The sequence below is a fragment of the Chionomys nivalis genome, chromosome 22 (assembly GCF_950005125.1).
Source record: "Chionomys nivalis chromosome 22, mChiNiv1.1, whole genome shotgun sequence".
NCBI lineage: Eukaryota > Metazoa > Chordata > Mammalia > Rodentia > Cricetidae > Chionomys > Chionomys nivalis.
The window spans coordinates 24,481,705-24,770,062 of NC_080107.1; the positions used below are offsets into that span (position 1 = coordinate 24,481,705).

The 288,358-nt window shown below is 36.2% G+C and overlaps 1 protein-coding gene across 2 annotated transcripts; it reads right to left on the bottom strand.

Moving 5' to 3' along the window:
* Positions 1 to 87,291: 87,291 nt before the first annotated feature.
* Kcnj3 (potassium inwardly rectifying channel subfamily J member 3) lies at positions 87,292 to 209,511 on the bottom strand. 2 transcript variants are annotated; one of them, XM_057755773.1, is made up of 4 exons: positions 209,383 to 209,511; positions 207,869 to 208,625; positions 199,565 to 199,781; positions 87,292 to 90,462 (listed from the first exon to the last, which is right to left on the bottom strand). In XM_057755773.1, exons 2-4 carry the CDS (start codon positions 208,568 to 208,570, stop codon positions 89,876 to 89,878), a joined length of 1,506 nt encoding a protein of 501 aa, XP_057611756.1. In that variant the 5' UTR covers positions 208,571 to 208,625; positions 209,383 to 209,511; the 3' UTR covers positions 87,292 to 89,875. The 2 variants fall into 2 exon arrangements, with proteins under 2 accessions (XP_057611756.1, XP_057611755.1); XM_057755772.1 differs by lacking the exon at positions 209,383 to 209,511 and adding an exon at positions 209,144 to 209,194.
* Positions 209,512 to 288,358: the final 78,847 nt, after the last annotated feature.

Sequence of the window (288,358 nt, forward strand, 5' to 3'; positions counted from 1 at the left end):
GTTATATCATTTAACATATAATAGCAGAGAGTAAACATGGGGCATCAAGAAACAAATTTACAAAAGCAAAACCATAATTTAACAGGATCAACATCAATATTGCTGCTACTTGTCAAGATTTGAGGCTTTAATAATTCAACTGTGCTCCAAAGGCTTAGTCTCTCCAAGTCAGCTGCATACAGCATGCGGAAACTCTCTTGAGCTATCCGCAGTCCCTATTTGCAGCTCTCTATCATGCATAAACTAAGTTCTTGGGATCTTTTAATATCCTGGAGTTTCTACTTACACCTCTAAAATTCCTCATGGCCTCCAAGCTGGGAATCCAGCCTACTACGTGTCCTGAACTGCTCTCTGCAAACTTAACTACTCCACGAATTCCTCGGTCTTCATCTTCCATGCCTGCAAAACTAGAACTGTGGACATAATTTGCCAATTTCCTCTGCCAGCCCCAAATGCCTTCCAGGTCCATTGGACTTCAGGTCTCTTGGCCTTTGTGAATTGACTCTGAGGAGACAAGTGTTTAGGCAGTTGATTTCTGCTAGGAAGGCAAATCAGCATAAGATTTGTTCCTTTATGAATTTGTGAATCTGCAAGATGGAGACTTCAAAGTGCAAGGAGTTTTGTCCTCAGGACCAATTTTCCAGTGTGGGTAGGAATTTTCTCTTCAGTGCACTGATATCTTTAATAATTATATCTGCTTTCTTAGCACCAGATGAAATGTTGTCCTGTGTTGAAATGTGATTTATCAAACAAATCAACATGTCATTGCTATGTTCAACTTTACTCAGATTCTCAAGTTGCAGAGAGAATGACATCAGTTTCTAGGTTAAGTAGGAATGGCCCTTAGCACAGTCAGTGCCTTGTTCTTATCCAAAACTTCCTAAACCAAACTTCCCCTGACAATACCTTTTTTTGACCTTTTCTCTATCTTTCAAGTGCTTGCTAGAGTAGTCCTTAGTCTCTGCTTCCAGTATTATAGGGCTTTTCTATCACAAATTGCCCGATTTTCCTACTTTTCTGCCAAGAAAGTAGTTCAAAAGACCTAAAAGCAATACGGTCAGATTTATTACAATAAGGTCGGGCTTATTACAACATTTCTTCCTCTCAATTTTGGTCTCAATTGCTGTACTTATTGCTATGATAAAATGCCCTAATAAAAGTATTTTATGGTGGTAAAAGGTTATCTCATCTCACTGCTATAGACACCATGTTCCATAAAGGAGAAGTAAAAGCAGCAGGAACGTGACGCCTGTGAGTCACTGCATCCACAGTCAGGAAGTAGAGACACAGGAAGGAATGTATGTCACTGTTCAGTTCTTTTCATCCATTTATACAAGGGAAGATCTCAGATGGGAAATGCTTTCATCCATAGTGGGTGTGTTTCCCCCTTAGGCCAACTTCTCTCTCCCCTCTCCCTGTCCTTCTCTTCTCTTCTCTCTCTCTCTCTCTCTCTCTCTCTCTCTCTCTCTCTCTCTCTCTCTCTCTGTGTGTGTGTGTCAGATGAATTTTATTAACTCAAATTACCTTTTCCCAGATAACCTTCCCTTATGTCCGACTGACAAAATCCAATCAGCACAGATGAACTCCCAAGGATTCAGCCCTGAGCACACATAGCACACATACATAAAGGTAATAATAAGTGAACTAAGTAGATAATATATATATATATATTGCAATAACAAAGAATAATAGGTAATACTTGTGGAATACAGATGAAATTGGAAGGGGAAGGGGCCAATGAGAGTGACGTAGATGAAGTATTTACTTATGAAGTTTTTAAAAAAAATTATGAGTGATTTAAGGCGGAAGATTCAGCTTGGAGTTAAGAACTTGTACTCCTCCTGCAAAAGACCTGTAATTTGATTCACAGGAGTCAAAACAGATTTCTCACAAACACCTGTAACTCCAGTTAAAGGGTATTCCATACCTTCTCCTAGTCTCCTTTGGCTCTGTAATGCATTTTGTTCACATAAACTCATGCGGGCAACACACAAATAATAAACAAAATTTCAAGAGATAGGTGATTTAAAAAAATGTAACATACCACTAGTTCAAACAAAATATTTAATATCTTGACTTGAAGTACCATTTTCATATAAAATTATTACAATAGAAATTATCAATCTTCACCTTCTAGAATAATAAGGAATCCAAATACCAATCAATTCCAAACTATTAACTTGTACAAAAAAAATAATCAATTTGGCTATTTATATGAAGTTTTGCCATTTTTATCATAATATTTTATTGATTATTTGGGAATTTCACATAGTGCACCCCAATCATATTCACTTCCCAGTTCTCCCAGGTATACCGTTTACCCTGGTGATCTCCACTCAGAAAAAAAGAAGAAAGAATAGAAAAAAATTACCTAGTTCATTTTGCATTGTCCACCAACTCACAGGAGCATGGTCAAACTCCCAGTGGCCAGCCCCTTCAAGAAAATTATGTCCTTTCTCAATCCTACTCCTGGCAGAAGTCATCAACTATGGAGGGCTACATTTCAGCATCCCTATTACAACTTTTAAGAATATTCTTCAATGGCTTCCTCTCTAGACTCTTTCATTCTTCGGCAGTTGGGAATGTATTATCACAGAAGCCTTCTATGTCTCTCCTTCTCAACTGTGAGTCTGCAGACATTAATACCACTGCAAAAGAAATTACCTTGCCCTTTACAGTCAGTGGCAACAAGGATCATGACATACACATGACCTCATGTCCGCATGGTCCATGAACCACAATACGGAGTGTGGTGGCAACACAGATCATGGACATCATCACAGCCCTTGTCCTCATAATGGATCACTACACCGTCATGGTCCTTAGCAGCAATAAGGCCCACCGACATCAATGTGGCATTTGGTGATAACATGGTTCATGGACAACAATGTGGCCTTGAAGCTGGAGGTGTTCAGTGGTTGAGAGCACTGACAGCTCTTCAGAAATGTCAATGGTTCAATTCCCTACATCCACCTGGCCTCTAAAAACTATAATTCAAGATCTAGGGTATGTTATACCCCCCTTCTGTGTACCACATAGGAACTCTATGGGCACTGCATGCATGTTGTGTACAGATATACACTCAGGCAAAACACCTTAAATTAATTTCTAATGATCTTATATCCACAGAGTAATACCTCTCTCAACCCTCATCAGCGAAGTTTCTCTTCACAGTAGTTGACAATCAATACAGAGATCCGCAAGTGTCCAAGATGCAGAAAATATGAGAATGTATAATGCACATCTGTATGGAACGATATGCTGTATTTGTAGTCCGGAGTCCTTGGGATCACTGCAGGAAAGGGGGTAAAAGTAATGTAGCCGCCAGAGACGGTGGATGACTACAAGGAAAGAGTGTCTCTGGAGAGAGAGTAGGGCAGCAAATGCATATATGACACCATGCAAAAATCTGTGACATCTGACCAAATTCCACCCCTCTCTAAAGACCCAATGGCAAGCATTATCTGCTTGAGGGAACAGGACAATTTTCTGTAGGAGTGTACTTCTAGATAAGTCAGTCACACTCAAGTGGACTCCACAAATCTAAGATGGCTGTCACAAACTGACCTTCGTTGTGTGTGGGGGAACTAAAGTACACTGATTTGAGTGGGTAGGAAAGGTAAATCTCAGAAAAGTTGGGAGTGGGAGGGTAAATATGATCAAAAGAAGAGGGTAAGGAGGGACATATAACACTAGAGGTGTTTTGTAAAGTTTCAGAAGTTCTCTGAAAGAACAGGAAATGACCTTAATCTGTGACCCTTTTATCCAGCACCAATTCATTGCTCTCTGTTCCTGACTGGCTTCAATGTGATTATCTACCACAATTCCTGCCACCTTGACTTCACCACAGTGATGGATTGCAACAAAACTGAGACAAATGAACCTTCTTTCCCTAAGTTGTTTTTGTCAGGCTGTTTTTGTTCTTCAGAATCTCAAAACGCTTTTATTTTTAAAAGTCTGACCTTTCTTTATGAAGGAGATTTTTTTCTTTTCTTCTTAGTGGTCTAGGAATAAATATTCCTACTTTGTGAATATCAGTTTAATCATTCATTCTGGCAATAATAGGTGACAGAAATTTCATGAAAAGTAAATAAAATAAATGTACAAAGTATGTGGAGGCATTTTGTAAACTGTTAAAATGATAGTATGTTATTTTACCTAAATCTTAAAAACCTTCAATCATAAGAATTTGCAAATTACACCCACCAAGTTTCCTTTCTACATCTAATAGCCTAAATACTGGCAGTTAGTTGATAAATCTGATGTTTTATTATTACACATGAATTCTGTAGCAGATCTTGTAACTTCAAGAAGAAAAAGAACTTAAATAGCAGGAAAGGGAATAACTCATTCAGCAACTTGAATTTCAGAGGACAAATTTTGGGGTTTTTATCAATTTAATTTGGAGATATTGATTCAGATTTCTTCAGTTTTCTCTGCTTAAATCCTTTGGGAAAATAGATGTGCTATGTCTCCTCAGAGAAGCATCTGGCTTTGGCTGGGACTGGGAAATGGTACAGAGAGCCAGGGGGTATTGGGCTGTGGGTAGAACAGGCATCAGGTGTTGTTTACTTTGTTAACAGTTAATAATCACTTTGAGGATTTTTGCTCACACTTCTGTAGTATTCTAATTATTTATAGGTCAGGGACGCAGCTCTGGCATGCCACTTTCTGCACCATGTCTCTGGGGAATGCAGAAAACAGCTGCTAAGGACAATGACTTCAGGTCACTGACTGAATTAAAGTTTGCAAGTTTTAAAATATGTTATGTTGGCTTCTTCCCCTTAAAGTAAACATAAATTTCTCATTGTTACTGACCATTTGCAAACTATTCTTCATAATTATAATTAGTAGTGAAAACACAAAATCTGTAGCAAAGGAATGATTTCTCCCTGTATTGAATGAGTGCAGTTATATTGCTTATGAGAAAATATTGCAGAAAGCTAAGTGATTTTGAAAGACACAAATTTTATTCAAACAGAGAATATGCGACTTGAGATGTGACAGCGAGGTTAGGAGTGCTTGCTGTTCGCTTCTAGAAGACCTGAGTTAGTTCTCAGCACGCACACGAGAGGTGTCACAACCACCTACAGTTATAAACCCAGGCTATATACATTTACTTCTAGACTCTGGTGGTACCAACATGTATGTGATATTAACACATAAGTAAATAATGAAAACAAAATAAATGAAGTATTTAAAACACAGTATAATGCTCAGAATGAATACAAACAACCTACAGAGAAATAGAATGAATGAAGAATGATTCTGTTTATACTGTTTTACTTTTTTTTAAAAAAATTATTTTACATTCCAGTCACAGTTCTTCTTCCCATCCCTCCTCTAGTGCTTCTCAGCTCCCCCCTAGCCTACCACTATCCATCCCTCCCCAAGGGCAAGGCCTCCCATGTAGAGTCAACCAAGCTTGGCACATTAAGTTGAGGCAGCACCAAGCCCCTCCCCCTTGCATCAAGGCTAAGCATAGCTTAGAGATTGGGCTCCAACAAGCTAGCTCATGCACCAAGGATAGATCCTGGTCCCATTGCCAGGGTACCCTCATATAGACCAAGCTACACAACTGTTTCTCACATGTAGAGGTCCTAGTTTGGTCCCATGCAGGCTCCACAGCTGTTGGTCTAGAGTTCATGAGTTCCCACGAATTTGATTTAGTTGTCTTTGTAGATTTCCCCTTCATGATCTTGTTCTCCCTTGCTCATATATTCCCACCTCCCTCTCTTCAACTGGATTCTCTCTCTGCTTGTTGTTTAGTTTGGATAAAAGTTTTTCTACTTTGTTGATTTTCTCGAAGAACCAACTTTTTGTCTCATTGATTTCTTGTATTGTTTTCTTAGCTTTTATTTTGTTGATTTCAATTCTCAATTTGATTATTTCCTGCCATCTAGTCCACCTGGGTGAGTTTGTTTCTTTTTGCTCTACAGTTTTCAAATGTTCTATTAACTCACTAGTGTGGCATTAATGCTATGTGCTTTCCTTTTAACACTGCTTTCATTGTGTCCCATAAATTTGGGTATGTTGTGTGGTCATTTTCATTGAATTTTAGGAAGTCTTTAATTTCTTCCTTTACTTCTTCCTTGATGATTCAGGTGAATATTTTTTAATTTCCACATGTTTGTGGGCTTTCTGCAATTAGTGTTGCTGTTGAATTCTAATTTTAAGCCATGGTGATCCGATAAGATACATGGGGTTATTCCAATTTTTTGCTTCTGTTGAGGTTTGTTTTATTACCTAGTATTTGGTCATTTTTTGAGAAGGTTACATTATGTGCTGAGAAAAATGTATACTCTTTTATGTTTGGATGGAATGTTTTATAAATGTCTGTCAAGTTCATTGGAGTCATAAAATCTGTTATTTCCCTTATTTCTCTGTTAAGTTTCTGTCTGACAGTACCAGCCGGGCGGTGGTGGCGCACGCCTTTAATCCCAGCACTTGGGAGGCAGAGGCAGGCGGATCTCTGTGAGTTCGAGACCAGCCTGGTCTACAAGAGCTAGTTCCAGGACAGGCTCCAAAACCACAGAGAAACCCTGTCTCGAAAAAACAAAAAACAAAAAAAAATTGTCTGTCTGACAGTACCATCCAGTGATTTCAGTAGAGTAATGAAGTCTCCCACTATTAGTGTGTGGGGTTTAATGTGTAATTTAAGATTTAGAAGTATTTCTTTTGCATATGAGGGTGCCCTTGTATTTGGGGAATAGATGGTCAGTATTGAGATTTGCCCTTGATGGATTGTTTTTCTGTGACTAATATTAAATGCCCTTCTTTGTCTTTTTTGATTGATTTTAACTTGAAGTCTATTTTGTTAGATATTAGGATAGCTACACCAGCTTGTTTTTCAGATTCATTTGATTGGAAAAAAATTTTCCCAACCCATTACTCTGAGGCAATGTCTGTCTTTAAGGATGAAGTGTGTTTCTTGTATGCAGCAGAAGTATGGATTCTTTTTTTGCACCCAATCTATTAGCCTGTGTCTTTATATAGGTGAGTTGAGTCCATTTATATTAAGTGATATTAATGATCAGTGACTGCTAGCTCCTGTTTTTTTTTTTTTGTTTGTTTGTTTTCTTTTTTGGTTTTTCGAGACAGGGTTTCTCTGTGGTTTTGGAGCCTGTCCTGGAACTAGCTCTTGTAGACCAGGCTGGTCTCGAACTCACAGAGATCCGCCTGCCTCTGCCTCCCAAGTGCTGGGATTAAAGGCGTGCGCCACCACCGCCCGGCAAATATTTATTTATTTATTATGCATACAATATTCTGTCTGTGTGTATGTCTGCAGGCCAGAAGAGAGCACCAGACCTCACTACAGATAGTTGTGAGCCACTATGTGGTTGCCGGGAATTGAACTCAGGACCTTTGGAAAAGCAGGCAATGCTCTTAACCACTGAGCCATCTCTCCAACCCTAGCTCCTGTTATTCTAGTTTTCATTGTTGGTGATGTATGTGTTTTCCCCTTGTAATTTGCTGCTGTGAAATTATCTATTGTCTGTGTGTTTGTAGATGTAGCCAACATCCTTGGGTTGTTTTCCTTCTAGTACTTTGTGTAGGGCTGGGTTTATGATTAGGTATTGGTTAAATCCGGTTCTGTCATAGAATGTTTTGTTTTGTCTCTCTATGGTGATTGAAAGTTTTGCTTGATATAGTAGTCGGGGCTGATATCTATGGTTTCTTAAGGTCTGCACAATGCTTACCCAGGACCTTCTGGCTTTCATTGTTTGCATTGAGAAGTCAGGCGTAATTCTGAGAGGTCTGCCTTTCTAGGTTACTTGACCATTTTCTTTTGCAGCTCTTAATGTATGTTTAGTGTTTTGAGTATTATGTGATGAGGGGACTTTTGTTTTGTTTTGTTTTGACCTAGTCTATTTGGTGTTCTGTAAGCTTCTCATAGCTTCATAGGCATACCTTTCTTTAGGTTGGGAAAGTTTTCTTCCATGATTTTGTTGAATATATTTCCTGTGCTTTTGAGTTGGACTTCTTTTTCTTCTATAATTATTATCCTTATTAAGCTTTTGTTAGATTTATTGTTTTCTTTGATAGATGAGTCTATATCCTCTATTGTATCTTCAGTGCTTGAGATTCTCTCTTCCACCTCTTGTACTCTGATGTTTATGCTTGCATTTGTGATTACTGATTATTTTCTAATAATTTCTGTTTCTATAATCCCCCAGTATGTGTTTTCTTTATTGTTTCTCTTTTGGTTTTCAAGTCTTGAATCATTTCTTTCAACTGTTTGATTGCTTTGTCTTGGTTTTCTTTAAGGGATTTGTTTATTTCTTCCATTTTTTTGTTTGTTATTTCCTCCATTTCTTTGAGGAAATTTTTCATTTCCTCTTTGAGGGCCTCAAACATTCTCCTAAAGTTATATTTAGGTAATTTTCCTCTGCTTCATCTATGTTTGGTTGTGCAAGTCTTGTTGTTGTAAGAACACTAAGTTTTGTTGATGTTGTGTTGCTGTTTGTGGTGTTGGGTATGTTGTTACCTGGTCTACCCATCTTTTCCTCTGGTTGGTGTAGTTTAACCTGTGTCTCTTGTGATCAGTCTTCCAGGTGCCAGTGGATCCACGCTCCCTCTGGTACAAACAAGGCTACAGTCCAGTCCTCCTTGTGTTTCTAGAGGTTGCTCAGCACCAAGCTGTTTTCAATACTGAGGCTCTGTAATAGAGTTGTGTCATTTGGGCCTGATTCTATGGAGGTTGCTTGCTTGGGGCTGCTTCTACTGAATCACTGCCTTGGACCTGTTCCAGCAAAGGTCACTGGCTCAGGTCTGCTCCAGCAGAGGTCACTGGCTCAGGCCTATTCCCATACATGTCCCTGGTTTGGGCATGCTCCCACAGTGGTTTGGGCCCAGTCCTGGAGAGGTCTCTGGATCGAGCCTGCTCCCTCAGTGGTCACTCCCTTGTACCTGCTCCTGTGGAAGTTGCTGTACCCTGAATTACTAAATTTACACATTACTCGAAATTGCCTCTCATGAAAATGTGGTCTGAACTTAATCAAAGTTGAATGAACTATCAAAATTATGTTGCCGTTTATAAATCTCTTAATCGTGAATACCATGTCACTGCTAATTTAGACTGAAACCTAGACATCTAACTAAATACTTTAATTAAAATATGTAGAGATGGTCAGGTGATGGTGACACATGCCTTTAATTGCAACAGTTGGGAGGCAGATATAGGTAAAAGTTCAAGGCCAGTCTAATGTACATAATGAGTTACAGAACAGTCAAGGCTATACAGAGAAACTCTATCTCAAAAAAACAAAAAGAAAGAAAGAAAGAAAGAAAGAAAAGAAAAAAGTCAAAATAAATAGAGATAAAAACTTCACAAAAATAGTTATTGTTTATTAGATATTAAAGATCCTATTTTTCACCATCGATTCAGTATCAGTTGGTTTTCTAGATTGCATCTCTAAGTTATTGTTGGAAATAATAATCTAAGAAGAATTTTAATATTTAAGAAGGCTCTTTGGAATTTGAGAAATTTTATATTATTATTAGGATCTGTGATTCTTTTAATATCACTTTAGAAGTGTTGCTCTATAAAAATTTTCAATAGGTGTGGCTCCAGTCAGTTTTGTGAATTTATCATTTTATAAGCATATTAAATTCACACATACGTTTTTTAGCTGAAACCATCGCTCAATCATCATTTCTTGTCAAAAGTATTCCAAGGCAATAATGAGGTGCTTAAGGTTATAATTAGGTAGTTTAGGAAAGCCACCTGAAGCCCTAAAGTGTTGGTGATTACACATTACTCCAGATACCTGCTGTGAGGAGCTCATTCTTTCAAGAGGTTCTAATTAAAGTATGGTACCCTAAAAACAAGTGCCATCTAAAGCATTTCTGATTGTACGATTGCTGAATAGAAGTATGTGTTTATTTTTAATAACCTGACAGCTCTATGTATTAATACAAATTTAAAAAAATCCCTATTTGGTAAAGTTTAAAATGAGGAAAGTAAAGCTTAATAGTTACCAATGGCAAATATTCTGTGGGAGGACAATTTTCCTTATTTGCTTTATGAATTCCAAGATGCATTATAGAATAATGTATATATCTATATATTGTCAAGGGAAGCTATTTTCTGTTTTGAAAGTGTTTGGGAACCATATCAAAAGATCATAAATTTTCATATATTTATGATAAAGCACAAAACAAAAAGAAATGAAAATTGTCAAGGCCTCTACTTACATTACTTAAAATTAAAATATTTTGTGTTTATTGTATTCGGTGTATTTTTCAATATTTTAGATTTTAACAAAAATGAAGGCATAAACACGAGTCAAGTATTTGTACCATTATACTCAATAGAAATTATATTATATTCTAAAATCCCCATAAAGTCATTTTGCTATCAAGAATGCCTAGACTGAATCAAGCAAGTCATTGTTTACAATCCTTGCCTTGAGAACATAATGCTTCGTACAATTCCATGCAAATTTTGCTGAGATCATTTATGAGCTGACAGGTTATCTTTGTTGGTGGGATCTCTCCAACATCTTACATTATATATAATCATTAAGGTGATTTTTGCTCTGACTTGGTGATTTATCAGTTTTCACTTCTCCCACCAAAAACCATAACTTTACCCAAATTGTACTAATTTTAAAAACTCATCTATTATCTATCACTGGAGAGAATGTGTTACCATGGTGATATAAACATTTAAAACACCACTTAACTTTAACTACTAAATGACTTTGTGTATAAATGTTCACCTGTGTCCTTTACATTTGATCTAAATTTCATTAATTCCTAAAGAATTAAGACATTTACTTTAGTCTCATAAATTTACTAAATTACATGCAAATTTGTTATAGCATGTACTCCAATATAAAAATCTTTTTGGTTAAAAATTGTTTACTGTCACAAGTTTTATGCTAGTGTCTTTGTGCTGTGAGTCTATAAGTTATATTTGGTTCAAAATCAAAACTTCTTTTATTTTTTTGATTTTTGAGACAGTTTTTCTTTGTAGTTTTTGGTGCCTGTCCTGGAAATAGCTCTTGTAGACCAGGCTAGCCTCGAACTCATGGAGATCCACCTGCCACTACCTCCCGAGTGCTGGGATTAAAAACGTGTGCCACCACTGCCCAGCTAAAATCAAAACTTCTCAATAAAAGCATGGCTTCAAGGCAGAAAGATGAAACGATCTATGTCACTAATGATCATTGTGACAAATAATTATTTTTCACATTTTTTAAACATTAATCTCTTCTGTCTGCATTGTTCATGCTCTGCTTGCTCATAAGCCAACTTACAGTATAAAGAATCTTAGTTGTTTACTTAAGTAATGAAGTACTTACTTAGTGATAATTACCACTAAAATCTCCACTATTTTGGATTATAAAGAAATTACACTTCATTTCAAATACATGAAGTTTATATAAGGGCTGATGTGGAATATTATTTTAAGGTAGGTTACATTTCTTTCTATTGTTTTTATTTACCATGCAAAGACACATTGCATTTGTTTGATTAAATAAAATTAACTTGTAGTCGAGAGGCTGCATTAGCAACTAGCTGACAGGAAGCGGTAGGTAGGAGCCCTGTGTAGCTAATGTTCCTAAGTGGGAACTGCGCAGGATCCCTGGGTTTTCCGGAGACAACAGCAAGGAGAGAAGGTGAGCCATTTGCTATTCACCCTCTCTGAATGAGCAGAGTTTCACCTCAACTTCTGAATCCTGAGTTCTATAAAGTGGTAGAGATCTAGATAAATTTTACTTTAGTGGCTTTGAGAGCCACTAATGAACAGAATTCCTGCCAGGTGCCACCCTTATGGCCCAAATGTTGCTGGTAGCTGTGGCATTGCAATTGTTGATTAGGACAGCAGTTACTTAAAATACAGCCACTCTATTGAATGAAAAATAACAAACAGCTTCATTTTTTTTTATAAAACTTCATATATAATATCTCTCATCTTGTCTTAAACCTACATCCTGTATTTAGCTGTGTAAGAAAGATCAATAATCTATTCTCTTGGAGAGGTGCAGTTCCTTGATTACTAGGCAGTAGATGCAGCTGTGTAGAAACTTCTAATTTTTCTTGACTGCAGTCTAAGAGGGCACTTGGTTTCTTCAGTTGGTGACAATGCCTCCGAAGGCTCCTTTCCACAGAGAGTTAAAAATCCTCGCCACTTGAGTCACTTACTGTGACACCAACACATTTGTGTTGAGTTTTTGTTTAATGCATTAATCAATATAGGTATCTCTCAATATATCTATATAAATACAGAATTTTATTTGAATGAATTATTATACCTTAAATAACTAATAGACCCTAACAGAATAAAATTAATTCCCTTGTGAATTCCTTGTTGCAATAGGCAATTTACACATTTTCATGGCACAATATTTGCAAAACTAGATTTGTTCCTCTAACATATAACATTATCTCAAATTATATTGAAATAAATTCTGTTCATTAAAACTAATAATCAACTGGATGAGACAGAAAGAGAAATTACATCTTGAGCAGTACATGGTATTCCAATACATAAATAAGCTATATAAGAAATCTTCCAGTTAAGATATCTGAATGTGGTTCTGGGAAGATGACTCAGCAGCTCAGTGCACTATGGCTCCTACAGATGAATGGAATTTGGTTCCTAACAGCATCACAACTGCTCACAAGCTTTGGTAAACCCTCCACATATGTTTTTAATATCCCATGCCTTCTTTGAAATCCAAAAGCACTTGCATTTATGTAGTACTCATGAGTTCATTTAGACACACACACATACACATGAATAAATAATATCTGAATAACAATATATCTGAATTAATTGCATTATTAATATTGATGTATATATTTATCTAATATCATTTGTTATTTGTTCAGTGTTACATGATATATATTTAACATATTAAGAGAAAATGAATGGACATAAACAATGAAAATACATAAAATAATAAACCTCCCTTCTAAAATTAAAAACATGATGCAGCTTCAAAACTTATAATTGTATAAATCATGATGATTCTAGAAAAATCATTCAATAGCTACATATTTATTAAATAAATATTTAATATACTTTTCTTTGGGGGAATATTATTATATCTATTTCCTAAGACAAATTCTATATTTCTAGATACTCAAAAGGCTTACTCTCTAAATGGCCCATTAATTTCTATAAATAAAAATTTTATAAGGCTAAGAAACTGTATAAATCACTGTGGTATTGCTGGGAAAAGACTCCATGACCAAGGCAACTATTATAAGATAAAGCATTTAATTAGGGGCTTGCTTACCGTTTTAGAGGCTTAATCCATAATTGTCATGGCAAACAAACATGGATGCATGCAGTCAAGTGCTGGAGCAGTAGCTCTGAACTACATCTTGATCTGTAGGCAGAGAACTTTGGGTTTGACATGGGCTCTTGAAACCTTAAAGCCCACCCTCAGTGCATACTTCCTTCAATAGGCCACAACCATAATCCTTCTAATCCTTTTAATTAGTGTTACTCCCTTGTGACCAAGAATTAAAATATATGAGTCTATAAGGAGCATTCTTGTTCAAGCTACCACAGAATCCTTGCCAATTTGTTTATTTTTAAGCAATGATATAAGTTAAATGCCACACATGTTGCATATTTTAATGTTTTGTTTTATGTGTCTAATTGTCTTCCTTCTATGTATATATGAATACCACAACATGAATGTCTGATCCTATATGAATAATATGAAGTTGCATATGATGAGCTACCATATAGATGCTGAAACTTCACCTAGATCCTCTGCAAGAGCAATAAGTGCTCTTACCTACTAAGCCAAGCATGCAATCCAGGTTTGCATATTTTTTATACCAAAATGTTGACACTTAATAAAATAAGGTATGAAGAGAAATTTGATTTTTATTATTTTTATAATAAATTCCTGAAATTTTTTGACATCAAACAGGACAATCTTATGACCTGTTTAGTCTGAAGATCAGAAGTGTGTTTTCTGTAGGCCAAAACCAGCCTGTGGAAAGGATCTCTGAAATTCTTTCTTTCTTTTATTTTTTTTATGGTTTTTCGAGACAGGGTTTCTCTGTGGTTTTGGAGCCTGTCCTGGAACTAGCTCTTGTAGACCAGGCTGGACTTGAACTCACAGAGATTCGCCTGCCTCCGCCTCCCGAGTGCTGGGATTAAAGGCGTGCGCCACCAACGCCCGGCTGAAATTATTTCTAAGATTCTCAGGGACCCAGAAAATAATCACTTCTGTGCCTTGCACACTGCTTCAGTATCTGGCCCCTACATTCATTCTCAAATCCATGTGAAAAGCATCTTTAAAAATTTTATGACATTTCTGCCACAAAGAGTTATGGTTTGCTAATAATAACAATAGCAGCAGCAGCAACAACAACAATAATAATAATAGTAATATGTGCAATTCAAAACTACTTTGAGATTTCATCTTACGTGATCAGAATGACTAAGATCAATAAAACAAATGACAGCTCATTCTTGTAAGGATGTAGTATAAGAAAAACACTCATTCCTTGCTGGAGGAAACTCATACAGCTACGGTAGAAATCAGGAAATCAGAAAGATGGGAATCAATCTACTTCAAGATCCAGTGTACCATTCATGGACAGTTGCCCAAAGGATGCTCCAATCCTACCACAAGAACACCTGCTCAGTCATGTCCACTACAGCTTTATTCAAAATACCCAGAACCTAGAAACCATGTAGATGTTCCTCAACAGATTAATGGATAGAGAAAATGTGGTAGTATTATTTAGCTAATAAAATTTAAAATGCCATGCAATTTGCAGGCAAATGGATGGAACTGGAAAACAAAATCATCCTGAGTGAATTAAATCAGCCCCAGAAATACAATTACGTATGTACTAACTTGTAAGTGGACATTAGCCATTAAGTAAATAATAGCCAAGCTACACCCATAGACCCAGAGAGGTTATGTAAAGAGGAGGGGCCTGAGGGGAAGCATGGAACTCCTTGGGAGTAGAAAATTAAAAAGACTTTTGTGTACAGACTAGGACTAATGGAGCCAGAAATATGGATATCAGGTGGGAGAGGAGATATGGTGGAAGGAGTGAGTGATGGGATAAACAGATGGAACTGGGCATTTGGGGGATGGTGTTGAAACCTAATGTAGTGGAAACATCTATGGCAGTGATTCTAATTAGGACTTGTAGTAATAGGAGACATGTAGTTTCACCTAAACATCTTTTTTCAAGGTGCAGAATCCAATGACAGGACTGGGTTACATTCATTGAATTGTCAGCCATGGGTTTCCATAGAAATTCCCAAATAAACAGGTTGTAGCTAAGACAAAGGGTTACTTTCTGCAAACTGACAGTGGATCCCATTACTAAGGACAATACACACAGAAATCATTGAATATGGAGAAGTCAAACTAGTGCCTATTTAGAGCCTTCACTCCTACATTCTAGTCTCTTTGATGTGGGAAGGTATTCTGCAGGCTACTACAAGAGAACTGTAAGCACAAAATTATGATGATATTTCAGTGTAGAAAGTACAGAATAATTTCAACAAATTTCTAAGAGTAATTCTTTTCTATTATGGCAGTAAGGCAATTTTTAATAATTTATTTCTGAGAATTGAACCAGATTCACATCTACTCAATAAATGTTCTAATTACTTCAACTAGTACTCTCAAAACCAAAAAAAAAAAAAAAAAAAGAAAAAGAAAAAGAAAAAAAAGAAACGGAAATAGTCAATCAGCTTTTAAAGTATTTGAAAACTACTTTGAAATTCTAACCCCTGTCATAATGGCCTATGTCAAGAAAACAAATAATAGAAAATTATAATAAGCCGTCTTGGTGGTGTGAAAGCATAGTGCAATAAAATTTCCTGGAATCTATGAGGGTGAGACTACTAAGGATGCTCAGTAGTAGAGGACATGGAGGCTAAACTGACCATCATTTATAGCCAGGCAAGGTTTCCAGTGATGAGACAAGGTTGTATTTGGTTGAGCAGTTCATAGAGTGGGTCCCATGAAGATCCCTGAATGTTGGCTTGAAAAGAGTTCCGCAATTGCCCAGAATGGAATAGAACAAAGAATTTTTGTCTGAGAATAACTCACAGAAAAAGTAGCAATCTACAGTCCTCTGCAAAGGGGAAACTAAAATTGAATCCAACAGCCATAGAAACCCATGTGTGTGTTTCATCTGCATTTATACTACATAAAACCACATCCAAAGTGGGCTTATATCTTAAAGGCTATTGACTTAAGGAGTTCCCACAGCACCTTCCCCTTTTGCCTAAATAAGGGAATTCTAAGCCTAAAGCAAAATTATATATAATAAGAAAAAAAATCAAGTATTGTCCAGGGAAAAGAAGAGGCAAAAACATACATAAAAATTAGAAATACCACCAGTGTGAGCAACATCAAACAAGAAATATATGCTAAATGTTTCAATAGTTATTCTAGCCTAAGGAGACTAAGTCTTATACTAAAAAAATGGCTTGGTTAAGTCATGAGAGGAAAGTAACTATGACCATCTAGACCTGAGAAGGAAAATAATACTACTTAAGAAAACAGAAGTGGCCGGGCAGTGGTGGCGCACGCCTTTAATCCCAGCACTCGGGAGGCAGAGGCAGGCGGATCTCTGTGAGTTCGAGACCAGCCTGGTCTACAAGAGCTAGTTCCAGGATAGGCTCCAAAACCACAGAGAAACCCTGTCTCGAAACGCCCCCCCCCAAAAAAAGAAAAGAAAACAGAAGTGCAATCAAGCAACTACCAAAAGGTACAGGAAATGACAGAGACAACTGGGTATCAGCCAAAGTCTCATTTGCAACACTGTCCAATAATCTTTGGCTAAGGTGTAAAGTAACTGACAGATCATTTTCAGAGGCAGAAAAATTTGTAAAACTGTCTTACCCTGTTTTGGCAAGGCTTGGCAGTCTTTTTGCTTATATCCTACTAGTCAATACATTTAGGCAGTAGTCAAGGCAGGGGCAGTTCTTTACCCAAAGACCAGTCTTGTTAAGAGGAATACAAGCTCCAAATGGAGTGTTTTCAGTGCCCAACAATCTGTCAGGAATAGGTTGGTGCCTCTAAGACAAATAGTGTCTTATGTCAACAGAATCCTAAGTTATTTAAATGCTATATTCTACAGTTCTTTGAAGTGTTTGAAGATCACCTATTCATGCAGAATACATTCTCCATGCATCTAAAGAACTTAATTAATCTAACTATAAGTATTGACAAACATGGATGACTTGGGACTGGAGAGGGAAGGGGAGAGGAGTGGGGGGAGGGGGAGAGGAATGGAGGGAGGGGGAGGGAAATGGGAGGCAGGGAGGAGGTGGAAATTTTTTCAATTAAAAAAATATATATATCATAAAAGACCCATGGATGACTATTGACCTGTAATTCTTGATGTCTATATAGCTTAAAGACTAAGGCTTTATATTAAAAAATTAAGCAATCTTTAAACAAATGTGAGGTAATTGAAAACAAGGACCTCAAAATTTGAGCAACAAATAAGTATCTTGATAAAAGGTAGAAATGTATAGTGCAATATGATAAATAACAGGATAAGTAGCTAAAACTCTTGTAATGTCATCTCTGACTCTGAAAGGTACTAGCAATGCTAAATCCTTTGCCTGTACCTCCTTTCTTTGCTTATCAGTTCTGACAAGTTCCTCAATAATCTTTTTATTACTATATTTTGTAAATTCTGAATCTCTTGAACTATGGATATTTCTAATAATTTCATCAAATCACTCAATTTCTGGTTCTCATTCTGTACATGTGATTCTAAGTTATGAGATTTTTCTTTAACTATATCTTCTCATGCTCAGATATTATTTGGATGGCATGTAGATTGCCTCTTTGGAGAGATGCTATATCTGCTAGCTTATCATATCCCTTTTAACTGATTTTGATCGTCAATTCCAACAATATGAATCCTTTCAGATAATGTCTCAGTATCCTTTTGTAAGGTTTCATTACCCATTCACATGGATTGAATTTTGCCTTTTAAATTGAGTTTATTGTTTTCAATGGTATGAATTCTTTCAGATAAAGACTGTATCATTCCTGAAAGTTTCTCATTCTTGACTCTGTTTTCAAACCATTTCTTTCAGGATATAATATGAAGAACAAAGCTAATAGCTGCTATGACCACAAAAAAAAAAATGTATGTACCAAGAAGCTCATATAGCTCTTGTGGAAATCCATTCCTAGTAGAAACAAAAAGGTTGTTAAATTCCCAGATAGTGATATTGTCTGCAATTATCTTTGGCTTACAATTTTCAAATTTATTTATTTATTAATCAAATTAACTTACCTCCATTATAATTTTCAGAAAATTGTTGTAACTGTAATAATCTTGATTGGCCAGCAGGTGTTGCACTTGTGGCAGAAAGGCAGGTCCTAGATCAGTACCTGAATTACCTGAGACTTAGAAATACTAACAAAGTTAGTTAATTACTTAAGAGTATCACATCCGCATTCAGAGGTTTGAATTGCGCAGAATATCAAGGAACATAGAGACTGAAGGCAGTCACAAGCAACAAGGTTGCTGTCCGAATCTCAGGTCAGGCATTGCAGGGTCTGAACTGGAAACCTAAGCTTGTGTTAGAGCAGACCTGGCAGAAGCTAGAGAAACCATGGAGGAGTTGTAGCAGAAAACAGCAATTGTCAGTAGGAGGCCGAACTCAGCTCCACAGGTGTGGCTTGTGGGCAGCAGTAGGTGGGACTAAACCACGTGGGTAGAGGCTGGTGGGAAAATGCCAACTTACAGTAACAGGCCCATCAAACCTAACCTTGTGCACTCTGCAGTGCGGACGGGTAGTTCAGCTGAGTGGAGTGAGAGAAGGCCTTGGGGGACCGAGCAGAGCCCAGCAGTGGTGTCGGTTCAGACCATCTCGTTGGCGCCAATTTGTTGGCGTAGAAAACAGTTCCACAATCACCCAGAATGGAATATAACAAAGGTTTATTTATCGGGGATAAACTCACAGAAAGAGTAGTGATCTGCAGTTCTCTGCAAGCACTGGGAACTGGAACTGAATATCCAGGAACCACGAGAACCACACAGTCTTTGTGGCTGCATTTACACTACATAAGGCCATGTTTAAAGCGGCCGGTACCATAAAGGTTACTGGCTTGAAGGAGTTCCCAAAGCACCTTAATAAACCAGGGTGATGCTAGGACATATTTTTGCTCTCTAAAAACTAATAGCAAGAGCCCATTGCTGAGGGCAACATCCACAAATCTCAGTGAATGTAGAAAGGTCGCGCTGATGCAGGGACGGAGCCTTCACCCCTAAGTTCTAGTTACTTTGAAGCGAGAAAGCCCTCTGCAGCCTGTGGAAAGAGAAACCTGGACACTAAATCACTCACAGAACCTTCAACTGACAATCTGTCTTGTCTGCAAAGTGTCCTGGAGCAATGGTGACACAGAACATTCAGGATGAGCCAACCAATGTCTGGTTTAATTTTAGGCCCAAACCATAAGAGGGAAACCATGACCAGTACAGCCTGTATGGGCAGAAACCCAAGGCTGGACAGCCCAGAAACCTAGAATAGAACAAAACCCGACAAAAACAATGAAACGCTTCCTAATGATATTCTACTGTACTCACAGACTGATGTCTTGTCCAGGTGTCATCGAAAGTCTTCCTCTGGCAGCAGATGGGAGCAGGTGCAGAGACCCACAGCCAGACATTATGGGGAAAGAGAGAGAGAGAGAGAGAGAGAGAGAGAGAGAGAGAGAGAGAGAGAGAGAGAGAGAGAGAGACTAAATTGAAGGTTTCCATTGAGTCCCTCACTTCAGAGATTGGGGAACTCCAAAGAGGGGCAAAAAAAAATGTGGGAGTCAGAGGGGATGGAGTTCACCAAGAGACTATGGGCCACTAAATCAACTAAACAGAGTTCACATGTAATGTGGGATTCCCGTCTGTATGATATGAATATGCTTTATTACCATTGGTTAAGGAAAAAGCTGGTTTAACTTATGGCAGGGAGGAGTATAGGTAAGCAGGAAAAGTAAACTGAATTCAGGGAGAAAGAGAGCAGAGTAGGAGACACGCCATGTAACTGTTGAAGGAGAAAGATGCTAGAACCTTACTGGCAAGCCACAACCTTGTGGTGACACACAAATTAATAGAAATGTGTTAATTTATGATGTGAGAGCTAGCTAGCAATATGCCTGAGCCATTAGTCAAACAATTTATAATTAAATAAGCCTCTTTGTGTTTCTTTGGAACTGAACAGCTGGAGGATCAGGTGGTGGTACAGAAACTCTGTTTACACACATGCGCTCACAGAGATTAAAGTGGCTAGGACAGTATATGAGTCTGCACCAGGTCCCCTGCATATGCTATGTTTGTTAGCTTGGTGTTTTTGTGGGAGTTCTAACAGTGGGAGCAGGTGTATCTCTGCCTCCTTAGCCTGTTCCTGGCTAACTTTTCCTCCTGTGGAGTTGCCTTGTCCAGCCTCAATATAAGTGCTTTTATTGTGTCCTTTTTGGTCATGTTTGATTCTTGCCTCTTGGAGACCTGCTCTTTGCTGATGAGGACTTGGAAGGGGAATTGATTTGAGGAAGAGGGTAGGTATGGGGTAGCTGGGAGTAGTGTAGGGAGGGGAAACTTTGTCAGAATGTATTGTATGAGAGAAAAATCTATTTGCAATAAAATAATAAAATAGAGCACATGATTATACTACAATGTTTAGCAAAACAATTAATGAATGAAAATAAATAGTTACAGGAACATGCCACTACCAAAGACAAAAATACATAAAAATCTAGGGATATTTCCATGGCAACAAACAAAAAAGTGTGGGTCTCACTTGTTATACTGTTAATAAAAAGTCATTATAAAGGTTTTATGTTATTATCAAAGTTAATTAAAACATACTACACAATAAAAACTAGTGATGAAGGTACAAAAAAAAATAGTAACCCTTAATAATTTCTGGTTAAAGGGCAAACTTTTTTAACTACTGCTGAAATACTTATGGGGTGTTTCTTAAGAAAGCTACCATAGAACCCAGTTATATCTTTCCTGGCCAAGTACTAAAGGGACTTCATGTGCCACCACAGAAACGCTTTACATCCATGTCCATTGTTGCATTCATGATAATATAGAAGATACTAAATTTGCCAGATGTTCATCAATGAGTGAAGGAATAAAACAAATTATATATGTGTATGTGATATGTATACTTATGTACATGTCAGTGGACTTTAATTTGCCCATGAAAAAAGAATTCATGGCTATTCCAGGAAAATGAATGGAACCAGAAACTATTGTATTAAGCCAAGTAACCCAGAATCAGAGAGATAAATATCAACTTTTCTTTCTTATATGCATCTTAAATTTTATAATTTCTGAATTTATATGCACATAAATCTATGGTTATATACACAAACCTGGAGAAAGTTCACGAGCTGGGAAAAAGTTCTTAAGGGAGAAGTAAACGGAAAAAGAACGCAATAAATTCTATATGGCATGAAAGCTGAGACAAGACTACTGGGATAAAGAAGAAACCAACATGGAAGGAATGATCTGTTGGAGAGGATAGTTGGGGGGGGGGGGGACAGAGATCAACAGGAACAATGCATCAGTATATCATGGTGAAGCCACTGATTTCCATGCTCATTAAAACAAGGAAAATACTTTATGTTTAAGGAAAATATTTTCAAAAAGATTTCAAATATATTCACAAATAATGGATTTCAGTCTTTTATTCTATTTCTTCTTTTAAAAAATATGAATAAAGATGACCTTGGCTTTATAGAGAAATGGGAAGTGTGAAAACATTGTCTTTCAATAATACCTATTTAAACATTCAGCATGTAGAAATTAAGAGCAGGTTTTCAATCTGCATATGTGACTGCCATGCACATTTGCAGATCCTGCCCTCTGCCACTGTGTGAGGATACCCTTGGATTCACATGAAAACCAAGGCCGGTAGAAGTTTCTCAGTACTTTTCTACAGTCTATGTGCAGACTCCTAACTTGGTTCAAGAGGGACCCAGCCTATTACATGGAGCCCATATTGAAGTACTCTGAAAACAACACATACTTCTGAATTGCTATCTTGCCTAACAAAAAAGAGTAGCTCATTGCAGGGATTTCTCGCTCACAGGTAAGACAACAGGTGACTCCGGCTCTTCTGGACAGAGCAGTCTGTTTTCTCTGAATGTCATTGTCACAAGACATAGAGTTGCTTCTCATACTGTTACATCCGTAGCAGTAAGGATACAGCATTTCAGTATCCTTCCTCTAAGATAAGGAAAACATTAGAACCTGAAAACCAGGGATGTTCTGAATCTTCTTCCCCTTGGGCTTGCATTCTTGATTTTCTGGACATAAGGGTGTTATTAAAAGTTTGATGTATCACTAAGTTCTAGAATTTAGTCTTCTGGTATGAGTGCCATGGTATGAACTAGAATAGATTCAGCAAAACGTGTTTGTCTACCTTAGCCAGATCTACAAATTCAAATACTGTTAATTATAAGACAGTTTGCAAAAGTACATCTCAAAGATGGGAGTTTCATTTCCTACCACAAAGATCATTCATGACAATATTAGAATATTAAACTGTAAATGAGTTATTTACCAAGTTCATTATGTAAATAACTTGTTCTAATGTACTTACATATCTTAATATTTTGAGTATTTCTACTTAGAAATGCAGTATATTTGAGAACAAAAAATACAAATATAAAAAAATTCAGAAAAAGAATGCCTAGAGTTTTTAAAAATGTAAATGTTTTACATATTGAAATATTATCAAATTCAGTTATTATGCCTATAAATCAAATTTGTTTATTTTAAAATTTTCCTTGAAAATATGACAGAAAAATCAAATTTGGGTTTGATTAAACTCCTGTGGTTTAGGATGTAACAATGATGATATATATTGTTACATGCTTTTTATTGAAAATATATTGAAAGTAAAATATGATTGTTTACAATGTATTTACAAAGCAATTTCTTGTTTGTTGTTGTTTGTATTTCAATTTTGGTATAAAACAGAGAAGAGCAGCAAATGTGAATGACTTTCAGTAACATGAACCTAGTTTACGATAAATGATGAATGGCATTTGCGATAAGTTAGCAGGTGTTCTAGGTTCATAGACTCTGGAAGCTGCATTGCAGGATGTCTCTACACAGCACAAAACTCTTGAACAATGGACCTATATACTGTCAATGAATACTATCTCCTAGACCAAAATTAATTCTCTTTCTGTTAGTAATCCAAATTCCCTCAGGAAATACTCTTTTTTTCCTCTCCCCAGAAGTGTTGGATCATGTACAAGGCTGTGAGAAACCCAGACAGAACAGATCTAGCTATTTTGCGGAGCAGTGAGCTTATTCCAATTCACCTTTAGCAGTAGAGATGAACATGCCTAGAGCTCTCAGGGATTGCAGTGAATGAGTGTCTAGAATGAACAAATCAGTGGACAGAAAAATTACAATAAACCAATACACACACCTCAAATGACAAGAAATCACTTCTTGGCAATAGTGTTTAAGAGGAAGGGACTAAAGAGGCTGAAAAAGATTATACTTTCAGATTTGTTAGTTAGATGAAATGAATAGCCATAACACATGATAAAATAGAGTCTCTTCTGGGTGCTTAAAACCAATTTAGTTGGAGTTTTTCCTGGCAATTGGAGGACCATGTTTCCTAATATATCACGTGATTCATTTTCATGTCCAATATTATAATTTAATGTTTTTCTAACTCACATTATCATAAAAACCAGCTAGTACTTATTAAAAATGCAGATCCCAAATTACTCACTGGGCAATCTGTTTTACTAAGGGTGCCATTTAAAAACAATCTTGACTTAAAATTTACAATCAAGACTATGAAAATCACAAGCAAAATACAATACTTGACATATGAGGAATCTATTGATATGCTGTTCTATACTACTTGGTAAATAGTTTACTGTTTGTATAAGTGCTGGCAAACATGCAAATAGCAATGGGAAGATAAAACATTAGAGAAAGAGCAAGATGGTCATAGTCAAGCCACAAAGAGGGAAAGTCACTCAGAGATCCTGAGAAAGTACATAGCAGAACAAACTAACACTATGTAATACTCTTTTTTTACTTTAATTTGTTTCATTGCCAAGGATGCATGTTTTAATTACAAAATTTAATTAGCAAGGAAAATGAGGAGCAAAAAATTATTGTTAAAATACTACCACCTGAAAATTAGGGTACAATGTTTATTTTTTTTTCAGTTAAAATACATCTCAAGTATTGTGGTACTGTTGGAATTGCAAACTGGTGCATCCCCTCTTGAAATCACTGTGCAGAATGCTTGAAAAGCTAAAAGTTTATCTACTGTATGACCCAGATGTTCATGTTGGCATATGCTGGAACAGCTGGACATCCTACTCCAAGACGACTCAGCCCCGTTCACGGTCACTCTATTCACAACGGCTAGAAAGCAGAAAGAATACAAATTTACTTCAGCTGATGGATGGAAAATAAAATTATCGTTTAAGAATACAAGAATACAATGGAAATCTATTCAGCTACAAAGAAAAATGTAACCTGTAGCAAATGTAGAAGACAGGAGAGTGAGAAGCAGCCATGTGGGAGGAGGGTCTGTAGAGAGGAGGATAGTGGTCATGGATGCTATAAAGTGGGAAATAGGACAATAGGAGGAGAAAATATTGAGGAAGGTCGCGACAAATAAGAAGAGAGGGAGGGGGAAGTCACAAGGAACCATTCATTTAATGTTTACTTAAAGCACATAAGCAATTTTCTACATATACATATATGCAGTAAATGTATTAAATGAAGTTATGTCTCTTGGGGTTATAAGTTTTCCTGAAGATCCATACAGTAACAAAAACTCAAGTGCAAAACAAGGGAAATTTCCATTCCCGTTGTTAGTCCAGTGGATCCATAATACTGCAAAAATAATATAGACTTCTGTTTTATCCTTGATTTGTTCCTAAAACCTAACAGAATGATCCAACTGCTGGACATCCTACACTTGGAACACAGAATTTGGAGTAATAGTGGTGGAACTTACCTGGAAATCTCCGCTCTGAGAATTAGTCATAGCGTCTGTGGATTCTATGCAAGCTGTTAAGGGAGAAAAAGCAATCAATAGTCCACTACAGAGTATAATGTATGAGCCAGAACAATGAATAGCTCCACAAAATATATGGGCAATAGTGGCGTTTGTGTGTTGGATACAGAGATGTCTATTTGGACTTAAGGTCCACTCAGTAAGAAGAATTCAAGCCTGGACTTTAAACCTAGCCACTACCCTTGACTGGAGAAGTCAGGGACCCCCAAGGAATAACCTATTTTTTGAAAGTTTTCATATGCCAATATAAATTTTAACTACATTTTTGAATATTAAGAGAAACTTAGAATTTCAGAGAAAATAACCAAAAGCATTAATTACACAAATCTATTATAACCACAAAATCCTTAATATAGAGCTAGCTACTAAAAGGAGGGATTATTCTATTCATAGCTGTAGAAAATGGAAAATTGACTTCTGGCTCATCAATATGTAAATGACATGGCAAGAAATGTTAGCATTTTCATAGTAAAGAATTTCTATTACTACAAGTAACTAATTAGTAATGTAATTAATTTGAGAAAAATGGCATTGGCAGATCTGGGGATAGTAAATTTCAATTAAACTGAAATAAGAACAGAATAGATTTCTAACAATGAATAAAAGACACTATAGTCTTTAAACTGGAACTTACCCTACTTTCAGGCAGAGGAGATTATTCCACTGCTAAGGCAATTGAAACAAATGTCAAGGCCATAGTTTGAATTTTGTCTGGAGCTAGACATTGTCATAGCTTTGTGGGGAGAGCCAAAAGTATGTCTGGAGGATAGAAAACCTGGACTACACAGCACAAACAAGGTAGAAAAAAAGATCTAACAGCCACATTTCACATTTGATCTCTATAAACACACTGCAACATATTTGTAAACATAGTTATAAACAAATGTGAAAATACAGACAAGCACACATCAAAACATAAAAGTAAATATAAAAACTAAGAAGCTCATTATTTGTATGACTAATAGCAGGAACTACACCGGAGTTACATGAACTCAAGATAGACATTGAACAAAGTAGCCATTGAATCAAATCTGGTCTAACTGGTGTTTCAAGTCTATACGGTTCAATATTTTTTAAAATATGCTTTTAAATGCTGACTTCATTTCTGATTGCATATGAGAACAACTAAAATTGGAGAAAATGTCACTACCATTACAGCAATTCTTTCCTTCATTTTTACTCTTCCAGATTTCTTCCTACTAGCTGCGTTTTCAATAAGAAATTCAGGAAACATAATTTCATATAATAGAATTAAAGTTAATAAAATCAGGATGACCCAACCACAGAATTTAATTTTACTCTCCAAATGCTGTCTATGTTCTTGTTCCTCAGGTTTTACTGTGTCAGTGTTATAAAAGATTATGAAAATGATTATCGTCACAGTAAAAATAATACTAGTGAACTTAAAAATACCTAAACCTTTTCAGGGAATTTCTTGTTAATATTTAGCAATTTCCCAAAGTGCTTGGATCCAAATACAGTGATACTTTAATAATCTGTTTAGTATCTTACAGTTGTTGTGCCCATTAGTAAAATGCACTGTGGCCTTATACAGAATCTTTAATGACTTCAACATCCTTAGGGATGTTTTGTTTTTCAGGACAGGGTTTCTCGTGTAACAGCCCTAGCTGTCCTGGAACTTGCTCTATAGACTGACTGGCCTCGAACTCACAGAGATCTTCCTGCCTCTGCCTCCCTAGTGCTGGGACGAAAGGCCTATGCTACCACCACCCAGCACCTGAGGGCTTTTAACATGACATTACTATAGCAAATCTTTTCTGAGTTTTCACAAAAATGAATAAACACTTATGTAATGAAAGAATAGATCAGTTGATAATTTAAAATTATTTAATATTAATTATTTGTAAATGGGTACTTTTCAAGCGATATAAAACTTCGGGTAAGAACTTTGACTCTAGTGTTCATTTAGTCAATGTATATTGACTATATCTCCCCAAAATTGAGTGTAAATTTCTACACAGAAAATAAAATGCAAATCTATTAGACACAAAAGCCTAGATATTTAAAATGGCTTCCACATGTTCAAATGATGACAATTAGCGGTTGTCATATTTGAAGTGTTATAGAAATATGAAGTTACTGTATTCCTTTGGAGTTGTGTGTTAACTCAAATTAAATACTATCAAAAGGACTTTTCACTCCTTCAAACTACAAAGAGAATTTGTTGCCAGACAATTTTTGCAGCTCTAATTACAGGGCTGCTCTTGCAACTCTATAATTAAGAGTGAAGTACAATTTTCTTTGCTACTCTCAGCTGTAAAAATTAAACATGAAAAAAAATCACTCTGAATTTCACATGGTATTTATTCCTTAAATTGTTAGCATATTAAATCTCCAAACAATGTTGAAATAAATAAACTCCATTGTAACTATGACTTGTAGCATGTGAAGTCTTAATAAAAGGGTATCGATTAAAATATCACCTTCTGACAGTGTCCATACTTTTTCTCTATTTCTATCTAATAAAGATTTCCATATTGAATCAATGTGGAACTATGTGGCTAAAAGTATATTCTTAAATTTTCTAGTTTCTTCCATCCAAAGATGTATGGACATTACTTTGTTTTTACAAAATGATATGTTTATATCTCAGGTAGAATATAATTATTCTGAAATTACATGTGGTTTCAAATAAAATTCTTCAACTAAGACCTTGATTTATTTTGCCAGCGGTTCCCACTGACTGAATGATTTAGCAAATTTCTGTAACTTCATTTGAGCAGCATTCATTTAGCAGAGTAAATTGGAATATAATTAGTAATGCAGTTAGTTTCATTGCAATTAGAACTCAGAAGCACATAGGTAGTATTAGTCGGTCCTATTTATACAAACCTCAGGGTTCAGACAACCACCCATGGTAGCAAAAGAAAAGTGTTTGTAGCCTCCGCTACAATTCTGATGATATTTTAGTGTCCCAACCTCCAATAACTCAGTTTAAACAGTTAATAGCCCATTATTTAGTGATAGCAAAATGAGCCATATACATGCTTCTTTTGGCAAAGAGCATCCGTCAAGAGAGATAGATAACTGCTTAAAATGCTGAGAATAAGAAACCGAGTTTTCAGCCCGAGAGTAAACATTTGTACTAAGGCACCCACCACAAAAATTTAGAGAACATTGTGCAAGAGGAGGCAGAAATAATCTCAGAACCTGTCTTAATTATTGTTCTAGTGCTATGAAGAACTATCATCACCAGGATAATCATCATGATGGGAAGCATAATGACAAATGGGCAGACTTGTGGAGCAGAAGCTAAGAACTTATCTCTGGATCACCTGACAATAATTAGAAACAGAGTGAGCCTGGGTGTGACATGGGTGTGAGCATTTGGAAACCTGAATGCCCACCCACCAGTGACACACCTCCTTATACAAGTCCACACCTAATCCAATAAGCAACACCTTCTATTCCTCCCAAGTAGTTACACCGAATGAGGACCCAGACTCCAAACAGGAGCCTCTGCGAGCCATTCTGTGTCAAAACCACCGCAAAGTGATCAGATGGCGAAGAAAGGTGGGAAATGCTGTCATTTTAACATGAAGTGGCTATTGTGGTTGTGAGATCACAGGTACATTAGTAGTTATTAGATGATCCCTTGGTTCCACATCTCCACGAGTAGCTTTCGGTGTTTAATAAGTAATGTAGGAAGGAGAATTATACTTTTCTGACAGTATAACCGCAAGTAGGTTTCCCATGCCTCCAGTGGGTGCCCCAAACCCATGACATATAGGCAACATTAACTGTTCTTAATAGGTTATGAAAATAAATAAAATAATAAAACATGATGAGATAAGTGAGTTGAGGGGGAAACGGTGGAAGAGATAAAATCTTGCAAAACTGAAAAAAAAAAAAACTTAAAAGTTAGGAGTTTGCTCTCCTGTGTACCCAAGAACAGGTTGCCAGTTAAAGCACAAGGCGTTCACAGCTATACTGAAAGAATCAGCTTTTTACTGTGTGTACCCTGTGCCAGAAATTTTTCTAAATATTATGTATGCAATAATTCTCACAGCAAATCCATGGGAGGAAGCTGTTACCAATATCTCCTTTTTACAGATGAGGAGACATACAGAGAGAATAACTAGATGGTGGGAGGTCAATCAGCTGTTACATAGAAAGGGACAAAGATAGAAAAACAAATAGCAGTAATTAGCCCTAATTGGCAATCTAGGTTAAATCTTCCTATTAGAATCCACTGTGAACTATGTGTATGTACAAGAGGATAATTATTTGCCCCAGTTGTTCTGCAAGGGGAAATAGGATAAATGGGAGTGGGGAAATTCACTAGTATGGGAGAGAGAGAGCAGATGAAAGGGAGGAAAGGGGAACTAGATTGATAACACTAAAGATGCTTGAAAAAGATACGTTGAGAAGCTTCTCGTGTTTTCTTAAACATTTATATATATGCATTTACACATGCACTTAAACGTATATATGCACTTACACATATATGTATATATACAGCTGCTTATATATGTATATTTATGTGTGCATTTAGACATGCATTTACACATATATGTATAAGTGCATATATATGTAAGTTAATGTGCAAATGCATACACACATACATATACATACACATATATATAGATATAGGTATAGATATGAAGCTGTGACATTTGCATGCTTCTTTCATGAGCCATGTATCTTAGTGAGTGAAAACTCCAATACCAACCATTGAATCCTCCTTTTGAGATGCTGGTTAGGGAGTACAAGAGACTTCCCAAACAATATGTTATGGTATTTGCCTTTTGTTTCTTCCAGAAATGGCTAATTGCTGAAGACATCACACATTTCAAATACAGGACTTTAAGAACAACAAGAAAAAAAAAAAAACAGGAACAAACCTGGAATTCTCTCTTCTGAGAACTATGTTCATAGTGTCTGGAGGGGCTATGAGCTGCCAAAGCATAAAAGTAAACCATAGTTCTACCCAAATATAAAGTAATTGAATCACATCTGCAAGCATAGCAAAGTATCGTTAAGAGTTCAACAGTGGTACATATCTTGGGGGTTTTGCAAAATATTTGTTTAACTATGAAATGATGTGTTGAGGGCTGGAGAGATGGCTCAGAGGTTGGGAGCACTGACTGTTCTTCCAAAGGTCCTGAGTTCAATTCCCAGCAACCACATGGGGACTCCCAACCATTTGTAGTGAGATTTGGGGCCCTCTTCTGGTGCTTCAAAGAGAATACTGTACACATAATAAAAATAAATAAATATTTTTATTAAAAAATGATGTATTGAATTTGATTAATAATGTAAAGATGTGTTGCTATTTTACCTTGCCTCTCTAAGGTACTTGTCTGGTCTAATAGAAAGCTGAATGGCTAATAGCAAGAGAGGAGGTATAGGGGGACTTTGCTGCAGAGAGAGTCAGTAGGAGGAGGGATTTAGCATCAGGGAAGAAATAAAAAGAGAGATACAGCAGGGGCCAATCAGCAAGACACAGAGGAAGCAGGAAAGTAAGACAAACAGAATGAAAGAAGGTAAAAGCCCTGAGGCGAAATGAAGATGAATAGAAACAGGTAAAATTAAGTTAAAAGAGCTAAGGGGGAAAGCCTAAATTAAGGTCAAGCATTCATAATTAATAATAACACCCCATGTCTTTATTTTGGAGCTGGTTGGTGATCCAAAGAAAATTCCAATTACAGAGAGGTAATCAACAATTAAATAAATGAAGTTAAAGCCTACCCAATTAGAAGGAATCATGCTTTGTCTATAAACCTACTCAACTGCCGAAGCCAGATGAAGCCATGGATACTAGAGAACTTACTGGTGCCCCATATTAAAGCACACTAAACCTTAACTGCATTCTAAATTCTTCCTTTTCGTGTTTTCTTATGAATTTTAAGATTGCTCTTTTTGGGAACTTCTGTCAGGAATGCCATTTGTCTTTGGTCATATTACTTTTACTCTGCAGGCTTTGATATATAGATTCTTTAAATATATAAACAAAATGTCTTCCCCATCACATATTCTGAATTAGATTGTTAAGTTTTATAAATTATACAAATAAAAAATTATTTCAGTGTATTTTATTTTCACTTTAGTACCTATTACAAATCTATTTTTTAGGTTTCTGTTTCAGATAATTTTGATATATATATATATATGTGTGTGTGTGTGTGATTCATTTTATATGCTGATTTTATTTATGTTCTGCAATATTACTGAACTTAGTAATTCTATTGTATTAATCATTTTGGTGGAACTTTGGAACTTTATTTACATAAGCTCATGTGATGTAAAACATAGTGACATTTGCTTTTTCTTTTCCAACTCGATGCCCTTATTTGATTCTTTTTCCTTGTTGTCATGGAGAGGACTTTTAGTAATGCACGGAATAAAAGCTGTAGATGTAGGGATCCCTTTTTGATTCTAAATATTATAAAATCTTCATCTTCCCCTTTTAGTTTGATCCTACTTACTGCTTTATTATGGTAAGGTAATTATCCTACCTAATTATTTAGATACTTTTTAAGATAGTCTCTTATTTTTGGTTTGAAGGATTTACTATAGAGTTCAATGGCTTAATTTTGTATTTGAATTAATTCTGATTAATTTTTTGGAATTACTTCTTTGTTTGCTTATTTATGTTTTTTAGCTTTCTTTTTTATTGAATATATATTCTTCTCTCATATAATAATACCAATCACAGTTCCCCCTCCCTCCATTTGTGCTAATTCACCACTCAACCCTCCCTCTCCCATTATTCACTCCCCCCTCATTTTGGCTTCAGAAAAGGCCAGGTCTCTAATAGGCAGACAGAACAAAACAAGGTACTCTTGTTTGAAAGCCCCCATATGGAGGATGGACAAGGCAACCCATTAGGAGGAAAAAAAATCTAAAGAACATGCATAACTGTCAGAGGGACACCTGCTCCCACTCTTAGGAGTTTTATAAGAACCCCAAGCTAACAACTGTAACATATATTTAGAGGATCCGGTGCAGACCCCTGGACACCCTATACTTGCCGTTTCTGTCTCTGAGCCTGTGTGTGCCCTGTTTAGTAGATTCAGTGGGCTGTGTTTTCCTGGTATCCTTCATCATAAAAAGAAGCTGATTTTTTCAAATGTCTCTTAAATCAGTTGTTCTGCTCTATCATAATTGTCAGTATCATGTTGTGAACTCTCTTAGCATACATGGTATGATTTGAACTTGATCTTGATCAATTATCTTTTTATTGTATTATTGGGCTCTGTATTTCTTGTTTTTAACTTTAGAAATTAATTTTTCCATTTAAATAAGCAATATCTCTTTTGATTAACAAAGCAGAACTTAAATCCTGAAGTGTTACCCTGTAATAACCAAGTAATTAATCACAGCTATGTATGTACATTTGTAAGTATTAATTGATTAATCTGTGATCATTTCAGAATTATCAAGGTAATTCTTTACCTATATATTACTCTTTCATTAAATCTATTTTTTCTTTATTTTACATTTCAACCAAAGTTGTGCCTCTTACCTCTCCTCCAATCCCTCTTCCTCCCCAAACCTAACCCCAATCCCCTCCTCCCAACATGTAAGGGCTTTCATGGGGCGTGAACAAAATTTGGCATATTAAACTAGGGTAGGACTAAGAACCCCTCCCCTGCATTAAGGCTGAGCATGGCATCACACCATAGGGAATGGGCTCCAACAAGCTAGCTCATGCACCAGGGATAGATCCTGCTCCTACTGCCAGCGTCCCCTTAGATAGTCCAAGCTTCACCACAGTTTTCCACATATGGAGGGCATATTTCAGTCCTGTGGAGGCTCTAAAGCTGTCAGTCTGGAGTTCATGAGTTTCCGTGAGCTTAATTCAGCTGTTTCTATAGATTTCTCCATCATAATCTTCACCTCCCTTGCGCAATTATTCTCTCCTCCCTTTCTTTGGTTGGATTTCCTGAGGTTGGCCTGGTGCTTAGCTGTGGATGTCTACATCTGGTTCCATCAGTTACTGGATAAAGGCTCTATCGTCTCTGAAGCTGCGGATTGCAGTCTGTTTATCCTTTGCTTTACATCTAATATCCACTTATGAGTGAATACATAAAGTGTCTTTCTGAGTCTGGGTTGCCTCATTCGTGATGGTTATTCTAGCTCTATCCATTTGCCGGCAAATTTTATAATGTCATTGCATTTTTACAGCTGGGTAATAATCCATTGTGTAGACATATGACATCTCTTTATTCTTTAGTTGAGGGGCAATATGGGTTGTTTTTAGATTCTGGCTATTAGAGTAATACTGCTATGAACATTGTTTAGCAAGTGTCAGTGCAGTATAGTTGATGATCTTTTGGGTGTATGCCTAAGAGTGATATCACTGGGTTTTGAGGTAGATTGACTCCCAATTTTCTGAAAAACTGCCATACTGATTTCGAAAGTGGCTATACAAGTTTACAATCCCACCAGCAGTAGAGGAGTGTTCCCCTGACTCCACATCCTCTCCAACTCTCCTCTCCAATATATCCTCAGTATTTTTTGATAGTAGCCATTCTCACAGGTATAAGAGGGTATCTCAGAGTTGTTTTTATTTTCATTTACCTTTGGTTAATGATATTGAGTAACCCTTTAAATATATTTCAGCCAGTTGAGATTCTGCTGCTGAGAATTCTCTGTTTGGCTCTGTACCCTGTATTAGTTGAATTATTTTCTATTTTGATGTCTAGTTTTTTTGATTTTATTATATATTTTCGAGATTAGCCCTCTGTCAGATATAGGGTTGATAAAAAATCTATTCCCATTCTGTAGGATGCCGTTCTGTCTTATTTGCCATGTCCTTTGCCTTACAGAAGATTTTCAGTTTCAGGAAGTCCCACATATTGATTGTTGCTCTCAGTGTCTGTGCTACTTATGTTATATTTAGGAAGTGGTTTCTTGTGTCAATTTGTTTAAGGCTACTTCCAACTTTCTCTTCTATCTGGTTCAATGTAAATAGATTTATGCCAAGGTCCTTGATCTGCTTGGACTTGACTTTTCTGCATGACAATCAATATGGATCCATTTGCAATCTTCTACCTGTTGACATTCAGTTAAATCAGCACCATTTGCTAAAGGTGTTTTCCTTTTGTTGTTATATCATTTTAGCTTCTTCATCAAAAATCAGGTGTTCATAGGTGTGTGGATTCATGTTAGGGTTTTCAATTCAGTTTCATTGATCCATATGTCTATTTTAATGCCAATACAAATCTGTTTTTATAACTATAACTCTATAGCAGAGTTTGAAGTCAGGGATGGTGTTGTCTCTGGAAGTTCCTTTATAGTACAGGATTGTTTTATTTATTCTGAGTTTTTGATTTTTCTCATAAAGTTGAGTACCATTTTCTCAAGGTCTGTGAAGAATTGTGTTGGAATTTTGATGGAAATTGCATTGAATTTGTAGATTGCTTTTGGTAAGTATTGGGGTCCAGACATGACAGTTTAATATGTTCCAGTGTAGGGACATGTGGATTAGAAAAAAAAAATGGTAGGAGGAAGAGAGAAACAAAAGAAGCACAGAAACATACGATAGGATTGGGAGGGCTTTTGAGTGTATACTGAATACTAAATACACCCACGTTTATTTTCCTATGCTTATATACACTAAAGCAAAGTGGGGAGAGAAGGCAGACTTCTTTACCATGACACAAAAGACAACCAGAACAATTGCTTGCTTCAATTGTTGAGACATATGCCACTATTTTTTGAGCTAAGCTTTCTGATGTTTTCAGCAGGCTATGCAGTGAATATGTCTGACCAAGTATTCTGTAGTCTAGTGTAGTGTAGGCAGACACTCCCTGGATCAAACCTCCTGATTTTAAATGAAAGAGTAGGAACAGCTTGAATTTTTTGACATTTGGACAAGGTAAAACGGACCCACCTCTACAGGCCATATTAATACTCAAAACACCAAGTAACCACACACAAGGTCTTGTTTGTGGCCACACCTTAAGTCAGATCTGTTGGTAGTTAACTTAGAAAGAGCAAGAATAAGCTAGAACTCTCTGACCTTTGGTCAATAAGGAACAGGACTCACATCTGTGGGCACTGGCAATTCCTCCCTTTTTATTTATTTCACAAAGTCAGTGCTTCTGCTACAGGACAGAAGACTGTGCCTGACATGGGTGTCCTCTTCTAGTTTCCAGACCTACCTGTCATTGATACATACTTTCTGTCATGTGCATCCTGTCCTAAATTGCCTGGGGGTTGCTATAGGCTGCAACACCACACAGTAATTGCTCAGCCCTCTTTTCATGAGTGACTCATCAAAGCCAAAGTTTTTGATAAAGGATTTTAAGCTAAAAGGCAATGCTTTTTTGACATTATAGCTTTGTGAATGAGCGGCTGCCCTCTGCTATAGATTTTTCACTTTTGCTGACTTTCTTTCTGTTACATATTTGAAAATTAATTCCCAAAGTTCTGTACTATTTCCCCCAGCCACATGTGAAAACAGTTTCTCACTGCCAGGCTTCCATTTATCTCCTTTCCTTTTTCTCTATTCTGCCTGGCTAATAAAACAAGTAATTTCTCCTTACCACATGTTCCCACCATAGTAAACTGCCTCACTATAATATTTGTGTAATGTATAATATCTGTGTAATCAGCTCACACTGTCTCGTCATAAGTCCAGTACTATGTGGGTCACCAACTATAGACTACAAGCTACAAATCTATAAAGAAATAAACCATATTTGTTGATACTTTGTGATTTAATAACCATATCTGATAATTGTGAAATTCTTATTTATGTCGATATTTCACACTATTGTAAATTGTATCTTGTCTGATTCTTTTCTTGTTTTTATTTTCTGAGATACAGACTTTCTATTCAGATCCTGTAGTCCTGAAACTTTCTAGGTAGATCAAACTGACCTTGAGCTCATAGAGATCTGCCTGCCTCTGTCTCCTGAGTTCTGGGATTGAAGGTGTTCAACATATCCCTATATAATTTTACTGGATTCCAGAAATTGCTAATTCTACTTTTATTTTACTTTTGAATGAGATTATATTTCTATAAAGTTTTGAAATTTTTATTTGACAAAATTAGGTTTGTTGGAATGAGCTTAAGTCTTTTAAGATTCAATAATAATTCAGCATAAACAGATTAGTGTCCAATATAGAAATAATCAACAACTGAGACCAGCTCTCTGTGAAAGCTCTGCTTTCTGTTCTTGGAAGTCTGGGTTTTCCATTATGCCAGGTGTACCCAGGCTCAGCTCCATGCCAGAACAAGGTTCTGTTGTTGTTCCTTTAACATATTTCGGCACATTTACTCTGGAGCCTTGTGTACTTTCCTCACATGCATTTAGTCATCAGTATTCAGGTGCAGACCAGCATGATCTTCAGTTCTCTGAAATTCTTTCTCAGGCAAGATCTGCAATGCACTGTTGCCTGTGAATGATCTTCCTATTCTGTGATCCTTCAGAGCTTCATCTGAGTACTCCTTCCCTATGCCCTTCTTTGGTAACTCAAGGGAGTCATGAGTTTCACATTGTATGTTCCTAGTCACGTACAGATTACCGCTCTTGAGAGTCTGATGACTATTTTCTGAGCAACACATAGCTTGGAGTTTTTATCATTTCAGTATGAAAGTATGTTTTGTAGGAGTGTAAACTATATATACATTTTATCTATGTGGGCCATAATATGAAATATTCTGTAAATGTCTCTAGAGTTCAAGTTTTAAAGGAGCTATGAACCTATATAGTTAAAGGGAACCAGATAATTATATGAAGTTCTATTTAATAAATGGTATATAATTGTTCAGGCAGAATGTCCCTGTATAAGATATCAAGCATGTCCTGTCAACTTACCTTATTTGGGCATACTTGTTATTGAGCAAAATGGGTAGCACCATCTAATAAAAGATCACTGAAAACAAAGGAGACATCTTAGCAAGTTACAGTGTCACTTGAGCTCCATACTGAGTAAATACAGTCCCTTTGTTTAGTTAACGTAGATCATTTGATTGTGTGCCTTGACTTGTAGTGAGTGAGAAGACATATTGAATATTGTCTAGTATAATACACAAAATGCTTAAGTAATAAAAAGTGAATTAAATATGTGCATAGAACATCTATTCATTAGTAGTCCCTGCTTTGTATACTGGCAGTGACAGGATTTATTAAGTACACATTTATTACTTATTACTTATAAAGAAGAAATTTTCTCTGTAATTTTTGTTTTCTTTATATTCTGAAACTTATAAAATTATTTTGTCTATTGACAAAACAGTTCTCCACAAATATATTTACTATTGCAGTGTCCAGTATGAAATGTATTTCTAAAGACAATTTTGAAAGAAATTTGAGTGGATAATGTTAGAGTATGATTTTGAGTTGACATTTCACATCATCTTAAGACTTGATTTGATTTGAAAACCACTTTTGACTGTATTACATTCAGAGTGAAGTTTGCTTTTGTAAGATAAAGATCATTGTATCTTCTGTGGGCTTTGAAATGTTGTTACATCCTAGCTAATGAACTGAGTTCTTGAGAACACTTATAAATGTTTCATAAGCTACTTTAAAGAATTGCAAATACTCTTCTTTGGTTGAGTCCTTACTCTTACACATAGATTTGCTGACATAAAAAGAAATGGTGGGTTTAGAAGAGAGATGCAATAATCAAATTTTACTTCATGGTTATGATTTATGAAGGTTATCCAAGCTTTTCTGTATTCGATTTTAAGAATGAAGAAAATCTATAATTTTCTTAGAGTCTGTATATATCTGCTTTGTACATTTCCTTCAAGAAATTAGATTGACTTTCTTAAGGTAATATTAACAGATACTGAAGATACCTTATAATTTTTAAAATCATTTGTAACTGCATAGATGCCTGCTGATTTTGTTCCAAGTAATTGCATAGGTTTGGTTTAATTTGAATTCACTTTTTGATTTTAATACAATTAACAAATATATCTCCTTTTCTTTTCTTTTCTATCCATTTTATTTTCTTTTCCATACAAGCCATCCAATTTCCCCATTCTTATCTCCCTAAATGGAGAGAAACTCAAAGCTATTCCACTAAAATCAGGAACACGACAAGGTTGTCCACTCTCTCCATACCTCTTTAATATAGTGCTTGAAATTCTAGCAATAGCAATAAGACAACATAAGGGGATCAAAGGGATTCAAATCGGAAAGGAAGAAGTTAAACTTTCATTATTTGCAGACGATATGATAGTGTACATAAGCGACCCCAAAAACTCCAGCAAAGAACTCCTTCAGCTGATAAACACCTTTAGTAGCGTTGCAGGATACAAGATCAATTCCAAAAAATCAGTTGCCCTCCTATACACAAAGGATAAGGAAGCAGAGATGGAAATCAGAGAAGCATCACCCTTCACGATAGCCACAAATAGCATAAAATATCTTGGGGTAACCCTAACCAAGGAAGTAAAGGATCTATTTGACAAGAACTTTAAGTCAATGAAGAAAGAAATTGAGGAGGATACCAGAAATTGGAAGGATCTCCCTTGCTCTTGGATAGGGAGGATCAACATAGTAAAAATGGCAATTCTACCAAGGGCAATTTATAGATTCAATGCAATCCCCATTAAAATCCCATCAAAATTCTTCACAGATCTTGAGAGGACAATAATCAACTTTATATGGAGAAACAAAAAACCCAGGATAGCCAAAACAATCTTATATAATAAAGGATCATCTGGAGGCATTACCATCCCTGACCTCAAACTCTATTACAGAGCCTCAGTATTGAAAAAATCTTTAAGAACTAAAATCTGAATAAAGATTGCCCTGTTTAATGCAATTTATATTATTTTTGTCAAATGATACTTTTCTATCCTTTTTGGTTTTCTTCCAAATATATATCAGTTTACAATCAAGAACTGAAATCTGTGAAAGTAGATTGACATGTTTCTTACATGGAGACATATATACATATTATTAAACTAATATGTATTTTAATTACTTCCTCTATTAAAGTTGCAATTGAATATTTCTTTTTAATATTTTCATATTTCTAACTCTTAGTTATAAAAATATAGCCATAGTTTTGTTTTTACATCATATAACTTTGGAATCTTTTCTCTGAAGTCCATAACTAATTAATTTGTAATTTTACTTTTAAATAATTTTAATTATTACATTTATTTATTTTGTGTATTGGGGTAGGTGAGAGACACATGTATGTCCTAGAAGTCATGTTTAGTTGAGGACAGAGGATGATTTTTGGAAGTTTGTTCTCTCTTTATGCCATGTGAGTACCAGAGAAGAGTACTTGGGTCTTCAGGATTGATAGCAAACCCTTTTAACCAGTGAATCACTTCACTGCTTCAGGTTTTGATTTTATAAATAGGTGCACAGGTCTCTTAGGAAGGTACTTCTTGGGTCTCAAAGAAGATATTCTTGAATTTATACTTGTTCATTCCTCAGATTCGTTAAATGCTACTTTGCAGAAATGAACATTAAAGCATATTGCAGTTTTGTGTTATTTGATTATTAAAGCAATATATCTGTGCTATATATAAGAAGATTGAAACAGATTTGGACAGTGAAAGAATTCCAAGGAATATAATAGGAAAGAATATTAAGGATAAAGGAAAACATTTCATTGCCTTCATTACATGAGAGAATTTAGAAACAACTAAAGAGAATGCAGATGAGAGAGTTTACTAGGAACTCTGCCTGTGCTCGTCTGGATCTGCGAGGGAACTAGAGCAAAGCATCCAGTCAGGATCTGAAGCACTGTGGCATGCTTTACTTTGTTCTAGATACCAACACTGAAAAAAAGGAGCGATTGCTTTTTAATGCTGCTGGTTAATAGGAACATGGAGATGATAGTTTCGAGAAAGATAGGAAGAGCTGTCTCTACATACTCAGCCTTGTTTTCTGGCACCTTCAAATTCCACTCCTGTGAACATTTAGTTCCTCTGTTTGAAGAAAAAGCTGCTTAGCAAAAAGGATTAACACCTTAAACCTTAACAGAAATGTAAGCCATAGTGTGAAGGAGATAATCCGGTGTCTTCTGAAGAGAAGGCTGTGGTAGACAAGATGGCAAGACTTACTGTCTGGAGATGTAGGACAGGGGGTATGGCAGGGGCTCAAGACAAACTGTGGGGAAAGTTCAAGGTAAATGTCAAATCTATACCTGGCTTATTTCTAACTTTCCCTAGAGTGTCATAGGAGATTCATGTCTTTGTTATAATCACCTTGAGATGAGAAATCTCTGAAATACAGATGGAGTCACATGTTAAGCAGAGATGTTTTATCTCTTTATAGTCACTTGGTCTCACTATCCTAACAAACATCACAGGTGCAATGTGTCCTTCTCTTTCAGGGTCACAAGTGTATCACATAATTCTCTGAGCTCAGAGGATACAGGCTCGACAATTATGACATTATAATAGCTAAGGAAAAAATGTGCGCGTTGGTAATGCAAGCACGTTAATTCCTTTCCAGAAAGAAGGAAATACCAGGCAAAACACTGTTCAAATCTACTGGGCTCAGTGACAGGTTGTCTGCTGGTTTCAGGGTTTGATCAATTCCAAGCTAGACTCTGCAGTAGAACCCAGTTAGCACTTTGACCTGAATGCTGTAATGGCTTATCACCGTTCATAGTTGATCACTAAATTGATTAAAATTTCATTTATTATCCCACTAAGCTCTCAATAGTGTTGTAAAACTACCTTTTCACTTCCAATGTTCTAATGTTTTCATGAAAATATCTCATTATAGCAAATTCTTTTTTTAGGTATCACTAAGACAATACTTATAAAACAAATTGTTAGAAATTAGTAAGTGATGAAAAGAGCTATAAACCTTAGCATAAACTGATTTAGATATGTGCTGAGAAAGAGCAAAAAATAATAAGGAATATAATATAAAGTCAACAGCCTTTAGCATAACTATATTTCTAACATCCTTTATATTCCACAGCATGAAACTCAGTTACCTACTCTCTTAGGATTTGCACACAAAGTAGATTGTAAACGCTAATAATGGCTCTTCATCTTTTCCTACTTTTTTTTGTTTGTCTGGAGAATCAACATTCATTCAGTTTCCCAAACTTTAAATGAAGGAATAATCTTAATTCCTGGTTATCTCTAAACTCTCTTGTCTATTCTAGTATTCTTCATTCTGATTTTTAAGTGTTTTATTGGTCTCTACAATAAATTCCCCTTTACTTAAGGTGTAATTCTTCAGTTTACTCCCATCTCATCTCTTGCCTAGAGCACTATCATTGTAATTGCATTCTCTTCAAAGTCACACTCAGTCACTAATCTTCACACTATTTAGCAAAGTTTTCATTCTAAGAGGGAAGGAATCCTGAGTCTTTCAGTTTGGCATGACATAGTGCCATAATTCATTTGCCTGGAGAACAGGAGTTTTTTTGTTAACAGTTCTGGATCCTTTAAAATTAAAGACCAGTTTGTTATAGATTTGGAAACTGGTAAGCACTGGCTTCTTGAGGACAGTTTATCTTGGAACAGCTACAATGAATTGGGGTAAGAGATCTTTTAGAAGCCTGTTTCTATGTATACTAAAAAGCATGTAAGAGACTGCTCCCAATAAACAATGTTCAAGGACCCCAGATTCCAGCACCATCTTATTCAGGGTGATGATTTGGGTGATGAGACTTGACATATGCATTAATTAAATGCAGAACAAACGTTTATTGCATTATTCCACAAATGGACATGAGCAACAAATATTTTAAAATCTAATCTTGTCCTTTCATGTGATGTCCCTTATCAATTGCATATAATTATTCTTAGATAATCCCAGTACCTCTTAAAATCCTGAAGCCCATTGAATGAGCTATTACCTCTAGATGGCCCTTCTGTTTGATATCTTCTGTCATTCTGTTCACTCATCAAACAAAGATGTATTCTGCATGACTGATCTCAAGTATAATGATTTACACTTAGCCTTTTCCCAGTCAGGCAAAAGATATCCAACTATTTCCAAGTGCAATGAACACAATTCTGCTGCACAGTTCTTTAAAAATTATTCAAATTATCCACATATAAATATCTCTCCATAAGAATCAGCCTATGTGAACATAAGGACTGTGCCTTATTGTTTTTGACATCTTTCATTTTAATGTAGTGTTCTATGAACAGCGAGGATTCTAGAACTGTTTGCTAAAAGTAATAATTGAGCTCCACATAAGCTTAAGGTATGTCTTCACTCTAGGTTCTATTGAATATACATGTTGATTTAATCACTTTTAGATATTGCCTAGGGATTATTCGCTCCTAGAGACCAGAATATGTTGTATTCCCTGACACTGGAGCTATAGATGATTGTGAGCCTTCAAATGAGTGCTAAGAATCAAACCTGAATCCTATAGAGGAGCAACCAAATGCTCTTAACTGCTGAGACATCTCTTGAGGCACATTACCTGATGTTTTATAAAGAATTATCTAGTAAAGAGTCATTTCTGAAAATTATCTGTGCTGATGAAAAAAATGAACTGAAGAAGGAGAGGATGTGGGCTTAGTTATTTTAACCTGTGTTTTGCTTTTAGCAAGATATCTTTAATTTTCTCTGTGAATAGTACATGCTGATAATCTTATACACTGAAAAGTGTATGTGATTCATGAAATGTCGTGGTGCATTGTATTAGTGGAATCAATAACCTAAATCATTGCTTTAATGGCAGTCACACTTTGAATGGTTCTTCTGAAAACAGGACATTTTCACTAGTTTGTACATTTGTTATATACTGAGTAAGCAAAACTGAAACAATGCATGAATGTAATGAATGTAGCATTTCAATTATTAGCAGCCCTCAGAAAGAAAAGTCAAAGAATTAAACTCTCAAGAAGACTTTACTATACAATAAAATTATATCTTGAATCAGCTAATAAAATACTAGAGATAAAGAATATAAAAACAGAGGAATGGGGACTCTTGTGAGATTATATCTCCTGGAAATATACATACGCAAGCGTGCACACACACACACACACATACACGCACACAAACCTTCAGGCAACTGAGGAATTCTGAGAGAGGGAAAAATAGTCTCCCCTGGTGAGAGCTACCGGTTAATTAATGCTAAATAGTCAGCTTTAAAGCATACATAGAAGTGACACTGTATATAGACTGATCAGGTTGTATTTACTCAGGAATGCATATAGGTAAGTATGCAATAACAATTAAAGGAAAAAGGGGTCATAAATCCAAAAGCCAGCAAGAGGGTATTGTTGGAAGGTTCGGAGGGAGGAAATGGAACAGGGAAATGGTGCAATGACACTAGAGTCTCAAGATACAGAAACAAAAGATGCTATTTTTCTTTTTGTTCTCAATTAAGGGGCCATGGTGGGGATATAACCAGGAAGGCAGCAAAACCTGTTTCCCTTATGTACACCCGACGCTACATGAGAAGGAAGGCATACCAAGCTACAAGACTAATGTGTAATTCTGTTTACTAGGCTTATGAACATTATCTCTGTGTGAAGCAAAGAACATTTCAATATAATTTTCCATTGAAATTGAATATGACAGATTTCTTTTCAACATTCTAGCATGTATGTGTACATGTAACTGATATTATAAAGGTTACCGACACAGAAACTGCATACTAAAGTCTGTAATGTACATTATTTCAGATTTACATTTTTAACTGAGAAATGTATTCCTCAAAAGCGTATTCTTTAAAATGTATTTCTCATGTAAGTTGCTAGATATTACCATACATTTAACACAAAGTTTCTCTTCTTTTACAATCATTATACCTGCCTAGCACAATATAATAATTACTAGACAATCAGTGTTATATATAACTTTTGATGTAACTCCTTCAAGTGGAGATGTGCTTAGCATCATTAAATGTGTAGTTGGTTTTAAAAATGTGAAATGAAATAAAATATATGAATTTTCGTAGTAATGATTAGTATATTGTTTGCATGCTGAATTGATAATTACTTGGATATAAAATTTAAAATTCATTATTTATGCTTATAGCCACTTCTTTTCTCATTTTTATAGTGTTAGTGATAAAAAATTTAAATGCTTTGTGTGGCTTTTATGACTTACATCTGGGTATAACAGCACAGCACTATACTATACTGAATGCATATATTCAGAAAAATACATCGTTGTAGCAGGCATAAGTTGTGTATGATTCTTTGTCTAGGGGTGGAATCCCCTGCAATCTTTCTCCTTCCAGTTAGCATGTTCTTCACAGCAGAATTCCTGGTACTTAACTCTTTTTGTTGTTGTTGTTCATCCATTTATTTCTGCATTTGTTTTAGGTTGCAGCTACTGTGCCTGTTTGAAAATTTGAGTCTGTTTCAAAAAAAGACTCTCCGACAGCTTCGATAGCTTGTCCAATGACTTAATTGTTCTCTGGCTTTAAAAACCTTTCCATTGCCTCTTCTGCAATCTTCCCTGAGCTATAGATGCAGGAGCTGTGATGCAGATGTATCCTTTGAGGTTAAGCTTTACACAAACCATTAATCTTTGTGTTATGTCCACATTTGTTTTTCTGTGAGTCTGTACATCTGCTGTAGAGAGAAGCTTATTTGATGAAGGGTGGTACCTACACTTATCTGGAAATATAAGGATAAGATTTAGAGTGTGGTAAGGATATATGTTGGTCAAAAAGTAGTTGCAGTAGACTTTATCATAAGGTCTAATATCTAACTAGACTTGATCAGTTTTTTTTAAGAATAGGCATCGTTTCCTTCTGGATAAGAGTCTTAAGTCCAATTAGAGTGGGTTACCAATAATATGTGAATTCCCCTTAACACATTTATATGGATATCTTGTTGTGGTTCATAGGTGTTGCAACTGAAAGGGAATAATCCCACAAATATTTGCTAAAACCTCAAGGAACTATATTCTGTATTTACCCAAATAATACACAACACAAACACACACATACATACATACATATACACATACACATGCATGTATATGTGTATATATATATATAATGTATATGTGTATATTTTAAAGGAAATTAAGTAGTTTAGGCTACCTATTCTCCCTACAAGAATCAAAGACTAATAAAAACCTCAGTTACAAGAATGAAAAACCTTCTTTCAAGCAATTAATCAGTGTAGCCCAAGTGTCTCCCAAAACAATGAAGACTATTGACATAGCTCTTGGTTGCTTTTCAGAGGTCAATGCTAAGACACTATTTGTTGGTACCAATTAAATCCTGGCCTTCAGCTGTTCTTCCCTGTCTAGAGCCTTCTAATTGAAGTTACTAGAAGCTGTGCCTAGCTTAGAGGATCAGAGGATGGGATTTTCACCTGTTGGCCATTGACTGCAGTGTATTTAAGCCTCCATGGTGCTATTAAAGGGGGGATTTTGGTACAAGTGTAAGAAGATCTGTGTGTCCGTCTGTCTCTACATGTGTTTCTTCAACATCCAGCCCCTTGCCCGAAGCTCGCGAACTGGGTTTTAGCGCTTAGAACGCAGATGGGGGCCGCGGTGCACAGCACTATTGCTAAAGACACTGCACACTTAGGGCATAGGACTTGCAAAACTAGAGGTAGATGTAACATAAAAGCCTCCTTTCTGATGTTTAGTTTCCATGGCACCAGAAAATACTGATCAAGAAACCCAGGGAGAAAAGCAATTAACACACAAACACTTAGTTCTTAACCTTTGGCAACAATGTTGACCATACTTGTAGCCAAATTACTTTTAACATGTCTGGGAATCCAGATATCATTCTGGGAAGACTGTGTCTGAACTTCTGGCTACCATTTCTTTCACGAAATGACTCTATCGTACTATATTATCTGGCACCCTTTGTTCATGAAAAGATTATTTATGCTTCAATTATTTTATACTTGGAATGCTATGAAAATTGGCCGCCACCTTAAGGATTCAAGTGCTATGAACCCACTGCCACAATCTTTGTGAAGGTTTAGGCTACGGGGGGAGGCTATGGGAGAAAGCAGAGGGAAGACTGGGGACCAATATGTTCAAAATACATTGGATGCAATTTTCAAAGAAATAATCAAAGTACTTCTAAGAAAGAAACAGAAACTCATCAGAGATCAAGTGTTTAATTTGTTCATCTTTATTACTTACACAGTACATCAACTTAAACAGAGAAAAACAGGCTTCTAACTCTCAATGAGTTAAAAAAAGTTTTATGGCAAGTGTTGAAGTAAAGATGTCATTTCTAAGACTTCAATATTCTGTGCTCATTCTTCCCATCAATTTTGCTACAGAAAAGAATATGTTTAACTACAATCTGAAAAGTTTGCAGAAATAAGTTATCTTAGTTTGAACTTCCAACCTAACCAAAGAAAGCCCAGGTTCTCCTTATTCTATATTTCACACAAAAAGAATAGACTGTTATGAATAGAGAAACACCATTATGTTCCATCCAAACGAACTGTACATTCCTAACCAACATAGGAGATTGAAGTGCCATTGGATATGCCTAGGAAATCTGTAAAGATTTTGACTTCTGCAAACACAGTCTGCACCAATTTGTGTGCAGAGCCACCTACCTGCTGTGAATCCCTATGCCGACCATATTGAATTTCACCACAACACATTAGAGAGGTGAGACTCAAACAATCAATTAGCACTTTGGCCAGTTCCAGGAATATGTATGCTTGTTTTTTACTGCACAGTAAGTTTGAAACTGAAAATAATCACAGAACTAAACGAATACTTAATTGAGTATCTCTGTGCGCAGACTGTGTTACTTTTGTGTGGCTTTTTAAGGACCTCATTTGCTTAAATAATGAGAACATTGGGGAGAAGATGCATTTATATGAGGGAGGATGAGAGTCAATAGCCCTAAACTCAATTGGATTTGGACAGGTGAGACCCAATACTGATAGAACACTAACGAAGTGTTGAAAGGCACTTGCTATGCAATGGATATTGAATCTCTGGGGAAGTGTCTGAAAGTTTAGCATCGTCATGATGATTCTTAAAGAGTACTGTAACGGGGATCACTCAACTCTGGGGAGAGTCTCCATGTAAAAATTCAATAACCACAAAGAAACCAGACGGTGAGCGATAAAAAAGTGAGGAAATGATTTTTATTAATTAAAATGGATCCTGTAGGAAAATAAATTCAACAATTCTACCACATTGCTGTGGTTCCAACATGAGCTTCAGGTCAAATAGAGGAGGAACTGAAGTATGAGAAACATTAGTCAGCACTCAGAGAAGTCTGCAAAAGAAGGGGTTCGAGGACACCAGAAGAACGTGGCCCACAGAATCAACTAAGCAGGGCTCATAAGGGCTTTCAGAGACTGATATGGTAACTATGGAGCCTGCATGAGTCTGTACAAGGCACATGGAACACAAGTTGTGGTTCTTTATCTTGGGCATTTTGTTGGACTCCTAACAAAGGGAGTGAGAGTGTCTATGACTCTTTTCGCCTGTTCTTAGGACCATTTTTATCCTACTGAGTTGCCTCATCCAGTCTTTATATAAGGTTATGTGCCTTGTCTTATTACATCTTACTGTGTCACATCTGGGTGATATCACTATAGGCCTGCTCTTTTCTGAAAGGAAACAGGGGAGTAGTACATTTAGGGAAAGAAGAGGCAGGAAGGGATTGTGAGAAGGGAGGCTGGTGTTGGGATGTATTGAATGAGAGAAGAATAATAAGTACACCATTAAACTCTGCGAAAAGACATACATATACAGTAAAAAAGAAACCAACTGATCAAACAAACAAACAAACAAACAAACAAAAAGGATATCTCATGCAGTGTTGGTCAAATTGCCTTGATAGAAAATAAGATTAGTTAGGCAGACACTGCTGAATAATTCACATCTCTATATGCAGTATAGAACTCTGAATTCAAAGGATACAGATTTTAAATGGAAGCAGAGAGGTCAGACTTCAATTCTGGGTCTGGTTACTTAGCAGGTCCCAATGAGGAGTGAGTATTTTTTAGTGAAATCAGCTTCTAAATCCTTGCAACACAAATAACGTCACATTATAAACAAGTGTACTCTAACCAAGTCTCACTTCTGAATTCTGAATTATCGGTTCTCATTTACTTTTTCTGGGTATTGTAACTTGTGGGCATTTCTGTTCTTTTTTTTTTTCATGCATTATGTGCTCATCTCCATTAAAATGATTGCCCTCCAGAATGACTGAGATTCGTAGGTTAATTGGTTAATTGATTGATCCCAGTTCTTAGAAAACAATGCCTGGAGACATAGAACGTATTTTTGGTGGTAAATTCATTTACTATTCTGTAGATCTGTATAGACAATACCCACTGGGCATTATGGTGAAGCTTCCTACATTGGTCAATGGTGTTTGTTTGAAACATGTATCCGCATCACCTCTAACCCTTTTTTTCTCTCCATGAACATAACGGCACACTTTTACTCATTTTGTGTTTCATTGTGGTATTTCATACTCTCCACTTACAGTGATTTATGCCGCTCTGTGATGATAGATTTCTATGCAGTTCCTCTCATGACGGTACTTGGCTTCAGTTAGATTTAATGTCCTCTTTCAGAATGGTGTTGCACCTGATCTCTTCTGTCTTTTCAGAACATATACATGAGCTATCCCATTGATTTGCAACAATGGTAAGACTTGACTTGTCAATAAAAAATAACTGGCTACTCAAGCTCCGAAAAGTACTACTAAGTAAAAATTTGAAATGCAGGAACTATTGCAAAGATGAATGAAACTATCATATGAGAATAAGAGAGTATTATTGAATTGATTGTATGTATACACACCATGCATAAAAGTTTCAAAATAATTTAATATATATTGGTGATTTTATGCTACGCTTTGAAAAAATTAAGATCATACCCAGAAGACACAAGAAAAGAAGTCTATTTGACATTACTTATAAATATTCCTATGCTCTCACACAGGAATTATGATATGAGTTAAAAATCTAAATTAGTTTTGATTTGCATTGGTTCACAAACCTTACAAAGTCCCCAGCGCTATAGCAACAGCATCCCCGGTATGGAAAATCAGGCTGCCGTGGTCTCTAGGATGTCCCAGTGCTTGCTTTGGATTTGTTCACAGATTCAGATGCATTTTAATCGGTAGCTCAACCCATATGGCTACCCTGAGTGCACTCAGAATAGGTCTCAGGTACATAGTCACTCAGCTCTAAAACAAAAGCATAATATGTTAGATATTGAACTTATTTTTGTCAATACAGGAATTCATGAGTCTCAAAGAGGTGATGCAAATTCTAGTGCAGCCCATTAATCTCCAATTCCATTTAATATTAGGATCTAATGCTGACTTTGCTCCCAATGTGAGGGGCATGCACAGAGAGGATGGATACTCAAAATGCGTTCACCGCTGAGCGGGGGTATGAAGCTTCTATCTGAGTAGGAGTTCAGGATCTGTTCTGTGATTTCTGTTGCTAGGCAACTGCTTCCTTTGTCTGCTCTGTTCAGAACAGTTGCTTTATTTATGCTCAGTTTAAATGATGCAGATCATAATGTGAAACCATAAAAGAAAATAGGAAAAATTATGTGAAAAATTGTTTCAGGAATTTGCAATATGGTGCAGAAACTAATGAGCATGAATGCAAATGATGCTTCATTGGAGAAAAGAAAAGATTCCCAACCCGTCAGTTCCACCACCTGAGAGGTTTTGAACGGGTTACAGAATGACTAAGTCTTAACTTTTGACATTATCTAACAATGACAGAAACATAACCAAGCACATAACTAGCAGTTACCTAGACTAAATTAGTACCAACAAATAACTGGAACTAAACAATCTTTGGAGTGATTTAAAAAAAAAATGAAACAAAACAAAACCAGAAACCCTTTTTAGTACCAGATGTGGAGATAAATCTGTTAAAGTTGAAAAATAAATTTTAAATTAAATATCAAATGAGGAGAGGCTAAAGGATAAAAGAGGAAGGGGATATTTGTCAGTTCTTCACCTTTCCAAAGTCTAAGAAATCATGATACATATAGATTTTGATTTCTGTTTGCCCACCAGCTTAAGGTGCTTCCTGCCAAGCATGATGACCCCAGTGAATTCTAAAACCCACATGATGGAGGGAGAAAACTGACTCTGAAAAGCTTTACCTGATAACGCATATACATATACACATTGCACACACACACACACACAAGGAAAATAAAGACTATTTTTAAAGATCTACTTTAATTTTGACTTGCACACACTATAGAATTTGTGTTGGTTGACAAAAGAATTATCCTTGTATACCACATGTGAAATTGTTTAGTGGTTCTAAATTTTTTAAAAGACAGTTACTATACAAAAACTAAGTCTCTACTTTGATCACAGTGATTCACAGATGTTTGACCTGTGTCCTCTATGTTGATTCAGTTTCTACTTTAATAAAGTATTAATGTTTTACTCATCCCTTATGACATATGAATCAATCTGTGCCAATAGTCCAATATATATTAGCACTTTGCATATATTAGTTGAAATACCCAGTGCTCTTTGCAGGTAATGCCAATATAACCATCATATCCATCGTATAATGAGAAAATGGTAGCCCCCAAAGCCAAGATTCAAACTCACATTCTCTGGTGTGGCTCTACCTGTTGAACATTCATTAATCTAAGAATTGTTTTTATTGTGTTTCTTTCCTATGGTACAATTCTGTAAATAACCACCATTTTTTGATACCCCCCTCAATTTGAATTCTCATAAAAATAGAAGATAATCAGCATCCCTATTTTTATTATTAAAATTGCATACTATGATTATAAAGCCCTTATCCTGATGCAATATATAACGAGTATAATTATTTATATATTTATATAAATGCTATCTGAACTTATCCCATTTCTACCATTCATTTTCATGGTTTTTACTGTTCCCAGAATAACTGAGGTCAGTAATGAGTTGAAGTCTCATACTCCTGCTACTGTTTAAATCGGTAAAATACATTTGGATGTCTTCAGGACTTCAGCTTTCACTATTATGCAGAAAAGTGTAAATAATATGAAGGATTCAGGACTGACTGTTTTGTAGTAGAATCAATAAAACCTGACTGTCTTTATTGTGGCTTTTGAAATCCAGGATTTAAGAAATTATTTTTTGTTTATTTCTTGATAATTTTATACAATGTATTTTGATTATATATTATTTCTCTTTCTCCAACTACTCTTAGATTCCCCTAATATTACCTATTACACTTCACATTCATTTTCCTTTTAAAAGAGAAAGAAAACAAAATAAACACAAATACAAATAAAACAGCAACAAATACGGAGTGCAATTTATTTCGGCCAATTACCTCTGAGCTTGGGGCCTGCCCTGCACTATGGTTTATATACCCAGTGCCACTTAGTGGGAGAAAACTAATTTTCCTCTCCCAGCCACTATCAATTCTCTATTACTTTCTGAATTCAAAAAGACTAAGACTTCCCACACAAGACCTACACAAGTTTAAACCAGAGAAATTTCCAGCATGAAAAAGGGTAGTGGGCACAGAAATCCAACCCTATCTGAGAAGATGTTTAAAATTAGGGATTTTGTTTAAAAATTATTATACATTTGCAGGAAATGGTTGCAACTGGGGATCATTATGGTAAACTAAGTTAAACATGAAAAAAACTGTGGAATGGTTCTGTCCTATACAGACTCTAGATTCTCTAGATTTAAATGTGTGTGTGCATGGGCCTGTGTGCATGCATCATTTGTGAGAAGGAGGAAAAAAAGTTAAGGGAATGGGAATGGAAGGCAAGGGGGAAATAATGGAATACATATGACGTATAAACAGACAGCAGAGCTATTCATGAGGAGGTAAAGAGCCAGCAAAAGCTTACCATAGTAAATAAGAATGTAAAATCTCTCTCTCTCTCTCTCTCTCTCTCTCTCTCTCTCTCTCTCACACACACACACACACACACACACATGCATTCCTTCACATACACACGCATGTGAACACACATGCACACACACATACTCAACTAGAATTTGCTGCTCCTAGAACAATAGGAAGTTTCAATTTAATAGATGTCCAGGTTGTGCATTCCATATGCAACTAACTTCTGATGAGATTCTCATCTGGAAGTCAACAGTTCCCAAACTGACCTGCGCCAAACAGAAAACAGAGTGTTGAGAGCACATTGTTTCACCCTTTGCTTCATTAAAAGGAAGTAAAACCAAGCAAGTAATATTGCTCATAGTGATCCAGGGTTACAGTTCCTTTAGGTGTGCAGTTTCCTTGTGATTCTATCTGTTTTATTCAACCAAACAAAAGTCTATATTGTTATGTATAAATTTGTAAGCTTTATAAATTTTATAATTTATAAATAATTATAAAATTATTTATCATATCAACAATACCTGTAATAAAAATAGTTATTACTCAAATTACTAAAATTATCACCTGGTAATTTGCCAATTTTTTTCTAAAAATTGCTCTTAGGAGTAATGTGCTTAATATACTATATTTCATATAAGGTAAGAATTAAATAGTGTCAATATTTTTTAAAAACAATTTTTTTAAATATTAACTTCTCCAGTTCTAGTAAAAGATCCTGAGATAAATTGGCTTGTTTACAATGAAAGGACATGCAGAAATCATAAAATAATTAAATGTTATGTGTAGTCTACACTAAGAAACAGTTATGCCAACTGACTACAATACATGAAAAAGGCTATGGTACCGAACAATCATGCTACTAAAAAGATTAGTGCTGAACTTACTATCAAATGTAATGAGGTCTTAATGTGTACAGATAAGGAATGAAACAAACAAATGGGAGAAAGGAGAAATAATCTGTGAAAAGTTTATTTCTTAAAAGATGTTTCATTTTTTTTGGGGGGGGGGTGAATGAAGACCAAAAACAAGGAATTGAAATCAACAAGGTTATTTTTAAAGAAATTATACTTTGGGTGACATGTGGTCCACTAGAGGCTCTCCATTACTCAAAACACAATATATCCTGAAAGACAATTCAGAGTGGCTAATGTTAAATTCGTGTTTTAATTAATTGGTTGATTCATTTTAGAATATATTTATTTCTTTTTGTTGCCTTTTCTAAATTTATTTTTTCAAAATAAAACATATTTTCTCACTTTACATACAAATCACAGTTCTCACTCTCTCCCTTCCTCCAGTTTCCTCCACCTTCCCCAGCATCCCACCCCTATCTACTCCTCAGAGGAAAGACTTCCCATGAGGAGTCACCAAAGTCTAGCACACTGCTTTGAGGCAGGACCAAGCCTCTTCCCACTATGTCTAGGCTGAGCAAGGTATCCCTCCAAACAGAATGGGTTCCAAAATGCCAGTACAATCAGGAGGCATAAATCCTGGTCTCACTGCCAGTGGCCCCTAAGTCATACAACTGTTACCCACATTCAGAGGGCCTAGTTTGGTCCTGTGCTGCTTCCTTCACTGTTTGGCCAGAGTTGGTGAACTCTCAGTAGCTCAGGTAACTGTTTAAGTGGGTATCCCCATCATGGTCTTGACATCTTTGCTTGTATTCTCACTCCTCCCACTCTTCAACTGAACTTTGGATGCTCAGCTTGTGCTCCATTGTAGATCTCTGCCTCGGCTTCCATCAGTTTCTGGATGAAGGTTCTATAATGACATTTAAGATAGCCATCAATCTGACTACAGGGCATGTCCAGTTAGGGTACCCTCTAGACTATTGCTTTGGGTTTTAGTTGAAGTCGTCCTGTGGAATCCTGGGAACTTCTCTAGTGCCAGGTTTCTTGCTAGCCCTACAATGGCTCCCTCAATCAAGATATCTCTTTCCTTGCTCTTTGTCTCTGTCCTTCCCCCATCTCAAAAATCCCATTCCCTCAAGTCCTCCTCCCCTTTTCTATTTTATGTGTACGGGGATTTGCCTACATGTCTGTCTGTGTATTATGTGCATGCAGTTCTGCAAAGGCCAGAAGAGGGCATTTGGTGACTTTGTTGTTGTTGTTGTTGTTTTTTCCCTGGAAGTGAAGTAACAGGTGGCTGTTAGCTGCCATCTGAGTTAAACTTGGGCTCTCGGCAAGAACAGCAAATGTTCTCTTAGCCACTGAGCCATGTCTCAAGCTCTGATAATTTTCAGAAATAATGTATTATGTATAAATGGATTTTTGTGACATGGACATTCATTCATTCAGTATAAACATCAAATTTTCTAGTGATCACAGTGTTGTCCACTGGAGTCAAATATTTCCTTTTCAGGTTCCAGAGATGATAAGGAATAGGCAGTATTTGTTTTCTAATGTTGATTTATTTCACGAAGTGTAATGACTTTACACTTAATTTGGGGAGGAGCTTCCATGCTGTTATCTATTTGTAGTTGTAAAAATTTACATTCTTTCAAACTGTACATAAGAGTTTGCTTTTCTTTACATTTTGCCAGCATTTGCTTTTAAAAAATAAATAATGACTTTTGATTTGCAAGACTATATCTCATTGTCTCAGGAGCTGCTGTTTTTGAGATGTGCTATTTAGGTAACCCAAGCAACCTTGACCTCACTATGCAGCTGAACCTGGGCTCAAATTCCTGATCCTCCCACTTCCTCTTGAAAAGTGCTTCAATTAAAGTCATAAACCACCTGGAATGCACAGCTTAAATCAGATTCAATTTGTATTTCTCTGACTGCTTAGAGAAATCGGTCATTATTTTTCACATGTTTACATGAACAAAAAAACGGTGACTCTATCATTGTTACAATATGGATCAAGCAAATACATTTATTTTTTACTCCTTAAAACTGCATAAACACTGAAACTATTGAATTAACATTGTGTATGTGGAGATATTAAAGAGTACACACTTTCTTATTCATTATTTAAATGTTTTAAATGTCATAAAAAATTATTTTTCTTATATTAAAATGGAGAGTACAATTCTAGCCAGAACATAAAAGTATATGGCATATGTTGAAACTTGACAAATTAGTTAGTCCGTAGTTGGATTGTACAAATAGGAGCTATGTCATCTATAATGAAATACAAAAACATACTAGAGATAGCATATAAATAGTTGAGATATAAATAAAAATGTTGCATGATTAATTGGCTTAAATTACCAAGGCCCGATCAATTGCTCTCTTTCTTGGTGAACTACATCATCTCCTTCCTTTAATTTTCCTTCCTGATGAAAAAATTTAGTTTCTACTTGTTTGATTCAAAATTCCATACAGTTTTCTAACAGGCCAAATCAGAGAGGTCCACGCTTTTGTAAACACACACCCTTGGTGTTGGTAAAGCAAAACATAAAATGCAATCTAGAAATACAGGCTTTAAAAGAAAAAGACTCTTTGATAGAAGCAATGGTTTTGTACACATACTGACCAATTAGACATAATTACCCAGAGAACATAGACATAACAGAATTCAACTTAAAACACTAATATTTACTTCTGTTCTATTTTCCAGTAAGAAGCTCTGTGTTTCCTGCACTTTAAAAGCTCAGAGCTATAATGGCTGGATTAAAAGCACAGCCATGTGGTGCCGAGAAGTTGTAAAGCATCACAGGAGGCCCCATCAGTGGGAACAGCAAGATGAGCCTTATTAAAGGAACTCTGCCACCCCTTGCCTATAAAATTCAAGCTGTTCTTAAACATCAGTCCTAATGCAGGTTGCCTTCCAGAACTGGGATTCTTTGCAAAATTGCACCATGGAAGTTCTTCCCCGGGGTTGTCAATTAGTATTGAAGAAATCTTACTGGCTTTAAGCACACCGATACTCCTTCCATTTTTTTCCAATAAGAGCATGTCACTCCATTAAAGGGAAATAATCAACTTATGTGCTTTAAAAATCAATTATTACACAAGTGTTTTGTCCTGCAGCTTGTTTTCTTCACAATAAATTTCAATTTTACATTACTGACACATTTAATAACCCAGCCTTGTTATGATTCTTTTCTTAATAGCTGCTATAAGAATTGAACGATTGAGCCTCCAATATTTAGAGTAAAGTCTTGATGTGTGCTGAGTTGACTCTCAGTTAAACCTTGGTAGCCTTCTGACTTCTGGGGGCCACATGATGAGTTTGGTGTGTTACCAAAATGAAGCAATCGTAGCTGTCTGGCTTTACCTTGCAGATTTTGTTGACTTTTTCAAATGAAACAAGCAAATATGTCCATAATTTTTAGAATGATACTTCTTGCTCTTGTTTAACTCGGTAAGCAGGGAATGACTCAAGATAAAAGATGATGATGGCAGAAAAGGAATTATTTTTGGCAATACACCTTGTTGTTTTCTTTTAAATAGCATCCATGGTGCAAAATGGGAGGAGGCTTATAATTTTGTCTTCCTAATCCTGAATGATTATTGATTAGTCTTTGAATTTATAATAAAATATTAAAAGGAAAATTAAAATACAATCATAACCCAACACAAATAAACAATGTTCAAAGAATTTAACTGTCATGTTTAAGAAACTTTTAAACTTTGCAATAACATCTAGGAAGATGTCACATCTATATCTCTCACATTATTTAATGAACATAAAGAAAATGGCTCTACATAGCATTTGAAAATCTCGCCACGTGCAATTCGGATTCAGAAACAGTCTGCTGCCTTGTGTAGTCATCTGCAGCTCCAAAGAGTCTATGTGCTGTGGCAAATACTCCGCTCAGATTTCTATATTATTTCCAGCATTTTCCAGAGCATTTAAAGAAGAAATGAAGTAAGACTATAGCTATTATGTATCAAGAAGTTGAGAGGACAAGAACAGAAGGCCCTCAAAAGTTAAAAGATACATTTTGTAAGCATTTGGTAGAGAGGATGAATTACAAAGTTGATGTACCCTATTGTAAAAAACAAAATACACTTTGGATACAGGATACACAGAAATCAAAATGGAACTAAGCTGTGAGTTTCCTTCATGCTGATGAACATCCATAATGCTAGAAGACACTTGCCAAGTTTTTGTGTTAAAAGAAAGTCACCAAAGATCATGCCTAGTTGTAAATGCTGTGGGACGCAATAATAAAGGCCAACCAAGATATGCACACATATCTGGGGACAGTCAACTCTTTCCTGACTGGATCAGAGGCCCACCCCGTGTGAGAGAATGCATTCCTGATATAGTAAATCTGGTCAAAACATTGTAGCTAGAGTTCTTATGTGTGTTTGGGTGGAGGGGGTTCTATCTTGATGCTTGTTAAATATGTGTGTGGTTAAAATGCTTCTTAAGTTCTTTTATACCCATAGACTGATGCTGGTCATAGTCAAAGAAGTGTCCTTTGGCACTGGATGGGGATCAAGGTAGAAATTCAAAACTTATTAAAGTGTGGAGAACATAAATGCTGACTTTCCAGTCCCACAATGGGACTATATTACCCCCTATAATATCCAGAAAATATCATAGAAATTAGAGTGCAAGATTATAATAATATTTCATTGGTTTTCAATTTTTATGACAAGTTAAAAAGGCCAGGTATTTTAATATCGGCAGGTTGTGATTGTAGCATTTTTATTTTTAAAGCAAAGTTTTCTTTACTTACAAAGATCCAAGCTGCATCTTTGTGAGGGCTCAGAGAAAGATGTGCTATTAATACTATTGTTTCAACAAGATTTTCATTTTCTTATACAATTGATCATTTGACAAAAAAAACATTCATTAATGAACCATGTTTTCTATGTCCATATTTTATAGAACAATAGCTAGTTTTCATTACTAAAAAGTAAATTCTAGAAATGAGAAGCCAAGAAATAAGACCACATTCCCATTTTCACATAAAGTTTAAAAGAGAGATTCTAAGCTGCCTTGTGTGTTGTGTGTATGTAAGGTGTTTGTGTGGTATGTGTATGTAGTATGTATATGTGGTGGGTGATGTGTGTAGTGCATGAGTGTCTTTTGTATGGGTGTGTGTGGGAGGGTGTGTGTGCATGCATGTATGGGAGTATGTGTGTGTATGATGTGTGTAAGAGTGTGTATGTGTTTGTGTGTGTCTGGTGTATGTGTGGGATATGTGTGTGTATGTGATGTGCATGTCTCTGATATATGTGTGGGGTATGGAGTGTGGTATGTATGTGGTAAGTGTGTGCATGTATGTGTGGTCTGTGGCGTGTGTCTAGGTGTGTATGTGATATGTGTGGTGTATTGTGTGTTTGCGTATGGTATATGTGTGGAGTGTTGTTTGTGGTATATATGTGGTGTGTGCATGGTATGTAAAATGTGTGGTGTGTTTCTCGTGTGCTTCTGTGTGTGTGTAATATGTGTGGTATGTGGTGTGTTTGTGTGTGTGTGGTGTGCTGTGTATGTGTGGTATATGTGGTGTGCTGTGTATGTGTGGTATATGTGGAGTGCTGTGTATGTGTGGTATATGTGGAGTGCTGTGTATGTGTGGTATATGTGGAGTGCTGTGTATGTGTGGTATATGTGGTGTGCTGTGTATGTGTGTGTACGTGGTATATATGTAGAATGTGTAATTATTTTATCCTTACTTTTACATCACAGCAAAGGCTTGCTTTGCTTCAGCACAGAGATGAGTGGGAAGTTAGTTCTGACACAGTGATTGTGGTGTTATAGCACCTCAATTAGTACCCAACCTGCTTGGCCTGTGAAGACTCAAGTCATTCTCAGTCATTTCAGGACATTTTCATAGAACCCATGAAAAGGGAATGGTGTTCTAACATCCCCTCATATTATAATTTGAAATATTTTCCATTTATTAAAAAAGAATTTGTGATTTTATATGTTATTCTGTTGAACTGTAGGCGGTTTTCATTGGAGATGACATCAATTATAAGCAAAACGAATTCAACAGATGGATGGAAATGAGAGAAGCTGAATCATCAACTAGGAGAAAAACACGGAGGAGGAAGATGGTGCTATTCAACAGACACTTGCAGGTTTTCATGCGCTATTTCATTTTACTAAGGCAGTTAAAACTACGGTATATTAACTGATACATAAAACATTAAATTTACATACATTATCAGGGTATCGAGAGGATTTGGGCTTACAATATTCAAACTAGATTAAACTCGTTATTCTCCCCAAACATTAATCATTTCCTTGATGAAAACATTCAAAATACCTTCATGTAGCTTCTAAAAGTATACAATGTCTCATCACTGTTGATAGGCCCGTTACTATATAATAGAGTGTCGTCACTTTCTGCTCTCGTCAACCACAGCATAGTGCCCATAGATCAGCCTCTCCCTGTCGCTTGTTCCTTCTTTACAGACACTGGGGACCACCATTCCAGTCCGCCATTGTAAGAAAACTAGCTGTTAGATTCCACATATCATGTGTTGTCATTTGGTGCCTCATTGCTTTTTCTTAACTGAATGATATCCATTCTGTGCATGAAGTGACACACGGCCATGTTTCAGCTGTATTCAGCTTTTCATATGTGAGGTTTTCAGATTGTTTCCATTCCTGAGTTATTGTGACTAAATTTCGTACTTCAGGTGTTTCTGCAGCATATTGACTATTTTTGAAATAAGCAAATAAAATCACAATGAAGAATCATGAATTGTTTGTTTTTTTATACGTAAGCAACCTCCGCAATTTTCTATAATGGTTATACTAATTTATATTCCCACCAATAGTGTGTAAAACTTACTTTACTCCATATTCTTGGCAGCATCTGTTACTGGTTTTGTTTTGTTTTATTAAAATATAATTACATAATTCTCTCCTACAACTCCTTCTTTGTGCACTCAACTCCCTTTTAAATTCCTGAGCTGCTCTTCCGTAACTATTATCATGTAAATACAAATACAAGCTGGTGAGGCCCTTTAGTTGTGTGTGCATATACCTGATATCAAGGTTGATTACTTGGTGTTAAGTAACCAATTAGAGGGCTCCTCATAGGGAAGACTGTCTCTCCGGTTCCCAGTATGCCTTAGCTGCCTGTAGCTCTTCGTCTAAGACTGAAACCTTGTGAGAATTCCTTCTTCTACAGCAGCATGGATGTCTATTGGCATTTTCCTTGTTCATGTCTTTTTTTTTTTTTTTTTTTTTTTGGCAGTCATATTTGTTGTGATATCATAGGTGAAGCTTCCATGTTATTTCTCTGAGATGTGATCTCACAGAAGAGTTGTGTGGTCTTCTGATTCTTGTAGTCTTCTATTCCATCTTTGACAATGTTCCTTGAATCTTCTCAGTACGCAACGTGCACTAACTCATGGTAGCTTGGATTTGGATTTGTATGTCTCCCTTCTTTGGTTTATGCTGGTGGGGGTTATCTAAAACTTGTGTTTTTGTGGGTGCAGTTAGCTTCCTTAAGTTGGGGTTTTCCTTCTAGTACCTTCTGTAAGGCTGGGTTTGTGGATACGTATTGTTTAAATCTGTTTTTGTCATGGAATATCTTGTTTTCTCCATCGATGGTAAATGAAAGCTTTGCTGGGTATAGTAGTCTGGGCTTGCATCCATGGTCTCTTAGTGTCTGCAGCACATCTATCCAGGATCTTCTGGCTTTCATGGTTTCCATTGAGAATTTGGGGTAATTCTGATAAGTTTACTTTTATATGTTACTTGCCCTTTTTCCTTTGTAGCTCTTAATATTCTTTCTTTATTCTGTATGTTTTGTGTTTTGATTATTATATGGCAAAGGGATTTTTTTTTGTTCCAATCTATTTGGTGTTCTGTAAGCTTCTCGTACCTCCATAGGGACATCCTTTTTTAGGTTAGGAAAGTTTTCTTCTATGGTTTTGTTGAATATATTTTCTGTGCCTTTGAGCCTCTTCTACCCTATTATTGTTAGGATTGATCTTTTCATGGTGTCCCAGATTTTCTGGATGTTTTGCGTTAAGAATTTGTTGAATTTAATGTTTTCTTTGACCAGTAAATCTCTTTCCTCTATAGTATCTTCAGCACCTGAGATTCTTTCTTCTATCTCTTGTATTTTGTTGGTTATAACTGTCTCTATAGTTCCTGTTCATTTACCCAGATTTTCCATATCCAGAATTCCTTCTGTTTGTTTTTTTTTTTAATTACCTCTATTTCATTCTTCAAGTCTTGAACTGTTTCCTTTACCTGTTTGATTGTTTTTTCTTGGTTTTCTTGTGTTTCTTTGGGGGGGTTTATTAATTTCTTCCAATTTTTTGTTTATTTTCTCTTCCATTTATTTAAGTGAGTTTTTCATTTCCTCTTTAAAGGTTTCCATCATTTTCATAAAGTTATGTTTAAAGTAATTTTCTTCTGCTTCTTCTGGCTTAGAATGATCAAGTCTTTCTGTTGTGTGACCCCCTGGATTTTGGTGTTACTATGCTGCTTTTTAGGTTGTTGAAAGAATTCTTGCATTGGTGCCTACCCATGTCTTCCTTTAAGTGAGGCCTGCAGTGTCATTTTATTTTGGTCCAATCCTTGCTGTGACTGTCTGAGTGTTTGGGAGCTTTTTTGGTCTGCTCAGTACTGTCAATGTCTGTCCCAGAAAGCCTCTGAGGTCTCTATCAGCCTGCTCTGTTGGTCTTCTCTCGTGGTTTGCTCTCTTGGTGCTCTCTCTCTTAAACCCCTCAGTGTTGTAGCAAGCTCTTGGTCCCTCTTAAGTCCCCTCAGTATTGGAGGAAGCTGTATTTCAGAGTTCCACTGAGGTTGCAGGAGGATAGGTGTGTTTGAGTGTATGGTGTGACTAGTAGTTTGCATGGTGGCAGGAAACTTCCTGCTGACTGACTAGAAAAGCCTAGGGAGTTGGGGTGTGGCCCAAGGTTTTGTCCCACTGGGGAGTTCCTAGAGAGTGGGTCATCTATCTCACTGTGTGGCTGTTCACTCAACTCTTTATTTTTTATTTTTTTTGTTGAAACAATTTCTGCCTCCTCCCCGCCTCCCATTTCCCTCCTCCTCCTCCCACTCCTCTCCCCCTCCCACCACTCCCCACTCCTCTCCCCCTCCCCCCCACTCCATTCCCCCTCTCCAGTCTGAAGAGCAGCCCGGATTCCCTGCCCTGTGGGAAGTCCAAGGCCCTCCCCCCTCCATCCAGGTCTAGGAAGGTGAGCATCCAAACAGGCAAGGCTCCCCCACCCACTGTGACAGTGGGGCTGATCTATTGGGAGCTCACCAAGGCCAGCTGGACTGGAACTGAATAAGCATGGGATAAAACTGGACTCTCTGAACATGGCGGACAATGAAGGCTGATGAGAAGCTAAGGACAATGGCACTAGGTTTCGATCCTACTTCAGGAACTGGCTTCTTGGGAGCCTAGCCTGTTCACTCAACTCTTAAGCCCTCTCAGTACTAGAGGATGCTGTGCTTCTGAGTTCCACAAAGGTTGTAGGAAGATCACTAGATTTTTGTGTAGGGTTGAGGCCTCATGGGCTTTCCTTTGTTGACATTGGTATGCCTATTGTTGTTGTTATTGTTAGCCTCATGTTTAATTAGATAAGTTGTTGATAATTCATGGATATAGCTTCTGACATTACAAAAAGCATTGCTTCCTAGAAACATGTTTTCAAAACTGAGTAAGGGAGATATTTTTTTTGTCAATATGATTCACTATTTAAAAGATATTTAAATATTGAGAAGAGAAAACAAAATTATGATTATTTATAGATGGCATATTTTATAAGCAAAAAAATCCTGAAAATCTCAACAAGAAAATCATGAAAATTCATGAAAAGTTTCAGTAACGTTGTCAGCCATAACTTGAAAATATATATTCAAAAAAATGGTACAGTTTCATACTTCAGGAACAATCTCTAAGCTGACACAATTAGAAAATCTGTTATAAACATTGATAAACATTGAAGCTCTCTACAGAATGGCTGTGTCTATGAAGGTAAATGTTGTCTGATGTCCTAATAAATATATTCCTAAGGCATTACATATCATGATAAAGGATAAAATCCCACTTTGAATGAGAAAAATACATTTGTGAGTATTGACATCCATCAAAGAATAGAAGAATCAGAAATCCTGTGAATAAATAGTATAGCGGAATTCCTCTGAAACAAATCCAGCTATCTGAAAGACATATGGAGGACTGCAGAAGTAACCCAGTCAGATCCAAAAAGCAACAAACAACAGAAATCTGATGATCCTATTAAGAAACTGATAAATTTTAAGACCATTGTTTAAGAGTAATGTTAGTCAGGTGATGGAGTATGACTCAATGACTACCCCATATATGACCTGCTGGAGTCAGGGAAGGGACTGGTTCTAGGGAACCATAGGTGCAGGATCTTCACGACTCAGAACAACAGTAGGTTATACAAGCAGAACTTCGGTGAGAATCCAGCAGTATTGATGATGTATTAGAAGCCAAAAGCCTTGAACCTGACCGATATCACATTGCACAATGAACATTTGCAAATAAAGCTATTTGAACAAAAGGTTATACAGCAGCTCCCAATGTGCCTAAGAAGGGGAAGAGGCATTGGAGAGGTGAGAAAGATGGAGGAGTGAAGGAGAGTTTTTTGTTTGCTTTCTTTGTGTTTTTTTCTGTTAGTTTTTTGCTTGCTTTTAAATTATTATTTTTATTTTACTTTTATTATTTCTTTTAAAGTTTTCTCTTGGGGGCACACTGCAATGGTAAAGTGTGGATAGGGAAGGACTGGGAAATGAATGGAATTGGGGTGCGTGATGTAAATTTTTCTTAATTTCCAAAGAATTAAGAAAAAATTACATTAAAAAATAAAATAAAAGTATGACATGAATCTGGGAGTAAAATATGATGAAGGAATAGAAAACACAGAAGAAAAATGTGTGTAGGGGTGAATATATATGAGATAAGTTCAAAGAATGCTCTAATTAATGAAGCATAATGAAAAATAAATCAAGATGTGCTCAGACAATTGATAACTAGGACTTTATCATGAGTTCTTGCCCGAAGAATAATGGCTATGGGAAATTCTTTATATTGAAAGAAAATAATAGGAAAGAGGATATTGAAATATTTAGGGGCACAGTGAATAAGCTAAAGAATACAAAAACAAATAAAAGAACTCATTTTTTCTTTCTGCTTGAATATTCCAAATTATATCTGTTTGTGGAATGGAAAATTATAACATTCCTTAGTAAGATTGTTAGGTAAATATCTGAAAAAATGAAAATAAGTGGGGTAAAATGACATGAAGTTAGAATAGCAGTGAGGAGAGATGGGGGATAAGACAGAGGGAGAAGAGGGATTGGTATGCAAAAATGAAAAAGAAAAATTCTTAAGTTCATATAAATAACTATGACAAATTCTACATGCAATAACTATAGTAACTGTCTGTGTAGTAACTAAACACTTATTATAAGGCTGTATTTGTGGTGAATTCTATTATTTCAGCCACAGTGACTACTGTTTCAAACCCTTAATTTACCCTGGCCCTCTTTACTCCTCTTATGGATGTTCACAAGTAGCTGTAGTGTATATCTTTTATTTTGTTGCATATTTACAAAGTGATATTCACCAAAAGCCATGAAGTCATGAGAAGAAACTGGCTTCGAAGCACAAGATTAATACAGTTCATCAAATCCCAGCGAAGGTTTAAAGAAACTAAAAAAACTAAAAGGGAGTTCTCCTTTCAAAACACGTACAGACAAAGGCTTTCATCAAAGTGTGATGGGTTTTATTTGAATATAATATAGTATTTGTGTATTTTTATTTTGTATTATATTTGTAAATAAATTTAAGTATGAAAATTACCTTTATTTACTATGATTCAAAAAAATGTTGTTTCATGTTATAGGCTGTAACCTACAACTCACAAATATTTGTAACTTATGTTATCTTATCCAAGAATGTTCTCCTGAAGTCACCACTCTTTCTCAAATGAACACCTTTATAAATTGCTCCCTTAGTAATCATTCTCCCTTATCTAGAATAGGCAAAAGTAAACCTGTCTTTTGTTATACCAACAATGTCGTATGTAGTGACTTAATGTATCTACTTAATAATTACTTTTGTCATGGTGACAGTTTGCAACCTGTCACTTTACAGATGGCTTCAAACAACACAACTGATGAATTGTAATGATATCATTCACAGCTATGACCACCTATTGGTCTCTGAGTTTTTAAAGCCAGAGATCATGTCTTGCTTATATCTGTGCCCTTATTAGCTTGCACATTATTGTCCCTAGTGGTATTCTTTGAAACCAATGGGAAATAATCTTAAAGTTCTTCTGTCTCAAATAAACTTTGGGACTTGCAATAAACAATTTTAAGAAAAATGAATAAATTTATCTGTGATTAACAGAAGTGTCCCACGGGAGTTTTGTGTACAAATCACCAGTAATTTGAAAACCTAACAAATGCAAACAAAACAATCTTTGACCATTGTTCATCTATCAATTTTATTTGGTAGCTAAATGAAAACCTCACAAAACAGTTTGAAAAAAAAATATTTTTAAATTTAATTTTATATCTAGCTATAGCCTGATTTTCTCATTTTTTCAATAAAAACAAATGTCCCATTATTTCCTTGTATCCAGAAGCTAAAATATGTTTATAAAATTATAAAGAGGATTTATAAACATTCTGTTACCGGAAAGAATTCAATCTTAACTTGCTTGAATTCTTTGGAAATCCGGTGGAAGAGGCAAATGCCACTAGCAAAAGCCGAAAGTATCATATGAACATACTTGTTTTCTGTGAGATTTCCACTATTATTCATTATGTATTATATGTAGTGCATACAAAACAATGTATACATGATTATAATTGTATATAGTATAAAATATTTTTGGTATGTCATCTACTAAAATTTTATTGTCTACTATTTGCTTTCCTTTATAGTTATTATCACTATATATTAAATATACAAAAACTGTGAGACCTTTTAAATCCACATTTGCCTTCTTAACAGTTTCAATTTACCCTTCCTTCTGCTCTCATTGTCTTCCTACCCACAGGTGGTAGGTAGGTATCTATAGCCCCTTTCTTTCATTCCCCTCCTCCGCTCTCATCTACAGCCAACTGTTTTAAGTTTCTTCACATTTTTTCATTTATATCTATATTTTATGTCCCTTACTAAGGCATTATTTCATTTTACTTTTTTGAGATTTTAAAATTCAAACATTTCTTCCCACCCTTTCCTCTTCCCGAGCTCTCCTATTTATCTCCTTTTGCTTCTTTCTGTCAAATTCATGTCCTGTTTTCTTTCAATAATTGTTATTCCAAGCATATATGCATATACATGTGGTGTGTGTGTGTGTGTGTGTGTGTGTGTGTGTGTGTGTGTGACTAAATATAGCCCTGTCAGTCTGTATAATTTTACTTGTTTTGTTGTTGTTGTTGCTGTTTTCTGTTTTCAGGACTGATCATTTGATGTTAGATTGCCAATCGTTCTGCTCTTCCATGAGAAAGGCTTTCTCCTGATCCTAATATTCATCAGTTGTGTTGCCTGTAGTTCCCTATGTAAGGTTGAGGCATCATGGGCTTTTCTCCCCCATCCACTTTGGCATGTCCAAAGTAACACTGGTGTCATTATTGTTCAACTCCCATTTGGGCAATTATATTCTTCAGAGACTTCATGGGTGTTCTTTCTGAAATTACTAGGAAACCCAATCTTGCAGCAAACTTCCTGACCCTTTGGCTCTTACTTTGATCTTACTGATACAGACATGTTCCAAAAGTTCATACTATTAACATTTTGCTACAGAATTATCTTGTGTGATTATTAATGTGATAAATGGTCTTAACAGGTTCTTACAGCAATGTTAATAGCAATTCTCCCTATAGTGACCTTTTCGTGTGCATCTTGGAAGTGACTTTTTAACGAAAAGATACTCTTTCACACTGAATGTTTCAGTCCAGCATAGCAATATGTAATATGGCTAAGCTTAAACCCTCATATGAAGGCTGGACAAGGTAATTAAGTATGAGGAAAAGCACCCCAAAAGCAGGCAGAAGAGTCTGCCACACTCCACTCCCACCATTAGGAGTCCCATAGAAACCCCAAGCTAAACAACCACGGCATGTATTCAGAATGTCTAGCACAGCCCCGTGCAGTCTCAGATTAGTGTATCAGTCCCCGTGAACCCCTGAGTTCTTGTGTGTAGTCTATACTGCTGACACTTGATTCTTTTTTTCCTAATGTCGAGGTTTGTTACTCTGTATGGTGGTAGTGTGTAGATACTTCCCACTGGTTTGAAACGATTCCTCTGGGAGAGAGTAGGGAGACTCATAAGAGTAAGGAACTTCACAAAATTTATTTTGCGAAGACTCAGAAAGCTTCCAGAACTTGTGAGCCTCATGAGACCATCATCACAGCAGTATAAGCATAAGCAATAAAATGTTGCTGGGAGATACGAGAATCTTACAGAGTTGCGTGCAATTTATATAACTATTTAGTGGCATTACATGCATGTTATAAAAAACATTTCAATGATTCATCTCCTGTGACTTGTCCAAGCAGGAGTAAGTATTTGGGTGACTCAACTGTCCTCAGTTAATGCTCACTGATATGACTATATATCCTCAAAACACATTGTTTTACAAAACAATTCTAGTTTGAATTGTTTCAACCTGAAGTGAATATACATTAGTCTGTATCTGTACAAAACAAAATAAAACAAACAAAACCCACAGCAACCAAACTACAACAACAAAACATCAGAATTGACATCCAAACAGATGAGTCAAACCAGGATGAATTAGGAAGGAGTGATCGTATAGCCCATGAAAGGGAAAATGAAATATGTGTATGTGTATGAGGTGGATCTTTCTGAAGAATCTAAACCACAACTAGTAACTTAGCCAATTTCAAAGAAATAAAACTAGACAAATTTTCAAACACAAGTGTAATTTAGCTATTTTAACATGCTACATCTACATTAAACCCTTATCATTGATTCACAAGAAAATAAGTAAAATGTACCAATGACTATTTTTTCAATTTTACTTATATGACTGAACAAACTAAATCTGCATTCCCCTTCTGACAGAAAATGTACTCCTGCCATTTTATTGATATTATGTCATGTTTCTTCTTTTGGTTATATGCTCAGAAGAGGGCCATTTTCAATGTCATGCACTATACCAAACTGTACTTCCTGCTAAAGGTTTTTCATCTTATCTTCAGGGATGAACATAAAATGGTAAATTTATATTTATATTTCTAATTTCTCTTTACTTAATGTTGTAATTTAAGAGCAATGCATTTAAATATCAGCACTGCTCCTTCCACTGCCAGTATGCTTTTGTATGTCCGTGTTATGGAACTGTCTCTATGCTTTGTGTGAAATTATTTGCTCACTTTGGTCACTTGCTAAATTAAAAGCTACAGTAATCTGAGCAATCGTGTCATGGCCTAGATACATAAGTTAGTAAAACAGACTTGAAAACCTAAAAGTAAATTCTTGTGGTTTTGATACTTTAATTGTTCACAGAGCAGGTAAGACAATTCAGTGTTACTGTTTTCAATAAGTTTCAATAAGATCCATTAAAGAACAAAACAGAGATATTCCCTGTTATTTTAAACCAACCCCAAGGCTAATATCAATGTATAATAAACCTCAATGTAAAAGCAAACAATGAATGTTTTCTAAGAAAATAGTAGTAGTTATGGCTTTGAATTTAAAACTCCCAAGATATATTGCTAATATTACTGTATTAGGGTTCTCTAGAGTCACAGATCTTACTAAATGAATCTGTCTTTTGCACTCTCTCGGTATATGTATATACATAAATATGTATATATACACATGTATATATAATACAAATATATGCACATATCTATATATAAGCTTCAGTTCATCAATGGCTAGTTATGAATGGAAAGTTCAGGAATCTACTAGTGCTCAGTTACACAAGGCTGGTGTCTCAGCTGGTCTGCTGGAATCTCTAAGAAAGAAATAAACATGCTGACAGAGGTGAGGGCAAGCAGGTTAAGAACAACCCCTTCCTTCTTCTATTGTCCTTATTTAGGCTTCCAACAGAAAGTGTGGTTCAGATTAAAGGTGTGCTTTCCAGCCTTAATGTCTGGATTAAAGGCGTGTGCCATTCAGTTCAAGATCTGAATCAAAAGCATCTTGCCTTCCTGACTCAAGAAATGGATTACAAGGGTACCCTCCATTTCTGGATTATAGTTCATTCCAGATATAGTCACATTGGTAACCAAGAAGAGCCATCACAGTCATGACTATCTGAAAAAATAACTGAAAGTTTTGATTTCATAGAAATTAAAACTTCTCTCTTTAAAATAAGCATTGGGGCCTTGTCTCGAAAAAAAAAAAACAAAAAAAAAATAAGCATTGGGGAAAATCTTCGTCAGAATGAGAGAAAATATTTGTAACTCAGATACAAAAATTACGCAAAGTAACTTAGCCTAAGAAAAACAATAAGGGGATGTTTAAATATTAATTCATCAGAAAAGTATAATTGATTGCTAAAGTAGCCTTGTCAGATTATGTCAATATGAAAAGATTCCAAAAAAGAAAGAGAGCAGCAAAAAGCAGATTAGTGATTAACTACAGATGTGTTCACGTGGAGAGAGTATCACCTACAAATGGACAGAAACGTTCTCCTAGGAAAAAAACATAGATGGTCAAAATTAAATATAGCAATTACTCTACAGCTTGGTATGTTTACTAAACATCACTGAACTAACATTAGAAATTATCTAATTTTATTTGGTTAAATTGCATCACAACAAAATTATCAGAGAAGAAATTCCATATATAACACAGATGATCTTCCACTAAAGTGTAGGAATAGTGATTTGTTATAAAATGACTTGGTAATGATTTTCTGATCATAGATCATAGCTGTATGTGATTCAAATGAAGCAGACATGTCCATGTACATGTCATGATTAGTGTTGATTGTCATGGGGACTGGACTGAAGCACACCCAGAAGACTTGTAAAGCACAGTTCTTGGTTACCTGGGAGGGAATTTCCAAAGGGAACAACTAAGCTGATGGTTTCCTTTGACTGTGTTGGTGCCATCCCATGGCCAGGAGCCAATAGAGCAGAATGATTAAAGACCCAAATTAAGAACATTTTTTTTTCCTGCTTCCTCAATGACATGATGTGTCTTCTCTTTTCCCTTCTTTTATGAAGGATTAACATCTTATAAGGCATCAGAAAAATCAGTAGTTCCTCCTCTACATTTTTATCTGATATTTTATCATAGGAATGAGAATAGTGGTTAAAACAGTACTTTTGGGATACAAACCTGAAAATACTGTTCTTCACAAATTGGCACTCAAAAGGAGAGTTTCTCTATATATTTTGCTTGAGTTTTCCAATTAGATTAATTTTTGTGGTTTGAAGAAAAAACATGACTGTAGAAGAAATTTAAGTTTTAAAATTAGTCCTTGATAGCACCACAGAATGAAGGCAAAGAAAAATTGAATGACCAGCATTATCCTTCAACTGGACATTAGATATATGTATCATTGATCAATGTCAAAAAAGTAATTTAAAAGGTTACTTAAATGTAAATCATATTTCCTGGAGGCTGTAAAAACTGCTTACATAACTGGGAAATAGCACACTGAAAATATTTTTATTACTTTAAAACATTTGATCATTCTTATCACAGTACATCAAAGTACATAAAGAAATGTTTCATTTTAGTTAATTAATTCCTGAATACTTGGTAATATATATGTTGATGTAGGAACACCAGACAATATTCTGACGAATGATATTAGGAAAATTAGATGATATACTAAGCAAGATAAAATATGTTGACAATTTTGCATTAAGATAAAAATCAGCTCTAGCCATTTATTTAACAAAATATTTATTTCTAGACATGGAGTACATTTATGAGCAAGGATTTGTTTCCTTACTCTCTGTGTATTAAAATATAAAAAATAGTTATCTCTAAGCCTATTTTGAAATAGAAAACATGTTTCATTCATTTGCAAATATCAGAGTCTTCAAGCTTCGGAGTGCTGGTGGAGTTAGTTCTCACAAGAGAAGTTTCAACCATGAATAAGTACGTCAGTTTTGAACATGCTCCACAATTCATTCAGCCATGGGAACTTTGCATAATTTGAAAATTTGCACATAAATGCACGAGAATGCACGTGCACACGCACGCACGCGCGCACACACACACACTTGTTCTTTAAAGAAACAATAAATAGCCGGGCGGTGGTGGCGCACGCCTTTAATCCCAGCACTCGGGAGGCAGAGGCAGGCGGATCTCTGTGAGTTCGAGACCAGCCTGGTCTACAGAGCTAGTTCCAGGACAGGCTCCAAAGCCACAGAGAAACCCTGTCTTGAAAAAACCAAAAAAAAAAAAAAAAAAAAAGAAACAATAAATAGCTGTATTTTCTTTACTATTAATTCATTATGGCAAAATCTTGTCCAAAGTCTAGTAGGCAGGGAAGCATTTCGTCTTTGACAAGTAGTCTCTCTCCCTCTTCACCAGACAGCATGTCCATTTAACAAAGGTCATCAAGTTATACAGAAACACGAACTAACAGAGCAGCAAGACCTCAAAGTGACCACAGATCTGCCTGGTCCTCACCTTCTTTTATTCTATTTCCACTGAAATGGACTTTGAAATATAATTTTTATCTAACTTGTGCTGAAGGTTCTGATGGATGACATTTGTAGCTTGTGACAATGTAGAGAACCACTGAAAACTAAACACAAAAATTTTGCTGGTCTTTGTCCCAATTTTCATCATCAACTTCTGAGAAAAATCTGGACAGTTTCTTTTACAAAGTTGGAAAATGCTGTTACTATCTTGGTAATAGAATGGAAATATATGCTACAAGCAGATAAATTTAGAATATTATAAAAACTTAATGTCCTTGTTTCTAATATTGTTTTAACTTTGAATTGCTTCAAAACATGGTGTATTTCTGAAATATGTATCATTATTTACTAATGTTTGATATTTCTCTACTAACTTCATTATTGGATGATAAAAACACTGAAATGAAAATTCAAATAAATTAAAATATATCTAGTTTATTTTAAAGCATCATTGCTTTATTCTGTCTGTTCCTATTCTTTCCAGTGTTTGAACACTTATAATTATACCTACATATGACAACTAAGAATTCATTCTATTTGTTTTTTTAATTGGTATTCCTTTGTCATGTCATCTAAAATTTATGACACTATTTATTACTGTTTGTTATTGTAATTCTCTTCTATTCAGTGAATCAGAACATTACATATTTGATATCTTAATTATGTTCAATGTTTTTCTTGCAAGTATTGTCATTTACTATACACACACACATAAATATATATATAATTAAATAAAGAGAAATTTTATCTCTCTATACCAAAGTGAAAGGCTTACTCATTACATTGATTAATTATTCCTCTGTCAACATTGAGTTACTTATAGTTGAAAAAGTTGGTTTTGTGGTATTACTGATTTCATCAAGATTCAATGAAGCTTATGGGAATGGTGTTTTCACTCCTAATAGACTTTCAAAATGATTAATCCCATGATTTAGCTTTGAATAAGGTATTGTTAAGGACAGTTTAAGGAACTATGATTTCCAATTGTTGTACTCACATTTATTTTTTTATTAGCATAGTTGTCAAGTTTGGAGAACGTCTGTTTATGGCACATCATGATATAAGATACTTTTCACCTGCTTTGTTCAGAGAATGTTTTCAAAATTGCATTACTCATAAATGATGTAAGTATGTGTGCATATTCATGTCTCTCCTTTTTGATTCTGTTAGCTATGTTCATTTATCATTAGTGAGCATGTATTTTGCCTATGTATGTCTAATTACTCATATAATTAACAGATCTATTTATGAGACTAATAATAATTATAGTAATTAAAGTTTTGAAATAATGTTTAATAAATCCAAACTTGATTGTTTAATGAAAATCAATTTGGGGAAAATTTATTTTCACTTTCATAGTCTTTTGACATTATTCAGAAATAATTTGTTTGGATTTATTATATCTAGTATAGCAAGTATTATTAAAATTTTGTTTCAACCAATATTTGTATAAAATTTGTATAATATTAGTCTAAACAATAATAATACTAGATATAGTAAGTCTTACACCATATTATTGTACATCATATCCTGACTGTACTAGTTACTTTTCTATTGTTGTGATCGAATACTATTTCCAAAAGCAATTTATAGAAAAAAAATTATTTTTGCTTATAGCTCCATTATGGCATTGAATTTAGGAAAAGGAAGCTGGCTAATAACACCCTCAATCACAAACAGGAAGTAGGAATCAGTGAGCTTACTGTAGGTGGAGTTGAAGCTATAAACTCAGCAAGCCTAGCCACAGCGATGTACTTCTTCCTGAAAGGTTCTACCATCCAAACCTCTACCAACTGGGCACCCAGTTTACAAATACCCAAGCCACTGGTAGACATTCACAGTTAGACTGCCACACTGCTGCTATTACAAACTTTCATAATAGCCAGAAGCTTAAAACAACTTAGATGCTCCTCAAGCAAAGAATTGGTAAAGAAAATGTGGTACATTTACACGATATTCTTTCTCTGCCTTTTAGTTAGTTTGGATAATGGTTTACATACTTTGTTGATTTTCTCAAAGAACCAATTCTTTATGTCATTGATTCTTTGCAATGGTATCTTTGTTTTTATTTTATTGATTTCAGCCCCAGTTTGATTATTTCTTACAATTTACTTCTCTTAGGTGTGTCTGACTCTTTTTGTTCTGTAGCTTTGGTTTGTGCTGTTAAGTTTATGGTATGAGATCTCTCCAAACGCTTCATGAAGACACTTAGTGCTATGAATTTTCCTCTTAGCATCAGTTTAATTGCGTCCTATAAGTTTGAATATATTGTGCATCCATTTTCATTGAATTCTGGGAGGTCTTTAACTTCCTTCTTTATTTCTCCCTTGACCCAGTGTAACTCAGTAGAGAGCTGTTAAGTTTCCATGAGTTCATAGGCTTTCTGTTGTTTCTCTTGTTGTTGCAGTCCAGCTTTAATGCATAGTGATCCGACAAGATACAAAGGACTTATTTTGCATAAGTTGAGACTTGCTTTGTGACTGAGTATATAGTGAGTTTGGGAGACAGTTTCATTCAGTGCTGAGAAGGTATATTTGTGTGTGTGTGTTTGTGTGTATTTGTATGTGTATGTTTGCTTGAAATGTTCTGTACATATTCATTCAGTCCATTTGAGTAAAAATGTCTGTTAGTTCTATTATTTCTCTGTTTATTTCTGTCTTGATGACTTGTTCATTGGTAAGAGTGTGGTATTGAAGTCTCCCTCTATTATTGTATGGGTTCTATGTGTATTAGGTTTTAGAAATGTTTCTTTTATAAATGTGTGTGCTCTTACATTTTGGGCATAGATGTCTGAAATTTAGATGTCTTGGTAGATTTTTCCTTTGAAGAATATGAAATGACTTTTTCCATCTCTTCTAATTTTGGTTGAGAGTCTATTTTGTTAGATAGTAGGATAGATTGCTTCTTAGGTCGATTTGATTGGAAAGTCTTTTTTCAAATCTTTATTTTGAGGTAATGTCTATCTTTGATGTTGAGGTATGTTTCTTGTAGAGTTCTAGATCCTGTATCTTGTATCCAGTTCTTTAGCCTGTGTCATTTAATTGTCTAATTGTTCCCACTGATATTGAGGGATATTAATGACAGAAAAATGTTATTACTGTTCCTTTGTTGGTGGTGGTAGTGTGTGCATGTGTGTGTGTTTGTGTGTTTTCCTTCTTTGAGTTTTGTCAGTGTGAGATTATTTATTGCCTGTGTTTTGTGGTTATAGTTAACTTTCTGAAGTTAGAGTTCTCCTTTTAGATTCTTTTGCAGGGCTGGGTATGTGGATAGATATTGTTTAAATCTGACTTTGTCGTGAAATATTTTGTTCTGTTTATGATGATTGACAGTTTTTCTGGCTATAATAGTCTGAACTGACATCTGTTGACTCAGAATTTACATCACATTGGTCCAGGATCTTCTGGGATTTTTGGGTCTCCATTGAAAAGTCGGGTGTGATTTTAGTAAGTCTGTTTTTATATGTTACTTGGTCGTTTTCCCTTGCTGCTTTCATATTTCTTTCTTTCTTTCTTTCTTTCTTTCTTTCTTTCTTTCTTTCTTTCTTTCTTTCTTTCTCTCTCTCTCTCTCTCTCTCTCTCTCTCTCTCTCTCTCTCTCTCTCTTTCTTTCTTTCTTTCTATCTATCTACTTGGTGTTCTGTAAGATTCGTGTACATTTATAGGCATATCCTTATTTAGAATGGAAAAATTTTCTTCTTTTAATTTGGTAAATATATCTTCTGTGTTTTTGAGCTGTTCTTTTTTTTTTCTTCTATTCCTATTATTATGTTTGGTCTTTTCATAGTGTACAAGATTTTCTGGATGTTTTATGCTCTGAATTTTTTAGATTTAAAATTTTTTGACTGAAAAATCTCTTTATTGTGTCTTCAACACCTGAAAGTATCTTCTACACCTCTTGTATTTTGTTGGTGATTTGTGCCCTACTTCCTATTCGCTTACCCAGATTTTACCCTTCCAGGATTTCATCTGCTTGTGTTTTCCTTATTGCTTCTACTTCCATTTTCAGGTCTTGGGCAATTTACTTCTCATGATTGTTTATTTTTCTTTTATTCAATCAGATTTTCATTGATATTTTACAATTATTTGTTTGACTTTTCCTTAATTTCTTTCAATGTTTATTTTATATCCTCTTTAAGGACCTCTATCATCTTCAAAAAGCAATTTTAAAGTTATTTTCTCGTACTTAAGTAGTATTGTATTGTTCAGGTCTTCCTTTTGTAATAAAGCTACAACAACATGGGCTGTAGTGATGCTGTATTGCTTTCTCTGTTACTGATTGTGTTCTTACACTGGCATTTAGGCATCTGGATTTGGGATGATTTTAGGTCTAGGTGTTAATTCCTGCATTTATCTTTGTTAGATGGGATTTTAACCTTGGTTTCTCTTTTCTCTCTGGTCTTTTTGCCTAATGCTCAAGGGTTCTGATGCCTTCAGATTCAGCAGGACATCTCCTCTGTGTGTGTGTGTGTGTGTGTGTGTGTGTACCCGCGTGCATTTTTTTTTCTATGAGTTTCTAGATATTCCCTGGCCTCATGATAGACTGCAGACTTGGGTCTCTAGATCTGTTCTGACCTGTGGTGTTTCTAAGGACCATCCTGGCCTCCAGTATAGCTGTCAGCAGTGGTGTCTGCAGATCTGATCTGTGCTCCAAAAAATCTGAATTCTTCTGAAGTTGTAGGCTTGGATTAGGAGCCAGGAGTTGATGGTTGGGGGTACCCAGGATGGGTTGTACATTCTGGGGTTGTTGGTCTAACTTTGATGGGGCTTTATGGTTGGTGGGAAGTCTTACCTAGGGTTCTTAGTACCAGCTTGACTTCCTATAAGGTTGTCAGGGTTGTGGGCCCTAGAATGGAGCCCAGGGAAGGGGTCTGATCTGGGTTATTGGACTGATTTTAAGGAGTGTTAACTGCCAGTACACAGTGTCTTAACTAGGGTTCCTTGATCCTGCCTAGCCTCTGCTAAAGCCAAAGACTTCTTCCAAAATAGTAGGCCAAGATATGGAGCCCATGGGTCAGGGTGTAGACTGGGGTTGTTGGACAGGCTTAAAAGGCTTTAGTAGGTGGTAGACTGTGTCTTACCTGGAGTTCCTAGGATTGCTCTGGGTTCTTGATACACCTGCCAGTGGCTGTGGGCCCTAGTAGAGATACCTTTTATCGAGACACATCCTACCAATTATATAGAATCTATCTCAGCGCCTAAGTATTCTTAGGACCTCTCAGAAGTTCAGTATTTTAAAAACTGAACTTTCAGTACACTGACCTTTGGGTAATATTTAATATTAAAACCAATGAATCCTACCTATGAAACCCAAAAATGCATACTCAGTTCTCACTAAAAAATTGCTTTCAACTTTTTCCCATTAGTTCTTGATATCTGAGTGATTCAATCATAGCTAGAACCTCAAAGTCCAAATTATTTTGAGATTCACCCACTCCTAGCTGTGAACCATTTAAAATTGAAAAGGACATTTCATGTTTCCAGCTAATGAAAGTACAATGTACATACTATCATTATTCCAGAACAAACGCATAGGGATATGGAAATAAAAAAATAGAGCCAAAATGATAAATTGTCATCATGAAATAGCAATATTGTTTTAAGAATATAAAAAAAAAGTGTTTGTTTGAGCCTATAAAGGACATAGCCTGGGATTATTGAATCTGTTCCTGAATGCCACATCACCATGAAAAACTTGTATACCCTAGATGTTATTTGAGCTATTATAACTAAAACATAAAGGAAAGTAGATGGATTTCAGAAGTATGTAGATTATAAGGAATTATGGAAGTATATTACAGAAAGATTAAATGTTTTCTTTTGTACTTGTTACCTTTAGAGTTGCTGAAGTCTAGAATCCTTTGAAGCTTGGTGTATATTTGAGGAGCATTGTCTAGTGCTGACAAGAGTGGATGGTAATTGAATATTGACAAGGTCTGAGATAAACCCAAGACATCAGTGACTACCAAATTACATGCATGTGCCTCTAAGAAGGAGAAAAACAGTGGCTTAAGAGAAAAAAATAGAAATGTACACACTATATAAAGTATAAATATGTATAGTTTCATATTATTAAAAATTTATATATATTTGTTATATATGTATAAAGTATTTATACACATGAAGAATGCCATTAACAGCTAAATAGATTGAGATAATTTCCAATGTTATATTTGTTGTACTGTGAGGCTAAACAAATGGTGTATTTAAAATTTCAATATGAGTTTTTACTCTACTCAGATTTTCCTTATCAATTTGCTAAGAATTCCAAAAATAAGTATAACAAAAATTATGGTCTCTGCTAACATACTAATAAATTTATTATCTTCTGATTGATCAATTGATCACCATACTCTCAACAATTCACAAATCAAAATAAAAATTATTTTGATGAATAATTACATTTTGTATCTATCTTAGAAGAGAACATTTGTCTTTGTTTTCCAACTTCTTTCTTCTAACAATTGCAATGATATATTATTGTAATCCAATAATTAAATGTGATTTATTTAATTAAATGTGATTAATTAAAATTTCTTTTCAGAGAGGATATAGGTAAAATAAACAAATTGAAATGGATTTCTCTCTGAGTCACATCATCTCCATCTAACACCTATCCATGTAAATAAATGAGACTTTCAGCCTTTTTTAATTCTTCGGAAGGATAAAGAGAATATCTATTTGATAGTATAATTTCTGAATATCTCTGAGCACCATGAAAAATATGAAAATTGTCTGAATTGTGGGTGGGGTCATGGGATCCTGGCTTGTCTCTGTAAGGAGTCTCAAAAGATGAACAGTCTCAAACTCTAAACATCAGGAGGAAGTAGTCATAGTTGCTAGTCTTTGTGCAGATCAAAAATTACCTGTAAACACTTATATTGAGTCTCACTCATTAGGAAAGTTTGCCATCCCTCTTGAATCTGTCCCATATTGGTGATGGTGAATGTACTGTGGTCAATTGTAACAGAATCTACAAAAGGCTACACCTATATCAAAATGCACAGTCACTCAGGACTTCTTCCATTCCCTTTAGAAAACCAACAATTGAGTCCATTGAGACTCAGACTATCCTTTTTTTCCTTAATTTTATTTTAATTTTTAATTTAATTTTGCATTCTATCCACAGTTCTCTCCCACCCACTCCCATCTCTCTGCCCCCAGACCAAACACTATTCACTCTTTCCAAAGGGTTAGGGTTTCCAAGGGAAGTCAACAAAGTCTGGCATATTAAGTTGGGACAAGGCCAATCCCCTTCCCCCGGCATTAAGATTGAACATGACATGCCACCATTGGGAATGGGTTCCAATAAGCTAACTCATGCACCAAGGATATGTCCAGGTGTGTCACAGAAAGGCCAGGCTTCACCACTGTCTCCCGCACATGGAGGGCTTAGTTCGGGCTCATGGAGGCTCCATAGCTGTTGGTCTAGAGTCCAGGTGTTTCCAGGAGCTTATTTCAACTGGCTTTGCAGACTTCTCAGTCATGGTCTTTATCACCCTTACTCATAAATTTCCTCTTCTCTCCTTTCAATTGAATCCTTAAGAATTCTTGGGAATTTCCTTAGCGCCCTCTTGACCATTGCATTCCAAGTTATCATCTTCCATTCCCTTCCCTTTACATTCCCCTTTGCTCCAGTTTACCCAGGAAATCTTATCTAATTCCCCTTCAATTGGAGAACCCTGTGCCACTCTCACGGTTTTCCTTGATACTCAGCTCTCTGGAGCTGTGGGCTGTGGTCTAGTTACCCTTTACTGCAGTCACAAATAGAAGATATCTTGGGGTAATTCTAATCAAACAAGACTCAGATTATTCTTACAGATGTTTTCTTATTTGAGTTTTATTTGATGAGTTAATATAACTGATTTCTCTTGATAAACATCCTTAAAACTTTTTCTACCTTTTCTAACGGTTTTTATGGACTTTTTAATGTGGCAGTTACCACTTAGCTTTTTCCAAGGAGATGTATGGAAAGTTTGAATTTTCAGTCGCCTTTTTTTTAGACCGTTCCAGTCTATCATACCTAGCCAAATATTCTTTTTTACTTTACTTTTTATGTTTATTTTAATGATGTTTTGTGTGTTTATCATATGTTAACCTGCAAATATATGTGAGCATTATATGTATGTCTGTAGCCTGTAAAGGGCAGAAAAGAACATAAAACACCCTAGGACTGGAGGTAGAGAACATTGTGAGGAAAACAATGTATGAATTATTTTTCTTGGTAATCATATTGTAAAATTTTAACAGCAATTGTATTTTATTTGGGCAGAAGTATCTGTCAACCAGGTACATTCAGATCTCCAAAATCAAGCTACTACTTGTTAAGACCACAAGTAACTCCCTGATGTTCTAACATCTTTTTTGTGTTTTTTATAAACTTTCTCACTGACTCTCTTTGCATATTTTTATTCACAAAACTCCTGTATCTTTTTGACCAAATAGAACCATTCCATACACATATGTCCTTTATATTTCTGTTTTTTAAATTTTTTAGGTTTATGCTATTATGTGTATGAATTCTTTGCCTGTACACACACGCACGCGCACACACACACAAACACACACACATGCATGTATATATGTATCATGTCTATTGCTCACAAAGGTCAGAAAAGAACATTGGATATATTGAGATATTAGCTATAGATGGTTGTGAATCATGAAACAGTAATTATATAATTCTTTTCATGTTTATTTTTTCATTCTTTAAAAAATTTTTAATTTATTTTACATACCAACCACAGCTCCCCCTCCCTTCCTCCCTCCCTCCCTCCCTCCCTCCCTCCCTCCCTCCCTCCTTCCTTCCTACTCCCCATTTCTTCCCAATTCCTTCTACTCCTTCTGAAAGGGTAAGTTCTCCCATGGGAAGTCAACAGAGCCTGGCACATTAAGTTGAGGCAGGACCAATCTCCTAGCCCTAGCATCAAGGCTGAACAAGGCATCCTACCACAGGGAATGGGCTCCAAAACGTCAACTCATGCACCAGGGATAGATTCTGCCACCATAGCAATGGGCACTTCAAGCAGACTATGCTACACAACTGACTGTCGCTCATGCAGAGGGACTAGTTCGGTACCACACAGGCTCCTCAGTTGCCAGTCTGTGAATTCCAGGTAACCTAAACCCCAAAAGACAAACTCGGCATGTATTCTCTCATAAGTAGATGCTTGTTGTAAAGAAAACGGTAACCAGAGTACAATCCACAGCTCCAGAGGAGCTAGGCAACAAGAAGTAAACTAAGAGGAACACATAGATAGCCCTGGGAAGGGAAAATGAATGAGATCTCCTGGGAAAACCTGAGGCAATGGGAGGGTTGGTAGAAGGGAGGGAATGGGGGTAAGAACTTGAGAGAATGGGATGGTCGAGTTGGGGGAAAGAGAGTGGGAGAGTAATGAATGAGATATTTTGATAAAAGAACTCATTATGGGGTTAGAAAGAAACCTGATGCTAGGGAAATTCCTAGGAATTCACATGGATAACTCCAGCTAAGATTCCTAGCAATAGTAGAGAGGGTACCTGAACAACCTTCCACTGAAATCAGATTGGTGAATACCCTGTCACCATAGAATCTTCATCCAGTAACTGATGAAAGTATCTACAGAGATCCAAAGCCAAGTGCCAGGCCAAGAAGAGAGGGAGAAAGGATTATATGAGCAAGGGGGTATCAAGATCATGACTAGGAAATCCACGGAGACAGCTGACGTGAATTATGTTATTCTTAATTGTTCCTGTGGGTGCTAGAAATAGAACTCTGGCCATTTACAATAACAACATTTGTTTTTTCCCACTAAACTAACTCTTACCCCTTTTATTTATTGACATCAAAACTTTAAGTATGTATGTAATTTGATACTATCACAGCTTGTTGGAATTTTCTTTGCCCAGAGAACTTCTGTGCCTTGTTTCCCATAATTATTTCAACCTCACTATCTCAACAAAGATTTCCTGCCCATACTTAAAATATTTTGTCTCTTTTTGTTCAATTTCCACACATTTGTTACTGTTCATATATTATATATTGTATACATATACTTTGTTGTTCATACCTGCAAATTTACATTATAATTTTCAATAGAAAATATGTGTTTTCTTTTGTTATTTTTCTTATCTTACAGAATATATTTGTTATTATTCTGATTATGAGTTTCCCTGCATGACTTGACTGGCTGACAGGAGTGTGTGCCACATACTTTTGTCATGTAAGAGTTATGTTTATTCGATTGTATGTCCTTCGATACAAAAAAAGAAAAAAAAATGTATTCATTGAAGACTTGGCTCTGTACTGTGCTTGTAGGAACAATATAAAGTTAATTTGACAATGATAAATGATAACGACCTCTTACATTTTTCAAGAAAAATATGATAGGATTTGATTTCATAATAATATAGAATATAGGGGTAAAAGAAGTAAACTAAATATAGAAACAAACAAAAACCCTTCTGCTGACTCCTTAATGAGGTTGGAAAGCAAAGTTTTATGGCAGATTTGTGCTCTTTGTGTGTTAAAATGATTTCAGGGCATCTCAGCTCACCTGGGCAGAGACTGGCAATTTTACTGTTTTGTTTTTTCTTTATGTGAGTGTTTAATTCATCACTATCTTCTTTTTTATATTTACTATCAAAATTATCACAGCGTCTAACGTAGATTTAAAAAAAAAATACCCTCACTCTTGCTTTTTGGGTTAATGACTTAATATCCTTAAGATTCTCATCCCACTGAGACTGTGGGTAAACAATCTTGTTTAAAAAATTGATCTGACATTTTCAACAGCAGTGAGCTTCAGATGAGTGTATCTACATTGAACATAAAAGTGCAACACCAATAATGCTATGTTTTCTTCTTGTTGACATTGATGTTTTATATGTTATGACCATATGAAGAGGCATTTTTCTTACTTATTGTGATTATATTGACTTCTGAATGGTAGGAATATTAGGGGACATCAATTAATAACACTAAAAGGTAATTGGCTATAACCCAATTTGGAAAACCTCAAATCCTTTAAATAAGACTTTATCTGGACAATGATACTTAGGAAGAATATTGTATATATTTTATGCTCAAGCTATCTTTGCATCGTGTATTAAATAATTGAAGATTATGTAAGTGTTCAACAGAAACTTACTAGATGATGGCTGTATGATAATTTTATATGAAATGGGTAAGGAAAATGTTTCCTAATATAATGGTTATGCAATACTGTCATGTCCTGCATAACTTGGTCTAGAAATCTGTGTTGATGAGGCAATGAAGAAATGACAGACACACATACAGAAAAACTGTGATCATGTGGGCTGTGTTTACTCTAATGGAATGACACCTACTATTAAGCCTAAAGACAGACTGCAATTTGTATATGTAGCTTGAGGTAGGCAGATATCCAGTCTTGATGGGAGCGCTCTATAGGGGAAAAACCTAGGTAACCTTCATCCAGGATGGGGAAGATGTGGTTTCTAGTGTGTGCGCACACTTCTTGATCATTCATAAAAATTCCCTTTTAAAATAATGGAAAGTTTTGCCAATTCCTTAAGCCTGATCGAAGGAAAGATTTACCAAGTCTATGAGTTTTTGGCACTGAAGTCTTCGACATAGCTGTGCTTGGATCAATAATACAGATCATTCTTGATCTCATTTGATCTTCACAGAAGAAAATTTGATACAGTTTAGTGCAAAGTATAGTAACATCTAATTTGATGATGATTGTGGAAAACCAGAAGGACTAAGTTGTCATATGTTTACTCAAAATTGTTGATGCCAACATGAAGCAACTTTTGAACCATAAAATTCCTTGAGTTGCAGCCCAGTCCTACCTAGAAGCACAGCATCTGGTTCATGCTAAAACTTTTATGGTCCAAGAAATTAATTTCACAAACATACAAAAATATTCATTTGAATGTATACTTCAGTTATATTCTAGTTTCTCATACTACTTATTCGTTTATTTTCAATACACATCATAATAGGTATCTAAAATAACAAATAAAGTCTCTTTCCTAACAAAAGTAATACTCTTTTAAAGTTCCTGAGAATACTTAAAAAATATGTCTACACAAAAATACAGCATTATTATAAAACAATTATCTAGTTACTTTATGTGTTGAGTATTCATGAATTATATCAGTATATAAAGTAAGTTTTTGTTAACTTGACAATATTTTTTCAAAAATAATTTAAGATTATTTCTCTGTAAATCACAGTGTTGCTTTGCTTTTGAGTGTTGCCAATTCAGCTAAAATTGATCATTCTGTAGACTTAGGTGTGTCCAGAAAGACATTTCTTTGAAGGCAGAATCTTTGAGGAGTTCTGAGAAATTATTTAAATAAGCCTATGATATTTAGCACACAGAATCTACAAATATTGTCTAAATATATTTTCTGTTTATTATGATAAGATAACTTGACGAAATTAGTTCAAGTATCAAAGCCTTCAATCAGCTCACCTTCCCTGGTTCTAGTCCATCATATCAAGGAAGTCATAGGGGCAGGATATGGAGAAGTGGTACTCCGCATCCATAGAAAAGAAGCAGATAGCATCCTATGAATTCATGCTACCTAGTACTCAATTCCAAATTCATACCTCAGGTCTTGTCCACAAGTAAGATGAGCCTTCCCAAACCAATTAATATAGTCAAGGAATGGGGTTCATTCCTCCTACTGGCTTGCCTCATCCAACCTTAATAAAAGAGGAACCTAGTCTCACTGCTAATTGACATACCTTGCCTGGCTAATATCCATAGGAGACCTATCTGTTTCTAAAGAGAAGCGGTATAGGAAGAATTGATGGGGGAGGGTATAGAGGTGGTGGGAAATATGATTTATGAAGTGGGGAGGGGAAATGTTGGTTGGGATATAAAAACAAAAGAAACTACAAAATAAATGAAAAAAATGTAAATGAAATTATTTCAGCCAAAATGTCTACAGTCCACATTCATGAATGCTAACACTTTGAAACCATAAACCCAACTCAAACAAGTCCATTTATGAATTGTCTTGGTCATAGTTTCTTATAACAACAGTGGCAAAGCAACTAAGACGGAAGTTGGTACTGGCAAGCTCTGTATTACTGTGATGGGTCTGACTCTGACCATACATTCTGATGGAAGAGAATGGAGGATTTTAGAACGTTGTAGTGGGAAAGCAATTGAGCACTGTAAACAGGGTTTAATGGATCATTCTTGTAGTAGTTTGGAAGATAATAAGGCTGAGAGCAGTGTAGACTGTGGAGGCCCCACTCAAAGAGTTTCAGAAGGAAGCAATATTAGCAACAGAATATGGCAACAGAATATGGCTATTTTTGGTAGTGTCCTAAGAATCTTCCTGAAGCTAAATTGAAAAGTGTGGAACTCATTAATATGGTGAAGGAGATTAAAATACAGTCTAATATTGATTCTTCAATATGGCCATTAGTAATTATTTTTGACATGTCTACAATGAAAAAGTAACTTGTGGGACAAAAAAATTACACAAAATGTACATTTTGAAGAGAAAATCAGTACCAGAAAATTTAATGTTAGGGCCAAGGCTGTGATAAGATGGAGAGATCAAAGTAAATCCTGGTCTTCAATGGAATAAAGGGAGGACTGCTCTCAGGGAAACACTGAGCAAGCTAGACTTCTAATCCATAAAAAGGAAAGGCCTGAGGAATTACCTCCTCCTGAAAAGTAGCAACAAATCAAAGTGGATATGAACATGCTTCAAGGTTGCCAAGGTTCACCTGAAGTTGGAATTCACCAATGTTGTTATGGCTTTAGAGTCATAAATGATACATGAATGAAGGACTTCTGAAATCTCCCATGTAGATGTCAGGCGAGTCCCTAAAAAAGAGAGCCTGAAAAGTCTTTACATAAAGCTATGAAAGGTACTAGAGATGCTAAAGCCATGAACATCTCCAAAGATAGCTGTGTACAGGAAATAGAACCATCCTTGGAGAGAAAAGAATGTTGCAGGTAGAAAACTAAGAAAGGCAGACCATCAAAGCCCTTTCATATCAGATATGGAACTAGGGGATTTGGAGTTTGCTCTGCTGCTTGCTTAGATCCAGTGTTTTCTTATTATGTCCCATGCCTTCTTTTTGGAATGCTGTGTTGTGTGTCATTTTATATTGAGATCTAGCAATTTGGGTTTTTTTGTTGTTGTTGTTGTTGTTTTGTTTTGTTTTTACAAGGGGTTAAAATGAGAGATTGTCTTGAGTCTCAGAAGAGAGCTTATACTTTAAACTTTAGACTTTGAAATCTTGTTGAGGTTATAAAGGACTATGTTGATCTTTGAAGCTGGATAAAATACATTTTAAATTATGATATTCCCACCAACTTGTAGGAACCAGGGAGTGGAAGGTGGTGGTTTGAATGAGAATTGGCCCCATAAGAAAATTTGTTTGAATATTTGGTCTCCAGATGGTGGAACTGTCATAACACTAAATCAAATACTTCATTTTATACTTTAGTTTCCAAGGTCTTGGTGTCATATAACAGCATCAGCAAAAAAAATTTCCTAAAGATTTGGTATTTGTGTTATAGGTAGTCATAAGACCCAGATAGAGGTTTTGAAAACCAATAGTAGGTCTTCTGCATGGTCATTAGTCTCTCCTAACTACTGAGAAATCTCTCTTGTCCTGTAACTTAGCTAATTTTTAATTTTTATAAAAATCAATTCTGTAATGATGCTAGGAGCTGTGTTTGGAATGCTTTGGTGTACACACCAAAGGCCACATATGGCCCTTGGTGACAAATTTATATCTATGAAACATTTTATGAGCCAAGTGAAACTGTTTTAAAATATTTTTTATTTAAACAAAGGTGTAATTTTCTGCTTTACCTACCACCATTTTCAAAACACTGAGCATGGGACAAAGTGTTCTCCAAGGCGTCAGGTCTTAAGAAATCAGCATTGTGAAGTAGAGGCTTCATGTTGCTGAAACAGCTCATCAATAAAGAGGCCAATAAAAGTCAGTTTTAAGCAAGTTCATGTAGTGGATCAAATCACTGTCTTTAGGAAATAAGAGGCAAAAGCTATGTGAATGGGTGTGGTTCAGAGACTGTAGGAAAGTGAAGAAATGATGCTGAACCTTGGAAAATGACGTTCAAGGGTGCTTCAATTTTTTTTTGTTTTTTTTATGGTTTTGTTTTAATGTATTATTAATTAGACTCTCTGAACTGAATACATGAGTTTATATGTTTATAAAACAGATAGTCTTGTACACTGAAATATTTATGGATTGGATGTTAGAAAATATAATAAGCTGCTTACTAATTTAATATGAAAAATGTTATTCAGGCATAAATTGTAAAATAGAAAGCACAGATGTACTACTGTTCAGTCTACCTGAACTTTCTTCATAATAAAAATAACAACAATACTTCTGATACAAATAATATAAGAAAACTGTGACATAATTAAACCTCAAGAAAAAATTATGCATTAGATAAATCCATCCCTTCCAGACAAAAGAGGTTTTCAGTACTGGGGTAACAGAACTCTTCTGGATAAAATGTAAAATCATATATGTATGGTTGTTTACATATATGTATATTTTAATACCATAATATTTAAACATAATTGATGATGAAATGCCTCCAGATCATTTTACATATATTACAAAGTATATTTATATATTGCTGCAATGAATAAATACTTAAACTGAAGATAAAAATTTTCAAAATACTTGCTTTGTTAACATTCTGATAAGTAAAATGATATCTTTTACTACCACCAGTGCTATGCTGTAAAATACTAGGAACTCCTTGGTGCCGAATTGTTTGATAAGATGTTTCTTTCCCAGCAACCAGTAAGTTGGTGACATAAGTTAACTTCTAGCTCCTTCAACTTTAGCTCTTAGAACTTCTTTATATGGAAATAGTTACGTTTACTTTGTGTGTTATGCTCTCAATAAAATGCTTACGTTTTGAGCCTAAGAGACATATCATGTGCAGACCTGACTTCTTTTCTAAGAATTCCTTGAGGCTAAAAGAGGTGATACTGGAAAGGCGTTTTCAAATAGTCTGTGAAAGTAAAGAAAATCAAGAAAAAGAGAAGTAAAGCAATTCTTTATTTTTTCCAAATATATTAGACTCGATAATTTTGTTAGCATCAACAAAACTTTACCATATATCATCCAAACCAGGACATAATAGGAATCAAAGAGAGGAATACTAATAATTACACAAGTACAACAAGTATAAACTGCAATTTTCCTGGGCAGACTGGATCCTGTAATCAACCTAGAAATTGGGATTAAACTGCAAGTACATGCAGAAATCATACTGTTCCCACACATATGCGGAAAAGGTAAAAGTGTACTATTCTCTTCAATTGATTTATTATGGCCACACTGGCTCTTTCTTGTCATGAAGTACCAATGCTAATGTTACCTCCCTCTGTGTCACCTTCTGAGCTCTCATCAACCCACAGCCGTTTCTGTTTCTGCCCTATTTTCGTTTTCATAATTGAAATGTTGACTATTGGATACTGTCTCTCTCTTTCTTCTCCACACTTTCCTCCTAATACAGTGTACATATCTAAATCCCCAGGAACTAAACTATAAAAAAGAAAAAAAATACAATGCCTAGGACAAAGAAGGCATGCAACAATTTTTGTTAAATGAATAAATCCAGAGAGTTTGTTTTTGGTTCTTCTTTACAATACCAAAAACAAATTAAAATGACTCTCCAAAGAATATTATGGCTCTGTATAGTTTTAAGGTGTTGGACTAAATGATCTATGCAGCTTCCTCCACTGCTAAATATTCCATACCCACTGGTCCCCCCTTTTTGTTCCTGCTAATATTTTATCATCTTCATCTGTCAAATAAGAACATTTAGTGATCAAGGGGTAAGGCAACTGCCTATTCACAGTGGATGGATGCTATAGTTGATCATTTTTCCAGTAATCATTCCCTGGTATGTGTTTGCACCTACAGAATTTGGTTGATACAGAGGTAGCCAGAAGATATCGTGGATGATATACTGTTGATGTAATAATTTGCCTCTAATAAAATGATCACAAGATCACTAAACCATAAATACTGTGTGCTCAAACCATCCATCTGCGATTTACATATCAATGAGAAGTGAGTTAATTCTGAGCCAATTTCACTTGCAAATTCCAAAGAAATTATATAGGAAAACCTATGCGAATATACCAAGAAGTCATTCAGCATTTTTTTTAAAAACTCCTCACCCTAAAACCTGTGTTGAAAGTGTACTACTGATCAAGTTTGATTCTAGCCAGATGTTGGGGGTTGAAATAGAGTACTGCTAAACTTATTTTGGAGGCCAGGGATCCAAGGCATCAAAAAAAATTGTTCAACACCAAAACAAAACCAGAAAATCCTGAGTATACTAACATTTTTAATTCTTGTGATTTTAATCTCTCTCAGGTCTGTGCTAAATTATGACTGAGGTCTGGGATATATTCCCCCAGATAAGGAACAAACCCATCCTTTCATGACAGATGGCATAAAAAAGAGAAGAGCATAAAAGTCTCTATTACACATAGACCTTTTAGCATGAGTGCTTCGTCAGCTTCATTGTACTGTCATGTCTACTGAAAGATCAAGGCTTTTTTTTTTTTTTATGGATGACAAAAGTTCCAGAAAAAGAAGAAAACATTTGCAATCAGATCATTTTGGAAGAGGAATCATTACCCTGTAAATATCACACAAATTCTAACACATTCAAATATAACCTGGCTAATGATTATTTCAATGATTCAGCATTTGTTCAGAGCTCATATTTTTATTAGATTGCGTACAAATCAAACTTAGAGATATTAGTCTAGGAAAAGACTAATTGATGAATTGATAAACTTATTCACCTGACCCCAGTTCTAGTGACTTCTAAAAATCATAAGAAAAGTTCAATGGTATGTACCAGGTACCGGCACACTCTAAAATTTACAAATTAAATACATAATCATGATGTCTCTGTCTGTGGTGCCATGATCACCACAAGATTGATAAAGTACAATTGAAAGATTCCATGACCTTAACAGCAGAAAACATTAAATCAGATTTTAAAGAACAAATAATTTAAGGCTAAAATATTTGGTATTCATAATCAATGCCAGCAGCCTTCCTATTCTAATAAAGTAAACATGCACAAGAAATACAAATTTGAACAAAACATCACAATTTTTATTAGATATATATGTTTGTATGGGTATGTTATCTGTTTGTGTGTGTGTGTGTGTTCATATGTGTGTATGTATACATGTATATAATTTTAGTGCCCTGAAAGCTAACCACTCATGTTTGGCTTAATACATATATTAGAAATTATGGGGAGAATATCTCCACTTCAAATATATATTTATATATATATATTTTCAGAATATTCAATATAAATATGCCATATATAAATCATGCCATAAAACTAAATGCAAAATTTGCACATTATTGCATGCTTGATGTGATAATACATGCCCACTAATAACTTCCTTATGATGACCTCCCTTCGTAATTCATGTTCTGCAAAGTAACAACACTGGAATGAACAGTTCTCAAATATACTTGCTAGACGCGCATAGACCTCTCAGATTTCCTAAGGAGGATTATTTTGTAAGCCAAATATTGGACTAATACTAAATCAAAACATTAAATAATTCCTAAAGAGGTGTTTGCTATGTGAAACGGTCAGAGTTCATTTTTCTTAGCTTGGCTGGAAGATTCCCTTCCATTCTGGCAGGTCCTCCAGCCATCTTTTGAAGCTTTGGTGGCAAATCTGCCACAGACTGACTCATGGGATCAGATAACATCTTGGTGGTTTTAGATACCAGTTTTTCTTCAGAGTTGCCAGGAACTGAACTTATTCGTTGGAGTTTCATGGGCAAATCACCCAAACTATAGGCTTTTTCTGAAGTTGTAGAACTCATCCTCAGGAGTTTTTTGGGTAAGTCTTCTCTCCCAGTAATTTTCTGCAGCTTTGATGGAAGTTTTGTGCTAATGTCATCTAGTCCGTCTAAGCACTCCACAGAATTATGTCTTTCTTTGCTATTGGTTATAGCTGGTGCTATTAAAGGGGAGGACATGAGAAGCATTTCCTCCTGTTCTTTCACACTGTACGGAGGGGTGGGGACTTCAAATGTTGCATGAAACTGGGAGTAATCAACTTTAAAGAACCCTTCTTCTAAAGAAATTACAGGAAAAAAACGATGACCCCAAAGAACTTCATCCTCAGTGTATGATGTCCGAGCTTGACAAGTCATTCCTGCAAGCAGAAAGAAATCTTTTAATGAATTATGCAAAGTAGAGGTAGAAGAAAAAGCAAGCATCCAGTCTGTTCAGAGATTCATATAAGTAGACCACACAGTATAAGACTTTAGAAATTTTACTCTGGCCGGGCGGTGGTGGCGCACGCCTTTAATCCCAGCACTCGGGAGGCAGAGGCAGGCGGATCTCTGTGAGTTCGAGCCCAGCCTGGTCTACAAGAGCTAGTTCCAGAACAGGCTCCAAAGCTACAGAGAAACCATGTCTCGAAAAACCAAAAAAAAAAAAAAAAGAAAGAAAGAAATTTTACTCTGTGCTAAAGCTGTAGAAATGTTGATGGTAAAATAACTTCTTTGGACCTCATAATATATCTCTTTCCATTTCTATTCTAAAAAAATTCTGGAAGTCATTCTGGATATAAGATTCAAAATCATGCCACATATATTAGGTTGCTTGAATATAATGTTATGTAATGACATAACCAATTTTGTTTTCTTCAATATAATTTATTTACATTAAGTTATTATCTAATCAATCAACCTCTGAATATTTATTTGCCTTTGGAAAAATGAAGTCAAAAGTTAAAATCACACATCAGATCTCAGCTTTATACAAATCACAGTATGATTTTCTGTGAAAAGTAAAATGATTGCTTCCTTGCACTTTCATTATCAAACTTCTCCAATTGGCTATCACAATATAAAAGAATAGAACTAGTAATTCTTCGGGATTAAGCGGTATCTAATGAACGATGCCTATCTTCCTTCTTTCAATTATTCACACCACACAGGTGATTTCTGTTGTTTTAAAACACAGCAGAGAATGAATAAAGGAATTCTGTGATCTTCTGCTGCCTGAAAAGCAATCACGCACAGTACTTACAGAGAATTAGGATTAAAGTCTGTCATTTCAAATGTCACACTGAAGAAAAGTTAAACCCTTCACTGTATCCCTCTGTACTCTCGCCAAATGAACATTATCAGTCATATATCACAAGGTGCTTGTATTCATCATTACTTCATCACAAGCCATCTTTCACAAGGGATTGAAACCTTCTAATGCAGAAAATAAATGTCAATGTCATGATAGGCACTGTGCTAGGTGCCCTGGTTCTGCTTTCTTATCCTCTGTACAGTCCTGTTAAGCAGATGTGCTCTGTCAAATAGAAAGATAAGTAACCCCGGGCTCAGAGGCATTTTGAGCTACAGGGAACCTGATTTAATAAGCTGTGGAGAAAAAAAAATGTCAGCATAGTTTTACTCTCTCTCCTCATCCGTTCATCCTCTCATCCATTCATCCTCTCTCTCTCCTCTTTCTCTCTCTCCTCTCTCTCTCTCTTCTCTCTTTCTTCTTCTTCTCTACTTTTAATGATTCAATTAAGTGTCTATACCCAGCCATCACACTAACACTGAAATGATACATGCATGCCTATAGTGACAAACCTTATATATTCATATAAGAAAGCATTCCAATCAGTTCAAAAAGTTACTTCTGGATTTTACACACACTAGCACATCATTTTGTAATCTAAACATATTTATGATCCACTACTCAATACTTTTTATGAAAATGCTGGATTGCTCTTTCATCATAAAAGATAAAAAGGATTCTCCTGATTTATTTGAGAAATTTGAAGATAAACTACCTAGAAAAAATATTCTAATTACTAATAATACAGCTAATGATATTAGCTTGCCCTTTAATTCTCTTCTGAAAGGAAACCACTTTGTATGAAGTTACAAAATCTCTCTTTATGGTTTCAATGGAGCTTTCTCACTCAATTTTTGCCACATTCAGGGTTTAGTACAACTGTATGTCAAGGCACATTCTCAGCTTGCCAGTGTTCTGAACCTGTGACATCTTTGTTGGTTTGTAAACACTATTGTCCATTAAGTCTCAAAGTAATTACAGCCACGAGCTTATTGCAATTATTTCCAACAGTGAGAGTAAATACTGAAACAACATCTGATGACCACCCTTACTGTAGAATATCTTTTTTGTTTGGTTGCTTATTTGTCTTTGTTGAGGGCATGCTGATAAAATAGTCACCACTGTGGTGGAGTACTCTTGCTAACCCCTTACTCTCACTCCCTACTCCACCTCCCAAGCAACTCTTATGCTAGGTCATGTGCTTATGTCATTTTTGAACATATCCTGCTCACTGCTTGTGACTTATGCAGGCCTTCTCTCTACCAGTAGAAACAGTAGACAACTACTGAATTAGTGGTAGTCTGACAGTTTAAATGAGGACTTGAAATACCAAAGCCTTGCCATTTTCACCTCAAAAGTTCCCAGACCTGTTATTATACTGATCCCTGAATTAGGTTGAATACATGACCTTAGTCTAGGGTAAATAAAAGATTGTCTATAGGAAACTTCAACAAGGTCATCTGCATTTTGCCATTCTAAATTTATAGTTCTGCAAGAATAAAACACATGCAACAATAACATATACCCTTTTTATTCTGTGAGCCGGTGCATGAAATAAATCTTTTTTTTTTTTTTCACAAAATGTTTTTCAGCCAAAGATGCAGAAGTCCCAGCTATTTCCAGCAGCAGCATCTGCTGCTTCGCCAGTTTCCACAGGGATGAGTGCGTGTTGATTTTCACCACATTTGTTCCAGTCTGGAATATGGTTAAAACATGCAAACAGTCATCTCGCCAGCTGAGAAGTGCAATCAAATAGTGCCCTTTGAATGATGGTGTTCACCTGAAAACACTTTAATTCAGCTGATATCTTCACTCATGAATGTAAACATGGTTTATTTTTAAATAGTTTTAACTGGAAAAAATAGTGAAAAGATTGGGCATTCTAGAAGAAAGGATGCTATCATGCATACATATTCTTAGAAAACATAATTATATCAAATTTAAAGCTTCTCAATTAGAGTTTGCATTTTTACGGACATCAGTTTAGGATAGATTTTTAAAAGCAATAGTTTGTATTTTTTTAAAAATTACTTTATAAATAATACTAATCTAAATTTCCACTTCCTCCTCTACTCCCACTTCCCCTCTCCCCCCAACATCTTCCCCCCACCCCCCTACAGTTTTAAGAGAAAGCAAGATACCTTGTCCTGTGGGAAGTCCCAGTCCTAGTGGAAGGGAGAGTGCCTGAACTGACCTTGTCCCACAGTCACACTGATGAATTTCTTGAATATCACCATAGAACCTTCATCTGGCAACGGATGGAGACAGAGACAGAGACCCATATTGGAGCACTGGACTGAGCTCCCAAGGTCCAGTTGAAGAGCAGAAATAGGGAGAATAAGACTAAGGAAGTTAGGATCATGAGGGGTTAGTTCACCCACTGAGACAATATGCCTGAGCTAATGGGAGCTCACCAACTCCAGCTGGACCGTGAATGAACAAGTATGGGATCAAACTGGACCCTCTGGATGTGGTTGACAGTTGGGGCAGACTGAGGGGCCAATGAAGAGCAGTAGTTTCTTAATTAGATCCTGGCTCATTATCTAAGGCAAGAAATAGGAATCATAGCTATTTTTCTGTTATCCAATATATAAAACTTCTTCATCCTTGTGCATATTTCAATTTCAAATTAGTAAGATTCTAAGGTGAGACTACATTTTAAAACAGTGATGTGTGTGGATTTGGATGTTCGATATGTGTTCTTTTTTTTTTTTTTTTTTTTTGGTCCCGGCTTCGATATGTGTTCTTATAGCCAATGAAAGAATGGAAAAACAGAAAAAGAAAAACTAATGTCGATTTTCTTTGTGTCATTAATATGAAGTTATGATAGATATATTTATTCACTTACTGAAAGCCTTTTTAATGAAAATCTAGTTTTCACACTGTTCAAGTGTGTATGTCGGGGGTAGCAGATAGTAGTTTATTGACTAGATAAGTCATTTCACTGTTCATCCTTCTGTGTCAAAATACAAAAACAAACAAAAAAACGCTCTTAGCTACAGCCACAATGCTATACACATAGATTTTGTAGGATAAATGCAGCTGATACTCCAGTATCCAAGAAGCAGGTCATATCAGCCCTAAAGGCCAATTGATGAATAATGGATTTTCAGGCCAGACCCATGTAAAATCAAACAGTGTAACTTAGTTGAATCATTAATTAATGAATAATTTGGGTGAAGATAAAGTTAATAAGCCTTTGGAATCTTCATTTTTATTATTTGTTAAATTGAAGCTTTCCTCAAAAGGTTGCTGTGATAGATTAAGCAAATTAAGAAATATATGTAAAGTGCTTAGATTAATATCCAGTGATCATTTTATTCAAGAAGTGTCTTCAAATGAAGGCCAGATAAATGCAAGTTAATTTTCACAATCATAAAGATATACAAAGCTTGAAATTTTAACCAAAAACATTATTTTTCTTTCTCAAGTTCTTGTTTATTTTTTCTTTAAATTGTATTATTATTATAACAGTATAAGCTAGAAGCTGATACAGCGCATGTTTTACATCTCGAATAACTTCTCTGGCTACCCTGCATATTTCTTTTAAGGTTATTTGTTGGCAGAAGCTGCTTGTTCATTTCCTGACTGCCCAGACTTGTGAAATAATTACACAGAAATCTCTATTAATTGCAGTACTGTTTCACCAATAGCTCTAGGGTATTTCTAGCTAGCTCTTACATCTTAAATCAAGCAATATCCACTAATCTGTGCATCACCATGAGGTCATGGCCTACTGGCAAAGTTCCAACGTCTGTCTCCTCCAGTGGCAGCTACATGGCATCTCTGACTCTACCTATTTTCTCCCAATATTCAGTTTAGTTTTCCCCCACCTAGCTCTATTCTGCCCTGTTGAAGACCAAAACAGCTTCTTTATTAACCAATGAAAATAAAGCATATTCACAGCACACAATATCAGTTATTAAATAAAATCTATTGCTAGTTCTTCCAAAAATACTTATAGAATTTCCCCATCCCCACTAGACAATAACTGTTGGGATCACTCAGCACTCTTTTCATGTTCTCTATCCCACTGCTCTGAGCTGAACCCAAATTTAAGCTCTAAACTTTCCAAAAAACGCTCATAATACTTTAACTCTTATATAAAACAAAAAGACACTGTGTTCTTCAGTGCTCAATAATACCAAGGTTATTGGCATCAGGTTCCACCTAGGATACATGCTGCCAAGTCATCAAGTATATGTAAATTGTTTCCGGAAAGCTCGGTGTTCAAATAGATGGAATTCTGTTAAAGCCCAACATAGTTTGTCAACTGTTAGAGAGGGATGACGGAATGCATTCAACTCTATACTGTGCTCTATTATGTACAAGCAAATGGTTTCCTAATGCGTTTTCAGATGTCAGTTTGCTACTTGTGCACAAGTGAGGTTAGCGATTTTTGTTTTTAATTAAAGCAGAAAAACCTAATTATTTTATAAGGGAATAAAGCTTCATAAATGATTTAGCAACAGATTTGTAAGGTACACTTCAGATTTCTAAGATCTTAAGAAAAAGAAAAACAGATTTTTAATAATAACCAACAGGATAAGTGTTGAAGTTCCAGAAGAGAATTTAAGTGTGGATGTGATGCTCAGGTTTGTTGAAAAGTATGAGGTGTACAGGTAATCTATGCTGAACACTCTGGAGGAGAGGGTTATGCTAAAATCAAAGAACAGAAGTGTAGATTATAAATCAGAGACAGTGTAAGATCAATAACATGTTATTTAAAAAACATTAACCTTGGCTGCTATAAAATGTGGGTAGTAGTCAGGCTAATAGCATCTAATCCTCAAACTGTTTTCAATAAATATGTATGCATGATGAACTTAAGGTTCTACCATTATAGGCACTAAATAATAAAGGATGGGTAATTGGAGGCAATTATTCATTGCTCTGTTATTGTGGTTACCTCTAAATTAAAGGTCAATTTCAACATAATTAATATATTTTCTAATAATCACCTAATTTTTCAGAATCAACTCAAAGCAGTTGAAATCACTTGTATTCTTGTTATTCATTGGCAATCTGAGTTAAACTATGGTGCCTACATTGCTGTGGGGTCTGACAAGCACACACATCACACTTATTAACAACCAATTAACACACTTATTAACAGCCCCACTATGCACCTGCCTCTCCTCGAAGAAGTGTGGCTTAACTATAGCAGAACTACTCTTGCTACAGTTAATTTCCAGGAGACACTGACAAGACACCACCTCCAGCCTGCTAGTCTTACTTCCCAGGGAAGTGTTGGAAAATGACAAATTTACTTTCATCTGATTATCATTCCCTAAATCCCACAGTAGAAATGCTCTCTTCTCAGCCTACCTATTTTGGATTTTCTCCTTGTACTACTTAATAAAACATGCTTGCTTGCATGGTCAATTATAGAATCAAAACAAATCAAGGGTTGCCACTGTTCTTTCCCTAACAAAACAAGATTGAGTTTCCAAAATATTTCCATTGTGTAGCAACAGCATAATCAAGTTACTGAAGGAGAATGCCCTAGAAGACTGATAGAAGAAAAGATAATCTTAAAATGAAAAAAAATAAAAACAATATATAGCTAAAAAACAAAGAAAGGTTGTTTTTTAGTTGATATTAGCAAAAAATTATTTGGTAAAATATGTTTCTAGTCAAAAATTAGGTGAAGGACTTTTAAAATATCTCCTGAAGCAAAAATACTGATCACATTTTCCTAAATATTTCATATAAATTAATACAATTAAATGTTGAATTAATCTTTGTCACCAAACCTATCCCCAAAGCGGTATCATGCCTAACAATATCATACAGACTAAGAAACAAAATGTTTCTAGCATATCTTTCAGATTCTCTGAAATATTGTTATAAGATAAAGACCTTAACAAAAATTTTCACTTAGTAAAAAACTATGGGAGATATATCAGAAGCAGTTATATGTATAGGATTATGCAATTCCTCAGTGCTTATAAAACTTATTTATTTCTTCATATGAATTATGATAATAGAACACATACACCGAGTAACCAATTCTAACTGGACAGAAATTATTGTTTTCTATTCAAACATGCTACTTCAAAATGTTTGTCAAAATCCCTTTGTCAACATTTCCTCATATCCAAAACATCAATCAAATGCATTTAACATTACCACATCATTGCTAGTTTTGATATTCTAGCTTTGTAGCCTTTATAGATGTTAAATTGTGTCTCTTGCACATACCTGTGTATGTACCAGCATTCTCCCTCATAGGGAACCATAAACGGCTTGAAAGCATAAATAATAATCTTCCTCCATTTACTGAGCATCTACTCTCTACTAAGTATTTCTTCTGGTTCTCGGTCACACGTGCTGCAAAAGTGTGATATAAACTCAACTCTGTCCACGTTCATTTGTCCACTTTACACTTACTTATAGATAGCAGTGTTAGAAATAGTACTTATTTGCAAGGTGAACAAGTGATATACCAGCGTGGAGAAATAACGTATGTAAAAGCATAATAGTTGCATTTAAATGTAAGGGACAGCTTGAATTTGGTAACTTCCTGTAGCAACAGACTTACATTTCAGATGTCACAAGGATTCCTAGGACTACTTTCTTGACTCAACAAACAAAGGCACCTGCAACCAAGCTTGATGACCTGAGTTCCAGCCCTGAGACACACATAGTGAAAGGAAAGAACTGACTCCTGCAAGCTTCCATAGCTATGCTAGGTCATGTGTATACTCATATGCGCTATCTCTCTCTCTCTCTCTCTCTCTCTCTCTCATACACACACACACACACACACACACACACACACACACACACATGCACACAAATAAACATACAATCAAATTGTAAGGAAAGAAGGAAGGAAGGAAGGAAGGAAGGAAGGAAGGAAGGAAGGAAGGAAGGAAGGAAGCAAGAAACCTTTCTAAAGGTGACCTTAGCTATGTTATAGTTTTCAGGGTTGTACAGGGATTCAGATCCTCATTCCTAAGAAGGAAGGGAGGAAAGGAAAAGGGAAAGTATAGGAAGGAGGAAGAAATGAAAGTAAAAGTGTTATGGTGAGGTTAACTCTTTCAGTGATTTCTAGCTACTTATCAATAGTCTATTTTAATACTACTAAATGTCACTAACAAAACTACAGGGGACAATTATTGATGGATCAACCATTGTGATATTTCAATCTATATTAATTTCTACACATTAAAATAAAATAATATGTTATTCATGTGAACTCAAAACTTGACCCATAATCATCTATGTAAAAACTTTATATATTGGTTAGTGAAGCAATCAAACAAAATATAATAATAGGTTGTATGTTATCATTATAAACATGATAAGTGCCGGGTGGTGGTAGCACTCACCTTTAATCCCAGCACTCAGGAGGCAGAGGCAGGTAGATCTCTTTGACTTTAAGGACAGCCTGGTCTACAAGAGCTAGTTTCAGGACAGCTAGGACTGTAGGACTGTTACACAGAGAAGCTCCGTTTCAAAAAAACAATAATATTGATAATAATAAACAAATTGATAATTAATATGCTACATTAGATGGCAACATATATTCCTTATATAAATATGAAATAATATGCAAGTATATAGAGATATAAAGATGATTATTAGATGGAGTTAATTTTCATGGAATTAGCTAGTAAGACATATTCTAATTAAACCAATATGACATTTTGTATACTCTTCAACATTTGTTGTATACAGAATCTATCTTTCTGGTAAAATTCCTTTCCCTCATATCATTAAATTGGTCACCTCATACAGTACAGCACACAACTATTTCTACCTGACAATTTAAAACTTGTTTTCTCCTAGCTTGTGACACTTCTTTTTATAGACACTGCCACATCTTTTACAGTCAGCGGCTGTAGTTACTTTTTAACATCTCCTTTGGCAGAAATTCAACTACACTTTGTTTGCTTGAAGGCTCAGAACAGAGCTGAATAAACATTTGCAATTCAGCAGTTGTTCTGGTTCTACGCTTTGCAGGAAAAGGTCAGGGGATTTTTATTCTAATTTTGCTGTTATACTATTTATAGAGACCAAGTGAAAAATAAATTCTCTATAATTTTAAGAGAACAGTTTCTTGGGGAATTTTTTTTCTCTAAGAGTGAAAATGGCACATCACAGTAACAATCACAAATACATGTTCTTATAACATGTATTTTAAGGTAAACTGAATGATAAATTGTAGCATGTATGTACACGTCTTATAAATGATTTACTATTTGGCAATACAGAGTTTAGAAACTAAATATTATTTTTATAAAGCAAAAAATACAGGAATACTAAGAAAAATAGTATATGAATATTGAGACACAACAATTAAAGATGGCATTATCAGAAAGAAAATGATAGCAAAACTCTATAAGTTTGTACTAAAATGTAGCAAACTTCAAAAGTAACTTAGATTTTTCTCCCAAGAGCTAAAGTGAAAAATGGTCTGTCATAAGCTTTCCAGTCACATAAAGATTCTTTCTAGAGGCAAAAATATTCCAATGGCCTCCTAACATTTGGAGAAACTTTAGCATATGCACCTTTTTTTGTTTGTTTGTTTGTTTTTTGTTTTGTTTTGTTTTGTTTTTCGAGACAGGGTTTCTCTGTGGCTTTGGAGCCTGTCCTGGAACTAGCTCTTGTAGACCAGGCTGGTCTCGAACTCACAGAGATCCGCCTGCCTCTGCCTCCCGAGTGCTGGGATTAAAGGCGTGCGCCACCACCGCCCGGCCTAGCATATGCATCTTTGAGAAAGGTTTTGTCAGTATCATTTACCTCACAAAATGAGATTAAGATATTTAATACATTAAAATCCTTAATAGTCATGTCTAGTTAATATTTCAAAACAAATAATAATTATATTACTGTTAGAGATCTGGATGGTTGATGAATTGATCAATCCGGAGTGTTTCACAAGTGCTTTGGCCTGATACCAGCTTAGGACTCATTAAATAGAAACAATAATTTCTACGAAAAGAAGGCCTTTGTCGCACTTATGAACACAGTGCTTTTTTTCTAATTTTTTTTAATGATTCAGACTTGGAAACTACATTTTCATAAAGTCTGTATATTTGAAGATCATTTTTTCCTAATTTAGTATCTTAATTATTGTTTAATTGACATTATTGTTACCTTTTGAAATTCCTGAGTTCCTTGAAAGAGTGGAAAAATTAAATCAAACATCCAAAACTTCATTTAAACATCATTACCTTTGCACAGAGTGTTGAAATGATGTTTTGTATAATTCTAACAACAATACAACAAAAAGGTTGGAAGGATGTGACTAATTGGTTTATGTTGGCATCTAATGACATGTTCATGTATTTCACAACTTATATTTTCTAAATAATTGACAATAATATTTTAATAGTATGTTAAATAAATAAATCAGGTAATAATAAAATATATGACCATACTAAATTCTATTATCTATTAATCCTACATTTTCAGAGAAAAATGTGATAACATACAAATAAGAGCAGCATTGTTTTCCGTGAAGCAAAATAATAAATGAAACTAAAAGAAGTTTTCAAATTCCAGTAAAATTTATGCACATTAGAGGCTGGTGTGCATTAGAACTGATAATCCCAGTAATGAAAGCGCAGATACATCTCTTAGTAGAAGTTATTTGGAAAAAACAAAGTCCCAATAAAGGCAGCATGCTAAACGTGAAGAAAATCTCACAACGAGAATAGTTCAATGCAAAAATATCACTGATATGAAGGCTAATTATATAAATAAAAATGTTCCATGCCACCTTACACTTTATTTTTAAAAATAAAACATAAATACAACACTTCATCTGTTCCTGTTCCTGCCCTCTACCTAGCAGTTCTCAACCTGTGAGTCAAGGATGATATTTGCTGCATTATTACAAGTAAATTAAATTCTTCATAATCAATTTTGGAGACAATAAGAAGCTAAATTATTTACAGAGGTTAAGGTGAGGAAGAGAAGGATAGGCAGATTGTGGCTTATTTCAGCAGGGTGAAACATGTCTGGATGGTATTATAACAATACACACATGATATTATGCACTCGTCAAAATTCAGAATAGTAAATGCTAAATGTGAACTCTGATTACAAACCATGTTAGTTGGCGCCAGGACTGTGATAGAGGAACTATTATGGGGTTAAGTGTTGCTGGAAAAGAAGGCTAATCTACTATAAGGAGGTATATGAAACTCTGCAGGTCCGGAGCTTTAAAACATAAAAAGGCAAGTCACAAACCCAATAGCTAAGAAAAATTGAATGACTTTCTCTAGACCTCAGAGTTTCAAAAGTAAGGCAGGTCACCTCGACTGTTAAACTAGTGTGCAGATCTGTGATCCAAGTTACACACCACATTTCAGTCATCTCATTACCTGTAAATGTGATCTAGGCACAATGATTCAAGGAGTAAAGCCACAGTAAAATAACTATTGGCCAACAAATGTGCCTTCTAGAAATTTAAGTTTATAACATTTTAATTCATTAATGGATTCCTTTGACCACTTTTAATGACTGAAACTATAACTCAAGAGATTTTACTGCAATGATACAGCACCGAAGATGTGGGAATAACCTATATTTTCAACCAGTGTTAAAAGGTAAAGAGTATGTAGTTTGTATATTCAATAAAATACTATGCAATCATTAAAATGGTAAAAATACTGTCATTTGTGACAACATGATGACACTGGGATTCTTTCACTAAATATAATACTCAGGGAACAAAATAACTTGTAAAATATGTTCATATTCCACTTGTAATTAAATACTCTCAGCAGATGAGAATAGAGATTGCTATCAGAGTGTGAGGAACATAGGAGTGAGTGTGATAGGGAATAGATTTACCAATAGGTATGAAGTATTATGGTTTCCAGTGTGACTACAAATAACTGACAAATTATGTAAAATTTAATAAAATTAGAAGAAAATATTTTGAGTCGTTTTACCTGAGGAAATGATAAATATCCAAAGAAAGAATAAGATCGACTCACGTGTGTGTACATTATCAGGTATATCACAGCACCACATGACTGTACTTGGTTTATAAAAGTTTTAGAATCAATTCACAAGTTAAAGAACTCCCACAGTAAAGCCCGATGTTACTTTCTGACATTTTGCTGTTCCAATCACCATGCTTACTACATGCGGCAGTCTATCTAGTTACATAAGTGAATTCCCTTCATGGATCCTCTAAGAATCGTCAGTTACCCGTATATAGTCATAACTTCACTTTCAATCAGCTTTACTTTGACACTGTTTAGTAGATATTTTGTAAAGTGTACTATAAAATATTATTATGTGAGATTTAAGGAGATTCATGTATGTCTGGTACTCATAATACTATGCTAGACTGTCAGTTTTTGTTTCTCCCCCTTCTGCTCCCGCTCCTGAGGCACAGTGTTTCACGAAGCAACCCTAGATTGAGTGGAACTTACTGTAGTGTAGATCAAGCTGTCTTAGGCCTTGGAGATGTCTCCCCATCTCTGCCTATGTAGTGTTGGGATTAAAGGCGTGAGCTAATATATCAGCCAATGCTAGATCTTAATAGAGAAATATTCCATGGCAATCAAGTAAAGATAATGTACAAGAACTATTTTTTGAAACAGGCATCTACCAAAAGTGGAAAAAGGCATTTACTTAAACTGTATCAAGTTCAACTTTGTGCTCTACCTAGCATGGGTTCTCTTCATTTCATATTTCTATTTCATAATTTTTAATTCTCCTTTGCATAAGGAGACCCAACAGTTGATGTTGTCTCCATTCTCACCTTTTTCTCCTGCAAAGTATTATAATATAATCACAGTGTCCTTGAGGCAGACCAGGTGTGCTATGAATTCCTTACCAATATTGAGGCATTGTGTAATAACTTCTGGTTGTGGTATTTTAAAGTATTGAAATTGATGTTATGGATGCCATCATGGGCCTTTCTTATGTCACCCAATTGTACTGCTCATACACATTAATGCCCCACTGCATATTGTTCTTTACCTGGTCTCACAGTCTTCTATCACAACCAAGCCTTCAGAATAACTTTGGACAGTAGGAGGCAATAATTTATTTTGTCCTAAAAAGTTGTCAAGATTTTCAGTCTTCTCTTTGAAGATGTAGGCAATGAATACTGGCTATTACTGAAATTATCAAAATGTTAATATCTATATTCAGGAACTAAAGTTGACATACACAAAGCTATACCTGTTATAAAAGTTTCGATTATTCCATTTCCTTTGAATATCACAAAACTTCCATCAGGGAAATATTTGCTGTTTGCATATAGAAGAGAAAGTGCACTTCTCGCCTGGGAATATGTCTTACTTCACACAGTAGGAATAATGAGTAGTTTTGTCAAAGGTCTCAACACAGTATGAGAGTGTCTTAAGGAAATCACTTAGACTGCTGTGCAGAAGAAAATATTTGATAAAAACAGGTGAAAAAGTGGACTAAAAGACAATGGCCAAACACATGGCTGTCAGAAGAGAGGAAAATGGTATTGAGGGGAAGAGCTTCATAGTAACTGAGAGATGTTTAGATTTGGTGAAAAAGGCTTGCTATCAAAGTATGTTGTTAAAATGATGAAGACAGATGTGTTCTCAAATGTCACTGGAGAAATTCCTAAGAGCACAAAGAAAAAATAATAGCTGAAGTCATGGCTATATATTTCCTAAACTTTATTCTCAAAAGCTCATTGACCACTTTGTAACAAGCCTGACAAAAACCATAGTCATCCTTAGCATGAAGAAAATAATCATGCCTGATCTAAATCCATGCTGTGAAACTAAGAACAATTACTGTCTGTGTATTCTGCCTAGATCAGGGAAAATGTTATGATCAAAGTGTCACCTCATGCCTCCAGTTTCTATATCTGGAATCAATTTTATTAATTATAGCCTCCTTGTTTTACTCTGGATCTGCTGACAGACACTGAATGAGTCTCAGCTAATCAGCTCAGATACATTAAGTTTGAAATACATGATGTGCATCTTAATGTCACTGTTTTCCACTGCTCTCTTCGAAGTACCAACAATCTTAGGATGATTTGGTAATGTAAAAGTACAGTGTTAACGAAAGCCGTAATAACATTTCTATAATTTATAGGGACTGGTGAGATATCGTTGTCTTCACTGCTGCTTTTCTATGATTATGAGAATAAAACTGAAAAGAAATCACTTTTATAAGAGCAGAGATGAAAGAAAAGGTATGTTCGTTGATAAAGAACAAACTTTAATCCCTGAATATGGCAATTACAAAATTTAGACAGAATTCAGTTGAAGGAGTCTCAGGGAACACCTGAAAAAAATTTAACTTGTTATAGAAAAGGAAAACAAGCTCAAGAAATGACCACCCCCTAAGAGATGCTAGCCACATTTATTTCCCCCCTTTTTGACACAATTTGGTAATAGGCGATACCAACATAGTGAGGTGAAGTGGGAAGATGGGCTCCATAAGACTAAAGAAACATTGTCTGATCTTTGTTTTAAAATGAGAAAAACTGTATGTCAAAAATTATCTAGATTAATTTAATTCTCTGTACAGGTTGAGAACATTCTGAGTTACTTCTTATTTTAATTAACAGTCTGATTGCTGTTAGAATATTCAAAGGAAACAGCCATCTGCCTCATTCTTTGCTGTCATTTAAAAAGAATATTTGTGTTTTATTGGTACCTTGTCATACCTCCTTTAAGGTCCCATCACCTTTTTCTATAGACAAAATAGACATAGTACAATATATAAAATACAATAATCACTATAGATTTAGAGATTTTGTTTTGACTTCAAAAACTAAATATTACATAAACTATGTATAATTTTAATACATAGCATATTGTTAAATGATATAGTAACATAGGTGTTTTCTATTTGTTTGAAAAATTCAACCTAAAGTTTTTCCTCAATGTGTTTGCCAATGGAGATAAAACTTATTGATTTGAGTGATTATTTGGTAAGAGGCATGATGCAAGGGAGAATAAAGTGGCACAAGAATAGCCAGCTTGGCCTGAGCGAAGAGTTTAGTGCTGTTCTCATTGCCATACATACACTACAGCTCTCATCCTTGTTTGTGCAGAGTCCAGGGATTACATCAATTACTCTGATCACTCTGAAAAAGTTATTAGCAAAGATGCCGTTCTTCACCCATAGCAAGCAAACTGATAATCCTAACATATTACAAATTTCTAGTTCAACCTTCCCATTCCTACAACTAAAAAATCCCAGTCCTTGCTGTGGGAGCGCCTTCAGCCAATAGCCTTTAAGATACTAGCCCACTTGGGTGTGGTCTCTTTTGCAGCGGTAGCTATGCAATAACTCTCTTGCCTCCTGCTTTGCTTCCAGGCACTCGCTCTCTTGCTTCCTGGCTCCCGCTTCTGGCTACTAGACTCCTTTCCTGTTCACGCAGAGGATTATTGTCTAGGACAGTGATTAGTAAGTTTTTTCCCTTTAAATGAACAACCCCTTTATTAATCTTAATTCCAAACTGGTGTGGGATTGCTTTGTGACTTATGCCTTTAAGCCCTGCCCTGCCCTAGCTTCTCCTGTGTGTGGGAGGCAGATAGAACTCAGGTCACTGGGAGTTGCTATAGAAAACAAAGGTACAAATGAAGGGGGTTTTCGCATGAAGACTTTCTCTGTGAAAACTGTATCAGTAGTGACTGTGTTGAAATCCTGTCTCAAAATTATTAAGTATAAACAATAACAAGAGAGTTTCAAGCATTTTCTTTTTGAGTTAAGCCATTGTGATCAGGTTGCTTACCTACTTCTGACTTTGGCATAATTATAATATAAATGTTAAATGCATCCCCCCTCCCTTTTTTTGTGGTTTTTTTCGAGACAGGGTTTCTCTGTAGCTTTGGTGCCCGGCCCGGAACTAGCTCTTGTAGACCAGGCTGGCCTCGAACTCCCAGAGATCCGCCTGCCTCTGCCTCCCGAGTGCTGGGATTAAAGGCGTGCGCCACCACCGCCCGACTGCATCCCCCTTTTAAAATGAAGGTATATAATATTAATCAGTACAGAGCATAGAAAAACATGTATTTTTTGAGTATAAAACAAAAATACATCGACACACTCTAGTTACGTTTCATAAAACCTGAAGCAGCTACAGAAAATATATTACTATTCCCACATTTGAGTACTAGACTCACTGAAAGACACTGGAGAGTAAAATTGATTGCTGTTAAGGACTGCCTACTGAGACCAAGAGATTAAGATAAGTTAGTCAATGTCTTCCTAAAAATGAAAATTTTCAGTTCATAGGTCTGAACAATATGGATAGATTTCTGAACTACTTAAATAAGCCTATAGGTCCTATAGAACCGAAATTATTCTATCCCCCATGTTGTGTTTTTTGAGAATGAGATAGTCCATTCGCTGACAAAGCCTAGATGTTGTGAGGATTCTGTGAATTGTGATTGAAGCAGAAGTCTTCTCTGCAAAGGGCAACTGGCTTCTCCACACTTGCTAAGTGGAAATAGTCTCCTAAATATGAGACAGCCTTTTTAAAAGCATCTGAGATACTGATTCAGGAAAAACAGCACTCTGTAGAGGTCTGGGAAGAAGTTTCTGAGTTGAATCTTTAGCAAAGAAGAATGATAGAGTTTTTAACATCAACAGCCAAAAGAATGAGGGGCCCCTTCAATACTGAAGCTGAAAATAAAAACAAACCAATAAACAAAACTATTGCAAAGTTCAATTTTTGCAACTATGATGAAGCCTCTGGATTCTAATAATTTTCTCGGCCTGTAAAAGGGAATATATATTAGTTTAAAGATATGCTTACTTTAAAATATTAGTATGCAAAAGTGAAAGAAAAAAAATAGGTAGACATGGAAAGATATGTGTTAAACCTAGAGATATAGGTCCTGAGTGTGAAGAAACCTCATCTTGGAGAATAGAATGTACCAATAAGAAGAAAAGGAGGGGACTTAGACTGATCAGCTGAAACAGCACATAAAGGAAATGGAGAGGAACCTGGAAAGTTCTCCTTGCAACACATGGGGATCATTACAGAAAACCACAGCTGAGATCTGGAGTCCCTTTGCAACTTGACACATTTACAATACAATTTCAGCACTTTTGTCGAGGGATCATTTTGTGAGAGGGAGCAGGAATATTATAAGAACGCATAGAACAGGGGCTGGAGATATGGCTCAGAGGTTAAGAGCACTAACTGTTCTTCCAGAGGTCCTGAGTTCAATTCCCAGAAACCACATGGCGGCTTACAGCCATCAATAGTGAGGCCCAATTCTGGAATGTAGACAGACAGGGAAACGAAAATAAAATATGTATTAATTAATTAATTAATAATTTAAAATAGGACACATAGAATATAGACCTTATTGTGAGATTATGTCCCTTAAAAATGTCAGAAGCTACACCCTGCAAGTCTTACTAACATGCTATGCAAACCGTCAGTAACAAGGATGACACAATAGAGATGCTAACATGGACAGGGAAAAGCTCATGTGACCCTAACTCTGCACAAAGAACTATAGGCAACTAATGAATGCTGAGTGTGGGAAAAATAATCACCCAAAGAAAAAGAAGGAAAAATATAGTCATAATCACTTATGTGTAACTACATAATTATATATAGGGACACAGATATGAATTTTAAAAAGTAGGAAACTGTCAAGGTACCTGGGGCATTGCATTATTTGTATGTTGATTTGACCAATAAATAGAAATAATTGAATATTATTAAATTAAAAATTTTAAATGACATATACCTGATTTAAAATACATCTTCAGAAATTATCCTGCACATATACACTCATATAAATCATTTAATACATGGACTATATTGTCTTACTATTCATAATGCAATTGGCCTTACAGTAATCATAGTAGGATTTATGTGAGAATTATAGTCCAAACTTGCAATATTGATTCTTAGAACCCTGGTTTTAGTAAGTTCTTATTGTAACAAAATGTTAAATCAAGATTACTCATATTCACTTATTTTAGTTAAATATAAAATTGAATTTCATGTTGCTACTGCAAGTAAATTTTAACACATCTTAATAAATTAACCATGATGAGTTAATAAAGCTTTTTCCACATTAAATAAGATTAGTGTCCTATGCATTGAATTTTAAATTATCTTCTTCAGATATCATTTCTTACACTTAAGAAAATATAATAAAGATTTTATAATTCATCGAATATTTCACAGGCATCTGCAAATTTTCAGATTCCTAGGCTTACAAAGTGTAACTGTTGTTTATACATACATTAAGTCCTTCTGTTTTTTTTGTAACTATTTTACATATTCTCTTGGAAAAATTTGCACACATGTGCCTTTCCTGGTGATGAGTTGAGTGTAGTCATATCTTGCTTTTAATAAATAACTCATGACTATTGATTAGGAGCCAAGTGACTAAGGATGAGAGGAGAAAGAGTTCTCTGTCTTTCCTTCTTTATCCAGTCTTGTAAGTTAAAGCAGGATGTGACACGGCTTTTCTATAAGGTCATTAATCTTAAAATAAGTGTTAATACTGAGAATTTATTTTTTTAAATTATGTTCCATCCGTGACCTTTTGACTATTAATATTTTTACACTCTGTGTTCTTGATGATATGTGCATTCATAATTGAGTTTATTTTTAATAGGCAATCGCTAATGGCATGAGGCTTAAGGTCTCTGAGTCTCATTCTAATTATCATTTCTCCAGGTATTTTTAGTGAAGTCACTAATGCATTCATCCACATATTAGGCACTGTCGAGGTCATAAACAGGAATGAATAAGCCAAATACACTTGGTCCTCACTTTTACACAAGAGATTTTTTAAATGCTAGTTCAGGGAGCAAGAGAGATGTCACAGAGTTCAGAGCACTCTTTGTTTTTCCAGATGGCCCAGGCACAACTCACAGAGCCAACACAGCGGCTCACAATCATCTGTAAGTCCAGTTCCAGAATATCAGATACCTTTTCTGACCTCTAAGGCACCAGGCAGCAAGAGTAATGCAGAGGCATACATGCAAGCACAACACCCATATACAATAAATTTAAAGCTACTTAAATAACATTATTTCAGCAATGGTATTGAATTAACCACATTCCAGGAATTTTTGTAACATAAGACACAGGAAATTTCCCTGCTCATTAAATATCAAGAAATGTGAACAGAGGATGACAAATAATGATTCTGATGGAGCCTAATAACCCAGGCTTGAAATCAAATATTCAAGGATTACAGAATAAATCATGACCAACCTAGGTAACTTAGAAAGTCTGGTAGTATAGCTCAATAGTGCTGTACTTGTGTGACATGTATATATCCATAGATTTAATCCCTAGTGTTGATAAAAAAATAAAGCAGAAAAAACATAGAGTGTAGTGTCTTACAGGGGTGGAGTTATTCCAAGCTATGAGTTCTGCTTAACAGAATAGAGCTGTAACAATAACAGGAAAGAATTGATGAAAAGTAACAGAGAAGGCATAGGGTATTAAAAGACAGGGAAATCAATAGTAAACAAATTAAATAACTTGGTAGTGTCCAAGTCATAGAAAATCTCAGAGACAAGTTCAGTCAATGGACTTCAAAAAAAAAGTGTGTAAGGGAAGATTTCAACCACCTGTCCAGCCAAGAATGACTGCATTGCTTTCATAATGATTTCTCTGGTAAAGACCCCTCACAGATGGCTCTTCACTATTTTTCGGCCAAGGCCTGCACAGCTTCTTTCTGTGTATATCATGCAGACTTGAGGTCACGGTGGTTGCTTAAACCTAGAAGATTCTCTATTCTAATAGTCACTGCTAGGAAAAGCTCAGTAGAAGCTATATTTTGCTATGCAACTGTTCATCTGGTATCTACAGCATACTTTATTATAGATGGACTCTCCTTCTGCTTTTTATATGTAAAAATATGTGTGATTATGGTTTTATCTCATGGTTTTTAAAGAGAAATTTCCCTCTCATGGTTTGTGAATGCACTTGTACTGTGCTCAATTCAGAAAATGCTATCACAAACAAGAGGTACACTTGGAGATTGATCTCTCACAGATTTTACTTCAAAAATGCATCTTCTAGGTACACACACTTTTAATATTGCTATCAAAATCAAGTTTTCAAAAATGTGACTTTTATGTGCGATATAATTTAAATTCAAATCATTATAAAATCAAAATCAGATATTTAATGTTTTAGGGTGTTTATCAAAGGAAACATCAGTATATTCTTTTAAAGATATGCCCTCAAGCACAGGAACATATAATGACAAGTAAATTATGTTCTCAATTTCATCCTCTTATGACTAAATAAAATATCTCAGTATATTTTACTCCAAGGAGGCAACATGTCTTTTTTCACTTACCCACAGCGCTTTCATGAGAACTTCCCTCTATATATACATAAAACATTACAAGAATGGATTTGAATGAATAAAGCTTAAAAATATCTTTTCTCACAGAATTACTGACATTAATACAAGACAATATATGGACAGGAATCTCACCAAAAACCAGTATCAATCATGTGAGTAATATATTTGTAAGATTGAAATGATAGAAAAGTTAGCTCCTTACTGTTAGGTAGCTTGTATAAAATCTGAAAGCCTAGTAAATAAGGAAGCAATATATGAACTTGGATTGTAATATAGAAATAAATTATAAAATTGAGAAAAGTACTGAAAGATAAAGAAGAAGCAATATGTTTAAGGATCAGAAAAGGCAGTGAAATCACAGGCAGGAAATTACACATGAGATATGTAGACATTAGAATCCATGTGCCTGACAGATGGTGGGTGCTTGGAAAATGTGAGTTGGCTGGTGAGATAAATGATTGAATAAATAAAGCCATCGGTTATTGCTGGACTTTGGTTATTGGCTGAATGTTAAAGAGGAGGTGGCAAATTACTTTGGTATATGAGTCATCTTTACCTTTTTCCTGCATCTATTTTTTAAACTCGTCCATGATCTAATTCTTTATCAATATTACTGTTGATTGGTTTTTCATTTTCATTTTACTTAAATTCTTATTCAGAAATGACTATTTATTAATAGCAATAAGAGGTTAAAACTCAATTCAATACTTCATGTGTGTAATCTTTTATCCTTTTTGTGATTGTAAGATAGTAAAATTATTTAGTAATGTAAATTATTAGAAATATCAGTAAAGGTTCTCTGTAAGTAAAATTAAATATCATGCTATAAACTTTATAAAAATTATATTTTTATTTTTTATTTTTTTATTAAAAATTTTTTTATTAAAAATTTCTGCCTCCTCCCCGCTTCCTTTTTCCCTCCCCTTCCCCCTCCCCCATGCCCCACACCCGTCCCCCTCCCTCTCCAGTCCAAAGAGCAGTCAGGGTTCCCTGCCCTGTGGGTAGTCCAAGGTCCTTCCCCCCTCCATCCAGGTCTAGGAAGGTGATCATCCAAACCGGCTAGGCTCCCACAAAGCCAGTACATGCAGTAAGGTCAAAACTCAGTGCCATTGTCCTTGGCTTCTCAACAGCCCTCCTTGTCCACCATATTGGGCAGCTGAGGAGAGAGAGCCTGAAATGGCCCAATTCTATAGCCATACTAATGAATATCTTGCATATCACCATAGAACCTTCATCTGGCGATCGATGGGGATAGAGACAGACACCCACATTGGAGCAATAGACTGAGCTCCCAAGGTCCAAATGAGGAACAGAAGGAGAGAGAACATGAGCAAGGAAGTCAAGACCGCGAGGGGGGCACCTACCCACTGAGATGGTGGGGCTGATCTATTGAGAGATCACCAAGGCCAGCTGAACTGGGACTGAAAATGCATGGGATAAAGAAAATTATTTTTAAGAGTTAGTGATCAATAATATACCCAGGAAAATAATGCATTTCAAAGACATGGTGTCCATGTGTATTGCTCTTTGGGTCTAAGCTAAAATCTTTCAATGTTATTTTTACAAAAAAAGGAAATAAAGGAAACAGTTGAACTTTTCAGAAAGTCATCTCATTAAAAATCTTCAAAAGGAAACACACAAGATGAGGTTAGTAGTTTACCATGGAAATCAAGGCAGCCGTCAGGAACCTAACAGGATACTATTCAAAGGACAACGGTGTCATCTAGGTTTATTTAGTTCTGATGAGAAATTTGAGGGCGAGAATGAATAATGAGTATGATTACCAGCTACCTTGACTGCACCAAATACAGAAAGTGATAAAGATGCTTTAGCAAATATGTATTGAAGAAGAAATGAGCTCTCCAGTGAACAGCAAGAGTGTGTGTAGAGAGAGTCATGTATCTCGTTTGTAATGGGGGATATATAATATGCCAATGTTTTACCATAGAAGTTGGTGATTTAAAAACAAAGTTAAATTCATAACAGCTATGTATGGCTTTGAAGCAGTGTTTCCCTTAAAGGTAATTTCTTATACATTAAATTATTTTTGAGATTATAATATAATTACATCATTTCTCTCCCCATTTTCTTCTCTCCAAAACTTCCCATATACCCATTCCTACTCTCCTAAAATTAGAAAATAAGTTACATTTTTCTCAGGTGTGAGCTAATGAATCAGGCAATGATTAGCTATGTATATACTAAGGAGGAAATTTTATATGGAAATTCAGAACTCATGTCCTCCAACCTTTACCTACCACTGAAATGAAACAAGCAAATATAATTTTTCTGATATGGTACAACATTATGTACACAGCATAATCTTAAAAATGGTTTTTGAACTTTTTATGACTATGAGGAACTAAGCTCAGTAAACCCACCTGGTCTCTCTTCTAATTATCAGAGCTCATCTGCATGTTAGATGTAATCAGTAGGAAAAGGTACGTATGTTCAGACTGATGAATATCTTTACACTGACCACATGGGGAAGAGTTTACTGAGTATATTACAAGAAATTTTAGATTGGTTCCTTGAAGGGAGAAACAAACCTCAGTTTAAAAAGAAAAAGAACAGAGGAACTCTGTCTCGAAAAACCAAAAAAAAAAAAAAAAAAAAAAAAAAAGAAAGAAAGAAAGAAAGAAAAAAAGAAAAAGAAAAACCACGGTAACATCAATGAATTACTGGTCAGTTATTAGTACTTAGACTGATGTTAAATCCTTTTGTTAGAATAAAAATCATTTATTTTTGATGATATTGTTCTCCCTAAAATTTAGATCTGCAAGGAAAAGATTATGTCAGTCTTGTTCATACCATTGTATTTAAATATTGAAGTCAGTATCTAACCCATAAAAAGTATTTCATATATTTTTTTCAAAATGATTTGATAAGTGAATGAATTTCAAATAGAAATCCAATGACTTACATCTCACAAGCACTTCTCTCTGCTTCTGTCCAGCCTTCTGCTTCTCTTTATGTTTTCCTTTCATCAATCTTTATTTAATGTTCTCTAGTGACCTTTCTGTCCCAGATGTAAGTTCTTTTTTAATGAAAATTTCAGTCATTATTCAATATCTTTTACCCTTATTATTGAAAATAGATATTTTACTCATATGAAATATCCTGGTTACATTTTCCCCTCCATCTACTCCATTCAGTTAATCATCATCTCTCCTCCCGTCTAGATCCACCCACTTCTATTTCTCATTAGAAAACAAACAAACAAGTTTCTAAGGAACATAATACAATATAACATTATGCAATATTATTAAATATTATCAAATAAAAGGAACAAAACAAACATGTAAAAGAGTCCAAAAAAAATCACAAGAAGCAGATATAGAAGCAGAGATTCACTTATTCATGCATTCAGGCATTCCATAAAAGCACAAACTTGAAGTTTTGTGTGTGTGTGTGTGTGGGGGTGTCTATATCTCTGTGTCTATATCTGTGTATCTCTGTGTGTCTGTTTCTGTATGTCTTTGGGTTTGTGTGTATACATATGTGAATGAGAAAAATAAAGTAAAATTACAATTGAGAGCAATATAAAAGTTAAAAAGAAACCTGATGTGACATTGTAAGACAAGGAACCTCAAAGATGTCAATCTGTTCATTTCCGTTTGGCCATCTACTGCTGGGCATGCAGTCAACAATTAACAGTAGTTTGTTTCCCCAGTTAGACTTTCTTGGAGAAAACTAAATTTTCATTTGCAAGTGGTTATCAGTTATGATAATTTCTAAATCAGGAAAGAGACCATATATCTACTTCTCCTTTCACATCTTTTTTTTTTTGCATTGCATTTAATTCTTTAATAGACAGAGAAAAAGGAACACCTACTATCCAATATCACAAAGGCACACAAAGCCAATCAAGGCAGGCTGAGCACCTAACATGGAAGAGTTTTTCCAGCCTACTTTGAGAAGAAGGGGAGGTCAGCCCCAGATTTCAGGGAAAAACAGATGTCAAAGTCAGTCTTACTGTTGGAGAAGGAGGACAGCTCCTGCCTTGGAGAACCTCCAGGGACAGACTCTTCTGAGACCTGCCACTTTGGCAGCCTGCTATCCACACACTTCTTCAGAGGACTACTCTCAGTTGGCTCCCACAGGCCAGCTGAGAGCCCACAGCTGTGATTTGCCAGCAGCTTGTGGGTTGTTACCCCACTACTGAGAAGTTTGGATCTTCCGGTTTCCTGTTTGGGTTCCTATTCAAGTTTCCGCTGTTTAAGTTGTCAATACTACATTGCAAATACAGGTCCTCCTCAGCCGTGCTTTAGCTGTCTGCCTGCTCCGTTCTTGGAATGATGGAGTCAACTGCCTCAGTGGCATGCTGAACAAACACTAGGAGCAAAGCATGGTGTAATTCACACACAGCCTACAAACCACAATCCCAGAGAATTTAGACAACAATGCGGACTCTAAGAGACATACATGGATGTAATCTTCTTGGGAAGTAGAAAAAGACAAGATCTCCTGAGTAAATTAGGAGCATGGAGACCTTTGGGAAGGGCTGAAGGTTGAAGGGGGAAGGGAGAGGCAGGGAGGGGAGCAGAGAAAAATGTAGAGCTCAATAAAAATCAAAAAAAAAAAAAGAAGAAGTGACTGTATGATCAGGTTTGGGCAAATCTAGGAAGATCTGGGGAAAACATACTGAACTCAGAAGCCAGAGAGGGTGTCAAATCTAGAGTCTTCTTGGGTCGTATATAGGAAATGACAGGCCAAACAGCCCTTTTTGCAGTTAACAATTCCTCAGATGATTTTGACTTGAAGCAACTGATACACTATTAGGGGATCATATTCCTATGATCTAGGACCACACCTTGTGCTTATCTATATAGGCAGGCTCTGTACAGGCTGCGACAGAATCTGTAAATTCATGAGTGCATTGATCCTGTTGTTTAAGTAGGTTGGTCTTGTTTCCATGGTTTCTTCCATCTTCTCTGAATTTATACTTTTGCCATTTTCTCTTCCCCAACATCTCCTGAGTCTGAGCAGAGGGACTTTATGGAGGTATCCCATTTAGGGCTGAGTATTCCAAGGTCTCTCTCTCTCTCTCTCTCTCTCTCTCTCTCTCTCTCTCTCTCTCTCTCTCCATACTTTCTGGCTGTATCTGTAGTTGTTTACATCTGCTGGAGAAGGAAGCTTCTCTTATGAGGACTGAGCAAGGCACTGATCTATGATTATAGCAGAACGCTATCAGGAGTTACCGTATTGCTATTTTCTTTAACTAGAACAGTAGTATTTTGTTTTACACTAGATCCTTGGGATATCTAGATTCTGGTTGTTGCTTGAACAAGCTATCTTAAGTACAGGTTTCAAGTCATGGTGTGTACTTTAAGCCAAGTCAGATATTGTTTGGTTACTGCCACAGCTTTGTGCCACCATCATTCCACCAGCAAATCTTTGAGGAAGGAGACCACTGTAGAACAAAAGTTTAGTCATTGGGCTGGTATTTACATTTCTCCACTGGTAGACTTTAGAGTATCTTCCTATATGAAAAAACATCTAGCATGTAGTGGTGAAAGCTCTAGGTAGCACCAGCTCAACTTCTGTATGTTCAATGAGTGTAGGTATTGTCTTCATCAGTGGGACCTTTCCATCAATTTTCAGAGAGAAAACTATAGCCTAGGCAACAGTCTGGGTTGTGTTATTAATTTCTTGATTTTAAGCATTGTATTGTGCCTAAGATGTTAGCAGAAGGGGTTGCTGATGGAAAATATTCTGAAACTCATTGCTATTTTGTCAATGTTTAAATAATTCTAGAATTATTTATAATTGAACATTTAAAAATAATAAGGGGCAAAGAAAAGTGCAGCTCACACCACTTCTGTTTCAGATTTAAGTAATCATCTCTAAAGGCAAAGTTCTTTATAAAAGCTAGAAAATTAATATGCAAATTCAGCATTAGAGTTTTTAATTTTCCTGGGTTATAAGTGGTATTGTGATCAGAAAAGGAAAATTGTATTATTGGGAAAATGAAAGAATTAAGTGGTTTGATGATAGCAATCAAAGGTTTAATATAAATCTATAGAAAAGAATATGCTTTGCTTATGCCTGATTAATATTAGCTGAATCAGAGGATGAATATACAAGCTCCCCACACTTGTGTTTGTTTGCAAGCTATAGTAATCAGAAGTTTCTAAAAAGTGTAGAATTCAAAATGTTTGCTTGGTGACATTCTGTGGTTGAAAATTCTAGAAAGTTGAAAAGGCTGGTCCTACCCGGCCTTTATTCAGAGTAGTCCTCGCTGTATGCTCTTTGGTACCATTCGGAGCATCTCTTGATGCTGGTGTTGCAAATGCTAGGATATTCTCCATGCTCATCTTGAGATTCAAAGGAAAAATATGTGAGATGCTTAAAAATATCTGTTTACAACTAAATCTTTGGAATGGTGATAGTTCTATTATATTCAGTAGGTCACTTAATTCTAATAAAGCTAACAAAATGACAAACACATCAGTTGCATTTTATCCACAATTTAGACTTTTAGAGGCCTTGAAACTTTCCTAGTCACACTATGTGAGATGTAAAAGAGATAGGTTCTACAGCATTAGATTGCCTAGTGTTTCTGCGTTGTGGTAGCATTATTTATTTAGAAGATGAATATAAAGTTATTTTATGGTCCATATAAGAACAGTTATTATTTTCTCAAAAATCCCTCAAAAATGAGCACACACAGTAAGTTATTAATTAAAAGTAAAATCCTTCTTTGTTTTTGTTTTAGAAACCACATTTTTTTTTTTTTTAGGTGTCCAGAATTACTACACTGTTCTCTCAGATTCAACTTACTTTGTATGTTGGATAAAGGACGACAGTGGTACTGGGAATTCAAAACATTGGGAATAGTTCAGTTAAACACTTAGGAAAATGTCTATTGCAAAATGACTACTGAATCGGACTAAGAGACAGTGGTGCGTTCTTCAGCTTTTGGTCCCCGTAGAGCAGTAAATGTCAATAATGGTTATATGAGTGTTGTGTTCAACATAGTTTTTCAAGATCTAGCTTTATCCATATGCAAGAAATTATTAAATAACTTTAATCAATTGCTGATCCTCAGGAGAATTCTACAGAATCAGGAAAGATGTCATCCATTACAAACCTCGAAGTCTGAGGTAAGTCATGACATAGTGATTAATGCATAATGCTTTTCCTAAAATTCATCAGTAGACTATTTATTATAACTTTTTTTTTTTATTTTTCGAGACAGGGTTTTTCTGTGGCTTTTGGTTTTATTATAACTTTTGTCCCATGAAAAGTATGATACAAATATTTCATTTGTATGATAAAGTATGATTCATGATTTTAGCAAGCAGGGGAGAAGAGACTAATAATATAAAAATGATTATGGTGAGTTTGAAAGTCACAGTACTTAAGAGATTTTCATGGTTGATCAATAAACATGACATCAATAATTCAGATTTTTTAATCTTCAGAGGTTTCCACGTTTGGAATTGTCATCTCAGAGGACTAAATGCAATATTTATGTTTTATTTATTTATTTGTTTGTTTGAGACTTGGGTTGTGTACAAGGTATAGAAACAAACGAACACCAAACAAAGGCTGAAAAAGGAGAACTATGTGAAATAAAGGGGTAAAAAGATTTTGCCCTTAGGACTGTCTTCCCTACAATGAAATCTATTGGAGCAGGGCAAGTTCTCCTGAGGGAAGTGTAGAAGTGTTCTGGACCAAGTCATTTCAATAGCTAGACAAAATAATCAAACGTGGCATTAAGAGAATAGTCCCTGTAGAGAGAGGGGTTGGGAAGTGATTAGGTAATCTAATTGAGCTCTCTCATCTTCACATTTCCTTGACTTTGAAATTCCATGAGATTTTAGACAGTTTGATCACTCACAAGAGAGACTTTAATTTCGTTTTTATGACATATCTAATAGGTGAACAGCAGTGATCATGCAAGTTTGGCTTGGCCTTCTCTTTGGGGTTTGCATTTCTGGCACATATCTAACTGCAGTGCTACATAAACCTCAGTGAAAGCAATAATTGCTAAGTAATCCCTGTTCAGATTCTCCATCAGGCATCTAAGTCTCACACCAGCTCTGCTAATGTTGAATTATTGAAATTTAAATCAGAAGTGTTTATCCAACACCGTGATGAGATAAAGTGATTTGAGACTGCTTATCATGATTAAGGCTGCATATTGCAGGTTCTTATTAGAATGGAAATGGAATATAAATTAACTGAAAGAAAACCAAACATACATTCCTATTATCGGGGGTGGGGGGGATTGTTTCTCAAATGCAATTAGTTCATTTAACTGACTGGAGTATTCTTCTGTTTCAACACATAAATCATTTTTATCACAGAGGATTGCCACAACTAGGCTATAATGCACAGGGACTGAATCACTTGCCAAAGAACAAAACAAAGTCTTGATCTTTTTAATATCACTTGTGGGCTTTATCTGTGGAATGTAGAACTATTATTAGAGACTTTGTAAAGGTCAACAAGCAATTGCAATAAGGATAGAAATGCTGATGCTGAGCTGCTTTAAATCCAAATTTCAGAACAGTTCTACAGAGTAATTAACGCTTGCTTGGTAATTTCATCCCATAGAAATTTGTTTCTCCTAAGATACTATAATTTTATGGAATTATTAAAGTTTATTTTCATTTCTAATTACATCTACTTATGTATTCATTTTTGTGTATATACATGATTTTATACAAAAAGCCATATAGAATAGGAGCATACCACATTATTCACATTATTAAGAATTCTGTAACATCAGAGTCAAATTTTAAGGCCTTACATTTTCAAGAGTTCACGTTTCACGTTTTTTTGTTTTTTTTTAAATAGCATTTGTGACAGTATTTTGATTATAGGGACAAAATGCCTTCTTTTACCTTTGCGATCTCATTGATATATAGATTATATTACGTGTTTGATTATATTAGTTAATTTATTTATTTACTTTTAAAATATTGCAAATTTCAAATAAAGGTTTCTCTGTATTTCATTTAAAGTTTTGTGTACCTATCCTGTGCCATGCAAAATAAAACCCCATGAAATAGGAATTCTGATAGGAAGCGATAAAAAGTCACAAACACTAAGCAAGGAAATAATCTAGCAAATTGGGTCTCTCGATGATCTGCTCCTGAAGAAAATATTGCACACAGTATGAGAGAATCTGTATTTATACCTTGTATTGCAAGAAACCCTTCCCTGCTAGCGATGTTTTTACATGAAAAAAAAGGAACTATAGAAATATCTGTTAGACAAAATTTTGGGTGTTGGCAAGGGGTCTCCATGGATAAAGGCACTTAATGTCAAAGCTGATAACTCTGTACTTACAAGTTGGAAGAAAGAACCACCTCCCTCCTCTTGAATATCATGCAAATGCATGCACACGAGAACACACCCATTAAATTCTTTCCTTCAAGAAAAAGATTTCTGGACAAAGTAAATAATAAATACAAAGGTCTTGAAGTGGGCACATCTCCACAACTTTGAGCAGCAACAGAATCCAGTTTTGCAGACAATGGGATATGTATGGAATCAAAGCCCTTACACAGCACTTATATTGAAAACAAAAGAAAAAACCAGACAGTTCCATTTCCATACCTATTGGTTTCTGATGACCATAGCAGATATTCATGTGTGATCCACCTTACATATGTGCACACCCTTCCCTTTGTACAGGCCATGGTGCTTGGGTGAGTTGCCTTACTGATTCATGGCTGCAATTTGGGAATTGCTTTCATGCTAAAAAGAATTATTTGGTTAATATTCTATCTTATAATAAAGATCTATAGATACCACTTTCTTCTTAGAATTTGGTAATTCCAAAAGTGTTTCTGAGAATTAGCAGTAATTTGTGCTACAAACTTTCAACTGGAAGTCTTTGAAAGCATTCTAATCTTATAAAAGTAAAAATTAACAAATAATAAAATACATTTTTACTAAGTTCATGTATTGAGAGTTCATTCTGTAATCTACTTTTATGTCTCATTCCCAAACTCTTTGAGAAATTTTTTTATTGTTATCATATATCCAAGTAGACATATTTTTAAATTTTATAGCATAACAGCTGCCCCTGAACATGGAACTCTCAAAAGTCCTTTCGTAGCTTCAAATTAAAAATTTATAAAACTAAGTAAGAATTCAGTAAGTTTAGTTTTATTTAAAAGAAAATAAATCTTTTAAAATGAGCTGAGTAATAATCTTGATAATATTTCTGAGGATATAATGACAAGAATGGAGGAAATGGAAAGAGACTAATTCCTAAAAGATGGGAGTAGTTTGAAGGAAATATATAAACATCACACCAAAAAATTGCTATACACATTTGGAAATGCCACAGTAATAACTCTTTTCTGAAGCATGTGAATTCATTAGGGACATGATATAGGTAAAATGTACTTATCTCTGATTCCATAGGGGAGTAATAAACTTTTTTTGTAAATGATGAAGATGGAAGTTGATGTCACCCAAGTCTGAAGCACAAGTTCTCACTTGCTCTGAATATTTTGCTTTTAGACACAGAATTTCTAACATTAATATCAATGCATATTCCAGATTCAAGGTTTGAAATTTGACTCAACTCAAAAAATACTTACTAGCATAATCAAATAACTTGATTTCATATTTTGTTGCACATTTTTTAAAGACTAAAATCCATATTGTTACAAACTGGGAAATTAACATTTGTATTTAAATCTATTTTCTGCCAGAATTCACTGAACCAGATAAAAAGAACAGGAAAAAGATCTAAACTTCCAGTCCTCAAGTGAAGTAATTTCTGTAACTCTGAGAAAGTTTTGACACCACACAGAGGAATTAGACAGAGACAGAGACAGGTAGAGAGACGAAGAAATACAAAGAGGCAGAGAGACAGAGAGAAAGAGAACTTGAGTGAAGTGGGGCAACACCAAGGACATCAAAACTCACCTCTAGTGATGCTCTTCCTTCAGCTAATTTTGAAAAGCTAAATCAATAACAGACATTATCATCCTCTATCAAATACTATTTGATTTTCAATAAATCCTTGTCTTTTAATTTTTTATTGATATCTTAAAATAAGCAACAATGCCCTTTGAAGCAGCATTTAAGATCCCACATCCACAATTGCTGCTTTTACCTTATAATTAAAATGTAATTAAAGTTAAAATGGGTATGTATGATTGCATGTATGCCCAATAGCTCTAAAAGTATTCATAAGCATATATACAAACACGGTTTTATATATACATATATATATATATATATATGATGTAGAATTTAACATGTAAGATATGAAATATATAATGCTATTTATAAATAAACCTAATCCAGGGGTGAAATACAGTGGTGACTCTTTGCATATAAGTGCTCCCAAAGCTACTGTGGAGAAACACTATTGGAGTCCTATTCATCCCTAGTTTCTCTTGATGTATCTGAGTTAATTATTTTGGGCAAGAAGTCAAAGAGAAACAACAAAAGAGATAGACATATGTCTTTCCAATAATACTCTGATGTCCATAGAATTTATTTAGAGAGCTTAATTTTGGACCCTTTGAGGCAGAACTGGGGTCACTAGTTTAGATTGTCTCTATAAAGTTGTGTAGAATCACAGTGATAGTCTCAAGCAAATGTTGTTTGTACTTGACCCTTGCATATACAGAATTTGTTGATGAGATTTATGTTATGACTCATGGAGTAACAGACTCACAAGGAAATCTGAATTCATCTAAGAACACATGAGGCCAATAAAACTTTGTGATTTTCCATAGGTAGCTTCCCAGGGGTCTGAGTGTCCTGTATATTCTTTATGGGAATGACAAACAGAAAGGATAATCTCTTCTCCAATACAGAGCAGATTTTCTAGCTGGAAAGACAAGTGATAGAAGCAAACACATCTACAAAGTAAGTGAATTTTAGCAAAGTATGAGAACTTCATCACTTGTTTCCAATAGGAAAATAATTCATTTCTTTGATGATTGTGACTGCTTGATGATTGGGGGAAAGTATATAGCTGGACCATCAGTTTTATATCAAACAATTATTAAAAATTAAAGGATTGCTTTGTACTATCTAAGTTCCATCAAGTGGTGCTTAGGATGCAAGAAAGACATACATCAGTATACACACATGCTTGCTTCCAATTATGCTGTGATTCATCCCTTAATCCCTAATCCAGGAGTCCCACGTTTCTGCCACATTCCATTTAAGAGACTAACTTGATAGTTTTAAAGTAGGATGAAATAAAATCTTGGAATCTTTTAAGCTCCTGAAGGAAACAATATATACTTCAAATGGGATATACCCATATCCATTTAAGCATCTCTTCATTAATTTGCATAAACGTGTAAATGATTCCTTATAATATGATTATAATCACGGAGAAGGGAGACTAATATTTCAGTTGAATGTTGTGGATGAGGAACACATTTTAACCATTAGTCAATACTTCTCTATATGTTGACACAGTTTCAGAATGGTAGAACTTTCTATTTTGCTTACTACATTTCCCATATGATTCCCACATAATTATGCTTATTACTTAATTAAGAAAATTTATCAAAGCCTTTTATTAAATCTTGATAATTAATTTGCATAAATATGACATGGTTGACCACTATAATCTTTAGCACATTAATGATATGTAACAAATAAGCAAGCTAACTATACCATACCCATGTTACACACTATAGTATATCGTTTAAGTAATAAAGTTAAAAGATATCAATTTCATATTAAATTATTTAAGAAAAAATATATCTTAATCCTTTCATTGAAAAGTTGCAGAAAAATCTTCATGTCAAAATTTGCAAAGTAAAAATATATTCTTTCAGTTCCTTAGCTTCAAATTATAATTCATATGTTGTGCCAACTTTGCAATTACCCCTGCAGTACAATTCAATAATTAATCAGGAAGAAAAAAAGGGCCAATTTTAAATAATTTCAGAGTGTTACTGAAATATTTTCTGAAACAGAAAGAAAAAAGACTTAACACTATTCTATTTATAACTACAAAGTAATTCAACTTCACAAGACTTCATCTTAGCCTGAGGTTGATATTTCCTCACTGAAGTTTCTGCTCTAAGCCACACACTTAGGTCATTTCTAGAACCCAGCCTACCCAGGCTAAAGGCAGTCTCTCATCAACACCAAGGAACATAATCTACCCTTAATTCTACCAATTTCATATATATATAATTTATATATTATCATATATATTTAACATATATATATAATTTATCGTATATATTAATTTATCAGGCACGGTTTGCATAATTTCCATCTACATGTGCAAGTGACCTCACTCTTTTCTGTTGTTTTAATCTCACACATGTTATTAAATACAAATCTTATACACACATCTGTATATTGTGATTTATCTCTTCTACCATATATCTAGTTTATGTTAGGTTGTATTCGGGAATGTGCTCACTTCTTCGGGATTCCTTTTTTTTTTTTCTTCCAAAGCACTGATGGCCCTCCCTCTTTATTTTGAAAATATAGTGCTTTATGTCCTTGCTCATTTTTGATAATACTTACTGTTTCTCAGCATAAATTTTATTTTTATATTATAACATCTGATTTTTAAATGAGCTTTCAGAACATAATCTATTTGTAACTTGGAAACCCTGAAGATTATAGAACCCCATATTGACACTTAAATGTTAATAATTTAAATTTATCACAAATAAACTCTACCACTTATTATGTTGAATGCTTAAAAGGTTTATGAAATATGCCAGATATGAGCAAATCTATCCTTCAGTTGGAAACATGACTTTAGGTAAGACGGAATTAGATTTTTAACACTTTTGTATTTTGTGGAAGAATATTGGCTATCTCATTAAATGCCTTCCATTTTGCATCATTTTTGCATTATTCGGTGTGTCTACATGACCTGCTTTACATAGGATGCTATGAAAACACCTACACTTGTCCACTTTCTGAACCCAGGACCTCTTGAAGAGCAGCCAGCAGTTTTAGCAGCTGATACGTATTTCTCGTCCCTCTAAATGCATCTTGACAATAAGATATCCTACTTAGGTACTTTCTTTCTCATTTCAAATCCATGAGAATAAATGGCATAGTATGCCAATGTAAAAGTATGTTAGGAACAGAAATATCAAAATATTAAGATATTTATTGTATTAATCATGGCTAAAATTGTTTAATACAGATTCAGTCTCTAAAGCTGTCTACTTTAAAATGTATTGAGGTTACACAAATGTAAACAAAAAAGAGAAAAATCAAAAGAAAAAAACTAACAAATACTGACTAAAGCTGTGTGCAAGATAACATGACATGGCAGGGAGAAGAATGAAATGCAATCTCAATTCCTCTTATCATCCTTAGTCAAGATCATGCTAACCTGTGTTTTTCCAAAAAAAAAACAGTCCTTTGTTTTACCATCAGCACTTAACAAGTTCACTAAAGGCAAGTGGAAAGGAAGAAAACTAAACGTTCACAACACGAGAAAATTTGTATGTGTATTTTTGTTTATAAGCATATATAGTATATGTTCATATAATTAAATTAAATCAATCCATATAAACTGTATCTTATATATACATCTTTCTCACTCACTCTCTCTCTCTCTCACATACACAGTAGCATTAAAACTGAAAATGACACACAATGACTACCAGTTTTTTGTTTTTTTTAATCCCTGAAGAGTATCTCTATATTACTCCTGGCTTGTAAATGTCTTAGGACAAAATAGTCAGGCCAGGAGAAAAATCTCACAGCAGCAACTGTGTATATAAAATCTACATAAGAAAAGCCAGACAGTGGTGATGCAGGACTGTAATCCCTGCACTCAGGAGGCAGAAGAGGGTGGATCTCTGTGAGATTGAGATCAGTCTGTTCTATAAAGCAAGTTCCAGGACAGCTAGAACTGTTACATAGGGAAAGCTTGTCTCCAAAAACCTGATAGACAGATAGATAGATAGATAGATAGATAGATAGATAGATAGATAGATAGATAGATAGATAGATGAGTAAATAAAATCTATTAGTATGTATTAAGGACCTAATGATAAGACAAATTTCAATATTTTATTTGTTAGGTTTCAAGATGCACTATGAACAGTGTAATAAGGACTGTCCTTGGAAAATTAAGTTAAACTGACACAAATCTCACCTGATATCTAAAGTTAACAGACAATGTATGTGTTCTCCTTTAAGAAGAAAAGCAAAACAATAAAAAATACTATTGAGTTTGCCTATAATAGTAACCAAATCAAACAATAAATGTCCTGGCTTGTCCATAATTCCTGCTAATTAGCAATCATTCTCTTAAACTTTAAATATTGGTTGGTGCCAGTGAGAGGGCAAAGCAGGTGAAGATGCTTGTCGCCTTAGTTGAGATCCTGAGTTTAATTTTGGATTTCTGATGGTGGAATCAGAGAACATACTCCTCAGATAATCACATTCATTCTATGACACTCAGAATATCTCCTTCTACCTCTCTCTTTCTCCTAAGTAAACAAATAAAAATATGCAAAATTTAAACACACATTTATGAATTTAATTCTAAGAATAAGCCTCTAAAGTCAGTGGAATTTTTATTTCCACCTTATACGTCAGAGTAATGAAGAGCAGAACAATTGAAGTTAGCAACGTCCTCTGGATCCCAGCGCTGACTAGATAGCAGAAGTGGAGTTTCACTCAGGCAAACTCCCTGAATTTTGCCCTCTGTACTCACATCTTTACATTAATGAGAATGACTAAGGCAGTGACTCCTCTTGAAATCACCAGGAACCAGACAGGCAGTTTTCTGGTGAGGTCATGCAAACCAAGGGAGCCTGCTTCTTTGATGGCCAGGAGACTTTGTGAGTCCTACCTTAATGGCAGGTTATGGTTTTATGTATTTTACTAGAAATATGATATAGGTGATATACAGAGTCTTTATCTTAACAGCTGTGGGAGGGGATATCAGTAAAAAGAAAACATTATTTGAAATAGAACCCAAAATAGAACTATTACAAAGAATTATGCTCTATGAAGCAAAAAATATTCCATAAAGAGAGTACAAGCCAAATGTGAAAATTCACAGAAACCAAGAGAATTTGAAAAGGTGCAGAAAATGCCGGGCGGTGGTGGTGCACGCCTTTAATCCCAGAACTTGGGAGGCAGAGGCAGGCGGATCTCTGGGAGTTCGAGACCAGCCTGGTCTACAAGAGCTAGTTCCAGGACAGGCTCCAAAACCACAAAGAAACCCTGTCTCGAAAAACAAAAACAAACAAACAAAAAAAGTGCAGAAAAAAAAAAAATCCTGACAGGTGATGTTCAATTAAAATTAATATTGGAGATAATATATATAGAAAATAGTTAAACAGTGAAACACAATTGCACTGGGAAAACACAAAATGTGCTCTGAAAATAGAGGGGAAAACCAGTGAAAGCAAGAGATGCAAAATATTACTCCCATAAATAAGAATGAAGTGAAATTCATCTCTTTGTTTCACCATTCAGGAATCACACACGGAGCACATGTCTAGGACTGGCCAACAATGCTCTTGCTTATAAAATTTATTCACTTATTCTAGTAGGGATTCATAATTTTAAAGAAGCAGAATTTATCTTTGTTTCGCTCAACTTTACTATACAGGCAAAATCTATTGTAGAAGAATCTAAATATGTTAAAAATGTGCTTGTAAGGTGTGTTTGTGTGTGTACATGCATAAGCATGTGAATGTTCATCCATCTGTGAGAGGGAGAACATGAGCAGTGTGATGTCTGCATGTGTTTGATGCTGGGAATTAAACCATGAGTTCACTCAGGCGAGTCAAGTAATATGTTTCTACGTTATACCCAAGTTCTTCAGAAGTTTTGAGCTAGGGCTGAGAAGAACCTAACCAATAGATCAAAGTAAACAATAATGACTTGACAAACATAATGCAAATGAGCAGGCATGAGCATATATTCATATTAACATCCATATTCATCTCAAGGTGATGAATGAGATGATGAGAACAAACTTTTTAATGCAGAGTAAGACAATGATGACCTGACAAACATAATGCAAATGAACAAGCATACACACCCACCCACACACACACAGGCATCTCAAGGATGAAGAGAAGAAACTTTTTAGTGCAGAGTTTCAACATTTGCAAGTCTAATGCCCTCAACCTCTTTCAGGACAACACAGATGTCACATTCCCCTTGACAGTGCCCTGACTTTTCTACTGGAAATTACAACCATCTGTAAAGGTTACTGTTCATGTCTTCATTTTATTTACATAAGCCAGTGCTAGATGGTACAACATCCATAAATGTTTAGAATATAAACAAAAAATTACAACCCTCTTCCCACCTCTGTGGCATTCCATCATATTTTCATTTATTTTTAGTACTTACTATCTCTTAATTTATTAACAATAGGATTTACTCCACATTATGATAGTGGAAGCTCCATGTAGATGGGATTTTTTATTAATGTTTATTCAGAAATGGAATAATTAGACAGAGAGTAATGTACATATGAGTCTAGTAAGGATACTTGTTTTTGCTAATTTAATGACTGAAGGCCACTAGAAGAGAGAGAAGGAACAGGGAAGTCCCATAAAACTGATTTAGATTAAAAAACTGGAATGAAAAGGGAGTGAGACTTAAACTCTAAGTCTAGAAATGGTCATAGTGACAATTGGTCCAGATTTGATCTCTCCACAGTAAGCGATACCAATGTGTAGAGACTAAAATATCTGGGTCATCAGCAAACCATTGGCTTCTCCACAGTCAGACTCAGAATCTGTTAGGCCTTCCCCTCTCAACATTTTTCAGTGGATAATTTTGAAATCTAAAGGATCTCCCCTTCTTGTGAATGGAGTCTGTCAGGTTCATGAGACAATATTCATTTTTAGTATCTTAGTATATATTCAGTCTTTCCCATCATAGATACACATATGTATGCATACACATGCAAATATAGTAAGATATACTTTTCTGGGCACAACACTCCTTGGTAACAATGTGTGATAGTTTGAATAGGAATGGCCCATATAGACTCGTGTGCGTGAATGCTTGGCACATAGGGAGCTCCACTATTAGGAGATGTAGCCTTATTGGAGTAAGTATGTCTTTGTTGGATGATGTGTGTCACTGTGGAGGAGGGGTTTGAGTTCTCATCTGTAGTATGGCAGACTCCTTCTGCTGCTTGCAAAGCAAAATGTAGAACTCTCATCTCCTTCTCTAGCACCATGTCTTCTGGCACACTACCATGGTTCTCTCCGTGAAAATAATGGACTAAATCTCTAAAACTGTGAGTTAGCCACAATTACTTAGTTAATTAATTAATTAATTTCTTGATGAGAATTGCCATGGTTATGGTGTCTCTTCACAGCAAGAAAAACCCTAAGACACAATGCAAAATTTAATACATACAGTCAACCTAAAAGATTCCTATAGAAAGGGTCCAATATTTTTAAAAAGTCAGTCTTTTCAAAATGATTCAAGTCTGTACATTTTCTAACTAAGTCTCAAAACTTTTACCATTAAAGAAATAGTCAAGTTCATTATAACTTCCAATGGAAAAAAAGGCTGTAGAAGAACAGACAACAAGAAAAGTAAAGTATTAGTGCAAGACCTGTCTTTTTCATGGGTAAAACATACAAAAAGTTAATATAGCATAATCGTAGTATATGAATACATTGATGAAAAAGAATAGAATCTGTGATGGATGCGTGACCCAGGTGGTTTGTCTTACTATTGTTGGGTGGTTGAATTTAGCATAATATCCGTACAGCTATCCCATCTAGTTACAGATAGCACAATTTTCATCTGTTTAAGGGTGAGTCATACTCCAACCTAACTATATGGCCTACATCTCATCATCAATCTATCTAAGAAAAATTTTCCATTGTTTTTTTTTTTTTTAAATATTTATTTATTTATTATGTATACGATATTCTTTCTACTTGTATGCCTGCAGGCCAGAAGAGGGCACCAGACCTCATTACAGATGGTTGTGAGCCACCATGTGGTTGCCGGGAATTGAACTCAGGACCTTTGGAAGAGCAGGCAATGCTCTTAACCGCTGAGCCATTTCTCCAGCCCCTCCATTGTTTTTAATAATGCTAAATGTGGTTACCAGAGACTTTAAACAGGAAGAAAATAACTGCTCAAATGTACACCATCACAAGTGTGCTAAATGACATGAGAAGATGGATGTTTCCAGATTCCAAGGGTCTTAACCTGCACTTTGAGGCTCACTCTTCTTGCCTACACAGAACATGTTAGCCTTGAACACTTCGTAGCAGAAGTTTTTCAGCCTATTGGTTAGCCATGCAACAACTGAGTCGGGGGGAAACAAGTGTAAAATTCAATGGCTGATCTTGCAAGCTATGGCCATAGATTGCACATCAAGTATCTTTTAAAAGATGTTCCTATCTAGATTATTTTAGCTGTTCTTCTTTCTAATCAGTGTATCCTGTGACCCAAACTATTTTGTAAACTGAAAACTTAAGAAGTGGTGATAAACTAACAAGCTGACACTCTGCAACTCAGTTGATGCAGTTTAAAATGTCTCCGTGCTCCCCACTGTCAACTCTGCTAGGTAGTGTCATTTCTTCAAAGCTGCCATTTCAAAGGACAATTTAAACTACGATTTAAGTTTAGGGATGCAAAAACTAATGAGCAACACAGAGTCCTCTGCTATCTTTTAAAACAGTGAATTGAATTTTTTGCCTGAATTGGAGGCAAATACACAACTCAGAACCCTCAACTAAGCCATTATCAAAAGACATCTCATTTAACAAAATGGTAACTTTCTGAAACACTAACACATTATTGTCAGTATATCAATCAAATTACCAAGAGAAAATATGAAACACTGTCTAGAAAATATAAGTGGAGAAACTGTAATTTTCAAAACTTTTGTACAAAGAAACATTTTTTTGTTTGTTTGGTTTTTTTTTATTATTATTTTTATTCTTTTTTAATTAAAATTTCCACCTGTCCCCGTTTCCCATTTCCCTCCCCCTCCTCCCAAATATTGCCCCTCCCCCCACTCCCCTTTCCCTATCCCCACTTCTCTTCTCCTCCCCCGACTCCATTCCCCCTCCCTCTAGATACTGAAGAGCAGTACAAATTCCCTGCCCTGCAGGAAGACCAAGGTCCTCCCACTTCTATCTAGGTCGAGGAAGGTGATCGTCCAAACAGCCTAAGCTCCCACATAGCCAGTTCATGTATTAGGATCGAAATCTAGTGTCATGTGCCTTGAACACACAGAGATCCACCTGCCTCTGCCTCCCAGGTGCTGAGATTAAAGGCCTGCACCACCACCACCAGGTCAGAATTTCTGAATTAGTCATTTTCTTTTCAGAAAACATTTTCTCACCACCTCACAGCCAGCCTTCAATTCTCTCAATCACTCACATAAGCTTACCTAGCCTGCAATTTACCACAGCATCACAATCTCATTCAGGATACTCAACAGAGTTTGCTGTTCAATCCATTATTTGAAACACATGTGTACTAGTTAGAGAAAAGTCAATGAAAGAAAAATCTTAAACCAGGTAAAAATCACCATGTCTGTGCTCCTTTGAATCTGCCTGTGGACATTCCAAAGGCATGCTTCTTTGAGAGTTAGAATCACTGTCACTCACGGTCTACTGGGGAAATCCAATTCCTCAGAATCCAATTTCCCGTGGAGAAACGTAATTATCTAGGTTTTGCCTTACTCTGCAATGATGCATTGGGTTCCACACTGATTTAACATGGCGACAAAACAGAAAGCACCACACAAGACACGAGAGAGAAAGCTCATGGGAATATTTTTAAGAACCAAGAGTCCTGCGTTCAAAGCACATATTTAAAAAATCACTTACAATTAATCTCGTCCATACAATTACTTACAAAATCATCCCAGGCCAGTAATAAGAGATTTCCAGTTCAACTCAAGAAAATAAAGGATACAGTAGTGGTTACCAGAGCCTGGAAACAGTACCAGGAAAGGTGGGACAGAGACAAGATGCAGAGAGAGTATAAGCAGGCACTGTTATGTTAAATGAAACAGTAGGGGAATTTGTATCAAACAATAAAAGAATAGAATAACCGAGATAGGATTTTAAAGACTTCTAAGGTGATATGCAAGATATTCATCAGTATAGGATAGGGTCATTTCAGGTTCCCTCTCCTTAGTTGCCCAAGGTACCAGCTGGGGACATATTCCTGGACACCTGCGAACCCCTCAAGAGTCAAGTCTCTTGCCAACCCTAAGATGGCTCCCTTAGATAGGATATATACTTCGCTGCTCCCGTATCCTCCCTTCCTATATCCCAACCATCCCAATCCCCCGAGCTCCTCCCATCCTCCCCTTCTCATGTTTCTCATCCCATTTCCCCTTTGCCCCATGCCACCTCACCCGCAAGTTCCCAGTTTTTGCCCTGCATATCACCTTAGAACCTTCATCTGGCGATGGATCGAGGTAGAGACAGAGTCTCAATTTGGAGCAACGGTCTGAGCTCTTAAGGTCCAAATGAGGAGCAGAAGGAGGGAGAACATGAGCAAGGAAATCAGGACCACGAGGGATGCACCCACCCACTGTGACAGTGGAACTGATTTATTGGGAGCCCACCAAGGCCAGCTGGTCTGGGACTGAATAAGCATGGGTTGATTCTGGATTCTCTGAGCATGGCGGACAATGAAGGCAGATGAGAAGCCAAGGACAATGACACTAGGTTTCGATCCTAATACATGAACTGGCTTTGTGGGAGCTTAGCCTGTTTAGACGCTCACCTTCCTGGACCTAGATAGAAGACCTTGGTCTTCCCGCAGGGCAGGGAATTTGGACTGCTCTTCAGTATCGAGAGGGAGGGGGAATGGTGTGGGGGGAGGAGAAGAGGAGTGGGGATAGGGGGAGGGGAGTGGGGGGAGGGGGCAATATTTGGGAGGAGGGGAGGGAAATGGGAAACGGGGAGCAGGTGGAAATTTTAATTAAAAAAGAATAAAAAAAAATTAAAAAAAAGGATTTTAAAGACTTCAGATATAATGAGTAAATGTTTGTGTGGCAATATGACAATTACCCTTATACAATAATAACTTCGTATGCTTTTATTGAAATGCCACTTTATAACCCTCAAATTTCCACAATTCCTGTCACATTTCAAAGAAGAAATATAGCCTGAAAGGTGGTGGTGCAAGACTTTAATTCCAGCACTTAAGAGGCAGAGGAAGGCGGATCTCTGTGTGTTCAAAGCCAGCCTGGTCTACAAAGAGAATTTTAGGACAGACTCCAAAGTTACACAGAAAAAAAAAAAAAAAAAAAAAAAAAAAACTATCTTGAAAAAAAATTAAACAAAAAAAAAACTAATGTCTGCTAACAAAGAAAGGTTTTACTCATAGATTGCTGTGTCATCAAAATGTAATAGTTGAAAATTGAAATTAAAAAAGTTCTACGTGAGCAATTTTTAAAGGGTAAACATGTTTTAGAAGGTAAACCTTTATAAAAAATCATAATAAGTGATGTTATATTAGAATAGTTAATGTCCACTAAATAAAAAAAATCTAATCCACCTATAATAAATATAATATTAACAGAATACATGCCTACTAAATATAATGAAATATAATTTCAGCTGAAGAGATCATTTTGTTTATTTTTTATCTTTTTGGTGAGAGTTATCGATTTAGATTGATAAGCACCAACCATATAGAATACAAACTTTCCTTTGAAACTACGCACCAATTTTTAACAGTAACGTAAGTCTGCACATGCTTCCTTAAATGTAAAACTGTAATGACACAGAAATTGAAACAGATTCAACAAAAATAAAAATCCATACTTATTTATATCATAAATCTGAATCTAATCTAGTAAAGTTAGCTCTGTTGAAAAAAACAGAGTGGTACCAACCAACACATTTGTTGCTATTCAGGAAGGAGTATTTGCTAACTTTAAAGGATTGACTAAAAAAGATAAAAGGAATCTACAGCTAATTAAGTACTTGAATATCCAATATGACAGAATTTATTTCAGACTCTTTTCAGAAACTTGGTTTTGTTATTACAAAGATGATCTTCCTTCATGAGGCTTTGTCAATTTCTTGTGCAGCACACCCCACTCCCTTGACTATTACACTGTACCTCCCCCACATCATTGACACCCTGGTTGTGACTGTCTTATACTCTTTCAGTATCTAACTGTACAGTGCCAGCCATATACTTCTGTGTTTTATGAAGGAAACACCCTAGGACAGGAACAGAGTAGGCCACACTGTGCGGAATTTCTGGGCTTCACTCTTCTATTGAGTACCTACCATGTGATAAACTTTACAGATACTTCAGCATAACTAAGCACTAAATTGCCTTTTGTTGATAATAACAAGGCAGATGATCATTCTCTTATCCAACCATATTTGGTATACCATGTAAATGAAAATATTATGTAAAGCAATACGGTCATTTACTGATAAGTGGGACTCTTTATGACCTTGAGAACACAATGCCAGTTGGCAGGTTAATCATCTTTGATAAAGAAATGCAATGAGAGATTTTTCCTGTGAGCCCTCCTCTGAATGCATTTGTTCCTGGGTTCTTTCCCTCCCAACTCAGTCATTCTGCAACATATTGCACACTGATCCAACTTGGAACAAGAACCAACCTTAAAATTCAAATTGGGAAAAACCTTAAAAATAGACTGAGCATAGCATGACGAATCAAACGTCTGAAATAACACTGTTGGCAAGGTGGTTTTTCCTTAAATTCGAAAATGTTAACATTTTGCGAGAAGGTGAATTATGTTTCCTTGGCACAAGTAATGCAGAGAACATTGGAAGGAAATACGGAATAAGAACAAAAGTTTTTAAAGTCAGTCAGTCCTCCTTAAGGACATGAAAGAGAAATGGCACAACTTTCTATTACTTTTACTTGCAAAAAAATATGAAAACATTTATATATATATATATATAGATAGATAGATGATAGATAGATAGATAGATAGATAGATAGATAGATAGATAGATAGATAGATAGATAGATAGAGATTCTTAGCAACAAAGGAATAGAGATTTAAACTCAATGGGCCAGGATATTGATTAATTAATTTAAAATGACATATTTTTTTGGGGCTTCAATTAGAATTGAAGTGTCAGCTCGAAATTCAGCAAAACCAAACTTTCTTCTGCGATTGGCTTCAAGGAGTTTCGAAGCACCTCCACTTCACAGTGCTGAAAGTGAACACTCAGCAGCCCTGAAAATAGCAAGATATTTGCTTCAGGGGAAGAAATTACCATAATGTTTGGGCTCAAAATCTGCAAGCCAAGTGCCTCTAGGCATTAAATCCAATTATGTGCATTCAACCCACCTTTACTTCGTTGGATAGTATTCATTCATTTATTCATTCAGCTTGCCAGTGTCTATTAAGTGCCAGGATTCCAGCAATGCTTGCAGAGTTGACAGAGAGACACATGTAAAATGTTAGAGGTAGGTCCATGGTTTTTTGAGACTTAACTCAACACAGCTTCAATGTTCTGAATGTGTGTGTGCTTGTGTTGTGTGTGTGTGTGTGTGTTTGAGAGAGAGAGAGAGAGAGAGAGAGAGAGAGAGAGAGAGAGAGAGAGAGAGAGAGAGAACAAAACCTTTCTATCACATATGTGTTACACTGGTACACTGGTGAATCTAACATATTCATTTTGCAATGTTATATGCTTATGAATGTTTCTGGAGTATTTTTTTTAATATCAAGCATACTAGCATTATTTTTTAGAGGATTGTGGAACAGTTTAAGAAGCTCAAGCAATCACACTTTATGAACTAGTGTAACCCTGGACTCATACATTTTAAAAGATGTAAAATATGCATGATGGTGGCTTTTGTCTTGCTCTGTTTGGAAAAGGGCTGCAGCACCTCCCTCTTCATACACTGATGAGTGCTGCCCAGACAGCACAAATCAGAGAGGCAGTGCAATGCCTTTGAATATTCAAAACAATTGGACGTCATCGGTGAATGTTTTCCAAAGGCAAAGAGGAGAGAAGAAAGAGCCGCATACACTGCACTGCCTCCAGGAAAGGAAGATGTGTCAAATGTAGTGCTCACAACCTAGGTTTGTGCGTTTTTCACAGATGACTTCTTTCTTCCAATCTTGAAGCTTTGCTCCATGTCTATTAGACAATGTCCTCCTACCATATTCTGATGGAAGCAGCCTGGGAACAGTTTGTCATCTCCACAAAAGTGGACCCTTTAAGAAGTATTTCTAACATGTCATTTAGTATAACTCAACTTTCATTTTTAAGTAAAATGCTTTAGAAAAGACGTTTTCTATTCACTCCCGAAGATTTATGTTAGTGATCCATGATAAAATTTCTGCTATCATTGTCCAACATCTGCGATGCTTCTTTATAATCATGACATGTCAGTTTGCTCAGAAAATACTTCCCGATAGTGCTTGAAGTATGGTTATAGCAGAGAAAACTAAGTTAATATTTTTAGATTATTTTATTTATTATTTCCAAACACAAATAACTAAAAAAGAGAAAAATGAACCAACACAGTCTTTTCCTGATGCCTTATTTCCTTTCTTATTTAATCTTGAGTTTTTTAATTGTGTTTTTGCTAATCAAGTGTGATAGGCAGCAAGGAAGAGGAGAGAGGACATCAGGAAAATGGAAGAGGACAGTGATTGGTAGGATATTTAACACAGTTCACAGATTCTGAAAGAAAACCCATAACTTCAGGGTAAAAAGGGAAAAGCATAAAAACATCTCTGCTCATTCTCCCAGGAGCAAATCAATTATGGGAAGCCCCAAGGGCTAAGTCTGATGCACTAGAACATGCATAACATGAATGTGGCAGCAAAAGAGAATGTCAAGAAGCAGCAGCCTTTCTTTGCTGTTGGTCTGTGAGGAGAAGCAGACCCCATGACAGGGATGTTCTGCCTGTTCAGAATGTGTGCTGCATAGTTGCTTGATAAGAAGCAGATAAATGAAACAGCAAGGCCTTTCTATCTCAGCCCACTGGAGGAAAGAAATGGGACCAGAAACAGACTGGGTAACTGCTTCTTAGCACATTTGAAAATTGCTTTGTACATATCCAAGATTAGGAAGCCATGCGCTCAGGACTAGAAATATGACAGCAGTTAAAAGACCAACCACCCACTCCTGCTTGTACTTCGTCTCCCAAAAGGCCACATGAGGACAGGAGCTCTTATTTGCTTGCTGACTAATGCAATGTCAGACCTGATCTAAAACTCAACCCATCATAAGACTTCTATTGTGCTGGCTTGGATGAATACAGGAATACTATTTTATTTATTTATTTAGTGCACTGTCATGTTCTCTTGAACAATTTGCTGACTGAATACTTGGATATAGGATACGTTCAGCTTGAATTAAGACTTTTGGCTATGTATGAAGTTTGATTGTGCCTCTAGATTAGTAGTTCAAGATTTCCGGCTTCTGCTTTGTTGTTTTGCCTGTCACATGATTACTCTAAGCCTTCTTCCTTTAATTCAGACAAGATCAGGTATGATCAGAGGGCATGTGCCCATAGACATGTCAGAACTTTTCCCCAGCATTGGCTCTCCATACCTATGTAAAATACTCACGATGTGTCCCTCTGCCACCATTCTACATGAACTAACATCCTGAATTTGTGGCCATTAGGGCATCAAGTTTCAGAATCGGCCTCAGCCATCCTAGCTATCATATGCTCAGTGAGTTCACATAGCTCACACAAATTTAGTATGCTTCCTTGGATCCACATTCTTCAGTGGCAGTGCTTGAATCAGTCCCATAGAGATTTAATGGAATAATGCACAGGCACTGTGCAGAATAAGTTACACAGTAACCTGCAATAGTGAATACAAAAATCATCCCTTGGCCAAGAATCAGAGACTGGAAAACAGAGATACCTAGGCTAAAACCAAACATGACTGGCCAAGATACTCACAGAAATGATGTGTAATGACATTCCACTAGCCTCATAGATCCGTGCATTGTTCAAACATCACTGGAGAGGTTCCCTCCAGTAGTAGAAAAGAGTCGGTACAGTGACCCAAAGGTCAATATTATATAGAAAGTCTAAATTGGAAGTCTCCAAAATGTCCCTCTTCTTAGAGCTCAGGGAACGCCATGAAGATAGGAGGGAGAAAGATTGAAGGAATGAAAGGGGATGGAGGACATCAGTAGAATATGACCCATTGAATAAAACAACAGTGCTCATATGGGCTTAGAGAGACTGAACCAATAAGCAGAGTCCATCAAAGGTCTGCACCAAATCATCTACATATTGGTTATGGCTGTTAGATTGGTGTTTTGATCAGACTTCTAATAGTGGAAGCTGCTGAGTCTTTGTTATTGTACATTGTATATTGTTGTGTCATGTTTGGTTATTGTCTCTTAAGACTTGTGACGAAAAACAGAGAGGAAGTGAATTTGATGGAACAGGGAGGTAAGAAGAATATGAGAGGAGTGGACAGAAGGAAAATTGTGCTTGGGAGGAACTGCATGAGAAAAGAATCTATTTCAATTAAAAATAGAAAATAAAAGAGGATCATAGCAACAGACACCAAGGAAATCCAGAGAAGCTTAAGAATGTACTTTAAAACCTGTACTCCAAAAATTTTGAAAAATAAAAGCAATGGTTTATTTTTGATAGATACCACTTACCAACGTTAAATTAAGATCAGAGAAACAATTTAAATAGACCTTAAAACCTTAGTGAAATAGAACCAGTCAGTAAAAATGTCTCAACAGAAAAAAACAACAACAACAACAACAAAAACAAAACCTAAGGGCCAGATGATTTTGGGGTAGAATTCTAGAAAAATTATTCTACAATATAGAAACAGTAGGAACTTTGCCAAAATCATTTTATGAGGTCAAAATCACCCTGATACCTAACCCATAGATAGATTTAACAAAGAAAGAGAATTACAGACCAATTTCCTTTATGAAGATAGACGCAAAATCTCTCAATAAAATACTCACAAACTGAGTCTAAAGAACATCAAAAAGACCATGATTAAGGATGGTTCATCCCTGAGATGCATGGATGATTCAACACACTAGAATCTGTCAATATACCCCACCTTATATACAAACTGGAAAAAAAAAAAAAGGTCATCTTATTTCATAGATGCAAACAATATTTGACAAAATTCAATTTCCTTCATGATCAAAGTCTTGGAAGATTATAGTTAAAGGAGACACACACAAACATGAAGCTAATTTACATCAAACTTACAGACACCATCAAATTAAATGGAGAGAAACTCAAAGCAATCCCACTAAACCCAGGAAGGCTTCCTGGTTGACCCAGCGCTCTCTCTCTCTCTCTCTCTCTCTCTCTCTCTCTCTCTCTCTCTCTCTCTCTCTCTCTCTTTCTCTCTCCTCTCCTTCTCTAGCCTAGATTTATTCTCATACTTAGTCTCTCTTCTCACCAGCCCTGCCTGCGCCTCTTATGCCTTGCTGTTGGCCATTAAGCTTTTTATTAGACCAATGAGGTAACGCAGGCAAAGCAACCCATCTTTACACCATTGAACAAATTAAGCATAAACAAATGTATCACACCTTTGTATAGTTAAAGTGATATTCCAGAAATAAAATACTTGCAAAATGAATTCAGGAACACATCAAAATGACCATTCACCATCAGCAAGTAGGCTTCCTTGCAGAGATGCGGCATGGTTCAGTATACAAAAACCAACTAAACAAATAAAATATCATTAAATGGATAAAAGGACTTTGACAAATTCAATACCCGTTTGTGACAAAAGTCTTAGAGATATTAGGGATACAAAGGACATTCCTCAATAAAATAAAGGTAGTTTACATTAAGCACATAGCCAATATCAACTTAAATGGAGAGAAATTTCACTAAAATTAGGAAGAAGACTTTCTTCAGGCTCATTCAATATAGTACCTGAAGTATTAGCTAGGGCAATCAGAAAATGAGAGAATTTTCAAAGGCGAAAGAAAAGAAAGAAAGGAAGGAAAGAAAGAAGGGAAGAAAGAAGGAAAAGAAGGAAAGAAAAAGAAAGAAGAATGGAAGAAATAGAAAAAAGATATATATTTAACTCTAAACCATTGGAAAAGCAGCTCTGTGGCTTCCCACTTTCTTTTCCAAGGGCTGAATTTTGAACCTATATGTTCATTTCTTTAATGAATTTCAGAAATTAATTAATAAATAGCTCTCATATGTTTTAAGTTAGTAAGACTTTAATCTAAACCAGTTAAACTTTCAAAACTACTGAAACTCAGGCATGAGTAAGTGTTTTCCTTGGCCAACAGTGAGGTGGGCTTTTCTAGCTACACTTTGTTCATCTTTTCCTCTTCCAAGTGCTGTCCTCTACTCACGAAGCAGCTTTCAGTTCCAGAACTTGTAGGAGGGTCTAAGGATTGTGAGGATGGAATCAAAATCTTATGAAATATTGGTGATCTTCTGAATTTTCTGATTTATTCACAGATAATATCATTCCTTGGTTGATGTATTCTCATCAACCTTCTTGTCAAAGAGATAAAGCCATGTGGGCATATCTTTCATAGCTCTTTTTTGATAGGATTATTATTGAAGGTGCATGGAATTGAAAATATGGAGTTTTGTAATTGGAAGCTAATGATAATAATAAAATAATGTTATCCATTTGAGAGCATTGACTTGCTTTAATATTGAACACTTCTTATCCCAGCACTCATGAGATTGAGGCAGGCAGATGTCAACTTCTAGATCACCCGTAAATTACATAGCAAAATTCTTTTTCAACAAATAAAAACAAACAAGGAACATTGTCGCATCTTATGGCAACCTGCATTTTTTTAAAAACCTGGTCTCCGCCTCTCTCCCTCTAAACATAACAAGTATCTTTAAATCTTCAAAGCCATAAAAAAACTATAATGATAAGTGTGAGACAAACAATGTGATTGAACAACAAGGTACCATCCCATCTTCTTGTGCCTTGATTATGGATTTGAGAAGCCTCTAAGTAAGTAAGCCAGACATACAGATAGAAAGTAAAGGGGATCACAGCTCATACAAGACGGTAATTAAGAAATCATAGCAGTACTCAGAGTCTTCTAGTGCTAATAACGATGCTAGCTCTCTTCTACTCTACATGACAATTTCATTTTTAGAGGATAATTTGCTGACGTTAAAGACTTTTCTGTACATCACTGTTTTATCTATGACGAAGAATGCAGATTCGAGGATGATGTTTTAGTAATCTGTGTCAATTTAAAGACTTACTGAAAGTGATGTTAAAACTTTATCTGATGCCTTTCTGTTTATCCATTTTGAAGAAGAGCCAAGATGATGAACCACGACAAGAGCGGTACTTAGGAAGCATCGGATCAGATGCACTCCCTTTCCACTATTGATAACAAAGCAACTGCTTATTATCAGGAGGGCTTGATGGTTTTTAATTTATCATTGTTGTATCATTGATAACAATCCTATAAGAGTACTTTATAACATTAATACATTCTGCATTACTTTAATTGTTCTAAAAGATCCAGGCTGAATATCCACATATAACGCCTTCAAATTGTCTTCCTTTATCAACCTCTCTAGATTTAATTATCTAAAGACTTTTATAAATGAGCATCTTAATAAATATAAATAAACATTTCTGTACATAATGTTAATAAGTATTTTAGACAGTATAGAACAATTTGGATTTCATGGGTAGAATGAAGGAATGCATATGTCCATTGTGTGTGTATGTGTGTCTGTGTTTTCGCAAAGTTTTGTGTATTTTATATGTGTATTTGTGTGTTTATTTGCATGTTTTATGTGTGTATATGTGAGTGATATGGGCAGAAAGGATAATGAAAATTAACCTAGACACTCAGTATATTACTTTGTTCTGTTTTAATCATCTAATAATGTCTAATATGAAGAATGTTTTGTATCTCTAGAGGTAGTTTACTTTACATTAACTCAGTGATAAGAGTTATTTCCTAACCTCTATGCTGTTAAGTATTTTAAAGGTACCAAATGCAGTCTTCCCAAGGAAAGAACTCTAGTTCTAAAGATTGGTTTGCTTCCCTAGTTTCTAATAAAGCCCTTTATCAAGCAAACTTATGAAATTCAGATGGGTAGATAAAATAAATATCCCCAGTGTTTTCCTCATATATAAGTCCCACAGTGTTCCAAGAAACAAAGTAAATTCAAAGAGATTTTTGTTTTAATTTCCCCTGTGGCCACCATCTTCTTTGCTTTAAGTTTAGCTTGATTGCGATTAGACCCTAGGCGCATGGTAACTTCTGGGCTTGTTGGTTAGAAAGAAATCCAATAGTCAAACACCCTTGTGTTTTTCTTCTTGCAATAGGATTCAGCTAAGAAAAATATCTGCCACCAAATCTTTTTATTTTGAACAAATTGAGAGCTATGGAATCTTTCTAACCCAGGAATTTATATAAGAGAAGTTGGCAAGCATGCATGTAAATTCTCAACCACTGATAAAGTCACTCAAACCCTAAAATTATTCCCAAACACTATAGAGTCGTAAGCTACTCAGAATTCCAAGCAGGAAACCTTGTTATTTTCTAGAGCGCTCATAGCTGTGTCTACCTATCTTCACCATCCTGTTCACAGTAACTCTCCTAACTATCTCCACCTCTCTCTCTTCCATAGCTTTTACCACCTGTCTGCTCCATCCAAGTTCACACTAAGTCTCGTAGCTGTCTTCACCTATATGCCACACACCATTCACATTTACTCTCACATTATCTCCCGTTGGCCCCACCCAGTTCACACTAACTCTCGTAGCTGCCTCCACCTGTACACCCCACCCAGTTCACACTGGCTCTCATTGCTGTCTCCCACTGTCTGCCCCATATTTCACACTAACTCTCATTGCTGCATCCTCCTCCCTGCCCCATCCAGTTCACACTAACTCTCATAGCTGACACCACCGGTATTCTCCATGTTGATCACACCATAATAAATTTTGAGAAACAGTTTTCTTCTAGAAAGTTCATTTCACTGTAGCTCAGTATTCTATTTCTTGTAAAGAAACATAATTATTTGCAATTTTAACACCTGAGAATCAACCAAATCCTCAATAACATCTACTGAATTTTTCTATTAACTATAGCAATTTATAGCAGGAAACATAATATAATTGAAACTAATATTTTATAAATAGGGGAAAAATCAGAATAATTAACCACCAAAGCATTCTTTAACAATGTTTCTTTAAAATGTGGTTTTACTAGCAGATAAACATTAGACAGTCTAAAATAATATAAAAAACAACAAGAGAACACTCTCTTAGGCTTGAACAGGCATCTATATTTAACACTTGTGCCATCTGCAAAATGAGAAGTGGTTTTCATCAAGATGTCAGGACTGCACCTTGGTCCAGCTTCGAAACCGGTAACAGCCTAGTGCCTTGGAACCATTTTTTTTTTTCAGCTCAAGACCTCCCATGAGGCAAAACACCATTACCACGCATTAAGCATACATGCTCATTTTTCATATTTGCTGGTTACTCTAGTATAACTTCCCAGGCTTTCATTGGAGCAGCTGCATAACTCAGGTGATTTGTACTCTTCAATAAAGACTTTAGTGGATGAAGTTTGTATTTCCTGTGCTCTCTGTGGTATCCTTCTTTGTATATTAAACCTCCGATTCTGAATCCAAGTTTCCAGTTTCAGTTGCCTTATATTTTGTGGTGATATTAACTACTCCAATTCTTAATTTTTCCAACAAATACATGGGTGAAAATATGTATTTTTTTACAGAACACAAGAGATTAATTAACAGGAGTTTATGTTGGCTTTTCTTATACAGAAGGGAAAACTCATTGCTATAAAATCATACCGAATCACATTTTCTTGGACGGTACCAGGGAATATCACTTGGGGTATTTGCAATGACTACAAGAATTCAAAAGTCAAAGGTGGATGCTGTTTCATTTAATATAGTGTAAAAATTATGGGAAGAACCTTTAAGTATAAAAGGGCATGGGAAAGTTATACAAAAATGAAGAACTTTGGCTGGTCCTTGGTCTGAGAATATCTTTGTCTAATACACTATCCAAATACATAACTCCATGTCTTAACTTAGACATTTCCGAAGGGGACTTTAGAAAATTTGAGAAAAGAGAATAAAAGAGAGAGAGGGGTAAAGAAAGAAAGAAAAGAAGGAAGAAATAAGCGCCACACTTGGTGTCTGGAAGAGATTCGTGCTTTGTACTCAGACGTTTCACAGTGTTGCCTAAGGCGCTGTGCCAGGAGTGGCAGTTGAGGAAGAAAATAGATGAAGGGCACATCTTCAATTGATCATCAGTGTACACTAGACCCATAAAGAAACTTTGACAATCTACCAAAGGTTTTACTTAAAAGTTACAATGAAAAAATGCAATCAAGTAGTAAAAAAGAGGACCATTAAGTGAATGATGGACCTGAAAGAAAAACGAATCATAGCGCAATGTCAGTTATACTAAATGTTTGCAAAATGCAAGGAAGAAGAAACAGTACCACAAAAAGCATTGAGGTGCTTTACTCCATCTCAAAATTACATTTTCCCTTATAGAATATACATAGAACTATAATTAAATTGACACATGTTTCTAATAGGTGAGAAAAATTATGCATTGGAAGAGTCTAGAAAATAGGAGAAAGGAGGCCAATATAATAATTGTTGTCATCTCAAAATTCCTCTAACACATACTCAAAGCAAAATTTTGGAACATCAAATCAGTATCCTCTGATTTACATTACATATAAATCTATATATTTTTCTCTTTGTCCTTTGCAAGGATACCTGTAGACAATAATCCATAATCATTATATACTTAAGTTACTCTTCAATGACAAGTGATACCTTCATCAATTCTCTCTCTCTTTCTCTCTCTCTCTTTGTGTGTGTGTGTATGTGTGTGTGTGATTGTGTGTGTGTTTGTAAACTGTTCTTCCACAGTGCAGAATTCAAGAACTTGATGTACCAAGGAGAAATTTGAGTGAAAATAGCATAGGAATGACCCTCCATTGTTTACATGAGTGGTATCTAATATTCAACTGTCAATCACGTAGCTTTGTTAGAGAATGATCATTGACCCTAAAACATGCCTCTCTTGTCTGATAGCTGATGACTCCGAAATAAATAAAATATTTGTGAATTTTTGTTCTTGTTGATGTGGAAGTGACAAGCCTTTAGCGACGCCTTTAGTGACCTCTTGCTTCCCAGGAGAATACAAAGGGAGTATTTATAATTTCCTACCCCCTACCAGCAAATCTAAAATTAACATGAAGAACATTTCAACAGAGTAAATAAAAGTGGAAATAGAATACCTCCCTTTTCTAAGTAGTAGATACTTCTTTTCTATATGAATGAAGTCCCAGCCCACTTCCAAGTGTCTCCTTCTTATTTACAGCATTATACAATAGCCTCAGTCTGTTAGAGATATAGACACTTAGGAGAAGACAGTCATTTTAAAACAGGAACCTTAAAAGTGGACATTCTTCAACTTCAATGTTGAAACTTTCAAAAGAGCCAGGCTTTTCATGACAGCACATGACTTTAATCCCAGTGTTCAAGAGGCAGAAGCAGGGAGATCCCTCTGAGTTTGAGGCCAGCCTAGTTCACAGAGCGAGTTCCAGGACAGGTTCTAAAGCTACACACAGAAGTCCTGTCTCAAAAATGCAAACAAACAAGCAAAAAAACCCTATAACAAGAGATGATAACATTGTTAGGATAATGTTTGATAGAACCATTGATAGCAAGCCATCTTAGGAAAAAAAAGTCACTTACATAAGGTTACCCTGTATCTGCTGTTAAGCACAGTTAGACCAGATAAGGCCTCCATTCTCCTCTTCCTTCTCTCTTGCTCTTTTCCTTTTACTATAACCACTATTATAACAATTTATGGATCATTTATGAATCACACAGCATGCTGCAGGCACTGTTCACCATTTTCTATATTAAATCAATAAGTCTCATAGTAATTTGCAGAAAACTACTAGATATAATAGGGACTGCTAGTGTAATATGATATTAACTAGGAAACAAAGAGAAGTTGTATAGCTTGCCTAATAACACAGATACTAATGGGCATATAGTGACCAAACACATTGTAGACAGTTCCTTGCTGGTTGCATTCTTTATCCATTATGTCACAGGGCCTTCAAAACATAACTCTGACTTCTAGAAAGTGAAACTGCCTTTTCTTAACTGAGCTACGTTCCTTGAACAAACTGAGACTTTAGAACAAAAGTACATCCACATTTTCTTCAGAGATATGTTTCTCTTTCTAATGAATTCAATACCTTTTTGACTGAGATATATAACTCAAAATTATACCCTATTCTTCCATGATCATAAATAATGTTTTTATGATAGATAAGAATTTTAATTATTAAATTTTATTTGAAAATTCTGTGTAGCACTATGACTTGTCACACCAAATTGAATCTTGTCACAGTGATTGACATATCCATATAAAATCTACCATCAAAGTGAAATGTGGCCTATAATAGAGCTCAAATTTTGAGTTACATAAAAAAATATTTTAAATTGGGTTTTCATTGAAAGTTTATGAAGCACAGAGTACCCTGTTCTAGTATGCTTTCATGAATAAATATTGCTAGGACATGTTCAAGCCATTATTACCATGCATGAGGCAATGAATGATATGAGAGATAGGGGTTCACTGGAAGAACGCAGCACATACTGAACTTAAACTGGGCAGTTCAAAATCGTACACAGTGAACAGTACCACAGAGTTCCTTGCACAGAGCAGAAATTATTAGAAGCACTAGGACACAGATGGCAGAGAACTACACTGAAGTACAAATTTTACTCTAATGCTACATTTAGCAAAATATTAAATATCTGTCTGCCTCAATTCCTCCCCTATGAAGTGAGGATAGTTATAACACCTAACCGAAGGATTAATAATTTCAAAAGGCACAATTTATTAATCAATTAAAATATGTTTTTAACACATTATCACCTATACATTGCCTAAAGACAAGGGAGTATTAAAACTTTATGGTAAATCTAAGATCTTAGAAATGACAGAAGAACATGTTCCAGTCAATCATTTTCCTATCATGATACTATGTGATTGTACATCCTATGTTCCCTTATCTAGTAGCCAAAAAAAATGAAGGATCTAGCAAAGAAGAGACCTATGGAGATATTAAAAACCTAGGAGAGTCAAAACTGAAACATTAATATAGCATCTTTAAATATAACTAACCATCAAAATATAAGCCACATTTGGTTGTCTCAGTAATTACTCTGGAGTATTTTCATGGAAATAGAATAAAAGTATGGTTTAAAAAGTTGAAAATAGAACTCTATTCCAAAATATATATGAAATTTTTCTGAAGTTACTTAATTTCAGCCTCTATTCTTCTTTTCCATTCATGGACTACTAAAAAGATTTTTTAAAAATGCAGGGCTGTGCTTCTGTGTATTTTGATTTGACTACAGCAGTGTGACATTATCCTATCAGTCATCCAGATCTTTTATCCCAGTCAGATTTTAAGACATTTCTTATTTTTTTTTTCATGAAACAAGACCAAGTTGAGTACATTCTTCTATTAGTATACATTTTATCAGGTCAATTGATCTTGATTTTCTGGTTAAAATTTATGTTACATGAACAGAACATTTATGTCTATCTTTTAGTAACATGAAAAAATACATGCTTATATGGTATTATATTTCATTGAAGATTAAACTGTATGTCTGTCCATTTTTTAATAAAAGGACTCAATTAAAAAGTTATAGCCAAGAGTCTGATTCAAGATGTAGGGGTACTATTTATCATAGCAGCAATAGCCTACCATAATAGCTCAAAACAAATATTTTATATGTTTTCCCTGTAAACATGAAATAGGCTGTAAACCTCTTGAACTAAAGTAGGGTGAACTGGAGGGCATCGCTTGTGGGCATTGAGAAAGGGATTATTTCTTGATCTCTCCACTTTCTCATGACTACCTTCATTCCTCTTCCGATGACCTTTTCCACCTCAAAGCCAGCAATGACCAGGTGTTCTCATTCTTAATTCTCGTTACTCTATTAACATCCAACTTTAACCCAGCTTTTCTACATTTAGGGATCTCCACCCACTGGATATTTCTCTGGATAGTCTTCCTATTTGGGGGTCAGCTGATAGATTGGCTGCCTCAGTTCCAAATACTGTATAATTTCCCATTTCTATGAAACACAGCATGTCTGGAGATTGAGGGAGAAGAATGTGAGTATCTTGGGGTGAGAATTTTTCCCACCACAAAAGGCAATGTTTTTATTACTATTGAGAAATAAATCATGATGCTCCTTTAGGTTAAAACACAGGTAAACTTGAGACAGTCTCTAATGTGTAGCTAATTACATGCATAAAATATATGTAAACATACATAAAAGAAGCCACTGTAGATTGTGCAACTGGATGCTCTATAACTGTTAAAGAGCACAGCCCAGAGAACTTGTATTTACAAGCCTCTCTTTCCTCTCCTCTCTCATGTATGCATAAATGTTTCTATTTCTCTCTCCACTTTCCATTCTGTCCTTTCTCTTTCTCTCTGCTTGCAATTTTAGTGCTTCAAAGACAAATTCTAAATAACCATCTTTGAATAAATATAATACATAGCTATAGTTCACTGAGAAATGTGATGAATATCTTGCATATCACCATAGAACCTTCATCTGGCGATGGATGGAGATAGATGCAGAGACCCACATTGGAGCACCGGAATGAGCTCCCAAGGTCCCAATGAGGAACAGAAGGAGGGAGAACATGAGCAAGGAAGTCAGGACCGCGAGGGGTGCACCCACCCACTGAGACAGAGGGACTGATCTATTGGGAGCTCACCAAGGCCAGCTGGACTGGAACTGAAAAAGCATGGGATAAAACCAGACTCTCTGAACACGGCGGACAATGAGGGCTGATGAGAAACCAAGGACAATGGCACTGGGTTTTGATCCTACATCAGGTTCTGGCTTTGTCGGAGCCTAGCCAGTTTGGATGCTCACCTTCCTAGACCTAGATGGAGGGGGGAGGACCTTGGACTTTCCACAGTGCAGGGAACCCTGACTGCTCTTCGGACTGGAGAGGGAGGAGGAAAGGAATGGGGGGAGGGGGAGGGAAATGGGAGGCTGGGAGGAGGCGGAAATTTTTTTTTCAATAAAAAAAATATATAAAAAAAAGAAAAAAAATATTTCTATCCTCTCTACAATAGTAAAGAAAGGTGTATTTTGAAGGTATCAAAGTAAAATTCCAATGTATCATACTCCTAAGTTAGAGGAGCAAGGGAACTTTGACTTTGGGAAAGGTTCTAACCAACGTATTATTCATATGCAATAGCAAGACTACAAAATTATCTGATGTGTCACCAAGCATTTTAATTCATTGGGTAGCCAGAGGCAGCTCTCATCTTAGAGAAGCAGGTACCCTGAACAGTGTCAGGTGCCTATGGATCATCTCATATAGTATCATAAAAAACAAAAGACAAAATATAGCACAAAAATATATTCTAGATTGAAGATAAGTAACTCCAAACCAATAGTACTATTAAACTTCTCAAATAATTTTATATTCAAACAGCTTTCAAAACAAAAATAGAATGCTATTAACAGTCTACATGTTACAATTTCTCTTTCCCACATGAGAGTGGGGAAAAGTATTAATAAGCTAGCTATGTTTTTAAATTTTGGGATAAAAAGCTTTGTTAAATATCAGTAATCATCAACATCTGTCAAGCACACCCTGTGGAATTTACATGTTTAATCCCATGACACCTCACATAAAGGCACAATGTATGCTCCCTTTTAAATATAGAAAGAAACAGAAAATTGGGGGCATTGTATGAGCCCTCTGGTGCTAAGAGCACAAAACTTTAATCCCCATTTGCAACGAAGACCAAACCTTAAACTTTATATTTTCCTGTTTTGACTCTGAGCATATGAGCAAAATACATGTGAAAGGTTACCATCTCTGACACAAGTCAAAAAAGAGAAGATATTTTCTAGCTTCAACTGGAATTTCACAGGAAGACATGTTCTTCCCAAGAGGCACATGTGTGCACATTACAACTCTTAAGTAAATAATGAATATTCTATAAAATGATCTCATCTCTTGAAGCTGAAAACTGTCCATGTGTACCTCTAGGACAGAGTACATTCTAACATAATAATTTGGAAAGAAGTACAATATTGTCAACCCTAAAAAATGCTGCATTCTCTGGGACATACTCCATGTTTATCAAACAACTAAATGAAAAGTATCAAAATGAAATATGTCATATAATCTGAATTTTCTTGTTCTTCAGTGTTAGTTTTTCATTAATAACTTAAATTCTTAATTTCATACTCTTACATAATATATATAGAACGTAGCTATCCATACATCCACCACCACCTCCGTAAAACATCCTCTAATACCCCCAATCATCATCTCTCTCTCAGCTTGGTGCCCACTTTTTATTTACTTTCCTATTATTAATGGCCCTTGAATTAAAATTAGCATTATTCATATGCTCATGCATGTGTGGCCAGACACCAAGTGACGAACTGTAAAGGGAGACTGTTCGTTTGTTCCCAGCTGCCCATCCAAATAATCATACAGAAACAATATTAATTGTAACACTCTTTGGCTTTTTAGCTCAGGTTCCTTATTAAGTAACTCTTACATCTTAAATTAACCCATTTCTATTAATTTATGAATCATCACAAGGCTGTGGCCTACCGGTAATTTCCAGCAACAGTGTTTTATGTAACCATTGTACAAATGCTTTAAAGATAAGTTCTGTAAATAATCAAGAGGACATGCACAAAATTCACCTCTCTCTAAAATGAATACTGCATATAAAATGGAATTCCTAAGAATTGAAATGTTTTGAAATTCATTTTGTGTGCCTGGTGAAATGCATAATTTATTTTTGCTTGACTGTTTTTTTAACTTTTATTTCTTGAATTTTTTGTTTGTTTGTTTGGGGTGGCATTTTGTTTGTTTTATTTTCTTGGTTGGGTTTGATGGTGCTATTTGTTTAGGGCTGCTTGTGAGAGGGCTTCACTGTGTATAGCAGATTGGGCTAGAAAGGCAAATCTTGCTTCAGCTTGCTGAGTGCTGGGATTGCAGAATACAGGCACAAGAGTTGCTGTTTGGTTCTAGTTTGATATCAACTTACTTCTAAAAGTGCACTGCAAATTCAGTCTTTGAATTTCCAGCAAATGCATTGAAATGCAATCTTTTTTGGTTTTGGCAGAATGTAATGTTTAGGAAAGTGGGGAAAAGAGCATATATAGAAAGGAACATCCAAACATCCAATAGAAAAACACAGCAGCAAACAACACTATAATGAAAGAAAATGGCATGAGTCACATTGATGAGTCATCAATCAAAATGCTTCGGAAAAATACTGGCTCTTACACATAAACATACAATAGCCAAGATTCTTTGAAAGGTTATTTATTTCTTTATTTCTAGGACTGAAAATTTATCTCTGTCTTTAAGTCTGTTACCAACATCACACAGAAAAAATGAATATTTATTATGTTGAAAAAATATACAATTCAAACTCTTTGGTGTTAGCCAAGTGTTTAAGAAAAAAGTTTATAAAATGGAATTCAAGATACATTACTTAAGAAATGGTAAGGAGCTACCAACATGTTCTCACTTATTTGAAGTTTAGACATAAAAGTGCGTGTTTCATGATACAGCATTGTAAAAAGTAAATGGCATCCCAGAGGGTAATCAAAATATCTTAATAAATAACTTTTTGTTTGTCTATTAGGTTTTTCTGATACACTCAGAAGACTAAATTCTTTCACTTTCCATGCTTGTCTGAGACACTCACATTGAGCTATGGCAGAAATTTGAAATTGTACAGAGCATCCTGTACTTCATAGCCACTCAGCATGGGACCTTAGGAATTCCTTGCCCTCTTATTATGAAATTAAGGATAAATTAGAGTACAGGAAGGTATTTCAGGGTAGAAGGGATATGCTGACCTAAAAAAATACAAAAAAGACTTTTCCAAAAAGTCACATGGATATCTACTACTGTAGAAATGACCTAAAATAGATATATACATATACACAAAAAGAGTTAAAATAATTCATCAAAGGAAACATTCACCAAGAAGACATTATACTTCTTAATATCTACTTGCCAAACACAAGGGCCCATAAGTTCATAAATCAAATATTGACCACCAAACCTTGATAGTGGGGAACTTCAATATCTCACACTTGCCAATAGAAAGGCTGTTCAGAGAAAAACTAAAAAGAGAAATGCTGGAATTAATTGATACCATAAAACTAAAGGACCTAATGTTTACAGAACATTTCATCTTAACACAAAAGAATATTCCTTCTTCTCAAAACCTCATATAATTTCCTCAAAAATTGACAACATACTAAGACACAAAACAAGTTTTAAGATATGCAAGAAAGTTAAATAAAATCATGCATCCTACCGGACTGCAACAAATTAAAACTGGATATCAACAACAACAGAAACAGCAAAAAGCTGGCAAACTCACGGAAAATAAGCAACACATTACTGAAAAAAAAAATGGTCAATGCATAAATTAAGAAAGAAATTTAAAAGATTCTATAATTTGAAGGAATAGATGTAAACATAAAAATGTATGAAAACAATGAAAGCATTTCTAAGAGGCAAGTTCATAGTACTAAATGCCAATGTTTTAAAAATATGGAGACATCTCAAAATATTAACTTAACATCACACCTAAAAGTTTTAGCGAGAAACAACCACATTCAAAGGAAGTAGATGGTAAGGAATAGTCAAACTCGGGTTGAAATCAATAAAATGGGAGCAAACAAACAAAAACAATAATACAAAGATAAATTATCTACTTATTTATTATGTATATTTATTTATTATTTAAATATACATGAGTACCAAAGCAATTATTTGAGGTCACAAATACTTGTTAGAGTTTGTTATTGTCTTCCACCATGACAGGGGTCATGGGGACCCAGACTCAGGTTGGACAGGTGGGTGACAGACTATCTCTATGCCCCAGTATTTAATTTCTTACATCACTTATTTTATTTCATCTTCAGCTCTACATCTCTTTCCAGCAAGAGTGAGGTTCAAAGTCCATAACCCTGTGAGGGTCTCTATTTAACTTAAAAAAATTGAACTAGTGATATCTTGTGATATTTCATTGCAAATCCCTCTTCTAAGAAGTCATCCATACGCCTATCTTTCAGAGAGCATATGTTAGTATCTAATAAAGTAATGTTGTCTCCTATCAGTACCCACTAGTAGACCAGAGCGGTCCAGCCTGTGTCTCCTGTGTAAGTTATACTACTGACCAACAATAATATTATTTAGAGGCTTCTTGATTTTGAAGAGTGTTAAGTATTTTTTTCCCTAAAATAGTCCTCTCAGCATATTAACCATGATGTGTATGTTTGATATCAACCATAATTAATATCTGCTTGATTCATAGTTTTAGATACATGACTGTTGGAATATATTACCTCTGAACTTGGTGGTTCAGTCTGCACTATTCTGCCCACTCACCATTTCCTCTGTTGCAACAGCTCCACAAACTGCAATCAATTTGACTTCCCACATTATTCTTAAAATCCAATCATCCAATATTTCATCCAGCAAACCCAGTGCTTATTTTTATATTGAAATATTTTGTATATTTGAAATATGTTCTAGACATGTGGAATGTGCTCTGTTTATTTCATTTCTAGAAATGTTTTACATGTTTTAAAATTATTTAGTTAAATGTACAGCTGCTTTTTTTCCTTGGAGGACAAAAGTGTCAATATTTCTGTTTTTTCAAAACAAATCACATTGAACAAGTTTTGTTCTTGAGAGATTTCTTAATTATGAATAAACTTTTTTTATATCATGATTCCTAACCCTCTGTGATGCACCACCTTGCCTAAAAGCACAAATAAAAACAAAATGAATACTTTTTCCTAAACCCTGCAGTGTAATGAATAAAACAGACTAAAGAAAACTTGTTTAAATCAAAAAAACCTTAAATAATCAGAATTTCACAGGATAATCATTGTACAATACAATTGAGATATTTTTCAATGATATGCCAAAAAAGAAAGAAAAAGAAGGGAAGGAAGGGAGGAAGGAAGGGAGGGAGGGAGGGAGGAAGGAAAGAAGGAAGGAAGGAAGGAAGGAAGGAAGGAAGGAAGGAAGGAAGGAAGGAAGGAAGGAAGGAAGGAAGGAAAGAGGTGTGGGGAGAGAGGAAGAGAGGAAGGAAAAAAACAAAAGCACTGAAATTCTTGTTTCTACATTATTTCAATATCCCAAATATTCTTCTCTCTTCAAGGTATTTATTGAATTTAGGAGTCAAGATTATGCTGTCATTAATTCTACTCTAATTTTATAGTAGTCTCTGTGATATCCTGACCAATTAGTTTAGTATATAGTATCAAAATTTTCAGAAGATTATTCAGTACAAAGATGCCAACTAAGTAGTGAGGTATAATAATATCAAAGAAAGAGGATACCAAATATTTAGCCTCTGTGAATTTTACATTTTTTAATTGCCTCTGGACAATGTCCTCATTTTCTCCAGAAAACAGTAAAACTCATTGTGAAATGCACTGTTATACTTTTTCAGTTAGTGGGAACTTAAGTCATTTAAAAATGCCAGAATTTAAGATTTCATTAGAACTATCAATATAGTAATAACAATAACAAATGAAGATTATTAGTACTTTAAATATACTCATCACACCTTTTGGTAGTTTCTTTTTTAATTGATTTTTATTGAGCTCTACATTTTTCTGTGCTCCCCTCCCTGCCTCTGCCTTCCCCTTCAACCCTCCACCCATGCTTCCAATTTACTCACAAGATCTTGTCTTTTTCTACTTCCCATGCAGGAAAATAGAAAACAACATTTTGAGTGAGGTAACCCAGACAAAGGAGAACAAGTATCACATGAACTCACTCATAAGTTGTTTTTAAACATAAAGCAAAGAAAACCATCCCACAAGTCATAATCCCAGAGAATTTAGACAACAATGAGGACACTAAGCGAGACATACATAGATCTAATCTGCATGGGTAGTAATTCCTACAGCTATATAATGTTAGAATTATATAATGTGTTGAGAAAATTAATTAAAAGTAAAGAATTTAAAGGGCATTAAATGAGATCTGCATTTTCTGCTGAGATAAATTTGACATGTCTATAATTTTATTTCTAAACAATTTTACTTATAATTATAATTTTCTATAATTTCATTTATGAGGTTGTGACACAGTTGCATGGCCATAATTACAAAAGTAAAAATGGTCATAATTTGCAATAAGATAGACTGACAGTGTAAATGTTCCCAATATTATTTTCCTCATAAGTTCACATAATATATCACTATAAATTACTGTGCTTCATACTGCCTTGTCTGTGTATTTAGAAATGAAATAACTCAAATACAGAAATGTAAACAGAAATGGTATCAAAAGTTTTGTGTGATAAATACTGGTTGGATTTGGCATTGTGTTATGTTAGCTTTCTGATATTAGCTAATTATTTCTTAAGTTTCTTCATCTAGAAGACTGTTACACATAATTAATTACACATAATTAATATAAAGCTACTAAGTAAGTGATATTATAATTCTGATTGATCTTGCAATATTTTTTCTGTTATCACCTTAGATGACATTATAGGATGTTCTTTTTTTTTGGTTTCCATTTGGGCTGTCTTCAAAACATCTTTATGTTATGGTTTCTGGATATCCATCCAGATGTGTGCCTTTATGTAATAGCATGTCTGTTGCTCCTTTATTGCTATTGATAATAGGTGAATCTTACTTATGTTCTTACATCTTCATACATCTCTGTGTTTATGTAAAAACAACAGGACTTTAACAGTGTCAAAGGAAGTGAGTAATTAACTGTCAGTGGAAATAATGAAGGTGATAGAAGTAACTCCCATGTGATTTAATTGATTCTCATATATGCAAGTTTCTAGCTAAAGCAAACATAGTACCAAACATTTTATATTTTGGACCATTGTTATACAGTTATGCTCTGATATATTCTTATGTAATTATAACTCATATTTGACAATTTACTGAACAAATAATTATTTTGAGCCTTTGAAATCAACATTCTACAGTCCTCTAAAACTGGTGCTACGAACAGTTAAATGTTTATAAAGTCGTTGGTATGCTCAGGACTATGTGGTATAAGAAAACAAAGTATTTGGTTCTTTGTCTATTTTACAATTCAAGATAAATGTACTTTCATAAATGTAACTTTCAATAAATATATAATAGGAAGAACAATTTTTTTGGAGGAGGTTTGACTGAAATCCACTCCAGGGAACTAAATTCTCTACAAAACTATAGAATCTATCAAAATCTGTATATCATTTTATAGAAATTGAACAAAACAGGGTGACAATATAAAGCTTTAGAAATACACATAATAAATTTGATGGACATATTTTATTGTCAAAGCATTTTCATAGCAATTATGATTTCTTTTCATATTGGAGTAAGACACTGGGAAATAAAATATTATAACTACAGAATATGAATCGACACATTTGAGCATAACAGAATGTCCCTTCCACTCTTTTTTTAGCATTTTTCAAGATGAACAACTTGGGAACGCTGCTGATTCTGTATTTGTGAGCAGTATGGCAGTATAAGTGAAGGGGATATTTTTAGGAAGGAAGATTTAGTATTGCAACAGCTGCTTCAGGCTGTTCCCTTATCAGAAATAGTACTTCTAGACTATCAAAAGTAGAAATAGGAGCTTAAAATACAATTTTCGCTCAAGCGAGAAAGCTCTTCACCCGTTTTCCCTTCTTGAACTCCTTGCTATATTCCCCTGTATTATATATGTGCACATCTTGTCTGCTCCCCACACAGTCTTGTTAGCTAATACAACTGCAAATAGCATTGAGATTACTCACTCAATTTTTGCAAATTTACTTTTTAATCCACAATTTTGAAAGGCTCTTGGTGTATTCCACCTGAACAACTAAATACTACAGTGGGTGATGGCAGATAATGTAGCTTTATTTCTCCCAGTTCTGGAGTTGAAGGGTTTCAAGATGGAAGAACTGGTAGACTTGGTGTCTGATGAGGGATCTTCTCTGTATCTGAGATGGAAGGTTGTTGCTTTGTCCCATGTGGACTAAGGCAAGGGAAGTCTCTGAGGAGGCTCATTGTTAAAGCACAAATCTATTTATGGGAAGGGACTTTGTAAGTCAGTCACTCCCTAAAGTCACACCTCTTAACACTATGACTCTGTTTGGTAGGTTCCACACAGGAATTTTTGGGAAACATTATTCACAGAACATATTTAAACATTCTACACATAAGGTTAGAGGAATGGTCAGCACTTGAGATCTATTGATCATAATATCTGAATTGAGACCTCTATTCCAAGAATTTTAAAATGTGTTTTATACTTATTTCAAGTTATTGTTTCTGTATGTTTATGTGTGAGTGTGTATTTGGGGGGCAGTGTATGAAATATATATAGAAAAGTCAGAAAAGATTAGTTTCTGTTGCATATGTGGTATTTGGTCAGCAACACTATTCATAATTTATACTTGGTGTTGTCTTGTAGAAAGTGTGTATTAATTTAATTTAATACCAGTTTAAGACATAAAGCAGGTGAGCCTACATAGGAATACTTACATATTAATTCAATATTTTTAAATATGAATGTTGTTTGTCCCTGGAAGAACTTCATTCAGGTGAGAAGTTAAAGGAGAATGTTGCTTTTATTGATTTGAAATAAATATAGATCCCTTTATTGGATTAATTAATTAAGCTAAGTTTAGAAGAGGGTAGTCAGGGACCCAATTTTAAATAAAAGTGTGCTTCTTAAGTATTTCTCATGACACTTCTAGTTTAGATTTTTTCTTCCAGGATTTTGAGTTTGCAGCTTATATGGCTGATTGGACTCTTTCTTATGTTTGCCTTGCAGGTCTCTGATAATGTCAAAACAAATTCCATAAACAAGGAAATAACATGATTGGTTTTGTTTTGGCTGACGCAGGGACAGATGGTCCTTCTCATCCTTCCATTAAACATCCATGTACAGTCTCCCAGAGCAAGTCTCAGCAACAAAGTGCAGACTGCAGAACTGAACTGCACACTGCAGCAAAGTGTTAGTCTAGTTCTTTGACTGGGACTGGGAGAGAATTTCATGTGTACCAGAGGGTTTCAGCTTTTTGAACTGATGTCTTAGCTGTCTGCTCTTTGGCATCCATGATTATTGCTGCACTCTTTACTATGACAAAAATATGACCCAACTTAGATAGCCATCAAGGGTCAACTGGTAAGAAACTGGTGATATATATCATATATATATATATATGAATATATAAGAAATTACTCAGCTGCAGGTAAGAATTAATGTAAACCAGACCCAGAAAGGCAAATACAGCATATGTATTATCATATGAAGAACCTATATTTAAATTTAAACACAAACACAAACTAAATGGGTCTTCTAGAGCTGTGTATATATGTGTATGTGTGTGTATGTTTAATATATATGTGTATGAACATATGTGTATATTTGCATGTGGTGAGTGTATTGCCGTGTGCTTCTTTATATTTGTGCCTATGTCTGAAAATGTCATAAATAAATCTATAATTTTCTTAATTAAATTAATTAAAATTAATAAAAAGAAAAAGAACAAACTCAACTTTCTTCCCTCAACGGGTGTGCTGGGTGTGCAAGGACGTTTCTATTCTAGTAAGAACGAGCTGCTCATTCTCCATCTTAAATCCTCATTTTCTTAATCTGTCACTCACAGATAATTTCAAGACAGAATAGTTGTAATGAACTGAAATAAGGAAAATCCCCAGCCCTTTATGTTCATATCTATAATTTTATAGATGCATATAATTTGGTACAATGCAAAGAAAGAAAACTGAACTTTGGTGTTTTTAACCCTAGAGAGGGCCTGACTTGCTCAGAAGAGATCTGATGTCTCCTCCTCTGAGTTCTCGAACCAAAGCCTCCTCTCGACTCATTGAAAATCATAGCAAGTATGACAGGGAAAAGGAATGAGTAGACTTTGTCTCAATCTTTTATAGGAGTCTTTCCAGGGAGGGCATTTGTTTTGGGACCTATTGATTAAGAACAACCACAAAGCCACAATCAGATATTTCAAATCTATTACCGCATGATGCTTTCATCATTTTTCTTGGGGATAGAGCATTGTTTTCAGTACCTCACTGTTTTCATCAAATGATTATCAGTCTAGTTAATATATTTCCCACACACATATGTTATTTTAAGTCAGGTGCATGAATGGGTCACAAAGGAAGAACAGGGAATGTGGTACATCTGGGAACCAAAATGTAGAATGACAAATTACAATGTTTTTCTTAAAGACCAGCTAGTTATGAACAGGTTGAGAAGACAACATGAAAACTTGATCATTATATAGTTATTAATGATGTCAAGATGTTAAAACTTTGTTATATACAAGGATGATGAAAGTTTGATTTATAAAGGTAAGCCTCAAATGACATTTCTCAAAAAAAAAAAAATAATTCCCATTGGTATTTATACTTCTATTGGTCCACTCTGTAAGAAAATCATATAATTGATAAAAATGTTAATATGCAAAGGCAAACCATTTAGGTTTGTTTGAGCTTATATCATCATAAAGAACTTGGCCCTTTGTCTGGGAATACCTGGTATAACTCATAGATATAACTTGGATCAAGCTATGAATGAAATCAATGACTTTTTTCATTGTGTCCTTTTGTGCTCTCCAGGTGTGTCCTATACTAGTGGTTATATAACGTATACTCCTACTAGTACTAACAATTCTGTCTGATGTTAATGCCTGTTCCTTTCAATATCTTCTTACTGGATGCATTACTATTTGTGCTTTCGAGAGGTGCAACACTCTGAACTTATACAGCCATTGGTCACATGCTTTGAGGACACAGAGTGGCACAGACTTTCATATGTGAGCCGCAGGGTGTTGGATAAGGTGAACAAGTTCGGGTTCTTCCAGCAGCATCTAGAGAGTTAAATGTGGCTGAAATGCAGAGTTCATTGAACAACAGAGGGTATTCTGAAAGGAAGTATGGTGTAATAGCAGTGTGGACATATGGGATAATGACATCAAATATGAGCTCAAGTTTCTACCCGCCAAATCTGGGCAGGCAGAGCCTTGTCGGGCCTGCTTTCTCTCACTTAAAATGAAGCTGTTTGGCAGATTGAATAGAATCAAATGAAAATACCTCACTCTGAATTTGCCATGTACAAAATAGACGCGTAATAAACATAGAAGCCTTGCTCATTTTTTCCTTTGCTGTATAATGGCTAAAAGATTTTTTTAAAAAAAACAAAAAAGGCAGCTCATAGGGAAAATTGTACAGACTGTGTGGCATTTATCATAGCAAGTATGAGGATACAGATAAAATACAGTTGTCGTCTGTGTCCCCTGTGAACAATCCAAAGTTACCACTCAGAGCACACAATACTCTTCTTTCCGTCGTAATGTCAGTATTTGTTGTCAGATACTGCCATACCTAGCTGCCTGTAAACATAAAAATTCCGTGCCAGTCTCGGTCACATTCTGGGCAGAAAGAAATGCTCCTATTAGCAGGAATGGACGTAATGAAAACTAAAGGACAAAGACCTCTCTGATCATAAAAAGCTCTCCTGCCTTCTACCTTTGGATTTTCAGCTTGACCAAGGCTGTTTGATCGACCTCTGAATTGTGCAGCTACCGAGTGGCCAGCGCCACATGGTCACTTGATGACAGCATAGGTCTTTCAGTAGGTCACTTGCTTTTCCAGATCTGTCACATTCCACAGCGGAAGGTCAAGTTTGATGTTATATATAGCCTAGCCTAGCGTTCACTTGAGTAATCAAAATAATATTTGATTTTCTTCCTTGTATTTTTGTCCTTGTAGCTGAAGAATGATTTAGCAAGAACCCCTTTTTTATTTTGCTTTTTATCGTCTTTTAAGTGGTGAGAATTTTTGTAGGTGTCTACAAAAGCCTCTATCTTCGCAAGCCTTCTATTGATTCTTGGCTGTATTGTGGTCCAAGTATTTTGAAATGTTTTTGAATCCTCTTCACTTGACCACATGGAAGCTATAAGTATTGAAATACATTCTCATACATTCTTTAGCCGTTATAAATTTCTGCATTAGAAAAGTTTTCTTGAGGTTGGTAGTATAGATTTTTTAAGACAGATACTGTGTTGAGGGATGCAGTCTGAAGACTTTTACCATCTCTATTCTCTGCATTATCGTCTTCCACAGATAGGAAAACAAAATAAACCCCAGGTATCCCATGGAGGATAAACTGACTTTTTCTGAGAACCACTGCTTTTCTTATTGAAAATTTAACTAAGAAAACCTTTTATATCACCTAAGTATTTCAACTTCCTTTATTTTATTGATCCTTGGGGATTCCATTCACTTCGTCCATGGAGCTCCTTTGCTCCCTTACTACCACAAAAATTATGGAAGGAAAATAATTATAAGGAGAGAGTCTCTAACTTACAGTGGCTTGACTTAATGTGATTGAAGAGATTATTTATGAAAACAAAACACACAGCTGACAATATTTTAGTAAGAGCTTTTCTGCAGCTTGCAGTATGCCATCACCTCTCTCTTTGGCTGCTTTGCAACTGCAGCATGAGGCCGATCCCTGGGAACCACATATTGTGGGTTAGAAAACAGATAGGAGCTTGGAGGACTATGAGACTCACGGAAGCTATATGTACTAAATGCATCTTTCACTTAAGTACAGTCAACACACAATAGATTTTCAGATAGAACCTTTTTTTAGATTGAAGAGTGTCTGTCTGCTTTATATTAATTTTTCCTTCTTAAAAATAAAGTTCAGAAATAAAACAATGTTCCCCTGCCTTGTGCCCTGATGTTATGCCGAGGAACAATCGTGGCCTCACATGCAAGGGACACTTAATATACACATGTGTAAGACTCCCTGTCTTTGAATTTGTCTCTGCTGATTTGCAAGTACAAAATTATTCCTGATATAAACCTATGGATCTTTATAACCATCAGTCATAATTTTGAATTCTGTGTGATTATGTTAATCTTTAGAGTGTATGCAGCTGTCCACTAATGTCTGGGGGAAAGGAGATATAGCAACATTTGCCATATAGCCTACTAGCTTTTCATTCTTGTTAGTTCAGTGCCAACACTGGGCCACATAATGTTTTATGCTGCCACATTTTACCAAAACTAATTGTTGACACTTGATCTTGTTAATGAGAAATATCAAGTTAGGACAATGGACTTGCTGATGCTCTAATTTTAAAACCTGAGATATGGTTCAGACAAGTACATATTTGCTATTAGGAAGTAACTGGATATTTAAGAGTAAAATAAAAATGGCAACCTCTTTATAAATATATAAATGTCAAGAGAAACAGTAAAGTTAGAAATTTATTGGCAGTTTGTTTTCTAAATCTAAAATTATTTCAAAATAACAAATTTACAGTTTTTAAATAATAATTCATCTTACTGTTTGATACTTCCAATTTTGTCTGTTTTAAAGAAAGGGTTAAGCTGAGTTTGGTGGTTCACGCCATACTCCCAGCACTTAAGAATCTGATTAACAACAACTGCTTGTAATTTGAGGTTAGCCTGGGCTACATAGTGAGTCTGGGACAGCCTGAGCTACAGTGTGCAACTCTATCTCAACAACAAAAATGTAAATAAATGTAACAATAGTGAAGGAGTAAATCAAGGTCATAAAAATAAAATAAATACAAAGTGTGAGCAGGGGAATATCATCTGAATATTTAAAAAATGTTGATTAAGTCATAAACATGGCTAAAATAAACAATCACAAGAAGCAGAGGCTGGAATGCAAATTGCATGACATAATGTATCTAAAACTATACTAATAAAATTTACACTTACAAAATAACATGCATGCAGGACAAGTTGTATGATTAAGATGAATTTCCAATGTCAAACCTGGGTATGCAAGAATAATAAATAAAATAACAGTCAGAAGAAATGAAAAGGATGTTTTCCTAATGCTGGTATCAACATAATTTTAGCAGGCCACCTGTTGTCTCTGACTGGATCTAGTCAATAAGAGGCCCTATTTATCAGCATTTCTACATTGTTCCTGGCAGAGGGGAACTGGATAAACTGTCCTGAAAGTACTGTGGATCTGCCTCATGACCAGACTTTGCCCTCCTGATTGTAACATTAGTATTCATTACTACAACATCATTACATAAGACCCAAAACAAAATTAGGATCTATTCTGAGAAAATCAAGATATTCACCTGAAGTTAACACTGCCCTGGCAAGATTGCTGTCTCAAAGCAGTAACTAGCACACAAAGTGAGCCAATGTCATTTCCATTAAACTGCTTTATGTTTTGCCATTGAACACATCACGCCTTTTCATTTTTTCTCACATGTCCTTTCTGTTACCCATCCTTTAATTCTGTCTATGTTTTAGTAATTCAGATTTGATCTATGGCTAGTCTCATTACCAATAGCTTTTTAAATTTCAGCCTTCAGATCTCTGGTTCAAGGCCAGCCTGGTTCATGAAGCAAGTTCTAGGACAGCCAGGGCTACTACACAAAGACATTCTGAATCTTACAAATAAATAAATAGCAAAACCAAACCAAAGAAACTTTAAGTATTGTTTCCTCAATTTCTTCACCTGCCATTCCTTTTTGTGGCTTTTATAATCTTTCTAAGATGTATTCACATTTACATTGCCTTACATCTGAATTGCATATGCATTTATAAAAATGAATTATTTTGAAATAATAAAGGAAAGTAATTTGCCTTAACTTGGTAAAAAATTTGTTCTCTATTTTACATTTTAAAAGTGTCTTTGTAAAATATTAATATCAGAAATAGCAAACACTTAGAATGTGACTCAATGGGTGGGGGAGAGTCTTTAAAAGGACAGTTAAGTTGAAATGAACTAATGGGGAAGGGAGCAGAGTCAGCAGCACTAATGTCTTTCTGAGAAGAGATTAGGCAGAGGTAGACCGAGAAATAACACTATGCGAAGACAGAGAGAAGCCTAACATCTCCAACCCCAAAAGGAAGGCCTCAGAAGAAATCCACATCTTTCTAAAGCTAGAATTTGAATTTCTAACTTAAGACTGAGAGATAATAGCTTCCTTCTGTCTAAACTGCTTTGTCTATGTACTTTAAATAAGGATCTCCTATAAACTAATGGAAAAATAGAGCACATTTTTATGACTTAATTGTATAATTTTATGACATACATTATAAAACCAGTTTAATCTTTTAGTAATTTTTTAATAATATGAAGAAAAGCATACCAGATAACAATTTACAGTTTAGTGGGGTAAATCACATATAAGATATATCATTTTGTAAACAGCAGCTACATAAGGTATTGAATAAAAAGATTAACTTTGGAATTTAGTATAGTAGGTTGACTAAAAAATTGATGCAGAAGCATGATAACTTGAGCTGGATTCCAATAACACACAGTGAAAGATGAGAACTGATTCTGAAAACTTGTCTTCTTGCCTACACACACACTCACACATACTCACAGAAACACACACACATTTATACTCACAGAAACACACACATATACTCACAGAAACATACACACCACGCGCACACACACACATGCACACTGTGGCTGACATACATTCACCCAGCATTACACAAATAGATAATAGTGATGATGATGATGATGATGATAATGATTATAATAATATAATAAACAAAGTTTCTAACTTTCTAAATATATTAAATGTCATTTTGGGTTGGGGGGTTGAGACAAGGTTTCTCCATAGCTTTGGTGCCTGTCCTGGAACTAGCTCTGTAGGCTAGGCTGGCCTCGAACTCACAGAGATTTGCCTGCCTCTGCCTCCCAACTACTAGGATTAAAGGTATGCGCCACCACCACCTAGCGAAATATCATTTATTTAGCAGCTAAAATGAAATTCAAAGTAGCTTTATCAATAACGAGGCAATAAGAAAAGATAGGAAACCTGAGTCAGTGAGGACGGGACCCTCTGATATTTTAATCTTAAATGTACATCTTTTCTGAAGAAAATTCATAACGTATTTTAAAATGTGACTTTTCTAAGTTAAATATCAATTTGAAAAATTTAGAAAAATTCACAGAACATTATTTTCCACTTGTCTTAAAACTTTGTTGATATTGTAATGGTCATATTTGGAATTAATTTTTCTATCCCAAATGTAAGTTTTCAAAGGTTGTGTCAAAGAGAAATCTATATTGTTGACATAAAAAATGTTGAAAAGTACTGTTTTTACTGGAACACATAAGCACTTGTGAAGATTTCTGTTGTTACTCTATGCAGACAATTTATGCCTTTTCTATTCAATTCATGATTTATTAAATATAAATTGTCAATATGGATAAAACAAGCAAAAATCATTGATTGATACCAATGCTACAAAGACATACCAAAACTCTGTATTGAATTAGCTCTACAGATTGAAATGCTTGAAATAAGAGACAAGCAGTTATGGGACTGTGTGGGCATCAGAACTGCCTGATGATTACTGAAGCCTACGTAGTTTTGTATTTGTATTGGACTGACAGAGCCAAGCTTCAGTGTCACAGTTCAGAAGCTGTCCTTGCAAAAGTCTACGGTCCCCGGAAGAACCATGTTAAGTTATAGAACAGGAATGCTGTACAGTTTAGGAAATAAGTTAGCGTTTTATTAAGTGTAATTAGTTCTTTATTTTTGAAGTTTCATCTATTTACATATAATAGTATTATCTGAAATCTGGTTTAGTATAGATATGCTAGTCACATGAACAATAATCATAGTATATAGCTATTACAAATCATCAAAATTTATAACCAAATCTTATATGTTTAGATTCCTTTTAAAGTCATGTGAATAACAACCTAAATACCCTTCGACTGAAGAATGGATAAGGAAAATGTGGGACATTTACACAATTGAGTACTACACAGCAGAAAAAAAAAATAATGACATCTTGAAATTTTCAGGCAAATGGATGGAACTAGAAAACATAATTTTGAGTGAGGTAGCCCAGATACATAAAGACAATTATCACATACACTCACTCATAAGTTGTTTTCAAACATAAAGCAAAGAAAACCAGCCACAAATCACAATGCCAAAGAACTTAGACAACAATGAGGACCCTAAGAGAGACATACATAGATGTAATCTACATGGGAAGTAGAAAAAGACAATATCTCCTGAGTAAATTGGGAATATGGGGACCTTGGGAGAGGGGAGAAGGGGAGGGGAGAGATACGGAGGGGAGCAAAGAAAAATATAGAGCTCAGTTAAAAAAAAAATCATGTGATTAATTACAACAGCGTATTGGAGAAGTGCTCTAATTAAACATAATATTGCTTTTTATGAGGACCAGTACCACCAATATGCTGCACATCATGCTTACAAATATCTCATTAATACTGTTCAATGGGAGGATCATGATAAAGAGAAAAGAATAGCCAACATATTAAAATTTTTCTTCTTTCTTTTATAACTAGGTTTTAAACCATATGACATTTATGGAAGATACATTATTCTAAGCATAATTTTCAATATTGAATTCATACAAAAGAAAAGTGGTTAAATGTTGGCTTTCTGGTTTATATGCCACCTGTCCCTCTGATATATAGGTTTCCTTCCAACAGAAAAGAGAAATGAGGCCGGGCGATGGTGGCGCACGCCTTTAATCCCAGCACTCGGGAGGCAGAGGCAGGTGGATCTCTGTGAGTTCGAGACCAGCCTGGTCTACAGAGCTAGTTCCAGGACAGGCTCCAAAGCCATAGAGAAACCCTGTCTCGAAAAACCAAAAAAAAAAAAAAAAAAAAAAAAAAGAAAAGAGAAATGAGTATAAAGGAATTTATCTTACATTGGGAAATTCATAGAGCAAAAAGATAAATCCAGCATGAAAGTGTGTTTTAAATAGAAAAAAAGCAAACTATAAACCGCCTTGAGTTGTTACTTCCCAGAATGAAATAAACGCTCAGGGAAACAAATGGTTGAGGGGCCTATGTATCCATCACAGATAGCTTAAATTTGTTCTTGGCAGCATACCTGTGAAAATGTCAGGTTAGCAGTTTAGGATCCATCCTACTGGTTGGCTATCTAACTACTGCCCTCATTCCTCATAGAACAGGGCTTATAAAACTTTTGAACAAATGTAGTTTGTTTCATGACCTGCACATGAGACTTTGTATAACTTTCTTAGATACAAGTAGTATCTAAGAAAGATTTAATTAGTTATAGTATCAACTATATTTATTTCAAAGATCTCCTGGCTGCCATTAAACTCATTATTTAATGGTTGGTGACTACATTCCTAGATGATAGTTTATTCAAAATCAGTAGTGTCTATAAGAGTAGCAGCTTGACTGTTTTGTTGATGGACAATGCCCAGTCATTGTCCTTATCAACCCAAGGTGAAAGTGAGATTTTAATTGTACAGTGCAACAGGTAACCTAACAATTAGAAAGGAATGATGCCTACTGACACTGGAGAAGGAAAATATTAATAGTTCTCTTTTACAGAATCTGGTCACATGAAATACACAAAGAACTTTGCAAATCATTTTGTTTTCCATTTTCAAGTGAGGAAAAAAAACCTACAGGTAGTGTTTAATTTTCCTATATCTGTGATACAATTACCAAATATTCAGTGTCCAAGTTCATTCAAAAATAAAAACATCTGTCTTATTATGTCTTTCAATCTTCTCATTGACAATTTTAGCTCAAAATATTTGGGTTCTAATCAACAGTTCCTTGAGAATGTCACCTATTACCTATTTACCGTTCTAATGTCAGTGGATGGAGAAAAGTATAGGTTTCTAGGTAATTTTTCAAGTCTTGTATAATTGATAGTTGATCCACTATGATTTCTTAATTAATACATTACAGTTGGATGATTTGAGTCTATGGCACAGTAGAAAGAGCACTAGAGACATACAAGAAATCCTATGCAGACTCAACAATCAGCTGCTCTCACTAGAGGACGTCACACTTGAAAACAGCTGGACAACTTCTCTAAAATGTCCAGTCAGTATAAACTACTATAAAATAAAATGTCAACTTCATTTTACTACATTTATGCTTTATTTGAAATTCTTCCATATTTCAAGCAAATAAAAATAAATTAGAAGATAACTCAATCAAATGACTTAAACTTGATTCAAAATTGGAAATTGCATTGCTTTCCAATAACAAAACAGGCATTCATAAAACAGATATAAATTCTGTCCAAACACTGAGTTTTAATGGACTAAATCTCCTTGGCACACAGGTTGGAAGAACATTTTAGTTTGGTTATGTGTTATATTTTGGGGCAGAAGGTGAAGACAAGGAGCTCCAACAATCTCTAAGGGGCATGCTTTAACCAAGGAGAGGTGGAGGGACTTTGGGGTTGGCGAAAGTTGCACTCTAATGATAAATATACTACTTACCTAAAGTTCATTCAAAGGCAGGTTATTTTCATGCCTCAGACACTATTATTTCTGAATGTTCTGGTTTTCATATCCTAGTAGATACCTATCTCGCAATAAATTTCTCAGTATTTTTAGGGTAGTGGGAGGGGGGAGTTCTACTAGTTCAGGGCCCAAGAATATTTCACTTATAAGACCTATGAGTCAATGCACATATCTTTTGAGAAATTACTTCTGTGTTCAGTCATTTGTCAATTTTCTTATTGAAAATAGAGCTCTATTTTATCTGATGTGGAGATGAGATATATTACATTGTTTAATTCCAGTAGAGAATAAATGAAAAGCATATGGAAGACTCAGATGTTAGACACATTAATCAGGCACACTGCTATTCCTGCTTTCTTGGAATGGGGATAGAAACCAGAAGAATACTCTGACTAATATGTCCTCAGCGATGACAAATCCCAGTCAAAGTTATATGCTCTTATCTATTATAAATCCTTTTAAATTACAAATAGTAACCTAAGAACATATCTTTCCCACTCCCACTGATAGGGGAGTAGTAGGGGGCCATTAACAGCTCAAAAGGCATACTTCTATGTCAATACTCACTTCCTTCATTTCCTAGTAAATTAGACACTGAAGGAGTCTTCATGGAGAAAAAGTACTACCGGTTGGCATGCACTACAGATACGTCAGTACTGTGTAGCTCCCCGATTTTCAATAGCAACAGCAGGGTGCAGATCTCATATAGAAGCGTAGACTGTGGTTTCATAAGAAGTCTAAGAAACAAGTATGCTATTACTGCTCATGTAGACAAAAATGTCATCTATTTTTATGATGTAATAATGTTGGGAATATACTTTTCAGTTGATTTTCCACACTGTTGGGTAAGAAGCATAGAAGCAAAAAGAGTAGAATGACTCTTAATTTCTCATGTAGCTGAAAAGCTTTAATGACTTTTCTGGTGTTCAGTGATTTTTTTTATAAATAGAACTCAACATTCATGATAAAAATACGTGCTAACAAAATATGGAAGATTACTGCATCACAAGCACAGAACCCTGAAACATGAAGCACTGTCCCTCAAAGAAACCCAATAGCTAAGGGCAAAGTCCTTATACAGCAGCTCTCGGTTCCTGAGTTCCTAGGATCAGTACCAAGATAGACAAGGAAAGGAATGAGTTATAGACTCAGAAGTAGAGACAAACATGGAAGTGATAAATGATTGATGGATAGATAGATAGATAGATAGATAGATAGATAGATAGATAGATGATAGACAGATAGATAGATGATAGATAGATAGATAGATAGATAGATAGACGATAGATAGATAGATAGATAGATAGATAGATAGATAGATAGATAGATAGACAGACAGACAGATAGATAGATGATAGACAGATAGATGGTGATAGATTGAGAAAGATACAAATAGGCAGTTAAATACTAGCAGTATGAAGTTAGTGTTTCTTAAAATCATTTTTGTAAAAACTGTGTTTTACAAAATGAATTGATGCATACAGACTAAATATGATCTCACAAATTGACTGAAGTTATAAGACTTTCTGGAAATTTGTGTTATTGGGAGTAAAATATTCAGTTTTCTGGTACGTTGAACCAAACACCAAGGCAAGCTCTTGGAGTGCTTCATCCTTATGTTTTTTGCAATGAGCCTTACTTTCAGTCAGGTAAGTCGAATATGGGATCCACAGCAGCAGATTCTGCAAATCTGAAAATCTGTAGTTTTTATTCCATATATCATGAGCAACATTTAAGTGATTTTACACTTATTTTGCATGTGTGGCATAATTTTGATTACATAAAACGTTCAACAAAATATGTATACATACACACACACACATATAAGATTAAAAATGGAGTTAGTGCTAAAACAAAGTCTTTAAAAGCGAATGCCTGCCATCTGTAGCAGGAGCACTTCACAAAACCCAGGGGTGTCTTCTTGCCCAACTGTCAACACCAGGAAAAGAGCCAAGGGGACAGATGCTAAAACTGGAAAGTCTCACTGAGGGCGTGACATCACAATCCTATAATTTCTCTCCGAAGAAGCATCAGCCTCCACAACAGCAACAGAGAACTCATGAAAAAACAAAAGCGCCCTCCTAATGAAAAATGGCCTCCATTACACAGTTATACTATAAAATTCTATTAACAAAAATGAGCATACCGCTTTGTGGGATGTGATGTAAAATCTGTATTGAACTAGTTTCCAAGAAACTGGCAGGCAGTTTTTTTTTTCTTTCTTTCTTTTTTTTAATCACTGGCAACAACAAGGAACATATGATCAAGCAGGGAAATAATAACAGAAGTCACTACTAAAAATAGTGCCCAATCACAGGGTAGAGTTGAAACAAAACAATAAGAAAATGTTTCTCTGTTTAACAATACCCTGACAAGCATGTGGAGGAAAAAACTGGTGCCTCCCATGTAGGATGCAGCATTAAAAATGAAAAGCAATCTATAATAAATACCAAACCCCAAAACAGGTTTCCCTTGCTATAACCTAGTTTGTGCTTACACAAGAACTGTTACATTTTGATTTCCACTCTCATTCAATTTTCACCTATATCAGAAAATAGTTTTAGTTTTTAAACTTTAAGCATGTGAAGCTGCAACATGTCTTTGAGAGCACGTTGAATCAGATAGGGGACCTGCTGACAATGGCTTCAGCTCCCGAGAAAAAGGCTGCAAACCAAGAGAATAGTAGAATGAGAGAGACAGGCAGTGTAGGGAGACCTGTAGGGTGAGGGAACGGTGTAGGGGATGGACACTCTTCAACTTAAAGCTGGAAAGACACGTTGGTGCTACCAAATCTCATTTTTTCAATATAAAGACATGAGCTGTTATTTCAGCTGGAAAGCCCCATGTAATGTTAGTGCTCATAAATGTATGTATCAAATTTGTTTAAAAACATGCAGAAAAAAACCAGCATAGACACTAATGCCTACAGTGTTCATGAGGCACTTATTTCAGAAGGGTTTCTGTCTCAAAACAGAAATGAATTAAGCTCATAACTGTAAGAATGGCTATCTTGTTTGGTTTTGCTTTCTTTCAGTACTGTGGTAAATCAGCTATGCTGATTGGGTTCAGCTTTGTGCACAGGTGAAACTAAGATACTAAAGAATAAGAAAATCATTAAGCTCTACCCAGCTTCCTCAATAAGAGAAGATAACGCTACATTTCATGAGCAATGACAGAAAATCCTGGAGTTATTTGCTTTCTACAAAATGGATGGAAACAGTATGAGCTTCCATGTGTGTTTTGGATGAGAATTCCCTATGTTATGGAGTCTGGTTTCTAATCTGTTCAAACTTTCTCAGAGAAAAAAAAATATTATTTTTTCATGGCACTGGGTATGATCCACTAGAGAACATCTTCCTGAAGGGGCTTGAATTTTTTCCTTTTCTCCCTGTTTAATATAGGAGTTAAAGCAAACTGTATTCAATGAAGATTCAAGAACTAGAAATCTAGGAAAGCAGTGACATCGGTGGGCATTTTACCCATTTCATTTTCTAATTCACCTTATAGAGACTTTATCATCCACTTTTACTTCTTTCACTCAGAGGGAAATTGATCAGGAGGCTTTATCATTAGCTAGACCTTTCCATTTCCATCTCACCTGATGATCATGTCTTTGGTAGGGGAGAAAACCCATAAATATGCCCAGGTGACACATTGCTATATTAAAAGCATAAGAACATGTTGACTTATTTCCCAAATAGCAAAATAAAAACTGAAAAAACAAAAACATTTATTAAGTAGTATTTTTGGCATGTACTAACTGAAACGATATCCTGAGAACTCTCCAATATATTTTTAAGCACTTTTCCAAATCAGTATTTAAGATAATTCTCCATTGGGTTTTTTAATTTTCTGCTAAATAAGATTTTAAAAGTTAAGAAAGAGATGTCTCCTTCGTGAGAGATGGGAACTCCATGTATCTGTGGGACTGAGGACAAATTCTTAAATATAGTTCAGAATTATGTAAAGTGGAAATTGTAGGTCCTCCTTCAAGATCAAAAACTTAATAGCCCTGGGTGACTGGCTAGGTTGCCAATACCAGGCTGTGACAGAGGAAGAATGACACGATTCACTCAATGTCAAGGAAAAAAGTGATTGGCAAGAGATGGTAGAGAGTGGATAACAACTAGTCAGTTATTAAATGAGAAATTTACTCATTTAAATTTAAATGGGAAAAATACAAAATCACTCTTCAAAAACTAAATTCAGTCAGAATTACACCTGTGTTCTCAGTGGAAACAAAGAGAGACAGAAGGTCCTGGTCAGGTGCTGTAGGAGGTCTTACAACTAGTGGTTACCCGCCCACTGGGACATGGCCTTTTATACTGATGTAGAGCCTGTGTCCGGCCTCTTTTCCAGCCTCTCTGTTCCAGTTGTGGATTTCGGTTTCTGATCTCTGTTCAAGCATAGGATTCTGATTTGTGAGTTTACCCCTAAATAAACAACCATCTATTTCTCAATTCTGAGCTAGTGTGGGATTTCTTTTAAGCATCCTTCTTCAGTAAAGCATTATGCAGACATTAAGAGATCATGGATGCCAGCCCAGACTACTATACCCTGAAATACTTTAAATCACCCATAGACAGACAAAACAAGATATTTCATATCAGAATCAGATTTAAGTAATGCCTACTCACAAACCAAGCTGTACACAAAGTACTAGAAGAAAAACTGCAATTCACAGAAGTGGCAATATCTACAATAACATAGACAATAGATGATCTAATAGCAGCAAATCCCAAAGAATTGAAAAACATACACAATAGCATCACCAACAATGAAAACTAAAATGACAAGAGATAGCAATCACTGGTCATTAATATCCCTTAATAAAAAAAGGACTCAATTCAACTATAAAAAGACAAGGCTAACAAAACACAGGATAGCCTCTGGAGTAGTTTAAGGTCATTTGTATGGTCAATATTAGAACAGATTTATAGTTCTTTGTACTGCTGAATTGAACAGACTCAATTACATTGACAAGTCTGAAACAGTGCCTAACTGACATTCTGTTCTCTAAAGATGTCATTTGAATTTCAGCATATCTGAAAGTGATAGAGTTTTGGGGCTAATTTTGCATTTATGCTTCCTGGTTTATTCATGCTGTTGTATTAACAGCAGTATATAATGGGAAAACTTAACTAATTTGGGAGGGTACTTAAAATATGTACTCAAGTTACCTGAAATATGGCACAGTGGGTAAAGGTACCTTTTACAAGCCTGACAACCCTAATTTAATCATTGGTAGAAAATTCCTGAAACATATCCTCTTATCTCCACATGGAAGCCTGACATATATACACCTACACAGAAAAATACAAGCATACATACACACAATCATACTAGGTACAGTTAAGAAAACATTTTCAAATAATATTAAAAAATTATTTCGGTTGCCAAAAACCAACTGCTAACACTGTTGTGTGCTAAAGGCTTTAGTATCCCCGTAGCTATTGATAAGATTTGTTCTGAACATGAATAACTTGCTTAGAAATCGATTCAAATTTTTGAGTGCTGCTTTTAAACATTGCCACGCAGATTTAGAACATACTTTAATCTAGACTGCTTTTGTCCTGTCTTTGAATGAAGTCTTTGACTATTTTATATAATCACTTATGAATTCTGAGATTTTCTACTCCAGTTGACATGAACAAAATTGCTCCATAGTCTTTCATGTTTTTCAGCTCATCTATCTAGAATCTACTTTAGTAAGACTGCCTCAGACAGTTTTCTCATAAACATTAGCTGAACCATGCCCAACCTAAGACTGTGGACTCTGCCATTATCTATAATCTTGTCTGTAATAGTTTTCTCCTCTCTGGTATGATTTTTTTGTGACTTCAGGCCTCTTGGTCTTTGTTAGGCTCCTTGTTTTCTTCCTCAATTTAATAAAAGAGCGGGCAGTGGTGGTTCACACCTTTGATCCCAGCTCAGTAGGCAGGACAGGCAGGTCTCTGTGAGTTTGAGGCCAGCCTGGGCTACAAGAGCTAGTTCCAGGACAGGCCCCAAAGCTACGGAGAATACAGAGAAAAAAAAAAAAAAAGAAAGAAAGAAAGAAAGAAAGAAAGAAAGAAAGAAAGAAAGAAAGAAAGAAAGAAAGAAAACCTGAAAATCTCCAGGATAAAATTATGTCTTCTCCCAATACCACAGTCTTAAAATATATAAAATATACAAAGCGGTGCAAGTCAGAAGTCTTAATATGTTAACTTTGGCATCATTGCCCTTCCTTAATTGGTTCCCAGTTTTCTTTAAGTTCATGTTTCATATATTTTATTTTTTACTTATGACTTTGGGTTTGAGGGAATACTTAGGCATTATTCATTAACCTTTATCACTATGGGAATTTTACAGCCTGGAACTTGAAACTGAACTGAACTTCTTAACAAATTTTCCTGTGTCAAATTGTAATTTTTGAAATTCATATCGTATTTTTCTATGAAACTAGACAATGCTTGCCACTCAAAGACAAAATTTATTAGTTTTTGCTTTGTTTTTATACAAAGAAATTGGTACATGAGGGAAATAATATGGTTTTCTCCAGAAAATTTGAATAATCTGCATTAATTGATTAATTTTAAAAGTCATCTATAATACTATATAATAAAATATTAGATTTTGAGAATAATTGTCAGAATATTTATCTGTACTGCTTTTAATTTAAAGTGGGCTTCTGAAATTTTGAATACTCAAGGACATTTAGTATTCACATAAAGAAATTTTAAAACTTTAATTAAATACATTTCAAATACTTGGATTAAATATCTTTTTGAAAAATGACAATGTGACTTTTTATTGTAACAGCCAAGAGATGGTTCCTGTAAGAAGCAGTGTATTTTGAGTGGATTTTACATGGAAGGAGAGACATATAGATTTTTAAATTTTTTATGTATGGAAGGAAATCCAGTTTCCCAGCACTGTCTCTTGGAAGCTGGCTTCCCTTATCAGAGACATCTCCTTGTACATTGTGTTTCTGCTAATGCAGAAACTTGGGACTGTTGGAAGAGCCACGAATGCCTATTGAGTATTTGACTCCCGATGGGACAGCTATAACTTTTGCTCACTAAAGTTCTGGGACCATCGGCAAACATCTCGGATGATACATCGTAAGAGTCAGAGGTTGAGGAGGACCAAACAGAAACATCTTCAGGATATGACAGGACTGTTACACCCGTAAATGCAGAACACCTGTAGTTGCCTTTGCAAGACCAAGTTAGTAATTCTCTAAACTGGAGAGAGGAGAGGTTACCCGTACCTCGGGAGCTACAGAAAGTTGATGGCTCCTAGGGGAGGGAAAGTCAATTTTCTTTAAGAGAGTTTCCCCTAGAATGTGGGACATGCTCCATTCAGTACATATTTTTACACCCTGAAGTGATGAAAATGATCAAATTTAATTCTATAAAATTCTCAAAGACTAAGAATGCTTTATTTTTAAGTACAAGACTGTCTTCTCCCCAATTTATGTTTTATTTTATACCTAATATAAAACTATTAGGTAGCTGTACAGGTGGCAAGATGAGTCAGAGAATTAAGTTGGGTCCTTGCAGGGGACCTAACTTCCATTCCCCTGACTCATGACAAGCATCTCACAAATGTTGTAACTTCAACTCCACAGGAAATCCATGCATTTTACCTTGGTTGTAGCTGGTAAACCAAACCTGTAGACATATCCTGGGTGCTTTCTTCCATGCCATAAGCCCATTTTCATGTGATTAACATGTTTTCCTAAAGATGTCTCTAAATATAACTTCAGTTTAGGTATTTTAGACCTCCAGTACTAAACATTTAAGTACGACCTGCCTTTTGTGTTTCCAAATTAATTCGGGGTTTTCTCCCTAGTTCTGTGAAGAAAGTGGTTGGAATTTTAATTTGGATCAAGACCTTGATGTAAGCTTTGCTGCTTTGAAACTGCTAGAAAAAGTCTTTTAAGGTCGGCAGGACTTCCTGAGGAAGGTTCCAGTAGCACAGGAAATAATCAGAAAAATTGACAAATGGCTTACATGAAGCAAAGATTTCTGCACTGCAAAGCAAATACTCACCAGTGTGAAGAGACTGCCGACAGACTGAGAGAATATCTTAATCAATTGCACATAATGCAGAGTGTTAATATTCATGGTGTATGAAGAACTGTAGAAAATGTACACCAAAAGCCAAATCATTAAATCATGACATGGGTAAATGAACTCAGTAGACAGTTGCCAAAAGAAGAAATGCAAATGGCCAAGCAGTACTTTTTAAAAGATCCAACATCTTAGTTATCATGGAAATACAAATTAAAACTGCTTTTCCAGCTGCCCTTACCCCAGACAGAATGGCTATCAACAGAAACAAATGATAAATTCCGGAGATGATTTGAAAAGAGGGATACATATTCAATGACAGCAGAAAAGTAAGTGTGTGTTGTAATTATGCAAGTCAGTTTGGAGTTTCCTCACATAACTGAAAATAGAACCACCTTGTGAGGCTTGTAGATATGGCTCAGTGTGCAATAATGCTTGCTGTGCATGCATAAGGATGAAAAGTTAGTCTGGATTCCAGCACCCAGGTAATAAGTTAGTCATTGCTTGTCTATAATAATCCCAATAATGTGGGATGGGGAGGCAGAAGTATCTGAGCAACCGAGAGTGAGAGACCTTGTCGTAATAAAGTGAAGAGTGAAAGAAAGGGGCACCCAATGTCCTCTTTTGCCCTTTACACATTTCTGTAGAACAGACACACATGTCCAAATCCATCACACACTTATATACCAAATTACACAGACTCATATCCACCATATCTGTATTTTTTTTAAAAAAAAAATGGGAACTGGACAAGGAGAAATAGCTCAGTGGTTAAAATCACTCCTTTGCTCCTCCAGAAGACATGGGTTCAATTCCCAGAACCCAAATAGCAGCTCTCACCTGCCTGTATCTCCAGTTTTTGGAGACCTGACACCCTCCCATAAACATACATACAAGCAAACCAACAGTGCCCATAAAATATAAAAATAAAAAGCCTTATAGCCAAGCTATACTACCTTTGGTTATATATTCAAAAGATTATAAGTTAATATGTCACAGAAAGGCTTTTACAACCATTTCATATATGTGCTATTCACAACAGCCAGGAAATGGAATCCTAGTCTAGAAGTCCATAGATACATGAATGAATAAGAAAAATGTAGAACACATTAACAAGGTAAAAAAAAAAAGAATGAAAATGACATTTGCATGAAGATAAATGAAACCAAAAGTAAAATATTAAGCATGTAAACCGGTTGATCTCAAAAAGACAAATGCTGCATTTTTCCTCTCAAATACAGAATGTATTAAAATTTTTCATGCATTTATAGCGTATACTATATGTGTATTTTTACAGATCATGAAACTATAAAGGGGGTAATGGAAGAGGAGCGACCATGTGAGATTGAAAATAGAGGTGATGGATTAAATGTAAAGAAAATGAAGTACTGCAGACTAATAGAGATCAAAGGGTACCAGCTGAAGTGACAAAGGCAGGAACTGGCTCTGAGAGAGGGGAATAACTGATTACAAATTACGAGGACACAGGTGACTGAAAAACATCCATCTAAAACCCAGTAATTGGTATGCTAAGTAAGAACTACATACCAAAGCCAATTTTCAAAAGGAATAGTGTGAGTCTGAGGGCTACATTCTTGTGTAGCCAAAGCTTTTAACACAAAAGAGGGTTTCATACAGGCACTGCCTCTCTTCTATCTTCCTGAAGTTCACTTATTCTTCCACACCCATAGTCATCCTCTTTGACTTCCCAGACTCCAATACTATGAGCCAAATACATATCTGAATGCTGTGCTATAGGAGCCGAAAATAGACTAGAACACCAGATAAAATGCCTTATAGCAGCTGAAAACAGACCAAGACACCATATAAAATTAAAATAATATAATGTTTTACTAATTCCCATGTTTGCCTTAGGGTCTAAAGAAAACCCACAACATAATGAATCCTGTTCTTGCCTTATGAGCCTGGTTGTCTTGTTAGATGACTAACACTGACGGCAATAAACTCAAATACCTCCTTAGTGACCAGGCAACAGGAGTTCAAAGTCCAACCCAACTGAAGCCATCCTTGTTACCCAACAAAACATAATGTAATTTCTAATTGAGCAGCCTGAGCTTGCTGCTGAAGGCAGGTCAAATGGCTTCTTGTCTCTATCTTCTCTTCCTATTCAGCCTTTCAGATTTTCACTCCTCAACACTCTGAAATTTTAAACTTTCAGGTCACCGCAGAGGGGTGACCTGTCCCTGTCCCTGATCATTACAGCAAACTGAACTACATTTTCTGTGGGCTTTTGTATTTTTCATTTTCTTTTGGGTTGGACTATTTTTGTCTTATTGACTTTTAACTTGTTTAGACTTCGATTATTGGTTTTTACCCTGTTTGCTTTCTCTTTGGAGAGAGAACATGAAGTTGGGCAGGTAGGCAGATTTGAAAGATCTAGAAGAACTTTGGCTATGGGAGGTTAAAACATGATCCAAATATATTGAATGAAAGTAAATTTAATTAAAAATTAAAAAAAAACAAAAGAATTATTTGCAGATTGGCATGTGCCATGTTAATAATTATCATTTTTAGCGTTGCAGATAGAGAACAAGGTGCTAATTTTCATTGAGCAGTTTTTCTTTCTCTTTAAAAATCCCACAGGCATGCTCCCAGCATCTGCTTGTGATAGGAGGCATGGGTCAGTGAGTCATTCCATTTAGTGCTTTAGCATTAATGCTAAGGACGGCGCTTTGTCATGCAGTTCCTGTAATGTGGGTATTGTTCACTTTAGAAGCAACCAGTAAGCATCACTGGCTCAGGATGCTCCCTCCACTGAAAAGGGGGCCTAATTCAAAGCCTATAAAAGACATTTGTGGTAACAAATTTATTTTATATTTTATTTAATACTTCTGGGAAAGTATAATTTTGTGTTTTCGAGCAAAAGAGAAACAGGTGGCCATTTGTTGTATATATCAAATGTTCATCGTTTCTCACTGAAACCTAAACATTGGGGATTAATTTTTCAGAGACTTGAAATCTAATTTTCCTTTTAAAGATGTAATTTGTATAGAATAAGGGAGGAGATGCCAATTGAGACTTATATATATAATATTTTAATATAGAACTGAATCTTCTATAAGTCGAATCTGTTTCAGCACTAAAAAAATTCTTACATAAGTGACATGTTTTAGTTTAATTTCTATGCTTATATTTTTAAAAGTTCATTTTGAAAAACAAAGTATCAATATATTAAGTGGAAATTAGTGCCAAATGTTTGTCTTGGAGTTGTTGTTGTTGTTGGGTTTACCTGATATTCCATTAATGTACTAAGCAGAATTGACATCTATTTCAGAGAATTCATGGAAATCTCATTTATGTCACAACTTTAAGATAAATCATTTATTAAAAAAATGAAAGCATTTTTCCTTTCTTGTTTAATCCTTCATTTTGCAACCGATCTATAAGTTATGCCTGACTGTGAATGATCTCTTTTCAGATAATTGCAACAGGCCTACAACTACACAATGAGTTTTGATGAGTTAGCTAACAATGAAAAGAACACAGAAATTAACAACTAAGGCTGATAGATGCCAACCTGCCATTTTCTCCATGCAGACTTTCAACCCAAGTGGTTATGCAGAGTGAAGAAAATGGATTGAAACCACACAGCTTTTGGATCCTATTCCAAAACATGACCCTGTGTGGTTTCCTTCATGTAGTTCTGAAGATTTCTCCAAAGTCCACAATAGTCTTTTATCTCTTCAAACACTAGAGGGCAAGAAGTTACTCTGTGTTGTCAAGAAAAGGAAGAAGCAGACTCAAATGCTCAAATATTATTTATTCTGGTAAGAAAATGTTAAACTATATTGCAACAATTTTTCTTTTATATAATCAGGACACTTAATAAATTTTAAAAATGCAGAAAATAAAAATTAAAAGATACAAAACTTCAGTATCCCTCAGCTCTGTAAACAGAGTTTCAAGAAAATAAAAATCTATAATAATCATTAAACTCCATATCTGTCCTTTTCAACTATAAAAGCTAAGAATATTTGCTTAAATTTCTGTCACAAATCTGTGACACTTTGAGTGAGAACGGTGCTCGTAGACACGTATGTTTGAGTGTTTGGTTCTTAGCTAATGGAACTCTTTGGGAAGAATTAAAAGGTGTGGCCGGTGTCACTGGGGTTGAGACTTGAATTTTCAAAAGCCCAGGCAAGGCCCATGTCTGCTACCTGTAGGTCAGGATATAAAGTTCTCAGCTACTTCTCCAGCACCATGTCTGTCTGTCACCATGCCCTCAGCATTGATTAAAATGGTCTAACTCTCTGAAACTATAAACAAACTCCCAATTAAACATTTTTTTAAGAGTTGTCTTAATCATGGTGTCTCTTCACAACAATAGAAGAGTGATTGAGACACGGGCCAAGTTCAAGTACACTTTTACATCTAAAAGGCAAATTACTCTGAACCATTTTCCTTCTTAACACATATGGGAATTTTTTTAAAAAATCAATTTCATGCACATATCTGTATTTCTACATGTTTTTATATATTCTTAAATGCATGAATACAATCTAATCAGTCTGTATATCTTTACTCGTACGTTTACTTTCAGGACTGACCTAATGTCTTCCCTGGGAAAGGCTATTTCTCTCACTTCGTGTTCCTTATGTAACAATAATTCATGGAATAAGAGGCCATAAAAAGGCAAGAAAGAACATATGAGACAGTTGGAGAAAGAAAAAGGAAGTAGAAATTGTATAACTATAGTATAATCTCAAAAATAAGATATTTAAATAATAAGATAAATAATTGAAATTCTCCATATCTGCCAGTTTCGTCTCTCCTCACTATAAGCAATATATTGCTGTTGTTCTTTTCTTCTGTGCAGTAGAAGAATGGTGGTAGCATTTCAGTATATATCAAAATGTGTGTGAGCAGAAGCAGTAGTAGAAACTGTTAATTACCAAAGAATAAAGCACCTAGGCAACCCAGAATTCCCGCAAATGGAAAAGCAGTAGTAAATCAAATGTTTCCTTGGGAAAATATTAACAGACACAATCCTGCTTTTGGCTTTTTTCCAGATCACCCTTCATTTCCCTGCCACCTATTTGAAAAAGTAATCTCACTAGCAGTAAATATATCAGACAATATTATGTAAATGTCACTGTTTAGTCAAACAGAAAGTACAATGACATATATTTAAAATAGAATCAAATAAATTGTTTGGTTTAATATATATATATATATATATATATATATATATATATATATATCATGTATGTTTTAGGAAAAAGACTATCCTTGAAGTATGGATGTTTTATTACAAGACAGGCATAGTGTCAGAGTACAGTGAAGATGCGCAATAGAAGCCTATGGCTTTATGTTAAAATTTAGTTTCCACCACCCTCCAGGAGTCTCCTAACCCCAAAGAAGCTTTCTGCACACTCTTAAGATCTGTCCACCCATTTCTTATCATATGTTCATTTAAGATATAAATGCAATAACAACCTGTTTCAACCATAACTTACCATCACATCAAGCCTTTAATCTTGGTAATGGCTAGTATTATATTTACAACTGAAAAGACTCCCGAAGAAACACTCCATCTGAGTGAGACACCTTGGCCTCACATTCTCAAGATCATTTCAGCAGATCCACCTCTTTAAGTGGCATTTTTACTGCATATATTTTTATGACATGAATCATACCACTACATTTAAATAAATTATATTCTTCTTTTTAGGAAAAAGTCTTCTAAATTACTTATTTTTAATAAATTCATTGACTTATTTTATCTACTTCCCGCAGTTTCCTTTCCTGCCTCTACTCCCAGTCCCTCCCTTCATACCCGCTGTGTCCTTACTACCCAATCCACTACACTTCTCTATTTCTCTTTAGGAAAGGGCAGGTTTCCCATAGAAACCAACAAAACATGACATATCAAGTTGCAGTGAGAATAAGCACCTCCCCATATGTGAGGTTGGACCAGGAAATCCAGTATGAGGAGTAGGGTCCCAGAAGCCAGCAAAAGAGTCAGATACAGCCTCTGCTCTCACTGTTAGGACTCCAACAAGAAAACCAAACTACATATCTGCAACAGATATGTAGAGGACTTAGGTCAGTCTCATGAAGGCTGTCTGGTTGCTGGTTCAGTCTCTAGAAGTCCACGTTAGCTGAGAATGTGTGTTTTCTCGTGGTATTCTTGACCCCTTGGTTCCAACAATTCTTTCTTCTCCTCCTCTGCAGGATTCCTAAAGCCCCACCTAATGTTTGGCTGTGGGTCTGCATCTGTTCGTTGATGGATAAAGTTTCTCTGATGACAGTTGAGCTAGGTGCCAATCTATAAAGTTCTATTCTTTTTTATTTATATCTGCGTATATGTTTGCATGTGCATGGGTCCACAGGAAAGACAGAAAATGCCTTCAAATACTCTGTAATTGGAGGGATGGATAGTGTTGAGCTGCCCAAATGGGTGATAGGAATTAACTCTGGATAAATTATTCTGATATGTGATTTCAGTTTGGGCAAGCTTACTGAAATACACATCAAGCAAGTAATAGTTTTAGCTTAGTGTAGAGTATGAGAAAATAATATATTATAGATAAGAATCACATACTGATAGTATATTAATCTGTAATGAAATTTGGCATAAATGTGTCAGGGATAAAAGCCCATTTAATTAAACAATAAAATTTGATATTCCTAAATTATTGCACATTTCATTTAATATTCAATGTTCATTAATAAATAATAATAAACAGTTAATGTTAATTTTTTCATTTGCTTTGTTTTCATTCATACCTTGGTGTTCTTCCTTCACATTAACAAGCAAAGAGGCTGACAACCACTGAGTCTCAATTAATGCACAATTAATAATTCTTTACCAACCATATCTCCCTCTTAAATTATATACTGCTCATAAAATACAACATCCTTTTATCAAGGCTTAGCTTTTTAAGTTAATAAGCTAGAAAATTTAATATAAGATAATGCTCTTCATTTTACTTCTTTAGAATAACTTTTAAAACTTGGCCGAGGAAAGAACTCGCTTTCATATGTGAGATTATTCATTCCCACCTCTCATTATTCCTCACTAAAAAAAGAGAATCTTTATTTAGTCCAAGAAAGTATGTACAGCTAAAAAGACTGAATTACTAAAACTCATCCAGTGGGGACCAGAGGGTGGAAGGAGGTAGTTGTGACCAAGACAATGGAGACAGGTTTTCCCAGGAAATATTTTTTTCTGAATAAAACGACAAAACCATCTCGATGAGTAAGAACTGTTGGTCTTCCTTCTTCCCCTTGTTTTTTAGCTGAAAACTGGGATGATGCCTGAGCCTAAGGTAGTCATTTCTAAATCCTGAGGAAGAAAAATATATGTTTGAAAAAAGGCAAAAACAGGTCAGAGTCGTACTCTTTAATGCCATCTTTTAACAGCGTGGCTAGCTAGAGGGCCTATTTCTGAATATCTCATTATAAATAAGAAGTAAACTAGCTGCTGTGGGTTTTCTACTGTTTGAAATGAAGTGTACTCCTAATTTGTACAATATGATTTAGAGAGAAAGTGCCTCAAGGATAAATCAAGCTTTCTGAATAGGGTGATTCTGATTTAAATGATCTCATTATTGTTTAGTTTATAATACATACACTTTTCTTTTTATCTCATTTTTTAAAAAAGGGTTCATATAGTGTGTGGTGCTCTCCCACATGACCTCAGTCTCTGCCCATCCTCAGTGATTTGAAATCAATTTGCTTAAAGTCCTTTGGCAGTGTAAGCCCGTTTATTGTTTCACTTTGGTGGTTTACATAACAACGAAGCTAGGGAAAGCACATATGTTCTGAGAAAAAATATGAAAAAAATAAAGGAAAAAATCAATTAGAAGCAAACCTTAAGATATTAATATAGTAATGTTTAATAGCAATATTGTAAATGTTGACTTCTTTTCAAGGGCCCACTCAAGTTCTAAAGGAAACTAAATGGCCATGATTAGTTATATAAACATAGCCCTTTATTCTTCTTAGTACTACAAAATTCAAAATCATAGGAGTGATGAACCTTTTCTGTGAATGTCCAGCTTGTAAACTTCCTATTGTAAATCCATAAATTGAGATATAATACTTCCAACCACAAACCAATCAATCTAATATTCTTAATTTTTGTAAATATACCAGTCCTCTACTTGTAAGCAAAAACATGTTTAGTACTCATTTCTAAAGGATCAGAAGAACCACAGGGGATAGGGACACGACAAGAACACAGCTCACAGAATCAACTAACTGGGACTCATGGAGGCTTGCAGAGACCATGAACCTTGTAGGAGTTTAACCTAGATCCTCTGCATCTGTTATGGCTAAGTAGCTTGGTGTTTCTGTAGGATTTCTTACAGGGCAGTAGGGGCTGTCTCTGATTCTTCTGTTGCTTTTGAGAATCTTTTCCTTCTACTGGGTTATTTTGTTCATTCTTGATATGACAGTATAAGCCTGGTCTCATTGTAGCATATTATATAATGTTTGCTTGATGTCTTTAGGAGGTCTACTCTTTTCTGAGTACAGAGAGAGGTTTTGGAGGAGATGGTAGGTGGAAAGAAAAGATTGGGGGGGATTAGAGAGAGGGGAAACTATGATCAAATGTAATATATGAGAAAAAATAAAAAATAAATAAAGTGATTTCAAAAAACAATATGGGCAATTGTTATCACCCCTAGTTTCCTCCCAGAACTTCAAAGTATAATCCCATTGCTGAAGACATCATCTACTTTGGATACAAGACTAGGAGGAATTCAGCTAGAAGCTCCTCACTGAGAACTAGCTCTCATAGTATGAGCAAGAAACACATCACAGCTTGCATGAACCTTAGCCATACATCAAAAGGGCAATCCTTGAGCTGCAATAAAAACTGAATTAGCTGGGTCTTTTCTCAATACGTCATCTAAAATTTATTTATCTCAAAAGTAGAGCAGAATTTACCTGTAATTATCACTTACTAAACTAATTGTTATAATAACAAAGATAACAAGAACAATAATAAAATTGGCCTTTTCTTGACCTTAAGTGTTCTATATCAACTATGATACTCCATATTTTTAAACAGGTCTTTTAGTTTTAGCTAGTGATCATAACTAACGTGAGGGAGTTGGTGGAGGCTGTATCTGTATGTGTGCATATTCTTGTGTGTGTACATGTGAGGATGTCTATGTGCCCATGTGTACACATGTCAATGGAGTTCAAAGGACAATACCATCTTTCCCGATCATTATCTACTTTACTTCCTTTAAGACATTGCAGGAAACCCTGACTGCTCTTAGGACTGGAGAGGGAGGGGGAAAGGGAGTGAGGGGAGTGGGAGGGAAATGGAAGGTGGGGAAGAGGTGGAAATTTTTAATAAATAAATTAATTAATTAAATTACTTAAACATATACTAAAAAAAAAGACATTGTCTCTCACTAAACCTGTGGCTCACTTATTTAGTGAGGCTGGTCTCTACTTCTGCAGTGAGGGATTATAGCCCATGCTAGTATATTCAGCTGTGGTCAAATGTCAGTGCTCATGCTTAGGTGACAAGCACTTTACTAATGAGCTCATATCTTTAGAGGGTTACAAACTTATTGCTTGGCTTTCTGCTCTGTTTGGTGAAGTAAGACATGCATCTCATAACACTTGGAATCATGAAATGGCAAAGGTCTTTGACATGCTTTAATAAACTCTCTATATCATTTTAAAAGAAAAGAAAAGAAACAAAATATATGTAAAGAAAATAAATTGCTATAGTAATAAGAATGTTAGAATAAGATGGGAACATGAAACATGTTCCAGACTAGTCCAAAAAAGGACTTTGACATAAGCAATTCTTTCCATGTCATTAAAACTTACTTCTTATTTCTGTCAAATGGGAAGCTTTAATAAGATTAACATTGAGGTATATTTCATCTTATAATTCTAATTCCATTATCCCATCTAATTGGAAGTCAAAATATTATAAATGTGCCTTTTGTTTCTTTCTTCTATACTTATTGTAGTTATACAGATTTCCAATGGGTGGATCGGTGGAGGTAAGAAATATGTTTTCTCATATGTTTTACCAACTACATGAAGTTCAGGAATATCACATTATGTGGATATAATTAAATGATCAACTCAGGTAAATTACAATATTTTCATCATAACTATTGATCTAATATAACTTGAAATATATTAATACATGAGTTTTATATAATATTAACATCAGGCACATTTTATAAAAAAACTAAACTCAGCTTGTTATACTGAATATTAAAATGTTCACATAGTGAATTAAACAATGTTATGACTTGGAACTCAAATGCTCCCAAAGCTCTAGTTCTAAAAGTAGTGATGGTGCTATTGTTAAGTGGGAGGGCCTAGTAAGGGGAGGTTGGATAGATGGTGGAATACTCAAGTGGATATTGGTACTTTGGGCCTTTCTCCCTGTCTCTTTGTTCCTTGGCCTCCATGAAAGAACAATTTCATTATAAGTCCAAAAGAGTGAAACCAAGAGAACTATGGACTGAAACCTGACAACACGAGTCAAAACTATTGTGTCTCTCTTCTAAGAAATTTTCCTGGTGTTTCATCAGTTTCATGAAGTCATCATGTTAACCATATGATCATTTGACATTGCACTAAAAAGACAGCAGCAATTCAAGCTGAAAGTCATCCTTAACTTCAGCAAATTGTCCTAAAATCCTAAGACACCTGACTTTGTGTCATTTGTGACATAAGACTATTCTACAACCATAGGTCATAAAACATTAACACTTAAATGTGTAGACTGTATTCTGTAACCTTGGGATGCTTTGTATGTAATGTGTGGAAAAGTATGTGTGAGAAAACTAAGTATAATTTGAAACAATTTCCTGGGGGGGGGGCAGGAAAATTTACAACAAAGCAAAACCTAGGGAAAGATAAAAGTAACACATGTTGAAATATTTTGGGAGCTGATAATGCTAATCCAAATAATACAGATACATGCACAAAGATACTATATCAGTTTTCTCATCCATTTCAAAGTAGTGTTTCCAAATTCAGAAAGATGAAAATCATTTCTAGGGAACTGCTGAATCAGGAGCATGAGTCAGAGAATAAACTTTTTGTTTTATTTCTTCTTTCATACATTACATCCTGATTGTAATTTCACCTCCCCCCCTGTTCTCCCAAACCTTCCCCTCTACCTCCCTTCTCCCTGAAATCCACTCATCTTCTGTTGCCCTTCAGAGAAGAACAGTCTTCCCAGGGATATCAACCAAACATGGCAGAACAAGTTAAAATAAAACTAGACACAAACTTTCATATCAAAGCTGGATAAGGTAACCCTGTAGAAGGAAAAGGATCTCAAGAGCAGGGGAAAGAGTAGGAGACAACTGTCCCTCCCACTGTTAGGGGTTCCACAAGAAAACCTAGCTCAACAATAGTAACAAGTATGCAGAAGACCTAGCTCAGACCCATGCAGGCTCCACGATAAGTAAACTCTTAATGTAGAAAAAGTTTAAAAATAAATGCTGTGAGACCATCCACAAGCAGATAGGTATGCTCCATCTATAAGACCCAGACTTTTGTCTTTCTCAAAGCATGATGATTTTGTCCCTCTCATATTTATCTCTCTTTCTTATATGTGTGGAGAGACAGCTTTCTTTCCAAAGCCTCAACATTATCTGCATTTCATAGTAATATATAGTCAAAGATATCGGATACAACACATGAGTTATATTTACTCTGAAAGAGAACAATAACTAACTTAGACAAAAATAAAAATTAAATTATTTATAATAAATGAAAATATTAAATTACATTAAAATTAGTTAGAGATATATGGAAAATTGTTTGACAGTAATGTGAGGGAGACTAAGAATTTCTTTCTTTAGAAAGCTATAAGATCTAATCATCTCTTGGTGGTAGTCTAGACATAGTTCTGTCCAGTTTGGCAGCAGTCATGAATCAAGTTACTCATAATTTCTTGTGGAAATTTTTGATAGAAAGAAAGAGAGAGAGAAAGAAAGGAAGTAAGAAAGAAAGAAAGAAAGAAAGAAAGAAAGAAAGAAAGAAAGAAAGAAAGAAAGAAAAACTAAGCAAACACAGCCTATATATATAACCAAAATTATAAGAAAGAATCATGGGTAAATCTTCCACTAAGCAATATAGAATCAATATCCAGCCACCATTTCCTCAAAACTCTTGTCCATAAAAATACCATTTGATGTCACCTTGTTACTAACATTAATAAATATTAAAGTAATCCCACGCTACTTCCATCTGCTTTGGTGTTTGTGTTGGGCAGCAGCAATGACACAGTGGCACTGATTTCCACTTGAATTTCCAAGCTAAAGTCCCTGCCATGAGCCGAGTAGGTCACTGATCTTAGCTTTTCTGTGACACTGCCTAAGGCATGGAAATAACAGAGTGAAAACTAATCACACTGAGACAATGTCAAATTGGGCTTAGAATTCTAATTTGTCAAGCTACATTCACTCCATCTGAATGCAAAATCTCACCCATTTGCTATCATTATCTATTAAAAACCTCTTTCTATTTAATCTTTGTTATCTCTGCAAATTTGTCCTCAGCAAAAAAAGGTTCAAAATGGTTTGGCGTTGACTAGTCGTCAATGCTTGTCTTCCTGTGAAATGAAAGTTGTCTTTCTGAACTTGGTCGCAAGCATGATGCTATTCCCTCCTGTGCACCAGTAAGTGACTGCACACTGTGTTCCGCATCTAATGAGTGTGCAGCAAGTCTCCCTCCGTGAGTAGCATCAGCATCTTTGTTTGGCATTTATGTCACATCTTTACACAATGTTCCACAATAGAGATCACATCTTGTTCGTAGTTAGGATGATGAACAGCAACACATTTTAATTCATACCCCTGATTTTCACTGTTTCCTTCCCACATTAATTTGCATTTGGCTACATTGATCAGCACAGACTGCACCAACACAAACTCTATCTCTGAAGACTGCACACGTTTAAATCGCTGTAATTTCTTTTGGTTTTAATATGTGTGGATGTGAAAAGTTTAAGCAGAAGGTATTACAATTAAGAGTCAGTGAAACGGCTCAGCGAGTGAAGCAACCATCATGAAGACCTGAACACCTGAGTTCAACCACCAGAACCTGAAGAGAAAAGGTGAAAAGAGAGAATGGAATCCATAGCAGCCTCCGTGGGCCTTTATGTGCCTGCCGTGAATTCTCCCATCCTCTAATTTCCACATATAATATGGGCACATGCAAATCATAATAAAATTTCAATACAAATAGTAATAAATTTGAGTTTTTAAAAATATATTTCAGGTGATGGAGCATCAAGCTATCTCAATGGGCAAAGGTGCTTCAGCTCAAACTTGAACTGAGTTCAATCTTTGGGACTCATGGGTAAAAGAAGAAAACAGACTGCTGAAAGTTGTTCTCTGACCAACACGTGTGGCCCGCACCAACACACATACACAAAAATATGTGAAGAGATGTTTGAAAATTTAAAGGTATATTACAGTTGAATAGTTAGCTCAATAAATAATCAGAATGGCATTTGGTTGAGTTGCTGCAACAGAGAACTTTCACCCCCATGGTCTAGTGTCTTTGACATGGAAGATTACTCTGCAGGCTATCAAAAGAGAAATATAAACACCATCCTCATCATAAAACCTTTGATCTACACTCGGTCCTATCTTCAAAATATTCCAGAACAATGGTGGCACAAACTGTATAATAATAACTACCAATATTTTATTTGGCTTAAAGCTCACTGCATGAGACAGGACCCATACCTGATACTGCCTGAGTGACCAAGAACCAGAGACAAGAGAGCCCAGAGACCAAGAGTAAAATCAAACAGTACTGGTCTGAAAATCAAATGTAACAATAAAATGATTCCAAATGACATGCTACTGTAGTCTTAGATCCAGGCCTTTTTCAGTCATCATCAAAGAAGTTTCCCCCTGAAGTAAATGGGAGCAAATAAAGAGACCCATAGCCAGGCATTACCAAAACAGAAAGAGCTTTAATCGCATCGCTCTAAATAAGAAGTCAATATCAAAACCTTCCAATTAAAGCTCATGGAACACTTGGAAGATAAGGAAGAAGAAGTCAGGGAGGCAGCAGTGACAGAGAGCAAAGGGGAAATAGGCCCTCATATGAAGTCAAAGAGAATAGAGTAGCGATCACAAGCCTACCTACACCAGGTCATCTGCATATGTACTGTAGTTTTCCATGTAGTTCTCTTATGGGACTCCTGATTGTTTTAACAAGTGAGTCTCTAATTTGTGTGCCTTCTCTTGGGTCTTTTCTATTTTTCTGTTGGTTTGTCTTTCTAATTACAACATAATGTTTTATCTTGTTTTGTTGTTATCTCTTAGATGTGTGTTCTTTTCTAATGAGAGACAGAAAGATAATGGATTCAGATGGGAGAGGAGATGGGGAGGAACTGGAGTAAGAGAGAGAGCAAAGACTGTTTTCAGATTATATAGTATGTGAAAAGAATCTTTGTTAACCAAAGGCAAAAAATTATCTTTCTCAATATTATTTCTTGATGCTTATATTTCACAATTAATTATGCTCTCCCGGAAGTTCTCTGTTTTGCTCCTAGCAGCTTTAGACAAAACTGTAGCAATGGCAGAAACAACTAGATCCCAACTACATGCCCAGGAATCTCCGCTCACCTCCAAACTCCTGCATGGGAAATGAGAAACTCCCATCTAAAGATGCATCAAACAAACTATAAAAGAGCCATTAAAAACCATGGACAAACTAATAGTAAGTGTCCTCTCTTTTGAGATTAATGTTGGCACATGTAGACTAAGAGAAATGGTGAAAGATGACAAATGTAAATGCTGAAACTTCTTTGCTATTATCAATAAAGTTAAAATTCATCGGAAATAAAGCTGGCATTCAGTAAGGCTGTTCTTCTGTGAAGTGTGAAGAGCCCTATCTGTTTGCTTAGGATGTTCTCAGTTTCATCACTGAGTTTCTATGTTCCACAAAGTCTTTCAACAGTAGGCTGTTTTAGTTTGTCATCCTCCTTCATGCTTCATCATGTAAATGTTACATTTTTTTTGTAGCCTGAAAATTTTCTATGACCTGTCAAAAGAAAACCTATCGAAAGAAGACGATCATGTATAATTTTGTTTAGAAACAGCTTGTAAAAAGTTGCTTTAGACAGAGATCTGATTCTCTGAGATTTATGTTGATTCAGTAAATTAAGGTACAAAATAAAAATGTACATAAAATCACAACTAAGAAGCAATGAGATTTAGTGAATAAAAATCATGGGAGTTACTGTGAAGACGCTAGTTAGAGACCTCCCATGCACACAGATGACATGCCACTAACACTGGAAGGTAATACCAAATTATGTGTTGACTCACTCAAAAACTAGTAATTCAAAAAGGAGGCAATAAGGAAAGAAGAGTAAAATTTCCAATAGGTATGTTGGAGTAGCCTCATTTTAAGTGAGAAGGCAGTTTGATGATTGTTGTTTCCCAATAGATCATAAAGGTCCAATGACTGATGACAGATAATAAAGCTAAATAACATCAAATCTTTAAGAAAAGAAAATAATCACACTTCGCAATTACTAAAAGAGTGAGATGTTTTACTCTTTGAATTATTCTTTTTAGCACATTTTAGTGATTTTTCCATGGGTCAGGAAAAGTGTCAACAGTTCGTCACTACTGTTTTATTTATGAATCCAGACCCCACCCCACTCCATCTCTGCCCTAGCGTCCAGGTTTCTCAGTAACTAGTGGAACGTCAGTGGGAAAAATTCCAGCCCCCCAGTCCCCTCTTCTCTGCTTAATCACAAGTAATGGCTTTCGAACCTTAGGCCTTTTTCATTACTTCCAACAGCCACAAAGTTACCTCAAATTGCAAACAGAGCTCAATTACCTCTGCTCTGGGCTGCTGTAACTGGTCTGTAGTCTGTCTCAGATTCACTGAATCAATCTTCCACCTGCTGCCAGAGGGAACTTTCTAGCGTGAAGTATCACCACGACACACTCTTAGTTAATACTTTTCACAGTCTTGTCTGTACTTCACATTTGAAAATTATCCAGGAATCAGTCTAGGCTTGTTTTGATCAGTCAATCTACATTTCCTTTAGCATTCCAAAGTGTCTGTGATGCCCTTTGCAAAATGAACCCTCAGTGGTCATGATTACTGGCCTTAAAGCTAAGATACCATTCTTGAAGGACAAGACCTTCTGCCTTGTCTGTAATAAAGTTCTTGTGGAATAAATACAATAATCTTACTTGGATTTGTTTAAAGAAAATGTTTCTTTCAAGAAATAAGAACTATCAGGGACATTACCTTACTAATTATACAAGTGTATTATTAATAAAAAGTAGGCTTATTATCTGGCAATTTGTAAGACAAGCGACATAGCCAGTAGGCAGGCAGGGAGAAGAATGCTTTCTTCCTAATCACTAATCAAAGGTTTGAAAATAATGACAAACATTTTTACAATGTTTACTTTGGGTAGATATATAAAGAAATGAGCACCTTAATTTGCAGCTGCTTATTAATACTAAGATAGGACTCAGATAGGCCTCCTGAGATATATTGCCTATTTAAGAAGAGCAAGCATCTGGAAAGTTGACTCAGTAGTTAAGAGCACTTGTTACTCTTGCAAAGGACGCAGGTTAAATTCCATCCCCTGAACACCAGCACTCAACTCTCATTAACGGCAGTCCCAGATGATCTGATGCTTTCTTCTGAACTCTGCAGATGCCTGAAGTGTGCACAGCATACATACATATATACAGTCAAAACCTTCATAAACATAAAATAATAAATAAACCTAGAGCATAATTAAAAGCAACTGGATTGAAAATGTGATGACATGGTACAGAGCTTGTTTAACTCCAGCAAGAACTTGAGTTAAATCACCAACACTATGGAATAATTGCAAACTTAATGAAAAATTGAAATAAAGGCCAGCAGACTTATATGTTTGTTGATTCAGTGTCCTAGCTTGCTTTACCTTACTATAAGACACTGACCGAAACCAAATTTGGCAGGAAGAAAATGATCCACAGACATACCCACAGGCCAATCTGAGGGGAGGGAATTTTCAGTTAAGCTTCCTACATCTAAAATAATCCTAGTTTATGTTATACAAGCAAAAACTGACCAGCATGCCCAATAATTCCATCTCTTATAGTTTATCTAAAATAGCTAGTAGGGAGTAAATGAATTGAAGCTCTCAAGAGTGTTTGTCTTGTTAAAGAGAAAATATAAACTTAAAGAATCTAGATTAGAGGCTTAGCTGTAAAAGAGTCAGATAGGCATGTGTCAGCATACAATGGAGTCATTCAGATTAATGACCTAGCATTATAAATTGACATACAGGCGACAACAAAAGATAATATAGTAACGTAAATTATGGAATGCCACGCTGAGCACAGTACTATATCAAATACAAACACTTTAAGAGGTAATCAATCTGCCTCTTAATAGCCCAGCAAATAAAATTAAGAAAAAGTTTCTACTTTTGCATATTTGTACCATTTACACCTTCTGAAAGGAGCAGTTTAAGCAATAACCCTTGTATGATTAATAAGTCTTAATGACCTAGTTAAGGAAACTAGGTGCTAAAGTGCTTAAGAAAAACTCAGAGCCTAGGCTGCTTTTGCAGTCTTGGGAAAGACAGAAATGCCATCCAAAGTAATGAAAATTAAAATGATAATAAAGATGAGAGGCAAACATGAGTATGAATGTATGAACTTTAGAGAAAGAGGTACAGTCTAGTTTTCTCCAAAAATAATAATAATAATAATAATAATAATAATAATAATAATAATGTGTGCATGTTTATGTAGTTGTCATTAGTATTTTTGAGCATGGGCTTATAACAAAAGTGGGTGTTAAGCAAATGCACTAGGCTGTAATATACAATCTGCTGGTGAGAAGAGATCTTACAGAAGCTAAATCTTCATTTGAGCAACTGGTTTCAAAGTACCATTATGATGCATGCCTAAACATAGGACGAAGGTAACCACACAGCAAGAAAAAAAGCAGACATTACTCAGAATAGAGGCATCTGCCTTGGAACACTTCCACCTGCTGGAATCTTTACCTATAATCACCTTATCTGGGCTACTTCTTCTGCTCAGAGTTCAGCGGTCCACTTTTCGCTGCGGTCTTTTGGGCTTTGCATTTCCAGTGTCTCCTGCCCATCATTATTGTTTTTAACAGCACTTTCCATTTACTGACATGATGCATTTCCTCCTGTCTCTTGTTTTCCTCACAGAAGAAGCCAGAAAATCAGAAATTCTCTTTTTTTAATTTATATGTTTTCTAGCATCCAGAAAAATAAGTCCTCAAGATGTATTTGCACAATAAATCAATTAGCTGGATATGAAAGAAAAGAAGTGGTCTGTGATAAAATATGTTGGTAAAAGAGATAATGATCCAAAATACAAAACTTTATAATTGAAAAATAAGATGCCATGATACCTGAAGAAGGAACTCTGAATTAAAATTCAGCAGCTAAGTAGAAAACGATGTGGAATTAATAGGATCTACAAAATCATGATTGAAAGAAGATTTCCTAGCTGGAGATGAATAGAATGATGGAGAAGTGAAAGCTATGACTGATTAAAAAATAATACTAAGCAATTCAGGGAACTTGGGAGAACCGGTAGGATAGATGATAAAGACCAAGATGTGGAAATGAGGACATAAAGAATGACTAGGAAAAAAAAAAAACTAAAAAGAAAGAAAGGCAAAGGTATGGGAGGAGAGTGTCATGCCTCTGACTCCCAAGGAAAGAAAAAATCTTCAAAGCAAAAAAGGAAAGATGATGGTATTTTTCCCACGAAGAAATAATTGAGATTTTAGGGCACAGCAAAGGGACCAATGGGCAGATGGCTGTAGATAGTAAATATGATACGTTGGTGGTAGGTAGCAGTGCTTCAGGAGCAGAAGTCTGGTAAACTATCTCACACAGGTTTGAGCAGCACTCAGGAGGCTGAGGCAAGATTGCCGTGTGTTCCAGGCCAGCCTGATGAGAGAGTATGAAGCTGTCGCAGAAGAGAATAAAAAGATAAATAAATAAATAAATAAATAAATAAATAAATAAGAAAGACAGCCTTCATAACAAATACCAGGAAAGGAAAGGGTTAAAGCAAAGAACTGTACAAAAACTGAAGTGTCATATAGTTTTTAATAGACTAGGTGGAGAGATGGCATGCCAGGAAAGGGATGGGACAGCTGGGACTGGGGGCATGGAGACAGAGGAAAGGTCTAAAATAGATCTCATGGGGACTGAGCCGGAGAGTACAGAAAAGACAATTAAAAAAGACTGCCAAATAGCAGCAGAAACCAGATTGAAGGCTGAAAGCATCCAGTTCTAATGAGCCAAATCTGCAGGGCTTTGTTTGCGTCCAGCAGTGCTCACTCTCCAGGGAGACGCGGTGCAGAGAACAGAAGGTAGAGGTGTATTCTATGGCAGGAACTTGCTCTGTGAGGACACAAAGGCTATTGCTGAAAACGAAGCAGTCTGGCGTACATGGGAGCCTGACTCATTTCAATGCAGCAGAGCAGCAATCTCTGAGTCTGGCAACTGGATATTTCCAAGGGAAGGAAGAAGGGTTAATTCAGATCTTCTAGGCTGCCACCTAACTCTTCGTGTAAATTAGGGAGCCACTGATTTCTTACCCCCGGTCATGTCCATTCCTACTGAGACCATGGGATCATCAGGAAGAAGCAAAGCAACATGAAATTTAAAAATTCTTAGTAAAGGATTGTCTTGAAGTGACTGGTTAGGGAGTGCCGGTGCACAGGGGCAGACACTCTCTAGAACTGCATACGTTTCGAAGACATTAGTTACTAAGTTCTAAATAAACTACTTATCAGATGGGGAAAAGGGAGTTTTGTTGTACGCAAGCCGCGTTGACTAAACGATTACTCATCTAAGTAACTCCTAATGCTTACAGTGAAGTAAAGGCTACGCAGTGAAGGCTAGACCTCCTCTTTACCATCTCACTTTACACTTCATGTCCTTAGCTACCAAAACAAATCAAGCCTATTCCACACTCAGGCAGTTGCACCAACTATCCCCGAAGACCTGTTATCTTCTGCCCTTACATTCACCAACAGAGATTTGTCCTTTTTTAATTTTATTTTTATTTCAATTCACATTCCAACCACAGTTCCCCTCCCACCCTTCCTCTTCTCCCACCATACCTACCCCCGCATGTCACCTCCCTTAGAATATCTTTCTAAGCATCAATCTAAAGTGCTCTTCAGACATTTACCTGCCCCATTACCTGGTTTGAGAGTTAAGTACGTATTTTGATTTGCTTTTATTTAATTCTTGACGAAGATAACGTTTATCTTATTTATAATTTATAGTATGTTTCTGACACAATATAAATCCTAGAGGGGGCCCTATCTAAGTCACCACTATACCTTTAAGTTCCCTAGAATCTTGCAAGCACATAACATATATTAAATACTTACATGGTAAGTTAATGAATGACACAATGTAGATTCTTTAATTTCAAACATGGATGGAAAGTTACACAAAGCACAAGTTCAATCCCAAGGTTCTGTATCCCAAAACTGGAGGAAAAAACATCATGTTCTTGCCTTATAATTCACACTGACCCTCTCTACCTTGTTCCCCAAAGTAAATACTATGAGAAAGAATATTTTTACTGTGGATTCAGGCATATGGGACAAAACAATTCAATATGTAATCACAGTGTGCTTCAATAAGAATGTTAAATGAACATGTGAAATAAAAATGTGTAATTTTGATTAAGCTAAGACATGGGGTCTGGAAGTAGGGTTTTCAGAATTTGAACAATGTAAGAGTCTATTAGCTGTGTCAAATATATAAACAAAGTATCAGATGAATTTTCCATAAAGTAATGTGTTATAAGCAGTGGTTTCAGTTTGTATTTTGCTTAATTAAGAGATTTTTTTAAAGGAAGAAGAATATGTGCTTTTTGTCATGAAAAACAGTCTCCAGGTAAGTAATTACATCTCCAGCCTAGTTTCTCATTACTTGTGCAAAGTATTCTCAGCCAGTTGACTTTCATCAAAACAGACGAGATAAAAATGCAAGAGTTATGAATGTCATCAAAATAAAATCAATAATAGTAATGAATAATTGATAGTGCAGAATTCAAGCTGACCTTAAACAGCTCTGAAATAAGAGCTAAAATTACAAAGTAACATGTTTCAGCATTCACCCTTAAGATACTGATATAGAAACATAACAAAAAACATTATTAAACACACACACACAAAATTAATGATTATATGAAGATCGGATACAAATAGAACTAATATATAGACAACTTGATTTAGATTTTTCAAACATTACAAGGTCAAGAAACACAAAATAGGCCGGGCGGTGGTGGCGCACGCCTTTAATCCCAGCACTTGGGAGGCAGAGGCAGGCGGATCTCTGTGAGTTCGAGACCAGCCTGGTCTACAAGAGCTAGTTCCAGGACAGGCTCCAAAACCACAGAGAAACCCTGTCTCGAAAAAACCAAAAAAAAAAAAAAGAAAAGAAACACAAAATAAAGGGATGGAGAGATGAATCAGGACTTAAAAGATTTTACTGATCTTTCAAAGGATCTTAACTCCCTTCCCAGTATCCAGATATGTGTCTCATAAGTGCCTGTAACTCCAGCTTCTGGCTTCTGAGGGCTCTCTCTCTCTCTCTCTCTCTCTCTCTCTCTCTCTCTCTCTCTCTCTCTCTCTCCTCTCTCTCCCCCCCCCCTCTCTCTCACACACACACACACACACACACACTCACACGAACTAAGAAAGCAATTCGTCCTTAAACTGATTTTGTAAGGAAATGTTTTCGTGCTTAAAAATTACCATCTAGCCGGGCAGTGGTGGCACACGCCTTTAATCCCAGCACTCGGGAGACAGAAGCAAGTGGATCTCTGGGAGTTCGAGGCCAGCCTGGTCTACAAGAGCCAGTTCCGGGACAGGCACCAAAAACCACAGAGAAACCCTGTCTTGAACCCCCCCCCAAAAAAATTACCATCTAAAGTAAATTTAAATTGGTTCCTTTCTTAGGTAGCAATTTCATAAGCATACTGACACTATTTGATTCTAAAAGAAAAAAAAAATCCAGCCTACAATTCATAATCTTAGAGAACCTGGACAACAATGAGGACCCTAAGAGAGACGTGCATGGATCTAATCTACATGGGAAGTGGAAAGAGACAGTAAATTGGGAGCATGGGGACCATAGGAGAGGGTTGAAGGGGAGGGAACAGGAAAGGAAAGGAGCAGAGAAAAATGTGTAGCTCAATGAAATCAATTTTTAAAATGTTCAAAAAATCTTGTAAAAATTAAAAGAAAACAACAAAAAGAAAGAAAACAAAGTGGAGAGTGTAACTCTTCAAATGCACAAAACTCAAATTTCTAATCTACTAGATTAATAAATCTTTTGTCACTTGAAGAACCTTAATTTCAAGTTAAATATTAATAACCAAGGCAATGTTAAAGCTCCATTGTGAGCTCATCAATAAATGGCCATCACTATAAAAGGAGAAAGACTCAGTTTGGAGACAAATGGTACCATGCTTTATTCAAGCAGTCACTATGTCACAGATATGAAAGACAGCAGCCACCTTCCCACAGCTTGGACAAGTGGTGCAATGCAATCAAAGACATCCTAGAATGAAACTTGCATTTCTAGTTTTGACCCTGTTAAATCCAGTATTGCCTTACATTAACAGTTAGCGTTTCAAGATTAAGATGGTATTGATCCACAAAAGAAAAACGAAAGGAGAAAAACTAAAATATTTCTTGCCTCTTTATTACCTGAAGAAAATGCAAAAGTCAAGTTGCATACACATGCACGTACATAATTATGTAGATCGTCATGTATCAGTCTCAAACACTCAGCAGGCTCCAAACTTAAATGGCAATGCTTATGGCTCAAATAACACACTTACATTTATTAGTTCTTTTCTTTGACTGCCTAACCTTCCTCAGAGAGTAGCAATTTATTTTTGAGCATTCTAATGGCATTGGATACAGAAAGATAAATCAAACTGAAGCAGGAAAAAACTAAGTCCTGTTTTGAAAAGAAGGCTACAGTTAGTTTTACCTGCGAAAACTGATGCTCTGCTCTTAAACAATACCACTGTTCCTGTGTGCACAGACACACAGGACACTTTCCCTGAGGCTTCATGGAGTAGGTGTCACAGCTTTACTAATAAATTCCCACCACCCACCATTTTACCATCACAGGTCAAGAATAACATTCTGAATTCAGACTGATCGCTAATTACCCAAATATTTCGTAACCTTAAATTTTGAAAGAAAAATAATTATCATAAGAAATCTTAATGTGTTATTAAAATAGAATAGATTGCTAAGACATCACCTCAGTTTAGTTTTAATTACTATTCCTGGGTTAATATCAGGTTTATAGCCACCAGAACAACAATCTTCATTTGTAAAGTATGATATGCAATCAGTATGTTAAATGACATGTCTTTACTTTAATGCTAGTGAAAAGAGACATTAGGCCAGTTATTACAGGTACAACATAGAGAATTCTAAGTGAAATACTTGATGGCACATCTGTTTTACTCACCAGTGGTTTCCACGATGCCTTCTAAGATGACGACAACCTCGAATTGTTCAGTTTGCATGCTTCTCTGGGATAAGTCATAAAAAGGGCTTTTGGCATCGATCACGTGGCAAATTGTGAGAGGGGACACAAGAAAAAGTTGATCTGCCCCTGTGCTAAAACCTACATCCAGTTCAAGTTGGTCAAGGGGAAGGAATTCACCCTCAGGTGTCTGCCGAGACTAGACAAGCACACAGAAAAAGAGAAGAAATCACCACTTGAACTGAAAATTTCAAGATAGCCCAACAATTATCTACATCACTGCCAGCATTCTTCCCTATCAATCATCAGTAATGTAATCCAAACAAATCATTATGCAGCTATATTTTACCAAATGGGCTAAAATCCCACATAGCTCATGCAGAACATACATGCATTATTTATAATAAACAATTTGCTGTAATTACCAGTCCCTAACTCCTGAGCTTTGGAGAAATGCCTGATGTAACAATGGCTGTGAATCCAGCCACGGAACTAAGTGTGTACTGCTTGATAGAAATCTCTGCATAGTAAGCAAGGTCATGCCAGAGTGGCCTTCCCTCAGAAAGCAAATCAATTTGCAGTAAAATTTGCTGAAAAATGCTGACCACAGTTTCAGAAGAGCTTTGTCTATTTCTTGAAAAGCAACATGAATAACTTTTTTTTGGTTCAGAAATTTAGTAAAGTAACAAATGAAGATAAAACTGAAAAGACACTATTATATTAAATTGTGAAATGTACCATGGTCTTAAAAGGCATGGACTATTAGTTCATGGTTTTAATTCTCCTGATAATAATAAACTGTAATATAAGTCTCTACTCCTCTCTTTATGAATTTTAAAATATAATCAAAATGCGCCCTGTTGAACTTGTTTAAACAAAATAGAATTTAAAGTTAGTTGTCTTTGACAAATGGTTCATTAAAAAAATCTCATAGGACTGCTCTTTGTTTCAATCATATGAAATCATATCATATGAAAGCTTATTTCAACAAACCACTTGCTTTCTAAGACTGTGAATGAAAAGCAAATATCAGCAAACCATAAAAGTTGACTTACTCATTCTTTTTGTTCCATTCATTTTCATTTTGTTTATCATATCTATTATACACAATAGCTCTACAAGCAAATATTTAGATATAACATAAATAACAGAAGCAAAATAAGAGCTGGTTAGTTAAACTTATACAGAAAGGAACCAGTGGGAATGGTTCTATCCCAGTGATCAAATAGGACTTGAAACAGTCCAGTATATTTTAAGACCCCCTCATCAACTAATTTAAAAAATGGAAACGACTCTAGAGCATGGGTCTGCCCAAAGAAACATTCATTTCAAGATGGAGATCTTATTTTCATTTGGAGTTCATGTTTGGTAAATTAGGCCTAGAAATTCTGAAGAATTGTTGAATTGTCTTTCCTGAAAAAGTATGAGTAGTTTTGAGTCAGTGGTGGTGTATCATCATTGTGATCACCACACAGGGCTTTAAAAGCTGAGCTGATTCATTTGAAAATCTCTATTACAATTGGCAATACTGGAAATTTTTCTCATGTAGGAGAACATTCAGGGAAAACACTGCAATTACTTTTCTTCTCTAAGATGAATGCAAAAGAAAAAGAAAAGGAGGAAAGGGGACTTCTGGGAAAGGAGGAGGGGAAAGAAATAATTCCCCATCACATTTTTGTTTTCAATCTCTGGGAAACCCTGCTTATCAAAATCTAAAACCTCAGTGCTATCAACCAATATTGGAAAACAATTGATATTTTCAAATCAGTATGAAAAAATACTTGCTTGAAGCTTCTTCCAGACACTTATAGTCTTGACATATTGTTAATTTAGTAAAACAAGAGTAAGCTTAGCAACTTCCCAGCTGTCAGCTGTATGTTGATATTTGGTTCATACATGAAAAACATAACAGACAAACTGAAAACAAGGACAAAGATAAAGTCCACCTCATTGTGTTCCCACGTATGAAGCAACTGGTGCTATACAAGCACAAGATGATATTCTGAAATCTATAATTAATGACTAAAATTTAGGTACTTTTTACTAGCTATTTTAAGTTCTTTTTTTTGTACTACAGCATGGACAATGTCTTTAAATTCTATATTTTTGTAATATTTCTCCAAAGGAGATAATTTTTGATTATCATATGATAAACCAGAACTAAATTTGCCTAATTTTGGATATATTTGTTATCCTTACCTGTGACTTTAGAGTAAATTTTATCCGTAATATTCCCTCACCTTTCATCAGCTGAAGAAAGGAAGTGGCCTAAGCACAGTCACACTATCAGGGGATCAGCAGGCTTGCCAGTGTAGTGGTTTATTCAGATATAGGCTATTTAGATTTAAATATGCATAAATCTGCTGTAGGAAATCCTACAGCCAGTAGCCTTTAAGTTACCCGCCCACTTGGGCATGGCCTCTTATACTATAAATTCCGATGTAAAGCACCCATTCCCTCTCTCTTCCAACTGAAGAATTCAGTTGCTGTTCCCCATTTGAGCAGAGAACTGTGGAATCATAGAAAGATACTAAATATTGCTCTATCATCCCAAAGTCAAGCTAGTTGCTAATATGAAAACAAAAGGTTTTTTAAGTTAGAGGGAAAATTGAGGATCTCTAAGATTTACGAATTGTTTATATGAATAATTTGAATAATTTGAATAATTTTAATGGTAGTAATAACTTCTAACATTCATATTAAAACGTCTATGTAACAAATATTCAATTACACAGAATTCACATTAAATACAGAGAAATCTCTGAATGTATTTTAAGGGTTTTGCCTTAAAACATAGTGATTTTTTCTTTTTCTTTTTTTTTTTTTTTTTTTTTTGGAGTTTTCGAGACAGGGTTTCTCCGTAGTTTTTGGTTCCTGTCCTGGAACTAGCTCTTGTAGACCAGGCTGGCCTCGAACTCACAGAGATCGCCTGCCTCTGCCTCCCGAGTGCTGGGATTAAAGGCGTGCGCCACCACCACCCGGCTAAAACAGAGTGATGCTTTTAACTTTCAAATACTCTATTATTATTCAACGACTTTGAGTCTTCTCTGATTAAAAAAAAAAAAAAAGGTATAGAAGAAATCAAGTAAGTTTTTAATGCAGATAGAACAAATCAAAAATCACATATGCTCAGAAGGGAGCATCACATTTAGATACTTTAAAACAAATAGTTTATTTTCAATGTGAGGAACAAAGACAATTGAAGTTGTATTCACATAGATACTTTGTCACTGTCCTGGCTGGCATACATAAACAGACCTGAGCTCAGCCATTGTTTTTCTGGGTGTTATGTGGCCAAATGTCCATATTCATTCTCTAGAGCTGCACTTCACTAATGCTGCCTAGGAACTTCCTACTCTCCTATCTCTGCCCTGTAATTATATTTTTTGTCCCAGTTTGAGGAAGAGCACAGGAATTATGACTATAAAGCCAAGTAATCATTGCCTGACTGCCCTGGTCTGTGGCTTGACCATACGTCCCCTTCCCTCAATTCTTTGCTGACAGAGTACGATATAGTTAGTAATAAGGAAAGTGAACAAGATGGAGAAGGAAAAACACCTTCTCTCTTATTGTGTCTGGAATTTTACTTCTCTTTAAAGGTAGAATATCTTATCTATCAGCTTTTATATACCATATGTATGGTGAAGTCACAAAGAAAACTACATAGAGTGTAATCAGAGTAATATCCTAAAGCTAAAAGTAGGAAATATGTCTGAGACATGTACTAAGACCAGAAATTGAACTGCCTTTGTGACTCAAAGCAATTACGACATGTAGGTCAGAATTTAAGGTAGTTAGAGAAGCATGGAAACCTAAAATTCCATTTGGACTGTGATAGACCTCTGCACATGTATTTGGACTGTGATAGACCTCTGCACATGTATTTGGACTGTGATAGACCTCTGCACATGTATTTGGACTGTGATAGACCTCTGTACATATATTTGGATGATTAAAGCTTGAAATTTTAGCTCCTGTTGAAGTCGATGCCAAGATTAAAATAAAGATTTTTTTAATGCTAAGCTAATTAACACATAAAATGTCCATTTAAATGAAAGGAATGTACCTTATTTAGATGTAATTGCAATTCATCTTGTAATAGATTATGTGAGTCTTTTGTATTTTTCAAATTAACGCTCTGCTTTGTGTCACTATGGGGGCCTTTTGTTGGCTTTATAATAGCTATGGGCAGGATTTGTATCCCTGTTTGTACATTAATTTCCTAACTAACAACACCCTTCAGTCCATGAAATGCCTTTTCCTGCTTCCTTTTGTCATTTGTTCTTACCTACTGCTGTTTGCTTGTGAGTTTTTACATCCCTTACTTGTCTTTATACTTTTTTAAAAGTTCAAGGCACCTTGTGCTGTTTAAGAACCATATTTAAAGTGAAAATAAAACAAAAATATTACTACTAGTGTAAAAAAGAATAATAACTAGAGATTTTTGAAAGAACACAAGATCTGTACCTATTATTGAGTTGTCACACATGTGTCAAAGGAAGCAATGCTAAAATAAATAGCTACTGTACTGTTTTTGAGGTTATAATGAGACTATCTAAAACAAATAAGATCAGGCCTAGCCCTTAGCAGTTCTGAGGGTCTCTATCTTAGACTTTTCCCAAACTTTGGCAGAAAGTGTTGATCTTTTTCAGGTATACCCATTTTTGTGGATTGATTTTTTTTTTTAAAGTTAGGGTGTAAAGGAAAGTTTAACCAAGGTCTATTTGCAAGCAAACAACATGAGGTTGTAAACAATGAAAAGCAAAATCACATTTAAATGCAAGAGAGGAAACAAAAGCAAATCAATACATTTATGAGAAAACCCAAGAATCATTGTGGTTACTGACTAATAAAATGCTTGGATAGGTCTGGGGATATAACTCAGTGGTAGAGTAATTTCCCAGTGTGGGTAGTCACTGGGTTATACCTCTTGCAGTAAAATATATATATATATATACATATATATATATATATTATATTATATTATATATATAATAGTAATAATCAGTAGTAATAACAATAATAATAAGAGGTTTGATCAAGGTTGTGTCTCCATGGTAGAGGCTTGCTGGCATGCATGAGACGTTAGATTCCCAGCACTAAGAAGAGAGTAAAGAGCTTAATGATTTTGCAGACTGTAATATTGTTTTCTGTTGCATCTGACTGTGATCACAGTCCTACTGTAGAAACCACACAGCATTGAATTTTGATTAGCCATATAAACGGAGAAAAGAAAATATGTACAAAGACAATGTAGATGATGTTAGAAGAAGAAAACAATGCACCCTAATACCTTTTAATGGATGAAAGTTAAAAGCTGTGTAGGGTCTCTCAGGGAAGACAGTACTGTTGGCAATGATAGAAATATGAAGAAACAAGAATATGTTCCCATGAAAAAGCTCCCTCTTACCTCATCTAAAAGTGTGCCTGTAATAGTTTCCTGTTTTGTTTATAGAGTTAAATATTTGAGTGTAAAGAGCAATGTTTGGATAATAAACTATAAGTTCTTGAACATTTTACCAAAGATCACTTTATTCCTCCTTCAATAAGAGCAGTCAATCATTAGTGACTGGTGGAAGGAAAGTATATAAGTTTTGCAATTGCTTAAGAAATGGAGGTGTTACTTTCCACTTCTTGGCCACAGAGCTTTCAACTACCCAGTCCAGGCACTTTCATCAAAACTGCTCAAGGAGAATACATAAAATTAATCTATCCATGCTATTAATTAATCTCTATTCCTTAGGTTGATGGAAAGACAACTAAAATAAAATTTAAGACTAAGTAATGTTAGTTTCATGATAAGAGGGAAACTAATAAGAATATCTACTTTAAAATGGGTTTATTGATGTGTGTTTACACTTCATTAGATTTTAGACATTTAAAATAACTTCATATTATACCCTTCACTTTTGATTTAATTTGTAAGAAAATACTGACCTCTCTAGTCTTAAAGTTAGGAGACATGACCATGATTAGTCAGAGGAACATTAGTGTTTTCAGATAGAAAAGTGAGGGGTGGCATTTAAATGCAAATTTTCTTCATGTGAGTGGAAAGTAAAATTGAAACTAAATAGAAAAGTTAAAATCATTTCCATCAGATAATTGTGAATTCCAAATGTCTTCCTAATAGATCATAAGATAGTAAGTACATCACTAGTACTCTAATATTTCAATGTGATATTGTTTTTATCACCTTGTATCATATAGCACCTGCTCCAACATTATAATATTTTATTTCTTAATTCAAAATACTGTTCTTTTAAAGGTGCTACATAGCATTATATAGAAAAATCACTATGTGCATATGCACCACTGTACAGATGAAGAACCTCAAATTCATTGTACACATCTGTATCAGTCATCTTTTAATTGTATTCTTAACTTATCAAAATAAAATTTGGCAATGTTTAAAACATCTAAGATAAATTGCATGTAAAAAATGTCAGCTTTATTTGCTTTGAAAACTTAGAGAATGATAATAACTTGAACTCTTATGCATAGGATAAACTATTCTTAATGAAAGTTTCAAAGAGATATCTGCACACTGATTCCTTGACACAGGCAATAGCACTGTTAGAACATTCAATGTGCCCACTAGGCCGCTCGAATGAGGCAGAGGAAGAGTTCACTGCACACACAGAAAAAAGCACACACCGGCACCACTGCCGTAAGCACGTCTGCAGCTCATCCATTTACTTAGCTCTACCAAACCACTTAATTTAAACAGATAACAATAAAACACAATGTTACTTTAAAATATATCAATACTGTGCAACTAAAGTGTATTATTTAAAAATTGTCAATTAAAATAACATAATCCTAGTTATCCTTATGAAAATATACACCAGAAGCAGGCTGGAAATTTTACACCCTATTATAAAAATGTCATTTATTTACTAATATGGCATAGGAAATACTCATGTGATGAAAAGCGACAGGGCAAGTGAACTGCGTTAATTCTAGCGCTGCATTGGGCGACGTGGTCAAGAATAATTAGGTAGAAATTTTATCAGTGATAATGGAAGTGACATAAAAGCAAACAATATTTTTTTTTGTATTATACTGGGAGAAAATTTAACTGCATAGTAAGCTGGAGCTGTATAAAATCAGATACAGCTGAATGGTGCAAATTGAATTTTCAAAGACAAAATTTTCTCTCAACTCAATTATCCGTCATTTTATTACCTCTAAGTCCTGAACCTGGCTGTGCTTCTTTATATAATCCTAGTTCACTCTTTGTCAATAATAAAGTATTCATTAGAGGTTGTCTTTTTAAATTCATGAACATTTAAAATCACTCTGGAAAATCTCTCAGAAAGAAAGAAAGAAAGGAAGGAAGAAAGAAAGAAAGAAAGAAAGAAAGAAAGAAAGAAAGAAAGAAAGAAAGAACTGTGACACCTGTAGACCGTGAGAACTAGGCTTTGGTCCCTCCTCCTCAGACTCTACCTGACAAATAACTAGGGGCCCTTCTTGTTTGTGGTGGTGTCTTCCAAGGGCGATAAGGACCTTAATACCTACTCTATAAGCTGCTTGCTTTAGCGTTCACAGCACAATGTTAGGAAGCAGTCATCTTTAATGGATGCTGAAAAGTTTCAAGTAAAATCTGTAATTGACAAAGGCTTCATAGAAACAGGCAATTAAAAATCAAATTAACAAGAGACTACAACAGTGAAGCTGTCTAGCTTTCACGGAATATTTCTCAAGAAAAATATTTAGTAAAAAATAACAATTTTAAAGAAACAGATATGGCGTCTTCTACTTTTCTAACAGCTGCTTGGGTCTGTGTGCTTGCTTAAAAGATGACCACAGTTAAATTACTGAGTCCTAGGAAGCAATTCACCTGGTGGTGTTATTGGCAGGGGGGTACACCAAGAACATCTCCAAAAGTAAAGTTGAGGAAACTTCAACAGCCAATTCTTCAAAATAGAAGCTTTAGTGCCTCAAGTTTAGGGGAGTAATGAGTTGATACCAAACCAAAGGAGCTCTCAGGACACAGCAGCATCAGGAAAGCAGGGCACCTACTTCCCTCAAAGCTCCAGGAGTCCACAGCACTAAACATCACCATCAAGGTGTGTATCAGTGCATCTAGGGGAGGAACATAAACAAGAGCGCCAAAGTAGGAGCAAAAACAGAACTGGCAACTATGTCCTCTGTCCAAACCCCTGGTCTCTTTCCCACCTCCTTGTTCTACCTGTGGTAGAAGAAAAACCCTACGAGAGTGCAGAATGGAGCCCAGGGTTTTCTGAGAAGCTCATTCTTGGTGGGGAAAGGGAGGGTTGCACTTACCTTGAGCAGCTTGCAGCGGATCTGCGCGGATACCATGTGGCTATTGCGCAGGTTGCCCACCCGGAACATGAGTGTGAGTTTTCCGTCCCTCATGGAGATCACTGCATGCTCGCTAAACATAAGGGTCTCAGCGCGCTTCTTGGGCTGGGACATCTTAATGAACATGCAGCCAATGAGGAAAGCGTCCACGATGGATCCCAGGATGGACTGGAAGAGGAAGAGGATGATGCCCTCGGGGCACTTGTCAGTGATGTAGCGGTAGCCATAACCAATGGTGGCCTCGGTCTCGATGAAGAAGAGGAAGGCAGAGGGGAAGTTGTAGACATTGGCCACACAAGGAGTGTAGTTGCCGACGTGGGCTTTGTTCAGGTCGCCCCGGGTGTAAGCGATCACCCACCACATGGACGCCATGAAGAGCCAGGCCACGGTGTAGGTGAGGATGAAGATGAAGAGGTTCCAACGCCACTTGAGGTCCACCAGAGTGGTGAAGAGGTCCGAGAGGTAGCGACTGGTCTCGCTGCCCAGATTGCCGTGCTGCACATTGCACCGGCCGTTCTTGTCTACGAACCGCTGCCGCTTCTTCTTGGGTACAAGCTGCTGCTGCGGGCCCTGCCCTGGCCCCTGGGGTTGCAAGCCCGAGCCGCTCGACGAAGTGGTCACTACCTGATAATCGTCCCCAAATTTCCTTCGGAGTGCAGACATAATACGGAGGGGCGAGCCAGATTCAAACACGAAGCGGAGGCACAGGAGCCAAGCGCTGCAAACCAGCACCAATAAGAAGGTGGGGGCAGGGGACGAAAGCAGGAGGGGAAGGGACGAAAGCAGGCGCCTGGGTGGGGGGTTGGGGAGCACCCTGCAGGTAGCAGCAGACTCTGCCCCTGAAGACGCTTCTGCTCCCCTGGGACAGAGGCTTTCTTTCCAAGAGCAGGGTTAAAACAGAAGTGTTCTCCCACACTCAAGGCAGGAGGGATGCAAGGTGTAAGAACCCAAGAGAAATTTTGTCTCCAAGCTCTTTGAGGCTCCTCTTTGCTCCCCCCACCACCGGCATCCCGAGTCACCTCTTACCTTTCCAGGGCACCCCAACCCCGACTATCTGCAACACCTCTGAACTGGCTGCTGAAAATGAACGAGTTTGACGAGCAAGTCCCACCCCACCTGCCAACTCCCCAAGCTGCTAAGATGCACTACCTGCTTGGACCAGACCCTCCCCCCCTCCCAGCTACACCCTGATCAGTCAACCCCCAAGAGTGCTCCTGGCTTCCTTGTCACTCCTACCTCCTATCTTTTAGCCAAAATCCCGCCCAGAGGCATGTCGGCTGGCAGTGGTGCAACGCCCCCTACCCACGCTCTGCTGGCTCAGAATCGCCCTCCCGGGACTCCAGAGACCTGTACTCCTGCCGTGCGCGGGCGGACGAGTTTCCACGCGCGCGTGCCAACAGGGCCTTCGTGTGGAACCTCGGGGGCTGCCAAGCCACCCCGGTGCTCCAGGGAGCGCTGGAAGCCGGGACACTCACCCAGCAGCAGAGGACAGACAGAGCCGCCGCAAGAAACCGAGGCAGTCCGGCAAAGCACCCTGCGCTCAGGGCTGCCTGACCCTTGCCTACTTTTCCTGGTATTCCACGGTGAGAGCCAATGCAGGTCCCTCAGTCTCCGCACCCTCTGTGGGCACTACAGAGTCTCAGGCAGGAAACCCTGGTGCTCCAAGCAGAGACTGACTTGGATGCCTGACTCTGGGGTTCCTTGACACGCGCGATGCCCTCTTTCCAGGAGACAGAGGGACTGCTTAACCGAGGTCAGACTTTCAGGTTAAACACTGGCGTTGCTCCAGCTTTTCCAGTGTCTCGCAATAGGAACATTTGAGTCTTCATTTCCTGTTTCTCCTATTCCATATTTGCGCTTTAGCTGCCCCGTGGATGGAGGATGCGAGGCTCAAGCAGAGACAGCGGGGATGAGGTGTGTGTGTGTGCTGGTGCGTGTGATCAGCTGCAGAGCCGCGCTAGCCCCGCCTGTCCTTGCCTTCCCCCGCTGCTCCACCAGCCTGAATTGCACCTCCGCGCCTTGGTTGAGCCCGCAGTGTCTGGCAGCTTACAGAATGCGAGCCCCTCCAATGAGAAGCCGCTCTAAATCTGCTCCCTAACCACAGCCAACTCTTTCCTCGCCCCCTTGCATCAATCAGAAAGCCCCCAAGCAAGCAACAAATGCTGCTTTCTGTGAGGAGTACAATATGTCTCTATTTCTAGGGCTCTCGCGGATGCAAATACTAAGATTTGGGGATGTATCATCAACAGAGATCTGGCTTTTAGAGCCAAAATTACAAAAACAGAGAGACCTGACAATAGGAACAGCAAGGAAGGGCCACACTGAAAGGAAACTCCCAGTCCTTTCTGAGAAAGATTCTATGAGATAGCCTTAGAATATCTAGAGTTAGCCTGACTATAATTGAGGGGAAAGTAATGAGTTTTAATGGCCCCAGCCTGGCAGTTAATTTAATGGAGGGGCAAAGTGCAGAAACTGCTGATACAGCTAGTGTCCATGAGTAAATGCCAGCTTGTTTACCACATTTCGTGTTCGTTTTAAAATGTCTTATACCATATTCCATTCAGTCCAGATACACAAAGTTGGTAGAAAGTCAACTCTTGCTATAAAATAAAAGCGCTGCTAAGCATGCCACACTAGAGCATTTCCCCACAGAAGGCACAGGTTCCTGTGCTCGACCAGAAACCCTCATACTGGTGAAGGAGGAGGACTTGGGAGCCTTGAATGAGGATTGTAAAACACTCAGCCCAGGTACAGCTTCTCCTGCAGGGCTTCTTATAAGATGTTACCTATTTATTCCCTGCAGATTACATAAGGACAGTGACACTACCTAAGAGGTCAGCAAATTTATTCTCTGGAGATTACATAAGGACAATGACACTACCTATGGAGCCCTAGTCCTGGACTCCTAAGGCTTGATTTGAATCCCAGCTGTGCCATTTAGGGACTGTGCGACCTTGAGCAAGAACCCCAATTATCTCCTTTGAAAAAACTGAGAGTTTTCCCTTTCCCCAGTCATGATATAAAAACCAAAAAACAAAAAAAAAATGACCGTGATTTTATTATTTCTCCTCTAAAGGCTATACTGGGCTGTAAAGATTTAACAAAGCCAAGAGGAGATTATGAATGAGTTTCTCAAGTTGTAGCCTTGCTGAAATAGAACATATATCCTCATCTGGTCTCTGACAGCCTACCCTCCACCGTCCACTATGCTCTTGGCAGGCTGCTGCCCTCAATTACTGAAACACATCCAGACAACAGCTGACCCCTGGGCCAGTCCAATATCTCTTTCCTTTCTCTGCAGGGATCCTGTCCTTCCCACAGGTGTTGCTTGCTCCAGAAACCACCAAGTTCTCTGATGAAGTGTGAACTCTATGGGGCAGACTTCCTTTCTGTCTCAGGCCACCTTGTCTCATCAGCCAGGTTTTTTCATCATGAGATAGTTTTCTCAGTGCTGTTTTCCCTTGTTCAGAGTTCCCCTCTCTCTATGGCCAATCACATAAAACAGGATCTACAAGGGCCAGGGCCCTGTCAATAATCTTGTTTCCTTTTCTTGTTCCTTGCCATGTCCCTCATTCCTAGAACAGTACATGCCTCATACTTGACAAACAATATTGAATTATTATATATGCCAGTGTAAATAATTGCAAACTTCCTATGAGTTCACCAAACTCTACTCAAATTCTTACCGTCACTTACTGATAACAAAACTGGTAACAAAGAATATTTAAAAATAAAGGAGAGCCGGGCGACGGTGGCGCACGCCTTTAATCCCAGCACTCGGGAGGCAGAGGCAGGTGGATCTCTGTGAGTTTGAGACCAGCCTGGTCTACAAGAGCTAGTTCCAGGATAGGCTCCAAAACCACAGAGAAACCCTGTTTCAAAAAACTAAAAAAAAATAAAAAATAAAAAAAATAAAGGAGAATACTTCTTGTGCTTGTTACTTTAAAAATTTATATTTTATCTGTCATTTGGAATTTTATTCACTGTGTTTGAAATGGTTCCTCCATTTTCTTTACTATAACACTGTTAACCTTTCTTGAGGACCTCAATTCAGCCAAGCATGGAGTATGCCTTGAATCCCATCACTCAGGGAACAGAGGAGTTTGAGGTGACCTCCAGTCCATCCATGCCTACATAGTAGGGCTCTCACAGAAACATAATGGATTAATTTTAAAAATTAATATATTCCTATTATCACTCCTTAGTGAGTAAGTATTAAAGCACTATATCTTTGAATTTTATTGTTTTAGAATGTTTGGTTTTAAGTTTTTGTTTAAGTTATCTTCTTGAATTTCATTTTGACAATCCTTGAATTAATTTTTGCTTAGGAGTTGGGAAGAATTTCTAACCATTTCTGATATAATGCTTAGCCTTTTTTATTTTGTACCACATGTACATGAAAACTGCCATTCTCAACACAGACAATTATAAAGTCAAAATATCGATCAACTCTAAAAAGAGTGTTGTAATTGTTCCACATGCTGTGGTGTCAAATACTCAGCCAAGATGTACTTCATAAAACGAGCACAATGCTCCATTTGTACATAAATTTGCTTTTGTCTTTAATAAGTACTAAACATTATGTATACCAAAATATTTTTAGATAAATTTGTCTTTTGCTATTAATCCTGCTTGGTTTCTATGTATATTTTTTACACTTAGGGTCTGTATGGAAAGTTTAAGAAGACTTGGTCTAATCTGCTCTTCTTTTACAAAAGAGCACACTGGGGTTAGAAAGGGCAAATGATTACTCGGTGCCACATACAGAAAGGTAGACACTGAAAGTTTAATGCAAGTCAGCAAGGAGTGTGTCACCAGAAACTTTGTGCTCCAACCAGCCCCTGCCATCAGGATTAGAGGAGAGGTTTACTACTCCAAGAGTGATTACAGACCTTGGAACTCTCTTCTCTTTGGACCATGTTTCTCTTTGGTCTTAAGAGCCAAAGCTCTCCAAAATGGTCCAGCCTAATCTATCAAATTATTTTCTGTATCCCCTTCAGGATGGCCTCTTTTATAGCCACTGAGTTCCCCAAGATGAGCTCTATATTAACTTCCTTATCTCGCTTTCATATTAACTTACTTCTCACTACTTACATTACCTTTTTCCTATCGCTCTGAAGGCCACATCTCAGACACTAACATGCGAGGTACTGATAGAATTTCTCTGCATTTTATTTCAGTCGTCACTTCTTGCATAAAACTTTCCCGAGGCCGGGCGTGGTGGCGCACGCCTTTAATCCCAGCACTTGGGAGGCAGAGGCAGGCGGATCTCTGTGAGTTCGAGACCAGCCTGGTCTACAAGAGCTAGTTCCAGGACAGGCTCCAAAACCACAGAGAAACCCTGTCTCGAAAAACCAAAAAAAAAAAAAAAAAAAAAAAAAAAAAAAAAACTTTCCCGAATCCTCCCACTGACAATAATCCATCCTCTCCCTATGTGCCCATTACCTTAGGTTTTCATTATGACATGTTCAACACATGCTACCCTGTGTTATGTTGCCAAAATAGTTCTAGTGGAAAGCAAACCCTCTGTGTATGTGTCTCCTAAGAATTTGTTACTCTCTGTACTTCAGGGTTCCAGCCTAGCCTTGTATATGTAAAGTACTTAAAAGAGTGCTATAGAGTCAAGCTTTTTCAAGGAGTTCATTGAAATGCTGCAGGCAACATAAATCGTATCTTAAGGTTGTATTTGTAGCAGTTAGTTAGAAAGACAGTGGGGAAAGGATTCCAATACACACCGACTTGCTTTCAGGTTCCTGTCATTACAGATACACAGTACTTCCTGGTAAGTTAAATGTTTTTCAGAATGTCATCATGTCACACTTCACATGAGCTTTGACCCCATGGTGACATTGAGTCCCACTCTCTGAAAATATTTACAGATGAACCAAGCTCCTCTCTCCTTGTGAGGACAGCTGCTTCCAGGATGAGGTTCTGGAGGGCAGCCAGCCCCATGGTGCTGAGGTCAGGCGAATGTGTGGGGAACAGATGACAGACAGCCACTGAATTGGGTGCTTTTGGATGAAGTGAGGGAAAACAATCTCTACAGGCTGGGTCAAAAAGTGTGAGGGGCACACAGTTTCAGACTAGGTCACAATGGTCAGAAAATTGTGGAAAAAAATAATTGCATAATGCATAATCATTTGGAGCCTAACATTTTAAGATAAGGTGGAAGATGACAAGCAAACTAACCTGGAGTTCAGAGGGATAGAACAAAGCTATATTTAACTACAAACTCAGATAAGGCCCAGCTACATAGTTATTCTGCCTAGAGAGTACTTTTGGCGATGTCTTATTTGCTGTGTCCAAAATAAGCAATATCGTGAATAACTGTTACTTCAAAAGTGAAGGATATCATTTTGGATTTTATACTAAAAAAGCATAACTTTGAACACGCAGTTATCCTATTATGTAAGAGAACAGTGTGAGGAAAAGAACATACCTAATATAAAAGATAAAACCTCTGCCCCTGAGAAGTCCAAATTCTAAAAATGACTTAATCGGCCAACTGTGACAAAAGCAAGGCTTTGAGCATCCCAGGGCACCTGGAGTGGGCCTCTTCATTCATGGTCTGTGATTGTGACACACCATGAGACAGCTGGCTTGCCAGCTTGCTAGAGTTATTAATTACTCAAAAAGGAATGATTGTTTTATATTATTTTGTAGGTGATTTTCTTTTCCGAATCCTTTCCAAAAGAATAACGAAGGTGTGGCAAAGTAGGAGTTCTAAAGCCCTCATCCTTCAGAAGACAACATGCTTCCATTGCCAACAGAGATTTTTTGCTACATCTGGGAAGAGGTCACTTTTTGAAATTCTATATGCAATTTTGAGAAATAGAATGATATTCCTTTTTCCTCACTCTCCTAAAAAAGAAGACAGAAGTTATTTTCTCTCTTGCCAAAAAAAGAAGAAGAAGAAAACCAAAAAGAAAAACCAGTTTGAGATTTGATTGCACAGACCTGAGAACAGAGCCCTCGCCAGACCATGGCAGATGACTCGGGAAGCCTTTAATCTTGGCTCCAGCCAGGCCTCTACCTAAGGGTTCAGAGAATGTCAATAATCCATTGTCACTAGGAGGCCATTTATTAGCAAGGCTTTCCTCACTAAGCTTTCTCTTTACCACAGAGGTGTGCCATGAAGTACTGTGGTCTATAAAAGAATAAGGGATTTTAAAGTCTCTTCTGGAAGTTGGGCTGTTTAATAAGATAAATGTTTGTTTTAGAATTTTTGCGGATGTAGATCTACAAAGAAAACGTATAAAGAAACATAATCACCCCTACCCATGTCAATATTTCTAAGCATTGCCCCCCACAAGAACACCAATGGACTTACAGATATTAAAATATGTATACGGATTATGCTACTTCGAAGCACCAAACACTGAAAGTATGCACACCATGTATTTATCATTAGGCCAAAGCTGTGCAGGTGAGGAATGAGAAGACATCATGACAATAAGACATATTAGCGACAGTATCTTTAACAACAACTATGTTCTATGTATATGGTAAATATTAAATGAAGAGTATTACTTCATTGTCAAGCAGAACAAGTCCCTTCAGGAATTTTCCAGTTAATGGGACTCTTCCAACATCCATCTTACAAGAGTCACATTTTGTTCACACTCAGGTAATATCATTCAAAACTGTTAGAACTCAGAGAATAAAAACAAAGTTCATAAAACAAATCAGAGGTGAGATTTGTATATAATTAGAAAAATATAACATATAATGCTTTGCTTATCCATGTGTTATAGTCAATACTGATTATCAGTCACCAAGAAGATGAAACTCTATACAAGCCAGGGAAGATTTAATAAGCTAATTTCTGATCATCTCTATGAAGGCTTATCTTAATTAGGATAATTGAGGTCATATAGTCAATACTATATACAGGCTGTGCCAATTTACAGGCTGATGGCCTACACTGAATTAGGAGAAAAAGGAAAGAGTGTTTAATGTTCTGGGCATTCTGAATTCAGGTGCAGGGTGGCCAGTGAGCTCATCCTCCTGCTATGACTTCCTCATCATGGTGGACTGCCCAAGAAGCTTTGAGCCAAAATAGACCATTCCCTCCTAAAATCGCTTGTCAGGTAATTCAGTGCAACATCAAGACAAGTAGCAAATATGCCATATCATAAAAGTAGCAAATATACCACAAGTAGCAAATATACCACTTCATAGAAGCTTATGAACACGATAACATAGAAAATATAGAGTATTTTGAAAATGATATATGCTTTGCATTATTATGTATAGTAAAGATAGAAATGAGAAATCATTACTAAATAATAAATAATAATTATTTTGTAATATAAACATATTAAATGTGGAGACAGGCTGTATCAGTTCAGGTTGTTAAGACGATGCTGAAAATGAGGGCGAACATTTCCAAAGGACATGAAGATGAGAGGGAAGGAACAGAGGAGGCAGAAGCTTAAGCTGTGGTACAGATCCCGTGCCTTGTGCTCTCACTTGAACATGTGAGCTCCACGGGCTGATTGTGTTGAGAATTCATTTTCAATATGAAATCTTGAAAAGGTCGAAACTTTGTATGACTATGATGCTCTTGGAAACATAAGCAATGGACAGTGATAGGATTAGATAAACTCATCAGACAGAGTGCTTATTAAACCCATTATTTAAGAGGACTGACCAGATCTAGAGTTGACAGTTGACCTGTCTATTGATGTGTGACATCTTTCCCAACCTGTGAAACTTATTTGCAAAAAGTGTTATCCCCAAATATACCCCCTTAACTAACTCTGCAGGACTGTGAGCTAAATAAACTTATTTCCTTTTAACATTATGTTGCAAGAATCATTGAGTATCAGAGTTGAAAATAAATTACTACACCAATAATAGGCAAGATAGGTAATAAGAACTGAGTAGAAAACTAAGCCATGGTTTACACCAGACACACTTTTAGCAAGCAAAACAGGAGATCCCCGGGGGTGGGGGGGGATATTTGACATGGTCATAGATAGTCTGGTCCTCAAAGCCCCCTAAGCTGCAGTAACTGGTGTCTGCCAGGGGAGGAGCTACTTTTGATAAGATCTAAATGTTACATCAAATCTGGAAGAGCAATACAGCTGTTTCTTTCAATTAGAGGACAAGCTTCTCCAGCTGGAAAAGCCAGTAGCATACTTTGGCTGCTGGGGAAGAGAAACAGAAGCCATCAGTGTTTTTCCACAAGTTTATGCGGAAGACCCCAAAGTACTCCCATAGTCTAACAAAATGATAGTGAATGCATGCATAAACCTTTGCCTTCATTTTGGGGCAATCCCTGGAGACTCTTTGATGGTGGGAATAAGTGCCTCAGGGCTATTGAGATCATAGTTCTGATATATGCGGCTAAAAGGTAGTAATCCTGAGTGCTGCTGCATTAGCAGCCTTTGATAAGAAAGCAGCATGGAGAGATAGACTGGGGAGGAGTGGAGCGATGGGGCATTGTAATAGTACAATGCTGGGGGCAGAAAAGAATGCAGAAAACTGGAGAAGATGCTCGGAGGCAAAGGATGAGGAATGGCAGCCAAAGGTTTTTATGGCAGGTAATCTAGGTTAGAAAGAGACTGCCACGAATAGAGTTTTCTGAAATAGAATAATCATGTTTACTCCTTCTAGATATGCATTAGCATTATCTTTGGACTTCATTCCAGATTATTTATATCAAGCTCTGTAGGAGTATGACCCGAGCATCAGCATTTTTCAAAAACCCCTCTGTTGGTTCTGACAGCACAGCTGGGACTGTGAAACTCTGCTGCTTAGGGAACTGCACTCCCGTTAGCAATAAGCTTCTCTGGGAAATGTCACCTACAGAAACCCCATCCATCTCTGCCCCTCTCCTGACAACCCCTCATCTTGAGTGCCAAACAGAGTAGGGATTGGGAAACATAGGCTTCTCTCTCACTGCTCACCAGAACCCACCATCCTTAGACATCAACTTGCGGTTACAGCAGGTTTTTTTCCTCCCGTGAAAAGCACCTAAGCAAAGCAGGAGACGTTTTGCAATGAGGCCAGGTTAAACCAATTCTACCACCCACACAGTCATAAATAAAACATGAATAGGGGAATCCAGCACTACTGGTTGTAAAACCCATAAATGTTTTAAGTTATTCATTAATAACGTTTCTGCTGTCTATGGAGGAATATGTAAAAGTTCTGCCTTCAGAATTCTTTTTACCACTATGTATCACATTCTCCTGAATCTTGGAAGACAGGCAAGGAGGGAAGAAAGAAGGAAAGAAGAAGAAAGGAGAGAGGCACAGAAATGTCAATCATTGCAATGGTTATAAGCTGGGGGAGAACCTCATTACTATGCATCCAGAAAGACAGAGGTAAACTGGGATCTTGCATGCTGGTCGGTTTTGGGTTGTGTGTTGTTGTTTTATGATGTATTGTGATTTTTGTGTTTTTTTTTTGTTTTTTTTTTTTTGCACTGTGGTTGTTTGGACACAGTGCAATGGGGAGTAACTGAGGAAATCAAATATATATTGGAAACAGGAATGCCACTTCACAGGCTTCTGTGCAGAATTGCAAACTGATTTTTCTCCAGGAGGCTCCAGAATAGTCATGAGTTCTTCACTTAGAGAAAGCAATCGGTTTCAAGTTCAACCCACTGAATGGCAACACAGACCTGCTTACCTTGATGATTACCCAGCAGCCTATCGGGTTATGACCTGAATTTCCCAGGAAACCAAAGAAGTGGGCATTGATCTTTTGCTAAGGATGGAGTGGGAAAGAATTAAGACTTGCCACTTTTTTGTCACACAGTCATTTTCAATTCTGCATGTAAGAAATGCAAATTTGAGCCGGGCAGTGGTGGCGCACGCCTTTAATCCCAGCACTCGGGAGGCAGAGGCAGGCGGATCTCTGGGAGTTTGAGGCCATTCTGGTCTACAAGAGCTAGTTCCAGGACAGGCACCAAAGCTACAAAGAAACCCTGTCTCGAAACCCCCCCCAAAAAAAATGCAAATTTGAAACTGAGCAAGTAGCAATTTCTGACCAAACTTGGTTTGAAAATAAAAGTTGTATTTTGCTCACAGAGGTCATGTACCTGTTTACTGTGATCCTATAGTTAAAATTGTAACTCTAGAAACAGCTGCAGGGGGCATTTACAACTAATTTACATCATTTCTAATGCCAGCCTGGTTCATTCTCTTTCTACTGGTCATCTGTTCTCCAAACTGAGCTAAGGGGATTTAAATTAAGTAAGTATCTTCCTCAAAAATGTGAACGTGTATTAGAACTCAATCATGCACATAACATCAGCGTGACACTGGTTGTACAGTATTCACGTGTCAGTATTTTTTCTGTTTTTGTATCATGCTTAAAAACAAAAACAAATAATATATGATAACATTATCAACTAAGGAATTAATTTTACATATGTGTGGGAAGCAAGTCTTTTCTGTATGACTTCTTAGTAAAAACAAAGAAGTGTGCAGTTGTTAGAAGATAGGAAGGTCATTGCCCAGTTCTAGCTATCAATCAAGTGCATATTCAATTTTGCACTCTGCAAGACTGTAGTTGCTGCTGATGCAGATACAATGCCCTCACATATTCAGTCAATGTCAGGAGACAAACATCACTAAATAAACCCTTGTGCCAAAATGTCAGCTGCTGATTATTTATGCTTCTTGACAACACAAATGAATGACAAGGCTGCCTCTGTGTCTGTGAAAGGTCTCACATCAATTGTTGCAGGTAACATAGATGAAGGACGAGACAGTCTTATCAGAATAAGCTTCAACTGTGCCAAATAATTAGACATGTTAGCAGTGGACAACACAGTAAACATTACTGTGATTATCAGGGAAAAATATTTTGCCTAAACAATTTAATGTAAAACATTTAAAAATGAGTCAGTATCACTGAATTATCTGTCAAGTTTACATTCTACAGCTACACTAAAAAGGAAATGTCACTCATTTTTATTTCTTTAGTTGTCCATTGTTTCACTAAATTGTCTATTAAATTAGGATTTAATTGAGAGTGTGCATACATGTTTGTATGTGTGTGTGCTTGCTGCTGCATATGTACATATGTGTGCACACTTTTAAAGGCACTTTTGCATGTATGTGTTCAAAGTAACATGCACAAAAATACTTGTAAACACACACATACACATACACACACAACGAAAGTAAAACAGCATAGTATTTTAGATCTTGGCACAGACCCATGATGGTGCTGAGAGATTGTTAGAATAGAAATTAATGTCTTATGCTTCCTGTGTATTTGGTATTAGGCGAAATAGAGTTCTTTCAGTGACACTGTGTATTTTCACTATCAAAATGAGATAGAAATAGCATTTATTTCTGAAAGGTATTTGCTTGAAGGATTGTCCAACATCTAAATACAAATAGACCCTACAATCTAGTGTGAAATGTTTACTAGGTCAGTTAAAAAGAAATCAAAACATTATGTCTACATGAAATTATAATTTCTATGCAGAATCTCTAGTAATGAAGCTACAAAGAATTTTGGATCCAAAAATTTTAAATCATTAAAATCATAGCTAAATTTAATAGATCTTAAACGTCTTCTTTCATTATAATAATGTTGTAGGGTTGTAAATTGCCGTCTATTTTCTGGTTTTAACTCAGAGGAAATCAGAATGTGCAGAGTTTTGTACCACCTGCTATTCTCATGTACTTGACTACATCTGAAGTTGTCCACACTGTCTATCACTGGTCTTTCTTAGCATGAATTGTAGATGGAAGCTACAATTTATTCCTGTCAATTCCCATAGTCATTCAATCCCAAATAAACACACAGAGGCTTATATTAAGTAAATCTTTTTGGCCTATTAACTCAGGTTTATTACTAGCTAGCTCTTACTATTTGAATTAACCCATAATTCTTATTTATTTTTATCCATGTGACTTGGTACCCTTTTCAGTAAGGCATTCTCATCTTGCTTCCTTTGTATCTTGCTGGTGACTTTCTCTTCATTACCTCTTCCCCAAATTCTCTTAGTCTGTTCACCCTGCTTATATTTCTTGCCTGGCTACTGGCCAACCAAGGTTTTATTAAATTGATACTAGTGACTAAACCTTACAGTTTATGAGAGCATAACTCACAGCATTTCCCCCTCTTTTCAAAACAAGAATTCTGAATCTAATCTCCTTTGTTTGACTTTGTTTCTAACTGTTATCCATAACAACTTGTAACCAACATTCTAAACAAAAACAAGCATCCACAATCCATTTGGGGGAATTGTGGGAGCAGTTTTTTAGGCTACTTCCTGCTGATTGGCAGTGCTGATAATCTTTGGGGACTCAAAGAAAATTTAGGATCATAGTCAAATCCTGACTGGAGTAGTCTGTGAGGCTGGATCATCTCAGCCATTAATCTTTTCACCTTATTTTTTTTTTGAAGGAAGGAAAGCAACAACTTTGTTTTTAATTTTGAATATTCCATATTTGTGTACAGTGTGTCTCACCTTCCAATTCTTCCTGCCTACTAGCCTAACACATCTCTCTGCCAACTTTTTCATCTACTTTAAAACTGTATTTTTACAATCTTCTGATTCCAATCAGTAATGCTCATATGCTCATGGGCACATGGACAACTATTACTAGCCTGTGTCCACACATTTCTCCAAAATGGGTCTTTCTATTCTAAATGTCAGAAACTTCCAGTGCCAAGGCAACAAGGAGTGGGGATCTTAGAACACTTCCTGCATCATCCACTCTCTTGAGCTTGTAAAAATCTTGCAACCACAATTCCAGTGAATTCATGTGTGTAAAGTCATGCCATGCCCAGAAGATAACATCTGACATCACTCCTCACACCCTCCAGCTCTCATGGTCTTCCTAGGCCCTCTTTCATAAAGTTTTCTGAAAGGGTATTGATACAGACATCCCATTTGCAGAACTCAAAATCAGGTAATATCAGCAGTTGGAACAACAATGTGTCTCTGCCTTAACCACTCTCCAATGTAGTAAGAAACTTCTCTGAACAAGGTTAGAGTAGTACAGATCTATGGGGATAAAATCTTAGCAGTTTATCATTGTGACAATTTAGAAAAACATTAATAGGGCTTACGACTTCCAGAACTATGGCTGCTGATCATGATTACAATACCAGGTATAAATTTCCCAGTTTCAAATTGATGTTGTTCTGGATGTAGAACTCAGAGGGACTGCAACAGAGGTGTTCTAAAACATTGGATCATCTGGGCCATCTGTTTTTATCAGAGATTTTTCAGAGGACTTCCTTGATCAAACCTTATTTTTCTTAACCCAGAATGAATCCACGGCCTCTCATTTCCTGTGGAAATAAAAGCAAAACCTCTTCTCCAAAGTAGCATATCTTTTGACTTAAATGTTGAAGTCAAGGCATATATAGATTGGATTGATCCAGCAGAATCTATAGTCAAACATCTTTTAGCAGCTGCTGTTCCTTCCTCAGCAGTCAAACAATTCAAATACAACACAATCACATACAATATCCAGATTCTTTGTGACTTTTTCCATCTTTATGTGACTCTGTTTTTAAATTTTTATTATTTACTTTTTTGGTTTTTTTGAGATAGGATTGTTTTGTATACTTGACTGTCCTAGAACTCACTCTGTAGACCAGGCTTGTCTTGAACTCACAGAGATCTACCTACCTCTTCCTCCCAAATGCTGGGATTAAAGGGGTGTGCTACCACACCTGCTTACTCTATTTTTCTTTTTAGGGACTGTCTCTATCCTTTTTTCTTTTCTCTCCCAAAGCAACATATATTTTTAAACACACTGTAAACCATTTAGGGGTCTTTTTAAAAAAATATGAATCTGTCTTTACTGTGTATCTCTATTTTTTTCTGAGCGCATGTCTTTACTAAGTGATATGAATAAGACCAAAGCTGTGACTTTGGCAGCTAGTTCCACCCTATTCCTTAGGCTTTTTTTTTTTTTTTTTTTTTTGACAGTCTATCTTCATGTCAGAGGTACTGGTGAGAGCCACAACTCTGCAGAGTTTTTAGGTCCATGCCACCCAAATAAGCCTGATGCTGGCTTCTCATAAACACCAGTTAGGTATTCTGTGGCAGAGCCTCTTAAAAGAGCTACGAGATTTTTGCAACTAATGGTGAGTCAGGAAGCGTCTCTTAAAGGAGTCCCACCTCTGCTTGCCACCAGCAAACAGAACCTACTAGAGAAAAGACGGTTACCAAGAAGCTGCACTTGACTCTGTTCTTGTCTGTCTAGAATCCTGTTTTATTTTTTTTTAAATCTTTCTCAGGCTTTATGTGAAAATTCTTGCCAAACAAGTGGATATCACTTTTAAACTGAAACCACATGTTTGTTTCCTGGCCAACTAGACCCAAATAATGAAACAGAAACTGTATTAGTTACAACACTGTTTGGCCAATGGCTCAGGCATATTTCTAGCTAGCTCTTACATCTTTAATTAAAACATTTTTATTAATCTACGTATCTCCACGAGGCTGTGACTAACTCGTAATGTTCTGACATCTTTTTCCTTCAGCATCTACATGGCATCTCCTCAATTCAGCCTTCTCTCTCTCTCTCTCTCTCTCTCTCTCTCTCTCTCTCTCCTCTCTCTCTCTCTCTCTCTCTCTCTCTCTCTCTCTCTCTGTTCTTATTTCCTGCCTGGCTTTACTCTCTAAGACATTGACTAAAAGAGCTAAATTCGTCAACCAATAAAAGCAACACACACACAGAAGGACATCCTATATCATCAAATATTTGCTACTCCTGTACTTACTTGCTCCTCCTCTTCATAATTCATTTGTCCACAGATGAGAGAGACCTACCTACTTCCTTGTCAAAACATGCAAGAAAGTCTTACTTTTTTATCTAGAAAGAATTAAATTCTCAGTTATCAAGCAAAATAAACCCTCTTTCATGCATAAGAACAACAAAATTAGAAGAAAACCCAAAATAAAATAATAATCCCCCTAAAGACCTTATTGTATTGGAAAAAATAAAAGACTTGCTCAGCAAAACCTGTCCTAGGAATTGAATCTGTGAGATGCTAGAACATGCGAAGGTAAGTAGAGGACTTGGGAAGACTAGAGAATTGCTTGTTATTTCTTCCAGAGAAGTAGAGGGCAAGAGGTAGAGGAAGGGCTAAAGGCTGTGGCAGCAGAACCTGAGGATGGACAACCTTTCCCTGGATGAAGACTCCTCCAGAATGGTCTTCACTATTCTCAATGTTTCTTAGTCTCTACGTTGCTTCTGAGGTCCCTGAAATGCTTAGACTATACACTCATTTTGACAGAAGGCCAAACACGACAAGAGGAGCAGGAGCTCAAGGTGAAAGAGATGCTAGAGGAAATGTCTCCAAAGCCTTCCAACCTCAGAGAATTTTGGAATGATGTAGTCATAAAGTGCAAGTCTGTTGGGATAATTCTTTGAGAGAAATCAAAGCTCCCACCTTTATAACATGGATTTAAGAAATTTTAGGTCATTTAAAACTATATTCATCACTAAGCCAAAATGACAGTCACTATCCCAAGACAGCTTTTAAAACTAACTACTAACTGTGCCTCTGTGGGCTACCCAGTGATGTGACTAGAAGGGCTATTTAGAGATTTAGAGATTAAGGTGGGAAGGGATGTTTTAAAAGCTGTGTAAATGACACTCGAACAACTCTCAGAGAGCATTTTAAATAATGTTCAGAAGTTACACCTGCCTAACATAATGCAAGATTAATTTGGTGGTTTTTAAACAAAATAGCTGAGCTATAAAACAAAAATTACTGTTATTGATACCACAATTCTGCATGCCTTTCAAACCCCATGAAAAGCCTGTAACTTTGTTTTATTTGCTTTAGGACCTAAATAAAAGCACAGTTGTAGAACACACAGACACGTGCGTGAACACACACACATGCACACACACTTCCATATACTCACATGTGTAGAGCACATTGTGCCAGGTAGGAACAACTCTAGAATTAGTTCCTCAGTCAGGGTCCAGAGAAACTGGTAAGGTAGCTGAAAATACAGGCTCCTCTGTTCTGTAGGGTATTCCCCTTCCCTAGGAAAGAAAGAAAGAAAGAAAGAAAGAAAGAAAGAAAGAAAGAAAGAAAGAAAGAAAAGAAAGAAAGAAAGAAAGAAAGAAAGAAAGAAAGAAAGAAAGAAAGAAAGAAAGAGAGAAGGAAGGAGAGAGAGGGAAGGAGGGAGGGAGGCAGAGAGGTAGGGAGGGAAAAAGAATGGGAAAAAAAGAAAAGAAAATCAAGACTTTGTTATTTAACCAAACCTCAAACTACCGTAATGAGTAACCATCAGAAGATTCCCACAAAAGATGTGATGAATCGTGAAATTTGCATCATATAAAAATAAATAAATGTTGTAATACAGTGCCAAAGAAAAGGAAATGAGCTGTCTATAGTAGGCTGTATCTTTAATCTTTCATGTTCCACGAATGGTTCACATTACTCCTTTGCTTATTTACATTCTCTGTCCCTCCCCTTTTGGAATGTTTCAGACGTTTTGCATTCAGTGCTCATATCCACTAGGCCTTATTCCAGCCTGGTTGCCTTGCAGGACATTTTAGTGTCCAGGCAACTGGCACTATGTTGTAGGATAAATAAGGATAGTAAGTCACCATGGAATCACTGGGGTTAGTAATGGTCAGAAAGCTAATCTACTCTGAGCATCAGTTTCTTTAGGCACAGCAAAGGTGCTTGGTTTGATAAAGATGTGCATGTAGATGGCTAACAGGTGCGGAGTGTTATCCAAACATCCTCGGTTCCTGAGATGGCAAAGAACTGTCCTCTCTCTTGACCTGGGTTTGAGGTAATTTGATTCATCCTTTGAAGGGGAAGTATTCATTTTTATTAAGATAGTCTTAGTCACTAGAAATGTAAGGTCAGGAGACTCCCAGATATCCTTCATAACTGACCTTCAGATTTCTCAGACAGGGCCTCATCTCATCAACCTTGATATCTTAGCAGTTCTCAAGTGTTCCAACTCTCGGCATCCTCCAGAGCTCACGTCTCACTGTCTCATATTCATGAAGAATTAAAAGGATTTGAACCTTAATGGGATTAGCCTCTTGGACAGATCTTCAATTTTGAAGATGTTTTGAGTGTCTTTTAAATACTCATAAAATCTTATTGCCTGTGTCTTGCAATTATAGGTGGAGCCTGCTATCAGCCTGAAGTTCGCCTTCTACTACTAGACTTAAGGTCCCAGTCTTTGCCCCTATAAGCCAGGTTTTGCCCCCCATCCTCAGTAAGCCAATTAAAGGAGGCAAAATAATAGTACGAAGCAGAAAAGAAATATTTATTTGATTGGAAAGAAAGATACAGAGATATGAGGATAAGAATTAAGTAGAAAGCAAGAGACAAACATAACTAAGTAGTGTGATAAGGTGCCATTCTCTGATCCTTGTCTTGACTCCTTGTCTGCCTTGCAAAGCTCACTTTTCCTACATGGTTGTCTGACAAGTTGTAAATCTTTTTTTCAAGAAAACAAAGTTCCACCTCTGGATGTCGATGGCTTCTGCTATTAAATCTCTCATGAGGAAATTTCTGGGTAAATTGTTATTTCTTGGGATACAGTTTGAATAATCTGATAGCCAAATGAGGAACAGAAGTATACCCTTAGAATATATTCTCTCCTGTGCAACAAGATGGTTATATTTCAGCTTCTTGGTTTTGAGGGTTCATCTCTTCTTCTGACTCCTGACTTCTTTTCTTTGCTATCAGGAGCATGGTGGGGTCCCTTGTTGGAGCCTGCTCCAAGAAAATCAGCTAGGGATATCTGGGTAGGGGTGTGAGGATTAAGGAAATGACAGATTGTAAGAAATTGAGATGGAAAACACAGGAGAGATTTGCGGGGGGGGGGGACTGCCAGCTCACTCTGCACTGCCCCAATTTTATTTCAGAGCCTGCTTATCTACAAAAGCAAAACAAAACACAGCATAGTCAGTCAGAATCTAACCACAAGACCATCCCTGTCTTGAGTAAGCAGTTTTCTGTCTCTCATGCTCTTGCTGCCCACAAGCAGATTCAATTTCTGTCTTGATGTTCCTAAAGTTTGGAATCAGCAGTATTCTTTCTACTAGATGGCATTCTTTTCTCATAGGAAAAGTGCTCTTTCTCATGGGCTTAATCAGAACTTTCCCACAGCTCTCAAGGATATTGGAGCAAACAGAGCAGGCAAGCTTGAACTCAAATGACGTTTAAGCCAGAATGGACTCCAGATGGAAACTAAGTCACTTGTGGGCTACCACAGTCCCTCATGAAATGTTTTAGCTGCCTCCACCCCTTGCAAATACAATTCCCCAACGGTATAGCACACCAACCATGAAACCCTTCTTCTCTGACCTTCACGCTCACTCATCCAGGAATGGCCCCTTTTCTCCACACTTTTCAGCTGTGATTCAGGTGTTGGCTTCAGGATTCCACAAACCACAGCAGACACAAGTCAAGAGTGCCAAGCATTCAAATATGTAAACCTATGGCAGCCATTCCTATTCAAACCGCCACTGTCATACTGTGTATTAATTATAAGCTATTTCAGTAGGTATTAATACCATTGTTGACTATTATTTCAATCAATGCATATTGTCAGCAGTATCGTAAATTGAGCAACCCAAAACATTTTAACAAATTAAATGCAATTGGCATCTGCTTTTTTTTCAGTTTTTAGATTTATTTTGTTTTGCTCTTATGAAACAGGATTTTCATTCTGCAAACTGTCTTCAAATTCAGACCAATCATCCTGCCTCAACCTCCGGAGTAATGTGATTACGACCCTGAACCACCAGGGCTACCATGTTGAGCATTTTAAGGTGAAGAAAATGTTACAGAGCTCTTATGCTTCCTGTCTCCCCCAAGGCTGAACAGTTATGATTCCTCTCCTCTGAAGTAGGTCATAGAACATTCTTCTACACAGAAGAAAGTCATGTGGGAAGACTCTGTCTCTAGGAAAATCCTGTAACTTTTCCCTACAGTGCTGCACAATGGTGTTCATGTCGCAAGAGTTCTACTCCAGGATGGGAGAAGAGTAAAGAAAAATCATAGAGGAATCTAAACAAATAGATCTTACCATGTTCTCACAATTTATCATTCTGTCATACCACCATCCTCTCATTGTCATTCATTAGGTTAACATAGAAGTATACTTTCCTCGGTTTCCAGGCTTCCTTGCTGATGATTTTTACTTGATGAAAAAATGTTAATAAATAAATCTGTATGCTTGATTTCTGATCAACTTTTTCAGTTTTATTTTGAGTCCCAGTCAGAAACCCTAAAGAGCTTAGAAATGTTTCTCCTCTACAAGATAAAGACCAATGTCTAGAGAATTGGGCTACTGGATATTTAAAAGCAAATTCTATCGAACTCCACATAAGTAAACTAAAGATGAAACAAATGAGTGGGTTTTAACCCCAGAAACCTATTTAACAACTTATTAATACATAGACAAATTACAAGTCAATGAGAAGGAATGAGTCATTAATAAAATTTGCTTCATTATTAGTCTTGAGCAATGTCTCTACCTTATATCTATGGACAATAGATCTTGAAACAACGGTCTATGGGATGGTTTTTATTAGGAAGGCGAAATCCAAGCAACAGTAGTGATGAAAGGATATGGAAGGGTATGGTAATTAGAAGTGTACTTTCCAGGTTTTCCTCTATATAAAGAGAGTTTATGCCTAGATAATGTATCACAAGCTAAAAATATCATTTGCTGAAAATGTATTTGATTCAACTCTTCTACCAAACACTAGCTTAATAATATTCTAATGTAGACGAGTGGTTGTTTAATCTCATGATGACAAGACTTCAGCTTGCCACCACTGCTCAAAATCCTACATTAGCTACCATGGGAGTATTAAAATTTGAAATTTAATGTACAATTTCCATTCATATTGCTTTCCTCACCATTGTAAAGTGAAATGTTTCAGTTGACTATCAGAAGTTGAAGTCTTTTTAGATTGTGTTTATGACAGGCTCATCTTAAAAGACTTTTATCAAAAGGGAAGAATGGGACGAGAAAAATGTTCAAGCAGCTAAGAACACATACCCTTCCTGTTCTTCCAAACCCCACCCACCCACACACCCCCGTGCACACATCAGGCAGTTCACAGACTCTATCAGTTTCAGCTCTGTATTGATAAAATATTCTACTCTGCTTGACCTACACCATGTAAGTACACACACACACACACACACACACACACACTTAAGTGCTAAAAATATTCTAAACATCAATAAACAGAAAACCTCTCACAGTACTCTTTCTCCACAATACTTCATCTTAGAACAGAAATCAGAAAACTTGCTGTTTGGGCCAACCTCAAATGCCATTAGTGTAAGCATGCTTTGGGGAGATTGAAGATGAAAGATTTCTAAACACATATTGTTTAACAAACAAAAATGGTAAGATATTCCTCCCTTTTATAAGGCCTTAGCCAGAAAACCAGAAGCCCCATTTGGTCTTAATAATTGTTCCTGAAGCTGGCATGAATAAAGACATGAGAAAGAAATATTGTGAACTTCTGTGATATGTTTCATATTTGAGACTGAAAAATTGACTATGGAATGAGTAAGAGAAATCATTACTTTAAACCCATATACTGCAATTAACTCCCCAAAAGGTGAATGAATTGAAGAATTAAATAAAGGAAACATAACTATTGATTAGGTAGTCCATTAGCAAGTTGCACATTTGCAAATGACAATTAATTGCAATTGAACTGATAATCATTAACATCTCTAAAGATGCTTTGAAGTACCCCAGCAACTGAACAGACTGTAACACCAGAAGTACATAGTAGTCTCTGCGGTACTAACAGTCACTCTTCCTTCACCGTCACCCAGAGCTCCATTGCTTTTTGGTATACATTTATCTTTTTAAAGTGCTGTCTCTTGAATTTTATCGTAATAGGCACTGTACTCTTGAACTAGGCTCCTGTCTTGTTTCTATTTCTTCCTCAATCAGTATGCTCTCTCCATGTTCTTGCCCTCACTCCCAAATCCAATTATCTCTATGTAGGTGTCCTCCAAATCTGTCTTGCCAGCTCTTATCTCTTTTGACTTTCATATCATGATTTCTAATTTCAGTTTGATGTGTGGCTTTTGTCCTACAAGCTTATCCAGGTTTGTGAGTTCAAATCGGAAATCAATACTGCCTTCCCCAAGACACGCCGCTTCTTCTTCTTTCTCAGAGGTGTTATCAAAATTACCATCCATTCTGTGCTCGAGGTAGAAACCTGAGTTGAGACACTCTTCTGTCTCCGTATTCAGTTGCATGAATCCTTTGTTAGTGGCTTCTCGAAATTTCTTTTATCTTGTGCTCTCCCATTTTCCTGGGTTGTCTTAGCTAAGAAGCTCAGAATCAATTTTCTGCATATGTTTTCCCCACCAGGCTCTCTTCCCTACCAGTCCCTCCATATTCCTACCAATAGGTCTAACCCATCATTAATTGGGCATGTCTAAATCCTTCTCTAAAGTGGAAATACAGTGTTTGAAGTAGTACTTAAACTTCTAGTGCTTCCAGTCTGCCTGAAAGACAAATGTATCACTCCTCAATTCATTAAGTCTCTAGATAATAAGGTAGTGATATTTCTTTTGTATTTTAATAAATAAAACATGCCTGAAGATCAGAATACAAAACAGCCACACTAGTCAGTCATATAGGCCAGGCAGTGGTGGCACACACTTTTAATCCCAGCAGCCACACTAGTTAGCCATAGAGACTGGGAGGTGGTGGTGCATGCTTTTAATTTTAGCACTAGAGGGAAATATAAAGCAGGATGAGACAGGAACTCACTCTCTTTCAGTCCGAAGATTTCATAGAGGTAAGAGTTCTTTAGTGGCTTGGCTTGTTTGTTCTTCTTATCTTCAGTTTGAACCCCAATATCTGTCTCTGGGCTTTATGATTCATCTTACATCACTGTTCTGTCCTAAAATTCAAACCTGTGAATCTCTTGACAACAAGAAAGTCTCATAATTCATATGTCTGTGTCACAGTGTAGATGTACTATATCATCTGTAACAGTAGGAATATTATTAAACAAGTTAAAATGACAACAGGTGGCTTTTAGACATAAAGCAAAGAAAACCAGCCTACAAACCACAATCCCAGAGAACTTATACAACAATACGGACGCTAAGAGAAAATTACGTAGATCTAATCTACATGGGAAGTAGAAAAAGACAAGATCTCCTGAGTAAATTAGAAACATGGGGACCTTAGGGGAGGGTTAAAGCGGGGGAGGGGAGAGGCAGGGAGGGGAGCAGAGAAAAATGTAGAGCTCAATAAAAAATATAAAAATAGACAACAGGTTCTCTAAAGTGGCATCTTCTAAGTATGTGTCTAAGAAGCATGCCAAGTAATGTAAAATAGGAATATGGATCATGAGGGGGAAAGTTGGTAAGGTTTCAGACAAAGGACAAGAACCACCTTTCCCTAGAGTACTCAACTTCATTAATAGTCGTTACTGCACGCCATAACTCACTCAAGCATGACAGCATAAAGTGTTAACTGTGGTTCTTGATGGCTGAACTAATATTTCAAAGGAGTAGGGTCCAAAGGAAATGGTTTCAGAAATATTTCCATAAATGAACTGTGTAATTCACTGTGCAAAACTATGAAGTCAGCTTCCTCTCTCATTTGTAGCTTTATCATCCAGGATAATGTACAATCTCCCAAAGTCAGGCGCTTTTAATTAAATTTTGAGGATTATGAAAAGTGAGAGCAACTTAGAGAAGGTGACCTCTGCTGCCATTTTAGACAGATCTAGATGATGCCCTCTTATACAATAATAAAAATTAAATCACTATATAAGCACTTTGTGATTGAATTCACACTTTTAATGAATATTTTAGTTTAAAACATTGAGAATCCAAAGCAAAGCTGACAGGCAAAAGCAAGTATATTCATCCCCAGTATGGACTCCACAAGCAAACAATCCAAGAAAATAAAAGAATCATCTACATGATTAGGCTGTTCACAAGACAGATGTGTTCTTAAACTATTCATAAAAATGAGGTTATTAAAAGAGATAACTGAATATACTGATTTGTATTTCTATTATGATTAGGTTTTCAATTAGAATACAAAATAATTGCCTTCATTATGTCATTTTCAGACACTTTGTTTAGCTCTTCATCTTTTTTAATGTTTTGATCGTAATATTTTCCTTCCTCCAACTCCTCTTTTCTGCTTCCCTACCTGCCCAACTTTGTTTATTTCTGCCCTGTCTCAAAGAATAAACACAAGAAAAACTTTGTAAACTAAATCCAAAATAACAAAAAATAATTTTTAAAACACCATTTAAACCAAAAAAAGGAAAAAAAAAGAAACAAAATAAAAGGCACACAAACACATCATGTTTTTAGTAAAGAACTCCTGGACATGGGCCCAACCCTAGACTGGTTGTTATACCCAGTGGCACTCCATAGAGAACATTGATTTTCACCTGCCAATCAGTTATCAATTACAAATAGTTACTTGGTTAAAGTGAGCCAATTAGATACCTTATACTCTCAAGCAAAATTTCTGTGTCAAGGAATAAGTTACTTCCTGCTGAATGGTTAGCCACAGGGATCCTATAAACCCTACACACATCATAGACTATTTTCAAGGCTATTGGTTACTCTCCACAACTTGCTGAAGTTACTTACATTGCAGTTATTTATATCATCAAACAGGTAGAAATTGATCTGGTTCACAACCAAAAGCTTTACCCCTACTGACTAGCCTCCCTAGAGTTACAACCTTGAGACCTATAATAGCAACCTGCCTGCAAGATGTGCTTGTGCAATAGTGGCACAAATGTTAAGGAGATAACCACTTTTAAAATTTCGATTTAAGGCCCACTCTATGAGATAGAACCCATGTCTGACAAGGTTATAGTGGCCAAGAACCTGAGACTAGATAGTTCATAGGCTTACAGGAAAACCTACTACTATTATTCTGCTAAAGAAAAATAGCAATCAATTGATTTCTAATCATATATTGCTATATGCATAATTCAGTTTATCACTCAACCCTCATCAAAGGCATCAAAGATGCCTTTGTACTTCGTCTGCAGTACTGACCTCTCCTGGTATACCAGCAGGTTCATTTAGGACTCCAGTTGCAACTTGCTGGTGAAGTACTTTATATTTGAATTTGCGAAGTCTCCACACTCATATGATCCTATTTCTCCCTCCCTGCCCCCTCTCTCTTGTTCTCTCACTTCCTTGCTCTCCATCTCCCACCTTGTCTCTGGCTCTCTATCTTCCCCCCTCTTTCTTATATAACTGAAGACATAGATAGAAGAACACTAACACTATTTTACTTTGATCTTTGTTGATGTGATAAATTACTGTGACGTAAAGAAACTGGTAGAGCAAAGATTTTATTTCAGCTACTCTTCCAGATCCAATCCAGCCATTGAGTAAAACCAGGACATGGATTCAATGTAGGAACCTGTCGGCAGAGACAATGGAGAAAAACTGTTTCCTGACTTGTACTCTTGCTTGTGCTCAGTTATTTTTCTTATATATCTCACTTCTGCCTGTTGAGAAATGGCACACCTCCCTCCATCCCTTTACCCATTATCACCTGTGCCAGGTGAAAGAACTCGCTTCTGGTCACAAGACTAGGGGAGCTAACCCTGACCCTCACCAACTGTAGCATACTAAAGAGCTGGCCCTGTGCCCCATCTGGTCAGCACACCAGAGCTGCCACTATTCTGGGTGATGCAGCTGAGCCAGTCCTGAGGACGTGAGAGTAACAGAACTGATTCTGCCGCTCATCTTCCATGCAGTGGCGTGAGTGAGGAAAAGATGCCCTATCCCCTCTGCCCTTTGCTACCTGCTGTAGGCAAGAGAGCAGGCTGCCGACATCCAGAGTGAGTGAACTAGTCCTGTCCCTTCCCAGCTGCGGCATGCAAAATAGCAGCCTCTGAGTTCCTCCTGGACAGCACAGTAGAGCTTATCCTGCTGTTTGGTATGCAGATGAGCCAGCACTGAGGGCATGAGAGGACAACTAACCCTGCCCTCCCTTACACCCCACACAGTCTTCAGGAGAGACAGCCCTGCACCTCACTTGGGAAAAACAATGGATCTGGCCCTGGTGGAATGAGTGTGCGTGAACTGAGGATCTGAGAGCAAGAGAATTGGCCCCATTCCTTGCTGTAGCCTGCACTGGGTGAACTAGACAGACAGTGTAGCATTCACCCAGTGGTGAGGATGAGGAAAAGCTAGCAAGCTGACAAGTCCATCTATCATACATTTTATAGATGGGGTGGATGTTGGGATGAGTTGCCAACCCCAGTCCACCTCATCGATGAACTGTTGGAGCAGATGAAGGAGACAAACATATAGATCCAAAACAATAGGATCTCCAAGACACAACACAATAACAAGATATCCATGATGAAGCCCCAGCCCATTACTGGTGACATAGCAAAAGACAGGACTTGGAGCCAGAACAGTGAATGACTCATGGCAATGAACACTTGCAAGTAAAGACGAATGGACTAAATAGTAAACTGTGAGACTCAAAAGGCCACACTACAATTCCCAAAACAAGATGCTTCCCCTCATTTTTTATTTCTTGTTTGTTTTGTTTATTTATTTGGTTTGATTTTTCTTTAAAATTTTTGTTTTTTGTGGGGCGATGAGCAGGAATTTGCAAAGGCAAAGGGTAGATACGAGGGGATAGCGAGTTGAGTGGAAACAGAAAGCATGATGTGAAATCCACAAAGAATAAAGAAAAAAGAAAAAGAAAAAAATGGCATCACACATAGTAGATTGATTCTTCCTCACATTTATCAGTACAATCTATCATAGATATAATCATATGTGAATCTATTCAAGACAATTATTCAAATTAATACAGGTGACAATAGTTTGTATCTAGTTGAAAAAAGAAAAACAAAAAACTCCTAAAAATTAATCAGGACAATATCATATATGATTTATCTAAATATAGACATAGAACTATTTATTATGAAGCCTTATTGTCTGGGAATAATGACAATTAAGATATATTCATGTTCAGTACATTGTACATTGTCCCAAGTATCTTTACTTTACAGTTAGTTGAATTTAGAAGATTAAAAAACATGGGTATGACCTGGCCAGTGGTAGCACATGCCTTTAATCCCAGCACTTTGGGCACAGAGGCAGGTAGATCTTTTTGAGTTTGAGACCAGCCTGATCTACAAGAACTACGTCACTAAAATTTCTTATATTCAAGTATCCTAAATAGGGAGTATGTTTGATGATAAGCTACTTCGGGCACCTGGGGATAAATGAAGTAGTGAAGAAGATTAATGCAGTTGTAAGGTCAGGTCACACTGAAAGGAACGTAGCACTGAAGAAAAGTTGATGAGTTGACGGTACATTTAAAGATGGAACTCAGGAAATTGTCAATTGATTATCTAGTTCTGGCCATTCGAGTGAGGATGAGAGTTTACTCTCAGCTTTCTACCAATATGCAATGGTGACGAAAAGATATTGCTCCTGACTGAGGAAGATCAAGTTTTTGGCTCCACTTTGGACATTTGAGTTTGAAAATGCAAGTGGACTACATAAGTCTATGACACGAAAGTGATTTTTCAGTGATCACAACACTGACACACTCCATGCATTCTCATTTGTGACAGCACTTAAAACTGGGCCAGAGGTCATAGATGCTAAGAGCTAAGAAATCATAAAGAATTGGAAGAAAATGTAAGGTTGAGATGGGTAGAGAATGTGTTTACCTCTTAACTAAGACTTGTACCTCTTAGTCATGCTTAGTAAAGTACAGTGTCTTTCAGTGTTAGAAAAGGAGATCAATAAAAAGTTTTAAAATCATTCAAGACAGTATTTTTACTTTTTATTTAAGCGTCTGGATGCCAAGTCATTTATAATTGTGATATGTTTTTATAAAATAAATAAATCTTATGCAACCTTATTTACTTAAGTATATTAAACTATATAGTGCACAAATTTTAATCTACCAAAGAGACAATTCTTTTGTTTCTGTTTTGTTTTGGTTTTGGCATTTATTTCCATGCTGAATCTGAGAGCAGTGACTAACCAGAAATTTTTCAGAATTTACCAATGATATCTCTCTGAATATAGTTGAATTTCTTAGCACAATTAATATTGAGTATTTGTGGCAACTCTCAGGCATAGATCCACTATTTGGGTACAGAGATGGCCAAGTATGAACACATAGAAGCAACTGTGTAGGCAATCCTTTAACTGCTAACTATTGTGTGCCCACTCTTCTCACACTCAGGGTGAAATTTAATTGTCATTGTGTCAAAACTAAGAGTCGAGTTTTTTTTGGGGGGGGTAATCAAGATAGAAAGCTATGTTTTCAAGAATGGATTGATTGTGTTATTTCTATAGTGTACTTATTGTCTTGGTAATAGTTCCTAATTAAAATGCAAATATGGCCCTCCCTTTCTTTCTTTCATGCTTTCTTTTTTCTTTTTTTATTATTATTTAATTAAAATTTTTTTAGACAATCCCAGTTCCCTACATCTTTCCTCCCCACCACCTCCATATACTTCTAAGAGAGGTAAAGGCTTCCCACGGGGAGCAACAAAGTAGAGCACAACCCTTTGAGGCAGGACCATGGCTCTCTTCACTATATCTAGGCTGAGCAAGGTATTCCTCCAAAGAGAATGGGACACCAAAAAGCCAATTTAAACAGTAGGGATAAATCCTGGCCCCACCGCCAGTGGTCCCTCAGACTGTCCCAGCCATAGAACTGTCACCCATATTCAGAGGGTCTAGTTTGGTCCTACGCTGGTTCTCCCTCTCCCCCCACTCTGTCTGGAATTAGGGAACTCTCATTAACTCAGATAAGTTGTTTCTATGGGTATCCCCATCACAGTCTTTACTCCTTTTCTCATATCTCTCTTCCCTCTCTTTGACTGAACTTTGGGACCTCAGTCTTGTTCTTTGATGTGGATCTCTACATCCATCAGTTGTTGGATGAAGGTTCTATGATAACAATTAAGGTAGTCATCAATATGATTACATGGGAAGGCCAGTTCAGGTATCTATTTCCACTATTACTTAGGATTGTAGTTGGGGTCATCCTTTTGGATTTCTGGGAAATTCCCTAATGCTAGGTTTCTTGGTAGCTCCCTCAATCAAGATATCTCTTTCTGCATTATGACTCTCTGTCCTTCCCCCATCACGACCAACCCATTCTTTCATGCTTTCATTCCCCCTTTCTTCTCCCCTTCTCCTCCCCTTCTGCCCTTCCTCCTCCCCCTCATGCTTTCTTAATTCTTCCATGGATGACACAGTGTAAGTCTCACATAACCTGATAACCTCTCAGCATTAAACTTTGTAGCCTCCAGAACCAGGAACCAAGTTTTTGTTCATTATCAATGATCCAGTCTGTGCTATTTTGTTTTAGTAGAATAAAAGAGAGAGACAGAGAAAGAGAGAGAGAGAGAGAGAGAGAGAGAGAGAGAGAGAGAGAGAGAGAGAAGCAGGGAAGGAAGGGGGAAAGAAAAGGAAAGGAAAGGAAGGAAGGAAGGAAGGAAGGAAGGAAGGAAGGAAGGAAGGAAGGAAGGAAGGAAGGAAGGGAAGAAAAATTCCAAGGCAGAACCCAAAGGCATGGTGATTTTCTATGAGTAAATGCATCTTTCATGAAGAAAATTAAAGAATGCTAGCAGAGTAGTGACATAAGAACAGCAGTGGAAAAAGTAAACCAAAACAAAGAAAGTTGCAATGTCAAGAAATGGTGTATCTACTCTAAAATGTCATAGAGTTATGTCTGAACTGATTTTTTAAAAAATTCAATATATAGTTATTCTTTGTAATAGAAAAAAAACATAAGAACAATGAAGACCAAAAAAATGAGAATAGGTGGTATAACGGTAATTAGAAAAAAAAAAAGACATGAGTTTCTATTCACAAAGATCAAGCCACTTAAAATTTTTCCCCTAAAATTTTATAATAAATGCTTTTATACCTTATGACCCCACGTGGTCACTCAAATGGTCCCTGAGGAAGGATGTCTAGGACTATCAGTCACCCAGGACTTAAAGATCAGTGATATTAACTGTAAACCTGTTTGCTTTGTTTGACTTTTGCAGTTGTCAGAAGTTCATGTCCTGATGATTAATAAATATTGAGATATAGTTAAACAAAACACGCATAGTATGACACATATTCATATTTGCCTTTGCAATCTATTTGTGTGTGTGTGTGTGTGTTAATGCTGGAATGTGTCTGATGTTCTGAGAAAGTACTTCAAAGAGATTAATGAAGCCATATTGTGAAGACCTGACTCAGGAGAGCTGGAAAAATGTCCAGCCTTTTCTTCATTTAGACTCCCTGCTGAACTTCTCTTTGACACCCACTTTCTCACAATGCACTGAACAGCTAAAATCTTCATGACAATGTTACGACTTCATTTACAGAACAGGACACAGGATTCTGAAGACCACAGATTCTTTTGTTGTTATTATTTTGTGGCACACTGTGGAGCGACAGTCTCTCTTTCTGGAGAATATCTTCATTAACTATTTTCCTTTTTTGTCTCTGACTTTCATTTGATATCCCAGTGTTTCCAGTTTTATAACCTGGATGGAATCCAAGTATTAGGTGTGAGAAATACAATATTAGTTTTACACATGCTGCTCCTTTGCTCTGTTACTGGTTCAGGGAAATAAACTTTCTATACTGAAACAATAATATCAAACCTCAGAGTCACTAAAGTATTGCTAAGCTCCTTATAAATGGATGGCATCACACACGGATATAAAACCCAGGGCTGCAACAACTATGTTAATAAAACCGTCATTAAGATAAACCAATATGTGAAGAAGTACAGAGTGGAGAAGTTTATAGCTGAGTTTCTTAGAAAAGAATAAACCTCCAGACAAAATCATATGTGAATGCAGAACTTCCCTTTCCACACATGCCCTCAATCAAACTAAATATCTCTCTCTTTTTTTTTTTTTTTTTTTTTTTTTTTTGGTTTTTCGAGACAGGGTTTCTCTGTGGTTTTGGAGCCTGTCCTGGAACTAGCTCTTGTAGACCAGGCTGGTCTCAAACTCACAGAGATCCGCCTGCCTCTGCCTCCCAAGTGCTGGGATTAAAGGCGTGCGCCACCACCGCCCGGCCAAAACTAAATATCTCATTTTCGCAATTTAAGCCTAATAATTATAGTAGTCAACAAACATAATTAAGTAGATTAGGAATTGACAATTATATTAAAATACAAATACTGCCAATTAACATGAAGGAAAATGTTATAGTATGAGGGAAGGTGTTGATCAGGAGTGTAGTGGAATTGACAAATGCATTTACATTGATATCAATGAACACACTAATGATTGCACATACCCAGATACTAACAACTAGCATCGCCTACTACATGGCAATTAGGTAGTTGCCCTGCTAGTTTTCAACAAACACATGCCATGAATTTGTTTAAAGAATCATTGTTATGAGTTTGGTCCCAAGAAACTGGTCTACAAAAAGGTCACCATATAGCTGATATCAGAAGGTGCCACTCCAAAAACTCTCAAAGAATAAACTTCTGTGCTTTTTCCATAGTCAGAGTCAAAGAAAATGTGAACTTTGACAGGTTAACAAGAAATGTCATTAGCAATAAATGAAAATATTCAAATAGCAACTGTTAATTAGACTTATTGTTATGCAGTGATAATGTTTATGTTGATATGCCATTTTATCATTATTTTTAAATTTTCAGAAAAATTATGCTTTTCAAAATATTTTCATTATATTATAGTAAAATAATATTCTTACATATTAAAACCAAACTAAAAAAGAAAAAACAAAAATCAGCAAGCTAATAAATTGAAAAATAATGATTTATCATCTTCCAAATATTATAAGTATAAATAAATACATACATAATAAAATGACTCCATTTTCACTAAAACTGATTGTTTCTCCAGCCTATGATAGAGGATTAGCACAGGAAAAAACCTTCAGTTGACCAAATCTTGTCAATTTGGGGGGGTATTAATATAGAAGTAACTTAAAAGTTAGTCAGGAGACTGTTATGATTAAATCCCATAGTGTTGTTGTTCAGGCCTATAGTTAGTAATTGCTTTCTCAAAGAAAGCTGCTTGGGCTTGCATCATTAGCCTTGCCCTGTAGTCAGAACTAGGCTGTTCCTGAAGGGATTCACTGACACATGCAGCAGAGTAATGGCTTGTGTCTGCACTCTGCTTCCTGCTGCAGAGAAGTGAGAGATGGTTCAGCAGGCTCATCACCACCGACAACTGAGAAGCAGGAATTAGGACACAATGGACAGATAAATCCTCTGCAGCCACAGAGCCAGTGTGAACGACAGCAAAGTCTAGTGATGGAAGACTTAAGGAGTTTCTGCTGCAGATATCTAAGAAGGGATGAGTCTTGAAACCTGGCTTCAACAGGGAGGACTCATTTTTTTTTTTTTTTGGATCCAAAGAATTTTTGAAGAAAGAAGTTGTGTTTATCTAATCAGTACAGTCTTAATTTTCTGTTGCTTTTGAGACATTCTGAGGACATATTAAAACATATTTTGTTGGGAGCAGTGAGACCCCAGATCCTGAATTTCTTGTATAATCCCCTGATCTGAGTGCCTACAGCTGCTCTGAGCAGGAGACCTTCAGGAGTTCCTGATGTCAGGAGAGTGGTTTCTGGTGGGTTGGGCTGGGGCGTGGCTATCTCTATATAATCTGCCCCTGAACACAAAAAAGGGGGCATTCTTGGGGAATTCAAGGATGACCCCAGTCGCTGTCTCGCTGTCTGTGTGTGTTTGTGTATTTTAACCTCCAGCCCCCTTGCCCGAAGCTCGCGAACTGGGTGCCAGGCATAGAGCGCAGACACGGGGGCGCGGTGCCCGGCAATATATTATATTGATAAATATGTAATATTCATAGACATTTTTTGGTTTTTTTTGTTTGTTTGTTTTTTCGAGGCAGGGTTTCTCTGTAGCTTTGGAGCCTGTCCTGGAACTCCCTTTGTAGACCAGGCTGGTCTCGAACTCACAGAGATCCACCTGCCTCTGCCTCCCGAGTGCTGGGATTAAAGGCGTGCGCCACCACCGCCCGGCTTCATTTTTTGGTTTTTCGAGAAAGGATTTTTTTTTTTTTTGTAGCTTTGTAGCCTGTCCTGGAGTTAGCTTTGTAGACAATGTTGGCCTCGAACTCACAAAGATCCTCCTGCCTCTTCCTGCTAAGCACTGGGATTAAAGGTGTGGGTTACCCCCACCCAGCTTAAGGTATTATTATTATTATTTTTTGGATAGACTATTTTTCTTTAACTATCTGAGTGCAGTATAAAGTACTTAGCAATAATTGTATCCATAGACTTTCAAGTATAGAAAAATATTTTCAGTGCAGGAGAGATGGCTCAATGGTTAAGAACTCTGGCTGCCCTACCAGAGACCCTTGGATTGATGTCCAGAACTCACATGAAGCTCACAAGTCTACCTCCAGGAAATGTAATGTCCTCATCTGTACTCTATAGGCACCAGGCATATGTGTGATATATAGGCAACACTTCCATACACATAAAAAAGAAATAACAACAACAACAAAATTCTCAACAAGATTGTTGCATTGATTAACCTGTAATATAAATTTCTGTGTAGGAAAGAAATACAACTCAAAGCAGCCTCATGTGGTTAGCATATCATCATCATCATCATTTTCATCATTTTTTTTACTAGGCATAAGGATTGTCACGTAGATATTACCTGTATGATTTAGTACATTTCAGTGGGGCTAAAATGAGAATGCATTTTTAAGGTGTGGACTCACCCACAGGCAATAGACAGGCAGAGAAACACTGATGCTTGACAGAGGAGTGAAGGACAAGTGGCTCAATAATGCAAATCACAAATACACAACAATAATGAAAATCACAAATACACAACAGTTAACTTTTCGTTTTTAAACCCATTACCGTATGACAAAGTTTTAGAATGATTTGACTCTTTATGTAGAATATCCTATATAGTGAATATATTTATTATCATTGATCATTTATTATCATGTGATATAAAGACTTTATATATTACCTCTTTGCGAATGAACTTGATGATGGTTTGATTTCAACTGTTAGACTACTTTTCAATTCAGTTTTATTTCTAATTCTGAGAAATAAGAAAATGCCTTATAACGAAGAGTTTTTCTGGGGTCAGACATCCCTCTTAGAATCTGTTCTCATCTTTCTGGCCTTTCATTTTCTGACTTCATTTATGCTTTTCAAATTTACCAAGGGAAAACTGATATACAATTATGGTGCTGGTTGTGACTTTTGCTAAATCATAGGATATGGTATGAAAAGAGTTATCATATCCAAAACTTTCAAATATTCTCTAATTATTAACTCTCTTCTTAGTAAATTTAAATATTTAAATAAATATGATATTCAGTATTTGTTTGTTTAAATAATGCTGGAATAAAGTATTTTAAAATATATTCATGAATATGAATATTATTTAGGTGTAATAATATCTACAACCTTTAAGAAGTAAATCCAGTTATTCAGTTAGCATATTCTGAGAGGAAATTGCATAGTCAGAATCAAAATATAATGGTTTACATTGAGATATTGCTTACACTCTAACAAAACTGATAAATCTTAATCTACAATAAAATATCTTCAAGAAAACAATATGAATTTATCATATAATATATAAATGTTTAGAAAAGGTTTGAATAATGTAGAAAAATTAATACTAGCAAATAATTCGTAAAATATACACTTAAATCTAAAATATATATTACACCATCAATAACAGTGATATTCAGTTGATATAATAATTCAACTTGTCTTTTTTTATATTTCTATAGCCTTAGGAATGTTCCTTGTATTGATTTCCTAACAGAAAATTATTTTCTACTGATTTAATATTTAAAAGCACCAGTTAATGAGAGAATTATAAAATTGTTTATGTATGCAAACAATATCTCTCTCCTTTATAATTTTTTTAAAAATTTCCATTTTTGAATCAACCACCGCATTTCCTTTGAACTACTCATCATCTACAATTGCCACCCATTTGGAATATTTCATGAACATCACATGCAATGCTGCTCAGGAGAAACAATGAAGGCTAAAGCCTTCCTATCATCTTTATAGCCTTTCTTCTGGAGACTATTGAAGTGCTTTATTAAATACAGCTCTGGGCATAAGTACATAATGTCCATTGCAGAAACCAATGAGATGCCTTCCTGGGAGTTACTGGTGAGAAGCTTCCAAAGCATACAACTTATGGCCAATATGTTTAGTTGTCCATCAGAACTGGGTGGTAAGACACCAAACCTGTTGATCAGAAAATTGCTCTGGAATGGGTATTCAAGAATCTTCCGTATCTGTGAGGCTTCAGAGTACTAGAAACTGCTAAGCAGATAGCTGGCTAAGTCAGCAAGGGTCTCCTCTAGATCTCCACATTACATTCTACAATACCACTTTCCAAACAAGAGGAGCGTACTGATCAAAGTGGAAAAACTGTTAAGAGGGTAACTAACTACTTTCTAATTAAATCTGTGATCCAATAGATAAGAGGCAGTACACAATGAGTACTATGGGCCTGATCAAAGGCCAAAGTTCCATGGCATGGAAGATTATAGACACTAAGAATGAATCTGCTACACTTTTTTTTTTTGACAGATAAACCAGCCCTCGAATATTTTATGTTTACACTGGTAGACTAGTGCTGTCATTAGCCTTGATCAAAGGAACTTCCCTTTTCAGTAAAGGGAGGTTACTGCAGATTCATGCCTGTTGATGATATTGAGAACAAGTAACTGTTGAGTGGTCATCTTTAAATAGCACAACCATATCATCTCTTCCAAGAATCAAAGACAAGTGTCAAAGAGGAGGCAGAAGAATTTGAGAGCTGAACAGCATGGCTGGGGGTATGAAGTGACATGGATATGATATGACTATGACACTCACAAATTTATAATTTTATTGCCTAGGTAAGGTCTGCACAAGACCGAATCATAGATAAGGGAGAGCCATATGGGAGTCTTGCCTAACCTAAAGAATTAAACACAGTTGAAAGCTGAAGGAAAAAAAGGAAGTCATTATCTTCAGTGCTATAGCCATTCATGAGTTAGTCATGATCCAGTGGACAGCTTTATAGTCATGTCTATCTGGAGGGGTCTGTTTAAACTGGTGCATCACAAAACTGAAACAATATCAACAACAAAAAAGATATAACAGTGGATGAATACTCAGTAGAAGGAAGGAAGGATCTAAGAGTTGGAAGAGGACAAGAGTGTAGAGGGATGCATGTGACCAGAATGTACTCTTAATTAATTATTTCCTGATAATATTTGATATTCTCAGGAATAAATTAATAAATAATATTTTTAAAGAGTATAGAGAATATATAACTCTATTTGTCTGATCCCCTTTAAAATCATGTGATATGAATATGGTGTTGTGAAGTAAGCCCACCAGAGAACACACATGGATATTCTTAAAACTAAAAGGAAAATCTTTATTGTCAGCCAATAGTTGCACAGGGAACTTGTGCAAATCACGTAGGCCCAGACCTCAAGCCTTTTTTCTTTTATGCATTCTGTGGAAATATGACATATTGTCATACTTCAGTTATTAAGAAAAAGAACTACAGAAGCCACAAAGCAAAGTTAGTATATTTAGGGACTTCCCTGGATTCTGAAACTATGGGCCAGAACTCTGATGGATTAGGTCTTTGTTCCTGTTTTAGCAGGTATTGGAGTCTGTGTGCTGTTAAGGTTAGATTGGTGTCTTTAACATAGTGTCAGTTGTGCTAAGGTTGCTGGGCCTGTTACAATGGAGAAAATCAGAAGGCTGGTGAGAGAGGCTCAGGAATAATTTTCCAAAGTCTGAGTTCCCAGTACTCTAAATTGACAACTAACAGTCAAGTGAGTACTTATAATGAATAGATCAGACACAATTCTCTTTACAAGTATTGAATTATTTATTAAAGTAATAATCTTAGGATGGTAATTCAACATGAATTTAATTACCTGAAGATTAGAACACTGCAGTAGGGAACAGCCAGTACTATTAATAAGTGACAAGATAGGTTTTCATATTTTTTTTTATTTTTTGAGGGGCTAGCTTTCTTTACCTTTGTGTCCACAATTCATGGGAAACAGTGCACACTCATTTCCAGAATTGAATTATTAGCATATCAATCTTAAAATTAATTTTTGATGGTGTATTCTTCCCTTGTAGTGACATAGATTGCCATATAACATATCCTGATTGCCATTGTCCACAACATAGAGTTTAAGCCTATGAAATGTTGCTACAGAGTCTTCAGTCTTTACCACGGTGCCATGATATCATGCAGTGGTTGAGGACTAGTAACTATAATGGAAGAGCAACGGAAACACGTGAGCACACCAGGACTGTGGCAGGCACAGGGGCTTGGGAGCCACAGAACAGCAGAGCTCAAGTGGAAAGTGGCCAGAGGAAAATGTGTCAGTCTTCAGGTTGCCACACTGTGACACTTACAAGCATTTGGAGCTATTCTTGAGGTGATGGTAGGACAAATCCAAAAGGTTTTGCTTTTTTATTTTTAAAATATTTATTTATTTATTCTTCTCTCATAACGTACATCCTGACCATAAGCTACCCTTCCTCCACTCAACCCGCTTCCCTACCCCAAGCCAGTGTCACAAGAGTGGGAAAGCTAATTCTGGAGTCCTGAGAGTGGGAGAACTGGCACTGCCCCCCATCAGCAGTAACATTTGGGAGAGCAGCTTTCACACCCCGCCTGGACGGTACAGAAGAGCTGACCCCGTTGGCACGGTCACGGGTGAGCTGGGCAAGAGGGCATGAGAGCAGGAGACTTGACCCCACATCCTTTTGTCTACCATGTGGTGGCATGGGTGAGGAAAAATGCCCAACCCCACTGTCCCTTACCAGCTGGGGCAGTTGAGAGAGTTGATTCCGGGGTTACTGGAATGGGTGCCCTGATTTTGCCCCTCAACAGCTTCAGTACAGGGGAGAGGAGACCCTGCACCTTGTCTGGACAGCACACTAGAGCTGACCCTATTGGTGGGGGTACAGCTGAGCCAGGGATGTAGGCATGAGAACAGGAGTGCTCCCCCTCCCTCATATACCATAGGGTGGCGAGGGTGAGGAAAATATGTCCTCCCCCCCACTCCATACAACTTGCTACCTGGGTCAGGCAGGAGAGCCTGTTCTGGGGACCTGAGAATGCACCAAGAGCAGCAATCTGGAGAGTAGACCCTGCACCTTACCTGGGCAAAACAGGAGAACTGGCCCTAGAGTTGTGAGTGCACATGAGCCAGCCCTGAATGTCTGAGAGCAGAACTACTCTCTCTCCTTGCTGCCTGCTGCAATGGATGAGCTAGCAGGGTCAGTGCTGGAGAACTTGTTCTGGTAAGGATGATGAGGAAAATCTGGCAGGCTTACCAGCCCAACTTTCACCGAGGCGAGGGTCAAAACCAAGACTGTTAGGCAGCCCACCTTAAGTATGAACCGTTGAAGCATGTGTATTTGCTGGACCAGCAGACCCAAAGCTACAGGATCTCCATGATGCAAGGTTAGGATATCCAAGAGGAGTCCCAGTGAGGGTCCAGTATCAATAGAGTAGTGGAATCTGGTTGCATCAACCCATACCATTGACTCACTGCCATGAACACTTACAAGTGTATGGACTAAAGGGTATAGTATATGGCTCACTAGGACCCTCTACAACCTTGTGTCCTCAGTGTGCAATGTCTTTCAGTAATAAGAACTTTCATTCAGTTGCCAATGGTAACTGTAGTAGCCAGTATTGATTTAAACAAAATCGTATTATTAGGTGAGCCCACCTTCAGAATTAGTAAATTGAGACCAAATACAGTTTAAAAGAAAAAAAAAGTTTTTATTTACTAATATGGATTTCATTTCGCATCATTTACTTTCATTTTTAATGGGTGATGATTTTGCTTCTTTAGCATTTTAAGCCTAGGGATGTCTTGAGCATGCTTGATACTAGGGAGAGGGGTGTGCAGCTTGGTTCTGCCTCAACTTGATATGCCATGCTTTGTTGATTAAGATGGGGGGCCTGCCCCATCTTAATGGAGATAGAGGAGGAATGGATCAGGTGGGGAGGGCATAGAATGGAGGTGGAGGAGAGAATGGGAGGAAATGAAGGGGGAACTGTGGTTGGTGAATAAAATAAACAAACCAACAAATAAGTAAATAAAAAGAATTAGAGGCCTAATAAATTGTATGTGTCACATAAGGTAGCTACTTAATTGAGCATATTAATTGTAGTTTTTCTCTGATACTGATCAAAAATAAAATGCACTTAATCTGTCCAAATGTAGGGTAATATCTCTTTAAAGATTTTTTTTTACTTTTTATTGTGTGTGTGTGTGTGTGTGTGTGCATGGCACACATATACAACTGCCTACAGTTGCCAGGAGACAATGGCAAATACCTTGGAGCTAGAGGTAGCGACATTTGTGATTTACCCAACTTGGTTACCCCCAAACTCACATCCTCTGCTAAACTATCTAACCATCTTACATGTAGAGTATTCTTGTGTAGCCACCAAGAATCTTGAACTCCATATAAAGTTGTCTCAGTTTGCTAGGGCTGTCATGACAAATCACAGGTTGAATGGCTTAAGTACCATGTATCTATTTTCTTTTGCCTGGGAGGACAGAAGATGAAAATCAAGATTTCTGCAACTTGGCTTCTCTTGAAGTCTATACTTGCTTTGATGACAACTTTCTTTTGCTTTGTCTTTAGGTGAACTTTTTCTTTGCTCGTGTACCTTCTCTGTGGTATCTCATATTTCTTATTTCACTATGTGTCATGAAAGATAAAGGATCTACACCCATGATACCATCCTTCTCATTTAACATTAATTGTCTTAAAAAAAGTCATCCTTGTACATATGTACACACTCAGAAATAAAGAATGTTGGGCTGGCCCAGGTGAATTTCAAGGAGATATTATGAATTCAATAACAAAAGCTAACTCAATGTAATGTACAAACTACAACATATAAGAGAAATAATTTATCTTCATTTCTTAAAAATCAAGGCAAATATCTTACAAAGAAAAATTCCTTGGTTTTGGATAGAGAGCGGGCTCAGGGAAGAGGCACTTGCAGCAAAACCTGATGACCTAGCTAATTCTAAGACTCAAAAATTGGGAGAACTGACTGTATCAAGTTTTCCTGGCTTCCACACATGAATTATAATATGACTCCCTGCCATACAATAAATAATATTTAAAAAAAGAGAGCATATCTTGCGAGGGGAAATTGATATACTTCTAGAAAACAATCATAATATTTAAAATTTTAAATGCAAAATATCATATGTAAACTGATCAAGTGTATTTTACTTGATAAAGTAAATAAAATAGTGCTTAAAAAGAAAGTACAAGGAGATTGATTAGGCTCCTTGTTTAAAAGCACCCACTACCCTACCTGATGGTCTGACTTCTATTTTAGGACTCACATGGTGAAGGATAATGCCAGCCCTCAAACTTAACTGGTCTTCATATTTCCACACATGCATGATATGGACATCTCAACCCACAAAATAAATAATTTTAATGTAACCCTAAATAAATAAATTCATCCAGTTTAAGTTCTCTTTCATAAAGTGGTGATTACATGCAGTGATGCAAGTCAGACTCTCTGTTTCTAAAGAAAGAACACCAAACATTTTGATCTCCTAGCAACTATAGTTGGTACATTAGAAAACAGGTGACTAATAAATCACAGATTCAAATTCATAATTGCCTAATAAACTGAAGCACGAAGAGGGGATGCTATTATTTTTTTAAGAGAAAGACATATTTTGTCTTATGTGTCATTTAATCACATCAAAATAAATGAGGAGGTGTAAAATGTCTACTTGGGAAAAATCATTGTCACACATTAGTTAAAAAGAAATTTTAAATCTATTTTTATATCCAAAGTAACTGGTTATTCAGCTTATAGTTGAGTGCATTTGACAGTATTTATTTTTGTTCTTATCCATATTCCTGAGAAAATATAAACATAAGACACAGTAAGGCACATCAGCTCACATAATGCTTAGTCCTCTTTATATATATATATATATATATATGTATATATTACACTTCTCTTACACATTACGTCCTGACTTCAGTTTTCGCTCCCTCCATTCCACTGAACATGACATAAAAAGATACAATAAAACTAAGTAGAAATCCTCATCAGGGCTGGGTGAGGCAACCCAGTAAGAAGAAAAGGGTCCCAAGAGCAGGCAAATGATTCAGGTATGAAAATAAGAAAAAGATGGAGTCATGATGATGTCTGTCAAAGGTATAATTTATTTGACTAAAGTTTCTTTATTAGGTTCGGATATAAGTAATACCTACACTTTTTTATGTTGATTTTTAAAAGTTAATGTATAATTTAAATAAGATGATGCTTATTAAGCATTTAGCCCAATGTGTACAAACAAGTAAAAGAAGGGTTTTGACTTCCTTTGTACCCTTCACTATTTTTTTTATCTAAAATTAAAGGGAAAAGAGACTCTTATCTTAGGAAATCAATAATGTTGTAGTCATAGCCAAATTAAAAAAAAATATGACCCTCATTTTCATTGTTTGCATTTCTCTTTATTAATAAGTTTAAAATTATATCACATGGGATCTTTCACTATGCATGTCAATGGTGAAGTGACTTTTGAAAGCATGCAAATTAAATGTCAATCACCTTCAATAGTTAGATCTGTGGATGGGAATGTAAGGGCAAATTAAATCCTGTTGTCTAATAGATTAGTCTTATGAAGTATTTTCCTCCAGAGATGCGAATGTACTTATCCTGCATCACTGTCAGCCTGTGTCGCTTGACACATTTCCATTCCTATCTACAAACATCCACTCTGTTTCTGTTTGTGTTTTTTATAAATGCCTAAGGCCATTAAATGTTGGCACAAGCCTTTAAATCCAGTACTTGGGAGGCAGAGGCAGGCAGATCTCTATGAATTCGAGGCCAGCTTGGTCTAAAAAATGGGTTCCAGGACAGCCAGGAAATTCTGTCTCAAAAAACCGAAAACCAAACTAAAACAACAAAACTTTTAAGTAAGTTCAAGAAGTGTTTTTCTTTCTGTATATGAATTACTTCACTTACCATGATGGTTTGTTTTAACTCTCAACTTCCCTGAGACTAGATCACCTTAGAATAGAAGTGCAATCAAGAATTTTCTAAATCAGGATGGACTGTGAGTAGGTCCACGTGAGATGTTCTTGTTTGTCTTAGTTAATGTGAGAAGATCCAGTCTGGAAGTAGACAGCATCATTCCCTGGGTGGGTTCTGAATCATAAGAATGACACAATCATTAAGTTTGCATGCATTCATTTCTCTCTGCTCTTGACGGTGGATATGATGACTTGCTTCTTCAAGTTTCTGACTTGGTGTTCCCATATAGTGAACTGTGAGCTGCAATTATGAGCCAGATAACCCTTTTCCTCTAATTTACTTTTTGTAATGGTATTTTATGTTAGCAACAGATATGAAATCAGAATAATGTTCTTCCAATGTGTCCATGTTGTTGCAAATGACACTATTTCTTTGAAAGGCCAACTAATATCATGTGGTCCATAGTAAATCTATGTCTTCATTTATTTCATATGTTCATTTATAGATAGATATGTGATTTTCCAATATCTTATTTAGAATGGGATATTTTCTAGGAATAGGAGCATGGAGTTCAAGGTCCTGATTTTTTCTGGCTTTATAGCCAGAAGAGGAAATAATGGATCATATACTGTAAAAACTGTTTAGGATTCTACATTGTGGCTTTACTTTATGCAAGAGACACTTTATACTTGCTGTGTTCAGAGCTGGGAGCATGATTCATTGGTACAGCACTTGGCCAACAGGTTTGAGGCCACAGTGTCAATCAGTCTCCACTACTAGTGGCAGATATGGTGGGTGTTTCCATGCAAAAGTCATTAAGAAAGTCACCTTCATTTTTCTAAGTGGAAGAGTAAAACATTTCTTCCCTGTGGTTACCACAGCGCCTGATTAAAACAGAGTACTAATGCTGTTTGAAAATCTAAAGGAAAGGAAAACAGACCGACTCTGATTGGACCACTGCCAGACAAGAACAAGAGTCCCAACTGAAGAATCAAGCTTAGAAAATACTACTTTTAAGAATTCGATGAATCCTAAGTAAGAATTTTGAACAAAAATCTCTCTATATATATTCCATTTAAAACAAAGACACAAGAATGTTGGTTGTAATTTAATGAAAAAGACAATTAGAAATACAATATCTGGAAATATTTATCTTAACTTGCTTATCTGACCTTAGGACTGGCTCTGCTATAGGAATGATATGAACAGAAACAGCTACCCACCTTTTCTTAGACTTATCTTACCAGTGTTCATAGCCACTCTACAGATAATGTGCTCATCTGATGCTAAGAAGTATACTTCCCCATGGCCTATTTAGAACTACAGTGTAGTATAATTTGTACAAATACATGTTTTGAATGTGCTTGGTGATTTTTAAATTCTTAGGTGAGACTGGAGTGTGTACATGGAGAAATCAACAGCTACTGATCACTGACTGATCTGGAAATTATCTACCCAATTATAAGCTGTGTTGGCATTTCCAGATGTTCATTAGTTATTGCTTACTCAGAAGACTGACTATGTTGGTCTTCATATATTTTTGGGTTTATTAGAGTGTGAGCGTACACTGTAATTATGAGATGCAGATGAGCAACCATCTGCAGAAAGTTCTCCTCCTCTCAAGGACTCTCAGATCAAACTGAGTCATATCCCACTGATGAGTTTCCCCTGGATTAAAGCTTCACAGTGCTGAAAATGACAATAATTATGGTGCTGAAAATATAATGTGTATTTGGACAAGAAACTTCCTTCTCTGTCCTTTTATACTTTTAAAATAACTTCTATAATGCACAACTTGTGTGATACATTATGAAGCCCTGTAAGTCAACACATTTATTTATGTTTTAAGCGGACTGGTATTGATAAATGAGCAATTAATTTCAGGCTATAATTTGGAGATTCAATGCAGCGACTTGAACTTTTAATAAAAAATGTTAATGATATTGTTTTCTCCAGTTAGTCACCTCAAATGGTCTCCTGAGTCTCAAAGACTCACATTCTCTCAGACATATGCAAGGGAAATGACAGCCCTCAGCTAAGGTAGTTAAGTCTATAGTCAGAAATGGAGCTCATTCTATTTCTATCAGCAAAGTTTGCCTTAGACAAGAAATTTTCAGATTACTTGAGCAAATATTCTGTTTATTGTACTAGCCTCTGCCTTGTGGATTGCATACTGAGAACTGCATTATTTCAACATTGTGAACCAAAATAGTATCCTTGTATACCGTTTTACAAATCAATAGCTCTGTTTTGAATTATAAAAGAAAAAATAGTTTGGGAGAAGTAAATTCAGGGATGCATAAGATTAATTTCCAGGTTGAAAGATTTCCTTCAGGCTCATCGTTCAATTATTCAACACACATTTACTGCATGCTCCAAATGAGCAAAGCTCTGCTGTCTATTCGCCAGCCCTTGAGAGAAACGATACACGTTTTGATGTTGTACTCAAGGGAAAGGAAAGCCATACAAACTAGCTAACTGTAAGGACGAGCACAATTGACTTGTGCCATTAGTAAGTGATGCCCTGTGTTGTGGTTTCGATTTTAAGTGGTACCCAAAGTTCATTTGTTGAAGACTTGTGTCTCCAACTGATTCCATGAGTCATTGGTGCTTTGATCATTAGAATGCGACCATGGCATAAGCCATGGGTGTATTTGTAGCTGAATGGACTACTAAAAGGGAAGTCACATTAAAGGGAGTAGATCACTAGAGGTGTGTCTATTAATTGTATATATGTATAGATTGTCCCTATCCCTTATGCCCTCCTATCTGTTTCAATCTTTTCCAGTCTGTTATTGGATGAACAACACACCACTACTCAGCCACACTGATGCTATGCATTACCACAGGTCATGACGATGTGACCAGATGACCAAGGGCAAAAATCTCTAAACCTTGGAGACAAATCTTTCATGTTTACACTGATTCTTTCAGGTACTTTGTTACCAGAATGCAAAAGGACTAACATATTACAGAAGAGAATAAATATGTATAAACTTATAACCTTTTTGCTCTGGTAAAACAATACTTTTCTATTTCTACATTAATTTTCTATGTGTAGCAGTTCTATGATATCATCTTTTCAGATTTAGTTCAGGGATATGAAGATGCTGATGTACAGTAAGTTCTGAAATTAAAAAGTTAACAATGAAAAGCTACTCAAAGTGTCATGGAAATTCAAATCAAGGCAATGATAATGCACTCCCCACTAAATATATATATATATATATATATATATATATATATATATATCTTTAAAGAAGGAAATATTTGCTAGGTTAGGTGAGTGTGTGAAAGCATATGTTCTCTCATATACCACTAGTGTGAGTGTAAATTAGCCCTGGTCTGACCGGTAGTGGGTATCATGATTAAAGACAACTATAGCAGTCCAACATTTGATATTTGATTAGATATGCATGTTTCCATGGTCACAAATAATGCACATGATATTTAGAGCAGATTTTTTTTTTTTTTTTTTTTTTGGTTTTTCGAGACAGGGTTTCTCTGTAGCTTTTGCTCGTCCCGGAACTAGCTCTTGTAGACCAGGCAGATTTTTTAAAAGAATATATATGCATCAAATTGGCATAGTGAATATCCGCTAAAGTGGGGATTGTCTGAATTATAAAAATAGGAGGTGTCCCTTCATATATTAGAACAGATTATTTTCTATCTTCTTTCTTTATCCTGCCTTCTCTCTCTCTCCCCCTCTGTGTGTTTCTCTTGGAGTTGAGGTTTAAATTCTGGGCCTTGCACATGCAAAAGGCAACTCTGAAATCAAAGGAAATTCTGTTGCTGCCTTCAGCCACAGACCCCAGACTTAATTTTCTACTGCATGCCGGTCCGTCTCTCTTTCAGAATAATTGAATCCAGATGGATGAGTTAGGGTAATTTTTGATGGTGGACATATAGTGCAGAGGAAAGGTGGTGAGCTGCAGAGGCTGGCAACAGCAGCAAGTTCTTGGGGAAAAAGCAAGTAGATAATTGAAAAATAGTGAGTTTTTATTTTCCAAGGAAAACTACCTAGACCCATGGTTCTCAACCTGTAGGTCATGATCCCTTTCACATGGGTTCCATATCAGAGTTCCTCCGTATCAGATATTTACATTAGAATTCATAATGGTAGCAAAATTACAGATATGAAGTAGCAACAAAAATAGTTTTATAGGTGACAGTACAAGATGAGCAGCACTACATTACGAAAGTTGAGGATCACTGACCTACGGATCTCAGAGTAAGTGCGATGATACCAAAACCAGCAACTTAGATGTTAGGGGAGGCAGCTTAAAATAAGTGCAGTCATGGACAAGGAATGGCACATTGTGCATTGTCAGTATGAAGCTGTACATAGAAACAAAGAAAGGATGCTCTCTGGAAATACAGAACAAAGAGATTTAAGCATTAAACAGACCCACTCCCCAAGCAAATCTTTTCATTTCGGTTGTTGCAAAAGCATTTATTTTATTTTTAAATTTTCTTTTTACTTTTTGAAAGTAAATACAATTACAACCTTTCGTCCGTTCCCTTTCTTTCTTATATCCCTTTTCGTGTACCTCTCTTTGCTCTCTTTTAAACTTAGATGTATATTTTTCAATTGTTGTTGCCTGTATATGTGTATATACATGCATATTCCAGAACATGTAAATACTACTTATTCAGTCTGTACAGTGTTACTTATATGTATATGATTCACCAACAGTTATCTTTTTTTTTTTTTTTTATGAAAGCAGAGAGATGAACACTGGTACTCAGTTCAGCGCCCTTGCTCCTTTTCTGATGTGGAATTCCCCTCTGTATGCTACGGATATTTTTTTATTGATTTTGAATGGGAGTTGTCCCATCATTCAGTGAAGATGAACACACAGCTCTCCCCTCATTTTAATAGTCTTTAGAAAGAAACAACTAACTGTAAAGAGTTTTCTTGGTAACATGACCAAATCCCTAATCAAAGAGCTCTAATTGCTATTATCTATAGAAAGAAGTTAATCGTCCATTTCTTCTTTTACTAGTTAGACATATAGACCTTGGAGAATCAATAGTTCAAGCATCATTTCTCTTGGAGTGAACACTATAGAAATAATTGAAATGTTGCCTTTCTTGGTTGGCAATCCTCTTGAAATCTAACAGCACAGAGCAGAAAACACAATGTTTGTTCCTTATTCCCTTTACTCCACTGGCAATTCTAACATTTAGTCTGTCCAGGTTTGCTTCCTCTCTTCCCACTGTTACTCATTTTGGTAACTTTTTTTTTAAATCAATATTCACATTAACTTTCAAGAGAAGATCCCTAGAATTTGAAATTCAGACCAAGTATGTGTTGCTAGATAGCACAGCTTGTGGAAGCTTACATGAAAAAGAGGATTTTTTTTTTACATAAATAAATGAACACTGGATTTTTCTGGTTTTTAATGCTTTACCATAATTTTGTGTCATTTTAAAAATAGAACTTCAAAAGATTGCTTATTCATAAAATGTATGACGTTGCTATCTGCTAGGATGCCCCTTACTCCAATTAGTATCCTTATTTACAGCCCTACAATAATGGATGTGATTCACTTAATACAGTGGAGCCCATTAAATATTTGCTAAGCTAATAAGAAAAATGTGAGTATGAATTCAAATTAGATCTGCCCCAAATAGGAATAAAATTACCAGTATTTTAATTAGATGGTTAATTAATTTTAGATTATTCTTAACACAATTAAATAATCCTGCCTGGCATAATACTATGTCCTATTCTCTTTTAAAAATATAATTATATTTTTACTAAAAATCTCTTTGTTATGTCCACTGAAAATATAAAACATATGCCATAAGAAGTAATATACTTCCTAAAAACCAAAATGTTTACATCTAGAATATCAGAAGTCTGGCAAAACTGTTTATGAAGTCAAAATCTTTGACCTTGTGAAATCTATGAATTAAGTTCAAAAGTATCAAATACTTGGGGTTTTCTGGGGGTTGGTCGACAAGTCACACTGAACTTTCAATTATTCCTTCAAAATTTTTCTTTACTCTGATTACTGGACCAAAAAAGTTAATCGGATTGTTAAGAAGATAAGACAGTATTATCCAATTTTATTTTTTAATGAAACACATAGACTCAAATACAAGAACAAGTTGGTGCCCTAAATCTACTTCCTGGCATACAAACTTGGCCAAACAGTTGACCTGAGTTTTCTTTATCTTCTCTGAATAAAGGAAAAATGTTTGCACCTATCATAAGAAAAATTCAGATGTAAAGTATATTTTAACTTATGCATAGTGATGTTGTGTTTGTATCCTAAGGTACTGGAGACTTTGAAGCAGGTTACTTGAGCCAATGAGCTCAAAGCCAGCCTGAGCAACCAAGGATGAATCAGTTTCCAAATGAAGGAAATGCAAAAATGACTTAAATCCATATGAAACATGTTCTGTTTGTGTTTACTCAAACAGATAAGAATGTCTAAGTGTCAACAGAATTTAATGAATGCCTATTATATTTTTATTTTATTGAAAGCATTTTTTATAAAATATATTCTGGTTATGGTTCCCCTTCCCACAACTCCTCCTAGTTCCTCCCTACCTGCTGTCCCATCTGGAATTTACACCTTAGAAAACAAATAGATTTCTCACAAATAATAAGAAAATACAGTACAATAAGAGAAAAAAACAAATAAAGTTTGAATGGAATAAAACAAACAAATAAGAGAAAAGGAGATAAAGAAAAAACACAAGAAATACATACAAGTGCAAAGATACACAGGAAACCCATAAAAACCACTATACTGTATATCCTTCTAGAGTCTTTGATGGAGTTGAAGAATTTATAGTTATAGTTTTACTTAGTTATAATGAAAGATAAAGTAGATATAAATATTGTAACTGTAATTCTTGGTTAATACTTGTTTTATTATATGAAATTTTACTATGTTTAAGTTAAAACCTTCCTTTTTATTTAAACAGATAAAGGGAGGTGATGTGGGAGTCCCCTCTGTGTGCTGTGATTACCATTAATGAATAAAGAAACTCCTTTGGACCTATAGCAAGGCAGGGAAAGTTAGACTATATTCTGGGAGAAGAAAGGGTGGAGACAGCGGAGATAGACATGCTGGAATTTTGCTGGTAGGCCATGACCTCTTGGTGATATACAGAGTAATAGAAATGGGTTAAATTAAGATGTAAGAGTTAGCTAATAAAAAGCTAGAGCTAATGGGCCAAGCAGTGTTTTAATTAATATGGTTTTCTGAGTGATTATTTCATGGCTGAGCAGCCGGGATGAACTAGCGACCCTTCCCCCAACAAAACTGAAGTCATAATATTAATGCAAAAGAACTGAAGAAAAATAAAATAAACAAAACAAACAAACAAACAAACAAAACCCCTGACATCCCTGACTCAACATTATGAGACAAAACCTCCAAATGTGCCATTGAGTTTGTTTTATATAAGCCATCTATTGCTGGGCATGGGGCCTATGTCTCAGTGCTGTTTGTTTTCCCAGTGATTCTTCCTTGGGGAAAACTTTTTTTTTTTTTATTTGCAAGAGGCTATCAAGTGGAGATACATCCTGGAATAGAGAATGATATTTGTGTGTGTGTGTGTGTGTACTTTTTTCGGTTGTAGGATCTGATCTGGTGTAAACATGTTCAGGCCCTGTGCATACTGCAAAAATCTCTGAGTTCGTATGTGTGACAAACCTGTTGTTACTAGAAGGCCTTGATTCCTTTATATCTTATATACCCTCTGGCTTTCACACTCTATCTGCCTTCTCTGCTGCAGATTTCTCCGATCCTTGAGTGGAGGGATATGACAGAGATAAGTATTTTAGGTGTTCTGAGAGTTCCACTGACTCTCGCACAACTGTGTAATATGTGGTTATGGATCTCTGTAATTTTTCCCATCCACTACAATAAAAAGCTTCTCTGATGGTGGCTGAGCAAAATACTGAATGTTATTGGGAGTCATTTATTTCTATGTTCCTTTAGTAGAACTGTAGTATTTCATTTTTACCTAGGTCCCTAGCCTCTTTAGTCTCAGGTTCCTGGCCACCCAAGCATCACAGGGTATGGGTTCCATTTCATGGAGTGGGTCTTAACTCGAACCAAATTTTGTTTGGTTACTCCCAAATCTTTGTGCCACTGTTATGCCAGCTTATCTTGCAGACAGTTCACTCTTATAGATTGAAGGATTCGTATCTGGGCTAGTGTTAAACTTTGTCCTTTAATAACCTGAACAGTACCTTCCAATACCCTGAACGCTAAGTAATCTATAGGCGTGTAGGCTCTATGTAGGCGTCAGATTGACTTCTTCCTGTTCAGTGAGTTGTATAGGCACTATCATCAGCCATAGAGTTACCATCAGTTTGTGGAGAGCCCCCGAGAGACTTGCAATAGCCTGGATTGTTTAGGTGTTCCCATGGGACCTCTTTGGCCAAATGCTTGATTATATGTAACCGATTCTCAGTGCTGGAAGATTCATTTGGTGTTAAGAGATGTCCAGTTGGAGCTCTGTGTTCTCTGTTACTTAGAAATTTTATTATATGCATATATATGTATATGAAGGTGATATATATAGTTTATAATTCATATATACTTACATGTCTATAAGTATTTATAATATTAGGTTTCTATATGACTCCTAAAATGGCCCCTATATTTAGCTGTCCCTCCCTTTATTCTGTCCCTCTCTCACTTTTACTTCTCCCTACCCATTTGATAGACTCATTCTAGTCTGCTACCCTCCTCCTCCCTACTTATTCTACATCCTGTTGTTAGGAAGATCCAAACTTCCACAGTCCTTTATTTTATAGAGCCTAAGCTAATGGTACTCTGTTCAGAAAGTGTTTCTGGGCTGATGACTTGAAGATGATTCCTTAATTTCTTTTCTATCAGACTCAGTATTTTTAGCCTTACATTGAGGTCTTTGACTGAGTTGGAGTGGAGTTTTGTTCGGGGAAATTAGCATGGGTCTCTTGGCATTCTTTTACAGGCAGCCACCAAATCTGACTCAATATTTATTGAACGGATATTTTTTAGTCTGCATTTTTGGCCTTTTAATCAAAAATAGGGATCTTTAATTCAATTCCATTGATCAGTATGGCTGTTTTTGTGACAAAACCATGTTGACTGTTTGTATTATTATAGCTCTGTAGAGGAATTTGAGAATGGGGATTAGAAATCGTCAGAAGTTCTTCTATAATTCAGGAGTATTTTAGCTATCTTATCCCCCCTTCTCTCTCTCTCTCTCGTTTGTGTCCATATGAAACTGAAAAATGTCCTTTTAAGGTCTGTGAGTAATGGTTTTCAAATTTTGATGGGGATTGCATTGAATCTAGAGATTACTTTTCACAGCTTTGTCGTTTTACTATATTAAGCCTACTGATCCACAGGCATAAGAGATCTTTCCATTTTCTGCTACCTTATTGGTTTCTTTTTCAATGTCTTATTGTTTTTTTATCACATAAGTCTTTCACTTGCTTCATTAAATTTTCCCAACGATACTTTATTTGAACCTATTGTAATGGTGTTTTTACCTGGAGTTCTTTCTCAGTCCATTTGTCATTTATGTACAAAACCTACTGATTTTTTTGAGTTAATCTTGTATCCAGCTACTTTGCTGAAAGCGCTTATCAGCTGTGGAGTTTACTAGTGAAAGTATTAGGGTCACTTATGTTCACTATCATATCATCTGCAAATAAAGGTACCTTGACATTTTCACATTCAATTTTCATCAACTTGATCTTCAGTTGTCTTATTGTTCTAACAAAGATTTCCAGTGCTAAATTGAATAGTTATGGAGAGAGTGCACAGCCTTGTCTTGGTCCTGAATTTAGCGGAAATAAATTTAACTTTCTCTCTATTTAAGTGGATGATGGCTATGGGATTACTTTAAGTTGACTTTATTATGTTGAGATATATTCCCTATACTACTAACCTCTCTAGAAGTTATGACATGAAGAGCTGTTTTATTTTACAAACGGTCTTTTCCACATCTAATGGGATGATCATGTTGATTTTGTCTGGTTGTTTATAAGGTGGATTTCAATGATTTAAACATGTTGATTCACACCTTCATCTGGGATGAAGCCTACTTGAACATGGTGTCATTATGTTGTGTTCTTAAACTCAATTTAGAATTATTTTTTGAGAATTTTTGCATTTATATGACTAAAAGAAATTTGTAAGTCTCTTTCTTTGTTAAGTCTTTATGTAGTTTGGTACAGTCACTGTGGCTTCACAAAATAAACAAAAAAACAACTGTTCTTTTTGTGTCTATTTTGTGGAATAATTTGAAGAGTATTGGCATTAACTCCTATTTCTTTCTTTGAACATCTCAGACAAATTTGTTAGTTATGGAATGTTTGGTTAGGGACATTGATGCCAACACACTTGAGGGCCTAGATAGAAAGGTACACAGCTTTTGAAGGAAGATCTTTTTTCACCTTTATAAATGAACTGTGTAATGTACTTTAAATTAATTTAAGTTTATCTTTCTTTAAGATCGTTTTTTAGAGATGCTTTTTTTTTCTTTCCTTTTTCTCTTTTTTTTTTATGGGAGAAGGGGAGGTTTTCAAGACAGGGTTTTACTGTGCAACATAAAAGCCTTGGCTGTTATGGAATTAGTGCTGTATATACCAAGCTGGCCTCGAACTCACAGAGATCAGGCTGTCTCTGTCTCCTGAGTGCTGGAATTAAAGTCAGACATCACTACTGCCCAACATGAGCTGTTTTTTCTTTAATGTACTTTTTGTATATTTTAAAATATTGCATATATGTGTACATTATACATTATAATGTATAATAAATTGCTTTAGTTTAATGGCCTGAGCAATTCAATTTTTCACTTGGTTAAATGAATACCTGAAAAACTTCCAGGTTACTAATATGAGTATGGATGTGGCTTATCTCAAGCCAGTGAATCATAGGATTTTATGAATGAATGAATGAATGAATGAACGGAACTTAATACATTTTGAGCCTCGCATCCCACAGTATCAGGATTAGAGCAGCCATAGAAGGCTGTACTGTTCTTCAAAGCTCTACTCAGCATTAGTCACTTGTCATAGTTTCTCGGAGCAGATCACTGCTTGGAGATGATAAAATGTATTAATAGCTATTTTATTAATGGCAAGAAATGCAGGAAAACTAAAAGACTGAAGACAATGTTCAAATAATGGCCATCCAATTTGGTAAATCTTAAGGAAATGGATAATTTTCTCACTGTATTCCTCTTACCAAAGTTAAACAAAAATCGGATAAGTAATTTAAACTGATATATATCTTCTAGTGATATAGAAGTATTTAAAAGATTTTCATCCCCCAAAAGCACAGGACCAGATTTTACCACAAAATTCTATCAGAAATGGGAAGGTGGAGTGAGTTACTTTAGAATCTCTTAATGTTGTTTTTATTTTACATCCTTAAACTGATCCACTTTCTCGTTTGTTAATTATACAGGCAACATAAACAACCTCCTATCCAACTTAGAAAATTTTTATAGTAAGCCATTTATATGTAATAACCGAGGATTTGAGGTCAGTTAAATAGATACATCTCCCCCTGATGATTCTCACGTAAGACTGAGAGCAATGACATTCTGTCATCTTTAGTGTGAATAACTTCTTTGTCCTTAAAATATTAATTGGGACCAGATATAATTTTAGTATTATATTTTCTCTTTTTTGTTTCACACATATATATATATTCAATTTATATGTTTGGAAATATATGGGGTAATTATTAAATACTCTAAGTAGGTATTAATATCATAAAGTCTTGAAAAGAAATAAAATGGCAGTGCTACATGAAGGTTACTTACTTACTCTCCAGGTATGCAAATTTAAACATTGTAATGTTAAGTAACTAAACAAAATACATATAGCCTAAAATAACTATAGGGGACCTTGTGTACCAACCTCAGCAACTTCACAGAGTCCAGCTAAGATTCACCATAGGAGGCAAAAACCTGGCTATATCGATCTGAGGGTAAAATGGAATAAATCCACTACTTGTTCTTTATTCCTTGGGCAAAGAAGGAAAGCATAAGGGGTGCTCTCCACTAGGTTCTTGGTTTTTAAAGATATGGTTGGGAAATTCCATGGACAAAGACAATGATATCCTATGCATTTTAGAATCGTAAAAAGGGCAGGTACACTCCATACCAGTGACACCACCCAGGGAAGAGTCAGCATCCAAGTGGGGAAATACCTGACATTCCAAACCATTAGATAAAGTTACTAAAGGTCCCTGAGTCTGAACTTCACCCACACACAGACCTGTCTGTCTGGTAAAAGCAGTGTCTTCCTATCCTTTAGAAATTCCTACGAGCAAGGAACTCAGGACCGCGACGGGTGCACACACACACTGAGGCAAAGGGGATGTTCTATCGGGAACTCACCAAGGCCAGCTGGCCGGGGTCTGAAAAAGCATGGGACAAAACCGGTCTCGCTGAACATAACGGACAATGAGGACTACTGAGAACTGAAGAACAATGGCAATGGGTTCTTGATCCTATTGCACGTAATGGCTTTGTGGGAGCCCAGGTAGTTTGGATGCTCACCTTAATAGACCTGGATGGAGGTGGGTGGTCCTTGGACCTCCCACAGGGCAGAGAAACCTGCTTGCTCTTTGGGCTGAGGAGGGAGGAAGACTTGATTGGGGGAGGGAGAGGGAATGGGAGGTGGTGGCGGGGAAGAGGCAGAAATCTTTAATAATTAAATAAATTAATTAATAAAAAAAAAGAAATTCCTACGGGATCTGTTAGCAAATACTTTTGAGGTTTTTGCTCTATGTAAATTTGACTGGTAGAAGAAAGAGTGAATGCTATTGCTCTAAGACCCATAGTATGGAGGAATGGGAAGGTCCATTGCCTGTGCAAGAGAAGTTAGACTGCTCAAGTGTTTTGGAAATAAATCCCATTTTGAAGGGATGAATCATAGCTTCACAAGGCTACACAGATTTGACAGCAACTTTTCCAGAAGACAAGTGTTCCCACAGCTCTGCAATGGGTTACACCATGGGAAGTGTATACATGGATGTGTGCATATATCATCCCCATGGATCTGTCCATTGATATGTAAATTGTACATTCACTCAAAAGCTTTGTGGGTCGCAATAAATAACAATTACAAATGATGACACATATGGTATTTATAGAATAGATGTTTTAAGTTCTGATTTTCCTATATATTTTGTAAAACACAAAATAAAAATCAAGTGAAGTGGGGGGAAGAGAGAGATAGAAGCTGCCTCTTGAGAGGGAGACAGAAAGGGAAGGACTCAGGTTGGAAGCTTAAGATCAACTTGCCTTGGTGGATGGGGGAGGGAATGGGCGTGGCTTCTCTCTTAAAGGCAGAGAACAGACAATAACAATAACCCAAGCCCTAAATTAATCATTGTAATTAATAACAGGAGTACTCTGATATAGATCTGTGTTTAATTTTTAATTCAAATTTAAAAGTAGAATAATGATGAATGGAATTAACCAAACTGGTTAATTATATAACTAATATCATAAAGTACAGTAAAATTAGAATACAAATATGAATAAGATAATCATAATACTCTAAGTAATGCCTTATTAATTCCTCATAATGAAACTCTGGATAAAACAGCCACACAAGCCTGTAGGTGTGCTAGTTCAATTGAGCTTATTTTAAATCCTCTTCTCCAAGAGTGAGAGATATTTTTCCTGAAGTGTGTTTGAGTTATTGGTACAGCTTAAGAAGACAGAAGTAGAACCAATCGATACCTATAACTGGGAGACAGATTTAAGCTCAATTTTAGGAGACGTTTTTAAACAATTATTGCTCTCTGCCCTAGGACATAGGACACTGGGATAATGAAATGGCGTCAAGAGCAGACAGTAAAGAATTAATGCAAAAGTGGAATCCAGAAGTCTCTGGAGGAAATGTTTATATAATATTTTCATTGAACGGTTAAAGAGAAAGCTGGATAAAATGAAATGTCAAGGGAGAATGGTCAGGTGAGAAGCAAGAAGAAACTATAAAGAGTTTTGCTTTTAAATTGAGACAAAACAACATGGATGTAGCTCAAGTGGCACATTCCTGCCTAGCACACAGAGTACTGCACAAACTGGTTGCACACACTTGTAATTCTATGCTGTGAGAATTAGAGGCTGGATAATCAGGGTTTCAAAGTTATTCTCCCTTATATACCCTGAACTGTATGAGACAGTGTCTCAACAATCTACCCCTCACTCAAACACAAAATAAATGAAAAAAAAATCAACCAAAATGCTTAAAGTATTTTTAAAAGCGCCAATCACATTGAAATTCCAAGTTTAATCATTGCAGACAGCTAGAAAGAGCTTTGTTCCACACTCATATTTAATGCTTATCATATCTACCAAGTGTATAAAGTATGCAATGTTTCTACTTACTTAGTTTAATATTTTTTTTTATTATATATTTTTTTTATTCTTTTTTAATTAAAATTTCCAACTGCTCCCCGTTTCCCATTTCCCTCCCCTCCTCCCACACATTGCCCCCTCCCCCCTCTCCCCTCCCCTATCCCCACTCCTCTTCTCCTCCCCCAGTCCATTCCCCCTCCCTCTCGCTACTGAAGAGCAGTCCAAATTCCCTGCCCTACAGGAAGACCAAGGTCCTCCCACTTCCATCCAGGCCCAGGAAGGTGAGCATCAAAACAGGCTAAGCTCCCACAAAGCCAGTTCATGTATTAGGATCGAAACCTAGTGCCATTGTCCTTGGCTTCTCATCAGCCTTCATTGTCCGCCATGTTCAGAGAGTCCAGTTTCAACCCATGCTTATTCAGTCCCAGTCCAGCTGGCCTTGGAGAGCTCCCAATAGATCAGTTCCACTGTCACTGTGGGTGGGTGCACGCCTCGTGGTCCTGATTTCCTTGCTCATGTTCTCCCTCCTTCTGCTCTTCATTTGGACCTTAAGAGCTCAGACGGTTGATCCAAATTGGGTCTCTGTCTCTCTCTCGATCCATCGCCAGATGAAAGTTCCTGTGCCATTCTCCTTGGCCTCTCGTCAGCTCTCATTGTCCGCCACATTCCGAGAGTCCGGTTTTATCCCATGTTTTTTTCAGTAGCAGTCCAGCTGACCTTGGTGAGCTCCCAATAGATCGGCCCCACTGTCTCAGTGGTTGGGTGCACCCCTCATGGTCCTGACTTCCTTGTTCATGTTCTCTCTCCTTCTGCTCCTCATTATAACCTTGGGAGCTCAGTCCGGTGCTCCAGTGTGGGTCTCTGGCTCTATCTCCATCCATCGCTAGATGAAGGTTCTATGGCGATATGCAAGATATTCATCAGTAAGATTATAGGATAGGTTCATTTCAGGTTCCCTATCCTCAGGTGCCCCAATGAACTAACTGGGGACATTGCCCTGGGCATCTGGTAGTCATTCCAAGTTCAAGTCTCTTGTCACCCCTTAGGTGGCTCCCTTACCTAAGGTATGAGTTTCCCTGCTCCCCTATCCAACCTTTCTTTATCCCCATTCACCCCGATTCCCCCAGTTCCCCTCATCCTCTCCTTCACACTTTTCTCTCCCCATCACCCCTCATCCCCATCCCACCCCACCCCCAAGATTCCAATTTTTTGCCCATCAGTCATGACTATTTCCCATAGCTGGGAGGATAACTATATGTTTTCCCTTGGGTTTACCCTCTTGTTTAGCTTCTTTAGGATCACAAATTATAGACTCAGTGGCCCCTATCCATGGCTAGAAACCAATTATGAGTGAGTACATCCCATGTTCTTCTTTTTGGGTCTGGGTTACCTCACTAAGGATCGTATTTTCTATTTCCATCCATTTGCATGCAAAATTCGAGAAGTCATTGTTTTTTACCGCAGAGTAGTACTCTAATGTGTATATATTCCACACTTTCTTCATCCATTCTTCCATTGAAGGGCATCTAGGTTGCTTCCAGGTTCTGGCTATTACAAATAATGCTGCTATGAACATAGTTGGACAAATGCTTTTGTCATATGATAGGGCATCTCTTGGGTATATTCCCAAGAGTGGTATTGCTGGGTCCAGGGGTAGGTTGATCCCAATTTTTCTGAGAAACCGCCACACTGATTTCCAAAGTGGTTGCACAAGTTTGCAGTCCCACCAGCAATGGATGAGGGTACCCCTTTCTCCACAACCTCTCCAGCAAAGGCTATCCTTGGTGTTTTTGATTTTAGCCATTCTGACAGGTGTAAGATGATATCTCAAAGTTGTTTTGATTTGCATTTCTCTGATCGCTAAGGAGGTTGAGCATGACCTTAAGTATCTTTTGGCCATTTTAACTTCTTCTGTTGAGAATTCTCTGTTCAGTTCAGTGCCCCATTTTTTAATTGGGTTAATTATCCTTTTAAAGTCTAGTTTCTTGAGTTCTTTATATATTTTGGAGATCAGACCTTTGTCTGTTGCGGGGTTGGTGAAGATCTTCTCCCAGTCAGTAGGCTGCCTTTTTGTCTTAATGACAGTGTCCTTTGCTTTACAGAAGCTTCTCAGTTTCAGGAGGTCCCATTTATTCAATGTTGTCCTTAATGTCTGTGCTGCTGGGGTTATACATAGGAAGCGATCTCCAGTGCCCATATGTTGTAGGGTACTTCCCATTTTCTCTTCTATCAGGTTCAGTGTGTTCAGATTGATATTGAGGTCTTTGATCCATTTGGACTTGAGTTTTGTGCATGGTGATAGATATGGGTCTATTTTCATTCTTCTACAGGTTGACATCCAATTGTGCCAGCACCATTTGTTGAAGATGCTTTCTTTCTTCCATTGTATACTTTTAGCTGCTTTATCAAAAATCAGTTGTTCATAGGTTTGTGGGTTAAAATCCGGGTCTTCTATACGATTCCATTGGTCGACTTCTCTGTTTTTATGCCAGTACCACGCTGTTTTCATTACTGTAGCTCTGTAATAGAGTTTGAAGTCAGGGATGGTAATGCCTCCAGAAGTTCCTTTATTGTATAAGATTGTTTTGGCTATCCTGGGTTTTTTGTTTCTCCATATAAAGTTGATTATTGTCCTTTCAAGATCTGTGAAGAATTTTGATGGGATTTTAATGGGGATTGCATTGAATCTATAAATTGCCCTTGGTAGAATTGCCATTTTTACTATGTTGATTCTCCCAATCCAAGAGCAAGGGAGATCCTTCCATTTTCTGGTATCCTCTTCAATTTCTTTCTTCAGTGCCTTAAAGTTTTTGTCAAATAGATCTTTCACTTCCTTGGTTAGAGTTATCCCAAGATATTTTATGCTGTTTGTGGCTATCGTGAAAGGTGATGATTCTCTTATTTCTCTCTCTGCTTCCAGATCCTTTGTGTATAAGAGGGCGACTGATTTTTTGGAGTTGATCTTGTATCCTGCCACATTACTAAAGGCGTTTATCAGCTGTAGGAGTTCTTTGGAGGAGTTTTTGGGGTCGCTCATGTACACTATCATATCATCTGCAAATAATGCAAGTTTAACTTCTTCCTTTCCAATTTGAATCCCCTTTATCCCCTTATGTTGTCTTATTGCTATTGCTAAAACTTCGAGAACTATATTGAAGAGGTATGGAGAGAGTGGACAGCCTTGGCGTGTTCCTGATTTTAGTGGGATGGCTTTAAGTTTCTCTCCATTTAATTTGATATTAGCTGTCGGCTTGCTGTATATAGCTTTAATTATATTTAGGTATGACCCTTGTATCCCTAATCTCTCCAAGACTTTTATCATAAAGGGATGTTGAATTTTGTCAAATGCTTTTTCAGCATCTAATGAAACGATCATATGGTTTTTTTCTTTCAGTTTATTTATATGATGGATTACATTGATAGATTTGCGTATGTTAAACCAGCCCTGCATCTCTGGTATGAAGCCTACTTGATCATAATGGATAATTTTTCTAATGTGTTCTTGGATTCGGTTTGCCAGAATTTTGTTGAGGATTTTTGCGTCGATGTTCATGAGTGAGATTGGCCTGTAATTCTCTTTCTTGGTTGTGTCTTTGTGTGGTTTTGGTATCAGAGTTACTGTAGCTTCATAAAAGGAATTTGGCAATGACTCTTCTGTTTCTATATTGTGAAATACATTAAGGAGAATAGGTATTAGGTCTTCTTGGAAGTTCTGGTAGAATTCTGCATTGAAACCATCTGGTCCTGGACTTTTTTTGGAAGGGAGGTTTTTGATAACAGCTTCTAATTCTTCACGACTAACCGGTCTATTTAGGTTGTTCACCTGGTCCTGGTTTAACTTTGGTAAATGGTATTTATCTAAAAAAGCGTCCATTTCTTTTACATTTTCCAGTTTTGTGGCATACAGGCCTTTGTAGTAAGATCTAATGATTCTCTGAATTTCCTCTGTGTCTGTGGTTATGTCTCCCTTTTCATTTCTGATCTTATTAATTTGCAAATTCTCTCTCTGCCGTTTGATTAGTTTGGATAGGGGTTTATCAATCTTGTTGATTTTCTCCAGGAACCAGCTTTTTGATTCATTGATTCTTTCAATTGTTTTCTGTGTCTCTATTTTGTTGATTTCAGCCCTCAGTTTGATTATTTCCAGTCTTCTACCCCTTCTAGGTGAGTCTGCTTCTTTTTTTTCTAGAGCTTTCAGGTGGGCTGTTAAGTCTCCAATGTGTGCTTTCTCTGTTTTCTTTAAGTGGGCAGTTAGTGCTATGAACTTTCCTCTCAGAACTGCTTTCATAGTGTCCCATAGGTTTGAGTATGTTGTTTCTTTATTTTCATTGTCTTCAAGGAAGAGTTTAATTTCTTTCTTTATTTCTTCCTTAATCCAGGAATGGTTCAGTAGTTGACTATTCAGTTTCCATGAGTTTGTAGGCTTTCTGGGGGTAGCATTGTTGCAGAATTCTAGCTTTAATCCATGGTGATCTGATAAGATACAGGTGGTTATTAATATTTTTTTGTAACTGTGGATGTTTGCTTTGTTACCGAGTATGTGGTCGATTTTTGAGAAGGTTCCATGAGCTGCAGAGAAGAAGGTATATTCTTTCCTATTTGGGTGGAATATTCTATAGATGTCTGTTAAGTCCATTTGATTCATTACCTCCATTAATTCTCTTATTTCTCTGTTAGGTTTCTGTCTACTTGACCTGTCCATTGGTGAGAGAGGAGTATTAAAGTCTCCTACTATTAATGTGTGCGGTTTGATGGCTGCCTTGAGTTTTAACAATGTTTCTTTTACGTACATGGGTGCTTTTATATTAGGGGCATAGATATTCAGGATTGAGACTTCATCCTGATGAATTGTTCCTGTTATGAGTAGAAAATGTCCCTCTCCATCTCTCCTGATTGATTTAAGTTTGAAGTCAACTTTGTTAGAAATTAGTATGGCCACCCCTGCTTGTTTCTTAGGTCCATTTACTTGATAAGCCTTATCCCAACCCTTTATTCTGAGTAGGTGCCTGTCTTTGTGGTTGAGGTGTGTTTCTTGTAAACAGCAGAATGTTGGATCCTGTTTTCGTATCCAATCTCTTAGTCTGTGCCTTTTTATAGGAGAGTTGAGTCCATTGACATTAAGTGATATTAATGACCAGTGGTTGTTAACTCCGGTCATTTTTTAAGTTGGAAATTTTGTGTGTTCCCCTTCTTTGTGTTGCGCTGGTGAAGGGTCTCTAGTTGTCTGAGATATTGTGGTCATTGTTGGACTCCTTGGTTAGTGATTTTCCTTCTATTACTTTCTGTAAGGCTGGATTTGTGGCTACGTATTGTTTAAATTTGTTTTTATCCTGGAAAATTTTGTTTTCTCCATTTATAGTGAACGAAAGCTTGGCTGGGTATAGTAGTCTGGGCTTGCATCCATGGTCTCTTAGTTTCTGCAGTACATCTATCCAGGACCTTCTGGCTTTCATGGTTTCCATAGAGAAGTCAGGTGTAAGTCTGATAGGTTTACCTTTATAAGTAACTTGGCCTTTTTCCTTTGCTGCTCTTAGTATTCTTTCTTTATTCTGTATGCTTTGTGTTTTGATTATTATATGGCGAGAGGATGTTTTTTTTTGATCCAGCCTATTCGGTGTTCTGTATGCTTCTTGAATCTTCATAGGTATATCTTTCTTTAGGTTGGGAAAGTTTTCTTCTATAATTTTATTAAATATATTTTCTGGACCGTTGAGCTGCGCTTCTTCTCCTTCTTCTATTCCTATTATTCTTAGGTTTGGTCTTTTTATTGTGTCCCATATTTCCTGAATGTTTTGTGATGAGAATTTGTTGGCCTTGCTGTTTTCTTTGATCAGCGTGTTTATTTTCTCTATGGTATCTTCAGAATCTGAGATTCTTTCTTCTATCTCTTGTATTCTGTTGGTTATGCTTGCTTCTGTAGTCTCTATTCGTTTACCTAGATTTTCCCTGTCCAGCTGACCTTCTGTTTGTGTTTTCTTCTTTGCCTCCATTTCAGTTTTTAAGTCTTGAACTGTTTCCATTATCTGTTTGATTGTTTTTCCTTGGTTTCCTAGGGTATCATTCACTGATTTACTCAATTCTTCAAACTTTCTGTTATACTTCTCATCCATTTCTATAAGGGCATTTTTTACATGTTGTTTAAGGGCGTCAATCACTTTCATAAAGTCAATTTTATCTACTTCTTCATGATTAAGGTGTTCATGTCCACCTGTTGGGAGGTCGCTGGGTTCTGGTGGTTTCATATAGTTTTTCAGATTGTTAGGTGAATTCTTGCATTGGCGCCTGCCCATCTCTTTCTCCGAATGCTCCCCTCTGGATCTTCTTTTACCGGATCAGGTCTCCTTGCCTACTGATGTACCTTCCCAGTGATGGCTCTCTGCAGTGCTAGTCTCCTGGTGTTATAGTGATGTCTCTCCTTGCTTGTTGCAGGCAGGCCAGTGAGACAAAGGAGGTCTCGCCTGCCTACTTGCCCTGAGGATTTGCCCCCAGCACCAGACAGACTGAGCTGGATGGTGTTATGTGCCCAAAGAGGAAAGGGGACAGAAGGAAGAAGGGTTCTGGATGCAAGCTGGGTGGGACAAGAAGAGAGAGGCAGTATGGGGGGGTAGAGCCCCTGCAGGGAGCCCGGGGAGTATAGGGAGGGGGATGAGGGACTTCAGAGTTCCCTGTCCAGGGCTGCTTCCGCCGCCACTGGTCACAAACTCACCGCCCTGCTGTCTCTCCTGGTGCCGAGATCAGATCTCCGTGCAGGTTGGGTAGTTCGTAAACAAAGCGCCTACCTTGGTTGGTGCAGGCGGGCCAGTGAGACAAAGGAGGTCTCGCCTGCCTACTTGCCCTGAGGGTTTGCCCCCAGCGCCAGACAGACTGAGCTGGATGGTGTTATGTGCCCAAAGAGGAAAGGGGACAGAAGGAAGAAGGGTTCTGGATGCAAGCTGGGTGGGACATGAAGAGAGAGGCAGTATGGGGGGGTAGAGCCCCTGCAGGGAGCCCGGGGAGTATAGGGAGGGGATGAGGAACTTCAGAGTTCCCTGTCCAGGGCTGCTTCCGCCGCCACTGGTCACAAACTCACCGCCCTGCTGTCTCTCCTGGTGCAGAGATCAGATCTCCGTGCAGGTTGGGTAGTTCGTAAACAAAGCGCCTACCTTGGTTGGTGCAGGCGGGCCAGTGAGACAAAGGAGGTCTCGCCTGCCTACTTGCCCTGAGGGTTTGCCCCCAGCGCCAGACAGACTGAGCTGGATGGTGTTATGTGCCCAAAGAGGAAAGGGGACAGAAGGAAGAAGGGTTCTGGATGCAAGCTGGGTGGGACAAGAAGAGAGAGGCAGTATGGGGGGGTAGAGCCCCTGCAGGGAGCCCGGGGAGTATAGGGAGGGGATGAGGAACTTCAGAGTTCCCTGTCCAGGGCTGCTTCCGCCGCCACTGGTCACAAACTCACCGCCCTGCTGTCTCTCCTGGTGCCGAGATCAGATCTCCGTGCAGGTTGGGTAGTTCGTAAACAAAGCGCCTACCTTGGTTGGTGCAGGCGGGCCAGTGAGACATAGGAGGTCTCACCTGCCTACTTGCCCTGAGGGTTTGCCCCCAGCGCCAGACAGACTGAGCTGGATGGTGTTATGTGCCCAAAGAGGAAAGGGGACAGAAGGAAGAAGGGTTCTGGATGCAAGCTCTAGTTTAATATTTTTAAAGTATGATTCTTTGTTAATCTTTGCCTACTGTATATAGAACTTTATAATAATGCAATGATTTTAAATTTCATATTCAAATGATGATCAAACTGAGTGCTTAGACATTAGGTACTGTTGGAAATGTTTGTAGTATGTGTCCAAATTTAATGTTGTCCAATTCCAGTTATACTTACTTAGATAGAGCATAAATATTGCTGAAGTATAAACTTGGTGTGTGCTATAGCTAGGTATTTATACTAGACAGATTCTTTGCTCTTATATCATAATTTCCTAAATAATGAAACATGCTGTTAGTACAGTAGTCTCAATGAGTGGGAATAAGAAAAAGACTTATTTTCTGAAGTGGGATTTAATATTTATCAGCCTTCTTGGAAAATAGGATACATATATTTCTGTATGGCACTGCCTCTCGAGAAACTGAATTAAATATACATGAACCTGAGTTCCTTGCTCGTGCTCACTCTCCTTCTGCTCCTCCCTTGGATCGTGAGACTTCAGTCCAGTGCTCCAATGTTGGTCTCTGTCTCTGTCTTCTTTCATCGCCTGATGAAGACTTGATTGGGGGAGGGGGAGGGAATGGGAGGTGGTGGCGGGGAAGAGGCAGAAATCTTTAATAATTAAATAAATTAATTAATATAAAATTAAAAAATATATACATGAACCTGCACTGAACTTTAAGAATTTTTAACTTGCTATGTATGAGTTAAGTACTTTAATATTTTCCTAGCCAAGTGTTTGGGTAGCCAGATGGAAGGAATAACACTTCATATTCTAAAATTTCAAAATTCCCCAAGGAGAAAGCAAGTATTCCCACCAAGAACGGTTAAGGATGTATACCCATGGGGATGCAAAATGAGTGGAAGGAAGGCTTAGTTCTTATTTGCTTCCAGATGGTAAGTTGCAGGTTGGCTTTGTTCTATTATCATGGTGCTAGAAAAGGATTACTATGCTAAGAAAAGATCTTCTAAATGATGCAATGAAATAACTTTTAGAAATGTTAGACTACTCAGAGCCTGGACTATTAAGCTAACTGGCTTCATAGAAATACATTCTTCTCAATGTTTATGTTTTAAATTTTATATGCTGAATATTTCAGGATTAAAATTCTGGAAGATCATTAGTTTGTTAAAAATATGTCTTATTAACATATAGACATATCTTTATTTTATTTGTCTATTTATTTTCTGACTAATACATCCAAACTGATAATACCTAGTTTTATTTTTTTTTTGTCTTTTTTTTTTATTTTTCTTGCTGATTTTTTTATTAATTAATTAATTTAATTATTAAAGATTTCTGCCTCTAGTTTTATATAAATAATGTGTGCTCTGAGAAACAAAAAACATCTAGAAAGAAGTCTTTCTAATATAGGATTCTCTTTTCAAAACTTTACTTTTCTTTGCCATCTCTTTGGCCTTGAAATTGGTCTGCAATAGTCCTATACATCTATTATTCATTCCTGACCTCTGAGTTGTCCACGATTTCATTGAATTGCTCCTGCCTAACTTCCTGAAGATTGAAGGAACTGTAAGATAATTTGATCACCAAAGGAATAAGTATAGATAGAAAGGAAGACAGTAAACTCAGAAATTACAGTACTTAGAGGTCCGGGAAATAAGGACAAAGCAGCAAGCCAGATATTAAAGGTTAAGAAGAAGCTACACAAGCAATAAACTAGGAAGAGAGGAGATACTGGCATGATATTGAAACACAGTTATTAAAAAAAACAAGATGTAGCTAAGACATAAGAATGAAAGTGAATAGTAGGTCAGAGTGGAGGGCACAATCACCAAGAAAAGCAAATTCAAGTGTCTGAGCAGTTGGCATATTGGAGGGGCTCTATAAATAAATTTTAAAGAATTAATGGTAGAAAGCTATACAATCTATGATGAATGGGAGGACTTTTTAGGCTACTACAGTAAACACAAGGATGTTCTAGTTCCAGTGATTTCCACTTACAAAGGAATATCACCATATGTAAATAGATAAAAAGTCATCTACAGCATCATAGTAGAATCAAACATCAAATAAGAAATCCCTTTTTTAAAAAGTTTAAAGGACAGATGATGTCCTTATGAAAATATTTACAAATTGCTATCTTAATATTATCAGGTCAAGTTGGATATTAAAAAGTGTAATTTTTCTATCATTATTCACAGATTATATGATAATATACATAAATGACCCCCAAATTTCTACTATGAAACATCTGTAGAATAAAAACAGACAGGAGCACCAATGGAACTGGATTAAAGACCCGGATATTGATTAACACATTTTAGAACACCTGATTTTTGACATAGAAGCAAGAAATATGAAATAGAAAAAGACATATATTTAACAAATGGTGCTGGCATAACTGGGTATCAACATGTAGAAGAATCAAAATAGATCCATATCTATCACCATGCACAAAACTCAAGTCCAAATGGAACATAGGCCTCAACATAAAGCCAAACATACTGAACCTCATAGAAGAGAAAGTGGGAAGTACACTTAATGCATTAGCACAGGAGACTACTTTCTAAATATAACTCCAGCAGCACACACACTGAGAGAAACAATTAATAAATGGGACCTCCTGAAACTGAAAAGCTTCTGTAAAGCAAAGGACACGGTCAACAAGACAAAACGACAGCCTACAGAATGAGAAAAGGTCTTCACCAACTCCACATCAAACAAAGGTCTGATCTCCAACATATACAAATAACTCAAGAAATTGGTCATCAAAAGAACAAATAATCCAATAAAAACAGACAAGGTTTAGGAACCTGTTCACAAGATGCAAATGACTCTTGAAAGCATGAAGAAACCTAGCTTGTGTCTGGGATCTCTCTCAATACTGTGAATTTAACGTGCTCTTTCTGTTATAAGTAAATCTACATTCCTCGACTGCAACCAATCTTTCGTGTTCTGTGTAACCTTTCTTTTCTATTTCTTTTTCCCCATGCAAAACTTAAAATTCTATCAAATGCTTCTCTAAAATGCAATAAGTAAAAAATGTCCAAGTAATATAGCAATGGGATTATCATCTACATCAATATTAAAAATATGAAGAAAAACTCTATATGTGAGAAGTCATTATAATAAGAAACTTCTAGCACTCTATGCATATGGCAGGAGTTTTTTGAGTAAATTGCTTGTGGCAGAATTAAATGTCATATACATGAAATGATGTAAGTGCAGTGACATTGGCATACTCTTTATAATAGTGAATCATGAAAAATCATGTAAATGGGTCAAAAAATTATTAAAATGTACTAATGAAATTTTATAATGAATCCAAACCAAAAAAAAAAAAAACATGAGAAGTAATTTGGAAAGAATTGCATACAATCACTCTAGATATTCTCAGTGTCTCTGCTAAATAAGAGAGGAAGCAATAACATACAGAACAAACATTCTATGTCCAGGGAACAGGACCACTGGTTAAATTTGTAAAGGAGCTTATCTCTAGGCAGTCTCTGCAAGAATATTTGCTTCTGGTTTGAGCAAGTTCCTGCTGTTTTACAGTAATCCTTATTAGTATTTCTACAAATATTCTGATATCTTCTTTTTATCCATGATTATAGGCAATACTTTATACAACATGTACTTGTACTCCCTCACTAGGAGACGAGAAATGAAAGAAAAAAATATATATTCTGCAAGGATACAGTCATGGCTTTAATCTTAGTAACCAACCTTTATTACTATCCTTATACCATTTCACTCTCTACCATCATATTTCAATAACCACTCATTTACTCCAATCTTCTGGAGAATGTTAGATTTCAAAGGCTTCTGAGCCCAGTACTTTAATAACCTTAAAACCTATTTCTAAGCACATCCCATGTCTTGTCTTACAAGTCACACTGAATCACGTATCTTAGGAGGAATAAATCTTTAAAAATATGGCATTTTCATGTGGCAAGACAAAAAGTTCGTATCATTTATATGCTTCTATGACATTTATAGATGGATTCTTTTAATTTATTATATATAATGTTTAGTTGTTTTTATAGGGATTCTTTATTGTCATGAGTCAATCATATTTTATTGGTATATGGTAGCAGGCAACAATAATCTACATAGTATATTCTGAAGGACTGGTTTTTAAATAAAGAATATTTCATTTTGTTTAATTTAATCATCAGTTTTTGATGTGTTGACATAACTAGGGCTTCTTTATAAATTGTTATATTGTGTATACCATGCTTTTGCATTTTAATATTAAATTTTTTACCCCAGTCATCTTTGTACTGTTAACATCTCATTGTGTTTCAACATTACGCCTGTAGTTAACAAACTAATGATCTATGTGATAAAAATGTTAGGTTATTTTACTTAGTCTTTTAAGATAATTTTCAAAATGTACTTCTTTGGGTCTGTGTTGCTTATTGAGAAAAGTAATATCTATGACTGCATAGTTTTAAAAACACATTTCTAACTATAATATATAACTCACATTTTTAGCATATATATAGTAAATACTTAAACATGTATATAAATATATTTGAGAACAGGGTGAGTAAAAATATTCATATGTAGTCAGTTGTTTTCCTCAGGTAACAAAAAATAAATCAATTACTGTAATCAGAGAGTTTTCCTCTCCCACTCAGTGCCAAGACCTTTTAAAAATAATCATGCAGAGGCTTAATAGAAATTACAAACTGTTTGATCTATTATCTCAGATTAGTTTCTAACTAGCTCTTTGAACTAAACTAGCCCATTTCTATTAATCTATATTTTACCATGATACTTGTGGTTTGTTATTCACATCTTGTTTGCCAGTAGCTTCTGGCATCTCTCTGTGACTTTGTCCTTCTTCTCCCTTATCCCTGGCTCTATTTCTTTTGGCTATTGGTTAAATCAGATTTTTTATTGAAAAAATTGTAATAAAAGTATTTATAGCATACTGATGAGGTGTCCTACAGCATTTCCCCCTTTCTGTCTAATCAAAAAGGAAGGTTCACATTTTAACATAGTACCGTTATGTATATTAAGACAGTTGTTCAACACGAATTAGTTATTTATTTGTATTTGACAAATTTGGATAAAAATTTTAACTATTATTTTATCTTTCCTTCCCCCAACTCAACCATCCTGTTCCCTCATGTTTTCCTTCCCCATTCCATTTTCTCCTCCCCCTTTCTTTTTCCCCTTCTTCCTCCCCCCTCACTTTCAATTTACTCAAAAGATAGTGTCTATTTCTCCTTCCCAAGGGGATCCATGTATGTCATTCTTTGGGTCCACCTTGTTACCAAGCTTCTTTCTCTGGGCTTGTGAACTGTAGGCTGGTTATCCTTCGCTTTATGTCTAATATCCACTTATGAGTGTATACTTACTGTGTTTGTCATTCTGGGTCTGGGTTGCATCACTCTGTATGGTTTTCTCTAGTTCTGCTAAGTTACAGGCAGATTTTAAGAATTAATTAATTTTTACTGCTGAGTAATAATTCATTTTGTAAATGTACCAAATTTTCTTTATCCAGTCTTGGGTTGAGGAACATCTAGGTTGTTTCAAGGTTCTGGTTATTCTGAATAAGGCTGCTATAAAAATAGCTGAACAAGTGTCCTTGTGGTATGACTGAGCATCCTTTGAGTTTATACCTGAGTGGAATTGCTGGGTCTTGAGGAAGGTTGATTTCCAATTTTCTGAGAAACCACCATACTGATTTCCAAAGGAAGTTTCCAAGTTTGCACTTCTACCAGCAATGGAGGAGTGTTCCCTTTACCCCACATTCTCTCCTGCATAAGTTGTCATCGGTGTTTTTGATCTTAGCCATTATGAAGGGTATACGAGTATATTTCAAAGTTGTTTTGGTTTGCATTTCCCTGACAGCTAAGGATGTTGAACAGTTTCTTAAGTGTCTTTAGACCTTTTGAGATTCTTCTGTTGAGAATTCTGTTTGGTTCTGTACCCCATTATTTATTGGATTATTTGGTATTTTTGATATCTAGTTTCTTGAGTTCTTTGTATATTTTGGAGATCAGTCCTATGTCAGATGTGGTAAAGATCTTTTCCCATTTTACATTGTATTTTTGAATGTGCTGTATAAACTCAGTACTGTAAACAAGAACATAAATATAATACAGTATATTTGCAACAGAATCAACCCTAAATTTATATAAATAAATTAAAATTTATATCAATGTAAAATATTTTGAGTTTAATAGAGTTTGATTCAATAATCTACCCTTTTTATTTCTATATCATATCTCATGTTTTCTTTTAGAAAAAAAATAGCTATAACCAATAATTGTTTGGAACCAATCCTTTAAATATTAAAAATTGAAATAAAACACAATAATATACACAATCCAGACTGTCTGTGTATTTTTTTCTCCTATGTGTCTTACTATAACATTTTATTACTCTATTTCGTTTTTAAGGACTTCAGTTTATTGATATTAAATTATTCTTTTAATCTATGATTCTGTCTATACTTTATCCTCTCTATCCTTAGTCTATGCATATTTATCAAACACACTGTGACTTGTTTAGAGGTCTTTTTGTGTCCTTATTGTGTATCTGTATTCCTTTTCTGGTCGGCAGAGTTTTTAAAATCCTAAATGGGAATGACTAGGCTCAAAGTGATAGTTTCAGCTGTTGACTTCTCCCTGCTTTCCGACATGGCAGGGGTACCAGCGAGAGTCATGTTTACCTCATCAACTCTGGGAAGTCGTACTAGATGGCATGAGGCTGTGTTCTTAAACCTGCAGTATGCCCTCAAGCTTTCTGGCAGTTGCAAAGAGAACTCTTTTTACTGCAGTGCTTGTAAGAAATTGTGGGAATCCACCAGGGTATGTGTACATGTGTGTACACATGTCTATATATACATATATGTGTATATAAATGCATATAAACACCTATAACAATATGTATGGATGGATATTATTGGGTCATGTATAAATATGCATCTGTGTGAGAGAGAGCAAAGGAGAGTAAAAATATTCATATGTATTCACTTGAGTGCCTCAGATGACAAAGACATACATCAAGTACAGTCAATTGAAAGAACAATATCCTTGCTATATCTAAATGCCATTTCTCTAAACTGCTCTAAAAATGGCCTATTAGAAGCAACAGGATCTCAGTAGGGGAGTTTTGTAACACCAAGATAAGTAAATTCACAAGTTTTGAAAACTACTGGCTTCAAATACTGTACTACGCACTGAAATTCTGTACTATTTTTCTTTTCTTTTCTTTTTTTTTTTTACAAGGTTTTTCTGTGTAGTTTGGGAGCCTGGAGCCTGTCATGGAACTCATTCTGTAGACAAGGCTGGCCTTGAACTCACAGAGATCTACTTGCTGCCTGATTCTGTCTTCCAAGTGCTGAGATTAAAGAAATGTGCCAACACCACCCAGCTTTCTCTTCTTCTTCTTCTTCTTCTTCTTCTTCTTCTTCTTCTTCTTCTTCTTCTTCTTCTTCTTCTTCTTCTTCTTCTTCTTCTTCTTCTTCTTCTTCTCCTTCTCCTTCTCCTTCTCCTTCTCCTCCTCCTCCTCCTCCTCCTCCTCCTCCTCCTCCTCCTCCTCTTCCTCCCCCTCCTTTTTCTCTTTTTCTTTTTTCTTTATTGGCAGAGGGAGAATCTCTGCTTTCAAACCATAATTCTCTTCTATCCTCACACCCTCACTAATTTTGACTTCTTTATTCCATTGGAGTTCCTGTTATGATGATATTCTGATTTGCTGTAGGTATGAAAAGCATTGAATTTTGCTTTCCCTGGTCTGAAACCTCTAAGATTGTGACACACATTTAGTCTATCATTAGTTATCATTATTGTATCATGAAAAACTAACAAAGCGAAAAACTCTCAGGTGAACACAGAAGCTGGTAGCTTTTTATCTGAATTTATATAGACATGAATCCAGCAAATGCTAATGATAGTTCTTATTCAAAGCTGAATGTCTATTACCTGGAATAGTATTGAGAGTATCAATTGTGATCATCCACATGAAGAAAGTTTAAAATATCTAAGATTGAGAAGTCATTCAGCAAATGCCTGAGGACAAATGCCTGAGGACATACCCTCAAAAAACTAACATGGTCCCATAATGTTATTAGCTATAGTGCTATTATAATATAAGCATATTTTAGACCACTTCTTAAGAAAAATAGCTAACACTAGGAGTAATATATCAACATTCCTCAATGTTAGAAATTGCTAGAGAATTTAAGTTGACACATTCGCTCTTATTTGGTAGAGATTTTTCTCTTGCTTACTTAGAAACCGCTCTTATTCCTCATCCTAATTAGTACATCTTCCATGTACCTAATCCCTCTCCACTCAACTCCTGTGATTTAAAAGTTGTTGAGAGCAATTTTAGCCTTATTTAGAACATATTTCCTAAGTCTTCAAGTTGTGGTTCTTTGAGTTTCATGGCAAGGATCAGAAGCCATTGCTCTAGAGAACATTATTTAGCAAAGATGAGCAGCTCATTCTGAAAGAAGCTTTTATTTTCATGGCTAGGAAGTGTTTGTCTTTATCTGTCTCTCTTCTCATGCATGCAACTCTAATTGCTTCTAGCAACTACTTGATGTTAATAAAGGAAATTGAAGAAGAACTTAAAGTTGAGAAATTGTCAAACTTTTTCTGACCAGAATTGGCAAGGCCAGAGATGGGACTTTGTCCAAATTGAGGAAGTTCTCCTAATGATTACACTGTGATAAATATGCTGTTGTTTTCTATTGTATCTAAGAATATCTCATTTAACAAAACCATGCTGCAAATTGACTACCCACTTTTGTTAATTAACTTAGATATTAGATTATTTGATGCGTTTGATCATCTTTGTTGATTATTTTCTTTATATACTGTGTCCTCCATTGATTACATATATTTGTATGATCCTAAATTTCCCCATGTTGATATATTTATATCAGGATTTGCTATTGAACACTAAATTATTTCTTCTAGATGGCTTTTTTCCTAAGTAAATAACAGACTTCACTAAATTAACAGGCAACTATTGAAATTGTATCTTCACCAATGTTCACCTTTATTAAGTTTTCATCCACATAATTTGGAACTTAGAAGTTTTTTTCTCAACTTTCAAAATTAATCCAGCCGATGATATATATATATATATAATCCTTATTCAATTTTCATTACCTAGTAATGTGTAACTGTATACCACTGGTCATGTAATGTTACTATAGTTCAGCCCTGGCAATCTCCATTTTATTTCTATCTGTCTTTGAGATCCAATTCTCCAAACCATCTTTCTAAATAAAAATGTACACTACCCTTTTCCTTCAGGATAATCAAAATACTCATTGTGACTTTGGAAGTCTTCATGACCATATCCTGGTCCATGTCTGGGCTAAGCTTGTTTTGATTAGCTGCCATGCTTCATGGTTTTAATATGCAGCCTTTGAACGCCTCCTTTTTAACCAAGCAAACATGTTAAGTTCAGTTTCAAAGTTATACGTCATTTTATTCTTTTCAAAGAACATAACTGATATTTATTTTTCTCTATCAGGGATGTAGTTGCTCAGAAAACATGTTTAGCAACAGCTTCAGATCACAGGCAGAATTAATGTCTTCTTACTCTGTGTTCAAATTGTGTAAACACTCAGCATTCCCACCTCAGAAGACTATTTGTGGTTTCAGAGTCAAGAACTATTCTTAACCATACATGCTTAGAAAACGATAGAATACAAGATTCACCCATCTGTCTAGGACAATTTACATATTACCTGTACATGGTGTGTTAGCAATGGTAAAACATAAAGGAGCTGCAGGTTCAGCATCTCACTGTAAGTGAGAGCCGCATGTTTTCCCAGAAAATATTTACATTCTGTGCAGTTTGTGCTAAATCTATATATCACATTCTCTTACCTAATGATTCCTTTCACCCTCTGGATAACCAAGGACAACTAACTGTAATCTCCTCTCCCAGCCAAAAGCAGCAAAAGTACAGATTCATCTTCAAGGTCTATAGAAAAAATTATCATAAACTCACTTCTAATAAACAACCAACTACACTCCAAGATTAAAAACATATATGATGTACATGCAGTGTAATAACAGCTGAAGTTAAACCAATAGATGAAGTTGATGTGATTACTTTCCTCTGTTACAGCTGCATTTGGAACATGTTTCTACTCAAGATAAAATCCTTTTTGGGTAAGAGGATAATGTTTGGAAAATGTGTAAATGCAGTGCAAACTTACCTTTACCCAAATGGAGGCAGTTTTTAGGAGTTTGGATAAGCTATGATTCATCATAAGTATACAACATTTTGTCAGACATTCCTTTTTCAGACTTCTAACAGATGACTGTAGACAAGTATAAATTGGTTGATTCTTATATATCTTTGGCAATGTGCTAAACTCTTTTTAAAGGGTCTTTGCTGTTTCTTCCGTGCAGGTCTTAGTATATGTGTCAGGAGTTTTTGTATGGTTTATGAGAATACGATTTTTTATTTAGGGCAGATCTTGCAAATGTAATAAGATTAGCTATATGGAAATGGAATATAAATTGTTCTCATGAGACATTTCTGAATGAATCTCCTATTCTCACATGGATAGTTACTATAATCAAACTGCAAAATCAAGAGTCTGTATGGGACATGCTTATGTATTATAAGCAAATCCCAATCATTCAGTAAGAAAGAATGTGTAAATCTAGAATAAATCTTCTGGACTTAAAAATAGTAATAAAAACAACAATTATAAATATGGAGTGTTTTCAATATGGTAGGTGTTTTGACCATTTGGAATGTATTGGAAAATTTAAACATCTCAAGTGACTTATGAAAGAAGATGTTGCTACACTATTTTTTTCATTTATTAACAACAGATTCTTTTCACATATTGTTAGGTTGGGAGCATAGGTTCCAGTCCCTTGCATCTATCTCAGCCCCCGGGGCCTGGTCTGGACTTCAAATCCTAGCAGGCCAGGTCCTGACCCCTCCCTGAGGATGGGGTCAGGACCACTCCCCAGGGTACTTAAGTGATCCCCCAAAAGAAGAACGTGTGGTCTCCCTTTCTTCCTCCAGGGGGGTCGCGTTCCCCCTTGGGGCCACCCGAGAGCGTAGATCTCCCGTTAAAGCTGAATATTTATTAATTTGGATGGTTTTGATTCTTGATTGGGAATTTTTGCATCATCAGGGAGCTCGCGTTAGGAAATATTCCTAACACATATGATATATGTTGATTACAGCTTCGTCTCCCTCTGTTCCTCCCTGTTACTCTCCACCTCTCCTTCCTTCTGAATACACTTCTTTGCTGTTACTCATTAAAAAAGAGCAGGCTTAATAAAATAAAATATAAGCTTAAAAATAAACTATCATATCCAGGATGAGAAAAGTGATCTAACAAAAAAAGTTTCAAGAGCAGTCGAAAAAATTAGAGACCCAGTCTTCCACACATGCCGGAGTACTATAAAAATGCTAAGCTGAAAGCTGTATATAAACACAGAGGACCTGGCACCAACCCATGTAAGAACTGCTTCAGTCTCTGTTGAGTTCATATGTGACTTGTTCAGTTGGTTCAGGTTGCCTTGTTCTCCTGGGGTCCTAAATCTCCTTTGGTTCTTACATTCTTTTTATCTCCTCTTCCATGGAGTTTCCTGAGGATAGGAATTTAATGGAAATATTCTATTTAGGGTTCAGTCTCTCTCTCTCTCTCTCTCTCTCTCTTAAATGTCCAGGGATGAGACTCTGTATTTATTCCCATCTGCTGCATTAGAAGCCCCTTTGATGATGGCTAAATATGCCACCAATCTATGAGTATAGAGGAATATTTTAGTGGTCATTTTAATATGACCATTTTTTAGACCAATGGTATTTGTGTTTACTGTAGGTCTCTGGGCTATCTAGTTTCTAGTTCCTGGTCAGCCAAATAGCTCTAAGTATAGTTTCCATCTTATGAAGTAAATGTCAGGTCAAACCAGTCACGAGTTTGCCATTCCTATATATTCTATGCTGCAAGCAGAGACTGTGGTTTGTTCTCCTGGCTGCCCAGACCTGAATAACCACGCAGACACTGTTTGGCCAACAGCTCAGGTGTATTTCTCACTAGCAATTATTTCTTAAATTAAACCCATTTCTAGTAATTTGTGTATTGCCATGAGGTTGTGACTTATCCATAAGGTTCTGGCATTCTTTTCCTTTGGCAGTGGCATGGCATCTCACTGACTTTGCCTTCTTTCTACTTGTATTCAGTTTAGTTTTACAGTTAGTTCTATTCTGCCCTGCCGTAGGCCAAAGAAGCTTCTTTATTAACCAATGGTAATAAAACATATTTGGGCCATACAGAGGAGAGTGTCACATCATCTCCCTTTTTGTTTCTAAATAAAAAGGAAGTTTTTAACTTTACATAGAAAAAATACATATAATAAAACAGGTATCAAGCAAGAATTACAGTCACAATATTTCTTTGTGAGTTTAAAGTTTCATATATAATTTATTTTTTATCATAACTAAGAAAAATTATAATTATAACTATCTAATCTTCAATTCCATCAAAAACCCCAGACTTACTTAATATTACCTAAGTAACAGGAAGCACATTGTAAGCAACTTCCAAAACTCTAGAATTGACAGAGACATGTCGCTTCCTATACAAGTCACCCAAAGTTCTTCTGTAACGTTGGGGAATCCATCTTCAGCCTACACACCCATAGTATCTGTTAAAAATAAGAGCTAGCTAGAAATATGCCTCAACCATCAACCAAACAGTGTTGTAACTAATATAGTTTTTGTATGATTATTTGGGTCAGGAAACAAAAATGCAGGATCTGCTTACAGTCACCACACTGGTTTTCATGGTGTCTGTACAAGTTTGCATGCCAAATAGCAATGGATGAGTATTTCCGTGAATCCACATCTTTGTCAACATAAACTGTCACTTGTTCTGTTAGTCTTGGCCATCCTTTCAGGTATGAGATAGAATCTCAGAATAGTTTTAATTTGCATTTCCCTGATGGTTAAGGATGTTAAAAACACTTCTTTACATGTTTCTCAGGCATGCGAATTCCCTCTATGGAGAGTTCTGTTTAGATCTATATCTCATTTTTCAATTGGATTATTTTTTTACAACATATACTTTCTAGTTTATATGTTGCCCTTGTTTTAGTGATATAGATGTTCCTTTGATAAGTATGTACTTTCCTTTTTCCAGTGATTCCTATTAGTTTTGTTTCAAAGTCTATTTTGTTAGATACTAAAATGGCTCCATCATCTTGTTTTGTAGGTCCATTTGCTTAGAATATTTTTTCCAACCATTTCCTCTGAGGTAATGTCACTCCTTGATGTTAGGTGTGTTTCTTGGATGCAGCAGAGCATGGATACTGTTTTCAAATCTATTCTGTTAGTTTGTGTCTTTTTAATAGAAAAATGACACCAATTATACTGAGCAATAACAATGACCTATTACTTTGTTGTTGGTGGTGGTGCTTTGTTATTAAGTGTGTATGCGTGTGTGCTTCCTTTCTTTTGATTTTCTTGGTGAGATTATTTATTCTCTATGCTTTCATTTGTGTAATTAACCTCCTTGGGCTGGAGCCTTCCTTCTAGCATGCTCTGTAGAGCTGGACTTATAAATAAATATTGTTTAAATTTAGTTTTATCATAGACTATATTATTTTTCTACCAACAGTAATTGAAAGTTTCCCTGGATATAGTAGGCTAGGCTGACATATGTGGCCTTTTCCTTCTGTAGCACATCTGTTCAAGCCCTTCTGGCCTTTTGAGTCTCCATTGAGAAGTCATGTGTAAATCAAATAGGTCTACCTTTAAATGTTATTGGTTTTTTTTGTCCCTCATAGCTTTTGATATTCTTTCCTCTATAGATTTAATCTTTGGATTATTAAGGGCCAAGGGGACTTTAATTTTGCCCAATATATTTGGCATTTTGTATGCTATTTTTACCTTTATAGGCATCTCATTCTTCAAGTTAGAAGATTTTTCTTTAATTTTGTGGAAAAGATTTTTCTGAGACTTTCATCAGGGTTTCTTCTTCTGTTCCTATTTTTATTAGTTTTGGACTTGGTCTTTTTCTAGTGTACCAGAGATCTTGGATGATTTGTTCCAGGAGATTTGGGATTAAATATTTTTTTGCCAGTGCATATATTTCTTCTATTGTATTTTAAACAACAGAGATTCTCTTTTCCATTTCTTGTATTCTGTTGATGAAGCTTGCCTATTATTCCTGCTCAAATTTCTAAATTTTTTATTTCCTGAACTGGCTCACTTTGTGTTTTCTTTATTGTGTCTATTTCCATTTTCAGGTCTTGATCTGTTTAATTTATTCTGTTACACTGATTGTGTTTTCCCTGCTTTCTTTAAGGAGTTTATTAATTTTCTCTTTAAAGGTATCTATCAACTTCATACAGTCAGTTTTAAGATTTTTTTCTTGTACATCAGCTATGTTGGAATATTCAAGGTCTTTTGCGGTAATGTAGCTGGGTTCTAGTAAGAATATATTGTCCTAGGTGTTATTGATTGTATAGGTATCTGGGATTGGGTTGATTATAGACTTAAGTGCTGAATCCTGGATTTTTCTTTATTGGGTGGTTATTCTGTTTCTTGGTTTCTGGATTTTCGGAGAGCATACTGTCTTTGTGTTGCCTGATGCAAAATTTTCTTTGGTCGTGTCAATTGTGAACACTGGGAGTTCTAAATAAAGTGAATTTCAGGGTATTTGGAACTAACATGTAAGAATCAGGATAGGCTAGGGATCTGAGGGAGTTCACAGGAGGGAGGAGAACAGATCCCTGGAATGGGATGATACAGTGAAGAGAGGTCATCACAGATGGTCTGCTGTAGTGCTGGAGATGAGACCGTAAGGGGGCTGAGACGAGAGAAACAGAAGGAGATGGGAAGATCTGTAGACAGCCTACTTTCTTTCTTGGCAGGAGTGGTCTGTGTAGTAGTGGGGAGTTCTGCTATATTTAGGGACTGAGTCAAAGTAATGAGTCAAGAGAAGGAGGTTAGGAGTGGCAGATCCTTGGGATGAACCAGAGCAGGGGCCCTGAGAGAGCTCTCATAGATGTTATTCTGCAGAGCTGGAAATGAGACTGGGGTATTGTACCTGGAGAAAGATAGAAGAGGGGATCTGCAGGCAGACTACCTGGTCTTCTGGCAGTCATGGCTTGTGTGTATGCAGGGGGTATGTGCTTGTTTGGGGGGCTGGAATAAAACAATGAGCAGAAGGAAGGAGGGTAAAAGTTTCCTGTGATATTCACAAGAGTTGGGGGCACAGAAGGCCAGGAAGATCGGCACAGATGTTCTGAAGAGCAAATGAGATTGGTGTCTTGGATCTGGGAGAACAGAGATGTTGCACTCATTTTAAATAAACTGAATTATGAGGGATACGAGTAACTCACCTCTCTTCAAATTTAGCCACTATATGACTGCCTCTATTTCATTCTCATTCAGAGTGGATTTTCCATTTCCTGAAAGAGGAGGACATATTTACAACACATTGCCAAAGTCAAGATACAGTGTCCAGCTATAAAATTTCTTTTCTTTTTTTTTTTTTTTTTTTTTTTTTTTTTTTTTTTTTTGGTTTTTCGAGACAGGGTTTCTCTGTGGTTTTGGAGCCTGTCCTGGAACTAGCTCTTGTAGACCAGGCTGGTCTCGAACTCACAGAGATCCGCTTGCCTCTACTTCCCAAGAAAAAAAAATTATTTCATCTTTTAATCATACAATTGCACTTACATATAAACAAAGTTAAGCATTCAGGAACCCTTTACAAGGCATTTATCTTTACCTTATATATAAGAAATTTTAAATACTTAATCATTGATTTATATACTTGAAACAAGTTCAGAAATTTCACAAGACCAAACAAAAGACCTAAGCATTTCAACATATAATTTGAAAAAAATTTAGCAAGTAATTGAAGGTTATTTTAAAACTCAAGAAATAGTCAACTTCATCAGTAAGACAAACAGAGAGAATTGCACATGAATGAGAGGAGTAATTCCCAGTACAGGAAGGGCTGAGCAATACAGTCACTTTAGAAAACATTTAGGAAACAGCTAAAATATAATTAAGTCATTTGATAAAGATTGCAATTAATAGAGTTTAATGACTTACTTGGCCCTATTTACACAAACAACAAAGAAATAACTTGAAAGAAAAAAAAAGACTTTTCTTTCTAGACCGTGAATTAAAGACTTCTTTTTTACTGCTAGAATGTTTCCATAGCAGGAAAAGACTTTTCTTTCTAGAACGTGAATTACAGACTTCTTTCTTATTGCTAGAATGTTTCCATAGCAGGAAAGGGCACATTTGCCAACCAACAACAAAGAGGAATGCTGTCTAGTTTTCAGCTTCCTGATGGAATTGAGAAGTAAAATATGTTCAAAAAGCAAAATGAAATCTACCTTAGAGTTGCAAAATCAATATTTTAATAACAAATAAGAACAATGTATTCTCCAAAAG

What these genes read in the sequence shown, in the direction of transcription:
- Kcnj3 (XM_057755773.1), bottom strand. Translation starts at nt 208,570, where the DNA reads ATGTCTGCACTCCGAAGGAAATTTGGGGACGATTATCAGGTAGTGACC. An exon ending in TCCGCTGCAAGCTGCTCAAG is followed by an intron (nt 199,782 to 207,868) that starts GTAAGTGCAACC and finishes GTGCTTGTCTAG; the next exon opens with TCTCGGCAGACACCTGAGGG. An exon ending in AGGCATCGTGGAAACCACTG is followed by an intron (nt 90,463 to 199,564) that starts GTGAGTAAAACA and finishes TTCTGCTTGCAG; the next exon opens with GAATGACTTGTCAAGCTCGG.